At 44.9% G+C, this 288,358-nt stretch overlaps 6 protein-coding genes across 7 annotated transcripts; 5 read left to right on the top strand and 1 right to left on the bottom strand.

The window, feature by feature from the left end:
- The first annotated feature begins 14,018 nt into the window (after positions 1-14,018).
- Positions 14,019-28,208, top strand: MADCAM1 (mucosal vascular addressin cell adhesion molecule 1). Its single transcript, XM_030218485.1, has 5 exons — positions 14,019-14,203; positions 16,208-16,483; positions 17,153-17,467; positions 19,829-20,428; positions 27,130-28,208. The coding sequence occupies exons 1-5, from the start codon at positions 14,056-14,058 to the stop codon at positions 27,261-27,263; spliced, it is 1,473 nt and encodes a 490-aa protein (XP_030074345.1). The 5' UTR covers positions 14,019-14,055; the 3' UTR covers positions 27,264-28,208.
- Positions 28,209-32,455: 4,247 nt separating this feature from the next.
- Positions 32,456-47,733, bottom strand: LOC115479455 (zinc finger protein 271-like). 2 transcript variants are annotated; one of them, XM_030217364.1, is made up of 2 exons: positions 47,645-47,733; positions 32,456-33,558 (listed from the first exon to the last, which is right to left on the bottom strand). In XM_030217364.1, the coding sequence occupies exon 2, from the start codon at positions 33,548-33,550 to the stop codon at positions 32,849-32,851; it is 702 nt and encodes a 233-aa protein (XP_030073224.1). In that variant the 5' UTR covers positions 33,551-33,558; positions 47,645-47,733; the 3' UTR covers positions 32,456-32,848. The 2 variants fall into 2 exon arrangements, with proteins under 2 accessions (XP_030073224.1, XP_030073223.1); XM_030217363.1 differs by lacking the exon at positions 47,645-47,733 and adding an exon at positions 38,901-38,952.
- TPGS1 (tubulin polyglutamylase complex subunit 1) lies at positions 47,721-53,076 on the top strand. Its single transcript, XM_030217362.1, has 2 exons — positions 47,721-48,171; positions 50,638-53,076. The coding sequence occupies exons 1-2, from the start codon at positions 47,849-47,851 to the stop codon at positions 51,164-51,166; spliced, it is 852 nt and encodes a 283-aa protein (XP_030073222.1). The 5' UTR covers positions 47,721-47,848; the 3' UTR covers positions 51,167-53,076.
- Positions 53,077-60,605: 7,529 nt separating this feature from the next.
- CDC34 (cell division cycle 34) lies at positions 60,606-83,863 on the top strand. Its single transcript, XM_030217365.1, is given in 7 exon segments — positions 60,606-60,965; positions 70,870-70,956; positions 72,129-72,226; positions 72,553-72,598; positions 72,600-72,688; positions 82,554-82,630; positions 82,633-83,863. Coding segments are annotated over 7 exon segments (711 nt in total). The 5' UTR covers positions 60,606-60,785; the 3' UTR covers positions 82,767-83,863.
- A 22,496-nt stretch (positions 83,864-106,359) lies between these two features.
- On the top strand, positions 106,360-142,039 carry BSG (basigin (Ok blood group)). The gene is made up of 8 exons (XM_030217641.1): positions 106,360-106,523; positions 131,080-131,239; positions 136,802-136,890; positions 137,290-137,426; positions 138,981-139,260; positions 140,702-140,726; positions 141,027-141,098; positions 141,185-142,039. The coding sequence occupies exons 1-7, from the start codon at positions 106,442-106,444 to the stop codon at positions 141,082-141,084; spliced, it is 831 nt and encodes a 276-aa protein (XP_030073501.1). The 5' UTR covers positions 106,360-106,441; the 3' UTR covers positions 141,085-141,098; positions 141,185-142,039.
- Positions 142,040-163,341: 21,302 nt separating this feature from the next.
- HCN2 (hyperpolarization activated cyclic nucleotide gated potassium and sodium channel 2) lies at positions 163,342-254,923 on the top strand. Its single transcript, XM_030218962.1, has 8 exons — positions 163,342-163,823; positions 192,014-192,437; positions 206,588-206,749; positions 225,018-225,236; positions 240,238-240,384; positions 241,079-241,319; positions 241,740-241,904; positions 254,004-254,923. Exons 1-8 carry the CDS (start codon positions 163,342-163,344, stop codon positions 254,921-254,923), a joined length of 2,760 nt encoding a protein of 919 aa, XP_030074822.1.
- The last annotated feature ends 33,435 nt before the right edge of the window (positions 254,924-288,358 follow it).

Here is a 288,358-nt window from a genome sequence, read left to right as displayed (position 1 = left end):
ACTACCTTAACCAACAGGTTTGGCTGTTGTATTCTGCTGATGCACAGTTCTGTAACCGTTATATTTATTCAGTACCCTTACTAACTGTTGTACCTGACACCCAATTGTTCACCTGTTGATTTATTTATTTATTGCATTTGTATCCCACATTTTCACACCTCTTTGCAGACTCAATGTGGCTTACAATACATCATGAATAGTGGAGATATATAAGAAATAAACATTTAGTATTACAGAAGGATCTTGGGTAACATGATAGTGATAAGGCATGATGTTAATATAACAAGCAAATAGTAGAGACAATTCTAGGTATATATGAAGGAGTTCATATTTGTTGGTCTTTGTGGTATGCCTTGTTAAAGAAATGGGTCTTCAATAGTTTGCGGAAGTTAATTAGTTCATACATAATTAGTATACATCCAACTGCCTGGAATGGATTTCCCACTGGGACTTTGAGTGGAGAGTGCTTGGGGAAGGTAATGCTGACAGGAAGTTGACCTCTATAACTGGTGCCTGTTTAAAAATGCAAAGGGAAGTGGCATACACTGGCTACAAAGGAATCCCCCACAAACCTCAAGACAGTTCAGGGCAGCGCTCCCCATTATGGCCTTTGCAGAGAATATTCATGAGAGAGATTTGCATGCACTGCCTCCACTGCATGCAAATCTTTCTCATGAATATTCATTGTGGATATCCTGAAAACCTGACTGGTTGGGGTGCCTCCAGGATCAAGCTTGGGAAACACTGCCTTAACCATTGCTTCAATTGCTAGGGATATCTGGAGCCTACAATGAACCTTGTCTTGTTAGGTCTGGACTGTTCCCATTTCAGTGGCTCTCCACGCAGATGAGTCACTGCTGGGGCTGCAACTTCTCTGAAGTTGTTCAGTGTAGAGTTTCCCTTAGCCACCAGATGACACCCCACTCCCCCCAGAACAGCAGCAAAAATCCTCTACTCTCCAGCTCTACTAGAGATCTTTTCAGCTTCTTGTTGGTTGAAAGTTCCCACTTGAGGAAATTAACACAACCACAAAGGGGGGGGGGGGGGGGGGGGGGGGGGGCTTAGGGAGCTCAGAGACTTCTGAGCTATACTCCAGTTCAGTGGTTCTCAACAGAAGCGGAGCCAGGTTGACGGTGCAGGGGGAGCGAGAGCAGCGCAAGAACGGGCTTCCACCAGCGCTGGCACACATTTTCAATGCAACATACTGAGAAAACAAATAGGCGCCAGAGCTGGCAGAACTCCGTTTGGGGGAGCGGCCGCTCCCCTGGCACTCCCCCTGGCTACGCCACTGGTTCTCAACCTTTTTCAGTCAGGACACACTTAATGGATGATGCTCACATCCATGATACACTGCATTCATGATCCTCACGGACCTTTGGTCTGATAGAGTATGTCAGTTCTTATGTAAATACGCTCTGCACCCCCCCCCCCCCCAACAAGTGCAGAACATAAGTAGCACATTTTCCCAATGGAAGTTACCAGTGGCGTACCAAGGTGGGGGAGGTCCGCTGGGGGGGTGCCACGGGCGCGCGCCTGCTCAGCGTTGGCTGAGTTCGCGCGTTCGCTGCAGCCTGCAGCTCCCTCTCTGCCCCGGAACAGGTTACTTCCTGTTCCGGGTCAGAGGGTAGCTGCAGGCTGCAGCGACAGTGCTAACTCAGCCAACGCGGAGCAGGCGCGCGCTGCGGCACCCCCCACAGCGGCGTGCACCCGGGGGGGGGGTTTCTTTCCGCCGGGGGGGGTGCTTTGGCGGGGGGGGGCGGTCCGCGCTGGCATCGGGGGGGGGGGTGCTGCACCCGGAGGGCGGGGCGCCGCGCCGCCCCGGGTGTCCGCCCCCCTAGGAACGCCACTGGAAGTTACTATACAAGAAAAAAATATTCTGATTCTCACATTATCTCACTAATAGCTAAATACATCTCTCTATTACCAGGTGAACTGTGAAATAACACAAACCCTGAAAAAATCCTAACTCAACATACATGTAGCAAATCTACCACAGAACAATAGCACTGATTCCTATTATTTAAACAGCAAGAACCCTACTTAAGAACAGGCAGCACTACAAATATTACATGGGGCCCTAAAGCGAATGATACATACCTGTAGCAGGTGTTCTCCGAGGACAGCAGGCTGATTGTTCTCACGACTGGGTAGACGTCCACGGCAGCCCCCACCAACCGGAAGAAAAGTCTCACGGGAGGTAGCGCACGCGGGGCACGCCCACCGCGCATTCGCGGCCGTCTTCCCGCCCGTGCGCTCCCGCTCCCACTCAGTTAAATGACAAGCAAAGGAATGAGAAAAAACGCAACTCCAAAGGGGGGGAGGGAGGGTAGGTAAGAACAATCAGCCTGCTGTCCTTGGAGAACACCTGCTACAGGTATGTATCATTCGCTTTCTCCGAGGACAAGCAGGCTGCTTGTTCTCACGACTGGGGTATCCCTAGCTCCCAGGCTCACTCGAAACAACAAACAAGGTCAATTGGGCCTTGCAATGGCGAGGACATAACAGAAATTGACCTACGAAGAACAACTAACTGGGAGTGCAGCCTAAACAGAATAAAACCGGGTCCAGGAGGATGGAGTTGGATTTAAACCCCGAACGGATTCTGCAGCACCAACTGCCCAAACCGACTGTCGCGTCGGGTATCCTACTGGAGGCAGTAATGTGATGTGAATGTGTGGACTGATGACCACGTCGCAGCTTTGCAAATCTCTTCAATAGTGGCTGACTTCAAGTGGGCCACTGACACTGCCATGGCTCTAACACTATGAGCCGTGACATGACCCTCAAGAGTCAGCCCAGCCTGGGCGTAAGTGAAGGAAATGCAATCTGCTAGCCAATTGGAGCTGGTGCGTTTCCCGACAGCGACCCCCTTCCTATTGGGGACGAAAGAAACAAACAATTGGGCGGACTGTCTGTGGGGTTGTGTCCGCTCCAGGTAGAAGGCCAATGCTCTTTTGCAGTCCAATGTGTGCAACTGACGTTCAGCAGGGCGGGTATGAGGCCGGGGAAAGAATGTTGGCAAGACAACTGACTGGTTAAGATGGAACTCCGACACCACCTTTGGCAGGAACTTAGGGTGAGTGCAGAGGACTACTCTGTTATGATGGAATTTTGTATAAGGAGCATGAGCTACCAGGGCTTGAAGCTCACTGACTCTACGAGCTGAAGTAACTGCCACCAAGAAAATGACCTTCCAGGTCAAGTACTTCAGATGGCAGGAGTTCAGTGGCTCAAAAGGAGGTTTCATCAGGTGGGTGAGGACGACGTTGAGATCCCATGACACAGTAGGAGGCTTGACAGGGGGCGTCCCAGGGTCAAATTGGTCCGAATCGTCCACCAGCGCAGCGAATTGCAGCAACTGATGGGCAGGCGGATGGCATCTTCTAGATTCCCAGTGGCCTGGCACCACTGGGAAGCTAGGGTCCATTGAGCTGATCTCATGTGAAGATGAGCCATGGGAGTCACATGGACTGTAGAGGCCATATGGTCCAGGAGTCTCAACATCTGCCGAGCTGTGATCTGCTGGGACGTTCTGGCCTGGGAGGCGAGAGACAGAAGGTTCTGAGCCCTCGCCTCGGGAAGATAGGCATGAGCTATCTGTGAATTCAGCAGAGCTCCTATGAATTCGAGAGATTGGACTGACTGGAGATGGAACTTCGGGTAATTTATTACAAACCCCAGCAACTCCAGAAGTTGAATAGTGCACTGCATGGACCGAAGAGCTCCTGCCTCTGAGGTGCTCTTCACCAGCCAATCGTCGAGATATGGGAACACATGCACCCCCAGCTTGCGAAGGTACTCCGCAACCACTACGAGGCACTTCGTGAATACCCGTGATGCAGAGGCGAGCCCAAAGGGCAGCACACAATACTGGAAGTGCCGTGTTCCCAGACGGAATCGTACATAAGTACATAAGTACATAAGTAGTGCCATACTGGGAAAGACCAAAGGTCCATCTAGCCCAGCATCCTGTCACCGACAGTGGCCAATCCAGGTCAAGGGCACCTGGCACGCTCCCCAAACGTAAAAACATTCCAGACAAGTTATACCTAAAAATGCGGAATTTTTCCAAGTCCATTTAATAGCGGTCTATGGACTTGTCCTTTAGGAATCTATCTAACCCCTTTTTAAACTCCGTCAAGCTAACCGCCCGTACCACGTTCTCCGGCAACGAATTCCAGAGTCTAATTACACGTTGGGTGAAGAAAAATTTTCTCCGATTCGTTTTAAATTTACCACACTGTAGCTTCAACTCATGCCCTCTAGTCCTAGTATTTTTGGATAGCGTGAACAGTCGCTTCACATCCACCCGATCCATTCCACTCATTATTTTATACACTTCTATCATATCTCCCCTCAGCCGTCTCTTCTCCAAGCTGAAAAGCCCTAGCCTTCTCAGCCTCTCTTCATAGGAAAGTCGTCCCATCCCCACTATCATTTTCGTCGCCCTTCGCTGTACCTTTTCCAATTCTACTATATCTTTTTTGAGATACGGAGACCAGTACTGAACACAATACTCCAGGTGCGGTCGCACCATGGAGCGATACAACGGCATTATAACATCCGCACACCTGGACTCCATACCCTTCCTAATAACACCCAACATTCTATTCGCTTTCCTAGCCGCAGCAGCACACTGAGCAGAAGGTTTCAGCGTATCATCGACGACGACACCCAGATCCCTTTCTTGATCCGTAACTCCTAACGCGGAACCTTGCAAGACGTAGCTATAATTCGGGTTCCTCTTACCCACATGCATCACTTTGCACTTGTCAACATTGAACTTCATCTGCCACTTGCACGCCCATTCTCCCAGTCTCGCAAGGTCCTCCTGTAATCGTTCACATTCCTCCTGCGACTTGACGACCCTGAATAATTTTGTGTCATCGGCGAATTTAATTACCTCACTAGTTATTCCCATCTCTAGGTCATTTATAAATACATTAAAAAGCAACGGACCCTGTCTGTGAGCTGGCAGTATCGGGATGTGAGTATAAGCATCCTTTAAATCCAGGGAGCATAGCCAGTCATCTTTCTGAATCAGGGGAAGAAGGGTGCCCAAGGAAAGCATCCTGAACTTTTCTCGAACCAGATATTTGTTCAGGCCTCTCAGGTCTAGGATGGGGTGCATCCCCCCTGTTTTCTTTTCCACAAGGAAGTACCTGGAATAGAATCCCTGCCCCTCCTGCCCGGGTGGCACGGGCTCGACCGCATTGGCGCTGAGAAGGGCGGAGAGTTCCTCTGCAAGTACCTGACTGTGGTGGGAGCTGAAGGACTGAGCTCCCGGTGGGCAATTTGGCAAAGTGGAGATCAAATTCAGGGTGTACCCGCACCGCACTATTTGGAGAACCCACTGGTCGGAGGGTATGAGAGGCCACCTTCGGTGAAAAAATGTCAACCTCCCTCTGACCGGCAGGCCGTCTGGCATGGGCACGTTTATGGCGGCTATGCTCCAATGGATCCAGTCAAAAGCCCGTCCCCTGCTTTTGTTGTGGAGCTGCAGGGGTCTGCTTGGTCGCACGCTGTTGACGGGAACGAGCGCGCTGGGGCTGGCCCTGTGCCTGAGAAGGCCTTCGGGCTGGCTGGTTGTGCCTACGCTTGCTGTAGGCATAGGGTGCAGACCACCGGGCCCGGGAAAAACGTCCACCTGTGGAGGTGGATGCTGAAGGCGCCCGGTGGGAGAGATTGTCGAGAGCGGTTTCCCGCTGGTGCAGTTGCTCAACCAACTGCTCGATCTTCTCGCTGAAAATATTATCCCCCCGGCAAGGGACATCCGCCAGGTGCTGCTGCGTCCGGTTGTCCAGGTCAGAGGCACGCAGCCATGAGAGCCTGCGCATCACTATACCCTGGGCAGCAGCTCTGGATGCCACATCACAAGTGTCATAAATACCCCTGGACAGGAATTTGCGACACGCCTTCAGCTGCCTGACCACCTCCTGAAAGGGCCTGGCCTGCTCCGGCAGGAGCTTGTCAACCAGGTCCGCCAGTTGCCGCACATTGTTCCGCATGTGGATGCTCGTGTAGAGCTGGTATGATTGGATCTTGGTCACGAGCATGGAAGAATGATAGGCCTTCCTCCCACACGAGTCCAGAGTGCGAGACTCCCGCCCCAGGGGTGCCGAGGCGGTATCCCTCGAACTCCGTGCTCTTTTGAGAGCAGAGTCCACGACCGCTGAGTCATGTGGCAACTGGGGCCGCATCAACTCCGGGTCAGTGTGGACTCTATACTGGGACTCTGCTTTCTTGGGGATGGTGGGATTAGATAGGGGCTTCAACCAGTTCTGAAGCAGCGTCTCCTTTAGGACATTGTGCAACAGTACCGTGGAAGACTCTCTAGGTGATGATGGATAGTTGAGGACCTCGAGCATCTCGGCCCTCGGCTCATCCACGGTGACCACTGGGAAGGGAATGCTCACAGACATGTCCCAGACAAAGGAGGCAAAGGAGAGGCTCTCTGGAGGCGAGAGCTTCCTCTCCGGTGAAGGCGTGGGGTCAGAGGGAAGACCAGCAGACTCCTCAGAGGAGAAATATCTGGGATCCTCCTCCTCCCCCCACGAGGCCTCCTTCTTGGTGTCGGACATGAGTTTTCTGATCTCAGTCCGCAACCGGGCCCGTCTCGACTCCGAGGAACCATGTCCTCGATGATGGGGACGAGAAGTGGATTCCCGCGCCGGCGGGGATGAAGCTCCCTCCATCGATGTCGACGGGGATTCCACCTGAGTGGCAGTCGAGACCAACGCCGCAAGCGGTACTGGTGTCAAAGACCGCATCACAGGGCCAGAGCCAGCCAGCGCTTCCAACAACGGTGCGGCGGGCGCAAGCACCCCCGGTGCCGGTAGGGCCTGGCGCAACAGCCCCTCCAGGATACCTGGGAGGATGGCTCGGAGACACTCGTCCAGGGCCGCTGTCGGGAGAGGCTGGGGAGCCGGTGTAGGCGTTAGTACTTGAAGCTGTCCGGGTCCAGGAGACGGTACCGGGGTGCCTGACAACCTGCGCATCGACACCTCTTCAATAGAGGGGGAGTGCTTCTCCCGGGGTTGACGCTTTTTAGGGGCCGAGTCTCTCGATGCCCCTGCCAGTCCTATGCGCCATGGGCGACCGATGACGGTGCTTCTTGGCAAGCTTCTTCCGATGTCCGTCATCGGCGCTCCGCGGAACGGACGAGGAGGAGGTGGAGTCTCCGCGCCCCCTTGGGGTCGGATCCAACAGGGTTCGGTCCCGATGGCCCTGGGCGGCGGGAGCAGCCAAGGCGGGTTGCCCACTCGGCCGTTCACCCCATCACTGGCAGGTCGTCGGGCCAAAGGAACCTGTGCTCCTGGGGTCGATGCCATGCTCGGCGCCGAAGTCGTCGACACCGGGACCAATGCTGAAGTTCCCGCTGTCGACACCGATGCTGCTGACGTCGAAGGGCCGGCGCAAGTTCCAAAAAGACGGTCCCGAAGAACTTGCCTCGCCACCTGCGTCCGCTTTTTCAAGCCGAGACACAAGGTGCACACTTTGGAATTATGCTCCGGCCCAAGGCACTGGAGGCACCAAGCGTGAATATCGGACTGTGAGATTTGACGGCTGCACCGACCACACGTTTTAAAATCCACTCGGGACCTTCGAGGACATCGACGGAAAAATCGCGTCGGTGAGGTCAAAACCGTCGATGGTGGCGGTAAAAAGGCCACAACAAAAAGGGAAACACGGACGTGCGGCCCGAAAATAAAGGGAGAAACACACTCGATGGGAAGGGAGACTTCTCTACTATTTTTTTTAACACAAAAAAACAGTAATGCGAACACGCGTACACAGAAAGAAATAGCGGACAAGGCCGCGAAACGGTTTTCCGGGGCTGACAAGGAGAGGGACGAAACTGTGTCTCTCTCCAGCATGGAAAAAACAGAAACTGAGTGGGAGCGGTCGTGCACGGGCGGGAAGACGGCCGCGCATGCGTGGTGGGCGTGCCCCACGTGCGCTACCTTCCGTGAGACTTTTCTTCCGGTTGGTGGGAGCTGCCGTGGACGTCTACCCAGTCGTGAGAACAAGCAGCCTGCTTGTCCTCGGAGAAAATACCAATACACCTATTACTGGTAAAACAGAACACGTGGGACTACTACAGAGTTCTATGCAGAAAGTACTTGCCAACAGAATACCACACCTCAGTTACATACCAAAAACAGAACAAGGGATCACAAATCAGAAATATAGGGCTTCTTTTACAAAACCGCGTGGCAAATGAGAGGAAGTCAATAGAAATTGAATGGGCTTCCTCTTTCATTTGCCGCGCAGGAATCACTAGCGCAGCTTTGTAAAAGAAGCCCATAAAGACAAAAACTGGACTGGGAAACCCATGAAGTCAAACTAGGCATATACCACAACATAGGAGAAATAAAAAACAGAAATGAATTTCCCCTTATACTGAACCCCCCCCCCCCCCCCAACACAAAGACATCCACAATACACATCTCCCAAGGTCTCTCCCACATGGTTCCACCATATCAAGCATCTCCCCTCCCTCTCCCCCTTCTTACACCCGTGTAGCCCAGCACCTCCCTGCCCCCACCCCTCTCTCCTCCACTCCTATGGTACAGCAATTCCCTGTCTCCTCTCCCCCTTCCCCTGTATGTTCCAGCAACTCCTTGTCCCTTCTCCCTTTTCCTCCATTGCTGTGTTCCAGAAACTTCCTGCCCCTTCCTTCCCCCTTCACCTTTATGGTCCAGCGACTCCCTGTTCTGTTCCTTCTATCCTCCTTCACCTTCATGGTCCAGTAACTCCTTGTTCTGTTCCCTCTCTCCCCCATCACCTTTATGGTCCAGTAACTCCCTTTTCCTCTCCCCCCCCCCCCCCTTCTCCATCATGGTCCAGCAATTCCATGTCCCCTCTTCCTTCCCCTATGCTGCAGCAATTCCGTGTTCCTTCTCTCTGCCTTTTCCCCTTATGGTCCAACAACTCCCTGTCTCCTCTCTCTCTCTTTACCACACCTGAGAGCCTACTCAGGAAACCCATCCTGGTGCCAGGAGATGTCATGTGCCTTGTGCCTTCCCAGGTTGTGTTAACGGCAAACTGCACACCAAAGTGAAAGCCTGCTAAGTGTGGTTTACTGCTTAAACAATCCGGGAAGAACAGCATCAGGGTTTGTGTCAGTTGCATCTCCTGTGGGTCCAGAATTTCTCCTCTTCTCTTACTCACTCCCCTTATGGTCTCTCTCCCCCCCCCCCGCCCAGCAACCCTCCCGCCCAAAGGTCTGCCATCCTCCTCCTCTCCAGTTACCTCACCCATAGTCTGGCATTTCTCCTATCCCCCTACCCTTACAGGTCCAGAACATGTCCTCTTCCCCTCCCCCCCCCCATGGGATCAGCATATCTCCCTTCTACCCCATGAGTCCAGGATCCTCTCCCTCTTCTTTCTTCTTTCCTACATCCCCCTTGAGTCCAGAACCTCTCCTTCTTTCAGACCCCCCCCCCCGAGTCCAACAACTCTCCCTCTTTATACCTCAGCCCCCCCCCCCCCCAATGAGTCCAGCACCATTTCCTCTTTATCTCTCAGCCACCTCCTGAATCCAGCATCACTTCTGCTTTTTCCCTCAGCCCCCACTGAGAGTCCAGCATCAATTTATCGTTTTCCCTCAGCCCCTCCCCTGTGAGTTCAACACCATTCCCTCTTTTTCCCAGCTCTCCCTTGAGTCCAGCACTGCTCCCTCTTTTTCTCTTAGCCCCAATCATGAGTCTAGCACCTCCTTCTTCCCTCAAACCCCCCACCTCCCTGAGTCCAGCACCACTTTCTCTTCTCCTTCACTCTCCCCCTCAGTCCATCAAATCCGCTTTCTTTAGTGGCCCCTGCAGCAATAACAGGCTGCCTGAGCCAGCATCAGATCCATACCTCTGCAGCATCCCATCCTCGTGTACACAAGAAGTTGTGTCAGAGGGGCAGGGCACGGCAGAGAGAAGGATCCAGCACTGGCTCAGGCAGCCTGTCATCACTGCAGGGGCCGCTAAAGAAAGCAGGTTTGACAAACAAAGGGGAGGGGCGGGGAGAGAGAAGAGAAAGTGGTGCTGGACGGGGTGGGGCATTTGAGAAAAGAAGAGGGGCCAGTGCTGGTTCCATGGGAGACAGGAGAAGAGTGAGTCATGCCACAAAGTAAAAAAAAAATCTCTGCTACTGTGTGCTGTTCCTGCAACACACCCAGGTGTTCATGACACACTACACTGGTTGAGAACCACTGCGTCCAGCTCCAAGCTAAAATATGGTTCTGTTGATAGGAGCCCAAACCATAAAAGGTACCCCTCAGCTCCAGCTGAAGCTTAGTTTCCAACTGGCTCAGGAGCTATCCCATTGATCATTTCAGAAGCTGCACAGTTAAGTCATCATCTATCCACTGGAGACAGAGAAATACCCTTAAGGAGTGAATCACACAGGACTACTTTGTTTCTCTGTCTCCATCCGCTGGTTGATGGACATAACCCACAGATTTTGAACTGGTCTGGTATGGACACTAAGGAAATGAGTTTTCAAGCCAGCACGGAATTTTCTGTAGTTGGCTCAGTACAGGGGGCAATAGAGAGTGTTACAGAGGGTTAAAAAAGCATACCTGAACATCCTCCATCCTTCACTATCTGAAGAGTGTCAGGAAGGGCCATCAGCGCCATCTCTATGTTAAATGGTCTTCTAAAACCAAACTGTCAATGACTGAAGACATAATGGGACCCAAGATGGTTACTAAGCTGTCCAGCATTCACATGTTTTACCAATTTGGCAAGAAAATGTACATTTGCCACTGGCCTGAAATAAAGGTTATCAGTCTATGATTTATGAGCCTTATTTTGACTGACTGTATGTGGTTTTAACATGCAAAGTGCATTATGAAATGATAGTTTCTGGCTTGGATGGGTGGTCCTGTATTTTTGTATTTATTCATTCTGGGTTTTTAATCACCTGACATTTCCTTCTGCTCATTTACATTCCCATTTCAATCAGAACCAGAGCTGGGATCCGGCACCCTGACCCCTCATAGCTTGAGCTTTCCCTCTATTTTGTACTCCCCTGCTGTGACAGTCCAGAGCTGGGGGCCACACTCCAATGCTACCTCCTGAGCTCTTCAATCAGTGACCTGGGCACTAGTAATGACTAGTACATCACCCTGACATCCCCATAGAGCTGTAAGAACCATTTCTTACACCTCCCGCGGGAGGTGGTGGAAATGAAAACGGTAACGGAATTCAAACATGCGTGGGATAAACATAAAGGAATCCTGTTCAGAAGGAATGGATCCTCAGGAGCTTAGCCGAGATTGGGAGGCAGAGCCAGTGGGGGGAGGCGTGGCTGGTGGTTGGGAGGCGGGGATAGTGCTGAGCAGACTTATACGATCTGTGCCAGAGCCGGTGGTGGGAGGCGGGACTGGTGGTTGGGAGGCGGGGATAGTGCTGGGCAGACATACAGTCTGTGCCAGAGCTGGTGGTGGGAGGCGGGGCTGGTGGTTGGGAGGCGGGGATAGTGCTGGGCAGACATACGGTCTGTGCCAGAGCCGGTGGTGGGAGGCGGGGCTGGTGGTTGGGAGGTGGGGATAGTGCTGGACAGACTTATACGGTCTGTGCCAGAGCCGGTGGTGGGAGGCGGGGCTGGTGGTTGGGAGGCGGGGACAGTGCTGGCCAGAGTTATACGGTCTGTGCCAGAGCCGGTGGTGGGAGGCGGGACTGGTAGTTGGGAGGCGGGGACAGTGCTGGGCAGACTTATACGGTCTGTGCCAGAGCCGGTGGTGGGAGGCAGGGCTGGTGGTTGGGAGGTGGGGATAGTGCTGGGCAGACTTATACGGTCTGTGCCCTGAAGAGGACAGGTACAAATCAAAGTAGGGTATACACAAAAAGTAGCACATATGAATTTATCTTGTTGGGCGGACTGGATGGACCGTGCAGGTCTTTTTCTGCCGTCATCTACTATGTTACTATTTCTGCAGCATCCCCAGCCAAACTGATTCATGGAGCATATATCTTGCACAAGGAAGTAAACCCAGGACTAGTTCCATTTTAATCTGTTTTTAATAGGATATATACTAAACTCTCAATAACCTTGGCTGACCTATGATGTTGTTTGTGAAGCCTCTGGTGTGTGATAGCACTGAGGACTTTTGCAAGCTTGTCCTTCCAAGACAAAGCACAGTAAATAACAGGACAGGGTTGCATGTCAGCTCCCTGGGTCACACAGTGGAGGAGCCTTCTGAGACTACAGTGCTAGAAATACAAGAGGCAGACCTCTATCTCGGTTCCCTTCACTGCAAACCTAGATCCTATGTGCACAGCAAATGCCTCTTATCCTCTGGGAAAAGTTTTAATTTGGTGAGTAACCAGGTGCCAAGGACAAGGTGATGTAGAGCTGCTGCCAGGCACTTCATACATTTCTCACTCCCTCTGTTTTTATGGTTATAATTTACTGTTTAACCACTTGATTTCCTGCAGAGAAGATGCTGCACAACTGCTGGGGAGGAAACCTTACTTAAATACCAAGACATAAGTACATAAGTAGTGCCACACTGGGAAAAGACCAAAAGTCCATCGAGCCCAGCATCCTGGCCACGACAGTGGCCAATCCAGGCCAAGGGCACCTGGCAAGCTTCCCAAATGTATAGACATTCTATACATGTTATTCCTGGAATTGTGGATTTTTCCCAAGTCCATTTAGTAGTGGTTTATTGACTTGTCCTTTAGGAAACCGTCTAACCCCTTTTAAAACATTGCCAAGCTAACCGCCTTCACCACGCTCTCCGGCAACAAATTCCAGAGTTTAATTATGTGTTGGGTGAAGAAAAATTTTCTCCGATTTGTTTTAAATTTACTACACTGTAGTTTCATCGCATGCCCCCTAGTCCTAGTATTTTTGGAAAGCATGAACAGACGCTTCACATCCACCTGTTCCACTCCACTCATTATTTTATATACCTCTATCATGTCTCTCCTCAGCCGTCTCTTCTCCAAGCTGAAAATCCCTAGCCTCCTTAGTCTTTCTTCATAGGGAAGTCGTCCCATCCCTGCTATCATTTTAGTCGCCCTTCACTGCACCTTTTCCAATTCTACTATATCTTTCTTGAGATGCGGCAACCAGAATTGAACACAATACTCAAGGTGCGGTCGCACCATGGAGTGATACGACAGCATTATAACATCCTCACACCTGTTTTCCATACCTTTCCTAATAATACCCAACATTCTATTCGCTTTCCTAGCCGCAGCAGCACACTGAGCAGAAGGTTTCAGTGTATTATCGACGATGACACCCAGATCCCTTTCTTGGTCCGTAACTCCTAACGTGGAACCTTGCATGACGTAGCTATCGGGTTCTTTTTTCCCACATGCATCACCTTGCACTTGCTCACATTAAACGTCATCTGCCATTTAGCCGCCCAGTCTCGTAAGGTCCTTCTGTAATTTTTCACAATCCTGTCGCGAGTTAACGACTTTGCATAACTTTGTGTCATCAGCAAATTTAATTACCTCGCTAGTTACTCCCATCTCTAAATCATTTATAATCCACACATCTCATGAGAAATCATTTCATAGGTTTGGAGCATCAACTAAAAAGGCTTTCAACCTAAACTGACTGCCTCATCCACTGAACTGATATTAATTCTAACAAAACCTAACTACAATGCAAATCCTAAACAGTGACAGAGGATCAAATGAAGGGCCCCTAAGTGATTAGTTTTAGAAAAGTCCCTACAGCTGGAGAGTCCATTTCTGAAAATCCAAGAGTGGTTGCAAGTGGACAGAATTTACTCCTTTGACCCTGACTGCCCTTGTCCACTGTAATAAGGCAATCTGCTGAAACCTCTTATTTGTCCTGACTAGACTGAAAGCTCTATGATGCCTGCAGGGACTGTCTCTTCTGAGTATCTGACCAGCACTGTAATGCTATAGAAATGAGACATGGTAGAGTCCTAGTGTTGCACAGTGTGGGCGGGATTTGGATACTCTTGGAATGATCAGGCAGACTTTGCAATAAACCTCGGGACGTCTGTTCTTCACATTTCTGGCACTTAACTCCCCTTCTGGAAATACCCAGCATTGTTTTTAACCTCCGAGAATGGGCTCAGGATATCCCCTGGGGATGGATAAAAACCAGTACAAGCTTCTGACACCCCTCAGTCAACAAAAGGAAAGAGAAGGGCTAGCTGTAGGAATGAGGAAGGGATCTGCACTGCTTCTCTTCACCATCACCCTGGGATGCCAGGGTAAGTCTCCTCTCTGCTTTTTCCCGGGTTTCGCTGTAGCATTTGATGCTTTTGTGGGACATACAGTAATGCTTCTTTTAATCAGTATGATTCAACTTTCTTTAACAGACATTAATCCAAAGCCACAGAAACTCAATTACACACTAACACATCTAGCCATATACACTGAGACATTCATACAGATAACACTTACACACAGACACAGTCACATATACATAGAAATGCAAAGCAATTGGTAGACTGAGAACTAGATCCTACACAGAGAGACACATGAGGTGGACAGACATATAATATTCAGCTATACCCCCTTTTTTTAAAAACCTTATTAAAAAACAATAGACCGATTGTAGTACATTTATTTCTTTGTTTTTTATTATTATAAAATTGACATGTTTTACATTAAATTTAATTTGCTTTATTTAGACTCCTGACGCAGGCCGGTTGGACCGAAACACAGCTGTGTCGAGTCATATTACCTTAATAAATTCACATTTTTTATCTTACTTGTGTCGTCTTTTTCTCATTTTTTATTTTTGTTATTTCCCTTTTTTTTGTTTTCCACTTTTCTGCATATTTTTGCATTTCTTTTTCTTGATTTCCTCGTTTCCCGTTTTATATATATTTTTTTGTTGTTCTTCATTTTTTTTGCCTTTTTTCACCCCCTTTTTTTCATCCTTTTGATTATTTGTGTCATCTTCGCTGTTTTTGATCATGGACAGACATACACAACATCAGATACAACAAACACAGAAGGATAAAGAAAAGCCACTGTTTTCCAGCTGACAATGTCGGTCACTTTAGTTTCTATTCATATCCTCTGACCCCTCTCCTCACTCCTTTACCACCTCCTTGCCCAGTACCTTCTCTTCATCTGTATTCCCTTCACTCTCTTTCCTTACTCCATATCTTGCCCTCCTTTCTGTGCTCCCTTCTCAGACTTATACCCTAATTCACTCCTGTTCCTTCTCCTCGTCCTTGGACAGTTGCTCACCTCTGTGCTTTCTAGTCCTACATCTTCTCCCTCACTCATTACCATTTCCTCATCTCTGTGCCCCTTTCACTGCATGCTGCCTCCTGATCCTTAGCCCCTATCCTTTCTTCTCTATTATTCCTTTTTAGACTTTTTGTATATGCTTGATTAGCAGTTCTGTGATCTAAACAAATCAGAGCAACTATTGCTGAATCTTTTGCTTTTTAAAGATGTTTTAAATTTTCTGTCCATTTAGAAAATGAAAGAATGCCTAATGGGGAGCTCATGGCAATCTGTCACCTCATTTCAATAGAAAAACCAGCAAACATATTCCCTGAAATTTGGGATTGAATGCTTAGATGACTGGGAAGGTTGATTAGTCAAATATACTAGTTTAAAATAGACAGCATTGATCCTGGGCTTCCTTCCTCTTGATTGGGATTTGCATCTTCTGACTGGTATTTGCACCCACTACATAGGTTTAATCTGCACGTTTCTATTCTTGTGTTTATGTTCACTGAATTAGCCCATAGTATCTATTACAAATTACTACTACTACTAATCATTTCTATAGCCCTACTAGACGTATGCAGCACTGTACACATTATACACAGGTACTTTCTATGTCCTTAGGGGGCTCACAATCTAAGTTTTTTTGGACCTGGGGCAATGGAGGGTTAAGTGACTTGCCCAAGGTCACAAGAAGCTGCAGTGGAAATTGAACCCTGGTTGCCAGGATCAAAGCCCACTGCACTAACCATTAGGCTACTCCTCATCATGTGAAATGTGCAATTAACAAACATTACTCCCCGCTACTGTAACCCCAGGAAGAGTACACAGATATTACTTATTTGGCAAGAAATGAGCTATAGCATGAAAAAGATTTTGTAAATGTAATTCCTAGCATCTCTTTCCCTCTACTCTCGTCTCTCTGCTGTTTCTCATTCCTGTACCAAGATCCAGAGACTATATTTGTGTTGAGATGTGGTGTTCGAACATCGATGAGCAACTTAATGATTTTCCACTCTCCCTAGGGTTGGCTGCTGCAAGAGAGTCCTTGCTCACAATAATGCCTAGCAAGCCCCTGGTTCAGCTGGGGAGCTCTATCCACTTGAACTGCTCCATTACCTGTTCCAGTGGAAAAGTTCTTTGGAAGGGTTTGGACACCAACCTTGGGAGTACATTCTCCATCAGTCAATACAGTGTGCTGTCCATCCCGAAAGCTACTGTTTTCCACGAGGGCACCAAGATCTGTATAGGGCAGTGCCAACGTCACAGCACACTGAGTACCATCTATCTACAGGTGTACTGTAAGTATGTTATGCCCTACTTGAGGGGAAAGAGGGAAGGGAGTAGGCCCAGCTCCAATGCTTCGTAAGATCAGCAAGTACTCCCTTTTTTGTAATAACTATACTGCAGCTAGTCTCAGTGGTGCTGATGGACTATAAATATTATTTAAAGCACAACTGAACATACACTGTACTGTACAGGGTTCAGGTTCAGTATGTCCATGACTGAGTTTGGATGAAATAATCATACTGCTGCTAGTCTCAGAAGTGCTGATGGACAGTAAATATTATTATTTAAAGCACTACTGAACATACATTGTACTGTACAGGGTCCAGGTTCAACATGTCCCTGCCCTAAAGAATTACAATCCAAGTGGGTATCTGAGGCGATGGGAAATAAAGTGACATGCCCAAGATCACAACATGCATCAGTGGGGATTTGAACCCTTGCTGCCCTGCTTCTCCACCCATTCTCTAACCACTAGGCCACTGTTAAATACGTGGAACTTGTTAATACCAATACATTGTGTAGCACAGTCCTAAAAATGATAAACCAGTTACAAGGTCTCTTCCCAAAGAACTTATGGTTTAGGTTTATGCTTCTTGCTGGATGATAGAGGTGGGAATGGAATCTGGGTTCACAGGTCTCACTGGTGGCAGCCCTTAGTAACAATGTAGATTTTTTTGTAGCTTTTCCTGACGAAGTTGAGTTGGTCTTCCATCCAGAGGGCAGTTTGGTGCAACAGCCTTTCCTCAGTTGTGCTGTCAGCCAAGTGTATCCACCCTCTGCCCTGACCCTGAGCTGGTATCAAGGAGATGAGAAGCTACAGGTGACCACGCTGAAGGAGACTGAGGATGAAGAGGAAGACCTATATAAATATGAGACCCGTCTGGAGCTGCCCCCTGGAATGCCAATGGAAGGCACGATGTACAGATGTGAGGCACATCTGAACTTAGGGCAGACTGTTCTTTACAGAAACAAGACCCTGACTTTCAGAAAAGAGCGTGAGTTCTGTTGCGGGGGGGAGGGAAGGGAAATGAAAGGAAAAAAGGGGGATGCTGCTGTCCTGCTGAAATTAATTGTTAGGATTTTCATTGCATCTTCAGGAACCTTTCTAATGACATAATGCGTTTGGAATTAACCTCTTGAAACTTGCACCTCCTCTGCTACAATCTTTCTTATCTTGAACGTTTCTGTAAAATCTAAATCAGGGGCCAATGCATGAAGTCACTCTTTTAGAGACACACCCTAATGGCAGAGCATACAACTTATAATGTGAGCGTCCTGCAAAAGCTTACCACCTAGATGCAGTAATCCAGGGGTTCTTAACCAGTAGTATTCACACCCCCGAAGAGTGCAGGAAGAGGTCAAATGAGAAGGGTCTTGAAAGCTGCGGCAATTTTTTGAAACTTTCTAGACAGAGTGAAGGCAGTTATAAGGACAGTCATTGGTAGAACTGTGTCTTACGTAATTTTAGCAACATATAAGCAGTTGGCACTATTAACAGCTAACAGTGAAATATGCAGCTGTCAGTAGTCACTAGTAGCACAGCAAGTGCCAGCAGAGAGACCTGAATGGTCCGTCCAGTCTGCAGTCACATTCATTAACATTTCAAGATTTCAATCAGCAATGAACATGATATTATATACTTGATCATGGTCTTTCTTTGGTGGTTCTAGGCCATAGACCATAGAAGTCTGCCCTGCTCTGTCCTTATGTTCCAACTACTGGAGTTGCTGTCAAAGCTCACTCCAGCCTATCCAAATTTGCCTTGTTTGCAGGACAAAGATCGTAAAACTATGTCCATCACTGACCTCAGTTCCAAACCACTGGAATTTCGGTCTAAGCTCTCTCCAGCCCATCCTAAACCAGATGGCCATATGCAGGACTCAGACCATATAAGGCAGCCCAGCACAGGCCTTAGTTGTTTAGGAAAGGAGTGCGAGGGTTTCACAGATCAGTTAAAGGGGTGTAGCAACCAAAAAAGGTTAAGAACACCTGTAGTAATCAGTAAGCATGCAAATTACCGTCACATTAAAAAGTGTGCATGGTAAGAAAGAAAAAAAAAAAAACAGTGCACACACTGGCAGTAATCTGCAGCTCATTGCTACAGTCTCCCTTTGTGTTAGTGCATGAGCAGTGATTTACTCAGGCACTGACAGGAAAGGGGACATTAAAACAAAAAGCCACAGGGGCTTCATTCTCCACCACCACATTACCAAAAGCCCTGGTAGTCTAGCATCCTCCCTCCCAACTCGACCCTCACCCGGACAAATAAATCCCTGGTAGCTTATTGTACCCCTTCCCCCTGGACTCTTCCCACCTACCTCAAAAACCTAATCTAATATCAGCACTTACAGATCACTTTTTCCAAAAATATGAGCCCCGAGTGGTTTACAAATTAAAAAAAAAGAAAACAATAATGAGAGTTTAACAGTTAACACTTAGCCACGAGTTTCTGAAATAAGAAAGTTTTTAAATGATTACGAAAAGCTAAATAAGAGGAAAGTCGAAAGGCAGGGGTGATGCCCACTCAATTCCTGCCTCCTCTGCCATCGTCATTCCAAATGCTGGTGATTGACCTGTAGCAGTGCGTTCCCATGCACCCCCCTAAGGGTCAGTCTACCAAATAAGGCAGTAGGAATTGCCTTATTCAGTAGGCTGACGCCTAGTGGTTCATGCCACTTTATTTTGTGTGTGAAACATTTCTCTGTATTGTGCAGCCATAAAAATACTTGCAGATGTCTTACCAACCACACATTTCCACCTTCAATAGCTTTCTGTATAAACCCCCCACTTACTTCCTTTTCTATCTGCATTTAATGTGTTACCTGGAAAGACCGTATTAAGGTAACAAATGCCTTTTTCAACTGTGTCTCAGAGAAATAGGAAAAAAAAGTGACCTCTTAGGGTCATAATCTGTGACTGAAGGACAGGAAAGATAAAATGAGTATCCATATTACTCTTAAATAAAGGGGCAGTAGTAGAGAGGAGCCTTGAGCTTACATATCAGGACCAGGCCTGTGCAACCAGGGCAAATGCTTTAGGCCCAAAGGAGATGGAGACATAACCTGATGGTGGGCTTTGGGGTCCTAGTCCTCTGCTCTAAATTAAGTTTAAAACCCTTGCTAACAATGGATATTCACTTGTCTAATAACATATAAAATATTCTGTCTCCTTCACAAGTTTCATCTAAGCCCTGCACTGCTAAGCATTTTGGGGAAGGAGCCGGGAGCTCAGGCTTCAGTCTGTAGCTCCACTTTGGGAAGGTCTAAGAAAAGAAATGAGAAACATTGTGAAGGCAGAAAATTTATGTTTGCACAGAGCTGTGGAACCTGTTACTAAAATGTGCTTTTATTTTACAGTTGGTTACAATTACAACTCCACAATAGCAGCTGACATTGCTAAAACAAACCTTGAAACTGCCACAGCCAAGCACATCACTGCTGAAGGGAACTCCACAACTGAATCGGTTACTACCGAAGGGAATTCCACAACTGAATTGGCTACTGCTGAAGAAAACTCCACAACCAAACTGGTTACTGCTGAAGAGAACTCCACAACCGAATCTATCGCTGCCAAAATAAACTCCACAATCAAATCTGTTGCTGCCGCTGAAGAAAGCTCCACAACTGAATCAGTTACTGCTGAAGGGAACTCGGCAACTGAATCGGTTACCGTCGAAGAAAACTCCACAACCAAATTGTTTACTGCTGAAGAGAACTCCACAACTCAATCTATTACTGCTGAAATAAACTCCATAACTAAATCTGTTGCTGCTGCCGAAAGGAACTCCACAACTGAATCGCTTACAGCCGAAGGGAACTTGGCAACTGAATCGGTTACTGCCAAAGGGAACTCCACAACTGAATCAATTACTAGAGCTGAGCCCATTACTACCAAAGGGAGCCTCACAACTGAGTCTGTTCCTGCTGACTCTATTCCAACAAAAATAATTCCAAAAAGTAAGTTTATTCTACTGATAAGAGTTCATGGAAATGCTGCTCCTTGTAATCCTGCCCTCTCCTTATGACTTAGGGCCCTTCTATCCTGCTGTGCATTCATTAACAAGGAATATGGATGGACTCCAGTGGGAGTCGAGTGGAAGAAAAACAAAGAAAATAGACCACCAGTATAGCAGAGGAAAGTTTATTGAGAAACAATAACCCGACGAAGCCACGTTTCAGCAGATGCCTGCATCAGGGCTGTAAATTTTTAAAATAGATATAAAAAATAACATTATATCAATAAATAAATAATTATAGAAATAAAAAATAATGAATCATATATATACATGGCCACATTGGATTATCAATGTCCAATAAACTTTCCTCTGCCACACTGGTGGTCTACTGGCTTTGTTTTTCTTCCATCTTAATGACTGATTGGTTCCTTTTTGAACTGTCCTTTGGACTGCAGACTCCAGTAGGAGACCTGCATCTAATCTAAGAAAATTACCAATAGTTCCTTTCCTTCCTAACTCACACTCTGTCACTTACATTTCTCCAGTATCACTAGAGATAGTGACAGTATTGTACAAATCATACACAGAAGACAAAATTCCCATGCTTATGTGTTTAGGCAGCTGTTTTATAAGCACTGTGTTATTACTTAAATTGATATAGAAACAATGGGCATATTTTCTTGATAGGTCACAGCTATTTCTGCTAACTGTAAGCATATTGTCTCAATATTAAGGCACATATGCTACTGGCGGCTGGTGCTCGTTACTAACCCCCCTGTTTACTAAGCCGCACAGCAATGCAGACACAGCCTATTCAAAGTGAATGGGCTGGGTCGGCATTTGCGCACGGCAGCAGCTAGCGTAGTTTAGTAAACAGTGGGGTAAATGTAAATACACTGTCACAATGTAAGCTACACATACACAACAACTGATGCTATTGTTCAGTGTTAATTGGTTACTGGTCACTTTGTTAGAAACATAGAAACATGATGACAGGTCAGGGCTAAATGGCCCATCCAGTATGCCCTTCCTCTGTAACAGTGGCGTAGGAAGGGCGGAGCGGTGGAGGTGGTCTGCCCCGGGTGCACGCTGCTGGAGGGTGCAGAAAGCAGCTGCGCGCCTGTCGGCTCCGCTGATTCCCTGCTCCCTCTGCCCCGGAACAGGTTACTTCCTGTTCCGGGGCAGAGGGAGCAGGGAAGCCAGTGGAGCTGACAGGCGCGCGGGCTGCTCTCTGCACCCTCCAGCAGCCAAGAATGCACCCAGGAGGGGGGCTTGATGCGCCGGGGAGGGGGGGTGTCATTGCACCGGGGGGGGGGGGGGGATGCGCAGCGGCAATCCGCCCCGGGTGGCAGCCAACCTAGGATCGCCACTGCTCAGTAACCACTAATTCCTCCTTTTCCTAAGAGATACCACATGCCTGTCCCACTCTTTCTTAAATTCTGACACAGTCCTTGACTCCACGACCTCCACTGGGAGGCCATTCCACCCATCCACCACCCTTTCCATGAAAGAGTATTTTCTTAGATTCCTCCTAAGCCTATTTCCTCTTAACTTCATCATATGCCCTCTCATTCCAGAGTTTTCCTTCATTTGAAAAAGGCTCACCTCCTGTACATTAACGCCACTGGGGTATCTAAATGTCTCTATCATATCCCCTCTCTTCCAGTGTCTACATGTTGAGGTTCATAAGCCTGTCCCTATATGTTTTATGACAGAGACCGCTGACCAATTTTGTAGTCACCCTCTAGACTGACTCCATCCTGTTTATATCTTTCTGTAGGTGTGGTCTCCAGAATTGTACACAGTACTCTTAATGGGGCCCCACCAGAGACTTATACAAGGGCACCATCACCTCTTTTTTCCTTATGGTCATCTCTCCTTATGCACCCAAGCATCTTTCTGGCTTTGACTGTCACCTTTTCTACCTGTTTGGCCACCTTAAAATCATCAGACACAATCACCCCCAAGTCCCACTCTTTTTTTGGACAGAGAAGCACTTCACCCCCTATATTATACCATTCCCTTGGATTTTTGTAACCCAAGTGCATGACCCTGCATGTCTTAGCATTAAATCTTAGCTGCCAATTATTGGACCATTCTTCAAGCTTCACTAGATCCTTCCTCATGGCATCCACACCCTCCAGGGTGTACACCCTATTACAGAGTTTGGTTTCATCCGCAAAGAGACAAACCTTACCAGATAGTCCTTCTGCAATATCACTCACAAAGATGTTAAAAAGAGCCGGCCCGAGGACCAATCCCTGAGATACATCACTGATAACTTTTCCTCAGAGCAAACTTCATTTACCACTACCCTCTGTCTCCTTCCATTTAACCAGTTTTTAACCCATTCAGTCACTTTAGGTCCCCATACCGAGGGCACTCAGTTTATTTATCAGTCGCCTATACAGAACAATATCAAAGGTTATGCTAAAATCCAAGTATACCACATTTAACGCTCCTCCCACGTCAGTTTGGTCACCCAGTCAAAGAAATCAATCAGATTTGTCTGACATGACCTGCCTCTAGTGAAACCATGGTACCTCTGGTCCTGCAGTCCATTCGATTTGAGAAACCTTTAGAAGCATTTCCATTAGTTTACTCACCACTGAGGTCAGACTGACAGGTCTGTAATTCCCAACCTCCTCCTTACTTCGACCATTCTTCAGTCCTCCGGGATCACTCCAGACTCTAAGGAAGCATTGAAGAGCTCAGACAGCAGAGCCACCAGAACTTCTCTGAGTTCCTTGAGTACCCTCTGATGTATCCCATCAAGCCCCAACGCTTTTGTCTACTTTTAGTTTAGCTAGCTCCTCACAGACACAGTCTTCTGAGAATTGGTACTAGTCTACCATATATCCATCCCCATTAGCATTTGTTTTCTTCAGTCCTACCCCCGGCTTTTCATCCGTGAACACAGAACAGAAATCATTGTTAAGCAGTTCAGCTGTATCCTTGTCAGCTTCTACATATTCCTCCCCCTCAGCTTTGAGCCTCACATGCTATTATGGCACTTCCTCCTGTCACTTTCATATCTGAAAAATGTCTTGTCCCCCAATTTTACTGTACCATTTTTTCTTCCATTTGCCTCTGTTTTCCTGACAGCTTTTCAGCTTCTCTTAGCTTTTCCGGGTATTTTTGCCTGTCTTTCTCTTTCTGAGTCATCTTGTAACATATGAAGGCTAAACTTCTTTCCCTTATCTTTTTCAGCTACTACATTTGAGAATCAGAACAGCCTTCTTCTCCTCTTAATTTTATGTAATTTTCTAACATAAAGGTTTGTCACCTTTAAAATAGCTCCTTTCAGTTTTGCCCACTGCTGTTCTACTTCCTTCAGCTGTTCCCATCCAACTAACTCTTCTGTGAGAAATTCCCCCATCTTGGCAAAGTTAGTTATTTTGCCATCTAGGACCTTCAATTTTGAATAGGCCCTCTCCTCCTGTGCCTTAATATTGAACCACACCATTCGGTGATCACAAGATGCAAACTGATCTCCCACTGTAACATCAGAAACATTTTCCCCATTTGTGAGCACCAGGTCTACAGTAGCTCCATCCTGTGTTGGTTCAATTACCCCCTGCTGGAATAATTCTTCCTGTCGAGAATCCAAGATCCCTTTGCTTCTAGACCCCACAGCAGGGACACTCCAATCAAGGCCTGGCATATTAAAATCAACTATCAATAGTGCTTCCCCTTTCCTAGCTATCTTGTGAATGTCTTAAATTAAGTCTCTGTCCATTTCTTCTGACCATGAAGGTGACCTGTATATTACACTAATGTAAATACATTTTCTTTTCCCTCTTACCAGTTTAAGCCACAGTGCATCTTCCTTACCCCATTTGTCCTGCAATTCTGTCACTTGAATATTATTCTTAACATACAATGCCACTCCTCCACCCTTTTTTCCTACCCTGTCCTTTCCTGAATAGTTTATAGCCAGGTATAACTATATCCCAGTCATGAACCATGTCTCCATGACCACCAATAAATCCAAGTTGGCTTCTATCATTGTAGCGTCTAGATCTAGAAATGTGTTTCTCATACTAGGGGCATTGGTATACAAGGCTCTCCAGATGTTACTCATTGTTATATGTAAACACACTGTTACAATGTAAGTTCACAAGTTGTTACTGCTAACATGCTTTGGAAAATGTGAGCTATAAGAAGGAATAAATGAAATGAAATGAAGAATATGGTAAACACTGGTATTGTTGGTTCACTGTAGGGAATATTGAGGAAATACCCATACTGGAACCATCCTTTATAGATGATGATGCTGCAGAGGAACTGAAACAAATCATTGTGAATCTGAAAGAGGTGCTAGAACAAACTAACAAACAAATCACTGAGACTTGATGGATGCCCAGCATTCTAAAAATGTGTAAAATCATGAGTAGTAGAGGAATGGTTATTTACCCTTTCAAATAGTATTAGGGTTAGGGGATGCTCCATGAAACAAACTAGCTGCTGATTTAAAACAAATTTAAGAAAGTATTTGTTTTAGGCAATACACAATTAAGTTGTGGAATCTGTTGCCACAGGATATGGTTAAGGTTAATGGCATAAGGGGATTTAAAAACCATTTTGAAAAGTTCTACAGTTCCAACAACTGTGATCCAAACAGATGTGGGGAGTCATCTCTTCTGACAGTGAGCCAGGCAGAATATCTCCCCATTAGGATCCGTGGGTACTTTGTTCTGTTTTCTGAACAATGAGCCTGATTTTCAGTGGCACTTCCGAATATCTGTGCTTTGAAAATGAGCACCTATATGTCTAAGCAGTGATCACATCATTGCTTCTGTGCATAAATGAGGCGTGCATTTTTTTTGGCCTAACTTATGCACATAGGGATAGAATCTATATATGGCACCTGAAAATTCCACGTGGAAAAAAAGTGCACCTAAATTTTATAGAATAGGCTTAAATTTCCTCGCAGTATATAGAAGAACGCCGAATGCCTCGCCCCACGACCAAATGTAGTTGCAGCCATTTACACCATGTTTTATTTGGCGAAAATCCCAACACCTAAATGAGGAGCAGAGCGGGTGAATTCTATAAAACACACATAGATTTTAGAAATGGCCATGCCCCCTTTTCAACTATGCGACTTAGAATTTAGCGCACCACATTACAGAATACACTTAGCAAGTTGTGGGCGTAAATCTTAATTAATAGCGATTAGTGCTAATAATTGCTTAACATCCAGTAGCACTGATTGGCTAGTTAACCAATTGAGTTACGTGCACTGTTATAGAATATACTTTGATTTCCACACAGAAATTAAGGCGTCATATATAGAATCCTGGGGATAATCTCCTGCCCTTCCTTGGCCTGCCCCAAACCCCACCTTCCGGTTTACACAGATGCTTTATGAGTAGGGCCCATGGTGACATGCTCTACACATAAAATTATACATAGAATCAGGGCAAATACTAAAGAAAAAACAACAACAATAACCAAATCTGTTTGTGGTCAGCACTGGCACTAACTGCTTAAGTATTTTTGCCAATGCGAAACTTCTTGACTGCTGTTTTCCCAATACTAGGGTTCAACACGGTGTACATTAATAAAGAATAAGATGAAATATAATGAAAACAATCTAACAAGACACAACAATCAACAGTGTCAATAAAAGAAATTAAGCCTAAACAAATAAGAACGTTTTCAGCATCTTATGAATAATCTGAAACAGAAAAAAAAATGCCTTAAACAGTATAAATTCGGCCAATGGAAGCCAGTGGAACTTTAATCTATATTCTGTAACACTAGTTCACTTATTTACTCTAAAAATGGACCTTAGAGCAGTGTTCTGTATGAGTTAAAGTTTTTTAAGATATTAGGAATTTAACCCTAAAGAGAGTATGTTATAGTAGTCCAGATGAGGTAATATCATCTGGACTACAAGTGAGGAAGCTTCTTGAGTAAAAAATGACTGAATTAATCATAACTGTCTCATTCTGAACAATGTTTTCTTCCACAAGTGATTAACTCGAGCACGATAATGAGGAGTCAAGCATAATCCCTAACACATGTGATTCAGTTTCCACATTAAATACTCTGTCATCTGCTAATTTCAAAGAGGAAGGTACTGTTATGTTAGGTCTTTTAAACCACAAGATTTTTGTCTTATCTGGGTTCAATTTTAATTTGTTGGAGCAAGCCTAGCTCTGAATCCTATTAATCCCAGATAGCACAATGTCAGGCAAATCCACAGTGTTAGAGGGTACTGGTAAAAGAAGTAAAACATTATCCGCATAGGATAACAATAGTTCACCAGTATTCAAACAAATGCTTCCTAAGGAAGACATGAAAAAATTAGACAGTACCAGAGACAAAGCCGAATATTAGGTCCAATATTTTTTTTGGAAAAATGGAATACATGAATAAACAAATGTATACTTCCAAGCAAATCAGACTGAACAGTGTTGGAGATAAGATGCCGGGCTCGATGGACCCCTGGTCTGACCCAGCCTGGCACTTTGGCTCCTATGCACAAATAGGGAGACAAGTGACCAGCTTTCCTTTTGAATTATGTGATTGTCTTTCTACCTTTTATTTATCCAGTCTAATGTATTTATTTACAAAAATAATTTAATAAAAGAACAATGTTATTCTCATCTATATATTTTACTCAATATTTAACTATTTGGCGATTCAAAATTTTACTGACTGCCTGATCTCTTTCTTGTGTGTTTGCATCAGATACAGAGTCAATCATGATCTGGGCAGTTGTGTCTACCATAGCACTGACATCTGCAGTCATCTTTCTTGAGCTATGGAGGCGGTTGGGACCTAAGGGGAAGAAGACACAATCCTTTAAGGTGACAAAGCCCTAACAGACATGAAGACCACTTCTCATTCTTCCACACTCAGTCCTCCCTCTGTTAAATCTCAAGAAAACTGATGAGACCAAGCTTAAATACTTGGAAGGCAGCAATAAGTAAATTAATAAGAAATATGCATTTGGCATCTTCCAAGGGAAAAAGAGGGTCCAAAAGAACAAGGCTTGCCACACTTATAGTACCTACTCAGCAAAATCTCATGGCTCCAAATCTCTCAAGGGATATCGCCCAATAAAGAGACCCAGTTGATGAAGGCTGTGAGTGAGTGAGTGACTGACTGCTGATGCATGTGAATCCTAATCTGTGCAGGTGCAGAGACTCCCAAAATTTCGGCAACACCCCTCTTTTCTCTAGAGACATGAGACTTTTTCAATTTACAACAGTAGAGAGCCCAGAACCTCTCATCCAAGGGTTGTCAAAGCTCTGTGGGAGATTTTTTTTAGGAATTTTGCTGGATTTCTGCTACTTTTGCTAGAGTCTGAACAATTAAATATACTCACAGGTACTAATTAAGGTGGACACCCCAGAAAAATGCAGAAAGTTGGAAATGCTACTGCCAGCTCTGCCATCAAACTGCAGGACACTTGGAATGTATACAAGAGAGCGGACTGCACCTAGAGTAAAACAGTTTGGGGCCAAAAGGTTTCTGTCTGCAGGAGACACCGAACCTCTCTCTTATCTGCTCAGAACTACTACTGCACTTACTCTCAGGATTTTGGCACACAGAGCTAGGATCAGGTGTTATAACTTCTTAAGGTCATGGCGCATGGGGAGCGAGACAGCTGTGGTAACTCCTGGGGCTGTCTTCACCTCCCTAGAGGAAGTCAGGACTACAGAATGACACGGGAACCCACGGGAACGGGGATGGGAACAGAGCCTCAGAGGACGGGGCAGGGACATATCCCACGGGGATGGGGACAAGCTTTGTCCCCGTGTCATTCTCTACTTTGAAGCCTGTTATTTATGTTTGAGTGATGCAGATGACAATATTTTGATTTTTTGGAAAATCAAGCAAACATGCTGCCCACTACTAGAAAAATTTGCATGGAGGATCCTGTACATTCCTTCTACCAGCACATCTTCTAAGAAGACATATTCTATTGCAGGAAGGACTATGGAAGACAGGACAGCTAGACTGAATCCTGAGATTTTTAAATCTTTGGATAAATCATTAACAATCTCAGGATTCAGTCTAGCTCTCCTGTTTTCCACGATCCTTCCTGCAATAGAAGATGTCTACTCAGATGTGCTGATAGAAGAAATAGTTGTGGCCAGCATGTTTTTCCAAAAAATCAAAATATTGTCGTCTGCATCACTCAAACATAACTAACAGTCCAGTTCACTAACAGGCTTCAAAGTAGAGAATGACACGGGGACAAAGTTTGTCCCATCCCATGAGATTTGTCCTCACCCTGTCCCCTCAGGTTCTGTCCTCATCTGCAGAAGCCAACATCAACAATTATAACAGTGCTTCATAGGACATATTTCTCCCCTACTAGGGCACACAGAATGGGTTGTATTTTGTACCCCTGGACATTTCAACAGGGTGGATTAGGATTCCTTGGGGTAGTACAAGTCAGCTATTGTTGGGGTTGGAAGGTTAAAGGATAGGGATGGGGTTGTTATTATTGTTTTCTATTTGTAATTTATAAACAACAGTTGCACAGCATATTGTTCCTTTTTATACTTTAATAAAAAGATTTAAATATAAAATCATAAGTGTTCGAGGCTTCTGCAAATGAGGACAGAGCCCGCGCAGACGAGACAGGAACGGAGACAGAACCTGTGGAGATAGGGTAGGGACGGAGACAAAACCCACAGGGATGCGGCGGGGACAGGAACAAACTTTGTCCCTGTGTCATTCTCTAGTCAGGACTTTAGTAAAAAGCAAAATCTGTCAAGAGGCACTGGAAATATGGGGTAGTTTGTTTTCACATATGTCCCAAAAGACAGACTTTTTGCGACTATGAATATCACATGGAAGGTGTCTGTTCTCAGTGTCTTATTGTATATACTGATGTTCTGTCTGAATAAACATATTTTCCTTTTACCTCCTCCCCTCAGCCCTTTCCACCTTAATCTGCTGTATGTCTCTGTGTGAGAAACCCAAGAATCAAGTTGACAGGTAATGGAACCAGAAGTAAATACAGAGCTGTTGCTTATTTTTAGAACTGGCCCTTTTCTGCAAAGGGGATGGGGGTGGGACAGTATCTCCTTGAATTCTAATGCAAACAAGCAAGTCAATCTGACATGTTCAATTTACAAACTGTCACAACACCCAAAGATGAACTGAAACCTCAAGCCTGGCTCACTTAATCCTTCTAACCTCGAGTCAGCTGCTCATCCGAAATCATTTACCTCTGGTGATATCCTCATCTAGATGACTGAGGTTAGAAAAGACTATTCTGAACCCTACTGGCAGTCAGCAATCAAAGGTCCAGGGATACTGGCCAGGACCCATCCAAGATACCTTAAAAGCCCACTGTTAGAAATTGATGTCTTTATGTAAACAGTAAGAGCACCATACAAAATAAAAGAAAAATTCACATGATGATGTGTCCCAAAGTGCTGTTAATGTGTTTAGCACCATGTGAGTTTGTCATTGGTGCAGCCAGCTCACAGTAAATAGAGGAGGAGTTGAAGAATGTGTAGAATACACTTCCCTGACGCTTGGGACTTTTGCAAGCTGGTTTCCCCTGGCTTAGGGAAATTTAGTGCAGTCTCTGATTCAGGTTGGTTCCTGTTTAACCTCAGAATGAAGTCACCATGCCGGTCCTCACAAATATGTAGCAGGGAAGGGAAAGGGAAATGGGACTTGATATACCGCCTTTCTGTGGTATTTTGCAACCTCATTCAAAGCGGTTTACATATACATATACAGCTGCCAGACTCATATTTGGAAAAACCAAATATGAAAATGCAAAACCCCTAAGAGAGAAACTTCACTGGCTCCCACTCAAGGAACGAGTTGCATTCAAGATCTGCACGATTGTACACAAAATCATTCACGCAGATGCCCCAATCTACATGCTAATTGTGGACCTGCCTCCCAGAAATGCCATAAGATCATCCCGCAAATTTCTCAATCTGCACTTCCCCAGCTGTAAAGGATTAAAATACAAGCTGATACACGCCACCATCTTCTCTTACATGAGCACGCAATTTTGGAATGCATTACCTACAACCTTGAAAGCTATTGATGACATAACTAACTTCCGTAAATCTCTGAAGACACATCTATTCAACAAGGCCTACAAAGACAACCCATAGCCTTACAAAATTACCTCACCAACTCACCCAATTATTACAGTCCACCTTATATCTTGCCTAACACCTTCCTTCTCTCTTACCTCACCTAATCTTTGTACATTACTAATTGTATCTGATATCATGGAATGATTATGTCACAACCAAACTCTGTAAGCCACATTGAGCCTGCAAATAGGTGGGAAAATGTGGGATACAAATGCAATAAACAACAATATATACAGGTACTTATTTTGTACCTGGGACAATGGAGGGTTAAGTGACTTGCCCACAATCACAAGGAGCTGCAGTGGGAATCGAACCCTGTTCCCCAGGATCAAAGTCCGCTGCACTAACCACTAGGCTACTCCTCCACTCCGTAAACAAGTTGTATGTGATACCTTAATGGACTACTTTAGCTCACTTGTAATAGGCTTCCTAGAGTAATACCTCACCTAGTCTGCATGAAAGCACCTCACAAATGTACATGAAAGGAACACAGAGAAGTCAAAGCTCCATCTATCATAAGAAGAATCACAGTTCAAGCCATAAATCTCCACAAATTCCCAGTGGTGATGGAGATGAGAACTGTACCTGAATTCCAGAAAGCATGGGATGAGCACAGAGGGTCCATTAAGTCTTTATTTGCCATTTTTCCTGTTTCAACATCCATTCAGGTAAATTTCAGATGACCTACACCAGTCTGTAAATGTTTGCTTGTGGAGAAGTAGTATGCTGACAAGGCAGATCAAAACATATTTTTTGATGTTTTTCTTAGTAATTCAAGAAGGAAAACAAATAAAAAGATTACCCAGAAAGAAGGGGGGTAACGAAAACAGCAGGAGCAGCTCAGCCCTGGTAGACCACAAAGCAGGTTACACTGAGCTCTCCTATTGTGTCTGATCACTGTCCACAAATCCCTCCATGTCAGTGCTTGGCAGCCAAAACCTTATAAAGAAGGAAAGGCTGTTAATGTGCTGTTGAGATGAGCTGGAATTCATGTGACACAACCAGCCAAGGTACTTGAGGACCAACAGTTTTTTTCCCCCCAAATGATAGATGCTTCAGTTTCCCAGGCTCAAGCCTGAATGCAGCTCTGGTGATGTGCTCAAGAGCAAGCAATGTGAAACCAGACAACAGGACCTCTCTCGTTACAAGAGAAATCTTCCACAATTTCCAGCATCATCACAAAGGAAATTTGTAATAGCTGTTAGCAGGGGTGGCCCAAGGCGAGATGCCACCCGAGGCAGGGCTGAGATGCAACCCCCTCCCCCCATCGGGCCAAGTTGTGGCACCTCCCCATTTCCTTCCTCCACCCCATTCCCCGATTTTACCTTCTTTTTATGTTTTTTAAAAGCCGGCAGTGGCAGTCATTCCCATATATTGCCCTGCTGCTGGCACCGGCCTCTTCTCTACTGCAGCCGCCTCTGAGGAAACAGGAAGTTACAACAGAGAGGCGGCCGCAGTAAAAGGAAGAGGTGGGTGCCAGTGGCAAGGTAGCATACGGCAATCACTGCTGCTGCCAGCTTTTAAAAAACGTAAAAAGAAGGTAAAATTGGGGAATGGGGTGGAGGAAGGAAGGAGGGAGATGCCACTCCTAAAAAGAGTGCCATTCATGGTAGAAAATGGAAAACACACACACACTCAGAGCAAAGTGTGAAATCCTGTACTCTCCCAATACTGATCTGTCTGCTAAGGATATTCTCCTGGATTGCTCTTTCACAGACCCAACACTGTCCCCCTATTCCTCCAGGGAAACACCTCACTGTGGGGTCCTTTTACCAAGCTGCGGGAAAAAGGGCCCCGTGCTAGCGGCAGGGGCTGTATTTCCCGCACGCCAGGGCCCTTTTTACCGCAGCGGAGAAAAAAGCCCCCAGATACACATGGCCATGCGGTAAGAGAACTCTAACCACCACCCATTGAAGTGGCAATAAGGGCTCCCGTGCTAACTGGCGGTAACCGTGCAGTGCGCGGCGATGCCCGATTACCGCCGGGTTATTGCCATACAAGCCATTCCCAGGGGTTTTCTTTCTCCCTCAGAAATGGCGCGTGCTCGGTGTGGGACTACTGCCGGCGGCTGCGTTGGGCTGGTGGTAGTCCCGGAAGCGCGAGCAGTAAGCCCACATTGGTCTTACCGCCACTCTGTAAAAGGGCCCCTGTACCAGGAAACAAGTTCTTACTAGTACTCACATCAGACATGGTGAAAAGCCTTCAAATGCCGAAAAATCAAATACTAACTGTATTTTACAAGACCTCTACCTCGCACCCCCAGCCGCCTGCATTTACATGTCCTTTGCCTCCCACTTTCAGCCTCCTGTATTTGCAGGCCTGAACTAGGTGTGAACAAGCCGCTGATGTTTCAGCAGGTTGGACTTATGGTTGAAGGCCCTGGAGCAATCTTTGCAGCGGAACTGCCTCTCGTTCTGATGGGATCGCTTGTGCTGCTGGAAGGTGGAAAAATGGGTGAAGCTCTTCCCACACTCCTGGCACCTGAAGGGCTTTTCTCCTGTATGGATGCGTTGATGCTCTCTCAACGAAGCTTCCCACTTGAACCTTTTGTGACACTCTTTGCAAGGAAAGGGCTTCTCCTCTGTATGAATGCGCAGGTGCTTGATCAAGCAGGAACTGCGTTTGAAGCTTTTGCTACAAAAGTGACACTGAAAAGGAGAGTCATCTGAGTGCACTTTCTGATGCTTGGTGACATCACCAGCCAGCTTGAACCGCTTGTCACAGATCTTGCAGTGGTGAGGGCGTGTGTCAGAGTGCACAAGCCGGTGTTTGATGAGGTCTGCACAGCGAGTGAAGCTCTTGCCACAGCTCTCACATTCGTAGGGTTTCTCCCCTGTATGGACACGCTGGTGCTCACAGAAGCTGGACAAGTGTTTGAAGTCTTTCTTACAAATGTCACAATGGAAGATACCCAGATCAGGGGGTGGAGGTCGACTATACTGCTTTCCTTTCCAACCCACTTGTTTGCACCTCCTCTGTGTGGATATTTTGTGAGAACTAACACTGCTTTCCACAGAGCTGGCCATTACTGCATCTGAAAGAAAGAGTGGTTTAAGAAGCCAGAATTAGCACATTGTTAATGTGTTGTTATACAGCCACTGAACAAAACAGCGTAAAACAAATCTTGTGTTCATAAGGTCACTTCCTACAGGGCCTATCTCAACAAGAAATGTGGAGCGGTGAAAAAAATTCAGGATCAAAACTGAACCAAATAAAGAGGGCCCTGGCTTAACTCCAGTGGAATGCAACATAGCCAATCACAGTGTGGATAACATAGAGGCATATTTTCAAAGCACTTTGCCTTCCAAAGTTCTATAGGTTTCTATAGAACTTTGGAAGGCTAAGTGCTTTGAAAATGAGCCCCATAGTAACATAGTAGATGACGGCAGAAAAAGACCTGCACGGTCCATCTAGTCTGCCCAACAATTTAAACTCATATGTGCTACTTTATGTGTATACCTGACCTTGATTTGTTTCTGCCATTTTCAGGGCACAGACCATAGAAGTCTGCCCAGAACAAGGCCCACCCCCCCCCAACCACCAGCCCCACCTCCCCCATCTCGGCTAAGCTTCTGAGGATCCCTTCCTTCAGAACAGGATTCCTTTATGTTTATCCCACGCATTTTTGAATTCCGTTACCGGTATGTGGACTATTTGTGGCTCAAAAACAAAGGCAGGCAAATATCTTTCAACCAGGAAGATCAAAGGTCTGCAATGGACAATATATGATTATTTCAGAGCCATTGAAAGTGGGAAGGAGAAGCATCTTAATACTTCTCCAACATTAAGATGAATTAAAAGTAGGGTTCAGGGTATTGTTGTTATCATAAGGCTATTTTTAAAGCCTTCCATGCAGGCTAATTACTGTCTTTGTATATTTTATGGATGTTATTTTGTGATCTGTTTATATTCTGTTCTAAATTTCAAGAAATGAAATGAAAATGAATGAAATGTATCCAGGAAAACAGGCTGCCTGAAAATTGCACCCATCAATCAGGATAAAAAGCAAGCATAGGGTTTTCCATCACACCTACTTTTAGCTGGAATGCTAGGAGGCATTCCTGTGGGTCTATGTTTGGCAGGTTCTGAAAATAACACTCAGAAACTAAAACTTTAAATCTACAAGCATTAGTTGTCAAAACATTTAACTGCACTAATTGCAGGTGCAAGTCAGTGAGTACTCCATAACACTTTTCAAAGTGGAATGGAACAGCAGGCTAACATCCAGGGTTCAGATTCTACTTCTCTCACTAATTGTTCCTTTCTCCATAGACTAGAAGATCTTCTAGCCAAACAGGTTAAGTGGCGTCACGCTCTGAAAATTCTAGAATAACCTACTGAGAATGTCCCTAACTTCACTCCCCTAATGTCCTCACTACACATATTGCAATATCACGCCCCCTCCTCAGTTTCTTTTTGTCCGTGGTTGCGGAAAGACCCAAGTTGTGTTTCAAGTCCCTTCAGTTTTATTTTCTTCTTTACCATTAGGGAGTTTAATTTTGCAGCTCTCATTTTTGATATGTCTGTCAACAAGCCAGGTTTTTTTTTTATTTATATGAAGTCTTTATTGAAAAAAAAAGAACAATTGTCCAACAAAACATAACAGGAATGGACCTTATATGTTACATAAAATGTCATACCACATAGCATAAGCAACACACTAATCAGTACAGAACACACAAACCCCGCATTGCCAGCCCAGTAAGCCCAGACCCGTATACTGGCTTGCCACTGTACATGAACAAACAAAGCCTCCAACACTTCAATCTTTATAGAACTTTTACAATATAGAACACCCAACCCCCTAACCCACCTCTCCCCCCCTTACCCCCCCTCCCTATTTGGACTTGCACAACTAGTACTCATATCACTCTGCAGGTTTTGTAGTTATGAGAAAAGGATCAGTTATGAGAAAAGGATCCCAGGTTGAGTGCCACCTACTGAGTTGGTTACACCTCTCAGCTATTAACTTTGCCATCTCACAGACGTACCCCAGTTTCTTAAGCCACCGAGCTAATGGTGGGACTGCAGGGTGTTTCCAGCATGCCACTATGACAATTCTAGCCGCACATGTGGCATAACGTAAAAGGTGATATTGAGCGGGGGAGAATCCCACCACTTTTGCTGAGAAGAGAAAGACTGTGGGGTGCCACGGAACAGGGCTTCCCAGCCACACCTGCAATCTGCTGCGGACCGCTTTCCAGAAAGCCCTGATTTTCCTACAGTTCCACCAAACATGCCCCATAGAACCCTTAACCCCACAACCCCTCCAGCACAACCCCGACAACGCTGGGTAAATGCGCTGGAGGCGATCAGGTGACATATACCACCTAAATAGGACTTTAATGGCATTCTCCTTAAAAGGAACATGAGACGACACCTTCGCCGCATCCCTCTCAATCCTCTCCCATACCACCTCCTCCACCTCCATGCCCAACTCCCGCTGCCAACTCCTCCTATGAAGAGTGTATCGAGGTGCTTGCTGTATGATAACATTGTGGAGGCGTGATATCAGTCCACTGATCGTTTCCGTTCCCTCACAAAGGTGCTCTAGTACTGACTGTTCCCTAAGCATCACTTCCCGGACTGCCCATGTTTTAAGGAAATGATGCAATTGAAGGTAGGCATATTCATCAGTCTCCACTACTGAGAATTTATCTCGGGCTTCTGGGTATGACATAAGAGACTCCCCCTCAAACAGTTGTCCCCACGTTCGCAGCCCTCCCTCATACCACCTAGTAAACGTACCTCTCTCTGTTCCCGGGTAAAACAATGGGTTGTACGCAATAGGGGACAGGCGAGACAGTGTGCACCGATGATGTGGAAAAAGACTATCCCAGTTGGCTAGAGTAGTATATATAGAAGGACACAGGCCCTCCCCCAATGACCTGAGGGAGCTCGGAAGCCACATAATGGCCCCTAGGGACCTATCACCCACAGTAAATTGCTGTATATGCACCCAATGCCTATCGGGATGGCCCTGAAACCAGTCCACTGCCGCACGCGCCTGCACTGCCCGATAGTACCAATTCAGGTTAGGGACCCCGAGCCCTCCCCGATTCCTTGCCTGATATAAGAAGGCCCGCGCTAATCTCGGCCTCTTGCCTGCCCATATAAAGCGCACAATACGATCTTGTAGTGCAGCTAAGAACTTGCGGGGCATCTCGATTGGGAGGGCCTGAAATAAATACAGCAGGCGCGGCAGGACATTCATTTTAACTGCAGCTATACGACCGAACCAGGAAAGTTCCAAGTCTCCCCACCTTTCCATGTCCTCTGTAAGTGCCCAGGCCATTCCCTTATAGTTAGCTGAAAAAAGGTCTGAAAGCTTGGCCGTTATGTTCACCCCCAAATATCGAAGGCTCTTATTAGCCCACCGAAAAGCGTACAAGGACTTTAATTCTTCCACCGTTTCCATAGAGAGCGACACGTTTAAGGCTTCAGATTTCAACATATTCACTCGAAACCCTGATACTACCGAGTACTCCTCAATGTCCCGCAAGAGCACAGGAAATGTGGTCAAAGGCCGAGGGACAAAGAGCAGCACATCATCAGCAAATAAAGACAATTTATGCTCCCTCCCCGCTATCGTAATGTCAGTAATCCCCGGATTTGATCTGACTCTAGAGGCAAATGGTTCCATCACCATAGCGAACAACAGCGGAGAGAGGACACGCCTGCCTAGTACCTCTATGTAAGGTAAACAAATCAGAATTCCCCCCGTTCACTCTAATGCATGCTTTTGGTGAGCTATAGAATGCTTGAATCCACCCTCGGAACTGTGGCCCAATCCCAAATGTCTCCAGAACATTGTAAATGGCCAATGCACCCTATCAAAAGCCTTTTCGGCATCTAGACTAAGGAAACACAGAGGCCTTCTAAATCTTTTAGCCAAATATATAATATCTACAACTCGCCTTGTGTTATCCATTGCCTTTCTGTGTGGAACAAAGCCTACCTGATCTGGATGAATGATCATGGGAAGCAGAGGGACCAGTCTGTTAGCCAGAACCTTAGCTAATATTTTAATGTCTGCGTTTAATACCGATATGGGGCAATAAGAGCCACACTCTAAGGGCTCTTTATTTGGTTTTGGTAGCACAGCTATCCAGGCCTCAAGCATAGAAGGAGGTAAGGACTCCCCCTTCCCAATTTGATTGAACAAGTCTGCCAAAAGTGGAGCTAGTTCCGGGATAAATTTCTTATAAAATTCGTTAGGGAGCCCATCCAACCCTGGGGACTTACAAGATGGTAAATTCTGGATAGCCTTTTGGATTTCAATTGGAGTAACTGGCGCATCTAGAGTTGCTCGCTGTTGGTTTGTCAAGGATGCTAGCTCACTCTGCGCTAAATAGTCTGCGATGAATTCTGCAGAGGGATTAATCTCCTGATCATATAGCTCCTGGTAAAATTCATTAAAACGCCTTCGTATAGCCTCTGAGGTGTTAAGCATATCTCCCGCACCACCCCGGACCTGAGTTACTGCCTTCTCCACCTTCTGTTTTCGCAGCCGTATGGCCAAAAGACGGCCTGCCTTATTAGTGAATTCATAGGAACGAACTTTCGTTCTTCATTGGAGCTGGCATAGGTGCTCTGAATAGATAGAATCCAGCTGGATTCGCTGGCTGCGCAGCTCCTCCAGGACTTCCTGAGAGCCACACGCCTTGTGCCTTTCTTCTAGTTTCTGAATCCTATCCAAACATTGAGCCAATTGATGCCTACGGACCTTGGCTTGCTGACTGGCCAATTGCAGAAAGTAGCCTCTAGACACGGCCTTCATAGCGTCCCACACTGTACTGAGGGGAGGGCCCAACTCCATATTCAACTCCAAATACTCCTTTAACACTTTCCTACATCCCTCCACAACCTCCCTTTCTTGCAGCACATTTGCATTGAGCGTCCACCTCTTATCTTTATGATCTGTCTTAATATTGGGCAGTGTAACCCAGACCGGCGCATGGTCCGATAGTGTCACACTGCCAATACCTGCGCTCAGACCTCTTTCTACGAGGGCTACATCAAGAAAAATATAATCGATTCGTGAGTATGAGGCATGCACTGCAGAAAAGAATGTATAATCTCTCACATGTGCATGACCCAGCCTCCAAACATCGAGAGTTCCCAAGGAGTGAGCCAGAGAACCTAAAGCCAAAGAATCCTTGTTCCCTATGTGCTGAGCAGACCCAGATCTATCTAATTTCGTATCCATGACCCCATTGAAATCTCCCCCCAAAATGATGGACCCCTGGGCAAATGTAGCTAAAAGGTTCTTTACCTTGGTGTAGAAAGCTCCCTGGTGGTCATTTGGTGCATATATAGAGGCTATTGTTATGTCAACGTGATCTATAATGATATGTAAAAACAAGAAACGCCCACCTTGGTCCCTCTTGATTTTCACTATTTGGACTGATATCATCTTATGGAACAACACCGCCACACCGCACCTCTTAGAGCCATCTGCAGGGGAGGCAAAATAGGCCCTAGGGTAGTTAGGATGGGAGAGGAGTCTCTCATGCCGCCGGCGAAGGTGCGTCTCCTGCAACATTACTATATGAGGCTTCAGCTGCTGAAACTCCTTAAAGAGTTTTTGCCTTTTTTGAGGCACATTAAGTCCTTTTACATTATAGGATAAGACCTTTAAGTCCGTACTCATTTCAAGTGATCAAAACAAAAACAATACAAGCTAAGGTGAACACTACATACCAATCCATTACAAATGTCTGCAAACCCCTATTCCCCAAATGTGCAAGTCCCGCCCCTCCATCCCTACTCCCCGCCCCCTCCCCCCACCCTCCCCTAATCCTTCATCCCCCAACATCCAGCCACCACCCAGAGGGGGCTAACCCCCTAGATGGGAAACAGAGAAAGTACCCCACTGTGCTCCTGACAACCCAGCTCCCCCGCCCCCCTCCCCCAGCCATCTCCCCACTACCACCATTCCCTAAGTCCTTCTTCACACAGTCAGCCTAGGAATAGGTCAAAAACACTCCCCGTCTCCCCTCATGTTCCCGCATCCCCCCTATTATACCCTCCCTCCGTCTCTCAAGCATAACCCTCACATCCTATAGCATCTCCCCGTACAAATTCCCCCTCTCTTCCAAACAGTTTTACATGCAGAGAAAAACCTTCCTCTAACATAACATTCCAGGGATAACTGAAAACATAGCAATTCTTTAGTACTCTAAACTCGTTATCCCCGATTTACCACAAAGGTGTCCATTGTCCCAGTGATCTCCACAGAAGCACTGTACTCAAATTGCAGACCCCAACGAGACTGCTTCGCCCCGGTTCAGGTTCCCTCTGCCACTACTCCCTGCTTCGGGTTACTTCGCTTAGTAGACTCAGGGATCCGCTGCCATTTTTGGAACTTCACTTTAGTTGCAGGTGCCACCGCTCCCAGAGGTGCCTTTGAGGTCACTAATCCAGCCGCATGCAGGGACGCCCAGGCCTCGGCGAGTGAGCTAACTCTGTGCTTGGCTCCCTTAATTGTGAAGTTTACTGAGAAAGGGAAACCCCATCTATAGGTGATATGCTCTTTTATTAAAACATCCAGAGCCGGTTTCAGTTGACGCCTCTGTTGCAGGGTGAACTGTGAAAGATCTTGGAAAACAGTTATTTTAGCTCCCCCAAATTCCAGGTCCTGTTTCTTCCGGGCACAAGCAAGTATTTGCTCTTTAACTTCATACTTGTAGAAACGGACAATTACATCCCGCGGTCTGTTCTCCTGCCGCTGACCTAAGGCTCTGTGTGCCCTGTCCAGCTCTATTGCCACTGTTGCTGCCGCCTCGGTCCCCAGTAAGTTAGTGCAAAGAGTTTGCAAAATTTGGTTAACATCCTCCGTTTCACCACCTTCAGGAACTCCGCGAAATCGGAGATTGTTTCTCCTACCCCGATTTTCGAGGTCGTCCAATTTATAATTTAGCTCCCTCGTTTTTTGATCCAGCTCCTGTAAGTGCACCGCATGTGCATTCAGAGAGTCCGCATGCTCTTCCAGCCGCAGTTCCACGTCTTCCACTCGTCCCCCCAACTCCCGAAGGTCCGAGCTCAATACCTCCATCCGGTCCAGTATTTCTTCTTTAAATTTTTGAATGTCGCCCTGGATACCGAAGAGGAGCTTTCGAAGCTCGCCAGAGACGCCCTTTTTGGCGGGCGCCCTCCGTGATTCTGCTAACGATAGCGCCGAGTCAGAGTCTGATAGCAAGGCCTGCGCCATTGCCTCGTGGCGCTTCGGCGTCTTGCTAGGCCCTCCTCCTGCGGACTTCTCAGGGTCTTTATTTCGCCCCGTATGCGCTTTGCTCATGGCGATACAAGATAAGTAACCTCCAAGGATGCGTTGCAGGCTGTCCAGTATCGCTGATGGCTGCTAATTATTGCTTTTTGTAGCTGTGGGAAGCGGGAGCTATCGAGCTAAGCTGCCATTGCCAGCTGTGACGTCACTTCCTCTCCAACAAGCCAGGTTTTAAAAGCTGCACCTCACTGAATCAGAATCCTTCCCAGGTTCCATTTGAGTTACTTCAGCTCCTCACATGTTTTCTACAGCAGCACGAACCTATGAAAGGTGCATCAGACGCAACTGACCAATCACACAATACTACTGCTTTCAATCCATCAGCAGCTCCAATACTTTCTCGTCAGCAGCAAACCTCAAACAGTCAAAACTCTTGGTCAGTTTCTTCTTCATGTTCTAAAGATCTGAATAGGCTTACACCAACTCCTGTATCATCACTTATGTTCTCAGAGGCTTTCCCGTCCTCAGTCTCTAAGTCCTCAAAAGTTAGATCAGACTAAAACAACCTCTGTCAATCAATCTCCACGAAAGATACACAATTCTCTCTGGAAGAGGCTCCATATTCAAAATTTCTGGTCAAACTGGCTCAGACTTTCAATTTAACACTTCCTTCCCAAACCACTCAATCACATGAAAAGAGATCGGTCAATAAATATTTGAACACTGCAAAAGGAAAGTATTGCTTTGCCTGTTGCCCAAGTTCTGCAGGACCATCATAAAATGCTCTGGATGACCCCATATTCTACACAACCCACACAGCAAGCGTTAGAGAATAAATACAAGGTAGAAGATGTTCTTGGACAAGGCAAACAGCTTGCTCACGCATCCCTAGTAGTTAAGTCTGCAATGTGTAAGAACAAGATGCAAAACGTTTTTACTAATCATCCACCACCAAAAGATCTTAAGTGTATGGATGTTATGGCACAGAGATCTTTTCAGTCTGCAATGCTTTCTTCACGTATATCAGTGCACACTTTCCATTATGTGGAGTACCTTTACACAATAATGAATGATCTTGCAAAATTATAGGTTGTCATACCACAGGACAATACCCAGTTCCTCCATAATATTGAGACTAATCTGGGAGATTGCTTGAAGCAGATGATTCGAGCAGCCCATGACAACTATGATACTTCTATGAGAGGGGCAAGCTAATGCCACTGCCATGAGATGACTTACATGGTTGCAAGCATCCGCATTGGGAGAGGATGACTTTGAGAAGTTGTCAGATGCCTGTGTTCAGGAGACTCCATATTTGGAGACAAGTTGAAGGAGTTAATTGAGGAAATCCGAGAAGACTGAACTACATTAGATACGTTAAGAGAAGGATAAACATCAACTTGCTAAATTCAACTGTAAAAGACTTCCTTATTACTCGTCACATCCAAGGTTTCAGCAGCATAAACCTTACTCAAATCCAAGATCTTCACATAATTTGAAAGCAGGATGTCAACGGCTGCAATACCAACTGACAGTCAACAGAGATAAACGAAGTCAGAAGCCTGTTACTCAAAACCATGTGAAATTGCCCTCAAGTTTTTGACACTGCCTGACTACTCGACATTCCTGTGGGAGGCAGAATTCAGAGATTGTATGCTGTTTGGCTAAATATCACAACAGACAAGTGGATTTTAAAAATCATTCAGGTTGGTTACAAACTCAATTTTCTTCAATGACCACTTCTCAAACAACTACCATTTTTCCGGCTTCCAACACACCAAGACCATCTGTTACAGCAGGAGGTTCACAGGTTACTTGTAGCCCATACCATCAAAATAGTCCCACTCTCACAGAGAAACAAAGGATTTTATTTCAAATATTTCCTGAATAAAAAAAAGGATGATGGTTCACTGACGATTCTGAACCTTCGCAGGTTGAACAAGTATATCTGGAAAGAAAAATTTTGCATGAATACTCTTGCCACAATTCTTCCATTCCTCCAACAAAATGTTTGGCTCACATCATTGGATCTGCAGGATGAGTACCTACACACTCCTATCCATCCATCATCCAGAAGCTACCTCCATTTCATGGTCCCGATGCAGCGATTGGAGTTCATCGGAGCAGACCTAATATCCACAATAGCATTAGCAAGATTACCAATGTCATGCACAACAATAATTATTCTACAGCTGATACAACTTACAACCGCCAAGACTCTCTTGGTGCACCTGGAACGTATGACCTCAACAGTAAATGTCATTTCACTTGCACACATTTATATGTGCCCTCTGCAGTGGTATTTGAAAGTATGGTGGATTCAGTACCTCCACTCATTGTCAGCCAGAATTTTCCTTACTGCACAGATCAAAAAATTCTTTGGAATGGTGGACACACCCAAGCAACCTTCTGCATGGAGCAACTTTCCAAAAACCACATCCAACCAAAGTTTTGACAACAGATGTTTCCAAGACAGGTTTGAAAGCGCACCGTGACAGTTATTCTACTCAGTGGATGTGATCTTCTCAGGCGTCCACCTGCTCTATAAATCTAATAGAACTTCAAACAATCAGATTAGCCATTCAGACTTTTCAGTCAGGCCTACATCATCATGTCATACAGGTGCGCACAGACAACCAAGTTGTGATGTATTATGTGAACAAGCAGGGCGAAACAAGCTCTCTCACTCTCTGTCACAAAGCACTCCTGCTTTGGAAGTTAGTCCTTTCGCTGCAGTCAATCTGTATGCATCCCCCTAGAACACAAAGGGGCTCATTTTCAAAGCACTTAGCCTTACAAAGTTCCATAGTAACCTATGGAACTTTGTAAGGCTAAGTGCTTTGAAAATACGCCTCTTCAAGTGTCACAAATTCTGTTCAAGGTGGCCCAGTCAGAGGTGGGTAGCAAAAGATGTGTTCTTGATTCAATGGACAAACAATCTTCTTTATGCATTTTCTCCAATTCCGTTAATCCCAAGGATTAGGGTTACCAAATGGCTCCAGAAAAAGGACAGATTGAGCCAGTCTAGGTTTTACTTCCATTGCTTTCAATGGAAGCAAAACCCGGACTGGATCAATGTGTCCTCCTTTTTCTGGAGCCATAGGGTAACCTTACCAAGGATGTTACAGAAGGCAATACAAAGCAAAGCAACCTTGATTCTCATAGCTCCATACTGGCCCAGGCAGTCTTGGTTCCCAGTGCTCAGGAACCTGGCCATTTTTCCTCCAGAGTTTTTACCACAAACTCCAGACTTGCTAACACAAAAGCAGGGCACTCTATTGCATCCAAATCTTCACACTCTCCATCTAACAGCTTGGTTCTCAAAGGGATCTCGCTAATTCAGTCTTTTCACAGTCAGTTTTAAATGTTCTGCTAGCCTCTGGAAAGGATTCCACTAGGCATTCATATGCGGTGAAGTGGCACCATTTCACTAACTGGTGTACACCACAACACTTGGATCCCATCTCGTGTTCCATGCCAACAATTTTAGACTACTTTCTACACCTTTGAGACAGCGGCTTAGCAAGTTCTTCTCTCAGAGTACATTTAGCAGCTGTTTCCATCTTCCATGCTCCTATCATCAGACACCCTATAAGTAGGCATTTCATGAAGGGCTTGCTCCATCTACGACCACCAACACAGACTCCGCCTGTGATTTGGGATCTTAACTTGGTCCTCAATGAGCTGACAGGTCCACCTTTTGAGCCAATGCAGTCCGCAGATTTAAAAGTTGTTACCTGGAAGACTATTTTTCTTCTCACAATCACCTCTAACAGACGTACTGGAGAAATTCAGGCTTTATCCTATTATCCTCCATATGCACAGATATTACACAAAAAAAGTGATATTACACCCACATCCTAAATTTCTTCCAAAAGTTGTCTACCCTTTTCATATAAATCAAACTATTATTCTACCAATGTTCTTCCCACCTCATCACCACACTGCAAGACAAGAAAGTCTGCACATGCTACACTGTGCCCGAGAACTGCTTCTCCGGACAGACCTTCTCAGTTGTTTCCGTCTCTTTGTCTTCGGCGCAGCATCCAGTTTCAAAACATATCCTATCGGGGTGGGCTGCATATTGCAAACATTTCTGCTATACAAAACAGCACCATCATGATGCAGCAAGCATTCTGCAATTACAGTCCACAAGCTTCAGGCTATGGCAACTTCTACAGCACATCTCCACAGAGCCTCATTACTGGACATTTGCAGAGCAGCAATGTGGATATCTGTGCACATGCTTACTAAACACTACTACATTGATGCTGCTTCTGTTGCTGACTCAAGTTTCAGGCAGAGAGTGCTCACTTCCAGTCTATCGAATGACAACTTGCCAACTCCTCCAGACACAGGTATCAGTCATTACTTCTTTCCTTCCTTATGTTTCATACTGAATGTTATTTATTGCCTGTTACCTGTGTGGCTACAAGATCTTCTAGTCCACGGAGAAAAAAAGAGCTGCTGACCTGAAACAGTAGTTCTCCATGGACAGAAGATCTTCTAAACACACAGACCCTCCCTCCCTTCCCAGAGTTGTCATTTGCTTTTTCACTAAACTGAGGAGGGGGGTGTGATATTACAGTATATGTTGTGAGGGCAGTAGGGCAGGAAGTTAGTTAGGGACATGCTCAATAAGCTATTCTAGAATGTTCAGAGCTTGATGAAGGACCAGGTCAGTCACATCACCTGTGTGGCTAAAAGATCTTCTTTCCACGGAGAACTACCACTACAGGTAAGCATCTCTTTATATATATATATATATCCTCCATTGCTGTATAAGCAACAAATTTGTATCCTTCATTGCTGAGCATGTGTTTGGGAAGGCAAGTCTTTAAATCCAACCTAAATCAAAAAGTACCACCAATGAACTATAACTGATGTCTTACTAGTGCAGTTTCCAGAATCTACGCAATTCAGATCTCGAGACCAGGGGTGTAGCTACGTGGGGCCATGGGGGCATGGGCCCCCATAGATTTGGCCCTGGCCCCCCTGCCGCCAACCCCTTCGACCCCCCCTCCCGCCGCCAACCCTCCCCCACCATCACCGTCACGTAACTTTGCTGGTGGGGGGTCTCCAACCCCCGTGAGCCGAAGTCCTCTTCTCAGGTGCGGCCGCGTTGCTGATCTGCAAGGGCAGGTTTCTGTTTCTGTGAGTGACGTCCTGCACGTTGTACGTTGTATGTGCAGGACGTCAGACTCACAGAAACAGAAGCCTGCCCTTGCAGATCTGCAACGCGGCCGCGCCTGATAAGAGGACTTTGGCTGGTGGGGGTTGGGGACCCCCGCCAGCAAAGGTACCCAACTGCAGTGGCAGGGGAGGTTTGGCGGTGAGAAGAGGGGGTTGAAAGGGTTGGCGCCGGAGGGGGTCAAGGGTGGTGGTGGTGGCGGGGGAGGGGGGTCAAAAATGGCGGCGAGGTTAAATTGGTGAGGGGGTCGGCGGCGCAGGGGGGGGGGCTAAAATGTGCCCCCTCACCTCGGGCTCTGGACCCCCCACCTGCCGAAGTCTGGCTACGCCCCTGCGAGACCACTTCAGGACCCTTCAAAACTCTCCCGTGTCTCAAAGAAAGTGTTAGGTAAAAAAAAGACGACTACCGTGTATCCAACAGATTATATGAATTTCCAAGAAATTAAAGAAAAAGAGAGAGAGAGTGCGGATGTGGGAGTCGAGGTTATGAGGCAGCTTGGACAGAGAAATCATATTAATTTGTTAATTCTGTTTAAGTTTGGTTCAGTCTTGCAAGTGGTAGAATGCCATCTGGTTTTAATTACTCAAATGTCTAGCTTTTGCTAGACTAGAGGTTAGAAAGGTCAGAGAGAAATGAAACTTTCTTTGTCCCTTTTTGAGTGATGGATTGTTCATAATAAATAAACCACATCTGGATGCCATTCTAAGTAAGGCATACTGGACAGTCTCGAAGGGATTAGCAAGTAGGCAGTTTTAAAAAGATTAGGCTGAATGCTGTTTAGAAGGAGATGGTTTAGATTTAAATAATTCTAGATAATTTAGATTTTGTCTTATAAGGAATTCTGATTTCTGCTTATTTTAAAATGTTTTATTCTGTTTAATTAATAAGTTCTATTTCTATGTAGAATATCTTTTCAATTCAGTGTTACATCTTTGTCTGACTTTCAAGTGAGATTTGTCTGCAGCTTAAGAGGTCATCATCTGGTTTGAATTATCCACAGTCCTACCTAGTTCTGTGTATGAAGCTAATAGGTGAAAGAGGTCAGGAAAAGTCAATTCTTCTCCTTGATGGATTATAGCTAAGTGTAGGACTGGTCTCCTGAAAGTAATAACAAACCATGTCTGTGTGCCATTAAGCAAGACTGGCCCCTTGGCCCCTTAATGAATGCCAGAGTCCAGTTAGCAGTTAGTATGAAGTTAGCTGGGAATCTGAGAATTTAATAATAATAAAATGCAGGAGACAGGTGCCACATTGTCTAGTTTGAGAGGCCCCAGGTCATAGGTCAGTTTAGGAAATATCTCAAACCTATGTAACTGATATTTTGAGTAAATGTGTAGAGATAATTAGTTCAAGACAGGGTAATCAATCTATTCTTTACCATCTGGTGAGAAAGGGGGGCTAGAGGGGTTTAGGACCCTATATAGATGAGAACAGAAGCAGCTTACGTTAGAGACAGGAGACACAAGACACAGAGAGCTGAAGGAGAGAACTAGCTCTGATGTCCTACTTTGTTTGCTGGCAAATAAAGAAGATTTCTCTCTCATTCTGGGTGTGTGGTGTTTGACTCCTGAAGTACCACAGATTCTGCTAACAATAGTGGTGATTCCTGCAACAGTTAGAGGGGTGTCCGTGCCTCTAGCACTTACCCGGAGAGTAGTAAAATAGCCACTGCCAACGTCGTCCACCGTAGAATATCTTTACCTGTGTTGGTGACCCCCGACCCTCGTCATGTACTTCCGGTGTTAGTGTCTGAAAGCCAGCCGTTCTACTTCCGGGATAGGAGCGGTGTCTCTTCTTCTTCCAAGTTGTTATGGCGCTGTCAGAAGCGGTTGGAATAAGGAGCTTGGAGAGATTCTCCCTCCCGGTATTAGGGCATTGAGACGGGAAGGGGACAGTCCGGACTGCATGATGGCGGCTTCTCCCGCTCTAAAGCTAGCGGAGAAGCGGCGACCGGTACCGGTGGCTGCAGCGGCGGTGGGGCCAGTCCCGGCCGGGGAGGCGGAGTTTCTGCGGCAGGTCGGGGTGACGGGCATGCTGAGAGAGGCCCTACTGACGGTGCTGGAGGCTAGGCCCGAGGAGCCGGTGGCTTTCCTGGCGGATTACTTCGAGAAGCTGGCGCTGAGCCGAGCGGAGGAGACTGGGGGAGAGGTGCCCGGGCCGCCCGCACTGCAGCAGCAGCGCCTGGATCGGGCTATCTGGTACCTGCGGCTTGCCCATTACTCGCAGAGGTGAGCGGGAAGGCTCCGCCGGGCTCTAATCCCCAGCTGTGGGCTTGACGCGCTCTTTATCACTCTTCCTCCCCCAGCCCCACTCCCCCCATATAAGCTTCTATTGTTTCAAGTTGAGACAGGTCTATGCACTGAACAGATATGGATGGCTCACTTACTGCCTTGTAGTATGTCATTCATTGTGTAATATAAAAACCGGACCCGCTGGATGTAAATTGTGCGACTTTAAAGAGAACGCACGGGACCTTCCAGATCCTGATTTGGTTTGAAGTCGTTAACTGTGCTCATTTTAATAGTTTACTAATACTTAATAGAACCTGGGGGATCCGTCAGATTATTTCTGCCACTTTAGGAGGATCCGGAATAAGATGCACGGATCATCTCCCAAGTTGCTTAGAATACTGGCTAACGTTAACGGCCATATGGTCAACAACGAAAGCAAAGCATAGGAGAATCTGGCAAATTATTCTTTTTAAAAGGAGCCGCTGGTGCATCAGGACAAGATACAGGGATACTCTGGATCCTTTTGGGTCCTGCCTCTTAAAAAAATCAATAATAATTTATCAGATCCTCTTCCGTGGTTCTATACCCTGGTTTCTCTTATAGATAATAGGGATTTTAGTTTCTTTATTATTTGCAATACCGCCCATTGTGCTCTGTTTGAGCGGTTTAGGATAGGAAAAAGAATGACAAAGTCAAAAGAAAACAGTGCGCTAAATGCTAGAGATGCTCATAGGAATATATGGGCATCTCTAGCGTTTAGCGCACACTTATTTTTAGAGTGCTAAAAATGCTAGCGTGCCTTTGTAAAAAAGAGCCCTCAGTGTTTTAAGTAACTTCATAGCAGACCTGGTGGAGGAGGACAGTTAGATCAGGCTACACTTGGGGGCTGATGCAGAAAGCTACTGCAAACAGAAGTGTACAGTTACCGTGAGGTATATGTGCACAATTCAGAAAGGGGTTCAAAGGATAAGTTAACTCATGTAGTACACATTGGTCCATACTATATTAAAATGAATGGTAATAAGGTCATTAAGTATTTCTCTACAATGCACACACCTAAACAGGAGATTTTAACATGTTCACAAGGTGACAAATTCACTGCCTAGTGTGAGGTAACATAGAAGTGTTAATTGAAAGCATTTTGTGCCAGCTTTTGGAATTTCCTGCCTTAAAAATGTTTTTGTTTTGCATCCATAGCAAGTACCTGCAACTTTAAAAGGCAGAATGGAAGTAACAGCTGTGCACAGAGGTTAAAAGCCACTTCACTGTGCACATGTCCAAAGAAAATAAAAGTACTAGCACAGTCTGTGCATAAATATTAGTCTTGTGAAAAGTATGTGGAAGAAATTTTTAGGAGGCTGATATGCACAGACTAACATGTGCAGATGTGCTGGCACTTTCATTTTCTTTGGACATGTGCACAGTTAAGCTGCCCTTACTACATCCTTTGTGCACAGGTGTCTGGCAGGCTTTCTTTGATTAACAGGCAAGTTCTGTGCTCTTTGAATTTGCATCGCATTAGCTTACTGCATCACTGTGAAATATTTTCTTGCTAATCTTGCAGCCACACAGTCATCAATATGCAGCTCTACTGTGTGGGTTTCTGCAGAGATAAAGAAATTTTACATTCCAATCAATTTTGTGTCATCAATTAGTTTTTTAACAGCTGATATGGCTGTTGGAACAGTTAGTTTAAACAATCAGTCTGTACAGTCAAAATAAAAACCTGCTAGTTTGGCAGATCATTTTTTTAAGGTAGAAATTTTGGATTCCAGAGGAACCAGTTAGTACTGCTGGGTTCCAAAGGGGTGTAGCTTCCCAGGGACAGCCTCCCTTATCTTTTCAATTTATATGCTTTTCTCCTTCTCTTATAATGGCCCAGAGAGCTTACAGTATGCCAAAATAACATTGAAATGCATGAAAACAAATTCAATAGCCTATATCAAACTACAAGGCCATAATCAACATCTGTTATCTCTGTGCTCCTGTTATATCCCTGTTTGCAGTAGGTGAAAAGTTGGAATTTCTGAGAGCTCCTTCCCTTTACACACAGCCCCACACATGGAACGCTTAGGTTGTTGAGGGGAAGGGAATAGACTGTTAATGATTTCCTCAATGAGGCTTACTAGGGAGCATAGTTCATTCTTTGATCCAGCCCTGAGTTTTCAACAACGTCACAGTCTCTGCAGCCCAAAATTAGGTTCTTGATTTGGGAGTCTAAGGAAAAAGCATTGACATATTGTACATGGGAGGAGCAATGGGGACTGGACTGCCTTTCAAATTGAGTTTTCCTTAAGGGAAAAATGGTAGTGAAACTCTGAAATTTACAGTAAAAGCTGGTTCTTTTCCTAATAGTGATTAATTTGATTCTCTATTAACTGTGAATTATTTCTTAAGTATGTTCTTTGAGATCATTTCTAAACACTTGTTCTATGTCTGTCCCCTAATTCTGTGCCAGAACAGGACTGCCTTTCATAACAATGTCAGCATGGCATATGAATGCCTAAGCATAGGTGTAAAGAAAAAAAGACCTGGTGTGAATGGGAGAATATACAGTGAAGTGCTGCGTAGGATCTGCAGAGAAGGCGAGGCCCCTGAAGATATTCTCTCTCTCTTGCTCAAGAAGATCCAGTGCCGGGACTATGAGGCAGTACCCTATGATGTATTCCGGTATAGCACACTGACCTGCTTTGTGCTGCTCGAGTTTATCTCCAAGGCCAACAGCCTCTATCATGTCCTTGATGATTCTGGCCAAGCAGACAAAAGAGTTTGCCAAGCTGTATTAGGTACTTTGGGAGAAGCAATCATGGCCAGTGATTTGTATGTTCCAACTAGTTACCTGGAAGCTGGCTCTAAACTTAGGCCAGATTGTTTAGCCTTGGCCATGGATAAGGCATTGCTAGCCAGGAGGCCTAGCTCCTCCATGAGTAGGAGAGAGTTTCTGAGTGAAGCAGCTGTTCTCTTTCTTACTAAAGTGAAACCCATTAATTGACTTTCTCTTCCCCATTAGAAAACATGATTGTTTCCTATTAATCGTTTGGACTAGCAAGGACACAGATCCACAAGCTTTACCAGGATTCAGAACCAGTTTGGATTTCATGGTTGGATCTACAACAAGGGCATTGTCTGTAGGCTTGCACCTCTCCTCCTGATGCCTCATACGTCACTTGGATGGCCAGTTTGAATGTTATATTCTTACCTGTTGTGCATATCCTAGCAATATTCAGCATACCTTTTTTTTCCCAGTACAGTAATCATGGCTGGAAGTTCCATTTTCAGTTTGTTCTGGTATATAGTTTTGAAATTTTTGTTTGGATGTATTGTGTGTATTTGTGTTGTGCTAGTACTTGTCTGGTTTTTTTTTACACTGCTCTGGTTAGAAAGATTGACTATATTAGTGGTATATAAGATTTGGAGGTTATGATACTTTATACAGGTGGTGTATTAGTACCCAAGCTCTCAAGACCACCAGCAACCTTTCCATCAGAGCTCCGCACAAGGAGCATGTGCAATTGCAACAGAATTTGTAGTAGGTCTCGTAACTTACAAACACCAGTTCTGTACAAAACCAATTTGGCTGCTAGAATGCTGCAGAACTGTCACTGTACTGTTTTGGCTGTAGACTGCAGTGTCATACAGTGATGTGTTACTGCTCTGATTCACATAAGTTTATTGGTATTACTTTGGCAACATGTGTAAAATTGTAAGACATTAAGGAGATAATTTTATAAAGCTTTTTCTGCATGTTTTGCACTTAAAAAATAGCTCTTAAACTATGCAGCCAACCAACAGGATAATGATGGAGCTATGGTCTGACCCCGTATGGCAATATATTCTTGAATGTGCAGGTGTAAGTACACAAGTCGAGATGGTGTTGCATACGTTTAGGTTCTGCACACACAGGCATTCTCAGGGGCCTATTTTGGGTGGAGTTATGAGATATGTGAGTATTTTATAAAATGTGTGGGTACATACATAGCGTATACATACGTGGGTGTAACTGTGTGAAAGGATTTATGCACTAGGGTGGCTGGTTCTGTGTGCCAGTTCTATAAAGGCAAGTTAGTATCGATTTTGCCTTTGTAAAATAGACAATGTTTTGAACACTCCCCATACCTATCCTTTTTATTCTTTCCAACCCTATGGAAATTGGAGAGAATTATACATAAGGGATTGAGACTGTGTCTGTCTTGCTGGGGGCAAAATAGTTCTCCAGAAATTTAATGGAATGGGATGAAACATGGGAGGGGGGGGGGGGGAGTAAAATGACACAAAAATGGGCCAAATTGGTCTGAAATAAACCAGCCCAGAAACAACTGTCCAGTGCATTTCTAGGGCAGAAGGTCTGGGGACAAAATAACTCTTCCAAAAACTTGTAATGGAAGTGGATGGCATGTGGGGAAAAACTGGCAAAAAAAAAAGGAGAACTTTCAAAATGGGCCACATCAGTTCAAGGATTCCAGGGACGTAAGCACCCTCCCTCCCCCCCCCCCCCCCCCCAATTCTACAATGCATCCCTGTGGGCGAAGGAGTTCCAGTTGCTGTAGCATAGAAACTTACATTCAGTGAAAGACAGTAGTTGGGTTTCCTCCTTTCAAATTGCCATTTCCCTATTCTCTACGCCCCGCAACCCTTAAAACAACTCCCACAAACTGCCACACCCATAAAACAAGCCCCTACAGACTGGCCCACTACCAAACATTATCCTCCCTCAACTGTACAACCACTCTGCAAACTGCCCCTTCTCCCTCCCCCGCCATTTTACCCCAACAGACAACACATGCAGTATGTGTGCACACACAGGTTGGAAAGAATATCATGAGCCATTCTGTGCATACATATCCCACTAGTAAAAGGTTAAAAACTGTTGTTTTCTGATGGCTTAGAAAACACAAGTGCAATGGCCACAAGTGGGACAGAAAAAACAATATGCAGATCCAATTTAGAAAGCAGAGTTTATTGACTGAGAGATTCGGCAAGCTGCCTGTGTCGGGGTTGCAGAAATCAAAAGTTAATCTCATCCAAAATATAAGAACCTAATAGATTATATTACTGTACTCTTCACTGACAGAAGACAAGCAGAAGGAAATGAACTTAAAATGAATTAAGGAGTTTCTCCATCCTGTCTAACATACCAACTTTACATTTTATACATTTAGATACAGTCTAATGGTTATCCCCTTCCACACTAACCAACTCCTCCACTCCAGTGAACCCTGAAGAGAAATGGACACACTTCCTGAGAACAAACCAAATCATTGACCCCCTTTCCCCCCCACCTCCTTTTGTAAGGAGGGAAGGATGAAAGACAAAGACTGACAAGTGCAGAGAGAGGGTTGTCCTGCTGCTTTTCTTGGTTTGGGAAGTTTGTTAATAGAGAAGTGGGATTTCATTAAAGGATAAAAATGCACTGCCTGAGGAATGCCTATTGAATGTGTATATTGTAAACCACCTGTTATCATAATAAAGGAATCTGCTCTATGGAGCCTTGTTGTTGGTCTTAACAGTCTGTCAGTATCCCCCTCCTCCCTTCTTCTCAGTTGATACTACTAAGTTGTATAATTTATCACATTTCCTGCATTTGGCTTATATCAGCTGTGGCCAAATCCACTGATGGCCAAGAGGTTCTCAACCCAGTCCTTGGGACACACCCACTCAGTCAGGTTTTCAGAATACCCACCGTGACTATGCATGACTGAGGGGAGGGTTTGAGAACCATTGCTGAGGCCCCCATGACTTACTGCATTCTGGTAAGCGGTAGCCACAATGACTATAGTAGCACACAGCTTTGTTCCAAAGGATATAAAAACAAATAAATAAACTTTCGCCCTGCCGTTCAATCAGAGGCAGAAAGTTAGAGATTCTATAAATGGCACTCAAAAATGGGCGCCAGAAAAGAAAGGTGCCAAGTGTGATGTCTATAAAGGGCATGTACCCTTTCTAGAATTCCCCCACCCTTTCAGTACCAGACTTATGCCTGCTGAAACCTGATGTAAATGCTGGCGCCTTAGGTGGGCATGCTGACCTATTCCGTAACAACATGTGCAACTATTTGGAACACGCCTATGCCCCTCCCATGACCACGTTCCATGGGATTTGTACGCCAAGCCTTATAGAATGGCGCTTATCCTAATAGGTGCCAATTAATGTTAATAACTGGTTGTCTGTGACCAGTTGTGCGCACATCTCACGATTGCACCTAAATCAGGGAACCGTATAGAGAATCCAGGGAATACTGTATGTGGGGGGGGGGGGGGGGGCATGGATTTGATAAACTGCCTTCCTGGGGTACTAGGGACAGGTAAAGATCTGTCAGGATGGATAACTGGAAAAGGTATTCTGCTGTTATTTGTGCAACACAGTCCAAGTTTTTTCTCTTCAACATTTTTTAGTGCCTTGATCATTGTTGATCTCAACTGTTCTTGATATTTTGAGGGCAAGGAGCCTAGGTATGCAGAGCTTCCCAGTTCCAGGAGGGAGATTTTTGGCCAGTCCTGGATTTCTGATGGCCTCAACATGATGCATTATGGGACCTGCAGCATTTATTTCAATGAGTGAAAATCAGAGACAACTACCACACTGCTTTGGAAATTAAGTTTTAAAATCAGTCTCCTGGAACTGGGTAACCTGACAGCTGTAGGTATGCTGCCCTATAAGTTTCACAGTGTTAATGGAGCCTACTAGGATCAGTGTATTTCACTGCTGTACCACTGAGCAAGATACAAGTTTAAAAGGTTGTGGAACAGATTTCTGTGCTTTTAGCAGTCTGTCAGTATCCCTTCCTCCCTAGGGTTAGTGCATCGTCCTCAGTAGTACATCAGTGAAATACAAGTTTAAAAGCTTGTGTAATAGATCTTGTTTAGACAAGCTTTTATACTTATATCTTCCTCAGTGATACAGCAGTGAAATACCCTGATCCTGTCAGGCACCAATAACACTGTGAAACTATTATAGGGCAGCATACCTAGGCTCCTTGCCCTCAAAATCTATCAACCATGATCAAGGCACTACAAAATGTGACAGAAATAACAGCAGAATACTACATTTTTTTTTCCTCTTCAATCACTATGCCCCTCATTCTATATATAGGGTGTGCGCAGTTATAGAACAGCACCAGTTTCATGTGAAACTCAAGGCAATAGTTTAACAAGCATTAAATGGCACCGATACACAGTTGCAGGTGTAACTGCTGACCCTGTTCTATAATCCTAGCATGCAGCTGCAAAGGGGGCATTGGCCTGGGTAGGTCACATATAGATATGTGCAAAATTTATAGAATGCTGTAGGTTGCATGCATAAGTACCAACATTTAAGCGTGCGCATTTCCACCAGCTATAGGCCCACTGCTGCTGACTTATGCTAGTATTCTATAATGCAGGCATGGGCAACCTCAGTCCCTGGGGGCCGCAGCACAGTCGGGTTTTCAGAATTTCTCCAATGAATAGGTATGAGATCTATTTGCATGTATTGCCTCCATTGTATGCAAATAGATCTCATGCCTATTCACTGGTGAAATCCTGAAAATCCAACTGGATTGAGAACCGAGATTGCCACCCCTGCTATAATGGAATCTAGGCACCCAGATGCTGTTACAGAATACTAGCTCAGGCCTTCTCAACCCAGTCCTCAGGACACACCATTTCCCATCGGTTTTTCAGGAAATCCACAGTGAATATGTATGAGAAAGATTGGAATGCACTTCCTCCCTGGTATGCAAATCTATCTCGGGCATATTCGTTGTGGATATCCTGAAAACCCCATGGAACTTGGTGTGCCCCAAGGACTGGGTTGAGAAGCCCTGTACTAGTTCAACACTCATTATTTTAGAACCCTTTCTAGAACTGCCTCTTGTCTACCATCAAGTTACTAACTTTCAGCCTGTGATTAGCAGGTTGAAAATTAATACGTTTTTGATATGATTTTATATTCTTTGGAACAAAGCTCTGTTAATTATAATTACAGTGACCCATTGTTTCCTAAGTTGGTCCTGGAGTACTCCTTTGCCAGTCAGGTTTTATGCATGACAGACCTTTCTGTACAATGGAAGCAGTGTATGCAAATCAGTCTCATGCATATTCTGTGTGGATAACCTGAAAACCTGACTGGCAAGGGGGTACTCCAGGACCACCTTGGGGAAACACTGCAAGTTACATTCCCTTGCCAGAATGCAGTGTCAAGGGGCCGCATTAATGGTTCTCAGCCCAATCCTCTGGCTATACTCAACCAGTCAGGTTTTCAGGATACCCACAGTGACTATACATGAGAGATCTGTGTGCAAGGGAGGTAATGCAATCACATTTATCTCGTGTATACTGTGGATATCCTAAAAGCATGACTGGCTGGGTGAGCCCCAAGGACTGGGTTGAGAACCACTGATCTAAAGAATGTTAAAAACTTTGAACTAAAATTTCAGTGTATCTTCAGACAAAAAAAAAAAGAGGTACTGTTTTATGCCTCTGCATGGAGCCCCATTTTATTTTACTAAGGTGCACTAACAGATTTAGTGTGTGCTAAATGATAAGATGCCCATAGGAATATAACGGGCTTATCATTTAGCACACACTACATTGGAACATGCTAAATCCATTAACACAGCTTAGTAAAAGGACCCCTAAAGTAAGCTTTTTCTTGATAAGCTCTAGTTGTAATAGCCAACCTCTATTTAGAACCAAGAATCAGCAGCAAAGATAATGTAGTAAACTCTCTTTGCATATATCTGAGGGTCACAGTCAAACACAAGTCAATGCTGCTACTTTTGGTTTATACCAGAGACTGTACCAAAAATCTGTTTGAACTGTGTCCTCAATCTTTTTAAAATTCTGACAACCATTGTACATTAAATGATTTTCTTTCAACTTCCATAAACGTTAACATCTACAAAATCTTTGGTCAAAATTATGGTTTCCGTGACCGTGAAAATAAAAACAAGCTTTCAAAGAATTTTTTTCAACATCAGAACACTTTTCTGAATCTAAATCACTGCTTAGAGAACAGGCAACAAAAAACAAAAAGAACCCTCAAGGTGAACTAAACAGCTCACAAAATCTTTGCGTTACAAATTATAAAAGAAATATATACAAATAAGTGTCGGAGCAATACTTCAAACAGAAAAATAAGGGCAGGACAATCAGAGGGTAAAAATAACAAAAGTGCTCAATTTGCATGTGGGAAAAACACACATACAAAAATTAATATACTCAATAATATATACAAAAGCTTATTATCAAGAAACGTTTAGTAAAATTGCTTTTCTCTTGTATTTTTTGATGGCCCCATTTATGCATTTGTTTTTTAGACTTAACTTTCACCTTTTAATTACTCACTGTGATTTATGTAGAAACATGATTCATTTCCTAAGAAAAGCAAGAGAAGTCTATGCAGGCAGTAGGAGTTCAACATCTTAAAATCTGGAGCCAGATGATGTATATTTTTAATTAATGATATCAGTATTAATAATACATCTAAAATGATTAATGCTAAAGTAAACATTCTGAAAACGCAGCTTAATATCCCATTGGCAGTGCTGTACACCACAATGCACAACGCCCCAGTCCAGCTTGTGTGCCTTTGCCTGGGGGTTGATACTGTGGAAGCAGGGACCTTGATCCCTGAGTGATGTGTAATGGGTGCCAAATGGACCTGAGGTCTCTGGCAGTTACCAACTGAAGGCTCAGCTTTCCCTGTTATGGCAGTGATTATGATTGGAGAGACACTGATTGGACTAGATGGGAAGCTATGGGGTAGAGAAAGCTAGGCCTAGAATAAAGCTCTTGAACATATGACCCATTATTATTAACACATAAAGTATCTTTTATGAACATGAGAATAACTTACTTGATTGTGACTCATCTTGAGACTGGATTTGCAAATGGTAATTAAATCTAAATCCAAATAAGATGCTACTCAAAATCTTTTGGTGAGTCCGTCACATTCCCAGGTCAATTCTCATTTACCCAACATTGTTTGTTACGGCTCCTTCTTTCTGGAATTTGCTTCTGCTATATATTTGCTTGGAGACCACAATTTAATGCAGCATTAAAAACCTATTTACTGTAGCATTCTCCAAAGAATATTATACATAGCTTTTCTTCCAACATGATCTGGCCTCTGCTTCTCTTTTGTTTTGTAGGTGTATAATATGTATTTCCGCTTTCCTTTTGGAAAAAGGTAAAAGTTGGACCTTTTCAGTACTACCTTAAAATATATCTTAATACATTTCTTGATTAGCTTTCGAAGGTTGCCCTTCTTCCTCAGATCGGAAATAAGCAAAATTTTGCATATTTCCGATCTGAGGAAGAAGGGCAACCTTCGAAAGCTAATCAAGAAATGTATTAAGTTATGTCCAATAAAAAAGGTATCATCTTATTTTCTTTTCCATGTTTTATTTTGTTTGATTTCTATTGATAACCTTTAAGAGTGGACTAACACGGCTATCACACCTCTCTACCTTAAAATAGAGTGCCGTTCTAGTTTGACTGCCCCTGATAGGTTTGGTATGCCCTGAACCTCCCACAGCCTCATGTGCTCTATTCTCTGCCAGGCCCCGCCCCCACAGGAAGTGGATCCAGCTCTTTTGGAGGGAATAGGTGGTGGATCCAGCCCTTCTTGTGGGAATGAAAGCTGAATCCTGGCCTTTGTATGGGAATAAGTGCTGGATCTTGGTGGATCCAACCCTTTCCTGGATCCAGCACTTACTGTGGTATTGGGTGCAGTCAGGGTGGAGCCAGCCCTTTTGGTGGGATTAAGTGCTGGATATGGGTAGTTGCTGCCCTTCTGGTGGGAATGAGTGCTGGATCTGGGTGGATCCAGCATGCCTGAAGTGGATACAGCTATTCAGAGGAGAATGCTGGATCAAAGTGGATCCAGCCCTTCAAAGGGGAATGACTGCTGGATCCAGGGGGATGCAGCCCTTCAGAGGGGAATGAGTGCTGGATCCAGGGGGATGTAGCCCTTCTGAGAGAAAACAGTGTTGGCTCCAAGGGGACACAGACCTTTTGAGAGAAAGCAGTGCTGGCTCTACAGGAATGCAGCCCTTCTAAGAGAAAACAGTGCTGGATCCAGGGGGAGAGAACCCTTCTGGGGGGAATGAATGCTGGATCCAGGGGGATGCTGCCCTTCAGAGGGGAATGAGTGCTGGATCCAGAGGGATGCAGCCCTTCTGAAAGAAAACAGTGCTGGATCCATGGGGATAGAGCCTTTCTGAGAGAAAACAGTGCTTGCTCTAGGGGATGCAGCCCTTCTGAGAGAAAACACTAGTGCTGGATCCAGGACGCTAGAGCCCTTCTGGGGGGGGGGGGGGGGGGGGGGGGGGGGGGGGATGAGTGCAGGATCCAGGACAATGCAACCCTTCAGGGACAAAACTGTTGGATCCAGGGAGATAGGTCCTGTTGGGAGGAGGGAGACATGAGTGGAGGATCCAGGAGAATGCAGCCCTTCAGGGAGAAAGTGCTGGATCCAGAGAGCTAGGTCCTGTTGGGGGAGGGGGTGAGTGCTGGATCAAAGACTGATTCTCTTTAGAAGGACTAGATCCTCTTAGATGCAGCCCTTCTAAAGAGAATCAATGCGGGATCCAGGTGGATGCAGTCTTTCTGGGAGAAAGTGCTGGATCCAGTGGTTCTAGCCCTTTTGAGGACAATGTATGCTAGACACAGCACTTTAGAGGGTTACGAGTATGAGTGCTGGAGCAGGAACGATCCCTCCCTTCTTTGGAGAAGGACTGCTGTACTCTAACCTAAATAGCGATCTGTTTTTAAGGTGGTAATCTGAGGATCCGGGAGATCTGGGACTTACCAAGACCCACATCCATCCAACAGCAACAATGCGTAAGAAAATTAGTGTTTTAATGATCGAAATCTGAGCAAAAGTATTCATTAAAGCAGTTCGTCTCATTCTTTGAATTAAAATAAACATCCGAGGTTGTAAACAGCCCTTCTGACAGTTGCTCCCCCTACCCTCGATTTGAGTAAACAAGAGCACCGCTGAGCTGCTTGTGCCATAAACCTGTGCTGGCATCACCCTGAGACATCAGAGGCCCGTAGACAGCATAAGGAGCGCAGACGTGACCTCAAGGCAGCAGGTATTTTTAAAATCTGGGGATGTAAACACACGGAAAGGGAGCATCCTTAGACTTAAGTAACAAAAAAAAAGCAAAACAAAAAAATAAAATGCGTTTCGGAAAGCAGAAAGGAGAGCTAGGCTTAAGAGCAGCGAAAGAAGACTAGCGATCGGCTGTAGCGCGATCTGGTGCATGGGCGCTCTGCGCTAAGCGGCTCCTCCCAGGCTCTCTCGCGCACCTGCTTTGTTTTCAGCCTTCTGCCCGGGTCTCGGCGTACCTGCGTGACGTCAGGAACACAGCCTTCTGGGAACTGTAGTTCACCGGCCGTAACTTTTCCGCCCCGAAATCCCGTTTCGACCGGCTCCTCCACCTGCACCTGAAAATCGCAGCGTGTGGGAGCCGGCGGTGAATTGACACGCTGCCCTGCACGTTTGCCCCTGGCGGAACCCGACCGGAAGTGAACTACAAGTAGCGGCGAGCCTCGCGCGCTCCAGCCGGAAGGTTTCAGGCAGTGTATGTACAGCTGGAGCACTCGCTCAGCTCTCCCGGCTTCGCCATGGCCCGGCTACCGCTGGTGCCTAGTTCACAGAAAGCTTTGCTCTTGGAGCTGAAGGGACTGCAGGAGGAGCCCGTGGAAGGTTTTCGCGTCACCCTGGTGGACGAGGGGGACCTCTACAACTGGGAGGTGGCCATCTTCGGGCCCCCTAATACCTACTACGAGGGTGGCTACTTCAAGGTAGGATGGTAAACATGGGGGGGGGGGGAGTAAATAACCGGGGAGAGGGCGAGTAACAGAGAGTGTGGGCAGTAAAAGAGGGAGGGTAAACACGGGGAGGAGGGAAAGGAAACGACGAGTAGCTGAGGACGAGGACAGTAACAAAGAGAGAGACAAATGGGGGGACAAATAATGAGAGAGGACGGTAAACAACTGGAGAGTGAACGATAAACAAAGGAGGGACAAATAACCGAGAAAGAGGAGAGGAAGCACAGTTGTTTCCTGGCCTGCCCACCCGCTCCCTCTTTGTTTACTGTCTTCTCCCCAATTGTTTACCGGCCTCTCGTTACTTGGCTCTATTCTCCCTCTATGTTTACTGGCCTCTCTTCACCCTTCCCCTGTGTGCCCCCTCCTCTTTCTCAGTTACATATCCCCACGCTCCCTCTTTGTTTACTGTCCTTCAAACAAAGAAGAGGGAGAGTATGGACATGTAACTGAGAAAGAGGAGGAATGGGGGCAGTAAACAAAGAGGGAGAGTGGGAATAAGTAATGAAAGGGCAGTAAATGATGGGGGAGAAGACAGTAAACAAAGAGGGCGAGTGGGAACAAGTAATGAAAGGCCAGTAAACGACGGGGGAGAAGACAGTAAACAGAGGGAGAGTGTGGGGACAAGTAATGAAAGGCCAGTAAACAATGGGGGAGAATACAGTAAACAAAAAGGGAGAGTGGGGACAAGTAATGAAAGGGCAGTAAACGACGGGGGAGAAGACAGTAAACAAAGAGGGAGAGTGGGAACAAGTAACGAAAGGCCAGTAAAGGGAATGTTGGGGGACAAGTAATGAAAGGCCAGTAAACGATGGGGGAAAAGATAGTAAACAAAGAGGGAGAGTGGGAACAAGTAATGAAAGGCCAGTAAACGACAGGGGGGGGGGGGAAGATAGTAAACAAAGAGGGAGAGGGGGAACCAGTAAACAACGGGGGAGAAGACAGTAAAGCGGGAGAGTGGGAACAAGTAATGAAAGGCCAGTAAATGACGGGGAGAAGACTGTAAACAAAGAGGGAGAATGAGGACAAGTAATGAAAGGCCAGTAAACAAAAAGGGAGAGTGGGGACAAGTAATGAAAGGCCAGTAAACAATGGGGGAGAATACAGTAAACAAAAAGGGAGAGTGGGAACAAGTAATGAAAGGCCAGTAAATGACATGGGAGAAGACAGCAAACAAAGCGGGAGAGTGGGGACAAGTAATGAAAGGGCAGTAAACGACGGGGGAGAAGACAGTAAACAAAGAGGGAGAGTGGGAACAAGTAACAAAAGGCCAGTAAAGGGAGAGTTGGGGGACAAGTAATGAAAGGCCAGTAAACGATGGGGGAGAAGATAGTAAACAAAGAGGGAGAGTGGGAACAAGTAATGAAAGGCCAGTAAACGACGGGGGGGGGGGGGGGGGGGGGGGGGGGAGATAGTAAACAAAGAGGGAGAGTGGGAACAAGTAATGAAAGGCCAGTAAATGACGGGGAGAAGACTGTAAACAAAGAGGGAGAATGAGGACAAGTAATGAAAGGCCAGTAAACAAAAAGGGAGAGTGGGGACAAGTAATGAAAGGCCAGTAAACAATGGGGGAGAATACAGTAAACAAAAAGGGAGAGTGGGGACAAGTAATGAAAGGCCAGTAAATGACGGGGAGAAGACTGTAAACAAAGAGGGAGAATGAGGACAAGTAATGAAAGGCCAATAAACAAAAAGGGAGAGTGGGGACAAGTAATGAAAGGCCAGTAAACAATGGGGGAGAATACAGTAAACAAAAAGGGAGAGTGGGGACAAGTAATGAAAGGCCAGTAAACAATGGGGGAGAATACAGTAAACAAAAAGGGAGAGTGGGAACAAGTAATGAAAGGCCAGTAAATGACAGGGGAGAAGACAGTAAACAAAGCGGGAGAGTGGGGACAAGTAATGAAAGGCGTGTAAACGAAGGGGGAGAATACAGTAAACAAAAAGGGAGAGTGGGAACAAGTAATGAAAGGCCAGTAAATGACAGGGAGAAGACTGTAAACAAAGAGGGAGAATGAGGACAAGTAATGAAAGGCCAGTAAACAAAAAGGGAGAGTGGGGACAAGTAATGAAAGGCCAGTAAACAATGGGGGAGAATACAGTAAACAAAAAGGGAGAGTGGGGACAAGTAATGAAAGGCCAGTAAACTATGGGGGAGAATACAGTAAACAAAAAGGGAGAGTGGGAACAAGTAATGAAAGGCCAGTAAATGACAGGGGAGAAGACAGTAAACAAAGCGGGAGAGTGGGGACAAGTAATGAAAGGCGTGTAAACGACGGGGGAGAATACAGTAAACAAAAAGGGAGAGTGGGGACAAGTAATGAAAGGCCAGTAAACGACGGGGGAGAATACAGTAAACAAAGAGGGAGAGTGTGGGGACAAGTAACTTAGAAAATGGAGGAGGAAACATGAGGGAGGGTGAGTAACTGAGGGAGAGGACAGTAAACATAAGGGAGAGTGGGGACAAGTAATAGGCGGGTAAACAACTTGTGAGAGGATAGTAAACAAAGAGGGAGAGAGGTTTCCCCTCCTCTTTCTCAGTTACTTGTCCCTACTCTCTCACTTTGTTTACTGTCTGCTCCCTCAGTTACTCATCCTCCTTTATGTTTCCCCTCCTCTTCCTCATGTGAAAAATAACTGAGAAAGAGGAGGGGGAAGCATGATGAAGGGCAAGCAACTGAGGGAGAGGACAGTAAACAAAGAAGGAGAGGGGACAACTAACAGAAAGAGGAGGGGAAACACTGGTGGAGTAACAGGGAGATGACAGTAAACAAAGAAAGAGAGTGGGGACAACTAACTGAGAAAGAGGAGGGGAAACATGGGAGGAGGGATAAATAACCAGACAGAGGGCGAGTAACTGAGGAAAACAGTAAACACAGATGTGGGAGAGCAGTAACGTACACCAGGGGGGGATACTAAATAACAGGGAAGGAGACAGGTATCTGAGAGAGAGAATGGTGGACATGTGGAGGTAATCAGCAGAAGTAGGATGGTAAATTTAGAGGGGGGGCTAAATAACCTGGGGAGGGCAGAGCAACTGAGGAAGAGGACAGTAAGCACAGGAGGAGGTTGTGAAACATGAGAGGGAATTAAACAGTCAAGACAAAGGAACACAAACACAGGAGTTTAATAACCTCGAGGAGGACATAAATGGGGGAGCTATGGAAGTGGAGCTTTAATTAGGGCTGTATTGAATATTCAGATTTGATTCGGCCCTGACTACATTATTCGGCTGAATAGTAATTTAAATCTGAATACAAATAATCTGGGGTTCTACTGTGCTAGATCCTACTAAAATAAATACTTGTTTTCTGATTCCACATTGCTTTTTTTAATTATTTGTTTAAAGCTCAATGCCCATAATTTGTCTTTGGCCGAATAGTAAAATATGCTATTTGGTACAGCTCTAGAATACTATGTGCAACATAAACATGGCAAAAGGAGGGTTTTAAAAACAAAGTGAAAAGATCTAGGAGACGCTAATAATTGATAAATGGGAGGAAGCCTGGGAAGGTATGAAAAAGTGCTGAGAGGTTGTTGGGGGGTTTTTTTTTGGGGTGGGGATAAGGGAAGAGAAGGATAATATTACAATCAGATAGAAAAGAATAAAGTGGGAGTGGGTAATTTTTAATTCTGTGTGAAATTGTTAATCCAGAAACATAGACTCAACTTCTTCCTCCAAGTTACTAGTCTTATCAGTGGAGAAATCTTTAGTGGGGGGGGGGGGGGGGGGGGTATGTTTGTTTTTGACAGGGTGACATACTTCCTTGGAAACACTTGGTGAGGAAATGAGAGCAGAACAGTTTCTGGGTGAAGTCAGCAGTAGGTCAATAGAGGATATATGGAGATACTGTGATTGTGAGTACCTTGGGGGAAGAAGGTATTTTTTAGGGAAAGTTATTGTGGAGGATTGGTCTGAGTTTGAGTGGTACTGTCAAAAGGATAACCTGCTTCCCTTTGCCAGTGTGTTACAAGGATAAATAGGTGTGGTAAGTCCTGGTGTCCTTCTGCACTTACCCAGAAACTGAGTAAGCGCTGTTGTGTACAGTCATTGTTTATACACAATAGCAAACTAGTTCTGTTGTGTTTATATTTTGCTACTGTATTTCCTGGTACCAAGCATGCATAATTGAAGTGACCTATTTCCTTCTTTATGAAAGAGTGTCACAATTTTGCTGAAAAAATGTTTGGTGGTTGTTGTTTTTTGTTTTGTTTTTCTGTGTTTATTTTAAGATATGTGGCCTTCACTCTAACAAATATTAGAGTTATGCTGCAGCGGTTTGTTATATCCACTGGAAAAATGACACTTCCCACAACTTGGTATGTGGTGAACACAGGCAGAAGGGATCATATAGCAGGGCCCAACAGAAAAGTCAGCTTGGGCTGAAGGTTTCTATCATCCAGGGCTCTAGGAGGGGAAAGGGTAGCCCGCTTGGGCCTAGATCTTCCTTTTGTGAACCTGGGAACAAAGAGTAGTCAGTGCAGGACAAAACTTTAATATCTTTGGGTTTCCACTTGTAAGGTAGTGTCTGAGTCTGGAGACTAGTGATCTGTACAGCCATTGCTCTGTTCTTTCTCTATGGTACTGGTCTTCTTCGCACGGTCTGTTTTAGGTCTCCTCTCTGTTGGTTTGTTTCCTGAACTGGTCTCTTGTTCCATCCTCTATGATTTTGGGGTGATGTCTTTTTCCTGAAGTAAAACCAGTGGTAATGTGAAGAGAGGGAAGCTTGCCAGGTGCCCTTAGCCTGGATTGGCCGCTGTCGTGGACAGGATGTTGGGCTCGATGGACCCTTGGTCTTTTCCCAGTGTGGCAGTACTTATGTACTTGTAGGGAAGGAAGGTAGGCCCCAGGCTTGGTCCTTATACGATGGTGGCTGCCTGATTCTTGGGTTGCTTTTATCTTTTTCCACACATAGGGTGCTGGAACAAAGGCTTTACTAGAGACTGCTGTGGCAAGGCTAGAAACCAGAAAGGGTCTTATTCATGTAGTGGGAATTCAAGCAGGCGATGAGATGAGAACTGAGTGTAGTTGCTGGTTTATTGATTTTTGGTTCTGTTTGTATGTGTGCTCTCTCAGAAGAGGTTCGCTGTCTACTTAATATGCTTCTCTGATGGGGGTATTTAAAACTGCAATGGTTCAAATCTCTGTGGTATTTAAAGCTGTGGGGCCTTGAGGACAGAAAATCCTATGGCAGTATGCAGCACAGTAGAAGATTAGCCTAGTAGTTATAACAGTGAGTGAGAACCAGAGAAGTCAGGGTTCAAATCTCACTTCATTCATGATGTGTTTATTTGTTAGGAGATTTGCTAATTTTCAAAGCACCTAGACTTACAAAGTTCCATAGGTTTCTATGAAAATGAGCCCCCAAGTAGCTTTGTAAGTCTATGTGCTTTGAAAATGAGCCTCTTTATCTACTGCTTGGCTGGTTAAAATAACAGCAGTGTACAATAAAATAAATATCAAATAAATAAGAAAAGAACACCATTAAGCAACAGGAAAGAACATATCATACACATACGCGTACAGACATACAGAAACAAACAAAAAAAAGTTATAACAATAAAATCAATTCCTTAGGAACCTGGGCAAGTCAGTTCACCCTCCACTGTTTCAGGTACAGACCTAGGGCTAGATTTACTAATGTGAGTTATTCAATTTAACATTTATTTATTTTTATTTATTTATTAGGATTTATTTACCGCCTTTTTGAAGGAATTCACTCAAGGCGGTGTACAGTAAGAATAGATCAAACATGAGCAGTAGGCAATTAGAGCAGTAAAAATATTCGAACAATAAAAAGTATAGCATGGTATACTACTTGCAATGACAACACAATATGTACTAGAACATTATAATTGGTAGTGAGGGGTAAGGCAAAGTTCTTATTTAAAGCAAGCCACATTATTCCCAGTTAGCCTATTTATTAAAACTTGTGTACACCACATTACTGCAGGTTAGTGAATCTAGCCCTTATATTGTCACTTCTGGGGAAGGGACATGCGTACTGTACCTGAATATAACTCACCTTGGAAAAGTGAATAGTCAAATCCAGATCTAGAAAGCAGAGCAGAAATAAGCAGGGTGCAGGGCTGAACTGTTCAGATGTTTAGGATTGGATGGGAGGATGGATATGCTTGTTTGTGCATGGTCTGGCAGAACTTATAAACAGAGACATTCCTTTATGCTGTTTTTGTGGGTTTGCATTGACAGAAGGTGCTTTATTTCTTGCTCGTTAGATTTCTGTAAATGATTACTATCCTTGGAGCTGGCTTCCTTTTCATGGTTGCCTAATACAGACAATGTGTATGTATGTATTTTGCACAGAACCACATGGGCATGTGCTCCCTGTTGAACTACTGTAGTGTAGCGTCAAAGTTGAAATAGAACAGGCTGCTTCACCTGTCAGCACTTCTCTGAATCTAGCTAAGAGCACCCAGACTAGAACAGAGTGAAGCATCTCCACCCAGTGCCCAAATATAGGAGCACTTTTTGAGCCCATGTCATGTGGGAGCTCTTACAACCCTTGGGCCGCCAGAGAATGCCACTGTCATCACTCGAAGGTAACATTGTGATTGTAGGGTGCGTGGACTTGGCCGAGGACTGTCAGTGCAGTAACTGGATTAATGTAAGAGATGGGAGAAAAAAATACTCGAGTAGTTTTCTAATGAAGGCTTATGGTGCTGGATCCTAGGCCTGGTTTTGATTAGTGGGATACCAAAGAAGCAGGAGGAACCTGCCGTTTGGAACTCACTTCTTCTCCCTCCAAAAAGGGCACATACTATTGATGTAGTTTCCTCCTTACCCCCAGCATACATGACAGAGCCCTTAAGAAAGAAATCTGAATATGAGCTAAGCTTCTTGATTTCATAACAGTAACATCTCCCCTGCCTCCTAGTCCTTACAGAAGGGAGGCCAATCTTGTCACCATAGGCCCATTTCCACTTTTCCAGACTATGCTAGAGAGTAGCTGGGCTATGCCTTTTCTTTACTGGCCTTAGCTCCATCCTGGGCTTGCTATCATGTCTCAAGTGCACTTCCTTGCCTGAGCCTCTCATACCTTCAGAAACTGCTCCTTTTCCTGCACTTTGCTTTTTCTGTTCATGTACTTTTGCCGTTGACAGATTACTGTGGATTTAAGGCTATTAATATAGTTGAGCGCTGGAAATGTCTCACATGTAGCAGAACATCCCTCATTCTTGGTGACTTTAACATACACACTGATAACCCTTCCGACTCATACGTTTCTCAGTTCCTCACTCTAACCTCCAACTGAGCTCCACCTCCCCTACTCACCAATCTGGCCACTGTCTTGACCTCGTCCTCTCTTCTACCTGCTCACCCTCCAATTTCTGCGCCTCGGCTCTTCCTCTCTCTTACCATCACCTGATCACCGTCACACTTCATCACCCTCCCCCTCAGTCCCGCCCAACACTAACCACTACTTCTAGGAATCTCCAGGCTGTCGACCCTCCCACCTTATCCTCTAGTATCTCTGATCTCCTCCCTTCCATCATGTCCTCCGAGTCTGTCGACAAGGCTGTCTCCACTTACAATGCCACTCTCTCCTCTGCTCTCGACGCCCTTGCACCGTCCATCTCCCGTCCCACAAAGCATACTAATCCCCAGCCCTGGCTGACCCCTTCCACCCGATACCTTTGCTCCTGTGCCTGATCGGCTGAACGCCTCTGGAGGAAATCTCGCACCCATTCTGATTTCATTCATTACAAATTCATGCTATCCTCCTTCCAGTCCTCCCTATTCCTCGCCAAACAGGACTATTACACCCAATTGACTAACTCCCTCAGCTCTAACCCCGTCGTCTCTTCGCCACCCTTAACTCCCTCCTCAAAGTGCCCTCCGCTCCCACCCCCCCCCCCCCCCTCACTTTCTCCTCAATCACTGGCTGACTACTTTCGCGATAAGGTGCAAAAAATCAACCTCTAATTCACCACCAACCATCTTCTCCTCCTCTTCACCCTATAACCCACTCCCTCAACCAACCAACCCATGCCGCCTCCTCCTCTTTTCCTGATATCACCGAAGAGGAAACCGCCTGTCTTCTCTCCTCCTCAAAATGCACCACCTGTTCCTCAGACCCCATCCCCACCAACTTACTTACACCATCACTCCTACTGTCACCCCCTCCATCTGTCATATCCTCAACCTCCCTCTCTCCACTGCAACTGTCCCCTGACACCTTCAAGCATGCTGTAGTCACACCACTACTCAAAAAAAACCATCACTTGACCCTACCTGTCCCTCCAACTACCGCCCCATTTCCCTCCTACCCTTCCTCTCCAAGATACTTGAACGCGCCGTTCACAGCCGTTGCCTTGATTTTCTCTCCTCTCATGCCATCCTCGATCCGGCTTTCGCCCCTACACTCGACGGAAACGGCACTATCTAAAGTCTGTAATGACCTGTTCCTTGCCAAATCCAAAGGTCAGTACTCCATCCTCATCCTCCTCGACCTATCCGCCGCTTTTGACACTGTCAATCACAACTTCTCGCCACACTGTCCTCATTTGGGTTCCAGGGCTCTGTCCTCTCCTGGTTCTCCTTTTATGTCTCCCACCGTACCTTCAGAGTACATTCTCATGGTTCTTCTCCACCCCCATCCTGCTCTCTGTTGGAGTTCCTCAGGGATCTGTCCTTGGACCCCTTCTTTTTCTCAATCTACACCTCCTCCCTGGGCTCCCTAATCTCCTCTCATGGGTTCCAATATCATCTTTATGCTGATGACACCCAGCTTTATCTCTCCACACCAGACATCACTGCAGAAACCCAGGCTAAAGTATCGGCCTGCTTATCCGACATTGAGGCCTGGCTGTCCAACCGCCACTTGAAACTGAACATGGCCAAGACCGAACTTATTGTCTTCCCCTCCCAAACCCACTTCTCCTCTCCCTCCACTCTCTATCTCAGTTGATAACACCCCATCTCATCTGCCCGTAACCTCTGAGTCATCTTCGACTCCTCCCTCTCCTTCTCTGTGCATATCCAGCAGATAGCCAAGACCTGTCGCTTCTTCCTTTATAACATCAGCAAAATTCGCCCTTTCCTGTCTGAGCACACCACCCGAACTCTCATCCACTCTCTCATTACCTCTCGCATTGACTACTGCAACCTTCTCCTCACTGGCCTCCCACTTTGCCATCTATCCCCCCTTCAGTCCGTTCAGAACTCTGCTGCACATCTTATCTTCCGCCTGGACCGGTACACTCATATCACCCCTCTCCTCAAGTCACTTCACTGGCTTCCAATCAGATACCACATACAGTCTAAGCTTCTCCTATTAACCTACAAATGCACTCGATCTACAGCCCCTCCTTACCTCTCTACCCTCATCTCCCCCTACATTCCTACCCGGAACCTCTGTTCTCAAGACAAATCCCTCCTTTCAGTACCCTTCTCCACCACCGCCAACTCCAGGCTCTGCCTTTTCTGCCTCGCCTCACCCCATGCCTGGAATAAACTCCCTGAGCCCATACGCCAGGCCCCCTCCCTACCCATCTTCAAAGCCTTGCTCAAAGCCCACCTCTTCAATGTCGCCTTCAGCACCTAACCACCATACCTCTTTTTTCAGGAAATCTAGACTGCCCCAACTTGACATTTCGCCCATTAGATTGTAAGCTCCTTGGAGCAGGGACTGTCCTTTTTTGCTAATCTGTACAGCGCTGCGTAACCCTAGTAGCGCTCTAGAAATGTTAAGTAGTAATAGAACAGAGATTGAAGGTTGCTTATAGTCAAATTCCTTGATTTGTACTTCAAACTGAGGTGTGTCTTGGTTTATTTCAGCCACTTTTTGGCTGTAATGACCCGTGTGACTTATGGTTTATGGGCCTTCACCCTTTCTTAGATTATCTTTTTGTCTTGCAGGCCCGGCTTAAGTTTCCTATCGACTACCCATACTCCCCTCCAGCATTCCGCTTCCTGACTAGAATGTGGCATCCAAATATCTATGAGGTATGTAGCAGGGTGAGAGCTGTTAGTGTGATCTGAGCACTGAAAAAGCAAATGTGAAACCAAAGGGAAAGATCTTTCCCCCCCCCTCACCCCCTTTTTCAGTTGTAGAGCTGTTGCATGCCAGTCTGGAAGGAATAAGTGTATGTATGGGGGGGGGAGAGGAGGAGGAGTTTTCTTTTTCTTTGGAAGGAGTGACTGTTATAGGTTAGAGGGGAGAACAGTCCTTGTTCTGGCATGTGGGGGGGGGGGAGGGAGGAATTAAAGTTAACTACTAAATATAATAATTTGGCAAAACATAACATTGTCATGTCAGCAAACGTTATCTGAATCTGACTGCTATGAGCAGCCAAACTAATTGAAGACAATGCAGTTTAAGTAGAACACAGAGAAAAGTGATAGGCATCCATCCTGGTACAAGAATCACAGAGATGTGTGCAGTCAGACTCTTTGTTCTGAGAAACTGGAACTTTACAGATCCCAGACTCTGAACCTTCACACAGGAAGCCCCAACCTACACTGCAAAGGATTAAAGCAGTTCTAATTTCTGTTGCACTGGTCTGACGTTAGTGCAATGTCAAAGCCTCATGTCAGAAGTGCAGAGATTTTTAATTTTTAAATGGTGCTGTGAGTGTCAATATTTGCCCCCAGCAACAACAAAAAATCCTCACTAATACCGGATCTACTGAAATGAAATCGTAGCCTCATACACTATACATACTATAAGTATTTCATATTATTGGAGGAAAAGCCTCAACAGACTCCTCCTCTACATTAGGCTCACAGGCCGATGATGACAGCAAGTACTCCGTGAAGTTAATGGCCTGTGAGCCTAATGTAGAGGAGGAGTCTGTTGAGGCTTTTCCTCCAATAATATGAAATACTTATAGTATGTATAGTGTATGAGGCTACAATTTCATTTCAGTAGATCCGGTATTAGTGAGGATTTTTTGTTGCTGTGGGAATTTTTCTGTTATCCTCTATAGCTCCTGAACTTGATTATAGAAATGCCAATATTTGATCATGAAGGAATGTAATGGAGTGGCAGGTGCGGCTCTGGCCTCTTTGTTGGACAGACTGGATGGGCCATGCAGGTCTTTATCTGCTATCATATACTATGAAACCTATCCTAGTACTTCCTATACATAAACTGATTGCTCTTCTCATTTCCATAGAATGGGGATGTTTGCATCTCAATCCTGCACCCCCCTGTGGATGATCCCCAGAGCGGAGAGTTGCCATCTGAGCGATGGAATCCCACACAGAACGTCAGGTAATCACAAGGAGTGCATAACAGTTTTTGTGATTGAGGCTGTGGCACCCAGGAGTTGCCAGGAGAAGCTGGAGTGACTGAGTGGAAGCTGCAGCACAGAAGGTTTCATTGATACAGGTTGTTTGATGGAGAGAAATTGCAATGCACACTATTAAAGATGAGTGGAAGAATGAGGCAACCACTTACCTTGCTGTCAGATAACACCAGCAGCATCTTATAGTACTGTTAAAAAAAAAAAAAATTAAAAAGTGTGTGTGGGGGGGGGATGAGCTCAGAGGCTGAGGGCTGGTATCACATGGTCTTACTTTGCTCCTTAATCTTTGCAGGACCATTCTCCTCAGTGTTATCTCCCTGCTTAATGAGCCCAACACCTTTTTCACCAGCCAATGTAGATGCCTCGGTCATGTACAGGAAATGGAAGGACAGCAAGGGGCGGGATCGCGAGTACTCTGACATCATCAAGTGAGTGGAATATGGGCTCTGCTAACACCTTTTCTGCTCAGTGACAACAAAAGACATGAGCCAATTTTTTATATGTGGCACATAGCAGAATTCTGTTTCCTTTTCCTTGGCCAACTGTCATGCAGTTTGTATCATTATTCCTTTACCATCTTAGTGGTCATTGAGGGCTGTCCCTCCTCCCATCCCTGCTTGTGTTGGGACCTCTACATCCTTACACTCAGAGGTCTTTGTTTAATAAGTGTCCATGAATAAATAATCACCTCTATCACAAGAACTATAAGTAGCATACAAACATAATATGCAAATGCATCAAACAATTAAAAACTTTCTCATACAGACCAATCCTCCTCATTGCACAATCAAATCAAACCAGAAGCTTGTCCTCTTAACCACACCTTGACTCCCTTGTGAAAATGCAGATGACTTTTCATGGTGCAGTACTATGAGAAGCTTGCTTCACAAAAATGATACAGTCACAGGAAAACTCTTAGTCCTTGCAAATTGCACATGAATCTCTAACAGTTGGCACTGTTAACAAAACATTTCCAGAGGAGTGAAGAATACATCCCAGTGTATAGGATATTACCAGATCTCTAAGATATTACGGTACTATTTAATTTTTCTGTTTTTTTTTTTTCAGTTTAAAGAAGGCCTTTCTTGACAAGTTAATAACAAATTATTACCAAAGAGCCAAAACTGACAATCTGTCCACAAAATCATCATCAGCAGCATATAAAAATTACATATCTCTGCAAAGTAGCATACAAACTTTCAGGCTTGAACAAACAAATACTTCTATTGGAATTAGATAACTATATATGTATCCCAGCATAATAAACCTTCATTTTTAACATTTTAGTTGAAAATAGGATAACAACCCCCTCCCCCACCCCATATCCAGTGGTGCAGAACAAGAGGTCTGTTCAGGCAAACTCCACACTTTTTCCCATTTACCAGGGAGTTGTGCCTGCTAACTGTAAGCTTTTCCATATGATAAATATAACGTAACTTAGTTCGCCATTTATATATGAACACCCACTGCCTTCCAGCAGCAGCAGCTAGTGTCAATTTAGCTGCACTAAGATAATGGCAAGCCAATTTGGTTGTGCTCTAGTCAGTCCTAGAATAGCTTTATTGAAAAGGAAAATTCTTTGGTCCCAGGTGAGTGACAGACCTGTCAACCAGCACACTTGAAATTGTATACTTTTCCAAAATGCTCTCGCTTTAGGACAAGTCCACCATATATGACCTGGTATCTCCTGGCCCCCACATAAGCACTAGGAAGCTGGTGATACCAATGACAGATCCTGTAAGGAGTCTAGTACCACCGGTATATATCCTTTACATTATTTTCTTGTACATTGGCAGCTACTGCAATCTTTGCTAGCACAACCTCTGTTGCTTCCCATTCAGAAGGTTCATAATTAACGTCCAGCTTCAATTCCCATTTACTTCTATGCTGATTAGCTGGCTGCCGTAGTTCTCTAAGGTATCTGTATAATGCAGATACCAGGTACCTTGTAAACCTCTTCACAGATCTCTTCCAGGGTAGTACCGTCCCCACTACTACTACTTAACATTTCTAGAGCGCTACTAGGGTTACGCAGCGCTGTACAGTTTAAACAAAGAAGGACAGTCCCTGCTCAAAGGAGCTTACAATCTAAAGGACGAAATGTCAAGTTGGGGCAGTCTAGATTTCCTGAATAGAGGTAAAGTGGTTAGGTGCCGAAGGCAACATTGAAGAGGTGGGCTTTGAGTAAGGATTTGAAGATGGGCAGGGAGGGGGCCTGGCGTATGGGCTCAGGGAGTTATTCCAAGCATGGGGTGAGGTGAGGCAGAAAGGGCGGAGCCTGGAGTTGGCGGTGGTGGAGAAGGGTACTGAAAGGAGGGATTTGTCTTGAGAGCGGAGGTTACGGGTAGGAACGTAAGGGGAGATTAGGGTAGAGAGGTAAGGAGGGGCTGCAGATCGAGTGCATTTGTAGGTTAGTAGGAGAAGCTTGAACTGTATGCGGTACCTGATCGGAAGCCAGTGAAGTGACTTGAGGAGAGGGGTGATATGAGTATATCGGTCCAGGCGGAAGATAAGACGTGCTAAGTGGGAGGCCAGTGAGGAGTAGGTTGCAGTAGTCAAGGCGAGAGGTAATGAGAGAGTGGATGAGAGTTTGGATGGTGTGCTCAAAGAGGAAAGGGCGAATTTTGCTAATGTTATAGAGGAAGAAGCGACAGGTCTTGGCTATCTGCTGGATATGCGCAGAGAGGGAGGAGTCGAAGATGACTCCGAGGTTGCGGGCAGATGAGACGGGGACGATGAGGGTGTTATCAACTGAGATGGAGAGTGGAGGGAGAGGAGAAGATTGTAAGCTCCTTCGAGCAGGGCCTGTCCTTCTTTGTTAAATTGTACAGCGCTGCGTAACCCTAGTAGCGCTCTAGAAATGTTAAGTAGTAGTAGAAGTGGGTTGGGAGGGAAGACAATCAGCTCGGTCTTGGCCATGTTCAGTTTCAGGTGGCGTTTGGACATCCAGCAGCATTGTCGGATAAGCAGGCTGATACTTTGGCCTGGGTTTCCGCAGTGATGTCTGGTGTGGAGAGAGAAAGCTGGGTGTCTTTAGCATAAAGATGATATTTGAAACCATGAGATGAGATCAGGGAGCCCAGGTGTAGATTGAGAAGAGAAGGGGTCCAAGGACAGATCCCTGAGGAACTCCAACAGAGAGCGGGATGGGGGTGGAGGAAGAACCATGAGAATGTACTCTGAATGTACGGTGGGAGAGATAAGAGGAGACCCAGAGGAGAGGTAGTACTGTCCCCAACTAAATGAGGTTTAATAGGCCTGCTAGTTAAAAAAAAAAAAAAAAAAAAAAAATGCACCACCTAAAGATAGAGTAATAATGCTCAGGGGATCTGATAATCTTGTATCAAGGGAATCACTTCTGAGTCCTCTATAATTGTCCCCCCCCCCCCCCCCCCTTGACAACACTAAGGCTTCCCACTGTTGATTATATACCAGGATTCTGTCCCATCCCCATCAAAGGATTATACCAAATCGGAGTATGTCTGGATAGTTGAAAGTCTCTAGTTCCACTCATACCATCCTAGATATTTAATGTATGTAGGATAGTAGGGCTGACATCTGGACCTAAAGATCTATACCTAGCAGGGAGCCACATACAGTAAAGGGACCTGGCCCACTAAGGCTGCTCAATATATATCCAGAGCTTCTGGAATCATTCTACTGCCGCTCTAGCCTGAGCTGCCTGATAGCACATTCCCATATGTGGCACCCCCAGCTCCCAGGAGTGGCCTAGTGGTTAGGGTGGTGGACTTTGGTCCTGGGGAACTGAGTTCAATTCCCACTTCAGGCACAGGCAGCTCCTTGTGACTCTGGGCAAGTCACTTAACCCTCCATTGCCCAGGTACAGATAAGTACCTGTAAGCCGCATTGAGCCTAGAGAGAATCCACAAACGTGGAGAACTCAGTAGATCCCACGGTGCGAATAAAGAAGATAAAAAAGGTGGGAGTGTAAGCCAGGCTATCCAAAGACTGAAACCAAAAGGTTCAATTAAAAATATGTGACGTTTTAATAGTTTTGTAACAATAATAAAACAACTTTACATAGAGAACGACTCTAATAATAAAACAATTTCACAACCGTTGTGTTTCGGCCAGGTGGCCTACATCAGGAGTCTGATCACTACGTTAAACCAATGTAGGGAGATTATAAATAGTTATAAATCTCAAAATCTCACCGCTCAAAAACAAACCAAATGATAGATCTGCAGGCAGGATCTAAAAAGGTCTTTTAAAAAGACCGTTCATTGGGTGATCCTTCTGCCGCTGCGTGCTATAACACCATAAAGAAGCAAAAAAAGAGGATCACCCAATGAACGGTCTTTTAAAAGACCTTTTTAGATCCTGCCTGCAGATCTATCATTTGGTTTGTTTTTGAGCGTCACATATTTTTAATTGAACCTTTTGGTTTCAGTCTTTGGATAGCCTGGCTTACACTCCCACCTTTTTATCTTCTTTAGCCGCATTGAGCCCTGCCATGAGTGGGAAAGCGCAGGGTACAAATGTAACAAAAATAAATAAATAAAATTTTAACCCTAAAAAGAAATCTTTCTAGTAAATCAAGGATGTTTATCCCCCCAAATAATTTCACTAATGCTTCATGAAGAGTAGTTAGAAATGCTTTCGGCGCAGCCACAGGAAGCACTTGAAAAAGATAAAGAAAATGTGGCAGGATATTCATTCTCAAAAACACAAATATCATCCACCGAATACTTGGCAATTCTTACAAGGCTATCAAAACTATTTTAAAAAACATTTGCACAAAACACAAAGAGCAAAAGCCTCGGTAGACCCCAGCTATTTTATATCATTATAGCTAATTGGGGTTCAGTGTCTATCATTGGCATAAAAAAAACCTCTTTTGCGCTATTTATTGTATGCTATAAGATGAATCCAAAAATATAAAATAGGCTGTACTGCACATTCTTTCACAGCAACATACTTAACTTGTAAGTTTTATGACCACTGCGAAAGTCTGACGGTGGCCAGCATTTCATTTCTGCTTCAGGGACTTGCGGTAGTTAATAAGCAGGAGCACATTTTTTCACACTCAGGGTGCTAGCTCTTCACTAAAATGCTCTCACTGACTCAATACAGTGTTCTTCCCTTGAACGCTGTGTCGAGTCAGTGAGAGTATTTTAGTGAAGAGCTTTGAAAGCCTCCTCAGCTACCAAATTTGGGAGGGTCTCCACCGGGGAAGACTATCCAGCTTATAATCGAAAGAGAAAAACACCTATATTTCGACCCAAATCGGGAGATGGGCGTTTTTCTCGCAAAGGCGCCCAAATCGGTATAATTGAAAGCCAATTTTGGGCGTTTCCAACTGCACTCTGTCGCGGAAACGAATAAAGTTGACGGGGGCGTGGTGGAGGCAGGACTGGGGTGTGGTTATCAGCCGAGGAGAGATGGGCGTCTTTAGCTGATAATCGAAAAAAAAGGTGTTTTTACCGCGATTTTGGGTCACTTTTTTTGGACCCTTTTTTTTCACGAACAAGTCCCAAAAAAGTGCCCCAACTGCCCAGATGACCACTGGAGGGAATCGGGGATGACGTCCCCAGACTCCCCCAGTGGTCACTAACCCCCTCCCACCAAAAAAACCCCCACTTTAAAAACTTTTTTCCCAGCCTATATGCCAGCCTCAAATGCCATACCCACCTCCATGACAGCAGAATGTGTTCGATCCTCTCACAGCCTTTCCCTGGGTCAGATGTGGCTCTCAGGTGCACTACAGGGTCACATCAGCATTGCATTGTGGTGGGTGTAGGGTATTGGTCTCGGTGATTTCATTAGCTTGTGTTACAGTCTCACGATGTTGGTAGTTGGTAGGCTCTTCTCCCATGGTGCTTTTCCCCCTGCCTACTGGGTCAGAGTGTGCCCTGTTGTGTTTCCTGTTGTAGTCCATGCGGTAGTGGCCATTTTTGTAAGCCAGTTTTAGTTCCCTTTCCTGTGTTAGCCACGTTAGAGAACTTAGTTCTTACCTTGAATGTGGCTGAAAGAGGGCATTGTACAGCATTCTGCCAGCTCTGACCTGCTAATCTCAGTACCAGGGAGACTCGTTGCCAGTGGTGGGGCACAACCTCTGATCTGCAGTTAACTGTGAGTAAGCGTGCTTATTCCAATAAAGGACGTTTCGGAGAGATTAGTCTTCAGGGTGTAAACTGGTGTGCCAATGTTATACAGCAGTAACAAGTCCTAGAGGCCTGCGTGTATGCAGGTCCCTGGAGCACTTTTAGTGGGTACCGCAGTGCACTTCAGCCAGGTGGACCCAGGCCCATCCCCCCCCTACCTGTAACACTTGTGCTGGTAAATGGGAGCCCTCCAAAACCCACTGTACCCACATGTAGGTGCCCCCTTCACCCCTAAGAGCTATGGTAGTGTTGTACATTTGTGGGTAGTGTGTTTTGGGGGAGGGGGGTTGGGAGCTCAGCAACCGTGGTAAGGGAGCTATGCATGTGGGAGCTTTTTCTGAAGTCCACCGCACTGACCTAGGGTGCCCAGTTGGTGTCCTGGCATATCAGGGGGGCGAGTGTACTACGAATCGTGGCCCCTCCCATGACCAAATGGCTCAGATTAGGACATTTTTGAGCTGGGCATTTTTAGTTTCCATTATCGCTAAAAAAAACAAACGCCCAGCTGAAAAACGTCCATTTTTTTCGAAAATACGGTTCGGCCCGCTCCTTCAAGGACCCGTTCTCTGAGATAAACGCCCATGGAGATAGGCGTTCCGTTTGATTATGCCCCTCCACGTCACCAAGACAATCATCATCAGCAACAAGATTCATTTTAAATTCAGTCTCTCCCACCCAAACCCCATTGCAGAGGCAAAAGGTTCCATAGTAAGGGCAAACAAAAGAGGAGATAATTAAGGGCACATGCCAGGGCTGGCCATTAACGGGAACATTCTGGAGTTATCCCCATTTACTCTGACACACACTCCAGAAGTTGAGTACAAACCACCTACCCACTTCCAAAAAATCCCTCCCACCCTATCTAACTCCTTATATTCCCAGTGAATCCTATCAAAGGCCTTTTCAGTGCCCAGGAGAAAGACCAATCCCGGCCTATTCCCATTACATAAATTAGATTTGACACTTCACAGTCGGTAAACCTGGCATTAAAATGCAAATGGGGGCTATTCCTTGAAAAGAACTTGGTGTAACAAAACATGCATTTCAGATTATTAACCCCCTGATTGGCTTTTTTTTTTTGTTTTGTTTTGTTACATTTGTACCCCGGCTTTCCCACTCATGGCAGGCTCAATGCGGCTTACAAGGGGCAGTGGAGAGTTAAGTGACTTGCCCAGAGTCACAAGGAGCTGCCTGTGCCTGAAGTGGGAATCGAACTCAGTTCCTCAGGACCAAAGTCCACCACCCTAACCACTAGGCCACTTTCATAAAAGATAAAAGCTAAATTATTTACTAATAAGTAAAAGGTACTTCAGTGAGTTGCACTGCTGAGGTGACCAATTTCTTATTGAAGATTTTCTGGTGATCAGATGTACTACTAGTGATATTGTATACCACTGGACATATATAAACTTAACTGAGATTCACTGTGAAACACGTTATGATTAATATCGGGAGCATAGAGGTTAGCCAAAGTCAAGACTGTGGTCTAAGAGCACCTGTGCAAAATGAAATCTATCTCCACCATCCCTCTTAACCTTTTGTATTGCCAAATCTGCATGGAAAAGGACAGCCACCCCCTTAGTTTTATCCCCTGATGAGTCAGATGCAAAAGGTATATGGGGATAAAGCCTATATCCAAGTAATCCCTCATGGGACCTCTTCAAATGCATTTTTTTTATAAACATGATATGTGCATCTGTTTTCCCCGATTCTTTGCCCAGCAAGTAACATTTTCTTTGGGAATTTAAACCCTTAACATTCAAGGTCAATATTTTCAACCCCACCACCATCTATAGTCAAAAAGAATGTATCTCACTTTGATCTCTTCCCTCCCTTCTCCACTTCAAGTGTCTGTACACCCAACAAGACCCCAAGAGCCACATATAACCAGTATCATTAGAATACAACAGTACCCACCCTTCTCCCACAAGTACAATACCCACCATCCCCACAAGACCAACAGTCCAACTGAACTTCTCCCCTTATATCTGGGCATAGACTGCGCCAGCAAGGATCCCAAGAGGAAGCTGACCCAACCCCCTCCTCCCACCCAGCTCTGATAAATCATTCATACCTTCATTTATCCACATACATTCACATTTCCCCAGGCATTCAACAGTATTGTTAGAAAATATATTTACAATCTTTCACCTCAACCATATAAGGAGAACACTACCCACCCGGGAAGCTGCATCCGGCCCAAGGCAAAGTACACACAGTTGACTAAGATCCTTCCACTTGTGTGCTGATGACACACTGAGTGATTTCTTATACACATTTAATAATATATTGCACATAAAGTATATTGAGTTCTGTGTCATTAGAGCAATACATATTTGAGTGGAGAGTTTTTGAAGTGCAGTATTTAGTAATCTTTCTACACAAACTTGCTATTTCAAGAAACATGGGTATAAAAAGCAAGGTCAACTGAGCCAATATAAGTCTTTCCTTCAGCTATAGGAGTCCTGTGATGAAGTCAGGCCCCTAGCCTTCCTCTTGCCTCTAGGCTGCACTCGCTGCCACCAATTTACGTTATTCTTGGCCACTGTCTCCTCTGCATAGGCAGCTGGGCTCCAGACACCAAACCAGCATCCCTCAAATGCTTTCAGTCCTCTGCTGGGGTTTTTTACTTGACACATCTTGCCCGCTACCAGAAAGCAGAGAGCCAGCGGGAAGCTCGATATTTGATATTCTCGTTCATCAGGACTTCCAGTACTAATTTAAACTCTCTCCATTTGCTGAGTGTGAAAGCAGACAAATCTTGAAAAATCTGTATTTGCTGATCTTTATACTTCACAATGCCACCAGCTCATGCCCTGTGAAGCAATCTGTCTTTGTCCTGGTATTTTGTAAAGCGCACAACTTACAACTCTGTTGTTTGAACTGGAGAGTGCACAGGGCCTGAAACTCCAGTGTCAGCTTGGGTCTCCTCAGTGCACAACAGTTTGCACCATCGGAGGAACATTTTCCTGGTCTCCGCTGTCTGGCACACCTCAAAATCTGAGGTTCTTCCACCTACGCCAATTTTCAACATCATCTACTTTATAAGCATGTCCTCATGTTGGAACTGTCAAAGACTCTCACTTAGCTCGCAGCTCCTATAGGGACTCATTGTGTTCTTCCACGTGGGTCTCGAGGTCTTCTACTGGGGAACCCAGCTCATATATATCCTTAAGAAAATCATCAATTTTACCGGTAATGTCCTCCCTCACTTCTTTAAATACCTTTAGAAGGTGTTTTTAGATTATTGTCCAAACCGTGAGTCTCACAGTCAAGGGGTTTTGCTCTTTATTCAGGTGAGGTGCAAGAGCTCATCATTAAGCTGACATTACTTCCTCCTCAGTCCTATTTAATTTCTAACCTTAAACAGCAACATTAAGATTTTAAACTGCAATTGCTACATAACTTGGAGCTAGTGAGAGATGATCCCCTGAAATTCAATCCCTGGATCTATCAAGCAGCGCACTCTGTACGAGCTGAATGTGTTGCAAAGTATGTTTCAGAAGACTCACAAACACTGCATTTCCATAGTCTAGCCTAGTCATGATTTGGGCCTGCACCACTAACTTCAAATTTATCAATTGCGGATGTGGCCTCGGTTGCTTAATCAACCTCAACTAGTGACACCCCCACCCCACCCCCACAATCCCGGTGAAGTTTAGCAATAATATCAAAAGTCAATGTAGAATCCAGTCATATCCCTAAATTTTGCACCTCTGTTTTAACTAGCAAGGACTCACCATCTACTCAAATCACAAAATTCTTGCCAGCTCTGCTTTACCAATCCAAAGAACATCTTACTTAGAAGCATTAATTTGTAATATGTTCTGCTGAAGCCACAAGGCCATTCTGTCCAATCCTTGATTCAGCCATCTGTATTCCCTCCCACCACACACTCCCAACTGGCAAAAAGATTTAGATATTGTCTGCAGAGATGATAACTCAAACAGAATTGAGGATCTCACTCAAAGGCCAGAGAAAAATGTTAAATAAAACCAAAAAGAGAACTGACCCGTATTTCCCACAGTGCAAATGTGCCAGCTCAGATGAAGCTGTCCCACAGTACCTGTTGTATTTGACCCTCCAGGAAAAAAGAAAATCACTTCCAAACATGGGATTCCAATTCCTAGATACAACAGATCATTAACGCAGTCATGTTTCTCTTTAGGAAGCAGGTGTTGGCGACTCAGGCAGATGCGGAGCGGGACGGCGTGAAGGTGCCCACCACACTGGCAGAATACTGTGTCAGACAAAGGCACCAGTGCCAGACGAAGGCTCTGACCTTTTCTATGATGACTACTACGAGGATGAAGAGATGGAAGAGGAAGGTGGAGACAGCTGCTATGAGAATGAGGATGACTCTGGCAATGAGGAGTCCTGACGCCTACACCATCCCAAACCTCAGCGTGTTGCATACCTCGACTAGGGCAGGGGACTTGTTACCTCGGGGTTGGGGGGGGGGGGGAAGGAGGGTGGGGATCCTCTTCTGCTACGCAAAAATAAATCGGTCTGAACAAGAAACCCATGCTCTACATCTCATGGGACTGTGCAGCATACATGGCTGCAGTGGGGGGGGGTCTGAACTAGAATTGTAGCGACTTTAGACTGAGAATATGGCTGCTGGACACTGTAGGGGGGAGGGAAGGCAGAGGAGCCGCATTTAATGGCTTGGGGGTTCACGCTGGTGAAGGCATGGGGGAGGGTCAAAGAAGAGAGGAGCTATGCTTTTTAAAGGCTGTAGGAACAATGATGATGGGGGAAAGGGATCTGATTGCAGGGTTATAACTGTATTGGTGGAGGAGATTGCATATGAATCCTGCTGTCCTGGAATGGCTGATTTGTGAGCAGTCTTCTGAAGTCCTGGCATCAGTACCGTGGAACACAGAGCAGGCACACTGATGTAATCCACGCAGTAGAGAGAAAATTACAAGCTGCTTCCACAAAAGCTGGGCATAAAAAGCTCAATGAAGAATTGTTTCAATTAAAATGTAAATTAATGTTCAGCAACTGTGCTGAAAAAAAAAGAGAAAATAAGGAGTGATTTACAGCAGCTGAGGGTAGAAGGAACAGATCAAGTTTGTACTGCAGGGTGCTGTGCACCACAAACATTAGAAGTTCATTTAGCTGACTGCTTAGGGGAGAAGGTGGTGTTGGGGGGGGGGGGGGGGGGGGGGATTCTCACTTGTTTTCTTTACAGTATAATTTCATTCCCCTTTCTCTTCGGTGAGCATATAGGAGGAGGGAGAAACTTTGCTTTGGCAAGGGGATTCATCCTTGTCTCAGTGATCACAAGGTCTCTGGAAAGGGGGAGGCCAGGCAGGATGAGGAGGGCCTGGTTGATGGGGAATTTGTTCTCTAGTTATTCCCTGTCAAGAGCTGCAGCTTGCACAGTTTCTCTTTTAGGTTACAATTTGGGGGCAATGTGTTTTGCAGTCTTTTTCTGCGTGTTTAATTTCCTTGTGTTTTTTTTTTTTTTTTGGGGGGGGGGGGTTGTTCATCTTAAATTTATTTAATAAAAATAAAAAGAAGAACAGTGTTTTGTGGTTTGATAAGGTTCTGGAAATGAGGTTCAGGAATGGAGCTAATAAGGGGGCAGGAGGAGAGAGAGCTCTGTAAGTCACAAGAAGCCCTATCTGCTCTTGGGATGCAAGATAGGGTCGGGCATACACCACTTACCACAACTTAGTCCCTTATAGTGAGTAGCTCTTTTCAAGTCTTTCATAAGGATAAAATTCTTTCTAAGCCTATTGTAATGGGGGAAGTTGGATGACTTGAGGTTAGTCCTTGAATGGTATGCCTTTCAGCTTTCTTGTAAATTAACCATTAATGTGAACTAGTGAGTGGAAATACTAATACCTTACTGTGTGCCACACGTGAAGATGGGCTTGTGAGCAATTTCCTGTTGCCACTTTGGCCCCAAAAAGCAGGAAGACAGATGGTCTGCAAGAGATTCAGACCAGCAAACAAGTGAACAAACCAAAAATGCAGACAGAGATTAAGCAACAGAACAGGAGGAGTGTACACACACTCAACTGGCCTTTAATGGGCTGCCTCAGGGGCTAATAATACCAAACTGTTGTGAAACAATTGGGAACACCAAGCTTGAAAAAAAAAGTTCTCTCTCATCTTGTCTTCTTCCCTTCCATCTCTACATCTGTCTGGCACTGATTTTTGTTGCCCCCCCCCCCCCCCCCCACCTTTTCTCTTATTCATTCCTTTTTTATTTTAACCCTCATTCTCCCTTTTGCTCACCCTCTAGTCCAGTGATTCCCAAACTGTCCTGAAGGAACCCAGCCAGGTAGGTTTTCAGGATATCCATAATGAATATTCTTGAGATCAATTTGCATACACTGTCTCCATAATATGAGCATCTCATGTGTATTCATTCTGGATATCCTGAAACCTGGCTGGCTATTCCCTCTAGGACAGGTTTGGGAGTCACTGCTGTACTCCTTAGTCTCGTTCATTTCACTCCTCAACTACCTATCAGTTTTCCTGTCTCCCTCTCATCCACTCTGTAGGATTCCCATTGCCCCCTCTGTCTCTCTGCTTTCCCTGCTTCCTAGTTCTCTTTCACCAACTGTACTCACCTTCATAGCTGGTGGTTGGGAGGCGGGGATAGTGCTGGGCAGACTTATACGGTCTGTGCCAGAGCGGTGGTTGGGAGGCGGGGCTGGTCGTTGGGAGTGGGGATAGTGCTGGGCAGACTTATACGGTCTGTGCCCTGAAGAGCACAGGTACAAATCAAGTAGGGTATACACAAAAAGTAGCAAATATGGGCAGACTGGATGGCCGTGCAGGTCTTTTTCTGCCGTCATTCTACTATGTTACTATGTAACTGCCTCTCACCAGCTCCATCTCTCTTCTTCCTTCCCTTGCCACCAGGCCATTCTTCTATCTCCAATTGTCTCTTCAAATTCTGTCCTCATGCAACCCCTTCAAAGATGGCACCCCTTTCCTCCTCATACCCATCCACAGTACTCCCATATCTTTTCACTTTTCATCCTCAATCCCGTTCTCCAGGTCATTCACACTACATCTCAACCTCTCCCTATACATCATCTCCTTTCTCTTACCCCTATTTCACATACTCCCTCATAATCCTAACCCGTTTAACACACTCCATTCATATCTACCCCCCCCCCCCCACACACACACACACAATGCCCTAACACACATGTCACTATCTCATCCAAATTCCCACTCAGTCTCTCCCATGCATAATTCCTTGTTCTGTCCCCTTACACACTCCCATTCAACCACCAAGTCCCAGTTCTTTCTAGTCCAATTTTTCTTCTGCTTTGTACCCCTTCTAGTCCCATCCAGTTTCTGCTCTGTTCCCTTCCCTACCCCTTGAATCATATCCAGCTTCTGCCTGGTTCCCCTTCCCCCTCCTAGTCACATCCAGTTTCTGCTGTGTTTCCTCCCCAGCACCACCACCTATCACATCCAGCTACTATGCTCCCCTTCCTCAAAATCCCTGAGTCCCATCCAGCTTCTACCCTGTCCCGCCCCCCTCCTTTACAATCCCTTGTAGCTTCTACCTAGTTCCCTTTTCTTCCTTCCTTCCTTCTTTCCTCCCTCTCTCCCGGGGCCTGTCCAACCTAATCTGCTGCAATTGTCAGCAACCATTGAACCAGGTCACATGGCAGCGCCATCTTCTCATTGGGGCCAGATCATGCAATTTCTGTGCTGCTCGTTGAACCGCAGGGCTCTGTGTCTGTGGAGCCCTGGACAGTTGAATCATCATCGGATGGAGCTGCCATGCGACCTAGTACTGGTTCTGTGCAGCAGAAGCCAGATGAGCTTAGGACCATCTGGCTTTGGTTGAGGTGGTAAGACAATTTTTTGGGGTGCCCACAACCATCCTATGCCACCCCATAGGCTTTGCTATGTCTATGGTCCTCCAGGAAAAGACAAGAAGACATTGGAATTGACAAGAAAAAAAATATACCAAAGCTGTATGCTACCTCTTAAATCATAGTCCATCTGCTGCAAATGTTGCATTATCAGCATACTATTTTGTGACAGGTTAATAAATCCCAACAGATATATAGCTTGAAGACACTCTTCCACCTCAGGAACCATCTCATTCATTCAACCTAGGATGCTTATGATACCATAGCCAGGACCAGAGCCACAACTATGTCAGCTCATTGCATGGCTGGCTCAGAGCTTCAAGTCTCAGGGAGGATCTTCATGAGAGACTGACAGATGCTCCTTGCCTAGGTGATGGTCTCTTCCCAAGCTTGGGAGACTAATAATCCATGGTTTCAACAGTCTTAGTTCAAGAGCCCATATCATTACCAATATTTTTAACAATTTTATTTCAGGAAAAGATATCAACCTTATGTACAGCCTCCAGTCCAGAGGCAATGACTTAGAGAATGCAAGCATCAGGCCTTACCAGCAGCCCATGTCAAGGCCATTATGTCTTCCCATACCTAGACGATTGACTCATCTCCACCCCTTCCAGAAAGGAATCAGAGTGCACAGTATTTGCCACCATTTGATTCTCCAAAGTCTTGGATTCCTCATCAATGCAGAAAAATTGAAATTTATTCCTATAAGAGCCTGCACTCACTTAGACACAACATAGCAAGAGCATTTCTACCAGAGGACAGACTACAGACTTTACAGAAGATAGCAACCAAGATTTTTCTTCAACATTCTACCTCAGCTTACAACCTACAGCTTCTGAGGGGCATGGTGGCGACTGTGCAGTTTCTCTGGCCAGGATGCATATGCATCAACATCAGTGCACCTAATTGCAACAGCAACAAAACCGACAAGGAAACCAAGTGATTGTATTGTATAAGGGTTGGGCCTTGTAAGGGGATTCTGACTCATAAGAAGTCCTATGACCTTGTTTAAGAAAATGTACTTCTGATGTGCTCTCAATATTATAGAATTGCTACACACACTGTAATTTTGATCAGTTCCTTATATGTTGTTTAACTGTACAAAGAACTTGCCTTGAGTTCAGCCACCCATCTATTTATCTCAATTGACTCTACCACCCATCTGGTCCCTATCTATATATCTGCATTTGGCTCCTCAGCTAGATAGAAATGTGTTAGCATCATATCTGTTATTTGACTGTTCTGTTGTGTGCTTATGTTTCGTTAGTATTATGCTGACTGCATTATATCTCTATTTCAGTTCTGGTATATTTTTGAAACTGTTTCATTGTAGTCTTATTATGAGGTTTGAATTTGCTGTTTTCAAGTTTACCTAATTTTTTGCATTAATGTTTGGTCATTTTACTATTGTTATGCTGTTACCAAAATTGTAAGTTGTATGTTATACTGTACCTGCTGTACTCCGCCTTGGGTGAATTTCTTCATAAAGGTGGTTAAACAAACATACATTTGCATCAGTAGAGAGACAAAAATATCCTAAAGTTCTAATATATTTGTTTAGAGTTTGGTATTTACACAGAGATTATTGCCATACTTCACTATTTCTCCCTGTGTTTATGTTCTGTACCTAATTGGAACCAATGTCTTTTAACCTCTCACCGAAAGGGTACTACCGGGATGTGACTCATCTTTCACTTTTGTTGGTGGTTCCATCAGTTGAACCTAGTCATGGGATGCCATTTCTAAACCTAGCCACCTCAACTAATGTTAATCACAGATGCATTTACTACTGGCTGGGGAGCACATTTAGAGTGGAAGATACAAGGTCTCTGGATACCTTACAAAACAAACAAAAAAAAACACACACACAAAAACAACTCAATGTAAAAATTCTAGGAGCTCAGCCATTTTCAACACCCTTCAACCATTCTCACCATGGATCCAGGCTGTCTTTTCTCATCACAACAGCCAACCAAGTAGCCATATTCTACATAAGCATAAGCAAACAAGGAGGCTCAGGTTCTCTCTGCCTAGGCCGAGATGCCTTGAAAATCTGGAATGTAGCTGTTCAGTTGACCACCACCCTTCATGCAACATACTTTTCAGGTCCAGAAACTTGGCAGACTCACTCAGTTTAAAAGTAAATTGATACAAGTGGATCCTAAACTCAAGCACAGTTCAAAGTATGGTTCAATCTATGAGAAACTCTGTCTGTAGACCTTTTTGTGTCTTTGGATAATAGCCAGTGTGCTCTGTTCTGCTTACTAAGACTCAGTACCCTCAGAATTGTGTCAGATGTTTTTGCCATTCCATGGGATCAGGCCTTTTCACCCATCCCTCTGATCCCCTGTGTGCTCCAAAACATTTGCATGAACAGTGCCCAGATAGTCCTCATTATTCCTCAATGACCTCAACAAATCTGGTTTCCACATCTTCTCAGTTTCTCAATAAACCAACCAATTCCATTGGGCTATTGCCTATCGCTGTTGGCTCAAAAGCACAGTCAAGTCCTGCATCCCAACCTCAGATCCCTGTCTCTAACAGCTTGGAGTTTGAGTGGGCCCCATAGATGCAAAACCAGTGAAAGAGTCAAGAAAACCAGCTACAAAGAGATTGTATCAGTTCAAAATGGTGTTGCTTCTTCATCTGGGTCCAATCCCACAATAAAGATCCTGTTACATGTCCCCCAACATCAGCCCTCTCTTCAGGTCTCAGAAACAGGACTCAATCTCATCTGTATGGCTGCATTTAGCAGCCATGTCCATTTATCACAACTTTATTCAGGGAAAATCTCTGGCTACTCATCCACCTCATTTGATTTTCAGAGGCCTCATCTCTACTATAATAAAAAGCACCTCCAACGTTCTGAAGCTGACTCCGTGGCTTCTCTGAAGTGAAGGGTTCGTAAGGTTCGTCAGTCTGTCACCATCTCGGCCCCGCCCTTGCACCTCTGATAGGTCTGCCGCCCTCAACATCACGTTTTGACGTCGAGGGCAGCGGACCTATCAGAGGCGCAAGGGCGGGGCTGAGAGAGATGGTGACAGACTGATGAACCTTACGAACCCTTCACTTCAGTGAAGCCATGGAGTCAGCTTCACAACGTTGCAGGTGCGTTTTATTACACTACACAGCTCCCTAATTTTGCACTTAAACATTGCAGGGTGGCTGGAGGGGAGGAAGAGGGAGGGCAACGACCCTGGAACTGGGAGGGGGGGACAGCCGCACCCTGAAACTGGGAGGGAGAGGGGGGGCAATGACCCTGGAACTGGGTGGGTGGCCCCTGAAACTTGGAGGGAGGGGCCCTGGTGCACACACTCATTCTCACATACACAGACCCTCGCACCCAGTCTCTCTCACTCTATCACACACTCACACATTCACTATCACACACACTCTGTAAAACACACTCCGAGGAAAACCTTGCTAGCGCCCGTTTCCTTTGTGTCAGAAATGGGCCTTTTTTCCTACTGTATATATAAAACCACCTTTATGAATTTCACCTTCAGCATGGGATTTGAACAATATCCTAGCCAAGCTCGTGGAACAACCATTTGAACCCTTAGGAGCTGCTTCATTGCAATACCTCAACTGGAAAAGATGTTTGGGTTTTTTTGTTGTTTTTTTTTGCAGCCTTTAATACAGCATGAGTGAATTACAGGCCCTGGTTCACTATCCACTCTACACCCAGTTCTTCAACAATAGAGTGCTCCTCTCTACTTAACCTACATACTTGTCTAAAATGGTGTCCAACTTCTATTTAAATCAAGCTATAATTGTGCCACCGATTTTATTATAGGCAGAATCTTCCTTACACACCCTAGATTGTACACATGTTCTGCTCCATTACCTCCACTAAACAAGAGTTATGGAAATCACTGCAACTGTTTATGATGTATAATCCTGAAAATCCTGGACAATCTGCTTCTCAACGATCTTTGTCTAACTGGGATAAAGGACTGTGTCACCCTTTGCTGTACACTTCAAGAACTCTATTCACCAGGGCATATTGGACCCTCACCCTCACTCTTCAGTAGCAAACTTCTGGTTAGCATCCGTTGAGGACACTTGCAAAGCTACAACATCACGAGGGCATCTATGTATACTGCATTACTGCCTGGATCGATTGTCTGCTCAAGACACAGCTTTTGGCCGAGCTATCCTTCACAACCTTTTTGCTTATTGAGTCACCTGCATATCCTCAAAATTGATTTTCTCTGCCCTTTCTCATTCCCAGGCCACCAAAATAAGAAAAAAAAAATGTAAAGTGGCCCTCAGCTTGGGACTCAGCTGAGAGTGTGCCTATATTCCCCCACAGTGTCAGTGGAGAAAGTGAAGTCTATGGAGAACCGCTGGTTACAGTTAAGCAACGGGAATGTAGCCACATTTAACCTCTCCCCATCCCCTCAAAAGAGAGAGAATTGGTGAGTAGAAAAGAAAGATATGAATTACTACTGCACATCTGCATAGATCAGTTCGCAAACCTGGTCCTGGGGACACCCCAGCCAGTCAGGTTTTCAGGATACTCACAATGAATATTCATGACAGAGATTTGCATGCACTGCCTCCACTATATGCAAATCTCTCATGAATATTCATTGTGGGTATCCTGAAAACCTGACTGGCTAGGGGTGCCTCCAGGACCAGGTTTGGGAACCACTGGTTTAGATATTGACTGAAGGGTGAAGAGGGGCTGCGAGGCAGTGCAAGAATCCCCCACGCGTGCTCCGAAGTCTGGGGGGTGGTGGTTTCCCAGACCTTTGTGAATGCAAGGAGAAATCCAGGCACTTGGGCTCCATCAGATGATGTCACCTCGGAAAGTGGCTGCATTCCTCTGTTGTCTACAGAGAACCCCAGTTAGAGGTAAGTAATTTCATTTTGCTGTTTGAATTGTGCAATGTGCCATCATTGCTGGTGCTTTGAAAGCAAGTAAAAAGTAATTTGTTTACAAAGGCTTTTCATAGGCTTCTTGTTGGGGACTGTGAGACAATTTGATTAATTTTAAAAGTTCTCAGTTTTTATATATATTAAGTCTGTGAAATGTTTTCTATTTGTTATGTGTCTGTTTAGTTTGTTTTGAGATATTATGGGGCTCATTTTGAAAGCAGACATACAAAGTACCATACTAACCTATGGTACTTTGTGTGTCTGAATACTTTCAAAATGAGCCCCCAAGAATGTTTCATTTGTAATCTGCCTTGAACTGTGAGATTGTATGGACTAGGATTTAAAAAAAAAAAAATATATATATATATAGTAACAGATGGCAGATAAAAACCAGCATTGTCCATTTAGTCTGCCCACAGGGTAGCTACAGTTTTATCTGCTGCTCTGTGCAGAACACATGGTTGACATCCTCCTTTCAGTTGTTTAAGATTTTATCTGCCTCTCTGTGCAGGTTACACCCTCCTTCATTTGTTTTGCTTCAATCCCATCCTCTTGCTAGATAGGGATCCTCTATGTTTATCCCACACATATTTTAATTCTGTCACTGTTTTTGTCCCAGCCACCTCCACCGGGAGGATATTCCAGGCATCCATCTACCACCCCTCTCTGTGAAAAAATGTTTCCTGATGTTGCTTTTAAGCTTACGTCCTTGCAGTTGAATTTCATGCCCTCTAGTTCTATAGCTTCCCCGTCTTTGAAAATATTTTTTTGCTCAATAATCCCTTTCAGGTATCTGATATGATGAGATGCCTGTCTCTTCTCTCCCATAAGATACAAATATTCAGGTCTTCAAGTCTCTTATACATCTTCTGGTGGAGACCTAATGTTTTCCTTCCTCTGAACTACTTCGTCTTTTTCTATCCTTAGCTAAAACTGAACCAAGTAGTTAAAGTGGGGCCTCATCAGTGACTCATAACGGGGGGGGGGGGGGGGGGGGGGGGGGGGCATTATCATCTCCTCCCTTCTGCTAGTTATCTTGGTGTAACCGGCCTCTGCCTTGTCATGCTGTTTTTGCCACTTTGAGATCCTCCAACACCATCACAAGAAGCATAATGCAACATTTCTAAATGTGCTCCAGCTGCTGCAGGTTGTGAAACTCTGGCCACTCCAACTCATGATTTCCCTCAAACTCTCCTACTTAGGCAGGAGAGAGAACTTTTCAGCTAGGAGCCCGATGCTAAAAACAAGTATGCTGATGCCAGAACCTTCGTGGGGCTTCCTAGCAGCCTTAAGGGGGTTATCCACACATCTGGATTGAGGCAGGGCTGCCAAGAGAGGAGGCAATAAATTTCCCCAGGCCTAACCTCCTGGGGGTAGGGGCTCGGGCGCGGTGCCAGCGAGCTTCTTTCTGCCTGCCTGATTCTGGGTCTGTCCTCTCCTGTGTGCCACCCAGACCTGGATGATTGCATTAGCGCGATATCGCATTAATGCAATCATCTGGGTCCAGACTCCCAGCACCCGGACGGACAGGAGCAGGAGAGGACAGACCATGGGAGCAAGCAGGCAGGAAGAGGCTTGAATGCGCCGGGCCCCCTCTTGGAGGCAGAAACAGAAAGGTAAGGGGGCAGGTGCAAGTGGAGGCAGTGATGGCGCATGGCAGTCCGATTCTGCCCCAGCCTGGCTGTCTCTTGGCCAATCTCAGAGGTGTCTGGGGTGCATCCATCTGCTCTGGCATTCCTAGAGACCTATGATCAAATTCCCGTGCTGTTCCGAACAGCACTGAAAAATTAACGCTGAAACAGTGCGGGGAATTAAAGCCCCAATGATCAAAACTAATAGCATGCAAATTTATGTGTGTTATCAGTTTTGATCATGGGAGTACTTCTGAGGGAGAATTGTGCCTTGGCATGCACCCAAGACACAGTTCTCCAGCAGAAGAGTTGTTTGACAGGTCTGGGCTGTCAAAAAAACAAAAAGCCCAGACCTGTCAAACAAATCACCAGTCACCTACACACCCCTGGACACAGAGCTGGAGGTGCCTCCACTGACATCTTTACCCCCCCACCCCCGTACCTGTAAGCTGGAGGAAGGAGTAGCACTCCCTCCTTCTGTGAGTGCAGCCTTTAAATGGTGACGCCCTGCCCGGTGCATCCTGGGATGCACTGGGCTGGGCTTCCCTATCTCGCCCAGCACATCCCAGGATGCACCAGGCAGGACGCTGCCATCTTGAAAGCGGCACTTGCAGGAGGAGGGATGCTTAGTTCTGTGCTTCAGTGGAAGGGGGCCGCTAGACCACCAGGTTAGGGGGCTTGTGTTTGCAGCCCACTGTGCTACCAGGGCTTTTATTTTGGGGTATGAGGGGGTGTTAGGGGAGATCTCTAGCCCCCCATGAACTTGTGTTGGGGGACTGGAGGTCCTCTGGACCCCCTGCCCTATGTTGCTGGCTTGGAGTGGGGGTTCGGAGGGGCACTAGGCCACCAGGGCCTTGCATTGCAAGGGGGTCCCACAGACCTCCAGCCCTTATGTTTGACAGGGTTGGGCTTTTGACAGCTCAGACCTGTCAAACAAGTGCGGGAGGATTGAGCTCAGGCACAGTCCTCCTGCACATTTACCCTATGATCAGAGATAATAGCGCTATTTTTAGAGCGCTGGTTGGAACAGCATGGGGCTTTTGATCATCTGCCCAATAATTATGAGCTGTAACTGGCCAAAGTTAGCTTGGTGAATGGAAGTTTTCAGATGAGATACATGGAGCAGAAAATGTCAGAAGCTGCTACCAAATCCTGCCCCCTTCTTTCAAACCTGAGGTGATGAGAGATTGAAAAGCCACTGTGCTGAGAGTTGCAGACAAAGATGTATATAATGGTGAGACTCCAGAGCTGTGACTCTCAGCTCCCACTGAACCACAGAACTAAGCATCAGAGGCTGTGCAATTAAAACACTAGAAAATCTTATCATGAAAAGACAGTGTGAAGGTCATAGCAATATGGTGAATGATGGCAGATCAAAACCAAAATGACATCATTGATTTGATCCACTTTGGGTAGGAATGCATACAAATTCCCATATGATACTAAACACCCCCTTCCCCTGCCCCCAGCATATTGGAATTGAAACACTACCTTTCAGTATTGTAAACTCCTCTATGCAAGTTGTTTTTCTCAATTTTATAGAATCATATGGCTGTTCTGGGTTTGAATGGCCACTCCAAGCTGTCTTGGAGCCTTGACACTAATTGTATCACTGTTTTGGGCTGTAACCCTCACTCTGTCCAGGTTATCCTGCTGCTTCATTTCTAAGCTCTTATCACCAGGGGTCCTCTATTTATCCCACACATTTTTTGAATTCCATGATGTGTCTGCCTCTATCATCTCCTCCTGAAGGGCATTCCAGGCATCCACCATCCTTTTCTGTAAAAAGTTATTTCTTGACCTTGCTCCAGCATTTCTCCCCTGACAGCTTTGTATCATGATCCCTAGCTCTATATCTTCCTTTGCACTGGAGTTTCTCCCCTTGTGAATTAAAAATACTTTTCAGCTATTTTACTGCTATGCAAAAGAATTTCAGAGTTCTGCATGTTTTTCTTAAAATAACAAAAAAAATCCCTTTAAAATATAGGAAAAATAATTACCAAAGAATGCAACTTTTTTGTTTTTGTACAGAATTTTCACAGAATCTTGTAAAAATACATTATAAGAGCTACCTTTTATAAATTATGTCAGACTTGGAGACAGATTTTTGGGTTCTCACATCAGCCTCTAGACCAGTGTTCCTTCTAAGGTGAGCGTGTGAGTGATCTTTTGTCCTGTACTGTTTAAGGCACTGCCTATCCCAACAGCTTTTTACTTTTTACAGATGGACCATACAGATAGTTCGGGGGGGGGGGGGGGGGGGGAGGGGGCTCCATCCCCCCCCCCCCCCACACACTTTTTTTGGCTGTTGAGCTATTTTCAGCGCTCACTCAAAAAAAAAATTGCACACAGCAAGTCGCTCCTTAGAGGGAACACTGCTCTAGATCAGTGGTTCTCAACCAGTGTGTCACACAAAGTTTGACAGACAGCAAGCTTGTGTTTTTTCTTTAACAGTTTGGGGAACACTGAGAAACAGAAAGTCAGGAACTTGTAAGGACAACATCTCCATAACTAGTCCTTACTTCTGCTACCAGTCCCAACTGGAAATGTTGCAGGCCTCTGGCCCACCCTGGTACTCATCACCATTACATCTGTTTTTCTCTTGCATCACTGTTACCACCACGAAATGATTGTTCAGCTGTGAATAGTAGCGTTCAGTGTGTCAGATATGTGAACATTGTCAGGTGTGTCACAACAGAAGGAAGGTTAAGAACCACTGCTCTAAACTGCAGGATTACTGGATGACCCTGCTGTTGTGGGGACCAGCTCCATATGTTTTACATTAGAAATGTGTAATTCCCATACCAAAGCATCATGGGATTTGTAGTCTTGCTTTTGTTGCACCAAGATAACAGCAGATCCCATAATGCTTTATGAATACGAATAATAAACAACTACTGGTGCTCTAGGTTGGCCTCCTTTTCCTAGGGGCTTATGAGGTGACCTGCATTAGGAAAGAACTGTAACTGCTAGGCCTGACTCTGCTGGGGTCTAATGATAAAGTGGGCCATTCCAAGCTGTCCTGCAGGTGGCATCAGTAAGCAAGTGCAGGACTCCTATGAAAAGCAGACATGCACAAAAACTGCAGAACTCCACATAATTTCTCACCAAATTTTGAAGCCCGCCAGAAATCTAGAAATAATCCCCTTCTCCTTTGGAAATTCACAGTGCTGCTTGCAGACAAGATATTGTCCATCCACCTATCCATCTCACTCTTGGAATCTAGCTAGGAGTCTAGAAAAAAAATGCTACTTTTAGAATCTTGCAGCTCTGCTTGTAGGAAGGATTCCAGAGATTATATCTGGAACCCAAGTCTGGGTTGCATTAGGCACAGTGCAGAAAGCCAGTGGAAGATCATTCCTTATTGACAGGCATCTAGGAAGAATGTGCACCCTCTCCTGTTCCTGGCAGTCATTGTCACAGCTGAGCCTAGTCTCAGGGCTTTTCTTCCCCCGCATTACTGCTGTAGCATAATTTACACTCTTTGCTATCTTTATGGTTTCCCTGCTTTTGAAATGGTGGTTGTTAGAACTGTTTTTAGAGATGCAAACCTCTCTCATGAATATTCATTGTGGGTATCCTGAAAACCTGACTGGCTGGGGTGCCTCCAGGACCAGGTTTGGGAACCACTGCCTTATGACATTTCATTTTCCATCATCAATAGGTGTTAAATATCTAATAATTTTAAAATCATCTTTTACTTTATATGTTAGTGAGCACAAAGGATCTTAGAGGTTTAACTGTCTACTTAAGTTTTAGGAAACAACTAATCTCCCACTGTCCCTCTATAGTACCACCTCCTTTAAGCAGTTCAGAGTTGAACTTTACATGGTTATTTTTGCAGGCTTTCGGAGTACCAGTTGCCTAAGGTGTGTCTCTTATATTTTTATGGTGTTTGCCCTGTCTCAACATGCTGTCTTTCCCCACCTATTGTTTATGGCTTAACTATGTGTGAACGTTTGCACTTTCCTATCAGAAAATATAGTTATTTTCCTTTTCTGTTTTTATGCTGTATTATGTACACCGCTTAGTCCTGCAAAGTCCGTTAAAGTGGTATAGCGAGCATGAATACCCTATAAAAATGTGGCTATTCAAACAACATCTTAGTTAAAACACTTGCATTGTATTCTATTTTATTAGGCTCCTTGGTATTTTAATGTTACGGTATTGTAATTCTCTAGGCTATTGCCAGTTCTCTTTCTTGAGTCTTTGTGATCTGTGTTGAACTTACAAGGTAGACGCTGAATATAAGAGGAGTGGCCTAGTGGTTAGAGCACTGGTCTTGTAATCCAGAGGTGGCTGGTCCAAATCCCGCTGCTGCTCCTTGTGATCTTGTCAAGTCACTTAATCCTCCGTTGCCTCAGGTACAAATTTAGATTGTGAGCCCTCCTGGGACAGAGAAATATCCAGAGTACCTGAATGTAACTCACCTTGAGCTACTACTGAAAAAGGTGTGAGCAAAATCTATATAAATAAGTACATAATATAATATAAGCAGCTTTCCAGACTGAAGGAGCAATACCAGTCTCTGGGCTTGTGGTGATCAGAAATGGAGAAATTAGGATAGTGTTGAAACATTTGACAAAACAAGAAAAGTGGGGGGAGAAATCTTGATATGCAGTAGTTGCCTTCATTGTTTTTAGTAACTGCAAGGGGAGAAGAAAGATTTCAAAGATTATAGAGAGATTTTTCTCTTTGTGGCAACAGGAGCCTTCTTGTAGCATCTTCCTCCCTATAGGTGGCAAAGCAGAGTTTTCAACGGAGGTGAGTACTGGAGCTTTCAGGCGGTGAGAGCTCAAGGGTATTTTCTTATTGGAGCATCTGGTTAAAGAGGATGAGACCTTTTGTATTTTTCAGGATCTGCGACAGTGTTGCGGTCTTGGCCCGTCTGATACTTTTGCCTAACTCCAACTTTCTCATTATTTGTCTTCTTTGTCTAAACCCCATTTGGCATTGAGCTTTGGTGTTCGCCTTCGGGAGTTTCTGGAAGCAGACGCCTTGGGACAGGTCTTGATTTCACGGTTTCATAAGGAACTTGTTAAAACGCTCCCCGGTCTTAGATTTCGGTGAGGTTGCTGGACGGTGGGAGCAAGATCTGGGTGGGCCTGTAAGGGTTGATATTTTATTGGCAGCTGTTTGCGGGATTCCTCAGCTGGTCCATAGTGCGGTGTTGCAGGAAACTCATTTTTGGACTCTGTGTAGAGCCTATTTTTCTCAAAAGCAGGCTTTCCTTGTACGCAGAGTGGATACCACCAACTGCATAAAATATAACCTGGCACAGAATTCCTTTTTTCATGGTCTGTGGCAATGTCAGCCGATTAAGGCGTTTTGGGCTGCTATTTTCTCTTTTCTCCAATCTGTTTTGACTAGTCTTGTCTGTGTCACCCTGGAGGGGGCTCTATTTAGCTCGGTCAAGACTCTGGGTGGGAGATCACTTGGGAAAAAGGTTTTTGTGAGTAAGTCCTGTATTCTAGGAAAGTGCATTCTCGACCACTGGTTGCAGTCCTCTCCACTGTCCATCTGGTATTGGAGAAACAGGCTACATGAACTTGTTATGGGAATCTCGAGGGGTCCATTTTCCCCCAAGCGACAAAAGAGGTTTCTTGACGTATGGGGAGCATATCTCCAACGGCTATCTCCTAGAGCTCATAGCCAAGTTTTAAATAAGTTTTCCATGATTTTATAAGTGTTTCCTGTGCTTTGTGGCAATATCAGTAATACATAAATGTACATTCCTCCCAAAATCTACATTTCTATTTTTCTACATTGCAGGATATCCACCAGTACTCACAATTTGCTGAACTGTACATCTCTGGAAGCCAAATGCCAGTTGAAAAAAGTGTGTTTTCAGCATAGTATGGAAAAGTGTGTATGATTTTTCCAATCAAATAGAAGTGAGTTCCACAAAGCCGGAGAGAGAAAATAAAAGGCTGAGGTGTGTGTGGATTCCCATCTATCAATTGCAGGAGAAGGTAAAACCAGTCTGTTGTCCCTGAGGGATCGGAAAGTAGGTGCTGGAGTATAGGAAATAGTTAGAGCTGCCAGGTAGGAGGGAGTTAAAGTAAATAAAGCCTTATGTGTCAGAATTAACACCTTAAATGTAATTCTATATTCTACTGGAAGCCAATCTAAAATGTTAAAATAGAGGGGAGGCCCTGTTGTATCTAGATGCCCAACAGATAATGCGAGCTGCTGTATTGTGAAGTATCTGTAATCTTTTAAATTTTGCTTTAGTGATACCAGCATAGGCAACATTGCAGTAATCATAACAGAGGATGTGAGACCAACCACCCTCCTTGGAAACCAACATACGAAAGACAAGACATTTCTTTAGGATAACGAGTTTTATTGGAAATATTTTGGCTGCAGCTTAGCCTGTTGGCGAAAACTTGACATACCCAAGCTATGCATAAGTAGAACAATCACAAGTGACCTCCTGCCATGCCAGCTGGAAGGCCAACACAGACAATTAACCTTTAAGTCCGCCATGCCAGCTGGAGCAAGGTACAGGCCTAGACCTCTAGTCATGCAGAGAAAGCATAGACCTAACGTTGACTGCTGGATGAACGTTAAGGTCTACTTCAAAGGACCTCCTTTGAAGCTGCCATTCGCCTCTGAAGAGCAGGAAGAGACCTTCTCCATGAAGGATCCCCCCTTTAAATTCCACCCATGAGACTCCTCCCCCGCCCAGGGGCAGGAAAGATCTGATAGGCAGATCCTTCCCGCCACTGAAGAGGTTGAAGAGCGCCTTCCACAGGTGACCCCCAACTGCCCAGCATTCCCAGCACCCTTACGACCCGGTGTGGGTGCTTGCAGACTTTGCCGGAAGTCCATAATCGCTGCCCAGCCCAGCGTCAGGGTGTTGCTCACACCCCTGTTATGGGCGAACTCCAGACAAGCTGGTCGCCCTTTGCCTTTAACGTGTGCTGATAAAGGCATCAAGAATCTCTTTGCTGTTTACCATATGCCTTTACCAGCACAAGTTAAAGGCATATGGAAACAGCAAAGAGATTCTTGATGAATCGTATTTCTTACAGATCTTAGCTGGTGTAAAAAAAAATGTCTTCACAATAAGGAAATCACAGAATCAATAGTGATCCCCAGATACTTAAATGAGGTTACAATTTGTCTATTGAAAAGAGTAGGAATCAAGGGTGGTGGTGGTAGTAAACCCATCTTGTCGGGTTTAGAACAAGACAGTGCACCTGAAGCCATCTTGCAATTTCAAACAGGCAGTCCTATATTCTGTGACTTGGATCATTCTTGTAGTGTCACAATGGAAAAAAAATCTATAGTAAGAGGGAAGTGGTCAGTGAAAAATTCTGTTGTAAGTTGTGGAAATCCCTATGGACTCTGCTACAGGTGCCTGGATGTTTGGTAACCAAGTGCACTTTTAGACAAGACCTTATTAAGGAGTGATCTGGGAAATTACAGACTGGTAAGCCTGACTTCAGTGCCGGGCAAAATAGTGGAAACTAGGGCTGTACATTGATTAAAATTTTTAATTACATGACTAATCGCTTCACCCCCCCCCCCCCCTTACATTGCCTCCTGTGCAATGCAATCTATAGCTAGCAGATGTAAATTTTGTAAACCGACATATTTCTATTACTTATCTTAGCTGTCTTGTGAATTTATCTTTCTAATCATCTCTTTCCCTGTCCCTGGTTCTGCTTCCCTGTGCGCCCAGCACAGTTCCGTGTTCTGACCTCTGTTTCCAGGGGCCTCCTTTATATTCACTATTTCTTTTTTGTTTTCTCCTCCTTCACTTCCTGCCCTAGATCCATATCTCACATTCAACTTTCTTCCTACTTCACCTTGTTTCCATCTCCTTCTGTCTCCTTTCCCTTCCTCTTCCTGGGCACCATCTGCTCTCATCTCTCTCCCCTTCCCCTCCATGGGCACCATTTCATACATAAACCCCATTTGAGACAGGATGGTTTGGGCCAGTTCTCTGCCCCCCTCCTCCACCCTCTAACATATTTTTCTCTCTGGCCCATCCCGCCTCCTCTGACATCAGGTAAAAGGGAAAGCTTTGGACCAGGTAGCATAAGTGCAATGCTGCTGCTGGTGAGGAACAACACAAGACCACCTTTAAGGCAGACTGGTGTGGGGGAGGGGGGGAGGGGTCATGTTGAATCACAGATGGGGGAAAGATGTTGAATTGCATTGAAGAAGGGTTAGAAGTGGAAGACAACAGAAGAGATATTTGAAGGAGACACTATAACTTGATTAGTTTTTTTTAAGTGCAATAAAAAATTTTAAATGCAATTAATGAGTAAATGCATTAATCGCAGAGTTAACTGCAATTAAAGTGCAGCCCCAGTAGAAACTAGAATAAAATTACAGAACACGTAGATAAACATGGATTAATGGGACAGGGTCTGAATGGATTCAGCCAAGAGAAGTCTTGCCTCACCAATTTGCTTCATTTTGTTGAAGGCATGAATTAATATATGGATAAAGGTGATTTTCATTCCAAAAATACTAGGACTAGGAGGCACGCAATGAAGCTACAAGGTAGTAAATTTAAAATGAATCGGAGAAAATATTTCTTCATGCAATGTGTAATTAAACTCTGGAATTCATTGCCAGAGAATGTGGTAAAAGCATTTAGTTTAGTGGGGGTTTAAGAAAGATTTGGATAGCTTTCTAAAAGAAAAGTCCATAAGACGTTATTAAAATGGACATGGGAAAATCCAATGTTTATTTCTGGGATCAGCAGCATAAAATGTACTGTTTTGGGATCTTGCCAGGTACTTGTGACCTGGATTGGCCACTGTTGGAAACAGGATACTGGGCTTGATGGACCTTCGGTCTATCCCAGTATGGTAACACTTATGTACTTATGAGGATAGGCTTAAATGGCCATTTCTCTCAATGGAGGGTGACTAGTGAAGTGCCACAGGGCTGTGTACTGGGACTAATGATATTTAACATACTTATAAATGATCTGGAAATTGGAATGACAAGTGAGGTGATTAAATTTACAGATGACACAAAACTATTCAAGGCTGTTAAAAACACATGTGAAAAATTGCAGGAAGACCTTAGGAAAGTGGAGGACTGGGCATCCAAATGGCAGTTTAAATTTAATGTACACAAATGCAAAGTGATGCACATTGGGAAGAATAATCCAAATCATAGTTACCTGATGCTAGGGTCCACATTGGGGGCCAGCAACCAAGAAAAAGATCTGGGTTTTGTTGTAGATAATATGCTGAAATCTTCTGCCCAGTGTGCAGTGGCAACCAAGAAAGCAAACAGGATGCTAGGAATTATTAAGAAAGGGATGGTAAATAAGACCAAGAATACTATAATGTCTCTGTGCCGCTCCCTGGTGTGACCTGACCTTGAGTACTATGTTCAGTTCTGGTCGCAGTATCTCAAAAAAGATATAGCAGAATTAGAAAAGGTTCAAAGAAGAGTGAGCAAAATGATAAAGGGGATGGAAGTCCTCTCATATTTAGAAAGGCTAAAGAGGTTAGGCCTCTTCAGCTTGGAACAGAGATGGCTGAGGGGAGATATGATTGAGATCTATAAAATCCTCAGTGGTGAAGAATGAGTAGAAGTGAATCGATTTTTTTTTTTTTACTCTTTCAAAAAGTACAAAGACTAGGGGACAAATACATTTAAAACAAATAGGAAGAAATATTTTTTTCACTTAACAAATAGTTAAGCTATGGAACTCATTGCCGGAGGATTTGGTAACAGTGGTTAGCGTATCTGGATTTTAAAAGATTTGGACGTTCCTTGAGGAAACGTCCATAGTCTGCTATTGAGACAGACATGGGGGAAGCCACTGCTTGCCGTGGGATTGGTAGCATGAAATTTTGCTACTAGTTTGGGTTTCTGCCAGGTACTTGTGACCTGGATTGTCTACTGTTGGAAACAGGATACTGGGCTAGATGGACCATTGGTCTCACCCAGTATGGCTACTCTTATAAAACAGAGCAAGAGCAGATCTGCAAGTCTAAGGTGTGTGAGGTAGAGGAAAGAATAGCATCAGGCACCTGTCCTGCAGAGTGAGTAGGAAAGGTAGGAAACTGGGGGGTCCTTTTACAAAGGCACGCTAGCATTTTTAGCATGCGCTAAATGCTAGAGACACCCATAGGAATATATGGGTGTCTCTATGTTTTAGTGCGCACTAAAACTCTAGCAGGCTTTTGTAAAGACCCCCTGGGTGAGGTGGAAGTCTGCTCTAAAGGGGGCAAAAAGATAATCATAATTAACATTAAGATTCCCTAGTATAATGAGACTGCTAGAGCTAAGGCGATTTGATTAATGACAAGTACATAAGTACATAAGTACATAAGTAGTGCCATACTGGGAAAGACCAAAGGTCCATCTAGCCCAGCATCCTGTCACCGACAGTGGCCAATCCAGGTCAAGGGCACCTGGCACGCTCCCCAAACGTAAAAACATTCTAGACAAGTTATACCTAAAAATGCGGAATTTTTCCAAGTCCATTTAATAGCGGTCTATGGACTTGTCCTTTAGGAATCTATCTAACCCCTTTTTAAACTCCGTCAAGCTAACCGCCCGTACCACGTTCTCCGGCAACGAATTCCAGAGCCTAATTACACATTGGGTGAAGAAAAATTTTCTCCGATTCGTTTTAAATTTACCACACTGTAGCTTCAACTCATGCCCTCTAGTCCTAGTATTTTTGGATAGCGTGAACAGTCGCTTCACATCCACCCGATCCATTCCACTCATTATTTTATACACTTCTATCATATCTCCCCTCAGCCGTCTCTTCTCCAAGCTGAAAAGCCTTCTCAGCCTCTCTTCGTAGGAAAGTCGTCCCATCCCCACTATCATTTTCGTCGCCCTTCGCTGTACCTTTTCCAATTCTACTATATCTTTTTTGAGATACGGAGACCAGTACTGAACACAATACTCCAGGTGCGGTCGCACCATGGAGCGATACAACGGCATTATAACATCCGCACACCTGGACTCCATACCCTTCCTAATAACACCCAACATTCTATTCGCTTTCCTAGCCGCAGCAGCACACTGAGCAGAAGGTTTCAGCGTATCATCGACGACGACACCCAGATCCCTTTCTTGATCCGTAACTCCTAACGCGGAACCTTGCAAGACGTAGCTATAATTCGGGTTCCTCTTACCCACATGCATCACTTTGCACTTGTCAACATTGAACTTCATCTGCCACTTGCACGCCCATTCTCCCAGTCTCGCAAGGTCCTCCTGTAATCGTTCATATTCCTCCTGCGACTTGACGACCCTGAATAATTTTGTGTCATCGGCGAATTTAATTACCTCACTAGTTATTCCCATCTCTAGGTCATTTATAAATACATTAAAAAGCAACGGACCCAGCACAGACCCCTGCGGGACCCCACTAACTACCCTCCTCCACTGAGAATACTGGCCACGCAATCCTACTCTCTGCTTCCTATCTTTCAACCAGTTCTTAATCCATAATAATACCCTACCTCCGATTCCATGACTCTGCCGTTTCAACCCACTGATAAATTTTAGATGTTTATTAGTGAACCTTGACTTTTAAATCGGGTCAGGAGTTCTTTAAAAAATGCTGCTTCACATGTTGTATTGAATTGTATTTGGGAGATGTGATGAGGCAACACAAGAACGGAAAGCCTGTGATAAATCTCCCCCTCAATCTCTCTTTTCATAGTGCAGGTTGGGTAGACTACAAGATAATAGCTTATTATTCCCATTTTGTGTCTATGGGGAAAACTACTTTACATGAATGCCTGTGCGTGACTTAGGAGGACCTAGTTAAAAAAAAATAGAAGTTTAATAGAAGTTTGTTATAAAACTCTGAGGTCAAAATCCAGTACAGCACAGTCCTGAGCACACGCTGGCATCTGTTTTAGCTGCTGCATGTAACTGAACTGTTACTATGTGGAAAGAGAGCTGCCTTATTTTGTAATTAAAAGGAAATGTTAATGTTTAATTTCCTAGCAAATATTTCCATGTAGTTGGTAGTGTGTGATGGAAAATTCTATTCTTGGCCCAGTCAGCCCTGCTGGATATAGTTTCCTCTCTTAGGACAGGAGTACCAGCTTTCTCCATTAAAGCTGCATTTATGGCATTCTGTGCAGCAATAGCAAATTGCAGAATTCTGATACTAAGATGAATTATGATTTATGGTAGATTACACCCATAAATTGTTTCCAAATGGATTACATCATCTTAAAAATAATTTAACAATTTAAAATAAAACCAATAAATGTAATGAAGTATAAATATAACTAACTTTAAAAGAAACTTACATAAAATATGCAAGTATATTAAAAAGTTAACCCCTTAATGCATGATTGTTGCTAACAGTGGAGGAGTGGCCTAGTGGTTAGGGTGGTGGACTTTGGTCCTGGGGAACTGAGGAACTGAGTTCGATTCCCTGCCCAGGCAAGTCACTTAACCCTCCATTGCCTGCCACATTGAGCCTGCCATGAGTGGGAAAAAGTGCGGGGTACAAAAAAAAAAAAAAAATATATATATATATATATAACTATCCTAACAGTATGACCCTCCATAAATTGAAATAAAACAAATACATAGACAGGTAAGTCTTAAATAGTCGGAGGCATGCTATGAAGACATTGACCTAGGGCTGCCAATGCCCCCTGAATTGAGATTAGAAATCCTGATGGTGAAACAGGTGTCACTGGGAGCTCAGAGCTGTGTCTGCTGCTAGGGAAAGAAAAAAACTGAGAGTTCTCACAGAATTTTATATACTTCTGCTCCTGAAACCCAGCTCCTGTTTACCTTCTGTATAAGAAACAGACACTTGCCTCAATAGTGTGCTACCTATCCTACCTTGCCATTGCTGTCCTGACCCTTCCAGGGCACCAATATTGCTTCCCTCCCCTCCTCCCCAGCTTACAGAACCCCTTATCTCTGTAATTTACTCACTGGAGGGCTTTTTCTACCCATGTGGGCTTGCTTATCTGAGTATTTTTATTGATTGGGATTTATTAACCACCTTTATGAAGAGATTCACCCAAGGTGGTGTACAACAGGTACAGTTTAACATAAAACTTACAATTGTTGTTAACAGCATAACAATAGTAAAATAACCAAGAATAAACATAAATGAGATAAACTTGAAAACAGTAAATTGAAACCTAAAAATAGAACTACCTTGAAACAGTATTTAAAAAATACACATTTAACAGCACAATACGAACGGTAAGGACTGGACCTACTTTTAGCATCCCGCAAAATGCTTGTGAGCTAGATTGACTGTGCTGGAGACATGACTTGGAGTTTTGGGCTGACCCAGTATGGTGCATCTGTATTGTGAGCACGGCGGCTGTCTTTCAGCTGCTGTGCTCTTCCTTAGATTTCTTCCCGATTTTTGGTGCTGTGTCCCAACCTTGGTTGTTTTGCTGATGACGATCAGCACAGCATCCGTTTGTTATTTTAACTACAGCAAGGCTGTACCCGTTCTCTGACGCTCGCACGTGTGTCAGAGTTCTACATCTCACCCCCCTTACCACTCTTCACCAATCAGCGGTGGGATGGGGCGGCAGCGAGGCTTGGAACGCACGAGACGCGTTGACGTATGGGTGGGTGACGGTGTCGGTAGAAAGCGGCGGAGGCGGTGGTGCGCGGGCAGTGCGTGCGGCGGCGGTGCTGGGGTAGGGCGGAGTGTGTGTGGCGACTGGTAGCGTTGGTCCATGGTGGCTGCGGAGATGCGGATTCTGCAGCTGCTGCCGGCTGTTGTGGTACTGCTAATCAGGAGCGAAGCCTCGAGCGCAGGTAACGAGCGGCTGGGATGGATAGCAGAATCTGAGTGGGTGGCCGCTCGAGTTTGCGCACCTTAAATTTACTCCTCGGGGTAGTTGTCGCAAGCTAGGGGAGAGCAAGGGTAGGGTCTGCCCCTGAGAGGTTGTTGTAGGCTATGGGAGTATGGAGGGGAATAGCCGGATCTGTTCCTCGACCTCGGTGTTGTCAAAGGGTGAGAGAGAGCAGAAGGGGCATGCTGGAATCTGCCCTTGGAGATACAAAAGCGGGTGGGATATTATGCACCCGGAGATTCACCCAACCCCCCCTCCCCTCCTGGTGGAATCTGGCCCTGGAGATGCAAAAGCGGGAGGGATCTGCACCCGGGGATTACACGCATACCCTCCCCGGGCTTCACACCACGGTCACCCGGCGATCTGCAGTTTCTTAATTTGTATGGTGTTCTGGATGAGTTTGACCTCCTCCTGGGCTGAGCTCCAGCTTTTGGTTGGAAGGAGATTAGAGAACCCTGGTGTCGGTCTTCATTGGTGCAGAATCAAAGCCAAAAATCTAACCCTGAAGAGTTGGAAGAGGGTCCTCCCTGAGCTATTGAGAAAATGTGCATACAGCAGGCTGACTCTGAGATTTTGGGGAGAGGAGGCCAGGAGGGGGAAGTGGAAACAGGAAGCAGGGCTAGAATCGGTAGTGCAGCTCTTTGGGTCCTGGGTAGTTTCTCCAGGTCTCCCGTCCTTAAGGATCAGCCCTAGCTTTCTGTGCAACTAAATAGTTGATATTTCTGGCGTTTGTTTTGCTGCACAGACTCCCTCTGGCTTGCTGCCTTTGGAAGGAGCCCTGCTGCTGGTTATCTGCCAGGTGAAGGCAGGTAGTGCCTGGTATTGGCCTGGGAGCAGAGAAGGAGGTGGTTGTTAAGGGAGAAAACCTCCAGCTTTTCCATTAGAGTTGGAGTCGGTGTCAGACTGCCAACTTCTGCTTCAAAATAATTTGCAACGTACCCTGCTGCTGGTTATCTGGCAGGTGAAGGCAGGTAGTGACTGGTATTGGCCTGGGAGCAGAGAAGGAGGTGTTTGTGAAAGAGGAACACCTCCAACTTTTTCACTAGTATTGGAGTTGGTACATTTGGTAAATTTATCACTTTAGAATGTTGTTCTGGTTCTTAGACCACAAAATATATCTGAAATTTGAACAATTAGTTCTAATCTTGTACATAAATTGCCTATTTACCTTTAAAATGAAACTGTAATCTGGGATATAAATACTTAAATGAATGAATAATCCATATGTACTAGACATCAGTCAGGGGTGGATCAGTAAAGAAATAGAGAAGTCAAAGTCTAAGGTTTGGTGTACAGAGACTCCATAGCCTTGCACTGAACAGATCAGGGATTATGCTGATTTCATGCTGGAAGACTTCTTCATCTACTGTCCAGTGCTTGGTTTTTCAACCACTCTACAGAAGTCTTAAGATAGTGTCCCCAGACTGTTCTATATAACGTAAGATTGACTAAGGAAATTCCAATTGCTCAGTCTCAGACTTAGTGTAAATGGGTCTTAATCAGAAGCATAGCCAGGTTGTGACGCCAGGGGGAGCAAAGAGGCACACAGGCACACTGTGTAGGTGCGACAGACCGCCTGAAAAATAGGTGCCATCACTGGCCAAAGCCCATTTGGGGGAGCAGTCAATCCCCTGGCGCCCCACCTAGCTATGCCACTGGTCTTCGTGAGTATTGTTCTGGCGTGTGTAAAGTATAATATACATGCTGTATATTGAGGTGAGCTTGAATCTCGTAAGTACATAAGTATTGCCACGCTGGGACAGACCAAAGGTCGATCAAGCCCAGGGTCCTGTTTCCAACAGTGGCCAACCCAGGTCACAAACACCTGTCAAGATCCCCCAAAAGTTCAATACATTTTATGCTGCTTATCCCGGCTTAACTCCATATTTAGGGAGTTTTCTTGCTTTGAGGCTAGCATTGTTTCTTACCATTGATGTTGAAACATCAACCAAAGCATAAGAGCATAAAATAAACCATGTTGAGTCGGCCTCTTCAGCCCAACCTCTTGTCTCCAACCGTGACTAGTTCGTCTCAAGTACAGATACCAAAAGGTAGGTTGAATTTGTTGTAGCTTATTTGATAACATTCAGCGTCGGTGGGGGGGGGTGGGGGAGGTTAAGGCTTTCATGCCAGGATTCTAGCTACTGCAGCCAAAGGCATTCTGGGTTGCGCACTGTCAGTATGTAAGAATGGAGGGAGGTAAAGTTCCTAGATGAAATCAAGGACTGCTTTATGGAGCAGCTGGTTTGGGAACCAACAAGAGGGGGAAACAATTTAGACCTTGTCCTTAGTGGATCACATGATCTGATAATGGTGCTGGGGCCACTTCATAACAGTGATATCATGATCAGATTTTATATAATGACTGAAGTATGCACAGGAAATCCAGTATATTGGCATTTAACTTTTTAAAATCAAGCGTTGTACTGGAAGATTGGAGGGCGACAGCCAGTTTTTAAAAAGGGTTCCAGAGGTGATCTGGAAAATTTATAGACACAGGCAAAATGATAGAGACTATTAGATCAGTTGAGCTTGACATCAGTGGCAGGCAAAATGCCAGAGACCATTATAAAGAGCAAATGGGTCCTTTTATTAAGGTGCGCTAACAGATTTAGCGTGCACTATTAATTAGCACATGCTAAATAAGACATCCATTATATTTCTGTGGGTGTCTTTATCATTTAGCATGAGCTAAGTGATAAGCATTGATTAATGAGACAAAGCCAATGTGGATTTAAGGGAAATCTATTACATTTTTTTTTTTTGTTTTGAAGGAGTGAATAAACTAACATGTATATCTGGATTTCCAGGAGGCATTTGAGAAAGTACCTCATGAATGATTCCTGAGGAAATTAGAAAGTCATGGGATAGGAGGTAGTAGTATCCTGTTGTGGATTAAGAACTGGTTAAGAGAAACAGTAGGGTTAAATGGTCGGTATTCTCAATGGAGAAGGGTAGATAGTGGGGTTTCCTGGGGTCTGTGCTAGGACAACTGCTTTTTAACATTTATAAATGATCTAGAGAACAGTGAAATTAATTAAATTTGCTGATGAGTTATTTAAAGTGTTAAATTGGTAAGAGACTGGCATCCAAATGGCAGATGACATTTAATGTGAGCAAGTGCAAAGTGATGCATGTGGGAAAGAGGAACCCAAACTATAGTTTTGATGCAAGGTTCCACATGAGGAGTCACCGCCCAAGGAAAGGCTCCTTAGATGTCATAGTTAATGATACTTTGAAACCCTCTGCTCAGTGTGCAATAGTGGTTAGGAATTATGAAAGGAATGGAAAACAAAAATGAGATTATGCCTTTCTATCGCTCCATGATGTGACCACACCTCAAATACTGTGCCGTTCTAGTCACCACATCTCAAAAAAGATATAGTAGAATTAGAAAAGGTACAGAGAAGGGTTGTGAAAATGATAAGGGATGACTTCTTATGATGAGGCTAAAGCGGCTAGGGTTCTTCAGCTTGGAGAAGAGATGGCTGAGCGGATGTGTATGAGAGGTCTATAAAATACTGAGTGGAACAGCACAGGTGGAACAAGTAGACATAATCACTTGTACTCTTTTTCCAAAAATACAAGGACTAGGAGGCATGTAACAAAGCTACTAAGTAGCAAACTTTTAAAACAAATCAGATAAAATATTTCTTTATTCAATGTGTGAATTACTCTGGAATTCATTGCCAGAGAATATGGTAAAAGCAGCAATCAGTTTAGCAGATTTAAAAAAAGGTTTGGACAATTTCCTAAAAAGTCCATAAGCCATTATAAAGATGGACTTGGGGAAAATCCACTACATTTTTTCTAGGATAAGCAGCATAAAATCTGTTATTCTTTGGGATCTTGCCATGTAGTTGTGACCTGGATTTGCCACTGTGGGAAACAGGATACTGGAAATCGGATAGATGCCACTGGGGGGAAAACGGGATACTGGAAACGGGATAGATGCCACGGGGGGGGGGGGGGGCATCCTGGGACAGGCAGTCCATCCGACCCAGTATCCTGTCTCCTACAGTGTCTAATTCAGGTCAAGTACCTGACTGACAGAATCTGAGTAGCAAATTCCATGCTACTGATTTCTAGGGATTTCTAATAGATTATAGACTTTTCCTCCAGGAGCTTTCCAAACCTGTTTTAAACCCAGATAACACTAACCACTGTTTACCGTATCTTCCAGCAACGACTCCTGGAGCTTAATTTCATTGAGTGAAGAAATGTTTCCTCCTATTTAAAAATATTGAGCGTCTCCTAGTCTTTAATTTATTTGTTCTTTCAAAATCGATTTATGTTTACCCATTCTACACCACTCAGGATTATGTAGACCTCGATCATATCCCCCTTCGGCCATCTCTTTTCCAAGCCGAAGAGCACTAACCTCTTAAGTCTTTCCCTTCATGGGAGCAGTTCCATTCTCTTAATCATTTGGTCATCCTTCTTTGAATCTTTTCTGTTTCTACTCTTTGGAGATACAATGACCAGAATTGTACACAGTACTTGATGAGGTTATACCATGGAGTGATAGTCCTTTATATTGTCTTTTCTATTCCTTTTCTAATAATTCCTAATAGTCTGTTTCTTGTCCACACTGACACCATGATCTTTTTCTTGAGTGCTGACGCCTAAAGTGCTGACGCAGAGAAGGGCGACTAAAATAATAGCGGGGATCGGACGACTTCCCTATGAAGAAAGATTAAGGAGGCTAGGGCTATTCAGCTTGGAGAAGAGACAGCTGAGGGGAGACATGATAGAGGTATATAAAATAATGAGTGTAGTGGAACAGGTGGATGTGAAGCATCTGTTCTCGCTTTCCATAAATACTAGGACTAGGGGGCATGCGATGAAACTACAGTGTAGTAAATTTAAAACAAATCGGAGAAAGTTTTTCTTAACCCAACGTATAATTAAACTCTTGAATTCGTTGCCGGAGAAAGAGGTGAAGGCGGTTAGCTTAGCAGAGTTTAAAAAGGGGTTGGACGGTTTCCTAAAGGACAAGTCCATAAACCGCTACTAAATGGACTTGGGAAAAATCCACAATTCCAGGAATAACATGTATAGAATGTTTGTATGTTTGGGAAGCTTGCCAGGTGCCCTTGGCCTGGATTGGCCACTGTCGTGGACAGGATGCTGGGCTCGATGGACCCTTGGTCTTTTCCCAGTATGGCATTACTTATGTACTTAACATCAAGTAACTATGGCTTGGATTATTCTTCACAGTGTGCATCACTTTACACTTGTCCACATTTGCTGTTTGGATGTCCAGCTTCCTAAGGTCTTCTGTAATTTCTCACAATAGTGAAGCTCCATTTTAGTTAAAAAAAAAAAAAAAATCCAGCTCCAGCCAATTCAGAATGCTTCTGTATGCCATGTGACCACATCACTTTTCTTGCAAAAATTACACTGGCTACCAGTATCTTTATAAGGCAAAATTTAGAACTCTTATCTTTGAGTTTTCAAGGCACTGAAAAGTGGGCCAGAGTACCTGAAGAATAAATTGGCCCTCCATGCACCTGAGGCTTCTGGAGTCCTCTCAAGGAACATCATTCTGTCTCCTCGCCAAAGGAAATGCACAATATGTGATCCCAGTCAGTGAGTCTTTTCAGGGGAAGCCCCCACACTAGAACTTCACTCCCAGAAGGGCTGTACTGAACTCAAGACTATTCACCTCTATTTCGGGAAGCAGGTGAAAGCCTGGCTCTTCTCCCAGACCTCTAATTTATGTGGATACTATCCACTCACTCTGCAACCTGTACCTAAGAACAGGTCCGTATGCTGTACCACATTCAATTTACCATCCATTTATATATCCCAGGGCCTTCGTCCTACTCAACTTGTATGACTTTTCCATGTTATCTGAATGTTCTAATGCGTGCCTGTTAAGGTGGTTCATTTTGTATTGTGCTGCCATTGTGAGCATTGTATCTGTTGTGAGTTGTCTACTGTGCTGTTTGAATATCTATTTGAATTTGGCTCATGACTTTTTCAGCTGTAGCTAAGGGCAAGTTGCTCTTCTTTCAAAATTGGTAACAGTTCTACTATGCATTTTTAGAAGTAGAGGGTTAAGCAACTTGCCCAAGGTCACAAGGAGCTGCAGTGGGATTTGAACTCCGTTTCCCCGGTTATTTATTCACAGTGTACTGCAAGTCGTAGCAGTATACAACACAACTATATAATTAAGGGAGAGAAAGGAAAAAGGTATAGATGCTGGACCTTGGGCACCTCCCAAAACCAAGTAAAAAATCATTGTCTGTTTTAAAACTTTGGCAGACCAGGCTGCAGTCTGTACACATTATATTCTGCCTTGGGTGAACTGTCCTCTTCCTAAAGGTGGTTAATGCCAATACATTTAGGATCTTCCCATAAAGAACAGGTAAGGGTTCTTTCATGTGCAGAAACAAGGTTAGCAGTAGCCTAGGACTGAGTTGTCAGACCATGTATGTGTGGAAATGTCTTATTACTAATCATTTTACGTACATAAAAGTCTGTCCAATTGTATAGACCTGTTTTGTTCTACTGATGTGTCTATCGTTTTGCCTAGGTGACCATGATGAGTAGTTTATATTTTTAACTAGAGGAGTGTGGTAGCCGTGTTAGTCCACTCTTAAGGTTATCAATAGAAATCAAACAAAATAAAACATGGAAAAGAAAATAAGATGATACCTTTTTTATTGGACATAATACATTTCTTGATTAGCTTTCGAAGGTTGCCCTTCTTCCTCAGATCGGAAATAAGCAAATGTTCTAGCTGACAGTGTATATAAGTGAAAACATTCAAGCATTACTATGACAGTCTGACAGGGTGGGAGGATGGGGGTGGGTAGGAGGTATGCATGGGGACAAAGCATATCATTGATATTCTAACAGGATGGGTGTGGATAGGGGTGGGGTGATCAACAGAGACATACAGCTTTATGGTTTATAATGGGCTAGGAACCCCACCCCTCACCTATCCACACCATCCTGTTAGAATATCAATGATATGCTTTGATGTCCCCATGCATACCTCCTACCCACCCCCATCCTCCCACCCTGTCAGACTGTCATAGTAATGCTTGAATGTTTTCACTTATATACACTGTCAGCTAGAACATTTGCTTATTTCCGATCTGAGGAAGAAGGGCAACCTTCGAAAGCTAATCAAGAAATGTATTAAGTTATGTCCAATAAAAAGGTATCATCTTATTTTCTTTTCCATGTTTTATTTTGATTTCTATTGATATTTTTAACTAGATATCTCTTTTGTAGTGTGATATTAGAGGCTTTTCCCCTGAATTTATGTAGATTCAGAGTGGTTGTATAGCTAGAGCAGTTTTGTGAGTAATTAGAGATGGCTTCTCATGTGTTACTGCTCATGTATTAGGCTGGTAGCAGGAATTACTCATGCTGTGTTAACTGTGCTCCCTGCTGAGGTTAGGGTCATGACAAAAGTTTCAGCTGTCCCCACCAGGATCAGAAAATAACCCGAGCAGCCATTTTCTGCCCGCTGTGGAATGTGGGGGCCTCCAAAGCAAACCAAGTGTTGATATGCTGGTTTGATTGTTCTAGATTTGTAGCTAAGGACAAAGATGTGTTGAGCAGGCCCTGCTTGGCAATCTCTGTGTAGAGCGAGAGGCAGAATAGTGCCCTGGCGCTCTGTTACTGGGTTTGTTTGTGGTGAGGGTTGTGTATATATATATGTGTGTGTGGCAGTCCATGCCCTTGCTGAGTGGGAGGAGGGAGGCCTAGAGCTATGGCTGAAAGTGAGTTTCACCTGCTTTTACTGGCGGCAGAAGCTCTTTCGGAGCAGGAGAGTAATTCGGCTTGGCAGATTTCTGTTCCTACTTGGCTTAGACACATTGGCTAACAAAATGTTTTTGTTAAGCCTGCAACTAATTGCCACGCCAGCAAAATTTATTTATTTATTGCATTTGTATCCCACATTTTCCCACCTATTTGCAGGCTCAATGTGGCTTACATAGATCTGTTATGGCATTGCCATTCCAGGATATCAGATACAATTGGTGATGCAAAAAGATTAAGGATAGGAAAGAAGATCTAAGAAATAGATATAGAAAGATGACTTTCAGAACTGGGGTGGATTGGTGAGGTGGTATAGTTAAGCTATGGGTCCTCTTTGTAGGCCTTTTTGAAGAGATACGTCTTCAGAGATTTACGAAAGTTAGATATTTCTTCGATTGTTTTCAGGTCAGTTGGTAGTGCGTTCCACAACTGCGTACTCATGTAAGAGAAGGAAGTCGTGTGTGTAAGCTTGTATTTTAGTCCTTTACAGCTGGGGAAGTGTAGATTAAGAAATTTTCAGGATGATCTTTTGGCATTTCTGGGAGGCAGGTCCACGAGGTTTAGCATGTAGGTTGGGGCGTCTCCATGGATGATTTTGTGTACAGTCGTGCAGATCTTGAATGTGATGCTTTCCTTAAGTGGGAGCCAGTGAAGTGTCTCTCTTAAGGGTTTTGCACTTTCATATGAATATATTCTGGTCCTGTGAGTGAGATTGGGTTGACTTCTAAATTTGTCTCTGGAAGTAGTAAGAAGGTGCCTTATCCTATCCTGTTTTTATTCTGCTGTGTGAAATGGTTGGAGTTCATGGGGTGGATTCTGCAATGTTCCCAAAAGAGGCGGAGGGTGGTAAGAGACACCTTAGCTCTTGCTTCTAGGAAAATACTTCTAGCACTCCTCTTGTTTGTCTGGTCAGTAGCCAAGCTTTAAGGTCATAGGCTGTTGAGAGCCCAGCTAGAAGCTGCTGCTTGCTTTTTGACCTTTCAGGAATGGAGCCTGTAATAGCTAGCTGTAAAAGGTCGTTATGGCAGGGTGTGAAGGGACAGTGGTTGTGCAAGACTTCCTGTGATATGATTTACAGTGGGGGTTGGGAGTCCTGAAGCTCCTGCTCTGCCAGGCTAGCTGTACAAACCTGCTGAACGTTGCATTTGCTCTGTTCCTTTACCCATATGACCTCTTTGCTGTTGTGTAGTAAGAGACCTGTACAGTTTGGTAGGCTTGATAGTGAACCCTACAGCTCCTGCCCCCCCTCCCCAAACTGTCCCATCAGGGAGTGGTTTTTGCCCTGGAGACATTCAAGGTATGCTGAATCATTCTGTGTAGCAAGTTCCTCTTTGTTATAAACATCCCCTGAGCTGAAGCAGCAGGGTGGTAGCCATGTTGCATTGATCTCTCTGTTTAAAGAATGGCATGCAGGAGGCCAGGGCTAGGCTTAGTGCTCTCACAAGGCCTATGTTGTATGGACCCATCAGTTATCTTATGCAGAAGAAACCTGATTAATGAATGGGAATAACATTGGCAGCTATGACCTTGCCCTGCTATTTCTGTCTCTTGCCTTTCTCGACTGCCTCATCAGGCGACGAATAGCTCTCTACCAGGTGAAGAATGACCAGCCACACAGTTTCTCAGTGGTAAAACATTAGGCCGCAGCTTTATTGATACATCAACATGTATTAACAACTTAGTACCTGAGCCATCTAGTACTACTATTAACCATCATGCAGGCCTGCCAATGCCATGTGATGCAGCAAGGCTGTCATTGTTGCCTGAGTATGGTTGGGGTGGCGCCCACCGTGAAGCAAGGCTGCCTTGTCCTACATCTGTACAGACCTGAGCATTCGCCATGCATTGCCCCGAGGGGTACACCGGCCCTGCAATTAGGGCACCCCTCTCTGTCAATCTGTCTCTAGTCCATCCATTTTCTTTCTGGCTCGGGTACCCCCACCACTAGCCAAGGATAGTTCTGTCTATAACCCTCTTCTACATGTCATTATGACTTCAGTTTTTCCACGCTCCTTGTCATTGTTGTGAATGCCATTACGCCTATCTTGCTATATCTGTAGCGAGACCTCGTAAGTCCCTTCAAACTAGTGGCAAAGCCCGGCAAGAGTGATGTGAAAGTCTGCATCCATACAGTCTGTACCACTCTATCGTCCTTTCTCACCTCCCTCGACAGGGATGTGGCAACCAGATCACCTCCCTTGATAGGGATGTGCAATTTTGGAGAGGTCTCCCCTGACAACTTGCAGCTTTCTTTTCAGCGTGCCCCAGATGGCAGCTATACAACCTCTCCTATGCCTGCTTGCTGTCCAAGGCACCAACGGATGTCCCAAGATCCATGCCATCCTTCCTCTTGCTGCACCTCCTGCAGGAAGAAACTCTGAGAGCTGTTAGCATGGCAGAGTAGTCATATTGGCTAGGTGCACCTCCTTATAACGGTCTTACATGTATCTGACTTACATTTCAATAGCTAACTCGCATGCGTGTTGTGTAATCCCTTGAACGACAGCTTGCAATATCGAGAACCGCTGCCTGTCCATCCCATCTTCGCATGTGCTGCCACTTGCTTAACTTCTGTGCTGCCCAGAACACAAACAAACTGCAGGGACAGACACAGCTCAAAGGTGCTCACCCCTATCTCGGGCATGGATAGCCCTATATGTGCCCACTGTTGGTTCTAGCTGCAAAGAGACCCGCCACCCAGAGCGAGCAGTTGAACTGCTCCCACGAGATATGGTCCACTAACCTGTTTTCTGTCTGCGATCCATCTGTCCATGCTCCCTCCATAATTACTGCTTTGCCTTTGATACCCACGGGAATAGGCTGTCTGGGAGGTTGGAGTGACAGAAGGGCAGATGGATCCCATCCCCTGTTTCCGGATTATTATCAGTCAAAGATGATCCGGGATTGCCGCTCTCCTGGTATCTGCCACAAGAGCCAGCAGCCTGCACAGAGGGCCTGCTTTATACCCTTGCGACTGATGTGCTTTTCCAGGGTATGTTGTGTGCAGTGTTGTTTTTCTAGCAAAAAAGGTGCCGGTACTCAAATGCTAGGCCACCCTTCAGGAGTGGAGTAATCACGGAGGAACCCACCCCATAATAGCCAGGCCACCTGCAACCAATCATAGAATCTATGACAAGACAGAATTGGTGTGTAGAGCCTGAGCTCTTTCATTAAAACTTGGGTTCCATGGGTCAATTTTAGCAGACGGTGGAAAAGGTGCCGGTACTCAGTACCCCCAAGTGCCCCCTCAAAAAAAGCCCTGGTTTTGTTACCCCAAGCAGTTGCAGACTTTCAACAGATTCGGTACTCTTTCGTGATGTGCTATTAGCTTATGACTTGCTTCATTTACTCCTTTAGATATCTTGGTAGACCACTGACTGCCCTGTCATGTAGGCACCCCTGAAACAGAAAGGGGACATAACTATGGGGAACTGCTTCAGGGCGGTGCTTCACCGGCCTTCTCCCAATAGCTAACGGGATGGCTCCCTGTGGCACCCGAAAGGAGTTTCAGTTCTAGTCTGGACCCAGGTTAACACTACTACACCTGTTGGCCAGTGTAAGAGCCCATAACTGCGTTCCTTACGCGCCTGTCTTTGCTGATCAGCTGCGTTACACACAGGATTGGCCGCAGGAGTCTCATGGAGTAGGATGTCCCCCAATGCCGACAGCCACAGCTGCTAGCCTGTGCAGAAAGACCCTCCACATCGCTGTTAACCTGCTGGTAAAGGTCAGCTTCATTATTATGGCTTACATTACTGTTAGAGGAATTTTCTGTCCTGCAATGTTCAGCACTGCCTGAGCCGGACACATACTTGTCTTCAACGGTGGGAGTCTGGATCTCCTTTCCCACGAGTTTAGCCCAAAACTTAGTATTCGTTCTTTTACTAGGTAATAAACATCACCGGGGACAGCGTTGTACTCCAGGACATTGGCCCGGACACTAAAAGCACCAGCTAGCCTCACAGTACATCGCAAGCCATGTACCTTGTTAGCGGAGTTTCAAGTTTGGATCCCAAACCTTGCTGCTCCATTAGCATTCTCTCATATAGGGCTGGAGCTTACCCAGGTCATATTTGATGCAGAAGGCGTAATACGTGGCAAGAGAAACCGAAACACTTGACGCTATTTGCATCTCGTGCATCGCTTGATCAGAGCATCATAATACATAACCCAACCCAGCTTGTATGGCTCGCTGTTCTGTGAACAGTCTACCCTGCTTTAGCTACCAGCCTCCGTGTCATGCCACACCCTGTACTGTGTTCATTTTCCCTTGCTTTGTTGTCAGCCCACCATATTCCCTTCTCTCCTTCACCTCTGATGAGCATGCACCATCTGCAGTGTCACCCACTGGCATCCCTCTGAAGTAAACCGTATAAGGAATCTCACGAGACCTGCAGGCCTTGTGCAGGCTGATTAGGAAGGTGAAGAGGTAGCAGCAGTAGCTAAGACGTGTTGCTCTCTGACTTAACGATAGGATGGGTAGTATAGAGAACGGGGGAGAGGATCCCGACTCTTATGGGTAAGGGTCGTTTGTAACCCTTCCTCTGCTTTTGCTTCAAGTGTCAAAGTTCGTGCCTTGCTCGATACCCACAGCACATGGGGGCCTCAGTTGTAGGTAATAGGAGGCGAGAAAGCTGTGCGTGTAAGGAAAGAGACAAGGAAACGGTGTGCTTAGGGAAGGATGACAAAGGGAGATCAGGTGGCCTATCCAGGCTACCCGACAGTACTGTATACGGTCTGTTCCTCTGTCATAGGGATCCCTGCGTGCCTGTCCCAGGCTTCTTTAATTGGGGAGCTGGAACTCATACAGCACAACAATGTAATTTGGACCAGGGACACAGCTTAATTACACCCCCAAAAAAACCCCTAGACACTGAATCCATACTCAAACCACACATTCCAAAACACCACGTTCCCAGACGCCACTACTCTGCAAGTCATTTCCTGTGAAGGGGTGCAGTCTTTGCATGCACGACTCTTTGATTTCCCCCTCATCAACTCGTAATGGCAGTCAGCCGCTGGGGAGGGGGGAGGAGTCCTTTTGCACTGGCTAGCAGACGCTACGGCGGGGCATTAAAAGATTTGTCCCGCTCCATGAGTCTCCTGCACTCGACCATCAATTCACACAGCCAATCTGCAATGAGAGGCGCATACGGACCTGTGTCCGTGGTCCTTGCAGCAATCTTCCCATTTATGGCTAATTTCAATCTCTGCACCACAAGAGAGACTAACCTGGAACACAACACATACAGTCCAGATTAGGTCAGCCTCTGTGACATCAGACAGCAGTCTACTACTACTACTTAACATTTCTAAAGCGCTACTAGGGTTACGCAGCGCTGTACAATTTAACATAGAGGAACGGTCCCTGCTCAAGGAGCTTACAATCTAAGAGACAAGTGAACGGACAGTCCGATAGGGGCGGTCAAATTGGGGCAGTCTGGATTTAGTGAACGGTAAGAGTTAAGTGCTGAATGCAGCATTGAAGAGGTGGGTTTTAAGCAAAGACTTGAAGATGGGCAGGGAGGGGGCTTGGCGTAAGGGCTCAGGAAAGTTGTTCCAAGCATAGGGTGAGGCGAGGCAGAATCAGCGGAGCCTAGAGTTGGCGGTGTTGGAGAAGGGTACAGAGAGGAGGGATTTGTCCTGTGAACGGAGGTTACGGGCGGGAACATAGGGGGAGATGAGGGAGGAGAGGTAGTGAGGGGCAGCAGACTGAATGCATTTGTAGGTAAGAAGGAGAAGCTTGAATTGAATGCGGTATCTGATTGGAAGCCAGTGAAGTGACCTGAGGAGAGGGGTGATATGAGTAAATCGGTTTTGGCGGAATATGAGACGTGCCGCAGAGTTCTGAACAGATTTAAGGGGGGATAGATGGCTAAGTGGGAGGCCAGTGAGGAGTAAGTTGCAGTAGTCAAGGCGAGAGGTAATGAGAGCATGGACGAGAGTTCGGGTGGTGTGTTCAGAGAGGAAAGGGCGAATTTTGCTGATAAAGAGGAAGAAGCGGCAGGGCTTGGCAGTCTGCTGGATATGCGCAGAGAAGGAGAGGGAGGAGTCAAAGATGACTCCGAGGTTGCGGGCAGATGAGACGGGGAGGATAAGGGTGTTATCAACTGAGATAGAAAGTGGAGGAAGAGGAGACGTGGGTTTTGGTGGAAAGACGATGAGCTCGGTCTTGGACATGTTCAGTTTCAGGTGGCGGTTGGACATCCAGGCAGCAATGTCGGATAGGCAGGCTGATTCCTTTGCCTGGGTCTCTGCGGTGATGTCTGGTGTGGACAGATATAGCTGGGTATCATCAGCATAGAGATGATACTGGAAACCATGAGATGAGATGAGATCAGGGCGCTCAGGGAAGAGGTGTAGATTGAGAAGAGAAGGGGTCCAAGGACCGATCCCTGGGGAACACCAACAGATAGGGGGATAGGGGTGGAGGAAGATCCATGAGAGTGAACTCTGAAGGTGCGGTGGGAGAGATAGGAGGAGAACCAGGAGAGGACAGAGCCCTGGAACCCAAATGAGGACAGTGTGGCAAGAAGTAAGTCATGATTCACAGTGTCAAAAGCGGCGGATAGATCAAGGAGGATGAGGATGGAGTAGTGGCCTCTGGATTTGGCAAGGAACAGGTCATTACAGACTTGAGTGCTGTTTCTGTCGAGTGAAGAGGGCGGAAACCGGATTGAAGTGGATCGAGGATGGTATGAGAGGAGAGAAAATCAAGGCAGCAACTGTGAACGGCACGCTCAAGTATTTTGGAGAGGAAGGGTAGGAGGGAGATGGGGCGGTAATTGGAGGGACAGGTAGGGTCAAGTGATGGTTTTTTGAGGAGAGGTGTGACTATGGCGTGCTTGAAGGTGTCAGGAACAGTTGCAGTGGAGAGAGAGAGGTTGAGGATATGACAGATGGAGAGGGTGACAGTATGAGAGATAAGTAAGTTGGTGGGGATGGGATCAGAAGAGCAGGTGGTGGATTTCGAGGAGGAAAGAAGGTGAGCGGTTTCCTCCTCGGTGGTGACAGGAAAGGAGGAGAAGGAGGCCTGGGTTGCATCTATGTTGCAGCACGTGTTGCAGAGGAGTGGCCTAGTGGTTAGGGTGGTGGACTTTGGTCCTGGGGAACTGAGGAACTGAGTTCAATTCCCACTTCAGGCAGCTCCTTGTGACTCTGGGCAAGACACTTAACCCTCCATTGCCCCATGTAAGCCGCATTGAGCCTGCCATAAGTGGGAAAGCGTGGGGGTACAAATATAACAAAAAATAAATAAATAATGCATCCACCCCGGAACAGGGCAGCTACCTGGGCAGTATACGCAGCGTCTGTGTTACCGAAAACTCGCATACATGTGCACTTGCCTCCATGCCTAGGAAAAGGGTTGCATGCCTCGTGGCTGCAGTTTATAGCTCAGCAGCGCCTCCTGTCAGCACCCTCTTGTCACGTGTCTGACATTCTCTTCCCTCCTCACAGCTCCTGCGATCCTTGGGAGCTGCGCATTTCGTGGGGGGGCAGGGTTAGGGGCACAGCACCAGGTTATCCCCGACTGCTAGGCACCCTGGCCTGTGGCCACCTTATTTTGCCAAATCAGTCGAGAGGCAAAAAAATCAGTCAAGAAGAGAAAAAGAGGAAAAGACAGCTGAAATCTTCAGGAAACGTGGAGCAATTTGCAGCTAAATCTACTTTGAGAGTTAGTCCGCTTCAGGAGCCCATTCAGCTCTGAGGCTTCAGTAAAAGGCCTGAGCTGCTCCAGTAAAGTGTCCCAGACTCATCCCCATTCAAGGCCACTTTGGAAACATTAACCACTACTGTCCCCGCTCCAACACACCCTCTGTAAGAAAGCACAAGACACACAGGCACTGTCACCAAAACGCATGGAACGAGTTGTCCCAAACTGCTCTCACTGACTGCACTTTATAGACTGACCCAGTTTACTGAGGCATAAGTTTTCCAAAACAAAATTAAAACACTGATGTCCGAGAAGTATGGATAAACATCACTGTACAAAATGAGTACAGTATCTTCTGAGCTCATAAAAACTCTTTTCCAGGAACAAAGCAGCGGCGTCCACTAAACGAGCAGCCCCGCCTTCCTACAAATTTCACAGTCTCTCCCCTGGAAGCAGAAAAACTTGAAGGTGAAAGCAAATATTAAGTACCACCTCTTCACTGCTATGGATTTACAGCCTGTCTCACTGTGCTAAGAGTTCTTAGACCATGGAAAAAAGCAATAATACACTATACATACATCACTGGTCCTTACATCATCCAGGCTCTTAACATCAGCTGGGGGGGGGGGGGGGCCCGGTTCACAGTGAGAGCCAGGAGCTTCTTGGACCAGGAACAATTCCTCTGTGGGATGCGTCTACCCACAGATGAGCCCCCGATTTCACGGAAAGAAACTCCCCTTTTTATTAGGCTCAGAACTCATGTTCAGAGCTAAGGAAAATTACAGAATGCTTCTCTGTTTAGGTAAACAAGCCATACTGTGGGAACTTGGTCACATGTTTTCCAAGTTCAGGTGGCCAGGCTGAACTTCTGAAAACAAGAGCCATCTTTCCCTTCACATAACAAATTAATTAGAGCTGTGTCTTATCTTCTGCATTCCAACTTGTTTTTGTATTTACAAGAAAAGTTACTTTCGGTCAAAGACAGAAGATTTCAGAGTTCATTATCGATCAAACCAGGGTTGAAAAGCAGTCCTTTAAATCTTCCATTACACACCTTCACCTTATTTTGTTAGACTAATAATGGGCAGTAATTCGTCCCGTGTCAATTTGATAAAAACCCCACAGTTTACAGGTCCTTTCTTATCACCGAGCGCCCCCACATTTCCTTTCCCAAAGACACAAACTCACCCAGAAACCCCAGGCCGCCGCACACCCACGCGAACACGTCTCCTCGGTCAAACTCGGTACACCCGCTTCCACCAGATTAAAAGCACGAATGCTGTTAGCTTGCCAAAAAACACAAATTTGAATTTTATTACTGTACGGGAGGAGGAGCTGCTCAGATAATTGGAGTTACAACTGTCGTTTTGGACACAGCGAGTATAGCATTTAAATTGAGAAATCCCCTCTCCCCAGCAGCCACCATGCGTGTGGCCTCTCCAGTGACTCACCTGCTGTCACACAGAAAAAAAAACTATTACAACACCTACCAGCACCTTCCTCTGCTGAACGCAAAACCTTCGTCATAGGAACTCTGCTCGTGCAGCTCTCACAAGACGCCCACACTTGAAATCGATCAAAAGCCCAGGTCCGTAGACGCAGCCAGCACCATATCGGCTCTACACTGTGCTCCCATCTTGGGTACATCAGCAGTTTGAAAAAAAGACCTCCCCGGACTAATCTGAAGATATCGGTTGTTTTTGCAACTCCCTGCCGGTTAATTTGCAGCAGCTCCAGCAATCCCCTGCTGACATGTTTAAATGGTGCATTGAAAGCCCCACTAGTATGCCCGATGGATACAATGAAAGGTAAGGAGAAATAGAAGATTTTTGAAAATGCATCGGAGGAAGGAGGCAGTGGGTGCGTCAGAGCACCACTCTGACCTGCGCTCCCGCAACAAAGGAAGTTTGTGCTCCGTGGGGTCTGCTTAACTGCTACAGCCCCCATCCTGTCAGCCACCTGCATCCCGGCATGATGTGGTGGTGATGACCTCCTTGCGGCTCCTGTGATAGCTGGGAGCTGCCCACAGGGGGGTGGGGTGCAGGGCAAGGTGGCACGGCGCCATGTTATCCTCGGCTACCATGCACTGAGGTCCTTCACCTCCCCATTGCATTGGGAACTTGGTTCTGCAAGTGTTTTTAGACTAAGTTGGGAAGCAGGAAATCTCTCAGATTTGACCTCTTGTCACTGGCTGGTGGTTTGGCATTCCCAGATCTTGGTCATGTCCATTTGGCTGTGGCTTCTGTCTCAGGTTTGGCATCTGACAGTCTGTAGGTTTGTTTTGGGTTTTTTTGTTGTTGTTGTTGGTATAAAACTTCTGTGGATATATCTGTCTGGCCATGTTACATCAAAACAAACCCAAAGGTAAAAACTTGCTGCACCATATGCCTGGAATAGACTTCCTGAGCCGGTACGTCGAGCTCCATCTCTGGACATCTTCAAATCTTGGCTAAAATCCCACCTTTTGATGCTGCTTTTAACCCTTACTCGCTTGTTCAGTACCTGTGTTTTATCATTCCCACCTTAGTAATTCCCTTATTTCTTATTTGTCCTGTCTCTCTGTCCTAATTAGATTGTAAGCTCTGTCGAGCAGAGATTGTCTCTTTATGTCCAGTGTACAGCACTGCGTACGTCTAGCAGCGCTATAGAAATAAGTAGTAGTAGTAGATAAGTAGTTAAAACCCCTACATATAGTCCAAGCAGAAATCCAAGAAGTAGGGGTAGACAAAAATCTTCATAGCCAGAAGTCTTTTGTGCCAGTGTTGGCTTTTCATCATTTGCCCGTCGGATCTTCTGGGTAGTTGCTAACCACCAGTCCTGCCTCTGCATGCTGCTGCTGTTTCTTCAGATCTTCACTCGCCTTGCTGGACCTGTTCTTGTTAGGCTGGATTTCCATCATCCCTCTTGGCCCACCTGGACTTCTGCTGCCCATCTTTGTCTCCCTTACCTTACCTTTCCCTCTCATTCTGCTCTCCCGCCCTAACTATTGAAATGTAACTGTGTTTTATTTTTTTGGTTCATTGTAAGCCGCTTTGGGGCTGCACACCTGTGGCAAAAGACGGGGTATAAATGTCCTAAAATAAATAAGACTTTTTACACCTTTCCTAGATAGGTCAAAGTGGTGTACAGACTATAAAACAAGAAGAATGCTATTAGTAAAAGGAGACGGACACAAAGGCATTCATTCACAAAATACAATCATCAAGGGAGGCTGCTGGTTGGCCAACCACAACAGATTATTGTCCAGGAGAAAAACACTATGATGATGGAAAAGCTGGTTAAAAAATGTTTTTAAAGGAACCTTTAAAAGGTTTAAAAAGAGGCAATGCACGTAATGAGTGGAGGATAGAATTCCAAAGACAAGGGGCTAGAAAAAAAGATAGATTTACTAGTTGATTCATAGTGGGCTGTTTGGGTGAGGGAAATACCAGTCAGTGGACATCCTAGGAGCAAAGCTGTCTAGCAGGAGTGTAGGCAGAAATTGGAAAGATAAGAGGGGGCACACCAGTGAAGTGTTCTTAAAAGCCAAATATAATACCTTAAATGGGATGCGCCAACAAATGGGAAGCCAATGTAAAGATTCAACAAAGGAGTACAATGATCATATCGAGATGGCATTACAAAGAAAACTAGCCACAGTATTATGAAGCGTTTGGAGCTGTTTAATTCTCACATAGCAGCATAGACTACATTGCAGTAGTTTGTGTGTGTGGACTAGTGTGTAGTGCTGGAGAATCCAGAATCTTCTTCAAAGGGTGTAGTTTACAGAGAGCCAAGAATCCTGATTAGAGGACTTATGGAAGGAAAGTGAAGAAAGAGGCCTCGCAGCAGCCAACAGCCTCCTTGAACAGGTAACGGTGCAACTCTCCCCAATGCCAAAATGTGCTAATCAATTTGTAGTCTGATAATGTCAACTATTTGACCCAGACTGTACTTCTTGATAAAAGCCTGGCTCCAGGTTTTCATGGTGAGGGGTAGTTTTTCTAATGTGGTTGGGTTGGCGAAGGGTTAATATTTGTACTTTTTGATTTATGAGAAGGGGGAAAGGTATTGTGCCATTATGGATTCCTTTATTTCATGTCCTGAACTTGAATTGATGTAGCATGTAACTAAGTAGTTAAAATAAATTAAATTCATTGGTCCGTGAAGCAGGACAGATCTTTTTGAAACTGATGTTTTTAGGATAACTTTGGGCTAGGTGTTGTATTCAGTGCTGGAGCCAGTGCGCACCAGCTTTCAAGAGCTTTGGGGGGGGGGGGGGGGGGGGAGGGTTAGGAACATTGAAAAAGGAGGACAGATTGAGCAGTCTGGGTTTTCCTTCCATTGCTTTTCTGGAGCCATATGGTAACCCTGGGGGGGGGGGGGAATATTTTTTAATTTTGCGAGCCACTTGTTGCTCCACATCAGCTGGTGCAGGAACGACCCTCCTACGCTCCTGTGCAGTCTCCACTCTCGATACTGAAAAAGTGACTGCCGTAAGTTTCAGCGGCAGTCGCGCAAGACTGCTGTGGGAACTCAGGCACCCATTTTCAGTACAGAGAGTAGACTTCATGGGCAGGAGCATAGGATTGCTGCTGACCACTGGACCACCAGGGCTGTAGGCCCAGGGAGGGGGTTTTGATAAACATGCTGCACAACAGTTCGAAGGAGAGATGGGGGGGGGACAAGCTGCATGAGTGAGACGAGGGAAAGAAGGAGGACATGCTGCTCATGGTGGTTTGCGTTTTTGGAAATATATATCTTCACTGTGTATAGAAAATGGCTTTCTTGGGAAGTCTTGTGTTTTTGTGGCCCCCTATTTTGTATCAGTTGAGGGTCTGTCCATGTTCTGCATGTGCGACTGAGGTGAAAGATTGTGCTGGCATGTAGTGTATGTGTAGGAATTTAACAGTCCAACTTGTTCCAGTTTCCCAGTACTGGGTATATTGGTATATAGGGTGAGAAAGTTTGATACTAAATCATATGTCAGATTTAGTGTCTGTAAATTTCTCGTTAAAAGAATTAGCAGATTGGCATGAATAGCAAACATAGGTTGGCTACAGTTACAAGAGTGGGGCAAAAATCAAAAGCATTCTGTGAAAATCAGTTGGCCATTTGGAATTTTATGTTTTAATATTTGTTGCTGCCTAAACATATAATAGTTATGTACATATCTACGGGTGGGTTTTTTTGGAAGACAGTCTGTTAAACATTTACTGGCACACCACTGATTCAGTGTTTTTGTTTTAACTGTGTGATGGAACACCCAGGAGATAGCTGCAGTTTTATTCCTTTCTAGATGAAAAGTGCAGTTCTGAAGGGGCTGTAAAAGATTAATCATGGAGTAGACTGCACGCCAGCTTATAATTACTGTCTGCATGTGACTAGTTTCTATTTAAATCCTCGGGAGCCACTTGAAGTTTGTTCTTAGTATAAGGCTTAAAACAAAGCTGCTGAGAATTCAAACCCCAAATCCATTTAGTTGGAGTAGATTCTGTCACCCACCCAAACCATGTGCACCTCAACTCACCCAGAATTGGGGGGGGGGGGGGGGGAGACAGGACTTAGCTTTAACACATGGGAAACGATGCGGCTTTGTGATGGGGCATCGCTTGCATTTGGTGAAGGCCTCACTGAATTTCCTTTTAAGGCAGCCACTGCTTTGTTTTTTAAATGAGCAGTGAAGTCTTGAGTTATAAGTTCTTGACCTACCCTTTCTTGTGCACATGACTTCAGAACATAACCCAGAGATACCAGTTACCCAGTTCCAGGCTGGAGATTTTGGGACAGTCCTGGTTTGTACCTTACATCCCAAAGCAGTGTGGGATTTGTAGTGCTTGATTTGGCCCATTGAAATCGGTGCTGCAAGTCCCATCATGCACCAGGATTGGTTGGTCAGAAATCCAGGACTGTGCAAAAAGTCTCCAGCTTGGAACTAGGTAGCTTGAGGCCTTCAAGAGTAGATAAAATATGTACAAACAGATCATTCCATTAGGTTCTGGAACATGGCAGAGTCCAAGCCTTAAATCTGTTACTCTAACTTCTCTTTACCTCACAGCTGGCTTTCTGAAGTCACTGCTGTCATAGGTGAAGCTAATCGAGGACAGTATGCAGTTGCATTGTGGGGCACTTGGCCAGCCCATCCATGAGATCCCCTGGTGGTTTGAAGCAGACAAGCTGAAGGAGGACTTTTCCAAGCTGTGGGATGGAGTATGAGAGAACCATGTGACAATCAATGCCATCTACAACCTGTGGGCCACCTTGCTGTTTCTGACTCTGGCACGTATGAATGTTGGCATCAGCAATGATCCTGACTGCAACCACCTGTCAAGGAAGCTCAAGATTAAGTGGATGCATTCACAGGCTCACATAATCCTAGATTATGAGTGCCTGCCACAGGGGCTGTACTGGAGTTGCCGGGTGTTTGCCATGAAACCCGCTTCTCCTTCCCTGTGTCATCTGATCTTTGGAAGACTTATTAACACTCCTGTTGACCATGTAGAAATGGTCCTCCATCTTTCACCCTCTTAACCTTTCCCTCCTCCACTGCAGTCCTGGTCCAAAAATGTGTGCAGCTTAATGCCACAGGTCTTCGCCTCTTCAAAATGCAGGAACTTGGGTTTAATATGCCACTTTTGATCCAGGACCCACCTTGCATTTGTCCTCTGATTAGCTGAACCTGCCCTTGCTTTCACCTCTGACCTTACGAATGCCTCACCTCTTGTAGTATGTTTGTTTGTTATTACGGTAGGTAAAGTCAAACTAAGTTTACACTGTGGGTCCTAAAAGCTAGAGGGAAGTAGGAGAAGATTCTTGCTGCTAGGATGTCAATGCTAGTCTTTAAAAACATGGCATGAAGGTTTTGTCAGCATTTAAAATGGGCACTTTAAGGAGAGAGCTCCAGGATTTCATGGTATCAGCTGTCTTAAAAAATCCAATACAAATATTGTAATGTTGCTACTTTGCTGTGTGTTCTGTTACATTCTTAAGTGGCACCAAAGAGATTCCAATTTTTTTTTTTGGTAATCAACAGAAATAAAATAAAACATGGAAAAGAAAATATGATACTTTTTTTTATTGGACTAAATACATTTTTTGATTTAGCTTTCGAAGGTAGCCCTTTGTCAGATCAGAAATAAGCAAATGTTGATGGATGAGTGTGTGTGTAATATATATATATATATATATATATATATATATATATATATATATATATATATATATATAGTGAAACATCAAAGCATTTCAGTGACAGTCTAACAGGATGAAGGTGGGTTAGGTGAGGGACAGGGAGATATGCATGGTGATAAGAGGGTGACAAAGCAGTAGAATTTTATGGTTTTATAATGGGCTAATGGGCATTATCCTATATAATAATGTGCACCTCCATCTGGATGCCTGGGTTCGTAACACACTTCCCATTGGTCCACCCTGGGGATGACGTCAGAGAGCGGACCAATGGGAAGTGAGAGGGAAGGGAAGTCAGCACCAGCCACTCTCTGTCCCCTCAGAGTGCAATGATGACCTGGGAAGGGAAGCCAGCACCAGCCGGCGGAGGTCAGTACACAATCCCCCCCCCCCCCCTCCTTCCACTCCCGTCCGAGTTCCACCGCCCCGCACCTCCCTCCCTCTCTGTGCCCTCCGAGTGGAAGCAGGACGTGTGTGGCTGCCCCTCCCCTTCGTAAGTGCCGGCTGTTATTTAAAACTTCTTACCCCGTGGTCTGCCGGCAACAGTGAAGTCGAGCAGGCACGGCACGGCGCTTCAGACTGCCTTCACTTCTGTTTCAACTCTGCCTCTGGTCCCGCCCTCATTTCCTGTTTGCGGAAGGGCGGGACCAGAGGCAGAGCTGAAACAGAAGTGAGGCAGTCTGAAGCGCCGTGCCGGCTCGACTTCACTGTTGCCGGCGGACCACGAGGTAAGAAGTTTTAAATAACAGCCGGCACTTACGAAGGGGAGGGGCAGCCGCACACATCCTGCTTCCACTCGGAGGGCACAGAGAGAGAGAGGGAGGGAGGCGCGGAGGTGTGGAAATCGGATGACGGGGGTGCATGGAACGGGAGGGGTGGGTCCTGGAACTCCAAAGACAGAGACCAAGGGAGGGAGAGCTGGAACTCCGAGGACAGGGAGGCAGGAGGCCAGCTGCAACTGTGAGGAAAACCTTGCTAGCGCCCGTTTCATTTCTATCAGAAACAGGCCTTTTTTTTACTAGTAAACCATAAAATTCTACCTCTGTCACCTTATCGCCATGCATATCTCCCTGTCCCTCACCTATCCCACCTTCATCCTGTTAGACTGTCACTGAAATGCTTGATTACTTTTATGGACTAACACGGCTACCACATCTCTACTCAATTTTTACGTTTCAATAATTTTTATTGATGATGAGCACATTAGACAGGACTGTAACAATTCAAATATGACCTTTTGAATATTATAACATGCTTGTAAACATAAATCAGGCAACTTTTATCATCAAAGATTTTACCTTTTCTCCCTCCCGCCCCCCTCCCTATGGCCTATAGTTCCCAGTAGTTGACAACCCAGCGACACAAACAGCTGGACACAGCAAGTGTCTTAATAGGTTACATAATATAGTGCATTAACCAGACAACAAGTGGTCCTTAGTCTTTAGTCGTTAATCCTACTGTCATACCCCCCCTCCCCTTAGTGAGCAGGACCAGATTCCCCTCTGCTAAACTATTAACCATACCTTCAGGTTAACCTTAGTTGAGACGTAAACTACGTCCCCTGGGGCTCAGCTGCTGTAGGTACGGGGCCCCAAACTTGAAGAAATAGCTTTTTACGTTTAGCTGATCGCTTTGAATCGCGAGCTTCCCATGTAACCAGGAGATGTACCTGGTTTCATCTCTACTCAATTTTTATTATTTTTTTTTGGAGGAAGGCTGTATATAATCCAAATGGTTGCCTTAGACATGATGATAAAAGATGTGGAGTAGAGAGGTTCAGGTTGTTGTTGTGCCTGAACCCTAAGATTGGACAGGGTTTATGTTCAAGAGAAGGTTCTAGTGGGGGGGGGGGGGGGGGCAGTGGAGGAGCAATTCTAGGCAGGCTGTTAATGCCAGTTCTCTTGTGTTGGTCTAGATCCCCTGATTATAACCAACTCCTCGGAGGTGACCTCTGGCAGCGACCTGCTTTCTTGTAACTTAATAGACCCTCCATCGCCTATCAGTGGCCACATATGGATGAAGGGGGATAAGGTCCTTGTGAAGGACAGTAACCCGGGGACACTAATGACATACAAGTAAGTCTTTTGTAATTATTATATTTTCTTTTTTTTTTTTTTTAATTGTACTTGGATGTATATATCTATAGTATCTTAACGAGATGTGTACGAGGTTGCCTAGATTGGGCCCATTTTGATTCTTGTGCTGTCTGCCACAGAAGTGTAATTGAATGGGTCATGGCCCTTGTTACCCAAGTTTCCTGGGCTTTATGCTCTTCACTTGAGAAAGGTGGGACTTTGCATGTTTGCTTTTGGTGCTGATTGTTACAGAATCTCCTGCTGAGAGACCAACATAGCTTTGCCAGGACACCTGCTGGGGATGGCTTCCTCTCATTCTGAGCAGGGTGTGCTGACTGGGGCCATGCTGTGTCTGTTCCCCTCCTTGTTGGTTTGATCTTGGCAGAAGGTGTCCCTGGAATTTTCCTGTGCTTTGGTTTCCCAGCTTCCAGAGAGCTAGTGAGCAGGAAAGCAGCTGGCAGCATGTTTTCAGCCTCATCTGTGGGGGGTCACCTTTGGCACACACCCAGTGTGTGAGGGAGCAGATGTGATCAGCTAGCCACTGAAGAGCTAGCCTGGCCTTTCATAACCTCAGTTCAGCACTGAGGGAAAACAAATATTTCATTGTCTTCTGAAGGTGCTGGGAAGCGGGCTTCCTGTACAGGATTACACATTTTATTGCGGTTATTCAAGACTCAGAAGAACCTAAAAACTGTTGGGTCTGAGGTTTGTTCTGCTCAGCATCCTGTCATAGTAACATAGTAGATGATGGCAGATAAAGACCTGTGCGGTCCATCCAGTCTGCCCAACAATATACGCATTACATGTATGTGATACTTCATATGTATACCTGGTCTTGATTTGTCCTTGCCATTTTCTGAAGCCTGCCCAGCACTGTCCTTGTTCTAAAATTTCTGAAGCTAATGTCGAAGCCCCTGGAAAGCTCTATTCAGCCACAATTGGAGCACAGACTGTAGAAGTTTGCCCAGTACTGACTTTGCTTCCCAGTTATTGGTGTTGGCTTCCTAATCTCCGCTAAGCTTTCTTGAATATATTCCTTCTAAACAGGATTCCTTTGCCCCAAGAGGGAGAGGGGGTTCGAGTAGACAGACTCTTCCGGTTTCTATTAGGTGTGCCTTAAATGAGCTCATGATGTCCTGTGGGGTGAAGGATTTTTTTCTGTTCTTTTGCTAACTTTTTTTTTTTCTTAGCATGCACCAGAAATTTCCAGTAGTCAGTCTTAGACACACAACCTGCAAAAAGCAGTAGATAGCTCCTCTGTACAAGTCGTAGGTGAGGCCGAACTTGGAGTATTCCCTCCCCCCCCCCCCCCCCCCAAATTGCCATACATTAAGTAGGCATACAGTGGTTATAGAATAACACCTAAGTGTGCTTATGTGCATAACTTCACACCTATCTGCAAGAGGGGGTATGGATGGGTCATGGGTGTGTCTAGCAATTACATGTGAGCCTTATACTGTCAGTTACCCGTGAGCATTTACACTGCTGTTGACATGGCAGCAATAAAATCTGGAAATTCAAATCAGGGCTGTAGCTGGTTAAGTTCAATATTCAGCACTTAACCTGGTTGTGGGTTACCACATAAAGACCCAGTACGTGAATGTAACTCACCTTGATCTACTACTCAGGAGTAACATAGTGGTTAGAGCACCAGCCTTGGCATCCAGAAGTGTTTGGTTCAAATCCCACTGCTGTTCCTTGTGATCTTGGGCAAATCACTTAACCCTCTATTGCCTCAGGTACAAAATTAATGTATCTGGATGTAACTCACCTTAAGCTACTACTGAAAAAGGTGTGAGCAAAATCCAAATAGATAAGATAGAATGGTCCTATTTCTGCAGTTAACCTGGCCACTTAAATTCTGAATTTTGGCACTTAACCAGCCAAATGCCCCCAAAATAGTTGCTTTTCAGTTGGATGCTAACTGGTTATTTTCAGTGGCACTAACCAGTTTAAGTAATGCTGAAAATCACTGGTTAATCTTGAATAGGCAACTTAACGAGCCGGGAGCCATTTCTGGCCAGTTAAATTGCTTGGAAAATACTGATCCTAAAGTGTTGTCATTCTGCCTCCGTCCTAAGTTATATTCTTCTTGAAACTCTCACTTTACAGATGCCTGGAGTGGCTTGGGGATTAGGTTAGGACCGGACTCTACTGTCTTTTTTGCAGCACCTGGTGGCACTAGCTCTGGTCATCCTTGATCTGTCTGGCTTGGCCGCTTCAGTATGTTTAGCCTCCAGTGTGTTAGAAGCAGTTTTTCTGGTTATGTTAAACTTTATACGCCACCTCTTTTATTGATTGAGATTAAGTGCCTTTATGAAGATTTACCCAAGGTGGTGTACAGCAGGTAGAGTTCAACATAAAGCTTACAAATTTTAACAGCATAACAATAGTAAAAATGTGAAATATAAAGAAATACAATAAATGAGGTATACTTGAAAACAGCAAATTGAAACCTAACAATTCTGCCCCCCCCCCCCCCCCCCCCCCCCCCCCCCCCCAGGTTGCTTTTTAAAACCTGTTCTGCCTAACTGGGAGTACAGTCTTAAATAAAACAAGGCCTAAAAACAATTAAAGCACCCCCACTCCCAACCCCTTTGGTACAAGCATGGTCCCCAGTCTGTTCATAGGTCTGCATGCCATGTTAGATGTAATGTGATTTGTGGTCTTTTTTTTTTTTTTTTTTTCCCCATTCCCCCTCCTCCCCACATCACATGCCTCAATTCTATCGCAGTTTGGGCTCCTTTAACTTCACAGGAATCTGTTCCACAAGTGACACTCCTTGGCTGAGACTGAATAGTCTCATATCCTCTTTTGACTGCCCCTCCCCCATCCTCCTCTTGTCTTTTCTCTTCAGCTGAATCGGAGCCAGGCCATGGATATTTTCCACTGTTTATTTTTCATTCCTCTCCCTTTCCCACACCCTAAAAACAAAACATACATAGTTGGGTCACTGCTGCGGCCCTCCTAGGCTAGAGGCCATGTGCCCTGGCTCTTTTTTGTAATCTTGCATCCATGAGCCCTGATGAGGCCATCTAGGGGTCATTTCCCCCTCCTCGCTGGACATTGCCCTTGCAGGAACAGCAGCCCTGGTTGACTCAGGTGCTCAAGTAGTCCTGAGCTAAGAATCAAATTGGAGACTTTTTTTTTTTTTTGTCCCCTGCATGGTATGAGCCACAGGCTCAGTGTTCATCACACTTTTCCCTTCACCTATAGAAAGGTAGTCTGGTCTCCCTCATTGTACTCGTGACATGTCTTTCTGTGACCTCAAGAAATACTGGCTTTCCAGAGATTATTGATTCCGCATTGACTTTTGAGGAACAAGCATCCGATGTAGTGAAAAAATCTTTCTTCCATCTGAGGCGGCTTCGGTCAGTTAGAAATTCAGTAAGTAAGGACTCTCTCAAAACACTGACATCTGCGTATATTACTTCACGTTTAGACTACTGTAATATTGTATATGCTGGGATTACTCAAGCCAATTTAAAGCGATTACAAAGAATTCAAAACACAGCAGCACATATGATCTGCAGGGCCCGGAGGGATGATAAAGTAACACCTTTACTGCATCGTCTGCATTGGCTCCCAGTTGAAGCAAGAGTAAAGTTTAAAGCTCTTGTTCTGACTCTCAAGGCCTTTTACATATTAAACCCTAGTTATCTGTCCAATTTAACAATTCCTCACACCACTATGCGAACGCTTAGATCCCTAGCAGATAACAGGTTAGTTATTCCCCCTCTTGCTAAGGCTAGATGGGAATCTACACGAGATCGGCTTTTTTCAATTTGACCCCTTCCCTTGGAATGGTCTTCCACAGGAGATCAGATTAGAGAAATCCTATATCCATTTCCGAAAACTTTTGAAAACCTTCTTCTTTACAAGCTATGTAGAACAGAACTTAGCATAAGAGATAAGGTTAAAAAAAAAGGTAGCTTAACTGTATATTAGATTTTTAATTTGTATTGATTTTATTGTGCAGTTTATTCTGATTTGTTGTGCTTTCCTGTCCTGAATGGAGTTACTATGTTCGTTTGTTTGTATACATTAGTTGTTTTTATACATATGTAAACCGTTCTGTTTTGCAGTTGCAATAAGATACGGTATATAAATTAACATAAAATAAATAAATAAAATCTTACATCAACAGGTTACCTGGGATGTGTGGAACAAACTGGTTACCTTGAAATCACTGGCAGTTACAACCTCAGGCTCTCTTGCCTGTTAGGTGACTGCTAGCATTTCCCCACCAAAAAAGGATTTGACCCTTCATGCAAAGCGGCAACCATGTTTTATAAAACAAAGTCCTTGACCTTCTCCAGAGTAGATTCCATAATGGTGGTTTAACTCCTATACTGGCAACTTGCTCACCAGTCTGTGTGGAATGGTGTCAAAAGCTTGACTGAAGTCCAGATAAGTCACTTCTTCTATTCTGGTCTCCATCAAAATAGTGTTTCCCTTTTGGTGGTATGATCTTTAGCCCACTTGAAGGTTCTGCACTGTGCTTCTGTTCAGTTACCCACCACTGATATTAAGCTTAATAAGACTACAGTTTTCCATCTGGGATTGAGTAGGTGACAAGTGAATGCTAAATCTGTCAACATCAAATTTTTCCCTATTCTAGAATCTATACAGAATATAGAGCTTGGATATTCCACTTTCAGCTTGTCATACAAAACAAATATATATTCAAATTCTGGTGTCACCTCCATAACATAAACAAATCCCTCTACTGCCATATAAAACCCTGCAAATAATGCTACTCAAAACTGTGAATGGCTGACCTGCAACATTTCCAGTTGGGGCAGGTGGCAGCAGTTAGTATTGAGGGTAGCTGGGAAGTAAAATAGGGGCCAGTTATGAGGATTTTGGGTACCTTACTCTTAGTATATTTGCTCTCTTCAGCTTTCAGGCACAGACTTGCTGTCTATGCCAAATATTTGTTAACACCTCCCACCTCTTGGGGGAAACCTCAGTTGAGAACCACTGGAATACCCAAATCTCTGCAAGAAAGCTAGGGTCTTTGTCCCAGTTCAGGAGAAGGATTAGTGGAGGAGTGGCCTAGTGGTTAGGGTGGTGGACTTTGGTCCTGAGGAACTGAGTTCGATTCCCAGCACAGGCAGCTCCTTGTGACTCTGGGCAAGTCACTTAACCCTCCATTGCCTGCCGCATTGAGCCTGCCATGAGTGGGAAAGCGCGGGGTACAAATGTAACAAAAAAAAAACCCCCGCTAAGGCCATAGTGAGTTGTGAAAGTAGAATTAAGAACCAGGTTATTTTTGTGGTGGTTCTCGGCTGTGCTGGAACGAACTCTGTTTCCAGCCCTTATCAGGCAGGCAAGCCCCCAGCTTGCTTATGTACCTGCGACGATCATATCAGGATGAACACACACTTTAAACCAGAAGGTGGCCCTTTTGAGGCTGTGCCAGTCTTCAGGATGGTTAGGATGTAGTTTGATAGGGAGGGAAGGTGAGGAAGCTGCATGTTCTTGCATGTCTTTTTTTTTTTTTTTTTTTTTTTAACTTTTCCTTCTGTCTGCTTCTCATGGCCTGTTTTTCTGTTGCAGTATCTCTCAGGTGAACAGTGAGAGCTCTGGGGTGTATTACTGCATCTTCCTCACTGATCCAGAGGTGAATGGAACCATCTATGTGTCAGGTAATTGGGGCAGCAGAGGAGGGAGTACCCCTAAAACATCAGCCAGTACTGTTTTGCTTCTGGTGTAATGAGGCATGTGGCTCCAGCCAGCTGAATGTGAGGAAACCCTCCTGCACTGGGACCAGTGAAGCAGAGTTCTTTTATCTGTGAGAGATTGGTGGCAGTCAATTTTGAAACAGGAAAGCACCTTGCATCTGAGATTAGTATAGGACCAGCGTGTCTGGCTCAGAGCCCCTGCACAAATACTTGTGGTGATATGCATGGAGCTAAGTTTTTATTTTTTTTTTTTTTCCCTGAGTCGCAGACCACTACTCTTGCAGTGGTGAAAGCAGGGGAGGTATCAGCCTGTTGCCACTCAAGCTACCGATATGTCACTGCTTTTGTCCCCTTCATTTGTAGTTCCTCCCCATGGGATGGCATACAAGGAGACTGAGGCCGGGAATGAGGGGGACGTTGGAGTGCTGACCTGCAAGTGCAATTCCTACCCTCCTGTGGAGCACTGGACCTGGTACAAGCGAAGTAGTGATGGGGTCCTGGTGAGTGGTTTTATTATAAATGTGAGCTGTGGGTCTATCTCTCCTTCCTCATGGTTATATATTCATCTTTGTTAGTCTGCATATACTTTTCATATGTCCCTCTGGGTGTCCATCAATGCACTGCTTTTTTTATTTTTTTTATTGTTACACTGCCTTGCTCCTGATGAAAAGCAGCCAGCGAAATCAATAAACATTAAACATTGTTGGAGCCTGATTGCCTTTCACAGAGGCTAGGAACTAGGTTCCCAGCATTAACTGGAATATTGGAGGCTTTTACTTGTTTAAAAAAATAACTTGCAAAAGCAAGTGGATATCTGGGATCCTGTGGGCTGGGCATTCAGAACATTCTGTGCTGGGAAAGAAACTCAAGGGTGTATTTTCATAGGATTAGGAAGCCTGTGCAGCTTTCGGTTTCAGGTACCAGTGGAACCCCTTTGACTTGGAATTGACCATGGGTAGCACCAGAGGGTGCAGCATCTTTCAGGGAAAGAGAAGCATCCTACCTGCTTCAGTTTTGTATAGAACCAGCAGAGGGAATCTGGGGCTGGTAGGTTTTATCAGGTGGAGGCTGACTAGTTTCAATTTTGGCTCTGGTGGTGAAAGAAGGCCGGAATTCCAATTCGGCAATGTTCAGTTTTGGCTGAAAATGTTTGTGCAATTTGGCTGGAACTGAAGTGCCCCCTCCATCCAAAACCACTGATGCCCTCCCCAGGCCTACTTTAGACCACCAGGACTCCTAACTAGGACAGGAGTGATCACCAGTTGCTCCTGCCCCTGGTGTGTCTGCTGTCAAAATGGTTGCTGGGACCTTTAGCGGCAGTCTCGGCATTCGTTTTGATGGCAGGAGTGGCTGGCGATTGCTCTTTTCCGGTTAGGCCACTAGACCACCACGGTTTAAGGTAGGCTTGGGGGGAGGCAGCTGACAGGTGGTTCCAGGGAAAGGGTGACCAAAACTGCTTTTTTTTTTTTTTTTTTTTTTTTACCCTCCCCTCCCCCCCCTCCCCCCCCCCCCAAAAAAAAAAAAAAAAAATTTTCAACCTAAACTGCAGCTGAAATTGAAAACTCAACTTTGATTGTGTGAATGTGAACCAGTGAAGGCCGCTGGGGATTCAGTACGTGCATTCTGTATCTCTCTGCTAAACCCACAATATCAAGCCAGAATACAAAAAAATATAAGACAACAATATATTTCCTAGCAGTCTCCACACGGACTGCAGCTGATGAAAACAAACTAAAAACCACAGTGCTTTTACAGTGGCTGACTTTGCAGCTGATGGCACAACTTCTACCGGGGAGGGGGGCGGCTAGGAGGAGCTCTGTCTCTCCAAACTGAAAACAAGACAATGCACATACTTTTGGCTTCCACTGAAAAACACATAATCCTTCTGCCTGGTTTTGGCCAAAAACAATTTGGGGCCGGCTTTGCAACTGTACCCAAAACTGAAATTCAGTCAGCCTGTGTAAGGGAGGCTCCGGTAGTGGTGGACGCTGTATGGGAGGCAGGGCCTGGCTGCTTTTGGTCAACTTCTATCAGTGTCTCTGGTTCTTCCCCAGACACTGGTGGTGAGCGACGTGGATGAAAACTACGTCGTCAAGTCCAGTGGGAGCAAGACCGAGCTGCGCATCAATAAGCTGGATATGGAAAAGGACCAGGGCGAATACGTGTGCAATGGAACCAATTATCTAGGCAGCACAGGTGCCACTGTGAAGCTGAGAATACGCAGCCGACTGGCTGCGCTTTGGCCATTCCTGGGCATCGTGGCTGAAGTGGTCATTCTGGTCACAATCATCTTTATCTATGAAAAGCGGAGAAAGCCGGATGAAGTCCCTGACGGTGAGGCCTGGCGCTGTTGGCGTTCTCTTCCAGCTTATCAGTGTTAATGTTCAGGCATGCGGGTGAGGGATATTTGGTGGTGGTATTGGCCATATTTATTTTAAATTAACCGTATAAATACCATGTTTTTGCCCCCTTGCGGTATATCGAATGTCTGCAAATACATAAAATATTGTGATGGGGTAAGCGAGGGCTACATGTCATTCATACTGTAAAATTAGCACATGCTTAAGTCACTCTGGGTATCTCAGCAGACAATATTGTGGGACTTTGGGGGGGATGTTTTTGATTCAGTAGTATTTTCCTGCACTTGTGTTAGAGCCAGGACCAAGATCTGGTACCATGAATCTCATTCACGACAACGTGGGATTTTTTTTTCCTACTTATCTCTGCCATGGGGCTCTGCTCAGTCAGGAACCTGCATTCCTGGGTCCTTCATCTGAAATCTAGTCACTAGATGTTGACATTGTGTGATTTCCACCCCCACCCTCTCCCTCTCCAGGCAGCATGCCCAGCTCCGGTTGGCACAGGGAGCAGAAACCTGCCCTGAAATTCAAATTTTTTTTCTGCATAGTACAACATTTGCCACAGGGGAGCAGACCTGTGGTCCTGATCTTTAATGGGAAAGGAAAGGCAGAAATCTCAAATTTTGTGTATTCAAGGCAGGTGAGTGCTCTTTGCCTGCCAGATGCTGTTTTTCTGGGTTTTTGGTTCCCCTCCTCCTGCCCTTTCTCTGGTGTACTGGAGCATTGCAGAATGGACAAAATGTTTTCCATACACTGTGTGTGTGGCAGTGGTGTAGCTTCGTGGGGCCACGGGGGCCTGGGCCCCCATAGATTTGGCCCTGGACCCCCTCCCTCCGTCACCTACCTTTGCTGGCGGGGGACCCCAACCCCCGCCAGCCGAGGTCCTCTTCTTCCTTCGTTCTGTACAACGGTGCAGGACCAGAACGAAGGAAGAAGAGGACCTCGGCTGGCGGGGTTTGGGGTCCCCTGCCAGCAAAAGTAGGCGGGGGGGTCAAGAGGGTTGGAGGGGGGGGGGCTAAATGTGCCCCCTCTCCTCGGGCTCTGGACCCACCGAAGTCTGGCTATGTCCCTGGTGTGTGGTATGGTTCAAGGACTAGGGCACTATTCCAGATTGCAAACTTCTGGGGGTAGAAGCACACTGGCATGGAGCAGGAAAGTTAGAAAATGCCATCTGAGGACCACTGACTGTTGCTCAATATTGGTTGAACAAGTCTCCCAGTTGGTATAAGGCGCTTGCCAGGCAATGGACCTGCCCTGTGGGTGCCAGGGCTTCAGTAGCAGGGGAAGCTGGATGGTTTTTTTTTTTTTATATTATTTAAGGATTGAGAGATGTCTAAAGATGTTTGTATCTATTTACTTACCCCCTTTCCTTTCTTTTCTTTTCTTTTCTTTTCTTTTCTTTTCATGTTAAAAAGAAGACGACGGGGGATCTGCACCATTGTGAGTATTCCTTCTGTACCTAGGGGAGCCCTAGTAGGACCAGGGAGTCACTGTTCCAGGAAGATTATGACATGGGGGATGGTGACAGGTTAGAGAGAGAAGAGAGGGTTGGTGAAGGGTGGTTCCATGGTAGTGATGGGGGTGTTTGGAGCGAGGGGGGCATGCCTCATGGCAGGTGTGTTGAGGGTGGTGATAATGTACTGGGGCGGTGAGTTGTGTTAGGTAGTTGTGATGGGGATCACCTTGGGGGGGGGGGGGAAAGAATGGCTCTTTGCATAACCTTTACACTCTTCCTCATAGGAAGAGCAATACAAGCATGAACCACAAGGAAAATATTCGTCAGAGAAACTCCAACTGAGTAGCACCAGAATGGTGAGTAAAATCTACCTGGCCTAGAAATAATATTAAACCCCACCACTTTTCAAAATTCTTACCCAATGTCCTTTCTCCTCTTCCAGGTGACCTGCACCTAGAAGCATGAACAGAAGTCTGACAACTTTCCTTTTCTCCAGTTACCCCCCCCCCCCCCCCCCATATCTACAATGATGGAAAGTAATAGCCAGGAAGCTCTATCACCTATGTGGAAATGAGATGTCTGCTTGGATTTGGTGTCTACTCCTCCCCTAGCTTTACTGGGATTTGGTGTACGTGTGTTAAGAGCTGCTTTTGCTGTCTCACTGGCTCAGTGTGGCCAGTCACTGGCAGTCTTTGTCCTCTTGTAACATTAGCTCCAGACAAGTGCTGCATCCTGCAGTCTCTGGCTCTTAGCTTTGTGTGATGGCCATGATTGGCAGCTCACGGCTTTTAACTTGGAACACTTGCTATCCAGCTGACCCAAGCCTTCCCCTAGATGTGACCTTTCGAGGGAGATCAGAGTCCAACCTCAGATGTACAGAGGAATCTAGATGGAGTAATAATATCTTAAAATCTTGAGTCAGCTGGAAGGCAGGTGACCTCCTTTATACAGAGGGTCTGGGGGAGCAGCCTCTGTGGTACCACTGATGCATGTCCCTTCTGTAAAAGGTTTAGTACTGAGCCAACTTAGTTCATCCCCCTCCCCCAACTCAGCCTTTCACGTGCCATCACAATGCAGACTAAGCCAGGGCTTCACACTTGAGGATGCAGAAGAGAACCTTTTAGGCATGTTTAGGTTTGTGAGGTGAAAACAGATGATGGAAGCAGCCTCTATTCTGTCTGCAGTAAGTATCTCCTTCCCTTGTGTGTCTTGGAGACTTGTGCTCTGTAGTGTCCTTGAATTAATGCAGATTTACCTGTCTGATCATGTACACAATAAAGAAAACATTTCCATTTTCTGAAGTGTGTGATGGATTGAGCCATTCTGTGGGTCTCTGGCTGCTTCCATTTGGAAGGATGTCTCCTCAGCCTCTTGTTTTCTAATAATTTGCCCTGTGAGAATGATTTCCTCTTGTCATGTTAAATAGAGGAGTATGGTAGCCGTGTTAGTCCACTCTTAAGGTTATCAATAGAAATCAAACAAAATAAAACATGGAAATGAAAATGATACCTTTTTTTATTGGACATAACTTAATACATTTCTTGATTAGCTTTTGAAGGTTGCCTTCGAAAGCTAATCAAGAAATGTATTAAGTTATGCCCAATAAAAAAGGTATCATCTTATTTTCTTTTCCATGTTTTATTTTGTTTTCTCTTGTCATGTTGTAATCTCACTACAGTAACACCTCAGAGCAGCACTGCACACCCTGTAGCGAGTATCCTTGACAAGGTCGCTGTAGCTCATGAACTGCTTCAGACATGCCATAAAAGAGCTTTATTTAGTTCTGAATGTTTTGGATACAGGATCCCTCTTGAGGTGAAAGGATCTCTGGTTGAAGTTGCCGGTGTCTCTTCCAGCCATGGCCCTTAAATGGAGGAGACCTGGACAGCCTGAGTGTGCTGAGGGGGAGGGGAGATCCTCTGCTGGCCAGTCTTGAAAACATTTTATCCTAAGTGGCACAGGGTGTTATCATGCTGGGTCAGACCAAAGGACCAAGTCAAGCTTCTCTGCCAGTCACGTGCCTGGCAGCATATTAAAGAAATAGATCCATCCAAGCAGTGACTTTCTTAAGCAGATGTGGCTAAGAATAGAACTAACAGTTCAAACACTTCTTAAATGCATCTGCTAAGTGCCTTGACTCAATCTTCCACCAATAAATTCCACAGCTTGTAAGCTCAATGATTAAAAGAAAAAAACAACAACAAACTTCTGTTTTTGTTTTTAAAATGAGTTTCCTAGAGTGTCCCCTTGTCTTTTACTGTTTGAAAGGTTAACGGTCATTTATTGTGTTCTAGACTTGTCCTCTGTTCAAGCTGAAAAGTTCTAACCTGTTTAATATTCAGAGGGGAGCCATGCCACCCTTTTTTCATTTTGGTTGCCCCTTTCTGATTTTTGTAATGTCAGCTGACATGCTCCCCTTCCCCTACCATTTTCAGTTCTTCTCCCTTCAGCCTTGTGAGCAGGAACCTTTTACGATGAAACTTGTGGTTGAGGTGAGTCATCTTAAGGTGACACTAATGCAGTCAGATGGACTTACTCCAAGTTATTCTAGATATACCAGTATCCATACTTGTGCATAGCATGCTGAGTTTGGGTGAGAGAGCTGTGTCAGGGTCTCATATGAAGCATTGCTGAGAAATCACTGGAGCCAATATTCCAAATGATTTTAAGAGGGCAGGAGCCACGCTCAGCAGGCCAGCTGCCAATATTGAGGAGTACTAGTGAATCTTGGTACTAACTGGCCATCTCTAATCCAGGAAGGATCTGGAACCTATGGAGGTGCCTTTCTTGCTGTCCTATCTGCCTGCTTAGCACTGAATATTAGCGAGCACCTGCATATGTGTCTGTTCCACATGAACCTTTTTTTACCACAACATCACTTTGTATTTGTTCATACCGGAGTCGGCGAACGCCTCTCTGGTACTATTTAAGCCACATTGAGCCTGCAAGTAGGTGGGAAAATGTGGGATACAAATGTAGCAAAAAATAAAATAATTTCAGGTCCTGGCCTGTTACTGCCCGTGTCCCTCTCTCCCCTCCCTCCTCCCCCAAACAAAAAAACCCCCACCCATGGCCAGATTTGCTTCTGGCTCTTCAAATCCCAGTAGGGCCTCCTAGAGCCTGTCTTAACTTTATTGGTCCAGTGGTTAAGTAGGACAGAAGTGAACCCCACCTGTACCTGCCCCTGGTGCCTCCTGTTTAAAACCTCTAGTAGTGGTCTTATGTTACTACTACTAGGATTAGCTCCTAGGATAGTAATGTAAGACACCAATGGACATTGCAACTGCAGTTTTTAAGCAAGAGCTACCAGGGGCAGGAGTGAAGGGTGTTTGCTCCTGCCCCATTTAGCCACTGGGCCACCAATGAAGTTAGTATGCCTGAGGGGGGATTCTGATATTCCCTTATGCAGGTCTTGGCTGCTATTCTACCAGGATCCACATAACAGCCAGCAGCTATCTTGTGCCAGACAGCTTTGGCCAGTGTTGAGTTTGTGGAGCTAATTTAGCTAGTGATGGTCAAGAGCTTAAAACGCTGACTTGCCAGCTGAATAGCAAGGGGCATAGGAGCCGACTCTGTGAGTGCTTAAGCACCCCCAAAATTGAGAAAATTCCTTGTATGTGTCCAGGAAGGGGTTATTTCCATTAGGCTTAGCACCCCCAAAAATTTTGAAAAGTTGGCTCCTATGGCAAGGGGACTAACTTTCCTTTCTGGAAATGGCAGCCCTAAGTAATATTTTGTGTGCTAGCAGGAGCCAGCATTCTTCTTTCCAGTGGGGTAACACAATTATTTCTTTGCAGCCTTGGAGTTTAATGAACATATTCTGAAGTCCTTGAAGATGTCTAATATCATTTATGTACAACCCTTGGAAAAGAGCACCTTCCTATTCTGCTGTGTCTTTAACCCATGTTCTAGTTCCTCACTTCCTCTGTCTGTGCTCATCCACTTCCCAGTTCTGTCTGCCTTTATCCCCTCCCCAATCACTCATCTTATTTCTCCATATCCACCCTTTTTGTATAGTTTACCCCCCCCCCCCCCCAAAAAAAAAAAAAAATCCACTCTCATTTCCCTTACTCGCACCCTTTTTTTCTCCATCGTTTCTCACTTTCAAAGGTCTGTCCTCTTACCTGTAAAATTCTGTCCCTTTGCCTCCCAACCTTGCCCCAAACTGTTCAGGTCCTTCAAAACTATCTCCCTATTTATCTGCATTCAGTCTTGGCCCTCACAGAAGCTCTGCTGTACAAAGTTTACCATGCAAGGAATGTTTGCTTTAGTCTTGTAGTCAGTCTAAAGCAAATGTTTATGCATAAAAGGGGTTTTCTGTGGCTCTAGCATGTGCTGTTAGTAACTATTAGTATTGTAATGAGCATTTGGGCCAATGCACAGCGCCAAAGCACCTAGCTTTTAATGAGCTAATTTTACAGCTGCTCTGGAGCTGTCACAGAAGAGGGAAGCACATGGGCAGCTGCAAGGGCTGCCTGTGTGTGCTTCCTACCACTTCACCCTCCATCTTAAGATTTCCTGGTTGACCCCAGCCCTCCCCCTTCCTTCCCTTTCAGAGTTGGAGGCATGAGCAATATCTCCTGCCTCTTGGCCTACCGAGAACAACAACAACAAAAATACCCAGCCCCTGCCTTCTGCATTGCACTAAACACCATATAAGGACTTATATGGTGCTTAGTGCATCCCAGAATGCACTGGGCAGGGACTGGGTGTTGCCGTCTTGTTCTAGGTAGGCCTGGAGGGAGGTTGCTCCTGCCTCCAACTTTTGAAAGGGGTGGGGATCAGGTCCACTGGCCCACTATGATGGCTTTTATATAGGGGGGGCACCAGCCCTTTATGGTTGGGGTCTGGGAAGGGATGTAGGGTCCACTTGGCCACCAGGGAATTTTTTATCTTTAATTTTTTTTTTTTATTGGGTAAATCATTTACAAACTTGAACATCAAAATATTACATTCAGGTAAATAATCTTCCCAGCTTTATATATGTTCCTCCCTCCCCCCCCCCCCCTCCAACTCCACCCTTCCCTAAATGATAACCCCTCAAATAATACCAGTCAAAAAGGTGATGAGAACATCTCTTAATACAAAATATCTCCCCCAATTTCCTCTAACTCGTTCCATCCTTCTGATGCAAGTCACGTGTATGTCTGAATAATCCCAAAACTAAAAAAAAAAATTGGCCCTTCCAGCATCCTTAATAGTGACTTACATCGTTCGGGATGTGTTAGAGCTATTATTCCCCTAGATATGTCCAACCCTACCCATCCCCCACAGGCTGAAATCCATCCTCCTTTCTTGAGTGAATATGGGCCAGGACCCCCTGAGGGAATGTTTGAGCGGGGGGGGGGGGGGGGGGGTAGTCTTCCACTCAACCACCAGCCCTTTGACAGCGTCAGTTGCAAACAGCGATTGATACAAGGGGATCAGTGAATATCATTTGCATGTGATCCCCTTTATAGATTAGTTGCTGTTTGTAACCTGATAATTTTTTCTAGCTGCACCTGTATTTACCAGATGCCATTGTGCATCGGTCCCTTGGTCCCAGCTCGATGTTGGTTCCCATTATCCTCCCACCTAATCCAAGCCCTCCCCTATTATAGTCCTTGAATTGTCACAACCCCACCCAAAGCCTGAGCTCCCACAGTCCAGCCATTGTTAAGCTCTTCTGCTTAAGTTTCCCCCCATGGTCCTAGTCTCCAAACCCGAGTCCTGCTTTCCCTATGTCCTCCATTTCTGTCATCTTGCCTTTCTTCTCTAAGCAGCCATTTGCCCTGCCTACCCTGTATATTTTTCTTTCATAGCTGTTTCTGCTCTCCCTTGCCCCAGCTGAGCTTCCAGTAGGGTGACCCTCCTCTCTTGCACCCATTGTTTTTTTTCCTGCTGCTGGCATGATGGAAGACTTTGATCAAAGCTAATAGTATGCCTGGGCTGGTGGTGGTAGATGGAGGGTGTTTTGGGAGCAAAAGCAGCAACTCTGCCACTAGGATGGGTCAGTGAGGCAGGCTTCTGCACCCTTCAGGTTAACTGCCTTCAACCCTCCTCTGCTAGGAATTGAGTCCTCTGAAGCTACAACATTAATAACACTTAACCAGCTGCTGAGTGGGCTGGACTTTAATTAAGTGCTTCATTACTGCTGCACTGAAATATTTCTTAAGTATAGGCTCTTTTATATGGAGTGAAAGAACAGAGAGGAAGAGAATCGGGGCTAAAGCTACACACAGGCAATACTTCCCTCTCCCAATCTGAGTGAGCTACACTAAGGGTTGTATGCCTTCCTGCCTGCAGTTCAAGGGTCATGATGAACAATCACAAGGCGGAAGATAAGAAGGAAACCTGAGAAAATACTGCATGGGTGGTTTGATGACTGGAATAACCTACAGGCAGCTACAGCAACTGACCAGGTTTTGGACAGCACTGGGATAAGAGCAGCTACAGGGAGCAGGGGAGAGGTGTTTGGCTGTACTTGAGTGTAAAATGTTGGTGAGTGAGGATGCTAGCTGCTGGTTTGTGTGGTGACCTGCAAGAGTAGCTATGATTACAACCCCCATGGTACAAGGTTGGATAACCATGGAAAAGCAGGCACCCATAAGCATGGAGACAATTGTTTAAAAATCTTAATAGTAAGACACAAGAGGATGGCTGGGAGTTGGATTACTTCAGAATTGGAGGATGACCAGGTAAGCCACTGGAGATGATGGAAAGTAGCATGGTGACAAACTTTAGGCAGGCCTCAAGTGAGAAGGGCAGTGGTACAAGCAGGCTGTATATATAAAAAAAAAAATAGGTGTAGCTGGTGTTTTAAATATGTGGCTTAATATATCCCTTTATCAAAATAGGGCGTTTGCTGGACAGAGTTTATGGGCCTATTGCTCCTCTATTCATCCCATCCTCCACTATGTCCCTGCTTGTGACACTTTACAATCTGAGTTAAGACTATAAATCACCTATGGCTATTTCTGTCATTTTCTGATGCCTTCTTTGAGCAGAGGAGTAATAGCCTAGGGGTGAGAGCACCAGCCTTGACAGGCAAGGGAGCCTCCATCACTCACATACCACTGCTGCTTCCTGTGATCTTGGGTTAAGTCGCTTAACCCTCAGTTACTTCAGGTAATTAGACTGTGAGCCCTCTAAGCACAGGGAACTACCCAGTGTAGCTCAATGTAATTCACCTTGAGCTACTACTGAAAAAGGAGTGAGCAAAATCTAAATATTCTGGATAAGGAACTTTTGGTTGCAGAGAATGGAACATGGTGCCTGCAGCACTGGAAGAGAGTGCTGGAGAGAAAAGAATTTTAGGCCCAGATGAAAATGCAGGTGCCATGTTTGCCTGCACCTCAGGATCAGAGCTGGTGAGGGCATGAAACAATTTGCTTGCTGGCACGGATCACTAATTGCATGCAAATGAAGGTCTCCCGCATTCCTCCGTTATGATCAGCGGACAGCATGCCAAAGAAGGGCGGTGCTCCTGCTGCCAATCCTACACCAGCTCGGAGCTGGTGTTGGGGTTTGTCAGCAAGGAAGGAATGGGGGAGACCAACAGAAGAGGTTTGACAGGTCTGGGATTTTTTCCTGGCCCTGTCCAACCTAAGCCCCCACTAAAGAAACACTAAAACCTCTGGTGCTCTAGTGGGAGTACTAGCCCCCACCCCAAACACTAAAAAGACCCTGGCCCTCCACACCGGCACCCACCCGCCTACCTCATAGGTGGAGGAGGGAGGGACTAGCACTCCCTCCTCTGTGGGCACCTCACAATGGCAGTGCCCTTCCTGGTGCATCCTGGGATGTACTGGGTCAGGGCTTAGGAAGTTGAGCCCTGCCCAGCACATCCCAGGATGCACTGTGCAGCATGTTGCCATTTGAGGAGGTGCCCATAGAGGATGGAAGGAGTGCTAGTCCTGTCTTCCTCCAGCTATGAGATAGGTCTTGGGGGAGGGGGACGTGTGGAGGGCTAATGGTCCCACTGGACCACCAGGGTCTTTTTAGTGTTGGGGGGGGGGGGGGGGCTTAGGTTTGACAGGTCTGGGCTTGCTTTTTTTTTTTGTGACATCCTGGACCTGACAAAGCCTAATCCTCCTGCAGCTGTACCCTTATGACCAACACTAATAGTCTGCCTAAATTTGCATGCTAATAGCTCTGATCATAAGGGTGTTTGGAACAGTGCAGGGCTTCTGATCATCTGCACCTAATATTGCATTTAGAGCAGAGCTAAGTGGAAGATGAAAAACCCTTATCAAGGCAAAAAAAAGGCTAGAAGTTTGCTGGGTATGTGATCTGAACATGAGCAAAAGGCAGGGTATGTTAGATCAGGTTGGTGCTGAAGGTGTTAGTACCCTAGTTGAACTTCTATTAACATTAAGCCCCTGAGAGAAAAAGCAGCCACAGGGGAAGGCCACGCGGCAGAAGGAAGAACAGCAGTTCTGGAGAGCTCTTCTGCTGGCGGGGCCTTGGGATCTCCGCCAGCCAAGGTATCCAGGGTGGGTGGCAGCAGCAGCGAGCAGGGAGGGTGGGGTGGTGGGCAGCTCGGTGGCCCTGCAGAGGTGGCTGTCATAGGCTTTCAACTATTAAGCTTCGTTTCTACAGAGAGATGGTGAGGCTGTAAATGTGGTGTGAATCCAGGCTCATACCAAGACTTAATTAGAAGATGGAGAAATAGCATAGCAGAATGAGGGGAAGAAAGCTAAATGCAATAAGGATACCTTATCCTTGTGTGTAGGTTGTAGGTTCATGCTCAGAGCCAGGATGAGTAACAAGTTTCATGAATCACGTGTGTGTAACTGGAAAGGGAAAGGAATGAGACTTGATATACCCTTTTCTGTGGTACTTATTGGTACCTGGGACAATTGAGGGTTAAGTGACGTGCCCAGAGTCACAAAGAGCTGGAGTGAGAATCAAACCCAGTTTCCCAGGATCAAAGTCCACTGCACTAATCACTAGGCTACTCCTAGCGTACAGACAGGGTTGTGAGAGGTGGTAGTTTATGTCCTAGTCATACACTTGTATGCCTGCTGCTAGCCCATTTTCCTGGGTTGCTTTGGTAAATGCGTGTAAAGGAGCGGCCTTCCAGGAGTGTGAGAAGTCTCCTGAGACTCAGTAACTATGGGGACTAAACAGACTGAGCCATGCTCACCACCACCATATTAGAAGCTGGAACAGTCCTGGAGGAGGAGGAGGAGGAGGAGGAGAGTACCTTAACATAGGCAACTGTGACACCTGCCCTAGCCCCAGCCCCTTTCCACTCTGAACCCAAATTAATAAATAACAACACATACACTGTTAATGTATTTATTTGTAGCATTTATATCCCACATTTTCCCACCTATTTGCAGGCTCAATGTGGCTTACATTGTTCCGTAATGGTGATCACCAGTTCCGGAAAAGAGAAAATACATAGTTAAGATGGAGGTGACAGAGTGGATTAGATATTCAGGAAAAGAAAGTTCATTTTTGTGCTGAGAAGTAAAAAGGTATAAGATTAAACTTCAATCGTGATAAATCAGTTTGAACAAAAAGAAATAATAAACTTCAATCGTGAATAGATTAGTTTGAACAATCAGGAAATTAAAGGTTACGTTTTGTGTAGTTCCGGTGGAAATTTCTTACTGGTGTTTAGGATGGATCTTTGTGATATGCCTTTTTGAATAGGTTGGTTTTCAGTAATTAAATGGAAGCATCTTGGCTGCAGCTTTATTAGAAGACATGACTGTGTTTTCTCAAACAACCAAAAACAGGATACCCAGGCCACTTGAAAGCTACAAGTAATGCACCCAGTCCACTGCCAGATGCAAGACTGTCCAACGTGCTATATGCTGTAGCCAGGATGCTCTGCCACGCAGCAAGGTGAGTCCAACGTGATGGATTAGTCCTACTCGAGTATTCCCACTCTCCAATTTGTGATAATGCATAGAATAAAGAAGAAACAGTTTAAAGCAAGGGTTGGGTAGGAGGGTATGCTGCTCCCATATTTTGTCCTCTGGTCAAAAGAGGGCTTTTCCGGTAAGCTTGTGGGCTTTTAGGCTCTGGCACTGCCAGCTGTCTTCCAGCCACCAGGGCTCCCTGACCATTTGCCGCTCTCTTCCCCCCACCGCCCACAGCCAGGGCGTGTGGCTGCACAGGTGCACAGCGACATGTTAAGTGCGGCTATGGGCACTCAGGCCCTCCACTTTATTACATTGATAGAGCTCAAAGAAGCTCCTTCCTGAGCTGCTTCTGTCTGAGTGCCACCTTCCACCAAACAGGGGCGTAGCTATGTGGGGCCAAGGGGGCATGGGCCCCCGTAAGATTTGGCCCTGGCCCCCCTGTCGCCAACCCCTTCGACCCCCTCCTGCCGCCAACCCTCCCCCGCTGCCACTGCCGTCGGGTGCCTTTGCTGGCGGGGATCCCCAACCCCCGCCAGCCGAAGTCCTCTTCGGCGTGGCTGCGTTGCTGATCTGCAAGGCTTCTGATTCTGTCTGACGTCAGACTCGCACAAACAGAAGCCTTGCAGATCAGCAATGCGACTGCGCCAGAAAAGAGGACTTCGGCTGGCTGGGGTTGGGGACCCCCGCCAGCAAAGTTACCTGACGGCAACAGCGGCAGAGGGTTGGTGACGGCGGGAAGGGGGGTCAAAAGGGTTGGTGCCGGGGGGTCAAAGGTGGTGGCGGCAGCACCGGGGGGGGGGGGGCTAAAATGTGCCCCCTCACCTCGGGCTCTGGACCCCCCCCCCCTCCTGCTGATGTCTGGCTATGCCCCTGCCACCAAATGTTTGTGTGGGACCCTTAACGCTAGGAATCAAAACTTTTACATTCTTTTATCTATTTTTCCACTTACCCATTGCATATAAATACTACCTCCTTCAGTTCTGCCACCAAAATTCCATAAAATCTAATCACACCACCAGCACTCTTCAGATGCTGCAAAGGGGGATTTACTTCTGGGCATGCAGCACTCCCGGGGATTTAAAGGTCCAATCTGGTGCCCAGAGATGATGTAACAGGACATCCCCTCCTTGCTGCCTGGTATTTGTGCAGGATCTCAAGCGATGTTCCAGTGCTTCAAGGCAGCAGGAATGAGCAGTACTCACAGTGCTGGTAGCACTGTCAGAAATGCTTTCTTTTCTCGGGCGTAGATGGATTTTTAAGAACAGGTTCATAATTTCTTTTAGACTGTTGACCTTTGCAGATTATTATTACTACTGCTTATTTCTATAGCACTACTAGATGTGCACAAGGACAGTAGGACACTACCCTGCCCAACAGACTAACACAAACCTTGTTTGCTTTAGATCTGCTAGTGACTTACAAAACTAAGAAAATTCCAATAAGCATTACATGCTGCTCACTATAAAATGGTAGAGGACCAGAGCGGAAAAAGAATAGGGTAGATTGGTTGACCAATTGATATCCTGTTGCATTGATATATGACATCTGCCCCTCAACAATTTATAGCAGACCTGACGAATCACGTGAACTATATGTTGCAAAATGGATTCTTCCCGAAGGAGAAAGGAAACATTCTACTCACCCCCATACCCAAAGAAAAGTGCTAGTGAACTAACTAACTACAGGCCAGTAGCATCCATTCCCTTAATAACCAAACTAACGGAAGGGATGGTGGCCAAACAACTCACAAACTATTTAAACAAATTCTCTATACTACACGACTCCCAGTCAGGATTTCGGTCTAACCACAGTACTGAAACAGTACTAGTCACTCTCATAAATAAATTCAAACAAACGATTGCAACTGGCAAGAACATACTACTTCTACAATTTGACATGTCTAGCGCCTTTGACATGGTTGATCATGGAATATTACTACATATCCTCGAATATTTCGGAATTGGAGGCAACATTCTCAATTGGTTCAAGGGGTTCCTCACCACACGATCATACCAAGTGACATCTAATTCGACTACATCAGCCAAATGGATATCTGAATGTGGAGTCCCACAGGGATCCCCCTTTTCACCGACCTTATTCAATTTAATGATGATACCCTTGGCCAAATTACTATCAAACCAAAACCTCAACCCATACATATACGCAGACGACGTAACGATCTACATTCCATTTAAAGGAAATTTCCAATGACATCAACCAAAGCCTACATATCATGCATTCATGGGCGGATGCATTTCAGCTGAAACTCAATGCAGAAAAAACCCAGTGCCTAATACCCACTTCTCAACATAACACGAATAAATTCACCACCATTAACACACCAACACTGAATCTTCCAATTTCGGACACCTAAAAATTCTTGGAGTTACCATTGACCAACACCTAACACTTGAGAATCACGCGAAAAACACAACCAAGAAGATGTTCCACTCAATGTGGAAATTAAAAACAGTAAGACCCTTCTTCCCAAGGACCGTCTTCCGCAACCTGGTACAATCAATGGTACTCAGTCATCTAGACTATTGCAACGCACTCTACACTGGCTGCAAAGAGCAAATAATCAAGAAACTTCAGACAGCTCAAAACACTGCAGCTAGACTCATATTCGGTAAAACAAAATATGAAAGTGCTAAACCCCTACGAGAAAAGCTACACTGGCTCCCACTTAAAGAACGCATCACTTTCAAAATATGTACCCTAGTTCACAAAATCATACACGGAGATGCCCCAGCCTACATGTCAGACCTGATAGACTTAGCACCCTAGAATGCTAAAAAATCATCCTGCACACTCCTTAATCTTCACTTCCCCAAATGTAAAGGTCTAAAATACAAACTAACGCATGCGTCAACCTTTTCCTACTTGAGCACACAATGCTGGAACGCGCTGCCGCGCAGCTTAAAAACGATCTATGAACTAATTAACTTTCGCAAACTATTGAAGACCCAACTCTTTAACAAGGCATACCACAAAAATCAACAAATGTGAACTCCTACATCATTATCACGTTACCCAAGATCTTTCTGTATTACCAAATGTCTATTTTCCTATGCATTTCTTATGTATGTAATACTAAATGTCTATTTTCTTATGTATTTTCACCATTCATGATGTATTGTAAGCCACATTGAGCCTGCAAAGAGGTGGGAAAATGTGGGATACAAATGCAATAAATAAATAAATAAATAAATGAGTGGCTTCAGAGCTGTGGTGGGGAGAAGTGTGACATATAGACAGCTTAAGTTGTCTATGGACCGTGGCCTATTCATTCTGTCAGAATTGTCATTGCAAAGATTGACCAGCAGAGGGCAAAAGTTACCCACTGTTTCCACTCTCCTCCATTCTGTCTCAGGTGCTGTGTCTTTCAGTTTCTCCTTCACACAAGGTTAAAGAAATCAGTCAGACACTTCCATCTTCTATACCCCTTTAAAACTCTATGCTTGAAATGTGTTCTTTTCATGCTAATGTTGGGGATTTTCTGTAAACTGCCTGTGTGCTTCTGTCACTTGATGGTCCTATTTGATGGGGGACGGGCACTCTCTATTTGCAGCTTACCAGCCATCGCAGACACTTTCCTGTCTCAGGCCAGGAACAGGAATGGGAAAGTCCTGTACTTCCTTCATCCTGGATCTGCAAACCATTTTCAGAGACTCTGGTGCCGATGTACAAAAGTCCCTGTAAAAACAAAAAAGAAACCCAAACAAACAAACATTGCTTTTAAATCCCCAGTAAAAGTTACTGAGTTTGAAATAGCAAGTGATGCTCAAAGGAAATCTCATGCAAATGTGCTGCTCACAATTACAGCAAGTAGCTTGGTAGGGAAAGTGCCAGCACATGCATAGAATAGCCACCCGCTAAGCAGTGCATGCGTAGGACAGTCACTCGCTAAGCGTCAACACTATACGCATGCCCAGAACAGCGTGTGCTACAGACGTGCCTCCACAGTGTTCCACTGATACACACGGCTTTCATAAGTGTATATAAGCAATAAACCACCCAGGCCATTAAAGTTTCTTTTTGTGGGGTTTCATGCCTCCGGGGGAGGTTATTGTTTATATGCACATGTATGCAGGGCCGCCGAGAGGGGGGGGGCAGGGGGTCCGGCACCGCAGTCCCCTCTATCCACGGGCTGGGCCCCCCTGAATTCAAATCAAAGCACCTCACCTCGACCTTGCTCTGTGTGAAAGAAGCATAGTAGCGGCAGTCTGTAGATCACCTCCCTTCGGGCCTTCCCTCCCTGTGTCCCGCCTTCAGAGGGCGGGACACAGGGAGGGAAGACCCAAAGGGAGGCGATCTGCAGACTGCCGCCGCTGCGCTTCTTTCACACAGAGCGAGGTTGAGGTGAGACGATATGATTTGAATTCAGGGGGCCCAGCCCGGTGGTGGACGGAGGGGGGGCAAGGGCGGGACCCTGGGGGGCGGCCTTGCCTTGGGCCCGGCCCAGTCTCTCGGCGGCCCTGCATGAAAGCCATGTGTAGCTTTAAAAAAAAAAATACAGGTGCCGTGGACGGGCATCCACAACATGCATTTTGATTCCAAGACAACTTCTTCACAGTGCTGTTATGTATGGGACACAACACATGCAAATACTATTTAAATATGACACAGACTGCTCTGTTGAGAAGCCACCATCATGCTACGACAGCTCCAGACCTCCAATAAGAATTTGCTCGTTAAAGGCGCTCCTTTCTGTGCATCACTTGGAATGCTCATTTTAATACTAATTAGGTTGTTGTAATACATTTGCATTTTATTCTCGGCTGCTACCGCAAGGGGTAAAAACCACACAGGACCCCTTTGTGTATTACTCGCTGAATATTGTGTATGCTAAACTGGATTGAATTGGTCAAAATCGGATGTTCTTAGCGTGGTAAGCTTTGTGCATCGGGGTCTCAGTGTTTGTTTTGTTTTTAAATGGGACTTTGTGAATCTGTCAACCCAAGCATATTGTTAAGGATAAAATCCTCAAGGTCACCTATTCTCTGGTCTTCAGAGTTTTCCAAGGCTGATAGGGGAAGTAATTTTGGATTTAATGCTCTCCTTTTTTCAGCTGTAACTCAAGGTGAGTCTGAAAAGAAGCTCTGGAATAAGGGGGCATGAAATGAAGATGAAAGGGGACAGACTCAGAAGTAACCTGAGGAAATGCTACTTCATGGAAAGAATGGTGAAGTCACAGAATGGCCTCCCGGTGGAGGAAACAAAGACTATCTGAATTCAAGAAAGCTTGTAACAAGTACATAGGATGTCTAAGGGAGAAGAAAGGACAGAGGATGTAAGGATGGGCCATGTGGTCTCTATCTGCCTTTGTTTTCTATTTCTCTGAGTTACATTCAGGTATACTGGGTATTCTTCTGCCCCTGGAGGGCTTACAATCTAAGCCTGTACCTAAGGCAATGAAGGGTTAAGTGACTTGTCCAAGATCACAGAGAGCAGCAGTGGAATGTGAACCCTGGCCTGCTGCTCTAACCATTGGGCTACTCCTCCATCATAAGGTAATGGGATTGACCCAGTCCTAGGTTTATTAGGGAACTTGGCACTATCTCTCTGTGGGAGTGGGAGTAAAATCAGCACTGGATCTTCTCTTTTCACTTGGGGCAATATTTCTTTATTTACTAGAAATTGGCTTATGCCTCTTTCAGCTGTAGTTCAAAACAAGTTATATTCAGGTACAGTCGTATTTCCCCGTCCTTGGAGGGCTCACAATCCACGTTTGTACCTGTGGTGATAGAGGGTTAAATGACTTGTCCAAAGTACCAAGAAGCTGCAGCAGGATTTGATCTGGGCTTCCCTAGTACTCAGCCTACTGTGATGATCATTAGACCTACAATCACATCCGAGTCCAGCAAGACTCGGCTAGTGCCAGTCACCTTGAAGTAATAGCTGTGGAAAGAGTAACTACAGCAACTGAGGTTTGTAGGACAAATTGTTCTGTACAGCGGCTGATGCCCCAGAGCATCCACAGTCAACAGCTGACCCAGCAGAACTCTCCTTACTAGGCAGGAACCAGGAGAGACTGGAAACACTGGTGGCTGGAGTCGAAAGGATTCTGGGGTCTCTTAGTTTGCTTTTTCCTGAGATATGGGATGAATGTTAAGCAACTTCTGGAAGACAGGGTAATAATATTCAGTTCTTCTCATCCTCACTCCTATTTTTTGCCGAAAATGGACCTGCGGCAAAATTAAAATTGCTGCGCATCCATTTTGGGGCAGTAATGACCTACGCGTGTCAAATGTCACTTGGCGTCCGTCCAATACGCACATCCGAAAATAAAAATTATTTTTTGGCCGTGTGTATCAGACGCACGCCAAAAATGAAATTACAGCAAGAGCCAGGCGGTAACTCCATTTTGGCGCATGTTGGGCATGCATAGACGCTTACACAGCTTATTAAAAGAGCCCTTCAGTGAATTATAAGGGCAGGCAAAGACCAGGGGATACTTGCGCCTTGGAACTGGGCGATCTTTCCAGAGAAAGTGGGGTGAGTACCTTCTGGTTCCTCTCCATGATTCCCCTTTTTCTTCACCTGCTCTTTAACAGTGGTTTGGATCCCTTAGACAGCTAAATTTGAGGAGAGGAAATAAGGAAAGACAGGTAGGAGAACAGAGAGGGAGATTATAGGAAATAGGACGAGATGGGTAGAAGATTAAAGACTGAGGATTAAACTTTGCCTTAATGTCTTTTGTTCACACACACACACACATTTTCTATCCTCTCCTAATTTTCTCTCTCCCTTCTTTTATTACTTTTGCTTTGCTCATTCCTCACTACTTTCTTCCCTCTTCTCTACCTGTTCATCCAGCACCAGCTGAAGGGTTCTGCCTGTTCCTTTTAGAGAGAGACTTGTTTGGATTTTGCTTACACCTTTTTTTAGTAATAGCTCAAGGTTAGTTACATTCAGGTACACCAGGTATTTCCCTGTTCCTGGAGGGCTCACAATCTAATTTTGTACCAGGGGCAATGGAGGTTTCAGTGAAGCAGCAGTACTGGGGTTTGAACCAGGCATCCCTGGATGTCAAGTCCAGTGCTGTAAATACTAAGCTACTCCTCCACTCCATGCAGTGAATGTCACAACATAAGGCTGTGTTCTGGATTTAGTGGAAGTGAGAAAGCCATTTCAATTCTGACTTTAACTGCTCAAGAAAGCTCTAGGATTCTAGAGATTTTAAAGCATAGGCCAGTAGGGTTGCCTTGAGACTCCAGTTGCTGGACAGGCTTGATCCAATCCTATGTTCTGATTCCCCAACTGTCCTTCCTTTAAAAAAGCAAGAATACAAGTTATGTATGTAAGGGGTTACATTGATTGGATCAACTGTCTGGCAAAGCTGGAGCCAGTTGCCAATTTTTACATAATAACATAGCAAATGATTGCAGATAAAGATCTGAATGGTCCATCCAGTCTACTCAACAGTCACACTCATGATCAAGTCATGATTAAACCAACAATGAATGGGATATACAAAACTTGATCATTGTCTTTCTTTGGTATTTCTGGGACATAGACTGTTGAAGTCTGCCCAGCATTGTCCTTAGTTTCCAACTACTGAATTTGCCATTGAAGCCCACTCCAGCATATCCAAATCCGCCTTGTCAATTGTGTGACACAGACTGTAGAAGTCCGCCCGGCACTGTCCTCATGTTCCAAACTACTGGAGTTTGTCGAAGCCCTCTCCAGTACAGGGGTATAGCTATAGGTCACATTCACCCCAGGCCCACCCAACAGTAGCTGGCCTGGCCGGTTTTCACAGTGAGAAGCCAGCAGAACAGAAAAACAACCGCTGTAAGTGCTGGTTTTCTGCCAACTACCTGTGTCACTCCCTCCTCTGTGGGCCTTGCTGTTTGCGAAGGGAAGCAAGGGAAACCAACTCCTACATGTCCTTGTTTGTGCCAGATCAACCTAAGACCTGCAGGTGGTAGCAGTGATATTCTCTGAAGGCAGCGTGGAACCTCCTAGCTACATGCATTCTGATGAATCTGCAGTGTCCCGCCCCTAAGAACACAAACTCAGGGAAGGGAGCTGTTGCAGGAGACAGAAAGACCTGGAGAAGAACTAATGGAGGAAGGGAAAGAGGAGAGGGGAGGGGATGTGATGGGAGGGGTGGGGTGGGTGGCCAGCCGAGAAATATGACCTAGAGGAAAGATGTAAGGACACTAGAGTAGGGGGAATAAAGAGGAGATACTAGATTAGGTGGAGGGAGGGGATATAGAGAATGAATGTGGGAGATTCTGGCTACAGGAAGGGACAGGACAGAGAGAGAGGGTGCTGGGCCTGAGGGAAGGAATGGGGGGGGGGATTCTGGACACAGGGAGGGATAAGACACAGGGGATGCTGGGCATGAGGGAAGGAATAGTGAAAGATTCTGGATACAAGGAAATATTGCGCACAGAGATGGGATGCTGGATGAGGAAAGTATGGGTGGAGATTCCAGACAGAGGGCCAAGCCAAGGGGATGCTGGGCATGATGGAAGAGGAGAGAGATTCTAGACATGGGGAAGGATAAGGGCAGAGTCATAAAGGTGAGATGCTGGACCTGGGGAACAGTAAAAGCAAGGAAACATGCTAAACCCAGGGGAGGATAAGGACAAGAACACAGAAGGGAGATGCATGGTGGACATGGAGAGAGAAGGAGATATGGAAAAAGAGTTAAGAGAAGACAGAGGAACATAGAAACCAGAGACTAGGACAATGTAATCAGAAAAATAAAATGTCCAGACAACAAAGGTAGAAAGAAGATTTGTATTTTCTATTTAGTGATTGGAATGTTAGTTTTTGTAATGTATAGAGCTGGTCTTAGACATGACTGGGGCCCAAGGCAGAAATTTGGGAGGGGACCCTAAAGCCTGGTACCAGGCTGTGCCTTCTTTAGCTTCAGGAAGGCTTGGGACCCTCTCTGGCCTGGGGGCCCAGAGCAATTGACCTGATTGCAACTACCTCCCCTTCCCCCACCTGCTGGTCCAAACATCTGCTATCTTTATTTTTTTTTTACAGTACAAGGGGGAATGAATCTTTAAGTTTTGTTTTTCTTATACCATTTATTTTCTAATTAGAGATCCTCTGTGTTCATCCCATGCCTTTTTAAATTCCGTCACCATTTTATTTCTCCACCACCTCACTCAGGAGGGTATTCCAGGTATCAACCACCCTCTCTGTGAAAAATGATTTCCTGATATTACTCCTAAGCTTACCATCCTACTACTACTACTATTTAGCATTTCTATAGCGCTACAAGGCGTACGCAGCGCTGCACAAACATAGAAGAACGACAGTCCCTGCTCAAAGAGCTTACAATCTAATAGACAAAAAATAAATAAAGTAAGCAAATGAAATCAATTAATGTGAACGGGAAGGAAGAGAGGAGGGTAGGTGGAGGCGAGTGGTTACAAGTCAAAAGCAATGTTAAAGAGGTGGGCTTTCAGTCTAGATTTAAAGGTGGCCAAGGATGGGGCAAGACGTAGGGGCTCAGGAAGTTTATTCCAGGCGTAGGGTGCAGCGAAACAGAAGGCGCGAAATCTGGAGTTGGCAGTAGTGGAGAAGGGAACAGATAAGAAGGATTTATCCATGGAGCGGAGTGCACGGGAAGGGGTGTAGGGAAGGACGAGTGTGGAGAGATACTGGGGAGCAGCAGAGTGAGTACATTTATAGGTTAGTAGAAGAAGTTTGAACAGGATGCGAAAATGGATAGGGAGCCAGTGAAGGGTCTTGAGGAGAGGGGTAGTATGAGTAAAGCGACCCTGGCGGAAGACGAGACGGGCAGCAGAGTTTTGAACCGACTGGAGAGGGGAGAGGTGACTAAGTGGGAGGCCAGCAAGAAGCAGATTGCAGTAGTCTAAACGAGAGGTGACAAGGGTGTGGATGAGGGTTTTGGTAGAGTGCTCGGAAAGAAAGGGGCGGATTTTACGGATGTTGTAAAGAAAGAAACGACAGGTCTTGGCAATCTGCTGGATATGAGCAGAGAAGGAGAGAGAAGAGTCAAAGATGACCCCAAGGTTTCGAGCTGAGGAGACAGGGAGAATGAGAGAGCCATCAACAGAAATAGAAAACGGGGGGAGCGGGGAGGTGGGTTTGGGGGGAAAATGAGAAGCTCGGTTTTGGTCATATTTAATTTCAGGTGGCGTTGAGACATCCAGACAGCAATGTCAGACAAGCACGCTGAAACTTTGGTTTGGATGCAAGGTGAGATATCAGGGGTAGAAAGGTAGATTTGGGAGTCATCAGCATACAGATGGTAGGAAAAGCCATGGGATGAGATTAATGAACCAAGGGAAGAAGTGTAGATAGAAAAGAGGAGGGGACCAAGAACAGAACCCTGAGGTACGCCGACAGGCAGAGGGATAGAAGTAGAAGAGGATCCACCAGAGTGAACACTAAAGGTGCGGAGGGAGAGGTAGGAAGAGAACCAGGAAAGAACAGAGCCCTGGAATCCAAGTGAGGACAGGGTATCGAGAAGTGTAGTTTCCTCAATAGTAACTTCAGGAAAGGAGGAAAGGGAATGAGGGGAAGGAGAGAGAGGGGAACGGACGAGTGGAGGGAGAGGTGGTGAGGTAGAGAAAGCAAGGTTTATCTTTTGAACCTTGTTGTGAAAGAATTCAGCAAGGGTCTGAGGAGATAATGAAGGGGGAGTTGGGGGATGGGGCACCTGCAACCTCAATTCATGTCCTCTAATTTTACTGTTTTCCCTTCTCTGGAAAATGTTTGAATCTATATTAATACATTTCAAGCAGAAGACTACCAGGTTGTGACGTCGGGGGGGGGGGGGGGGGGGAGTGGAGAGCAGACTGCATAGGCGCACATGTGTGTGGACTGCATAAGCGCAATGGACCGTATAAAAAAATAGGTGCTGGTGCGGTCGGAAGTCCATTTGCAGGAGCAGTGGCTCCCCTTGCGCCCCCTAGCTGCGCCACCGCTGTGAAGTATTTAAATATCTGTATCATATCTCCCCTGTCCTTCCACTCCTCTAGGGTATATATATTCATGTCTTCCAGTCTTCTCTCATATGGCTTTTGGCACAAGCCCCATACTATTTTTGTCACCTTCCTCTGGACCGGTTTAAGTCTTTTTACATCCTTAGCAAGACACAGCCTCCAAAACTGAACATAATACTCCAAGTGGGGCTTCACCAACGACTTGTACAGGGGCATCAACACCTTTCTTCTGCTGGTTGCGCCTCTTTTACATAGCATCCTTCTCATACTGTTTCATCACCTCTATGTAGAGGAACCTAAGTTTAGGTCCTCCACTCCCCCCTGCTGAAGATATTGTAGAAGCATCATTTACACTCCCAGAGGGAAAGGGAATCCTAGGATGACACCCAGTGGTCAGATTTGAGAGAGTCCTAACTTATGGTCCCTAGCTGAGAGAAAGGGAACGAGAAAGCAGATGGGATTTAATAAACCACCTTTCCACAATCAAAGCAGTTTATTTATTGTATATACAGCAGGGGTATCCAACCTTGGCCCTCACCATAATGAACATGCAAAGAGGCAGTGCATGCAAATAGGAGTAGCCTAATGGTTAGTGCAGCAGGCTTTGATCCGGGTGACCTGGGTTCAATTCCCACTGCAGCTCCTTGTGACCTTGGGCAAGTCACCTAACCCTCCATTGCCCCAGGTACAAAAACTTAGATCGGACACATCTGGGACAAAAGCGGGTTAAGTGACTTGCACAGAGTCACAAGGAGCTGCAGTGGGAATCAAACCCCGTTCCCATGGAGAAGACAAGGTGAATTAGGAGAGAATACCAAAAGAGGAGAGAGAATCCCTGATAGCTGGTTTTAGCCCATTGTATACATGTATTGTTGTTTCTCCCATTGAGTTTCCCAAGAAAAGCAAAAGTACAAATCCATGCATGCAATACAGTAAAACCAGGACTGGATTACCCGTTTCTTATGACCTGGTACCCTTAGAATGAAGCCCCAGCACGAGATCTGAAGTTCTGGTTCTGAGAAAGCTGAAAGACCAGAAACAGGGAAGGAAATTGCTGAAGCCAAAACTAGCTTTTAATTTTTCGAATAAATTCAATGGTCAAGGTGAGAGAGAGAGAGCGATTCTATACTGTAGTGTCTACCTCCCTAGTTCCTCAGTTTAGCTGGTAACAGCAGAGCAGACAAGAACAGTTACTGGCAATTAATACCCATTTGGAAAGTAAAAGGTCCCAGATGGAGCCACGGGAATTTGGTCTACACCAGAGCTTCCCAAACCTTCAGGGTTTTTTTTCTGGACATTCATAATAAATAAGCATGAGATAAATCGGAGTGCACTGGAGATCTAGCATATGCAAATCAATCTCGTGCATATTCACTCTGGATATTCTGAAAACCTAACTGGCTTTTTGGGTCCCCAGGACAGGTTTGGGGAACACCTGGTTTAAAGCCAGAGTTAAAAGTGGCCGATTCTGTGCAATGGACGTTTTGCATTCAGGCTGGTGTCTGCTCCAATCAGCAGGCTTCCTGGCCATTTCCTCTTCGGCTTATAGTTCTGGGAGCCGTCTCTATAGCTCTTCCTCCCTTGGCCTGTTCCCTCCTGTCCTTCTGCTTGGTTATTGGGGCTCTGTCCCTCCCCTCCCCCCATGTGCATGGAAAACTCCACCTTTCCCTGTCACCTCTCCGATTCCAACTCCGGCTTTTGGTTTCCCCCCGCCCCGCCCTAGCTCCTCCCCCATCCGCCCCGGGCTCCTCCCTCCGGCCGCTCGCCGCTTCCCGCTCCGCACTTGCCTAGTCCCCGCTGCCATGGACGGGCGGGGAGGCAGCAGCGGCGGTGGCGATCGGAGGGCTCCTGGTCCGGGGGGCCCCAAGGAGGCGGCGCCAGAGGATCCCCCGGCTGGGCCCCCCAGGGGAGGCATGCGCCGTAGCTCCCGCCCTGGCCGCAGTACCCCAAGCTCTGCAGGCACCCCCGGAACTCCCGGCGGCAAGGGCAGCCCGAACGGCGAATGTCGGCGGGAGCTGCAGGGGCCCGAAGGGCCCCCCCGGGAACCCAAAGTCTCCTTTTCCACCGAGCCCAGGGAGATGGCCAAGGCCGAGGAGGGGGAGGAGGGCCCCGAGGCCCGGGGCAGCCAGGCAAGCTTTATGCAGCGCCAGCTCTCGGCCATGCTGCAGCCCGGGGTGAACAAGTTCTCGCTGCGGATGTTTGGTAGCCAGAAAGCCGTGGAGCGGGAGCAGGAGCGGGTGAAGTCTGCCGGATCCTGGATCATCCACCCTTACAGCGACTTCAGGTACTGGGGAAGGGGGGAGGGTGCTGCCTGGGTTATAATACCCACCTCTCCCGTGCCACCCTATTCCGGGATTTGCTCCTTCTGAGAGGGGATGATGCTGACTGGGTCCTGTCCTGCCTGGGTTGAGCTAGTACTGAAAAAAGGTGCGAGCAAATCTTCTAATCTAAAATAATACCTCCCTCCCCCCCCACCCCCCGTTGCATCCCAGTCCGAGATCTGCTCCACCTACTGGACTTTCCAGATCTGCCCCATGTCCGAGCCGTACCTTTGACTGTCCTTCAGATCTGTCCCCTTGTAGCACATTTGGCCTGTCCAGGGAGGGAGAGAGGTAGCGAACCCCAGCAGCCGGCACCCATTTAGGCTGCGGGCCGTCAAGGTGACACTCTTCACAGCCCTGCCCCTGGTCACAATGCGCCACCCCACATTTTACCTGCCCAAGGCGCATCGCGCAGACAGGGTCTCTCTCGTTCTTCCAGGTCAAATTCTCTTCGTTTCTTGCTGGGAGAAGGGACAGGACTGGAGGGGCTTTTTGATTTTGCTGTAAGAGCTGTCCTCTTCTAACTCTTTGGCGTTTTCTGGCAGCGATCACCCCTCTTTCTCACTGCCTGCGTCTCTGTGTGGGTTCAGGAGAGCTTTGGATCGTGCCGGATGGCAGAGTATGAGGAAGGCTGTCTCTAGGCACTCATGAGAGCTTCTGAGCAGGTTACGCGGGTTGGGAAACCCAGGGCTTGAGGGGTTTGTGGAGCTGTCTCTGGTGCTGAATTGCACCGCTCGGGGATTCCATTCAGCCGCCTTTTCCCGTATAGCTTTGCACTTCCCTGCTGCGGTGGCCGATCTCCTCCCGTTTGTTTTTTCTTCATCTTACTGGCCTTATCCAGTTTGTCAGGGAAGCAGGGTTTTTTTTTAAAGCGTTTCCCTAGTAAAAGGGGTTCACCTGCAGGTATTGGGTCTCTCTATTTTGTAAGATGCCTTGGGTAATTTTGCAGGAATAGCGCGCCTCAGACGCTGATCCTACAGTCAAATGCTGTAGGTTCCCAGAAACAGCACTTAAAGAAATCACTCGCTCCTTATTATTAGATGTTCTCTCTCAGAGACTGCCTGTGTGCTCAAATGCAACGCTCTTCTCCCTCCCGGTACCCTAATCCACTCTAATAATGCAATGGCACAAGCTGTTTCCCCTGTATCATGAATCTGCCACACACTGCCAACGGACCTATTGCTATTGATCTACTGCTGACCCTGCGTACTTTGTGCCCAGATTGAAACTGTGGACAAGATGCGCCAAGACACAAAATGGGAGACAGCCGCCTGTAGAGCTGTCCCTAGCCCTCTGTGCAGCATGTGATGCTTCTTGCGCATTGCACAGACTTTGCCATATGACGTGCTTACAATATTACTATTCCTAAGGACTTTACCAACTCCTCTGAGCTGGCAGCGATGTGCTAGCTTTCCCAAGTACAGGCCTGGCAGCTTCCTGCATCCTGGCTATTATAGGAGGTCTACACCTCTTTGGTATCTGGTTGCTGATACCTAGCCTGAAGAATCCCACAGGTGGGACAATATTCTTGTTATGAAGTATTACATTTTTCTTTAGGGGAAAAAAAGCTGCAGGGGCCTTTCTGCCAAATGTAACTGTCAGTGGCACTGAAATATTTCAGAGCTGAGGTGATCAGTGTCTCCTTTTCCCCTTAAAACCCCACCCTTAGTGACTGGCTTCTCCTATTCCTTTCTATCCTCCCCCCCCCCTCCAGTTAAGCAGCTCCTCATCCCCTCTCCCTCAGCATTTCCCCCTTCCCTTTTCACTGCCAAACTAGCTGCTGCCACCCTCCTATCTCCTCTGAGGCTAGCCTGAGGATTAAAGAAACAGCACTGTGCAGCCCCATACCCACGCTGAAGCACTGCTTTGTCCTATCCCCTCCAGCAAGAAGTCTGTTTAGGGGGGGGGGACAAAGCGATACTTCAGTATGGACTTGTGCTTACAGAGCATGCAAAGCATCAATGTTTCTTTAATCTTCTGGCCAGCCTGGGAGGAGACAGACAGACCTTGGCAGCAAGAAGGAAAGTGGGGAAGGTTGTCACCTGTGCCAGAGCTGTACCACCACTCCCAAACTTCTGATGCTCTAAGCATCAGTTCAGCTAGTAGCTGGGCCAATCCTGACTTTGGTTCCAAAGATTTCACATACAACAAGTATTTCCAATTTTACATGGAAATAGTTGATTTTTTAAAAATTTTATCTGTCTGTGAATCTGAGCTTTGCAGAAGTGATTGAGTTGGCAATTGCGCTTAAATTTGTGGTGCTGAAAACCCCCTGGAAAATCCACAGTTTTGGTGCTCAGTTCCTTAGTTGTTTTTTATATGTGTAGGTTTAGTAAAATCCAGTACTTTCCAATACTTGCACGTGTACATTTTGGTACTTACATATGGAAGTGCCCCTGTTTACATGTGTAAACTTCCAAGTGATGCTGTTTTTTTGTCAAGATATAGCTGTATAAAACGAGCACTTCTATTGCATATGTAGGGAAAACACTTATATTTCCCACACACCTATATGTATTTTACAGATGGCTGCAATTCAGTAAGAATTTTGTAAAATAGTCAGGAAATTGTGCACATCCCATTTCTGACCCATAGGTCCTATGCAAGATGGGACTTTGCATCATGTGTCCTAAAATATTGGACGCAAACAATGACGCCACTAATCACATCACTAATCTTTATTTTCTCTCAGTCTAGGAGATGGGTTCTGTATTTAGTGGCCTGGAATTTTTTCAAGAAGAGTTATTGTAGCTAGAGACATAGTAGCATCCTGGGTGTTTGAAAAGATTATTAATCCCTGATTTACTGCTGATCTGATAAGCATAATTGTGCAGAATAGAAAAAGTGAGGTGGGCCTATTCTTCCTACATGCAAAGAGCCTAATTAATGATTAAATGTGTTTACTTTCTTTTTTTTTTAGTCTTAATAGTTTTATTGATTTTGTAATAAAGAGAAAGCATTAACAACAACAATTGTACTACAATATGATATTTTAAAAAACAAAGACACCTTAAAGTATGTAAGCAGTATAAAATTCATGCACGTGACACAGATGGTAATAATATACATGAAGAAAAAAGAAAAAGTACAATATACACCTCTCACTTCACATCTTCGAAATAGGATATCAATGGAGCCCATTTTTCTTTATACAGAGCATATCGAGATGTTTTTTGTTTTTTTTTTAGCAAAATATGTTTCATATTTATAGGTTTGAAACAGTAAATTCTACCATTCTTGATAAGTAGCTTGTTGTAAAGCTTTCCAGTGTGTAAAGACTACTTTCAAAGCTAGATTCAGCATGGTATTAACAAGCAAACATTCATTAGTCTTTAAAATGGGCCTAAAACATTGATCTTTATCACATTATTGTATACTTTCTTTTATTTGCATTTATATAGTGGGTCTTGAAGAAATCTTTACCTTATTGGTATTTCAAAAACACAGGGAATGTAAGGAGAGAAGGAAGATGTTCCAGCGGGAAGAGATGGGAATAACTAGTCCAGTTATTTTCTGTAATGTCAGTCATTCGTGGAAAGGGAATTGGAAGAATGAAAGCCTAGACAGACAAGAGTGGCCAGGAATACTTGTCTGGTACAGCTGAAAGACATCTCCTGAATTTGCTTTTTTCAGTCACTTCTTTGGGGATATATGTAGGGATGCTGCAGTGAAAACTGGGGATGAGATGTCAAGGGGATTTGTCATGGGTATTGCAGTACTCAGTACAGGAGATTTTGATAAAACAACTTAAATTGAATTCCTTTGATGGTGTTTTTTTTTTTTTTTTTTAATGTTTTACTTAGGAATCCCTTGCCTGGGGTTTTATGGAAGTGCTTTTGTGTAGGACTTCTTGACAGATTCCCATCATGTTCTTGCTTTGCATAGCTCCGGCTTGGCTTTTTAGTGTTATTTCCACAGTTTTCCATTCTTGAGCTTGTTGGAGGAAATGTGGAACCTTGTTCTTAGAATGGAGGGAATCTATGAGTAATGGTGCAAAGCACAGAGTATGAAGACAGGCACACTTCCCAACTTAAGTATCTCAGTTGTTTCAACATTCTTTAAGTAGAACAGCGAGTTCTGCAGAACTGAAGTCTTTTAAAGTTTCATCCAACTATTACCTACTAAATATTTACTGAGATCTACAAGGTGTACACAGCCTGTACAGTACACACGAGTTAACAGTCCCCTACTCCCTGGAGTTTAAAGTAAGGTACTTGGTGGGAGAAAGAAGTGTTCCCCCCTCCCCCAGCTTTATTTATTTATTTGTTGCATTTGTATCCCACATTTTCCCACCTATTTGCAGGCTCAATATGGCTTACATAGTACCGAAGGTGCGTTTGAAGTCTCCGGTGTTTACAAATACAGAGTGATGTTGAGATGAGATAAAGTTCATGTGGAACAGCGACATAAGGTCATTGAACAGTGGGAGAGTTGTGTTTTGTGCATTTTGAATTCTAGTGTTATTGTGTTGCAGAGATCAGGCATTTGTTGGGTTGGTAGGGTATGCCAAAAAGATACGTTTTTAGTGTTCTCTGGAAGTGTAGGTGTTCATACGAGGTTTTCATGGCTTTTGGTAATGCATTCCACAATTGGGTGCTTATGTAGGAAAAGTTGGATGCGTAGGTTGATTTGTATTTGAGTCCTTTGCAGCTTGGGTAGTGCAGGTTTAGGTACGTTCGTGATGATTCGGTTGTGTTTCTCATAGGTAGGTCGATCAAGTCTGTCATGTATCCAGGGGCTTCACCATAGATAATGTTGTGAACCATTGTGCAGATCTTGAAAGCAATGCATTCTTTAATTGGGAGACAATGTAGTTTTTCGCGGAGGGATTTTGCGCTATCGTATCGGGTTTTTCCGAAGATAAGTCTGGCTGCCGTATTCTGAGCGGTCTGGAGTCTCTTTAAGGTTTGTTCTTTACATCCCGCATAGATTCCATTGCAGTAGTCTAAATGGCTTAGTACCATTGATTGTATCAGATTACAAAATGTTTCCCTCGGGAAATATTGTTTCATGCGTTTGAGTTTCCACATTGCGTGAAACATTTTCTTCATTGTGGATGCCACTTGGTTCTCTAGTGTTAGGTAGTGGTCTGTTGTGATGCTGAGGATTTTCAGGCTGTCTGAGATAGGGAGGGTGTGGTCTGAAGTGTTGATAATTGTAGGGCTGTCCACGCTGTGTTGAGATGACACAATGAGACAGTGTGTTTTTTCTTTGTTGAGTTTCTGTTGAAATGCATTTGCCCAAGTGTCCATGATGTTGAAGCTGATCTTGATTTCATTAGTGATTTCAGACAGATTTGCTTTGTAAGGAATGCATAGTATAACAACATCAGCATAGATGAAAGGGTTAAGGCCTTGGTTGGATAGGGTCTTGGCTAATGGGGTCATCATTAGGTTGAAGAGGAATGGGGATAGTGGTGATCCTTGTGGTACTCCGCAGTCTGCTTTCCACGACGGTGATATGTTTGAGTTTGATATTACTTGGTATGTTCTTGTGGTTAGGAAACCTTTGATCCATCTTAGTATATTACCACCAATCCCAAACTTATCTAGTAGTCTTAGTAGTATGTTGTGGTTTACCATGTCGAACACACTAGACATGTCGAATTGGACTAGGAGGATGTTTTTGCCTATTGCTATTTCCTGTTTGAATTTGGAAAGGAGAGTGAGCAATACTGTTTCTGTGCTGTGTAGGGGACAGAAACCTGACTGAGATTCATGTAGAATTGAGAATTTATTTATATACTAGTAAAAAAGGCCCGTTTCTGACACAAATGAAACGGGCGCTAGCAAGGTTTTCCTCGGAGTGTGTATGTTTGGGAGAGTGTATGTGAGAGTGACTGTTTGAGAGTCGGAGTGAAAGTGTGATTGTGTGAGAGAGAGCGTGAGTCTGGGTGTGAGTGTGTTTGTGAGAGAGTGTGTGTGTGAGAATGAGAGTGTGTGCAAGTGTGTATGTGAGACACAGTGTGAGTGAGAGTGTGTGTGTGTGGGAGAGAGAGAGAGTGTGTGTGAGACACAGATTCTCTGTTTGAGTGAGTGTATGAGACCAAGCGAGTGTGTGAGTGACTGTGTGGCACATAGAGAGTGAATGTGATACAGTGTGAGACAGAGTGTGTGAGAGTGAGAAAGACATTGTATATGAGAGAGAGAGTGTGAGCCGTGCCCTCCCAATCCATGGCCATCTGTCCCCTGCCCCCTCCATTCATCCTTTTCCAGCAATTCCCCTCTGTCCGTGAGCCCTGCTCTCCCAATCCATGGCCATCCATGTTTGTCTGTCACCTGCCCCCTCCATTCATCCCTATCCAGCATTTCCCCTCTCTGCTTGAGGCCTGCCCTGCAATCCATATCCATCCATGCCCATCTGTCCCCTCCATTCATCCCTATGCAGCAATTCCCCTCTCCCTGAGTCCTGCCCTTCCAATCCATGCCCATCCATGCTCCTCTGTCACCTGGCCCCTCCATTTTTCCCTATCCAGCATTTCCCCTCTCTGCCTGAGGCCTGCCCTGCAATCCATATCCATCCATGCCCATCTGTCCCCTCCATTCATCCCTATCCAGCAATTCCCCTCTCCCTGAGTCCTGCCCTTCCAATCCATGCCCATCCATGCTCCTCTGTCACCTGGCCCCTCCATTTTTCCCTATCCAGCATTTCCCCTCTCTGCCTGAGGCCTGCTCTGTAATCCATATCCATCCATGCCCATCTGTCCCCTCCATTCATCCCTATCCAGCAATTCCCCTCTCCCTGAGTCCTGCCCTTCCAATCCATGCTCATCTGTCACCTGGCCCCTCCATTTTTCCCTATCCAGCATTTCCCCTCTCTGCCTGAGGCCTGCTCTGTAATCCATGCTCCTCTGTCCCCTGCCGCCTCCATTTATCCTTTTCCAGCAAGTCCCCTCGCGCCCTTCCATGACCCCCCCCCCCTCGCATCCATGCTACGCTCTCTCCCATGTCCCAGCCTGGCCCGCCCTCTTCTTTCCCCCCCCCCTTCGCATCCATACCCCCCCTCGCATCCATGCCCCCCCACCCCTTCGCATCCATGCCCCCCCCTCGCATCCATGCCTCGTCACCCCTTCGCATCCATGCCTCGCATCCATGCATCCCATTTTTTTTTTTTAATTCTTTTTAACTTTACCTCCGTGGCGGTTCGTGCAGCGAAGCGTCAGGGAAGGAGGCGGCGCTCCCGACGTCTAGCTTTCCCTTCGCTGTGTTCCGCCTTGTTTTGAAGGCGGAACACAGCGAAGGGAAGGCTAGACGTCGGGAGCGCCGCCTCCTTCCCTGACGCTTCGCTTCCGTATTTGTTTGTTTAGGCGCGAGGGCGGGGCAGAGACGGCTGGCTGGCTTGAAGGCTTCACACCACGAATCCCCGAACCCTTCAGCCTCAGCCTGGGAGTGACGTCAGATGGCTTCAAGGCTTCAGGCTTCAGGCTTCAAGGCTTCAAGGCTTCAGACTTCCGGCTTCAAGCTTCCGGCTTCACAGAACGTTGTCCTGAGAACTTAGGCTTCCGGCTTCAAGCTTCCGGCTTCACAGAACGTTGTCTTCAGAACGTTCACGGTGCGTTTTATTATATTAGATTCTGTGAGTTGTTTGGCTACCATGCTTTCCATCAGTTTGACTGACATCGGGATGGATGCTAATGGACGGTAGTTATTGATTTCATTTGTTTTTTCGTGGAGTCCTTTGGTATCGGGGTGAGTAGAATATTGCCATTTTCCTTAGGGAAAAGACCTCGCTGAAGCATGTAATTTAGGTGGGATGTGAGGTGTGTTATGAAGCAGTAAGGGGCAGATTTCATTAGGTAGTTGGGACAAGTGTCTAGTTTGCAGTGAGTGTTGGAGAACCTGCTGATCACCTGCGCCTGAGGTCGAAGTTTAACCAGATTTGGTCAGCCGGGTATCCTCCATTAGTTGGTCCAGTTCATTAAAGAAATATTCAACGTTAGTGTTGTCGTGAAGTAATGTGTTGCGTAGGTTTATAATGTTTTCATAGAAGTACTTGGCAAGTTTGTCTGCAGATGGAATGGCTGTTTTTGTTGTTGTGACCAAGTTGGTGTCTAGGAGTTTGTTCACGAGTTCGTATAATTTCTTCATGTCTTTGTAATCTGTCCCTATTTTAGTTTTGTAGTATGATCTTTTGGTCTGTCTTATTGTGTATTTGTATTTTCTTTGTGATTGTTTCCATGTATTGAGTTTATGCTCATCTTTTGTTTTTTTTCCATGCTCCTTCAAGTATCCTGGCTTGTGTTTTTAGTTTTTCAGCCTGGGGTTTCTGACCTGATCTGAGAAAGAAGCTCGGCTTCACCAGTAGGGTAACAGCTTCTTGGGGGGTGGGCGGGCAGGAAAATATCTGCAGGCAAAGCAAAACAGAGATTCTGACAGCCAGATAAATCACAGAGGCATCAATACATACTTGTACCCACAGGGAGGGCAGGTAATTTTGAAGTAATCAATTTACCTGAATAAGTAGATTATGGAAATTGCCCTCATTAGGACTATACAAAGAAAACAAAGTTTAATATTTAAAATTGTGATGTCATCTATGCATTTTTACAGGATTGTTTTGGAATGGGTGACAGGGTAATCATGATTACTGAATTTAATTATGAAAATTTATAGGGGTGCCTAAGTGCAAGAAAGACAATTGGGGGAAGACGGGGGCAGAAGGTTGAAAGTTCACCTGGGGTGTCTAATTCACTTGCAGTAACTTCTATTCAGTGTTACAAACACACATAAAAATATAAAAGAATGAGGTTGAATTTTTTTTTTGTTTTGTTTTGTTAATTTAGTATCTGTTAAACTTCAGTATTACTCCTCCTTGTTAGTAGTATGGTTGAACCATCTGAGATCCCCAATTAGCAGAGAACTAAAACAGAAGCCCCCTCCAGGTGTGAGAGGACCCTACAGCATCTCTGCTCAGTCATCAGGAGTTACCCTGGAATGTACCAAGCCAGCGCAGCCTCCCTGAGTCCTACCGGATTCTTAAGGTTGTTCCACATTTCTAAGATTATCAGCCAATTATTGAATTTAAACTATGTGCACAACTGATCTTATTCTATAACTTGTGTGCATAAATGTGTGCACTAGTCAGAAATTTGAGTGCACAAGTTTATAGAATTAAGGCAAAGGTTCAGCGGTAGTGGTGGCTTCATTGTGCACATGTCCAAAGAAAATGAGTGTCAGCACATGAATAATAGCTTCACAAACATTTCTTGTACATACAGTTTTTGGCAAGCTAACATTTATGTGCAGAACAACATGGTGCAGATGAGCGCTAGTACTTTCATTTTCTTCGTATACGCACACTGTGACACCGCTGTTAACTCTATGCACAGCTGTTACTTATGTTCTGTCTTTTAAAGTTGCAGATCTGAGAAAAAAAAAGTAAAGACTGGCAGTAAGTCCAAAAGAACTGGCATAAAATTCTCTCAGCTCACCCTTCTATACTGCCATGGACCTGGCAGTGAATTTCTCACCTTGTGCGCGTGTTAAAATCCCCTGTTTACTTCTGAAATACCTAATGACCTCGTTGCCATTCATTATAATATAATGTATGCCTGTGTGAGTTAACTGCAAACACAGAAGAAAGCGGGCCTCCGCAAAGGAAAAACCAAGAAAAGAACACAGCGAAGGTGACAAGATGGATGACGCCAAACAAACTTCTACTGGACTCAGAAAAAAGTTCACAGCAAGAGTTTATTCTTAAAAAACTGGACTCGACACGAGTCGTGTTTCGGCCGTTCGAGAACAGTGACGCTCACACTTTCATCAAGAAGCTCAGAAGTTTTCTTTCTCCATTCTCCTAAGGTGTTGTTAGAGAAATCCAGTGTTTGCACAAGACTCTCCTCATGAGAACCAATAGCACTTTGCCATACAGGGACTCCTGAGGCAGGCCTGAACTTTTTTCTGAGTCCAGTAGAAGTTTGTTTGGCGTTATCCATCTTGTCACCTTCGCTGTGTTCTTTTCTCTGTGTGAGTTAACTGGCACGACGAGCCACTTTCTGCATCATACGGCCAGTAACATGTATGCAGAATGCTCCTTAACTGTGTGCTTCTGCCCATAAGTAGCTTTCTGCATTGGTCCCTGAGAGCAGCAGGAGTTTTCTGTTCCAGTCTTTGGCTTCCAGACAGCCTGCAGAGGAAAGGAGGGGAGAGGGTGAGCCTGGAATAAATCGGTCACACTGCTCCCTAATCCAGCCCCTCTTCTCCTGTTCCACTTCCCTTTTCACTACAAAATAAGTCTTTATTTATTGACTTTCTTTCAGGGCCTTGTCCAGATTTACTCATATTTTACAAATAACTCCACCAGGGAATTTTTTCATTCCTTGAAATAAATCTTTAGGTCTGAATGTGATAACACACATTGCATTTATTGAGTTTTATAATCCAGCTTGCTGAAATGTAACTAGTTTGCAGGTGTGATACCTAATTAAAGACTACAAAAGCTAAACAAAATGGTAATAAAATAGTTGAAAATCAGTATTACATGTCTGCTTAGAAATTCTTTGAGCATGACTGCCTCATTTTTCCAAGGCTTAATTTCAGGGCTGGCATTAGGGGGTACAAACAGAGCACTTGTCATGGGACCCTATGCTATAGGCCACAGGGCCCCAAGGCCTAGCTGAAGAAGATACACCTTGCTGGTAGACTTTGGAGCCCCTTTCCTGATTTCTGCAGTTACTCCATTCCCTAATCTAGCCTCTTCTGTTGCTCCTGTCCTTGGACCACCTGCCCCCTCTTCCAGCTCCAAAGTTCCACTTCTTTTTTTGCCTTCAAATTAAGCCCTGCTTTTTCCAAAGACAACAGACTCTTGTGCAGAGCCTGATGCTGGGATCCAGGGCAGAAATTTTGGAGAGGATTCCAAAGCACGTTGGCAAGCTGGATCCTCCTCAGCTTCCAAAGTCCAGGGCACCTGCACTTCTCCTCCCAACATCCACCCTGCTCTTGGGCTACCCAGTAGGACTTAATTTGCATCACCCCTTCAGGGCTCCCAGCTCTGGGATTTGGAGAACTTCAGGAAGCTGCCCTTGGTCCTAAATCACTTGTAAATTCTAAGAAATGGTTCATATTACGTTAATGGTAAATATTGCTAGTATACTATTACAGCAAGACACTTACTTTATGCCCATAACATTACATAATCTTGGAAAAATCCATAGACAAACTTAGGAGATGTCGGGTAGCAACTTAGGAAAAAAGTCATATAGACTTGAAAGAAAAGTGGAGGAGTGGCCTAGTGGTTAGGGTGGTGGACTTTGGTCCTGGGGAACTGAGGCAGCTCCTTGTGACTCTGGGCAAGTCACTTAACCCTCCATTGCCCCATGTAAGCCGCATTGAGCCTGCCATGAGTGGGAAAGCGCGGGGTACAAATGTAACAAAAAGGAAAATAAAAACAATTTCTAGAGCAAAAATGAAATTGGGCTATAAGGGAAACCAAAGCCCCTTACAACAAGAGATCCTGCAGTGCTACCTTTCCCCTCAAGTCCTACAAACCCTGGAGTCATGTCAGTACTGGTATAAAATAGATTGATGGGGATTAGAGACACCTAGATACAGTCGCACAGAGTAGTACTGTAGTTAGACAACTTCCTATTAAATATAGGTCTAGTAATTTGAGAAGCAAGTGGCCTGTCTTTGGTAGAAGCACTTCCTCAAAATATGTCATGGATTCTCGGTTTTATGGCTGGGAAATGGCTGGGGTACCTTCTGTAACCTTAGCCAGAAAAGCCTTTAAAGAACAAAAATCTGATTGGTGGAAAAAAAAAACATCCTTCTCAAACATGGACTGAATCTACTTTTTGGGATCTGCACAGGACTTCCTAGTGACCTGGGTGGTTTCTGTTTCAGATGGATGCTGGACTCCATGAATCTTGGGTATGACCCAGCACTGCATTGACATATGTTCTTATATTTTTGTTGTACAATCTTTAAAATAGGTTTACAAAACCTTCGTGTAAAAAGCAGTTTTCATGAATGACCTGAACAAGTGACTTTAGATTGAAAAGACCACCACTTTCACTTGAACAAGTGCAGTTTAGCTGTAGTGCTTAATTAACGACTGCGGCTTTAAATTGGTGACCCAGGGTCCCCCTGTAGAGATCTACAGTAGGCACTGCTGTTCTGCAGCTGTAATCTCCATTCCTGCTGTTTGTTGTGTTTCAATTAGAAAGCACAGCATGGTGTAGAAGGGGGAGGAGACATTGGGTGGGAGGGCTGCCACCTTTCGGTTTTAAGAAGGCTTCACTGGATTTCCTCTCCTGGGAAATGCTCACTGGCTTGCCGTGATCTGCTTGTCCAGGAGTAATTAGCCATGATCTGTCTCATTAAATACAAGACATACTGATACTGAATCTTTATCTTTTTCTTGTTTTAATTGCATTCTGCACGGCAGGTATTTGAGAATATAAACCAGGTCAGGTACTCTGACTTCATTAAGAGAAGGAGAAGAGGCAATGGGGTACTTTTGCTGTGCCTTATTAGTTAAATTATTAAGGTCACTTGTATTATAATTGAAGAAGAGGAGAATCCATGTTCTTCCATTCGCAGTTTCCTTGTTCTTTTGATCCACAGTGCTTTTCCTTCTCTGGTTCATCCTGTTTCTCTTCTTCCCTACTTTATTTTGATCTTCTTCTGTCTCCTTCTTCATATTACTTCCCTTTCTCCAAACTTGAAAATTGAGTGGAGGAGTAGCCTAGTGCTACTACTACTACTTAACATTTCTAAAGCGCTACTAGGGTTACGCAGCGCTGTACAGTTTGTGGTTAGTGCAGTGCCTTTAGAACCAGGGGATCTGAGTTCAATTCCCACGGCAGCTCCTTACGACACTGGGGAAGTAAACTGCTTTGATTATAACCACAGAAAGGTGGTGTATTAAATCCCATCCCCTTTCTGCTGATCAAGATGAAGAATCAACATAAGCAGAATTACAGTGCTAACTGGGCCTTTGGAAAAGGGCCTGAAGAGAACCCAGGGAGACCCTCCCCCCCTTCACAACCCAAGTTGGTGCCTGAGGTAATGAAGGGTCCAGTGACTTTCCCAAGTGCATAAGAGGCATTACCGAGGAAGCTCTGCTTGATCTCTGGCTTTCCTAGTTCTCAGTCAATTGCTCTCCTACCCATTAGGATAATTTTCCACTCCAATGGAAGCCCAATGAATTTTTTTTCAGGTGTACAGAAGTACATAAGTATTGCCACACTGGGACAAACCAAAGGTCCATCAAGCCCAGCATCCTGTTTCCAACAGTGGCCAATCCAGGTCATAAATACCTGGCAAGATCCCCAAAAGGTTCAATACATTTTATGCTACTTATCCCAGAAATAACCAGTGGATTTTCCCCAAGTCCATTTTAATAATGGTCTATGGACTTTTCCTTTAGGAAGCCGTCCAGACCTTTTTAAAACCCCGCTAAGCTAACTGCTTTACCACATTCTCTGGCAACAAATTCCAGAGTTTAATTACACGTTGAGTGAAGAAGAATTTTCTCCAATTCATATTAAATTTTACTACTTTGTAGCTTCATTGCATGCCCCCTAGTCCTAGTATTTTTGGAAAGAGTAAAACAAATGATTCACTTCTACCTGTTCCATTCCACTCATTATTTTATAGACCTCTATCATATCTCCCCTCAGCCATCTTTTCTCCAAGCTGAAGAACCCTAGATGCTTCAGCCTTCCCTCATAGGGAAGTCGTCCCATCCCCTTTATCATTTCCGTCGCCCTTCTCTGTACCTTTTCTAATTCCACTATATCTTTTTTGAGATGCGATGACCAGAATTGAACATAATATTTGAGGTGCAGTTGCACCATGGACCGATACAAAGGCATTATAACATCCTCACTTTTGTTTTCCATTCCTTTCTTAATAATACCTAACATTCTATTTGCTTTTTTAGCCGCCGCAGCACACTGAGCAGAGGGTTTCAACGTATTATCAACAACGACACTGAGATCCCTTTCTTGGTCGGTGACTCCTAACGTGGAACCTTGCATTACATAGCTATAGTTTGTGTTCCTCTTTCCCACACGCAACACTTTGTACTTGCTCACATTAAACGTCATCTGCCATTTAGACGCCCAGTCTCCCTGTCTCGTAAGGTCCTCTTGTAATTTTTCACAATCCTTTTGTGATTTAACAACTTTGAATAACTTTGTGTTGTCAGCAAATTTAATTACCTCACTAGTTGCTCCCACTTCTAGATCATTTATAAATATGTTAAAAAGCAGCGGTCCCAGCACAGACTTCTGGGGAACCCCACTATCTACCCTTTTCCATTGAGAATACTGACCATTTAACCCTACTCTCAGTTTTCTATCCTTTAACCAGTTTTTAGTCCACAATAGGACACTACCTCCTATCCCATGACTCTCCAATTTCTTCTGGAGTCTTTCATGAGGTACTTCGTCAAACATCTTTTGGAAATCCAGATACACAATGAACAATGTCCTTCTCCTCCTTCAATGGGAGCATGTCCCTGTTGGGCTAGGGAGCCATGAGTCTTCTTCCACAAGTACTCTGTACTATTTATCGCATTTAATATCCACTTCCAGTCATTACAGGGATTGCCTTGGGGAGGGGAAAGGAAAGATACTGGGCCATGCACCCAGAGCTTATACCAGAATCTTGGACACTAAAGAGCTGTCAGAATCTTGATAACTAAATCTAGATACTGGGGGATTGATATTCAAAGTGATCTAAATGGCCAGGAGAGGCTCTTGGCCATTGAAATCTGTTGTCTGGGACTAACTGCAAATATTTAGTGGCACTTAACTGGTTAGTGCTGCTGAATAAAACTGGCTCATTTATGGGTGTTCCGGGGTGGGGTCAGCACTTATGCGGTTAAGTGCAATATTCAGCACGTAACCATATAAAAATAGGACTGCGTTGCATGTGGTCCTATTTATGTGGGGGCCGTATGCAGTTATATGGTTAAGTACCAATATTCAGTGCTTAACTGCATAAGGTAACCAAATAAATAGGACCACATGCAATGCAGTGCTATTTTTATATGGTTAAGTGCTGAATATTGCACTTAACTGCATAAGTGTTAGCCAGCCACCTGTGCCCAGATAGTCAATGTAACATGGCCAGGCATTGTGTATCCAGGAATAATGCTATCAGTGGCCAAAAAATTGCTGACTGACGCAGGCTGAATATTTACCCCTGGGTGTCATCATTGTGCAATGATTGGAACTCCCTGTCCTCTAGGTCATATTAAACTTTGTCTCTGTACCACACATGGCTCAGGTGGGGCAGGAAGTATAAAAAAAAAAAGTACAGTGGGAAGTAGACCTAGAGCTTAAAAGGCCTGGACAAAGATGTACAATTTTCCAATCGGAGTTTATTGGTCGAAGACTCGACACAGCACTGTGTTTCAGCCACAGGCCTGCCTCAGGAGTATAAAAACATAACAATAATAGTAATAAAATAATATGAAAGTTGATGCTAATAATAAAGAACAAATGGTAGTGTCTACATAAACATATATGGTAACATTATGATAACTGTACAATTGTAAAAAGGACAACTGGCCATGAAAATGACAAAAGAATAAGGGGCCCTTTTACAAAGGCATGTAAGGCCCTACGCATGTCCAGCGCACGTCAAATCAGCATTACTGCGCGGCTACCATGTGCCCCAGGCAGTAATTCTGAATTTGGCGCGCGTCAAAAACACGTGTTTGAAAATATTTTCTACCACATGGCACTTATTCGGCAGTAAATGGCAGTGTACGTACGCTGCATGCCTACCACCCAGGTAGCACATGAGACCTTACAGCTAAGTCAGTGGAAGTCAGTAAGGTCTCGGGCCGAAAATGGATGCGTGCTGGTTTTTATTTTGTTGCATGTCCATTTTCTGTCCCCTTAAAAAAAGGCCCTTTTTCCAGGATTCGGGAAAAACAGGCCCGGCACGCGCCCAAAAGACGAGTTCACACTTTTTGTCGCAGCTTAGTAAAAGGGCCCTTAAATGCTTTATATGATATGAATGTTATAAGAATAAAAAAATAAGAAATGTTATAACAATAAAAAAGATAAATCTAGTTACACGACACATATGTGGTGACATTATGATAGGTAACCGTAGAATTGTAAAAAGGACAACTGACCATGAAAATGATAAAAGAATAAATGCACTATATGACAAGACATATTAGAACAATAAAAAAGATAAATCCAGTTACACAACAAAAAGTCATAATGAAAAACAGCAAGTGAAATAAAATAGTTTCAAAAGATGATATTAGAAGACATTTGTAATGGTGATTGTACAGTGTTTGCATATCCATAATGTTCCTAGAAAATGCTCTCAATGACTGCTTCCTTTATACTCAAACCAACAGAGAGGGTACAAAGTTCAAGGCAAAGTCCAAAACAGCAGAAAAAAAAGCACCGAGAGCATTCAAAATAGGGACACAGATCCTTTTAATCATGTAGCTTGAACACCAATCTTGTGTTAATGACCCGACATGAGTCGTGTTTCGGCACACAGCGCCTACGTCAGGGGTCAGTGGGTTATTCGTAAACAATTCTGGTTGAAAAGATCTGATGCAGAAAACAGAGATACCTCCCCACACGATACAAACTGAATGTAGTTCCTTACGCCTCACAGTCGGAAGCGAAACGGTCCTTCATAATCTGGAGGTATCTCCATTTTGTGCATCAGATCTTTTCAACCAGAATTGTTTAAGAATAACTCATTGACCCCTGACGCAGGCGCAGTGCACCGAAACACAGCCTGTGTTGGGTCATTAATGCAAGATTGGTGTTCAAGCAATATGATTAAAAGGATCTGTGTCCCTATTTTGAACGCTCTTGATGCTTGTTTTCAGCTGTAACAAGAAAAAGTGTTGATTATTAATAGATAACAAAAGTGTATCATCAAGAAAAGAGAAAAAATATAATGTATTCGATACCAAAAAGACATTAAATAAGATCTGATATTAACAGAGCAAGATCTAAGGTAACTGACACACGCATGATAATACCTAAATTGGTGTGTATAAGTGTATAATATACTTGACACCAAAAAGCCAATAAATGTGATCTGGTATTTACAGAGCAAGATCTAAAATACCTGACACATTTATTTATTTATTTAACACATTTATACCCCACATTTTCACACCAATAGTAGGCTCAATGTAGACCCTAGGGCAAACTACAGTTCAGTTAGATAACATAACAATGTAATATAGTTCAGTAAAATAACATAACAACGTAATAAAAAATAGTAAACGTATAGGTATCGTAAAGAACAACAGTGATAATAAGAGTGAATAATAAAGGTAAGGGTCCATGGAATTTAATTGGTGACTTTTGGGCTCATTTTCAAAACAGAAAAACATCTAAAAAGTGGCAGGTCCCTGGAGTAGTCTAGGAAAAGGCTTCAGACGCTCAGTGAGCCAATCTTTTTTGTTTATAGGCTCACTGACTCATTTGTAGGCACTTTAATTACTTTACTGTGCAAAAGTTTCACCTACCACGAGCATCCTCATTAGCCAAAAAACCTCTGCATAACTTTTTTTAATTTTTTAATTAATCCTTTGTAATATAAATATTGCTTTACTTCATTGTTACTTAAAGGGTACACTTATCTTCTGCTGCTTTCTCGTACAGGACTCCAGGTACGCCCTACAGTGAGCTTCCGTTTCGCCAACAGCTTCTTAAGGAGCAGTACCGTCTATCTCTAAAAATGTAACAAGCAGACTATTACTATAATAAAGAGGGTAAAGAAAGTCATGCACAAACTGTTTGGAAACTTACTTGAGAACTTCCTGTACTGAACTAATGCAGCGTCCTGCCTTCCAAAATGGCATTCGCTATTTAACAGGACGCCGTCTACAGCTATCCAATCATATGTTATTTACTGTTTAAAGGGCTAGACTATCCCTTAAAATAAAAGAAAACCTTCCAGTCAACTCTTGTGTTTAAACCCATGGGACTCAGTGCTTGTAATCTATGTATCCATCTTTGTTCTTTACGGATACAAATGTGTAAGATTGAAAAATTTTTAAATGCCAAAACAGAGCGGGTGTTAAGAGTAAAATATGAATATGGGAATCTGAAAATGTAAAATGAGCGGGTGGCACAAATTAAACTTTCAGGTGACTACTATGTATTGTGTATGGCACAAATCACATTAATGGAACCGGAAAAGAGGAGCTAACTTGGTATTATGTATTCATATGCCTAGAGGGGAAGCGTACGTCTAAAAATAGAAGACAATATGAGCTTGTGTCAGGAGAGGGAAAAAGTATGTGTACAAAAAATGCATAGCACTGCTTCAATGAAATTTTCTCGGCTACATACTGTTAGGAAAAAGGAGACTCAGCTTACCTTGAAAAAGACCTTTGGTGAAATGATGAACAACTTTCATATTATTTTATTACTATTATTGTTATTTATGTTCTTACTTCATTTTAGACTCCTGAGGCAGACCTGTGGCCGAAACACAGTACTGTGTCGAGTCTTCGACCAATAAAATACGATTGGGAAATTGTACATCTTTGTTCTGGTCTCTTGAGCTCTAGGTCTACTTCCCACTGTGTTATTTCTTCTGTATATTCCCTGTGGGAATCCAGTGTTTTTCCACTCTCGTGGATTTTTCCCTCAGCCAGGAAGTATAAGGCATGGCCTGGAAGTTGAACCCAGGTCCTGTGAACAGCAGGGCAGAAGAAGGGCCAGTGAGCAGGTTAACATTTGGTAAAGATGAGGGAGCCACATAAGCAAACAATCCTCTCTTGTGTTTTTTAAAGAAGTACATATCACTGGTGTTGTAATTTTTTTGTGTTAGTGTCAAGATGCTTGTTAACAAACAGGAAGTTCGGTGCCTGAAACTGCCACAGTGAACTGGCAATAGTTAAGTCAAAGAATTGTTGCCTTGGTAAGGAGGTCTTCAAGGGCAATAATTCTCTGTGCCATGGGTCAGGAGATCCGCTTATTAAACAGCTGGATTGGAAGCTGCAATCCCTGAGTATAGGATTTCTATATGTGTGCTAAGGGGTGGTAAGTTTTCAGCCGTTCTGGATCTGCAGAACTGAAAAATGAAAGGTAACCATGAAAACCAATTGTTTTTAACAATGTGCATAATCCAAGAGTGAAGCAGCCAGTGGCTGTAAAGCTTCTTGCCAAAGACTGATGGCGTCTGAGATGAACTGTGCTGTGACTTTAAGCAGAACATGCAGTATCTGAGGTGGGAGATTCATTCAGTGGAATTTATCCATAACCTAAGCAATGCAGTTTCAGCTCATATTGTGCTTGCAGGGCGTGGCCTGGAGTCACTAGCCACCAAGGGCATAATCAGCAATATTTACCAATCCACCCTCAGTATTTCTGCGTTCAGGTTTTTACCTTCAGCTGCTTTCTTCCCCACAAAGAAGCCAATTAAATTGGGAAGAAAACTGCTGGTTGTAGGACAGTATGTTTAGTATAATAATCCTACTGTACACTGCCTTGGGTGAATTTATTCAAAAGGTGGTGGATAAATTCATGGTGAAATTAAAAGCAGGAGACCGATGGAGGTGTAAGTTTATAAATAGTTTCCAGCCTTGATTGTAAAGGCTGTAGTACACAGTAAAAATGTTTTAAGATGCAGCCCCTAACCACGGAAGACTGGGCTCAGATGCAGGTTCCCTTTGTTTTTGGAGGCATGGGATGGAACGGGAACTTGGCTTCTTCCCCAGGCTGTGAAGTCATTAGTTCGCTGTGACATCATTAGCTGTTGTCATGGAAACGTCACTGCATTTTTCTGGTACCGAATTTAAAAGGTGGGAGAAGATTGGGATGGTACAGGGATGGGATTCAGCTGCTGTACATCCTTCCCAGGGGCAGCCATTTCAGAATTCTTTCAAGGCACATTTTAATTAGATTTTCTAATGCTCGGTTTGAATCTGGAGAAGATTATTTTATATGTACAGAAAATCTTCCCTTCACAACATTTCCACAATATTAAAGGGAGAGAGCATTTGACTAACATTGCTTTGTTTGGGCCTCTGGAAATACCTGCTGTGATTCACAGCTTCGGTTTAAGTTAACCCCCTCCTCCTTTTTTTTACTGCAGTAAAAAGTGATGCAGTTGCTGGTTTAAAAAATAAGGGGGAGTGGGAGAATGTGAAGGAGGTCAAAGAAGAATCTGATGTCTGTTTCCCCCCCCCCCCAAGCAGTTTTAGGACGGGCTGTAACCTTGGTGGTAATCTAGAAAAGGTCATTTGAGTAACTGTTGTGGGTGGCAGGCAGGTCACCAGAGGAGAGAAGGGAGGGGAGGTGTTCCACCAGAATGAAGCAGCCCCCTACCGCTCCGGCTGAGATTCAGTCTGCAGTTGTACGTGATGTGACCAACTATGTGCCCCTCCACATGGAAAGTTTTCTTATTACAGATCTTGGCTAGATCTGAAGTGCCTGAATAAATCACTTATTTTATGACCCACTGACATGCTTACTGTGCCTTCTTCCTCTGTCAAATGAAATTAATGGCACTGATTGAGGAGGATAGAATGTCATCTGTCAGTCCTAAAGCCAAAATATTATTTGCTGTAGAGAACCACCAGGTTTTAGGAACCTCTGATAACTTCTGAGATAGGATCTCTCCTTTCCTTGCCACCCACACTTCACCACCCAAACCCTATCGCCTTTTCTTTCAAATAAAGAGCCAGGACTACTGTGTGGATTAATCAAAGGCCATGGTTTCTTTATTAACAACTTTAAATGCAACTCACAAAACAATTCCGAGTTACACAAATTGTGTTCAAGTCAGCAGTTTGAACCCCCCCCCCCCCCAAGCTGCTCACCCCATCAGCAAAGTGGTTGTGTAATTAACCTAGCTCGCCTCAGCCAAGCAAGGGCCAACGGTGTTGGCATGGACCTCCATGCCTATTTGTAGCCGGGCCACCTGACCTTTTAAATATAACCCAGCTCAGACCTCTGAGCCTGAGACCCTGTAGCTCAGATTACTGCCCACTGTGACAAAGGGCCCATGCCATCTCCGCCCTGCCAGGACACCATGGAAACAAAAGGGGAGAAAAGGCAGGAAAGCCCTGCACCCTGAAGGCATTCCCATAAATATGCCAGCCTTTTTCCCTTCCCATCTGGCCGCCTCGCCAATCGGGCCTACCCTCAGTTTGCCTTATTTTTCAAATACCCTATGGCAAGCCAGAATGAAGGCACCCACTGCATCCTGCTACCACCTTACCCTTTCACCCTCAAACTTACCTCCTTCCCTAACTGCCTAGCCTTGAGCCTCACTTCTCACTTAATGGGTGCCCTGTAGACACTTTATCCCACCTATACAGTCCCGGACAGCTAAGATCCATCCATGAGTGCAACAGCTGATAGCCCTCTCTAGCGGTCAGCCCTGCCCCACCTGGTGGTTGGCCTTATTTAGTTCATGAGTCTTCTTGCAGACCCCAGCATGGGGAGGCCTGGCAACAATGTCTGACTAGACGATCCTCATGTTTGGGAACTGGGTAAGGATCAGCCAGAGATTATCCTGAATAGTGTCCACCAATTGCCTGTTAGACCAGTCATCCATGTCATTGCCCCCTACGGTGTACGATCAGAACATCCAGATGGTGAGGCCTTGATCTCAAACCATAAAGATGGGGAAGATCTGACGCCACTGCATTCCTATGTCTCCCAACCAGGAAATCCGGACCCCTCTAGATGCCAATCCAAGGTGAAGTCTTCCTGGCCTGTACACTCCACAATGACCAGCCCAGTGCACAAATGAATGGCCAAGTATCCATACAGGGAGCGAATGCTGCACTGAAACTAGAGAGAAAAGACACCAGGCTGCAGCCACAGGCTGGGACCGTTAGTCAACTGCATGCCATGGAACTGGGAATGAGCAACAGGCTTGAGGAAGCAGAAGGAACATTCACAACTATCATCAATGCTTGCTCCAGCCTGAGACCACCGGGCCCAAATGTCCCAAAATGGGAAGGCCCCAAACCCCCGCTAACAGCTGCACCCACCCACCAGATCCCATAGTAAACATCTTTTTTGCTACCCCACTACCCGGAAAAACTAAGGGACCGACAAAACCACAAGGTGATAATACCCCGTCACCAACCCTGGTCTAATATAACCATGGAATGCTCCAGAAGTACACCGGCCAATGTGCTTGATTTTCTCCTTGCTCAATCCAGCGGCCTTAGCGCTAGTGGCCACCCCTATACTGAAAATTAGTTCCAACCTTGTTGCCTGTCTCCCCTACCACCACCAGAGTCTTCTGCAACACTGTGGAGAACTGATATCTAGTAAGGGAGAACCCAGCTATATGCACCAGGGGGTGCACTTTGTCGTAATGTGATGCAAGAGAAATCAGACAAGAGGATGAGCCGGGAACACTCCACAAGACTATAGACTGACCCCTCCCTAACTGATCCATCTTGGAGCATGCCAGAAACACCTGTAAGGAGTCCTCATTGAAAGACACTTGCACCAACTTTAGCCCTTCAAAGCCTGGTGATCCCCTATTCTGGGGTACCAGCTCCCCCATCTGAAAGGCACCAAAAAATGCCTTAAAGAGAGATGCCTTCACAATCATACCTCATACTTCGAAAAAAGATATAAACTCTCTGATTTAGGAAATATGCTTTATAATCGTATTCCCCTCACAATCATACCCCAGGTCTCCAAAAAAAAAAAAAAATCTCTTATTTGGGTAATAGGTACCACAACCACACTTCTGCCTGTAACCCAGTGTAATTCTCAGAGGAATGTTCTGACTTTCACACCCCCTTAAAATGTTTGTAAGCCGCTTAGAACTGTTAAGGTGTTAACGGGATATAAGCCCAAATGTAATAAGCAGAAAACACAACCTCCGGCAATTTTCTGAAGCAAGGCAAGCAAAAAGTCATGTGTAATAGGATGATGCGAGTCCCACTCCAGAGGATGAACCCTCCCAAACCTAAAAACATCTGGCTCACTAAGAACCCAACTGCCGGATTACCGCAACCCCTTAAGAAAGAAAAACCCACTACCTGTATGGATATAGCCCCCTTGGAAAACCCTTGCTCCTTGCATTGTGCAATGTACTTGGCCAAATGACCATCAACCCTCCCCCCTGCGCCGTCCCTTACCTAACAGATACGCCGCTATCTTCTTTTTTTTTGTTTATGTTTCAACGTTTTTATTGATGACATTCACAGGATACACATTTCACATTCTAAATGTACAGAAACTCAAACATGCACAAGTATTCAGCTAGTGCAAATTGCTACATTCCGCCATCAAACTTTTTTACATTTTATTCCCTCCCCACCCCTCCATTTTATGTTTCAACAATTTTATTGATGATGCAACAAAGTAAACAATCACCACTGTCAATATACTGTCAATATAGAAAAGAAACAAAACCTTGGTGACAGAACCATCAAACTGCAGATAAAATAATGGTTACATCTTCACATTTTTGAACAGTACCCCCCTCCCTCCCCTACCAAACCCTAGAACTCCCCCCCCCCCCCCCCGCCATTTATGGTGCAGTCCTTTTTATTGAGGACAGTCCTTCGTAACATTCACAATTATATTGCTACCGTTACCAGCATAGCAAATTAAACGTTATACAATCCCACATTGAAGCCCAACCTCAGCTTGAGGATGAACTGGGCTCATAACCTCCACTCCTCTCTTGCCTAACCAAATTAGAACTGTGACACTGCACTGTGGTCTCCCGGGGCTTTGTATCTGATAGCCCCCCGAGACCAGTCATCCACTTCAGGATCCTGGGTAGAATCCCTATAACTTAATCATCTATTATTAACATTACTTCTCCATAGTTATATGAACCTTTTATTAGAAACTCCTGACTGGACAGAGTCCGCAGCACAGCCAAAACAAAACTTGCCAGACCACACCTATTCCCCAGAACCATGTTCTATAAGTCCATCCTTCTGTTAGAAACATCAGAAACTTGGTAACCATTTCTCCCATGCCTCAATACCTTCCCCCTCTCCCCGCCTTTCACCCTCCCCCCCTATTTCCCGATTGATATCTTCTTAAAACCATAGATAAGCAACCCATGTTTCGGGCACCACAGAACTCTTCAACAGAATGCCAACCTTATCCGACCAAGGTCCCACAGGTTTTCAGGCATCAGGGCACTGGTCACTTCCACATGAAGGGCCAGGATCCGAAATCTGTCGAGCTGAAAACAAGACAAGGCATCCTTTAAGGAACTAACCACCCTAGCACTTCTCACCCTGATAAACAGATTAAATTTCAGACAACGTAACGCCAGTTCACGCACAAGGGAATTGACCCGCAAGCATCTAGCAGCCTGTCTGTTCAAGACTTCGACAATACCCAGGTTATCACACCAGAATACAATGTGTTTGTCTCGCAACCTTTGAAGCCACACAAGTGAAAAGCCCAGAAATGTAATGTTGTTCATCAGACCAGACACTACCCAGTCCGCCAGTGCACTAAACCCCCTGACAGTAGACACCAAAACCCAAGCCACCAGCTGCATCTGAAAACAGCTCCAGGTCTCCATTAGTGACCTCTTCAGACTGGATGGCTAGTGTACCATTGAAATCACCCAGAAAATGCAGCCACACCCACGTTGCCCTTAATCCCTATGGACAAACGCACAAAATTATGTGGTTGCTTAACACCTGAGCAAGACAATGCCCTCCCCATGAGAATTACCCTGCAAGTGAAATTCAGACACCCCAAGTGATGATTCCATCAAGCACAAGGTGAGTTTTCTCATGCCCAACATGTTGGTGATCAGATCATTCAATTGCCATTCTTTTTCTGCTGGCAAACTAGTGACCACTGTGTCTAATTCAATGCCCAGAAATGTGATCACCTCCGTTGGCCCTTACATATTCCCCGAGGCCAATGGGATCCCAAACATTTCTGCTATCTCCTCAAAAACCGCCATCAGGCACAATCCTCCCGCTCAGTAGAACTCACGAACAGGAAATCACCCAGGTAGTGTATTATCCCCTCAATCCCCATCCTCTGAGCCGTCATCCAATGCACAAAAGAACTAAATAGCTCAAAGTATGCACAAGATACAGCGCAGCCCATGGGAGACACTTGTCGAAATAGTACATCCCTTCCAAAGTGAAACCGAAGAGAGGGAAAGAATCAGGGTGAAAGTGCAAGAGACGGAAAGCTGACACCACATCAACTTTCGCCAACAGGGCCCCCGCCGTACCAGCTGCAAGGCCTCGTCCAAAGACATGTACTGCTTAGTACACACTTCAGGAGGAATCCCACCATTCACTGAGGAACCAGGAGGGTAAGAGAGGTTGTGGATTAGCCTGAACTTCCCCAGGTCCTTTTTGGGAAAAAATGCCAGAGGCGAAAACTGCATCACCGGAAATGGCTGTTCCCTGAAAGGGCCCGCAATTCTATCAGATTAAATTCTTCATTCAACTTGTGCAACACAACCTCCCTCAGATGAACAGAAGATGTTGAATTAAGAACTACTCTATTTGCCAACTCACCCCGAAAAGGCAGCTAAAAACCCTCTGCAAAACCTGATCCCATACAGCAGCAACCAGGGGCCTCCAGTCGCACAGGAGTCAGTGCTCTACTAAACATGACTTCACTTAGAGGCCAGGGGTTGACCCCCAGCACTTTTCTTGGTGCAGTTTGAGGCGGAATGTCCCTGCCCACACTGGGCACACACAAATTTAAATTTACAGTCTGGGAATGGGCAGACTAATTTGTTAAAATGCCAGCAACAATCCGCGATGGGGCCATTTTCTCTGGCTCCTGCTCCTTGCCCACTGGCTTGAAAGGGCCACAAGTTCCCGGAACAGCAACTGTCTGCTTACCAGCGTTTACTGCACTACCACCACCAGGTTCGGGTGCCATAAATGAGCTAAAGGTTAATCCCCCAGCTCATATGGATATTCTCCTCCATTTTGTCTCAGAATGCTTCCATCATAGTGGAGCTGTGTCCAACCACCGAAATGCTGGTAAGCGTTCAAAACTGAATCTCTATATGCCAACAAGAGACCATACTGTGAGGGATCATTACTTCCCCAAACACTCACCATCTGGAAAAATGCTCTCACCCAGTAAATAACATTGTGAAAGACTTTTTTAACCTTATCTCCCGCCGCCTTCTTTCTAACCCTCCTCTTAGCTCTCTTCTTACCCCTTCGTTCCCTGAGTTGAAAGATATCTATGCAATGCCGCTTTCTAATTCTTTTCCTCAAGTCCAGAGTGAACTGCTCCCACAGCTCTAAGACAGCCACCAGAGCAGATACCCCTCTGTCCTTGACTTAGCCCCCAGTTGCCCCCTGTGGTGTGTTAGTAGAACTGGGTATAATATTGAAAGAAGAAGAGGAACTGGAAGTTGAGTCCTGCCGCTCTTCCTTCTCCTCTTCTTCCTATCCCTGCTCCCGTTCCATGAAGAACTGGCCTTAGCAGGCCTTTTACCAAGTCCAGATGGTCCAGTATCCGTCTCCAATGCTCTAGGTGCGGGTGCAGAGCCCTCATCTGATACTCATTGGGGTCCTTGCAAAGCAGGTGCAGTAGACAGCTCCTGGCCACTTCATGAAATAAAGCCACTGGCACTGGCTGCCTCTGGCCTGTCTGGAACCGCCAAAGTCACTGGAGTCATGTCTGGAGACAACGCTCGATCATCCTCACTCTCATCCACCACTCTAAGGTCCTGTGGAGACAAAACAGGACTGGCAGAATCCCACCCGCCAGGATAAAACCCCACCCCATTGCCTGACCGAGGGTGCCCCCTACTCCCACTAATGACCCCACTTCCTTGTAAAGTGCACTCAAACCCGGAACCCTGCTGAAAATTACTGCCCAGAAACCCTATGTCAGTTGCAAAGGGAGCCCCTCTTGGCCTGGCCTCATAGGGCCCAAAGATCGGGGCCAACCACAGGGCCTGCCAACCAGGATTTCCTGCTGCTGCAATGCCCCATGGTCCCTAATGTGCCCAAACCACACCCATAAGGTGCATAAGGCCACACCCAGGGCATAACCAGTCCTCCCTACCAATCCATACCTGCTCCTCCATCAGGTATTCTAAACCCACTAGGCAAGGCCAGTCCAGCTCCCATCCTCTGGCCCTGCCACTGTGCAGAAGTGTCTTCCTCCTGCCTGGGGCCAGCTGCATGACCCAAAAGGAGTAAATAGAGCCCCTGCCGCCCGTGCTGTGGACCCCACACCACCCTCGAGGGCCTGCCCCTCCTGAACTCCTGCTTCTTCCAGACGCATTGCCGCCTGAGTGCTCCCTTCTCCGCCAAGTCGAGGATGCCCTTCTCCCCTCTTACCCTTCCTCCTCCCACTGCCGAGTCCTTCTTTTCCTGTTCCTCCCCCCCCCCCCCCAAGTAGCCGTTTCAACAGCAAGAGCTGATAAAGCCTTGGCTTTAGATTTTCGGGCCAGGAGCACCAGAGAACCTGTACGAGGGGGAGATGTGGTACTTGCACCAGGCTGCCATTATCAAAAGAGACCCCCCACACATAAGGACACCTCCTTGCCAGCCACTTCCTCACCGATTGCCTCAGGATCCTTCACAACACAGCAAGCCAGCTAGGACACCCACTCCACGACGTGAAAAGCCGCCTCTGAGGAGCAAGAAAAAGCCCTACACCTCTGAGGCGTTCCCATAAATATTCCACCCTTTTCCCCTCCCCATCTGGCTGCCTCGCTAATCGGGCCTGCCCTCAGTCTGGTTTACTTTTAAGATACCCAATGGCAAGTCAGACTGAAGCCACCCACTGCATCCTGCTACTACCTTACCCTCCCTCCCTACAACACTTACCAGTACAGAGGGCCCCATCCCTCACTAAATGAGTGCCCTCTAAATAGGCTCGGGCATTCTGTGTTTCCTGTTCCTTGTGTTTCAGGTTTTTGGTGCCCTTTGATTCTAGGGAAGGAGGGGCAGATTGATTTTCTAGGTTCCTGAAGGTCTCAAGCTCTCAGTGTTGAGATCTTTGAGGTTCTGGGTTCGGTGTTCCTAGGTTTACAGGGTCTTTATAAGTTTGGATGTGCAGCTGAAAAACAGGCTGGAGAGAGGCTAAATACAGGGAGGGGCTTTTTGTCATACAGTGGAGGAAACCTGAAAGATGTGGTGTCAGGGTCCCCTGCTGCAGCCTGAGGCATCATTTCTCCCCCCCCCCCCCCCCCCCCCAAATCAGTCTTCTTACCTGTGATTCCCTCTTTCTACTCCCATTTATCAGGTTTTACTGGGACTTTACAATGCTGCTCTTCATGGTCGGGAACCTGATCATCATCCCTGTGGGCATCACCTTCTTCAAAGATGAAACCACCACACCTTGGATTGTGTTCAATGTGGTGTCGGACACCTTCTTCCTCATGGACCTGGTGTTAAACTTCCGGACAGGGATAGTAATTGAGGATAACACAGATATTATTTTGGACCCCCAGAAGATAAAGAAGAAGTACCTGAGAACCTGGTTTGTGGTGGACTTTGTCTCTTCCATACCAGTGGATTATATTTTCCTGATTCTGGAGAAGGGCATTGACTCTGAGGTTTACAAAACTGCCCGGGCCCTACGTATTGTCCGCTTCACCAAAATTCTCAGCCTCCTGCGACTTCTCCGACTCTCCAGACTCATTCGCTACATTCATCAGTGGGAAGAGGTAAGCCTAGCATCCAGCTTCCGCTAATCTCTGTGCCCTAGCCTAACTCAGAAGGACAGGGAAAGGAGGTGGTCTTTTCTCTCTCCCCATGCCCAAACATTCCACCCCTGTCCCTTTTTAGTTAACCGCAGAATTTCTCTGGTGTAAGGTATTGCTTATTGCCTAGAAAACTCCAGTATTTCTATAACAATGCTATGGATTTGGCTTTCTGTGCTGCAATATTCCTGTACTAATATGTAGGAAGATTGCAATTTGTACATTTTATAGTCCTACGAATGACAGTGCTAAACTGGGTGCTAAATGTTTAGATTGCTCACATATGCATTCTTAGGTGCACAGTTACACACGTATATACCAGCATTCCATCTAAGCACCATTCTGCAAATACCTGCTTAAATTAGGTTACATGTATTTGCAAGGGGGCCTACACAGGGAATGGAGCAGAGAACTGTAATTTCCACATGTAGGTGCCCACAGTTGTGCCAGCTGGCATAAGTGTGGGTGCATAAAGGTTAGGTGTGCCAGTACTGGGTTTTGCAAGGTAGAATAGATTCCCAGCACCTGCTCTCGGGGTGCCTAAATGGAAGCACCCAGTTAATAGAATTGTCCCCACAGTGATGGCACCTGTGGTGGGACAATATGTTTGTGTGTCAGCACTACATGTTCAGCTATTTGTTAGAGGGCTTTGTGATGTCATATCAGGAAACCAGAACATAAGAACTGCCCTACTGGGTCAGACCAATAGTCCATCTAGCCCAGTGTCGCATTTCCAACAGTGGCCAAGCCAGACCACAAGTACCTGGCGGAATCCCTAAAGGTATCTAGATTCTATGCTGCTTACCCTCAGGGATAAGCAACGGCTTTCCCCAGGTTTACCTTGCTAAGTCTATTGACCCATCCAAACCTTTTTTAAACAGAGCTATGTTATCTGCTTCTATCACATTCTTGAGCAACAAATTTCAAAGCTTAACTATGCATTGAGTGAAAGTGTTTTCTCTAATTTGTTTTAAATGTACTACTTAGTAACTGCAAGGCATGTTGTCCTCTATTCTTTGTACTAAAGAGAAAAAAAATAATTTATGTTTTCCTATTCTACTCCACTCAGGATTCTGTAGACCTCCATCATATCCCCCTTTAAGCCATTTTTTTTGTCCAAAGTGAAGAACCGTCACCTCATATTTCCAGTCGTTTTAGAATGTTATTCAACTCTGAGTCAGATGCTGATCACCATAATGAAATATTGTTCACAACACCTTTGGCCCCTGGGGGCTCACATGATCTTTGTGATGTAGGGTGTTAACACATGTTCAGTACAGCAGGTTAAAAAGCTCTGGAAGCTTTAGAGTCAAAAGGACTACATATACTGCTCGCCCTAGGGGAATACTCTTATCTTGGCAGTTATCTAAAACTTTCCAGCTGTACTCAGAACTTCTAATGACACTGCTGCTAACAGTAGAGGTTGAGCCAAATTACCTTTGGGATTTTAACAAGTCCTATCATTCTTCACCCATCTAAATTAGCTTAGTAGCTATGAGAGCACCTGTAGCCTTCTATTTCTGATTCTTCCCTCTCCAAAATAGCATCCTTCCTCCTGTCCCCTTCCCCATTCTCCACTGTGTCCTTTGCCTATTTTGTGAATGTCACCCTGAGGCTTCTGCTGGCTTGGTAGAATAGAAAGAGAATCAGGCTGAGAAGACTTTCTGGTGTCTGGCTGCAGGGTATGAGAGTGGCGATGTAACTGGAGTGGGGGAAGGGTGCTTGTAAGAGAAGAGGTATACTGTGTTATAGATGGGGAGAATCTAAGACAATAACCCTGGGGTATCTGTTGCTACCCCCATCAGACAGAGGAGACAGGACACAGAGACTGAGGTTCTGGCTTTGTTCCTAGTGAGCAGATAAAAGGATGGAATTTGCCATTAGGAGCTGTCCTTGGGCATAGGCTGAAGTTCCTATTTCCTGTATCTCTGTTTGTTTTCTGCCTCTCTCTAGTTCTGTCCAGTATTCAGTTTCAGCTGCATCTATCTATCTATCCATCTGTCCAGCAGGCTCAGCAGCAGGCCTGTAGTCATATATAAAGCACAAAACTGCAGTGTAAGAGGAGGACGCTCTGTCATCTGACTGGCTGAATATAACAGCATGTTTCCGCAGGCCATTCAGAACACATAATACCCATTTTTAGCAGCAACCAATCGGAAGGTGGCATGGACAATGCTTGATGACATCACAAAGCTCCAGACTAACAGAGTGGACTTGCACTTTTCTCTTTTCCATATATGCACCCACTCGTCATCTTTGGTCCCTAAATGATCATGGTCTGATTCTTCCCAGTCCTAAATCTGCACAATTGGAATTCACCAGACATCATGCTTTCTGCTTTATGGTCTCGTTTATCTGTGACTCACTCCTTCTGCATATGCGTGCCAACCTTTCTTTTAAAAGTTTTAAACTAGCTATAGGTAATAAATAAAAATAAACCAAAACAGAGAAAAGAAAATGTGATACTTTTTTATTGGACTAACTTAATACATTATTGATCAGCTTTCGAAGGTAAACCTTCAGATCAGAAAGAAGAAGGGTTACCTTTGAAAGCTAATCAAAAAAAGTACTAAGTTAGACCAATAAAAAAGGTATCATCTTATTTTCTTTTCTATGTTTTGTTTTATTTCTATTTATTACCTTTTAAAAGTGGACTAACATGGCTACCGCGCCACTTTACTCAAAGTAGCTATAAAAACTTGGCTTTTCCACTGAGCATTTAACCCTACCTAAAATTTTATACATATTCGCCTCGGTTGTTTATCACCACCTTCCAATTTTTCTTACTCCTACCCTCCCTATTTGCCTTCCATAAGTACATATACATAAGTATTGCCATACTGGGAAAGACCAAAGATCCATCAAGCTCAGCATCCTGTTTCCAACAGTGGCCAATCCAGGTCACAAATACCTGGCAAGATCCCAAAAAAGTACAAAACATTCCATACTACTTATCCCAGAAAAAGTGGATTTTCCCCAAGTCCATTCAATAATGGTCTATGGACCTCCTTTAGGAAGCCATCCAAATCTTTTTTAAACTCCGCTAAACTAACCGCCTTTACCACATCCTCTGGCAACGAATTCCAGAGTTTAATTTCTCATCCTCTCTCCTTGTCTGTCTCCCTTCTCTCTTTCCCCCTTCTTCCCCCCCTCCCCCCCCCCCCCCAATCTAGTTACAATACTTTCTAAGTATGAATGTTTCTGGCATGTGTGCACTAGATTTTCCTGTCAATTTTGTAGTTCCTTTCTAACTTTGGAATTTATGTAGCAGTCTATACACTGCCTAGATCTGCTAGTTAGCCCAGGTGGTATAGCAAGTTTTAATAACCTATACACACATTGTATGTGATAAGATTGGATTTCAGTCCTGTTCTGTGTGATAGTATTTTCCAAATCTTTAACAAGAGTAGAAAATGCCAAAATCAGGAAGATGAATAGGAATTTCCATGCTGCCTGTAGTGACCAAAATCAAATATTTATATGCAGATAGGGGGCACCCCAGCCTCATACTCAGAAAGCTGGAAAGATTAAGATGTTAGTTACAACTATTGACCAGATTGCCATTCTAATCCACCTGAATTATTGACAAGGAAAGCCACTATCATGTCTTATCACTATCATGTTACCCAAGATCTTTCTGTAACACTAAATGTCTATTTTCTAATATATTTCCACCATTCATGATGTATTGTAAGCCACATTGAGCCTGCAAAGAGGTGGGAAAATGTGGGATTCAAATGCAATAAATAAATAAATAAAGTCTGTGACTTGCCCAAGCTTGCACACAGTGGCAGAGCAGAATCTTAAACTCATATCCCAGGACTTCTCCTGAATTCAAATCCCTTGTTTCTCAACCACTAGACCAGTGATACTCAACCATCTCTTGGAGGCACACCTAGCCAGTCGGGTTTTCATGGTTACCACAAAAAAAATGCATGAGATAAATTTGCATACATTGGAGACCCATTGTATGCAAATCTATCTCAAGCACATTCAATGCAGTAATCCTGATTACCCAACTGGTTAGCTGTGCCTCCAAGAGATGATTAAGAAGCACTGTATTAGGCCACCCCTCCTTCCTAACCACAGCACTATGTGCTCCTGTGCTTGGGGAGGGGAAGGGAATTATTTCTTTCAAACTTGGTCTTTATTGCATCTTATAATTGTAATACCACAAATCAATATGTGGGCATATGTATGACAAATGGACCAGGAACGATTCTCAGAAGACTGTTCGTGAGAAGCTTGCTAAAATAAAAATAGACAAAGCAATGGGACGTGATCGGATACATCCAAGGGTACTCAAGGAACTAGGAGAAGTTCTTGCGGCTCCGTTGTCTGACCTTTTCAGTGCTTCTTTATAGTCTGGAGTGGTCCTGGAGGACCAGAGAAGGGTGGATGTGGTCCCTCCGCACAAGAGCGGAAGTAAGAGGAGAGTTTAGGATTAACAGGCCTGTTAATCTGACCTCAGTGGTGAGTAAACTAATGGAAACGTTCCTAAAGCAGAGGACTGTGAGGTTTCTCAAATCGAATGGACTGCAGGACCTAAGGCAGCATGGTTTCACTTCAGGCAGTTCTTGTCAGACAAATCTGATTGATGTCTTTGATTGGGTGACCAAACAAAAGGATATGGGAGAGGCGCTAGATGTGGTGTACTTGGATTTTAGCAAAGCCTTTGTCACGGTTCTGCACAGGGGACTGATAAATAAACTGAGTGCCCTAGGTATGGCACTAAAGTGACTGACTGGGTTAAAAACTGGTTAAGTGGAAGGAGACAGAAGGTAGTAGTAAATGGAGTGTGCTCTGAGGAAAAGGATGTTATCAGTGGTGTATTGCAGGGATTGGTCCTTGGGCCGGCTCTTTTTAACATCTTTGTGACTGATAGTGTGGAAGGGCTGTCTGGTAAGGTTTGTCTCTTTGCTGATGATTCCAAGCTCTGTAATAGAGAAGACATCCCGGAGGGTGTGGATAGCACGAGGAGAGCTCTAGCAAAGCTTGAAGAATAGTCCAGTAATTGGCAACTAAGATTTAATGCTAAAAAATGCAGGGTCATTCACTTGGGTTACAAAAATCCAAGGGAACGGTATAGTATAGGGGGTGCAGTACTTCCGTGTATGAAAGAAGAGCAAGACGGGGGTGATTTGTATTTGATCATCTTAAGGTGGCCAAACAGAAAAGGTGACGGTGAAAGCCAGAAGGATGCTCGGGTGCATAAGGAGAGGAATGGCCAGCAGGAAAAAAGAAGTGATGGTTCCCTTGTATAAGTCTCTGGTGAGGCCCCATTTAGATTACTGTGTGCATTTCTGGAGATCGCATCTATGGAAGGATATAAACAGGATGGAATTGGTCCAGAGGGTGGTTCAGAATTGATCAGTGGTCCCTTTCATAAAGCGTATGGGGACAAACTTATAGACCTTAATATGCAGACTCTGAAAGAAAGGCAGGAGAGAGGGAAAACGAAGAAATGTTGAAATATCTCCGTGGCATTAATGTACAAATGAAGGAAAACTCTGGAATAAGAGGGCATAGGATGAAGCTAAGAGGTTATAGGCTCAGAAGTAATCTAAGGAAATACTTTTTCATGGAAAGGGTGATGGGACATGTGGAGTAGCCTCTCAGTGGAGGTGGTGGAGACCAGGACTGTCTGAATTTACGAAAGTGTAGGACAGGTACTTGTGATCTCTTAGGGAAAGGAGGAGTTAGTGGTTGCAGAGGATGGGCAGACTTGATGGGCCATTTGGCCCTTATCTGCCATCACATTTCTATGTTTCTAAATGTATCTGATATCCACAGTCTTCATAGAAAAAAAAAGTAGAGGTTTAACATTTTCCAGAGCTGCTCCCAGAACATTCAACAAAAGTGCAGAAACGATTCCCAAATATGCTCAAATGAAGCATTGTCAGATTTAACCTTCTCTAGGATTCACCAGACCTTTAAGCAGATAACATTGATTTTCTAAACTGTTTTGAATGTTCTTTCCATCAGGTAGGTGTATTTGTCTATCATAGTTGATAGAAATTCTCTGCTTTTGAATGAGTTCTGTTTTGTGTCTCATTCCATGATTCTCTGTTAAACCCACATTGTTTATTATTCTTGTGGGGCCATGGTTAAGGGGTGCTGATGGTGTGACAGCCCAGGGTTTATCTTTGAGGAGAGCATAGACTGAGCTGTCAGAGATGATTGAGTGGATATTCGAAAGCAGTTATCTGGTCAGTGATGGGACCAACTGCCACTGGTGGAAGTGGTGGAGATTAAAACGGTATAAATTCAAGAGAGCTTGGGACAAGTACATAGTAACACAGTAAGTGACAGCAAATAAAGACCTGAATGGTCCATCCTGTCTGCCCAACAGTCATATTCATTCTCAATTCAAGATTAAATCAACAATGAACATGATATTGTATATTTGATCATTGTATTTACTTGATCATGGTCTTTCTTTGGTGTTTCTGGGACATAGACCGTAGAAGTCTGCCCTATCCTTATGTTCCAACTACTGAAGTTGTCGTCAAAACCCACTCCAGCCTATCTAAATCCGTCTTTTCTTTTGTGGGCCACAGACTGTAAGTCTGTCCAGCACTGTCCTCGTGTTCCAAATTACTGGAGTTTCCATCAAAGCTCTCTTCAGCTTATCCTAAACCGGATTGCTATATGCAAGACTCAGACTGTACAAGCCAGCCCAGCATCGACCTTAGTTGATACAGCCTGAGTTGCCATCTAAGCACCACTTGACATGCAAACACATATGCAACCCTTTAAGTTTTGTTTTTTATACCATTCATCAGTGGCGTTCCTAGGGTGGCTGACACCCGGGGCGGATCGCCGATGCGCCCCCCCCCAGGTGCAGCGCAAACCCCCCCCCCCCCCGGCAAAACAACGGACACCCCCCCCCCGGGTGCATCTTTACCTGCTGGGGGGGTGCCGCGCATCTGTCAGCAATGCTCGTTCCCTGCTCCCTCTGCCCCGGAACTGGTTACTTCCTGTTCCGGGGCAGAGGGAGCAGGGAATGAAAGTTGCCGACAGACGCACGGCACCCCCCAGCGGTGAAACGACGGACACCTCCCCCCGGCGAAACGACACCCTCCGGGTGCATCTTTACCTGCTGGGGGGAGTGCCGCGTGCCTGTCGGCTTCGCTCGTTCCCTGCTCCGTCTGCCCCGGAACAGGAAGTAACCCGTTCCGAGGCAGAGGGAGCAGGGAACGAGCGTTGCCGACAGACGCGCGGCACCCCCCCCAGCGGTGTGCACCCGGGGCAGACCGTCCCCACCGCCCCCCTTGGTACGCCACTGCCATTCATTTTCTAGTTAGAGATCCTCATAGGATGTCTAAGGGTAGAGTAGATAGCATGGATAGGCAGACTGGATAGGCCATATGATCTTTATCTGCCTACATTTTTCTCTGTTTCTAGAAAAAAGAAAAAAAAAGCTAAATAAATCATTGTGGAATGGCCTAACAGTTAGTGCAGCAGGTTGCGGACCTGGGGAAACGGGTTTGATTCCCACTGCTGCCTGACGATCAGCAGTGGGTTGAGATCCTGGGGAACTGGGTTCAATTCCCTCTGCAGTTCCATGTGACCCTGGGCCAAGTCACTTAGCCCTCCATTGCCCCAGATACAATACATAACTTAGATTGTAAGTCCAGTAGGCAAGAAATTGTAAACCACGTAGTTGCCTAAGGGATCATTTGCAGTATATCAAGTGCTGAAAATAAATAAAATAAAAACTAAATCCTCTGTAATCTTTCGTGCACAATTCTACGTTTACCCTCAGATTCTATAAAGGCCACCCAAATTTGGGCATCCACAATTGGGCACAGATCTGAGATCCTTAGGCAAACTAATTAGCTCCAACAAAGGGAAAGGAGATGGGATTTGATATATCGCCTTTCTGTGGTTACAATCAAAGCGGTTTACATATTATATATAGGTAGTTATTTTTGTACATGCTTCAACCTTGGGCTCAATCAGATGACATCATCTACTAGTGAGGACTGCAATCTGGTGTTCTTGGGAGAAAAAATAGAACTGATGTGGACCTTATACAACACTGATGCATATGTTTAACAGAGCAAGTAAGAATGTTGTAGTAACTTCTAGAAAACATTCCAACCCCAGTGTCATCCATATATATATATATATATAAATAATTTAATTATTGGAGTTAACAAGCACTTAATAGGAGGGGAGAGATTAGTAAGCTCAACTCAGGAGAGAGACCTTGGGGTGTTGGTGTCTGAGGATCTAAAGGTGAAGAAGCAATACGACAAGGCGACAGCCTTGGCCAGAAGGATGTTAGGCTGCATAGAGAGGGGCATAACCAGCAGAAGAAAGGAGGTGTTGATGCCCCTCTACAATTCATTGGTGAGGCCCTACTTGGAGTATTGTGTTTTGGAGGCCATATCTTGCTAAAGATGTAAAAAGACTGGAAGCGGTGCAAAGAAAAGCTACGAAAACGGTGAGGGAATTGTGTTGTAAACCGTACGAGGAGAGACTTGCTGACCTGAACATGAATACCTTGGAGGAAAGGAGAAACGGGTGACATGATAGAGACGTTCAAATATTTGAAAGGTGTTAATCTGCAAACAAACCTTTTTCGGAGACGGGAAGGCGGTAGAACTAGAGGACATGAATTGAGGTTGAAGGGGGACAGACTCAGGAAGTATTTTTTCACGGAGAGGGTGGTGGATATGTGGAATGCCCTTCCACGGGAGTTGGTGGAGAGGAAAACGGTAATGGAATTCAAGCGTGCGTGGGATAAACACAAAGGAATCCTGTTTAGAAGGAATGGTTCCGTGGAATCTTAGCAGAGATTGGGTGGCGACGCCGGTAATTGGGAAACAAAATGGAAGCTGGGCAGACTTCTACGGTCTATGCCCTGATCGTGACTGAATAGATATGGATGGGCTGGAGTGTAAATTTTAAGGTGCTTCGACATTAGCTTCAGAACTTAGTACAAGAACAGTACTGGGCAGACTTCTACGGTCTGTGCCCTGAGAAAGGCAAGGACAAATCAAACTTGGGTATACATATAAAGTATCACATACCATGTAAAATGAGTTTATCTTGTTGGGCAGACTGGATGGACTGTACAGGTCTTTATCTGCCGTCATTTACTATGTAATTGGCACTAATTATGATTTGCGTGTGGATCTGGATGTGCACTATCCTAGAACATGCTTTCCTAAATTGGATCATATGCAACTCACAAGGGGGCGTAGCCATGGGAGGGGCATGGGCGGATCAGGGGCATTCGCAAGATTTAGGCACAGTGTTATAGAATAACAGAGATCCGAGTCCAACTTGCTCACTAGGATTTATACCAGGTTTCAGCAGGCGTACTTTGGGCACAGAAATCCATGCTAAGCAGGGCCACTGAGAGCCACAGCCGGGCCCAGGGCAGAACCGGACTGCCACACACCACCTCCCCCCCCCCCCCCCCCCCCCCACTCGAACTGCCACTCCCGCCTGCCCCCTTCCTTTTCTTTCTGTCTCTGCCTACAAGGGGGGCCTGGCACCGGCAAGCCTCTTCCTACCTGCCTGCTCCCACGATCTGTCCTTTCCTGCTCCTGACCATGCCGGGCGTTGGGACCCGGATGATTGTGTTAATGCGATATCGCGCTAATGCAATTATCCGGGTCCTGGGCGGCACCCAGGAGTAGGAGAGGACAGACCCGGAAGCAGGCAGGAAGAAGCTTGCCGGGCCTGGGCCCCCCCTTGGAGGCGGGGCCCGGGGAATTTTGCCCTCCATACCCCCCCCCCCCAGGGGCCCTGACGCTAAACACCATTCAATAGAGGGTGCTCATCCTGGAGCGCTCATCCCAGAGCATCCTTTATTGAATAGTGCTGAGTGTGGACTTACCATTTGTAGAATCTGGCCCTTTTTGTGCAAAATTGCATGCACAAGTGATAGAATGCCTACAGTTATGCGTGTAACTTAGTTGACAAATTAGCTGCTAATTGACACTAACAACCAATTATTGGCATTAATAGTTACTAATTTTCAGTCACTGCATCTCAAAAAATATATAACGGAATTAGAAAAGATACAGAGAAGGGCGACAAAAATATCCCTATGAGGAAAGGCTAAAGTGGCTAGGGCTCTTGAGCCTGAAGAAGAGATGACTGAGGAGAGATATGATAGAGGTTTATAAAATAATAAGTGGAGTGGAAAAGGCAGATGTGAATTGCTTGTTTACTTTTTCCAAAAATACTAGGACTAGAGGGCACATAATGAAGCTACTAAGTAGTAAATTTAAAACAAATTGGAGAAAATATTTCTTCACTCAATGTGTGATTAAACTCTGGAATTTGTTGCCAAAGAATGTGGTAAAAGCAGTTGGCTCAGCAGGGTTTAAAAAAGGTTTGAATAACTTCCTAAAAGAAAAGTCCATAAGCCATTATTAAGATGGATTTAGGAAAATCCACTGCTTATTCCTGGGATTAGCAACATAAAATCTGTTTTACTCTTGGGATCTTGCCAGGTACTTGTGACATGGAGGCCAATGCTCAGAACTATTGCCGGCATTAACATGCGATAATGCCGGGTTTGCGCACATGTTATTGTGCAGGGAATGCACAAATGGTGTCAGTGCAGCTGCTGCAAGCATTACCACAGACCACATTAACATGTGGTCATTATACACCCTACAGCCATGCACAAAAAGAAAAAAAATTTATCATGCGTGCTTAGCATGGGAAACTTTTATGCCAGATCCGGGACAATGTTGAATGGTTGGTTGAGAGGAGTGAGTGTCTAGCAGTACCCCTACTGTCTCTCCAAACTAACTACCCTGCCCTGGATTGCTTCCTGCCCCCCTCCCCCGAGCCCAAGGCAGCCTGGCTCCCATCGCCTTCCTGATATTAACCCATTAGTGCCCAATGTTCCCATATTTGGGAACAAATATGGGAAGGTTGGGCACTAATGGGTTAAATAAAAAATATTGCCGGGTGGTCTATGGTAGATAGGTCCTGCCCTCTCCAGTGCCCCAGCATGCACCGCGTGGGGCAGAGTGCTGCCATTTTAAAGATGACAGTTCCAAGAGGCAGGAGCGAGTGTGCATTACTCCTGTCTTTTTCAGGTGTGGAGTTGGGGGGGGGGTTGGGGCAGGGGCGTAGCCAGACTTCGGCGGGAGGGAGGTCCAGAGCCCGAGGTGAGGGGGCACCGCCGACCCCCCCCTGTCGCCGACTCTCTCGACCCCCCCTCCCACCACCAACCCGCCGTCGCCTACCTTTGCTGGCGGGGGACCCCAACCCCCGCCAGCCGAGGTCCTCTTCTTCTTGCAAAAGGCTTCCTTCTGTTTCTGACATCCTGCGGGAGGGGGGAATCGAGAGGGTCATCAGCAGTGGGGGGCAAAGTTGTTGGTGGTGGGGGGGTCAGCGGCACTGGTGGGGGCTAAAATGTGCCCCCTCACCTTGGGTTCTGGACCCCCCCTCCTGGCGAAGTCTGGCTACGCCCATAGCTCTAACATTTAGTTGTGGACATTTACACCAACCGTTGCCATGGTGAAAGTGGGAATGCCTCAATGTTGGTGCGTAAATGCCAACTTACACTAGTATTTTATGCACATAATTGCTGATTATATAATTTGCAGCTAGCATGCAGCAACCCCGGTGCCTATCTTTAGGTGATCTATAGAGAGTTACCCCCTACATGGCCAAATATATCATTTGAAAAGTTGGTTGAAATTTGAGGCATTTCAATGGCAGTGACACTTAGACATAGAATTTATATGTCGAAAGCAGGGATTCTCAGCCCAGTCCTCGGGACACACCTAGCCAGTCAGATTTTCAGAATATCCACAATGAATTTGCGTGGATAAATTTCCATGCACTACCTTCATTCTATGCAAATCTATCTCATGCATATTCATTTTGGGTATCCTAAAAACATGACTGGCTAGGTGTGTCCTGAGGACTGGGTTGTAAACCCCTGGTCTAAACAGTGATATTTAGCAGCTAAATATATAAAATAGATGGCCACATGCATTTGCCAAACTCGCATCTGTAAGAGTGATGTTTTCATTCACTGTTAGGATTCAACACAACAAAAATAAAATATATAGAGGGTAAGGCAATGAACCCCTCCCTCTCCCCATCTGTGAAGAAACTGTGTGTTTTAAGCCTGTAAAATGTATTGGATATTTTCCTGCATTGATTATGTTCTGAAGTGTATTTCTTCTTTTTGGCCAGCCGATGGTGCATGCTTATGCTTAAAGCTGTTACAGAGGACTGGCTTCTCTTTCTTTTAGTTGGCACACAGATAATAGGAAGTGCCTGTAGTGATGTAACAAGTTTTTATTTGAAATTTGACTGTTCTGGGCTCTGATTGGCCTGGACTTTGAAATTACCCAGCAGATGCTGGCTATTGCTTCAGTCTTAGCCTGGGAGGAAAAGAGAGACAGATCTCTTTGCTGAGGCTCAGTGAATTATATGTCCTGACCTTCCCATGTACTGTTTAGACAATATATAAATGTTTAGTTAGTGTTATAATCAATCCATATTTCAGTTACCTGTTATTGTTTGCTATTTGCACTATTTTGTTCCATTGTTCAATATTTTTTAAGAGAATAAACATAATTGTTTGTTCGCCTTGTTTGACTGGACTGATAAAGAATCATGGTAGTTTGTGTGTTGGGTCTGTGAGTGCTTTCTGGGAACTGTGGGACCACTGGGAGTGTGACTCCAGTAACCCAGAAATCACTGGGGATAATTGGAGAGCGGAAGAGGCGGTTGTGACCCAGTCGGTGGGAGGAGGGTGTTAATAGAGAGCACAAGCAGCAGGTGCAGGCGGACCTGATCTGTGCTGGGGGAAGACCCTCTAAGTGGCCATGGGGTAAACCCAGGCGGATGGCTAGGCGTTTCGTGACACCATCTTTCTTGTCCCTTTAACAATGTTCTGCTTTCACCATAATTATAAGCTGCAGTGACAGAGGATGTTTTGGGGCTTGACTAGCATTTCCAGAGGCAGAATGTGGGTTCCAGTGGGTAATGCCACACCAGTAGCAACTATTACTTTAAAACGTCTGTGGAGATTCCAAATGTGTGCATGTAAAAGTGGATAGTGCTGCTGAATATACACTAGGTATAATGCGAAAATGTCTAGGTTAGATGTTTTCAAATTATACATTTACCACACAGCTGAATGTTTGGATTCAACTCACTCCCTTTTCAGTTCTACAGTAACTTAAAGCAAATTACATTCAGGTACAGTGGTTATTTTCTGTCAATGGAGGGCTCACAATCTAGTCCCCCTGTTTACTAAGCTGCGTTAGCAGCTACCGTGCACTATTGCCGACACAGCCCATTCACTTTGAATGGGCTATGTCGGCACTGCCACGTGGCAGCCAACAGGAGGGTAAGTTTGTACCTGAGGCAATAGAGGGTTACGTGATTTTCCCAAGATCACAAGTAGCCACAGTGGGATTTGTCCTTGGCCTCCAGTATATAATAGGGATGTAAAAAAGCACCAAGGCATCTAACTATTTTTCATTTTCCATTTATTGCATCTATACCCTGTCTGTTGTTAGATGTCTCACCCAAATGCCAACATGATTCTGCACCTATCTTTCCCCTCTTTCTGTTTCTTGTCAATGCCAGTAGTAAGCCAAAGCCTGTTGGATCTGTCGGCCTTCACCACTTCACATGATGGGGAGAGCGCATCTGCAGGGAACAGGTCAGGAACTGACTGGCCCAAGGCAGAAAGACGGGGAAAGAAGGTGACCTCTGGAAGATCATTTGAATAAAGTTGGAATTTTTAATCTGATTGTGAATGCTGCCCCCCCTCCCCATTTAGTTGTGATCCAGAGATGGCATGTGCTGTTGTTACTTTGCATTTTCCATGGAAAGTGGAGGGGAAATGGGGGACGGGGGGACGGGGAGGAAGAGAAGAACCTTCCTGCTCTTTCGCCTCAAGGTATGGCATTTTCCAGCTCTAGCACTGTGCTCCTTGCTCTTCTCTCAACAGTTCATGGACTGCCTTTTCTAAGAAAAGCATAAAGACCTCTTACCCTAAACATGCACTGCCAGGCAGAAGGACTTTTTTCCTGCTGATTCGGAGGCAGGGAGAGATGAACACGAGACACTAGTATATTTAATACTCTCTTGTTTTGTCTATAAAGATATTTCACATGACTTATGACCTGGCCAGTGCAGTGATGCGGATCTTCAATCTCATTGGTATGATGTTACTGCTATGTCACTGGGATGGCTGCCTTCAGTTCCTTGTTCCCATGCTGCAGGAATTCCCTAGTGACTGCTGGGTCTCCATCAACAACATGGTGGTAAGTACTTGACCCTTCAGTTTTGGCGAAGATACTATGGCATGAAGAGGATACGAGCCTGACATAGCCTTTATAGTTCTAGACTCTGAACAGCTGATATTAATTTTAACTATTTATTTATTAGGATTTATTGACCACCTTTATGAAATGATTCACCCAAGGTGGTATACAGTAGGGACAACTTGATATAAAACTTAACATTTTGTTAACAATGTCAGTGTATTATATATATACCACAATATCCCTTCCCAGGTTCACTGCGGTTTACAAAAGAAAGTGAATTTCGTGAACGCACAAGTCACCTAGAATTACATACAAAACAACATCATAGAATTAGTTTTCGAACAAGAGAGGATAGAGAGTTCCATGCAGAAATTACTGCAAATGGGAACCAGACATTAAAAATGTTCAGAAAACATATACCCTTCTAGAGCTAGGGAAACCAGACAACAGCAAAGCCTGTATTCAAGAGGACCGACTAATTAAAAAAATCAGAAAACAGGTTACCCAACATATCTGATGTATACCCATAAGTCACTTGAAATAACACACAGGCTGATTTAAATTTTACTCTCATGTGTATAGGGAGCCAGTACAATGCCATCAAACCAAAAGAAATGCTGTCAAACCTCCTAAGTCTATGAATCAACCAGGCTGTAGTATTTTGAATATGCTGTAACTTATTTAGGGGCCCTTTTACAGAGCGGCGGTAAGCCCAATGTGGGTTTACCGCTCGCTCTTCCAGGACTATCACTGGCCCAACGCAGCTGCAGGCAGTAGCCCTTCCCCGAGTGCATGCCATTTCCAGGGGGGGGAGGGGGGAAGAACTGCCCAGAAATGGCTTGCGTGCTGCCCGGTTACCGCCGGAGCCCTTATCGCCACCTCGGTGGGTGGCAGTAAGGGCTCCCTGCCACATGGCCACGCGATGAGAGTTATCTCACCATGTGGCCATTTTTTTTCGGGTTTTACTGTCTGCAGGAAAAAGGGCCCTGGTGCACAGGTAAAATGGCCCCTGCTGCTAGTGAAGGACCCTTTTTCCCGCAGCTTTGTAAAAGGACCCCTCAGTAACCTAGATAGTAGCCCTAAATATAGGACATTGCAATAGTCCAAGTGAGGAAGGATCAGAATTTGGACTAACAAAGCAAAAGATTTATTAAAGTAGCACCTCACCAATCGTAATTGTCTCATCCTAAAAAAAGATTTTCTGCCATAAATGATATATATGGGCTTAGAGAAGAATCGAGAATAACTCCAAGCACCCTAGATTTTTCCTCAACTGAAAAAATGTACTTGAAGATAATGTTATAGTGTAGGGGACCTGAACATTTAGGTTTCTAAACCACAAGATTTTAGTTTTGTCAGTATTCAGCTTTAACAAATTACATATGGCCCATTGTTGAATTTGGTTCATGCAAGATGACAAACCGTTGACAGTATCTGCAAAGTCACCATCAGCAAGTACCAACATAAAAATGTCATCAGCATAAGATAATAAGAGCTCATTCGTACATAATTTAATAGAGCCCAGTGATGACATAAACAAATTGAAAAGCAGTGGACTCAATGGATAGCCCTGTGGGACACCACAGCCTGGAAACCAGAATTGAGAGACCTCATTGTTCTTTCGAACACAATAGCTTCGATTCATTAGAAATTGACTAAACCATTTAAAAACTGGACCTGTTAAACCAATCTCATTCAGCTTCTGTAACAGCAAATTATGCTCGACAGCATCAAAGGCCACCGAAATATCACACTGTAATAAAATAGACTGCTTACCTTGGCTCAAATAAGTCTTAACATAAGAAGTTAAAACAAGCAGCAGTGACTCAGTACTATGAGCCAGCCAAGCCAAATTGTGAAGAGTGAAGACATGAAAATTTATCCAAGTATATAGCAAACTGTCTATTCTGTTCTATAAATAACTTATATTCCACCATATCTCCAGTGGATTCATTGCGGATTACAGTAAGAAAAACATCTCACACAGATGGAATTACAAAAATTAAACAACAAATTGTGACAAACTAAATTAAACTTAGTCTGTCTATCTATCTATCTATCTATCTATCTATCTATCTATCTATCTATCTATCTATCTATCTATCTATCTATCTATCTATCTATCTATCTATCTGTCTTTTGGAATTTATTTACTACCTTTTTGAAGGAATTCACTCAAGGTGGTGTACAGCAAGAGTTAGTCAAACATAAGCAATAGACATTTACAGCAGTAAAAAAATATTCAAAGAACAATACAAAGTATGGCATAGTATGCTACATTACAGTGCCAACACAATGCATAATAAAACATTTTAATAGACAGCATAGGATGTAAGCAAAGATGGAACATATAGATAGATAAGATAGAGTAACAGGAGTAAAAAAAAATAAGGAACTAGTTAAAGAGAGTTACAAATGAGTTCAGAAAAGTGCTTGAACATTTTCTTGGCTAGGGTAGGAGTGCACAGGGCTTTTTTTTTTTTTTTTTGGGGGGGGGGGGGGGTTCTTGGGGGTACTGAGTACCGGCATGGACCACAAGTTTTAATGAAAGAGCTCAGGCTCAAGACACCAATTCTGCTTTTGTCACAGATTCTGTGACTGGTTGCAGGGGGCCTGGCTATTGTGGAGTGAGTCCCTCAGTGATCACCCTACCCCTGAAGGGTGGCCTGGCATTTGAGTACTGGCACCTTTTTTGCTAGAAAAATTGCACTGGGAGTGGATAAACATGTCCTGCTATAATATGTGCAGTCGGTGTCATTTACTTCTTTGTTAAAGGCCTGGTTGAAGAGCCAAGCTTTCACCTGTTTCCTGAAGTACAGATAGTCTTGTGTTAAGCAAAGCTTTTCAGGGAGTGCATTCCAGAGTGTGGAGGCTACTCCGGAGAAGGCTCGCTTGCAGATATCACATCGTATGATGTACTTTGGAGAGGGTGTGGTTAGGGAAACTCCTTGGGAGGACCTTAGTGACCTTGAAGTTATGTAGAGGGTGATCCTGTTCTTCAAGTACTCCAGGTCATTCCTTTAAGGGCCTTGAAGATCAGACATAGAGTTTTAAATTTAGCCCTGTATTGTACTGGTAGCCAGTGAAGTTTATGCAAAAATGGTGTGATACGGTCACGTTGCTTACAACCTTCTATTAGTCTTACTGCAGAATTCTGAATCAATTGGAGCTGGTGCAGACATTTTGTAGTCAGACCAGTGTAGAGTGCATTACAGTAATCCAGTCTTGATGTTATCATGACACACACGACTGAGAAAACATGTAAGGAGATAGGCAGTGTAGCTGTCACAAATGATAGAAGCTGCTCTTGAAGGCTGCTTGGATTTGGGGGAATCAGAATAAGTGTTTGATCGAGCTGTGTCCCAAGGTTCCTGTGATTTGAGGGGGAGTTCATATTTCCCAAAAGAGATTTTGATGTCAGGTATGTCCCCACGTGTGTTAGGGACCCAGAGAATCTCAGTTTTACTTGGGTTCAGGCAAAGTTTGTTGTTTTTAACCTGTTCTTGAATTGATGTTAGACAGGTAGTCAGTTTATTCAAGGCTGTGGGTGAGTCAGGTTCAATGGGTAGAAGTAGCTGCATGTCATCCACATAGATGTAGAACCGAATGTCCATTGATCGAAACAGCTTGGCTAGTAGCTTGAGGTAGATATTGAATAGAATAGGTGACAGTATCGATCCTTGTGGTACAAGTCAGTACCCATGGTGGTGACGAGGTGCTGCCAAACACTATGGACTGTTGCCTGTCTGATAGATAGATAGGATCTGAACCAGGCAAGTACTGTTCCACTGATACCTGTTTCTGCCAGTCATGCTAGCATAATATTGTGATCCACGTTGTCAAAAGCTGCTGAGAAATCTAGCAGTACTGAGGCAAATCCCCTGTTTCAGTTTCTGTGAAGATCATCTAGTAGGTACAAGGAAAGGGTCTGAATCCAGATTGACATGGATCTAGCCAGTTTCTCTCTTTTAACCAATCACTGAGTTGATCACACTGTTTGTTCTATAAGTTTCCCTAAAAATAGGATGTTGGACACTGGCTGGTAATTTTCAAGTTTGTCCTCATCAAGGTTGTTGTTCTTTAGCAAAGGACACACCACTGCCCTTTTTATGTTGTTGGTAGTTGCCCATTAGAAAGAGAGGAGTTCACGATTTTTGTGGCGCTTTCTATGAGGCCCCTGCTTACCTGCTGCACTATGTTTGATGGGCAGGAGTCGAAGGAGCAGGTAGTTGGTTGAAGGTTTCCTAGGATTTTGTCAAGGCCCTCTGAGTTTGTGCGCTCTAGGTTGGCTTATTGGAGACTGGGTGGGACTGCCTAAAAATCCTAGCGGAGACTTTTAATTTTGTTGGCAAAGTATGCAGAAAAATCAGTTCAGTTGTGACTGGGCAGGTTGGTTCTGTTGTGGGGATTTCAGTAAGCTGTTTACTATGCTGAACAGGTGCTTGATTGAATTAGCAGGCTATTTGATGTGTTGAGAGAAATATTGTTTTTTGGCTGCTGTTAAGGCTTACCGGTACTTTGTCATGTGATTCCTACAGTTTAGCCTGTCCTCATCCAGGTGAGATTTACGCCATCTCTTTTCTGTACTTCGTGCTTAAGGATCTGAAGTTCTGGAGAAAACAAGGGTGAACGTTTGTGAGTGGAGCATAAGACCTTTTTAGTGGTGCCGTTTTCTCTAAGGTCTTAGCTAAGTGTGTATTCCAAATATCAACCTGTTCTGACACTGTAGTTGTCTTTTCATCCACATGTGGGTAGTCCAAGGCCTCTAGAAAATTCTCATCAGCTTTTTCTTGTCTCTGATCTCCTTCTAAACTCTGCGAAGTGCCATTTGTTCCAGGTGGTCACTTAGGGAAAACTTAATTAGAAAGTGGTCTGTCCATGATAGGGTTGTTATCTCAATACTGCTATCCCGGTATTCTGGGATATCAAACCCTTTGTAGAACATAAAGTCTATATATGACCCTTTTCATGGGTTGGATAATTGATCATCTGTGTGAATCCTAGTGCTATCATCATGTCCAGGAAATTTGAAAACAGGAGTGTCTTCGACTGTTTTCTAAATAAAAAATATGATATAATAGTTCTAATCTGATATAGAATAGCATTCCAAAATTTTACAGCTAAGTACTGGAATGAATTACACCGATAACTTTTTAATCTTAACAACCTGAAAAATTGGAGCATATAGCATGAGATTCTCGTCCTGTAGTTAACATAACTAAATATTTAGATAAACAGATTGTGTTTTGACCCATTAAAGTTTTAAAAACCATGCAGGCCATTTTAAATTTAATACGCAAATGAACTGGCAACCAATGCAGTTTTAGAAAAAGCGGAGACACTCACTCAAATCTATTAGCTCTAAAAAATCAATCTAACAGCCGTATTCTGAAGGAGCTGCACTCTTCGTAGAAGCATCAGTGTAATGCCTCCATATAAGGAATTGCAGTAATTTAAATATGGTAAAAGAATAGCCTGGGCAATACTTCTGAAACTTTCCATAAGAGATGTAACATGTTCTTCAAAAGTCAATCCAGGATCTAATATTACTCCTAAAACCTTTGGATTTATTTGTAATTTGTAAAATTTCTCCAGTAGCCAACTGTTAACATTTCAATTAGTTTAGTAAAAATTGGTATACGTGTGATAGGACAATAACTATCCAATATTGACAAATTTAATCATCAACCATATGCATAACTACAACAATGAGGTCAACTTGGAGATGGCAGATTGAATCCTAGAAAGAGGAGTAAAATGATATAGGGAGTCGTTAGGATGTTAGGATGCACTAAGGGCAAACACTTAACAGCAGAAATCAGCGTGTTTTAAGTGCAAAGGCTGCACGCTAATTGTTGGAGGTGTGCCCACCATGTCCTGTGGAACTAACACATAGACATGTGCATTAGTGCGTGTAGTATCTGATCTCAAGTAGCACAGCTGCACTGCAGTGCCTTCTATTGAGGAGGTGCTAAGTGAAACGGTGCTAACCACACAAATGGAAGTTATTGAACATTAAGTAACATGCACTCACTGCATTATGCAGTCCATGCCCATGACCCACCTAACACAATATGCAGGTAACATGCACATGTGGTAGCTGGTAAAACACTTCTTTGGTAGCGGTTAACATGCTTTAATTAATGCGTTAACAGCTTAACACACTTTAGTAAAAGACCCCCATAATATCAAAAATACATACAATTAAACAGCAGAGTAGAACAATAATATAATAAAAATATGATACATTTATTTATTAGGATTTATTTACCGCCTTTTTGGAGGAATTCACTCAAGGCGGGGTACAGTAAAAATAAATCAAACATGAGCAATAGGCATTTACAGCAGTAAAAATATTCAAATAACAATACAAAATATGGCATAGTATACTACTTACAATGTCAACACAATACGTAATAGAACATTTTAATTGACAGTGAAGGGTATAAGCAAAGATGGAACATACAGATAGGTAAGAGAATAAGAGGCGTTAGAAAATAAGATGACTAATGTAAAGAAAGTTGCACATCAGATCAGAGAGAGTTAGGTAATGAGGCGACTAATTTAAAGAAAGGTGCACATGAGGTCAGAGAGAGAGTTAAATGACAGCAAAATACACAAAAACTCCACCCTTGTTATTAACCTATAACTATTGGGTTGGAGGTTAGGCTTGAATCAGAGGCTTTTTCCCTTACCCTTTCAAACAATACGAATGCACCTCACAGAGTTATAGTTGTTGTGTTCTTTTGAGAGTTTTCTTTTGCCAATTACCTTGAGAGTTATATTTATATGACTGGATTTGGTACTCTCTTCCCTTTCATTGCTGATATATAACAGCAGAATACAAATGATACATCCATAGTAGGGTAGCATGAAAAGCTTATTGTTTTGTGGTAACATTATTTAGGCAGACACTTCTCTCAAATGATTTTATGACATTTAATAGGAAAAAATTCTGTTTTTATTCATTTACCATATATATTTGAATATAAACCAAGATTTTTAGGCCAAAAAAGACCTAAAAATGGACGTCTCGGTTTTTATTTGAGTCTGTCCTCCATCCCCCACCACTGCTGCTGCCATAACTGCCACCATGATTACAGCCATTTCTTCCTCCATAGCTAGGGTTACCATATCAGGCTCATTTTCAAAGCACTTAGCCTCCCAAAGTTCCATAGAAACCTATGGAACTTAGCCTCCCAAAGTGCTTTGAAAATATGCCTCCATATGTCTCCAGAGAAAGGAGGTCAGATTGAGCCAGTCTGGGTTTTACTTCCATTGCTTTCAATGGAAGCAAAACCTGGACTGGATCAATCTGTCCTCCTTTTTCTGGAGCCATATGGAGGGGCATAATTGAAAGGGGCACCCAAGTTTTCCTGAGGACATCCCGGCGAAGGGGCGGAGAAACCCGTATTATCGAAACAAGGTGGGCGTCCATCTTTCGTTTCAATAATATGGGCGGGGATACCCAAATCGCGAAATTTAGGTCGACCTTAGAGATGGTCGTCCTTAGATTTGGTCGTCCCCGATTTTCGGCAATAATGGAAACCGAGAACGCCCATCTCAGTAAAGACCAAATCCAAGCTCTTTGGTCGTGGGAGGAGCCAACATTCATAGTGCACTGGTCCCCCTGACATGCCAAGACACCAACCGGGCACCCTAGGGGACACTGCAGTGGACTTCACAAATTGCTCCCAGATGCATAGCTCCCTTACCTTGTGTGCTGAGGCCCCCAAAACCCACTCCCCACAACTGTACACCACTACCATAGCCCTTATGGGTGAAGGGGGGCGCATACATGTGGGTACAGTGGATTTCTGGTGGGTTTTGAAGAGCTCACATTTACCACCACAAGTGTAACAGGTAGGGGGGGATGGGCCTGGGTCCGCCTGCCTGAAGTGCACTGCACTCACTAAAACTGCTCCAGGGACCTGCATACTGCTGTCATGGAGCTGGGTATAACATTTGAGGCTGGCATAGAGGCTGAAAAAAGTACTTTTAAGAAATTTTATTGAGGGTGCAAGGGGGTTAGTGACTACTGGGGGAGTAAGGGGAGATCATCCCCGATTCCCTCCAGTGGTAATCTGGTCATTTAGGGAATATTTTTGTGGCTTGGTCCTAAGAAAAAAAGGACCAGGTAAAGTCGTCCAAGTGTTCGTCAGGGACACCCTTCTTTTTTCCATTATCGGTTGAGGACGCCCATGTGTTAGGCACGCCCCAGTCCCGCCTTCGCTATGCCTCCAACATGCCCCCGTGAATTTTGGTCGTCCCCGCGACAGAAAGCAGTTGAGGACGCCCAAAATTGGCTTTCGATTATGCCGATTTGGGCGACCCTGTGAGAAGGACGCCCATCTTGCAATTTGTGTTGAAAGATGGGCGCCCTTCTCTTTCAAAAATAACCCTGATGGTAACCCTATCCATACCCCACCCCACACTCTCCCCCACAGTTATGAGCATTTTACTGGCAATTCCTTCCTACCTTCTTTCAGCTGATGTGGACAAAGTAAGTTAATGCGCTGGGTTGGTGCAGGGCCTTGAGCCTCCACACATGCTCGAGGCCTGCTTGCGTCCACCAGCAGGCCTCAAGCATGCGGAGATGTTCAAGTCCCTGCACCGGCCCAGCATATAACTAACTGCATCCATGTCAGCTGAAGGAATGTAGGAAGGAACTGCCAGTAAAATGCTGGTAACCATGGTGGTGGGGGGTAGGGGTATGGAAGAAGAAATAGCAGTACCCGCAAGTGGGGGGGGGGGGGGTTGTGGAGGAAGAAATGCTGGTCATTGGGGTGGGTGGAGGGAGTTACCATACACTTCAATATAAACCCCTCTGATTTATATTTGTGTTGTTTCCCCCAGGCCCGTGCCAAGGGTCTGTGCCGCCCCCCCCGCAGACGAACAGTTGGTGCCCCCCCCCCCCCCGCAGATGAACAGTTGGCGCGTGTGCCCCCCCCCCGTGAAGATGATCGCGGCGCGCCCTGGGGGCCTTTAAATCTTTTACTTGCAGTCGCAGCAGCGTCTGTGAAAGCGGAGCGCTGCCGACGTCTCCCTTCCCTTCGCGCTGTTGGTTCCCTCAGTGTCCCGCCTTCTTCTGACGTCAGAAGAAGGTGGGACACTGAGGGAACCAACAGCGCGAAGGGAAGGGAGACGTCGGCAGCGCTCCGCTTTCACAGACGCTGCTGCGACTGCAAGTAAAAGATTTAAAGGCCTCGGCGGCGCGGGGCGAGGTTAAGCACCGCGGCGGCGCCCTCCAGAGGTGGGCGCCCTCCTGCGGTGCTTACCCCGCTTACCGCATCGGCACGGCCCTGGTTTCCCCTTTTTTTGGGGGGGGGGAACTGTTACCTTGATTTATACTCAACTAGGTTTATATTCAAGGATATACGGTAGACTATTTGATAAATTCTATTGTAGGCTAAACTCTATTGTAATATTGTTTGACTCAGAAAGCAAAATACAGCTCACGCAAAGCATCTTTTCAGCACTTCTCTTGGATGCCCCTAGGAGGTGCTGTTTTTTTTTATAAATAAATAGTATTTTACTGGTTGTCTTTATTGTTACCCTAATATCAGTGTAAGACAGGATATCACATTTTTAGAAATAGGTAATAATGTATTTATCACCTGGGACTGAACCCTGTTTCAGCCGCTGATGAGCCAGAAAGGAGCCTAGGTCTGTCCTCCTGTCTTACAGTGAGAGCACTGTCTTGGAGCCTGCCAGGGAGTGAGTCCCAACCCCTTCAGCTTCCTGCTTAGGTAGTCTCTGAGGAGATAATACAGTCATTAAGTGAACCCACTTTGCTTTCCCTTCAACCTCTTCTCTTTGCTTTTAGTAAATGATTTTTAATAAATATTGGCCTGGATTCAGTAATAGCCTTTATAATCTATTAATTCTTTTCTCCGTTTCTCTTTCTGTCTCTCTTCTCTGCCTCCCCCTGCTTTGATCTTTCTTCTCTTCTCATTAGTTCTCTGTCCCTAGCACTTTCTTTTTGCACTTAACCTCATTGTAGCTCTGTCAGTATCCCTTCACCCCATACTGTTTTCCATCTCCCTGTATAGAAACTGATGGCAGACCATATGGCTATCCAAACTGCCTGTATACGCCAACGACTCAATACTACAGTCACTTCTTTGTTTTCTGCCTTTCACTCTTTCTAATCCCTGCTTCTATGTCTTTTTTTTCTCTCTCTCTTTGGATCTGATTCATGATGCCTTTTTTTCTCTTTCTCCCTTCCTCCCCTTAGCTTTCTTTCCCCTTGCAACCCAAAAGGAAACATCTTAGGCCTTGAAAGAATGTCTAGAAAGGGTTTGGTAATCTTCTAAACACAGCATGCTGGGTATAGCTATGATCGTATGTGGATGTGCATGTAACAGTGCAAGCATACACACTTCTGATGCAATACATATGAATCTATGTGCACACTTGTCTTTGCACTAACAATTTATACACTGCAAATAGGAGAAGAGGGTTGGTGTCCATATTTACCTCCTTCAGGATCACTGGCTGATCTCCAGACCCTGGGGACTATGGAGTAATTCTTGTTATCGTTTAGCACCCAAAAAAAAAGAACTAAGTTTTGTTCAGCCATGATCTCTGTGCTTCTTTTTCTGACCCTGTCTCTCAAAGGGGTGATCACAATAGGGAAGTTATGTGCAGTGTCTATAGCAGATGTTTGAAGAGAAGTTAATAGTGATAGTGAACTCCTTCAGTTTTTCTTTTCCTCATTCATCGTTAAGGGGTCCTTTTACTAAGGTGCGCCGAAAAATGGCCTGCGCTATTGTAGGCGCGTGTATTGGATGCGCAGAGGTCCATTTTTCAGCACACCTGCAAGAAAAGCTTTTTTTTTTTTTGGCCGAAAATGGACATGCGGCAAAATAAAAATTGGTGAGCGTCCATTTTGGGCCTGAGACCTTACTGCCACCCATTGACTTAGCGGTAAGACGTCACGCGTTAACCAGGCAGTAATCGTCAGCGCACGTACCCTGCAGATTATCACCCGGTTAGCGCCACGTGGTAGAAAATAAAAAATATATTTTTGGACACGCGTAAAAAATGGAATTAACGCAGGGGCTCACGGTAGTTCCAAATTGACTTGCATTGGATACTCGTAGGTGCCTACATGCCTTAGTAAAAGGGACCCTAATTGTTTCCTTCCCAGTCTGATCCCAGATTAATTGAAAGCAAAGGGCAGTAGAGCTATGCAGTATCTCATCCCTCACAATTAAAACCTCTAACCATCCAAGACAAATAAGAAGAAAAAAAGGCCTGGGCTAAGGATTGTAGGGGATTAGAGAGCAAATTGGACTCTAATGTGATGCCCAGTAAGGACAGCTGCAGTCCCTGGAATTGAGTCATATGACTTAGGCTGTGTGGCAGGATCTGAACTCCAAAAGAGAAAAATAATACGCAGCATTAAAACAGCCATACACATGACTTTAAAATATAGACAGCTCATACACATGCTCGAACGTTCACTCGGCCCTTGCTCATGCCCTAATATACACACTGTCATTATTTCTGTTTATTCTGCTGCTCCATAAAGCTGAACCCAACACCAAATACCAAATGTTGATATTCTTTCAGACTTGCCTGGCATCTGGACACTTGGAGGTAGTCACAATCTTTGTCAGGCTTATCTGTGAACGAGGCCGGCCCAAGGGTGTCTGATACCCTACGCAAACCTTCTGCCATGTGCTGCCTGCCCCTTTCTTCTTCCCTGCACACCTTACCTCCCTCCCTCCTTCCTTCCCTCAAACCTAGCCAGTAGAGGCCCATTCTTATGGCCCCTGGCCCCCTTTCAAGTTCCCCTTAGTATCCACCTGTACAATCTCAGCTGTTGAGAGTCATCCTGACTCCATCCCATCATCCTCTGCTCAGTCAGAGAATTGGTGGGTGAGTCCTTGTGTGATGCCTTTCCTCTGCCTGCCTATTTAAACCCTGCTGTGGAGGTATAAAAGGTGTCCCAGTGTGACTTAGAGTAGGTCCCTTGCTCAGCCTGTTGAGGAGCTGACTGAAATCCACAGCTGATTGGTGGTGCACCAGCACACTGAATTACTGTACTGGTGGCTCTTAGGGACCACCGAGAGCTCTCTGCTGAGTGCACCCCATGAGTTGCTCTGATATCATTTCATGCCAGCTGCCACTACAGGGAGGAAGCAGTAGGCACTGAGGAACTCTATCAGGTGCTGGCTTGCAGGCACTGCAGGAGATGGAGGATTGTGTTTACAGTGCTTGCATCACATTCATTTCCTTCTGCCACCCCCAAAATTGTGCTGCCCTAGGTGGGGGCTTAACCTACCTAGTGCTAGGGCCAGCCCTGTCTGTGAAGCAGTTGTTCACTGTTTGGTTGTGGGAATATGACCCTGCTCTGCATGATATCCAGGTAAATAATGACGCCTGCAAACCAGAGCACAGCAGCCATTGTTTGGCAAGCCAATATACTACTACTACTTATCATTTCTATAGCACTACTAGACGTACGCAGCGCTGTACACTTGAATATGAAGAGACAGTCCTTGCTCGACAGAGCTTATAATCTAATTACCACCTCTGCACCTGCCATAGAAGGAACTGGTAGTAGATAAAGGTATAGAAAAGTGTAAAAGCAAGACTGAAATCACAAGGGATCCTAAAGTAGCAAGGCTGTGAAAGCAAGCCTGGCATACAGTTTAGAGGAGGGGGAAGTACAGTGGTGGAAATAAGTATTTGATCCCTTGCTGATTTTGTAAGTTTGCCCACTGACAAAGACATGAGCAGCCCATAATTGAAGGGTAGGTTATTGGTAACAGTGAGAGATAGCACATCACAAATTAAATCCGGAAAATCACATTGTGGAAAGTATATGAATTTATTTGCATTCTGCAGAGGGAAATAAGTATTTGATCCCCCACCAACCAGTAAGAGATCTGGCCCCTACAGACCAGGTAGATGTTCCAAATCAACTCGTTACCTGCATGACAGACAGCTGTCGGCAATGGTCACCTGTATGAAAGACACCTGTCCACAGACTCAGTGAATCAGTCAGACTCTAACCTCTACAAAATGGCCAAGAGCAAGGAGCTGTCTAAGGATGTCAGGGACAAGATCATACACCTGCACAAGGCTGGAATGGGCTACAAAACCATCAGTAAGACGCTGGGCGAGAAGGAGACAACTGTTGGTGCCATAGTAAGAAAATGGAAGAAGTACAAAATGACTGTCAATCGACAAAGATCTGGGGCTCCACGCAAAATCTCACCTCGTGGGGTATCCTTGATCATGAGGAAGGTTAGAAATCAGCCTACAACTACAAGGGGGGAACTTGTCAATGATCTCAAGGCAGCTGGGACCACTGTCACCACGAAAACCATTGGTAACACATTACGACATAACGGATTGCAATCCTGCAGTGCCTGCAAGGTCCCCCTGCTCCGGAAGGCACATGTGACGGCCCGTCTGAAGTTTGCCATTGAACACCTGGATGATGCCGAGAGTGATTGGGAGAAGGTGCTGTGGTCAGATGAGACAAAAATTGAGCTCTTTGGCATGAACTCAACTCGCCGTGTTTGGAGGAAGAGAAATGCTGCCTATGACCCAAAGAACACCGTCCCCACTGTCAAGCATGGAGGTGGAAATGTTATGTTTTGGGGGTGTTTCTCTGCTAAGGGCACAGGACTACTTCACCGCATCAATGGGAGAATGGATGGGGCCATGTACCGTACAATTCTGAGTGACAACCTCCTTCCCTCCGCCAGGGCCTTAAAAATGGGTCGTGGCTGGGTCTTCCAGCACGACAATGACCCAAAACATACAGCCAAGGCAACAAAGGAGTGGCTCAGGAAGAAGCACATTAGGGTCATGGAGTGGCCTAGCCAGTCACCAGACCTTAATCCCATTGAAAACTTATGGAGGGAGCTGAAGCTACGAGTTGCCAAGCGACAGCCCAGAACTCTTAATGATTTAGAGATGATCTGCAAAGAGGAGTGGACCAAAATTCCTCCTGACATGTGTGCAAACCTCATCATCAACTACAGAAGACGTCTGACCGCTGTGCTTGCCAACAAGGGTTTTACCACCAAGTATTAGGTCTTGTTTGCCAGAGGGATTAAATACTTATTTCCCTCTGCAGAATGCAAATAAATTCATATACTTTCCACAATGTGATTTTCCGGATTTAATTTGTGATGTGCTATCTCTCACTGTTACCAATAACCTACCCTTCAATTATGGGCTGCTCATGTCTTTGTCAGTGGGCAAACTTACAAAATCAGCAAGGGATCAAATACTTATTTCCACCACTGTAGGTTGGAGCAAGGTCAGATTGATAAAATGGCAGAATCTGGACACCTGCAGGGGAGCTGGATTCAGTGTTTGGTCCTGGGTCAGCTCCTGTGTAGTTTCATGAAGATGGGTGTTTGGATTGTAGGTTTATCAGGAAGTCAGAGTCGGGGCAACAAAAAGGAAACCTAGTTTACACCAGCAGCAATGTCTACTTTTTTTTTTTACTTCATCTGTAATGAGGGGAAAGAGAAACATTTTAAGACAGCTCCAAGTCAGTGATCGGGCAGAAAATTGGCAGTGGGCAGAGCTCTGCTTTGGCAAAATGCTTCCACATACACTCTACCTTGGATACCAGCTTTAAGTTGGGTGGAGAGGGTGGCACTGAAGTTTCTGGTGTGAAAACCTCCATGGCCCAGGAATTGGGTTAGTAACCCCAAAGTTCTGGATTCAGTTCCCACTGCAACAGAAGTAGTTTGAAGCCTAATTGAAAAGTACAGGGTAGTTTTAATTCCAGTTGGCAGTTACTAGGTTTTTGCCTAATATACTTGGAAAGCAGGTCTATCTAACCCCTCCACTCACTCAGCTTCTGGCTAAGTTAGACTAGAACTCGCAAACTCCTATATTTGGTCAAAGCACTTAGCCTCTGGACCACATCAGTCAGCCAGGCATAGATTACCTGTTTTTTTCCCCTCCTCTTTATACCTCTCTTTCTTGGACTCAGCTGTAACAAAGGTAGGGACATCAAAATCTTTGAAAGATTTGCATTGCCTCCCCTGACCTTCCAGCTAGAAAGCAAGGACACTAACCACTGAGCCATCAATCCACTAATAATGACTGATGTCTCTCCCTTTCTCCCCTTAATATCCCTCTTTCTCAGGCTTTGTTGAAAAACTGACACAGAGATCCCAGTAATTGAAGGATTTAAACCCTCAGTGTTGGGTAGAAACCACAGATAATTCCTACTGAGCCACTACTCAGCAGATAACAGTCAGGTATAGATAACCTGTTTTTTCTCCCTGTTATAAAATTCTCTATCTGGGACTCAGGTTATGGCGAGTTCAGAAATGAAAGAATTCAAATCCACAGACTCTCCAGTAAAAAAAAAATATATATATATATATATAACCATATCACACTGAGCCACCACTCTAGAGATAACACCTTGCCTTCTTTTTAACCCCCCTTATGCTATTCTTTCTTAGACTCAGCTGTAAAAACACACAGGAACAGCCCAATAGTTAAACAGTTTGAACCCACAGACTCCCTAGTGCAAAACAGGGCCTCCTCCCGATGAACCTCTTTTTCTCCTTTATATGTTTCTCCCTTTCAAGTAGGAAGGGTTTGAACCAGTCACCTTCTCACTACCTAGTAGGGTTTTATACCACTGAGCCACTACTGAGAATAGCACCCCTTTTTCTTTCTCTCTATTAGAGCAGAATGAAGCACCTCTATATAAAATATGAATTTCACTTTAGATTTGGATTTTAGATTCTCTGCCTCTCCATCAGTAAGATAATAAGAGTGACCAAAACTGGGGTTCTCAGTTTCAACTGAAACTGAATCAGCGGCTGAAATTTGCAATTCGGTTTCAGCCATAAATGAAAGTGACACCTCTCCACGAGGCTGCTGCGGAATGTCCTGGAAGCCATTTTGGCTGAGGAACCAGCAGGAGCAAGAGATTACTCTTGCCCAGAAGAGGCCACCAGATCACCAGGGCATTTAAAATGGTAGGCCCATGCAGCCCGACTGGGGGGGGGGGGGGCACCACTAGACCACCAGAGTATTTAAAGGTGGGCCTGGAAGAGTCAATGGGTAGTCAGGTGGCCTAAGGGGGAAGGGTGGAGAACGATCATGGGGGGTGGGGAGAGACCCAAACCTGGATTTCAGGTTGGTTTCGGTGCTGAAACCAAAACTCTGTTGGCCTCCACTCTACATGTGGAAAAAGCTTTATAAATCGCCCCCTTACATAGATAAAAATAAAACAGTTCTACATTTAAACATATGAACTCCAATTAAACATTTTTACAGGATCATTCTGGGAAGGTTGACATTGTAATAATCATATTTGTTGAATGTAATTATTAAAAACTTTTGTGGACAGTGTAGGCCTAAGAGTCAGAAAGATAATTAAGGGCAAGGCTTAAGATTCACTTAGGGAACCTAAGACCTTTACACTAGACCTGAAATTGATATAACCTCTGTGCACATAGACAGAACATTCAGTTTCCAGACTGACAGTTTATTGGTATGTACACTGAGGGACTGGCACTTGCAAGCATAGGACCCTGAATGACCGGTTATCTGCAAGAGTTTACAAATTGTCATCACACCTTTTGTAAGGTTGTCCCTAGACTGGATTCAATCTCATGTTGGTTGTGCTCATAGATACATTCAGGCGCACACACTGTGTCAGAGATGTGCCTGCTCACAGATGCCCATAGACACACTTGCTGAGTCAGGGATGTGTACATTCACATATACACAGAGACACACACATTACATGCTCACAGATGTAAACATACCCACACACTGTGACAGATGTACACTCTCAGACTAGCACTGTCCCCTGTAAGCTGAGCAGGAGTCCTCCACTTGCATTGCTGCCAGTGGGTGGTGGTGCTTTAATATTGTGCTTTCAATCACTAGGGACAAGTAGGTTCCTTGGAGTTCTGCTCAGCTTGGCTGTCCCTCACTATTGAAAATGTGATAGTGAAACAGCCCCACCCACTGGCAGGACTGTAGGTGGCAGACTCCTGCACAGCTGTGGGGTGTATGCATTGCTTTGATTTTCTGTTGCGTTCCATCTCTCATGGACCTTCTTTACATTTGTTCTTGTTTGTCTGTCTCTCTTTCCCTTCTCATTGGCTCTTTGTCCATTTTTTCTGTTTTTCCTTCTGCTCTGTCCTTGGCCTTATTTGTGTGTATGTATTCATTTTTCTCTTTTAACCTCTGAGAAGTCAGAATAGAATCTTTAAGAGGCTGGTCGTTATTCTTGCTGAAATTCACTGTGCCTTCTTTCGGAGCTCTGCATTGGCTTTTCTGAAAGATCTCTGCTTCACTGATGGACCTGCCTGAGCTGTGATAACATTTCAGAACCTCATAGCAAAAAGGCAATACTAACTTTATCTGCTGAGCTAACCCGGCACTGATCTGAATATCAGCAGTGCCTGGTTAACTTCTAGTTGATCGCACATACCCAGATATTCAATATCTGGGGTTAATTCAGCCTGCAGCTATAAGCAGTTTGAAAACCATTAACTGCCAGGGGCTGAATATCTACCCTTTAGTTTCTTGATAAGACTAGTGTGAACTGTGAGCTTGAAATTTATCTCCCCTGTAAATGCCAGGTCTGGTTTCTTCTACTGGACTCAGTAGCCAGACAGTTTTGGGAGAGCCTGAGCCCAAAGTGAGTGGGCATGAGAACCCTGCCCCACCCAGCATCTCTCCCCTCCCAGATGATCAGGGATCTCTTACCTCCACTCCCCCAAACCCCCAGTACCTTTTCAATCCTTTAGTTCTTCACCGACAGGGCGCAATGACTTATACTTGCTGCTCGCGCCAGCCCCAATCCCTTCTCAGTGACACAACAGGAAGATGCTGCAGAGAGAAGGCCCAGGGATGGCTCAAGCAGCAGGTATGAGTCACTGTGCACTGCCAGCATAAAAATTACCTGGGGGGTGGAGGTAGTGGAGGTATGAGATCCCTGATCGTCTGGGAGGGGAGATATACCTGGAGCCTTCAGCTGGCGGGGATCCCCATTACAGCTGTACCACTGTTGGGTGGGCCTGAGCCCAAAGTGAATGGGCCTGTGCCTACCAGGACCCACCTGTGGCTACACCACTTTTATAAACTGCTTTAATACCTTGGGAATAAATCGGATTAATGATTCTCAAGTTCCTGTTTGCCTGATGTTGACTGGACCACAATCCAAGCCCCTGAGAGTGGCACAGGAATGTAAGGACTGCTGGGCTCAGCTCACTTAACGAGTTCTTGTTGCTTTTGGGATTTTCAGAATGACTCCTGGAGCGAGCTGTACTCCTTTGCCCTGTTCAAGGCCATGAGCCACATGCTGTGTATTGGCTATGGGCGTCAGGCTCCCGAGAGCATGTCAGATATCTGGTTAACCATGCTGAGTATGATCGTGGGAGCCACCTGCTATGCCATGTTCATTGGTCATGCCACAGCCCTTATCCAATCACTGGACTCATCCCGACGCCAGTACCAGGAAAAGGTAGGAAAGGGCTATGGCCTCCAAGGCCTGGGCCTTGCAGCTGCTGCTATATTGTTAATTATTATTTACATTCTTTATTGTGTCATCAAATGTTATATCACTGGAAACAATCCTAGGTGAGGGCTGTATAAAATAAATCAGGAGGAGCTGAGGGAGACAGAGAGGTACATAAAGGAGGCCTACAGGGACGTTGTACAGAAGTCCCACTTACAGTCTTGCAACCCCTGTGCTACCTTGGGGGAGGGAGGTCTCCTAAAAGAAGAGCATCACCCTGGTGAAGTTGGAAGTAATCCTGTAACCAGGACCAGCTCACCAGGGGATGCAATATCCTCTCACACCGAGGACATGTCTCCAGGAGCTTCTGCCCAGGAGAGAAGGGTTAGGACGGTTGTTATAGTTGGTGATTTGATTATTAGGCATGTAGATAGCTGGGTGGCTGGTGGACCCGAGGATCGCCTGGTCAATTGCCTGCTGGGTGTGAAGGTAGCAGACCTCACATATCACCTAGATAGGATTTTAGATAGTGCTGGGAAAGAGCCTGCTGTCTTGGTACATTTGGGTACCAATGACATAGGAAAATGTGGGAGGGAGGTTCTGGAAGCCAAATTTAGGCTCCTAGGTAGAAAGCTGAAATCCAGATCCTCCAGGGTAGCATTTTCAGAAATGCTTCCTGTTCCACGCGAAGGACCCAAGAGACAGGCAGAGCTCCGGAGTCTCAATGCGTGACTGAGACAATGCTGCAGGGATGAGGAATTTAAATTTGTTAGGAACTGGGCAACATTCTGGGGAAGGGGGAGGATGGGCTCCATCTTAACTGGGATGGAACCAGGCTGCTGGAGCTAACATTTAAAAGGAGATAGAGCAGCTTTTAAACTAAAATGGGGGGGGGGGGGGGGGGGGGAACTGACAGACACCCAGGAGTGCATGGTTTGGTGTGGAGTATCCTGGAAGGATACTATTGAAACAGGATCTTTAGGAATCTCAATAGAGAGGTTCAATAATGCTAAAAAAAAAAAAAGCCAGAGATGTTCAATGGGAGAACAGAGTAAAGGATGCAAATTGTCCCCAAAAATAAGATAAGAGAATTGGAGTATATAGCACTAAATGAAGATGTAGATATAATAGTCATTTCAGATACCGGGTGGAAGGAGGACAATCAATGAGACAATGTGTTAGCAGGGTACAAACTATATCACAATGATAAAGTGGATCAAATTGGAGGGGGGTTGCGCTATATGTTAAAGAGGGAATTGAGTCAAACAAAATAAACATTCTACATGAAACAGCAGCGTGGAATCTTTATGGATAAAAATTCCAAGTGTGAAAGGAAAGAGTATACTGGTAGGGCTGTATTACCACCTGCCAGGACAGAACAAACAGACAGTTGAAAATATGTTTACAGAAATTAAGAAAGCTGGCAAATAAGGCAACATTATAATAATAGGTAATTTCAATTATCCTAATATTGACTGGATAAATGTTACATCAGGGAGTGCTAGGGAGGTAACATTTCTAGATGTAATAAATGAAGAGGGGGAGCTATTTTGGATCTAATCCTTAGTGGAATGTAGGGCATAGTACGAGAGGTAATGGTGTTGGATCTGCTAGGAAACAGTGATCATTACATGATCAATTTTGAGCTGATATCTGGAGTGAAGTCACTAAGGAAATCTACTGTAGCAGCTTTTAATTTTCAAAAGGGCAACTATGACAAAATGAGAAAAATGTTTAAAAAGCAGCTGAAAGGGTCGTCCGCAAAGGTTAGGACTTTAAATCAGGTGTGGACACTGTTTTTTTTTTTTTTATTTTTTTTATTTTTTTATTAATTTATTTATTTATAAGTTTCAGATAATTACAAGATATACTTGTTTAAGATAACTCGGAATTGAAAAATCATTCAAAAGAAATCACAATAATATTTCACATATCCTTAGAAACAATATTTTCCTATCTTAGACCACAAATAAGGGGGAGTTAAAGAACTTGAGGAGACAAAATCAAATTATTTCCCTTATTTAGGTAATAGGACCTAGACCGCCCCACGGGTTCTCAATACTTCATTGTTCCCCTTAGTCCAAGAGGTCACTTGACAATCTTCTTTGTTTCAACAAAACTTTTCAATTGTTCAGGTTCAAAAAAAATGTACTTATTATCCAAATATTTAATTTGACATTTACATGGATATGCTAGCAAAAAGCTAGCCCCCAGAGCTTTAACTTCATCTCTCAATAAGAGGAACTCCCGTCTTTTTTCCTGGGTAATTTTAGTGACATCTGGGTAAATCCACAAGCGAGATCCCAAAAAAGTTTTTTGAGCATTTTTGAAATACAGTTTCATAATTGAATTTAGGTCTTGTTCGAAGACCAAAGAAACAAGTAAAGTTGAACGAGTATAAACTGCAGGTAATGAATTTTCCAGAAAAGCCGTTAAGTTTTGTAATCCTTCAGCTTGGATTTCGTGTTCTTCTGATTTTCTCCCTTGTTCCTCCATTTTTTTTTTTGGTATTGGAAGGTAATATATTTTATTTATAGGAGGAATCATCTCAGAGGAACAACCGAGAACCTCAGTAAGATATTTTTTGAATAGTTCCAAACCACTCAGTTCAACCATTTTGGGGAAATTTAAAACTCTCAGGTTAAGTCTCCTATTATAGTTCTCCAATTGATTTATTTTGCTATGAATAAAAGTTTTATCTTTTACCAAAGAGAGTGTTGTATTTTTTATAGTAGAAATCTCTTGTTGAAATACTTCATTCTGTATAACAGTATCTTGCTTGATTTTTTCAAATGAGGTTTGCAAAGAGTCTACTTTAATCACTAAAGAAGCTGTATCAGCAGCTGCCATTAGAACTGTTTGATTTAAAGTTTTTAACATTGCCCATATGGCCTCAAGGGTTACCTCCGTGTGAGCTGCATGCTCTTGTTGTTGAAGATCCCTCCCGTTCACTGCCTCAGCAGCGCCAGCCGCCGAATAGTCCACAACGTCAACTTCGGACGTTGTTGGAGAATCCACCGCTTCTCGGTAGTGCGCGGGACACGGGGGAGGGGAAATATCCGGTGAGGATAGAGTGATGGCATCCTGTTCCAGGGAAGGCGTCGCTCCTCCGACCCCCTCCACAGCAGAACTCCTCACCGCTGTAGCCCGTGGCGTGCTTGTAGCGAAAGCGTCGAGGGTCGACTGGACCGATCGGGTGGTCGTCGCTGCGGGTGGTAAGCTCTTGACCACCCCTTTCCTTTTAGTATGGGGCATTTTAAACGAAGAAATCTTGTTTCAGAAGTCAAAAAGGAAAGGTCCAGGGAGACTCGGCGAACGCTAACAAGCTGCGTCCGCCATCTTGAAACTCCCAGCGTTCTGCCTTTTTGTGGACACTGTTTAAAAATACCATTGTGGAAGCCCAGACTAGATGTGTTCCATGTATTAACAAAGGTGGAAAAAAGAGCAAACAACAGCCAGCATGGTGAAAAGGTGAGGTGAAAAAGGCTGGTAGAGCCAAAAAGCATCCTTCAAAAAATGGAAAAAGAATCCGAATGAAGAAAATAAGAAGCAATGTAAGCAGTGTCAAGCCAGATGAAAAGCATTGATAAAGAAGGCTAAAAGAAAATATGAAGAAAACCTTGCCGCCAAGACGAAAACTCATAATAACACTTTTTTCAGGTATATCAGAAACGTGAAGCCTGCGAGGGAATCTGTGGGACCATTAGATCAGAAAGGAGCACTCAGGGAGGACAAAGTCGTAGTGGAGAGATTGAATTAATTTGTTGCTTCGGTCTATACGGAAGAATATGTAAGATAGATATATATATATATATATATATATATTGTAAATGATCCTCCCCTCCGCCTGAGGGTCCTCGAGATCTCTCCTTCACCCTTGCTACTCAACCTCCTGGTTCACTGCAGTCCACAGGGCAGGGCTCAAAGAAATCGACTTCAAAGCAAAACTAACAAGTTCTTTATTTTGCTTGGGATCCAACAGTCCAGCAGTTCAAAAAGACAAAATCCTTGAAGCAAAAAAAAACCCTCCCAATTCCCCCTGTTGCTCCTCTCAGGGGTACAAGCACAGCAAGAAAAAAAACAACTTTTAACTCCCAGGCTTCCAGCACCCAGCTGTGTTCCTTTCAGACAGTTTTATAGCCCTGGGTCTTTTTTCTCCCCCCCCCCCTCTCCCTTTCACTCCCTTGGGAGGGGGCAAAACACGGCAAGCAGTTCCAACAAAAAAAACAAACACAGTTCTTGAGGCTTCAGCACACAGCTCAAACCCCTTCACCCTCTTTTAGGCTTTTTAGCCACAGTCTACACTCCACCTTCTTCCTGCAGGGCTCAGCCCACTCCGAGAAAATCTCTCATCCCTCTTCAACCAGAACTCTTTAAACTCACAGTTCAATCACAGCCTGAGCTCTGGAAAATGAAAAGGCCCCACCCAGCTGGGTCACTCTCTCTAATCACTGACCTATCCTCCCACATGACCTTTCCTCTTTCCTCTCTTAGCCCAGCTACCATACCATGAGGTTACCTGCTCTCTTATTTTGTTACCTAAGGAGTGAGCCCAGGCTGAGAGGTCCATAGGCTCTTCCTCGCTCTCCTCTCTTTCTCTCTGCCCAGCTTCTTGATACTCCATGGGCTCCCCGTCCCACCTACTTTGCAGCTGTTCCTCTTCCCCTTGATTACCTGCAGGGGCACCACCCTTTCCTTGTTAGAGTTCTCCCCCTGTTCCTGCTGGAGAAGGTAATCTCTGTACCAGGCTTTTCCCCGAGGTTGCTGGGAAATGTAGTCTCTTCCTTTCCTCCATTTTGTAGGGGTCACGAACCTTTCTCTGCTCTCTCTCAGGGGATGCTGGGTAATGTAGTCCTTTACTCTCCACCCTTTTCTAGGGGGCATTACCACTTCTCTCGCACTCTGGGGATGGAATGGAGGCAAGGCTCTGTTCTGCCTACGTCTGCTCCTGAGCCGCCTCCCTTCTTCCTCTTCCACTTCCATCTTATCTACCCCCAGGTCCTCTCCTTCACTATATATATATATATATATATATATATGAAATGGTTTTCAGGGATAACGATGCAGAGGAACTGAAAGAAATCTCAGTGAACTTGGAAGATGTACTGAGCCAAATTGACAAGTTAAAGAGCAATAAATCACCTAGACCGGATGGTATACACCCCAAGGTATTGAAAGAACTCAAACATGAAATTGCTGATCATCTGCTAGTGATCTGTAACCTGTCGTTAAAATCGTCCATAGTACCTGGAGACTGGAGGGTGGCCAATGTGATGCCGATTTTTAAAAAGGGCTCCAGGGGTGAATCTACGGACCGGTAAGCCTGAGTTCAGTGCTGGGCAAAATAGTGAAACTATTATAAAGAATAAAATGATAGAACAAATAGATAAACATGGTTTAATGGGAGAGTCAGCATGGGTTCAGCTAAGGGAAGTCTTTCCTCACCAATCTGCTTTATTTATTTGAAGGCATGAATAAACATATGGATAAAGGTGAGCCAGTTGATGTAATGTATCTGGATTTTCAGAGAGCTTTTGATAAAGTTCCTCATGAGACTCCTGAGAAAATTAAAGAGTCATGGAATATGAGGCAAGGTTCTGGTGTAGATTAGGAATTGGTTATTGGACAGAAAACAGAGGGTAGGGTTAAATGGTCATTTCTCTCAATGGAGGAGGGTGAACAGTGAATTGCCACAGGGATCAGTACTGGGACCGGTGCTATTTAACATATTTATAAATGATCTGGAAATCGGAACAAGTAAGGTGAGTTGTCAAAACACATGCATATTATGAAAAATAGAAGGAAGACCTTAGGAAGCTGGAAGACTGGGCATCCAAATGGCAGATGAAATTTAATGTAGACAAATGTAAAGTGATGCACATTTGAAAGAATAGTTACCTGATATTAGGGTCCACTTTAGGAGTCAGCATTCGAGAAAACGACCTAGGTGTCATTGTAGACAATACGCTGAAATCTTCTGCCCAGTGTGCGGCGGTGGCCAAAGAAGCAAACAGGATGCTAGGAATTATTAGGAGAGGGATGCAAAATAAGACCAAAAATATTATAATGCCTCCGTATCGCTCCATGGTGCAACCTCACCTTGAGTACTGTGTTTAATTCACCAGATATAGCAGAATTAGAAAAGGATCAAAGAAGAGTAACCAAAATGATAGAGGGGATGGAACTGCTCCCATTTGAGGAAAGGCTAAAGAGGTTAGGGCTCTTCAGCTTGGAAAAGAGACAGCTGAGGGGGGGGATATAATTGAGGTCTACAAAATCCTGAGTGGTGTGGAGTGGGTAGAGGTGAATTGATTTTTTCCTCATTCTAAAAGTACAAAAGACCAGGGGACACTCAATGAAATTGCAAGAGAATACTTTTAAAGCGAATGGGAAGAAATATTTTTTCACTCAAGGAATAGTTAAGTTGTGGAATTCATTGCTGGAGGATATGGTAATGGCGGTTAGCATATCTGGGTTTAAAAAAGGTTTGGCCAAGTTCCTGGGAAAAAATCCATAGTCTGTTATTAAGATGGACATGGGGGAAGCCACTGCTTGCCCTGGGATTGGTAGCATGGAATGGTGCTACTAATTGTGTTTCTGCCAGGTACTTATGACCTGAATTGGCCACTGCTGGAAGCTGGATACTGGGCTAGATGGACCATGGTCTGACCCAGTATGACTATTCTTATATTAGTCTCAAAGAGCTTACAGGCTAAGGGACAGAAATTAATGATGTATAAGATTCACAGGAAGAATGAGACAGCAAGGAATGATGAAGAGATAGTTCAAAGCTATTGGCTCAGAGCTTAGTGCATTCAAGGCTTCGGCAGTGGAGAGTGATGATGGTGGTGGTTGGGGGAGGGGAGCTAAACCTAAATGACTAGGTATCACAAAGATAGGCTTGTATTATTCTGGGATGGGAGAGCTAGAAAACTCAGTATAAAGTTTCAGTTGCAAAACTGAAACAAGGCTGTACACAAAACTGAAATTTGGTTGGCCTCTATTGAAGATTTTGGTTATCATCCACAAAACTTTTCCAGATAGTTCTTCCATAATATCACTTGAAAAGAACCAGATAAATGGCCAATCTTTGCAGCACACCTCTGGTAATGCCCCTTTTCTCAAAATGAATTCCATTTACCACTTTTTCTCATCTCCCACTTGACCAGTACCTAATCCATTCAGTCACTTCAGGGCCTATACCAAGGGCATTCAGTTTAATGAGAGGCCAAGAGCCAGTATCACAGGGTGATACTAACCTTGGGCTGGGCACCACCATGAAGGGCCTTCAGGATAGGCCTAAAGTCAGGTAAGGGGGTCGGAGAATGGGAGGCAAGATAGGAGTAGGGGAATTTACTTGCTTTGGGTCTGCTCTGGGATTGGAGCAGAAATTGAGGAGATGGGAGGCAAGGAGGCAGCTCTTTACCCATCCACCTTCCCTTTGTGTTGGTGAACTAAGGGGTCATATTAAGGCTTACATAATGGTTATGGGGGTGGGGGGAAGGCAAGTGGGTTACAGCAGGATGGGTTGTTGCAGCTTGGTGGGGGACCACCTGAGCTAGGAGGCTGTTGCTCATCAGATGATATGCGGGTAACGTAAGCTCAGATGAGCTGGTGGGTCAGGTGATCCAGATTAGGCGGGGCATGGAGGACCATGCCTGGCAATTGCCCTAGCTATTACAGCAGGGCACAAAGGACAAATATTGTAGCAATGAAAATGTTAAGTTTTAACTTGGGTGCTGGTTGTTTTATACTGTTGTTTGAAATCTGCTATATGCAATAAATCAAAGTTGCAGCCTAATTTGTTACCGTAAGCATTGATGTGAGTGGTATTATTTTCTGTGTGTGTTATGAAAAGGGGAAGAAGAGAAATGGTTGGGAGGAGTTTGGTGGGAAGTCCCAGATTCAAGTGTTATTTATAAGTTGCCAGTGAGGAATCTATCAAAGCCTTGCTCAACTAAGTTTATCATATCTAGTGCTTTCTCTCTATGGTCACCCAGTCATTGATCAGATTTGTCTGACAAGACCTACCTCTGGTAAATCTACACTGGCTTTTGTCCTTTAATCTATTGGAAGTGAAAACCACTGCATTATGATAAAGTACTTGGACAAGGACATAGGGTTTTTAAGGCCTTTCCTATGCCGGTGACCTTGAGGGCTACCGACAGGTCAGGCTTTGAGGTTATCCCGAATGACTAAGCATGCATGAAGATCTATCTCACACATATTTATTAGTAGGTGTCCTGAAAACCTGACCCGTTTGTGACCCTCATGGACTGGAAGTGAGTATCACTGGAATATGCATTCAGACTGTGAATCCCAGTCGCTGGCAGTCGGGGGATAATTTAGAAATAGGGAAGCATTAATGTGTCTTATCACCACTACTATTCATGACGAAGGCAAGCGAAAGAGAAATGGTTTTTCTTTTCTATTTTGGATTGTATTTTTGTTCCTCCTGCTACGACTGACCATTAATGTATTTATTTTTTCTAAACCACTTTGGCCCCTTGTTAGAAAAGGCAATATATCAAATTCTAATAAGCCATAAGGTCTAAAATAGTGCAGACATCTGTATTTGGCAGAAACCGGTAAATTTTTTATACCACTTTCCTGAAGGGAATTTGGAGTTAAGCAGATAAATCAGACTGTGAATCACAGAATATTGTGGATTTATCGGGTTTGACTGGCAGGTTATTCTTACATGTCAGATATGTCTCCTATCTGCAGGGAAACACTTAAAGAAGGAAATAAAGGGTTCAGAGGAAATGAAGCAGGCTGTGCTGGATAGAGAGAAGTGGCATTCAGAGAGGATACACGGTCCTTGGGAGATGGAATTAGCTGATAACTTGGCTGGCTGTGACACATAGGAGCTTAGCTAATGTGGAGAGTTTGAGAACACTGGATCAGTCCCTCATGAGAGACTCTTGAGGAAATTAAAAAGCCATGGGATAGGAGGCAATGTCCTCTTGTGAATCGGAAACTGATTACAAGATAGAAAATGGAGAGTAGGGTTAAACGGACAGTTCTCTCAATGGAAGAAGTTAAATAGTGGAGTACCTCAGCGACCAGTACTGAGACAGTGTACAGTGTGTTTTTTCTTAACATACTTGGAAATGATCTGGAAATGAGAACAAAGAGCGATGTGATCAAATTTTCAAAATTGTTAAATCGCATGCAGACTGAGAAATTGCACGAGGACCTTGGGAGGCTGGAAGACTGGACATCCAAATGGCAAATGAAATTTAATGTGGACAAGTGCAAAGTGATGCATATTGGGACCAAATTACAGCTACATGACGCTAAGTTCCACATTAGAAGTCATCACCAAGGAAAAGGATTTAGGTGTCATTAGACAATACATTTCAAAGTTTCAAGTTTATTTATTATTTGTTGTCTTGCTCATCAGTTAGACCTTCTAAACAGCTTACAAAAATTCTAAGATAGAGAAAACAACTGTAGTTATGAATCTCAGAAACTGACCCTCCTGCCTTCCATGCACGGTTATGCTCGTAGTCCAGGATTTGGAGCATCATACTGGATTAAGCAAAAGCATCCCAAAAGTGGTGAGTCTTTAGTCCAGGCTTAAATTTCTCAAATGAGGGTTCTACTCTCAAAAATGATGAAACAGCATTCCACAAAGTTGATCCAGCGACACAAAAACTATTGCTTCTAATACAATTAAAATATGTCTTAGGCACCCCAAAACAATTTTGTTGAGAAGATCTAAGCGCTCATGGAGGAGAAACATGGTATCAGGAGTTGTGAAAGAAACAACAGAAGAGCACCATAGTGAACTTTATGGACAAGAGCTAAAATTAATGGAATTCTATATGAAATAGGCAACCAGTGAGCCCCTTTGAGCAGAAGGGTCACATGATCACATTTTTTTGGCTCCTGTTATTAATTTACTTGTGACATTTTGGATGAGTTATAGATGTCTAACATCCATATAGTAAGGCATTACAGTAGTCCAAGGAATTCAAAACCAGAGCATGAACCAGGGTTCAAAGAGCATATTGCTGAAGTAGGTGATGAGTAGGTCAAATGATCTTCAGTTAAGAAACCATGTTGAATCAGAGGAAATATGTAGTTGAAAGTTTAATGCAGAGTCAATAATTGCACCAGGGGTATTCGTATACCTGTAATAGTGATTGGAAGGGAAGAAATCAAGTGACCTCTCCTAGTGAATAAGATCACATGCGATTTTTTCTGGATTGAGCTTCATTTTGTTAGTAAAGAACCACTCTGAAATGATGAGTTTGTTGTTAAGGGTCTGGATATCTAAGGAGCAAGATGGATCTAAACAGGTGAGAATTTGGATATTGTCGGACTATGCAAACGGTGTCAAGCCAAGAGATTGGGCAAGGTGGAATTGTTAGTACAGGGGCTAGAACATTTTTCCTGCCAATGGACTGAACTTGTCCTGTCTGATAGGCAAGAGTGGAACCTGTTTAATATCGTCTTGGACAGTGCTATGTTCTGGAGTCTGTGATGTAAAAATGCTGCTAATAAATCAAGAGATAGCAAAATCACAGTGTTATCTTTGTCTATATTGTTTTGCATAATCTCAATCAAAGCGGTTTCTGTACTGTGGTATCGTCTAACACCTGTCTGATGTGGATGTAAGTCTTGCAGTTTCTCCAAGAAGTCATGCATTTCTTATGAAACAATAGTCTCCGCTAATTTGGAAATGAATGGAGATTAGCTATGGGATGATAGCTGGCACAGAGAGCTGTATTTTGAGCAAATGGATGCAACTTTCCAACTGGATGGCATATATCCTTGAGTAAGGCTAAGAGTGGTCATACATAGATATATATTTAAGGAGCTGCAAAGCCATCTAGGTGTTTAAGAATATTTGAGAGCAATGGATCATGGGGGGGGGGGGGGGGGGGGGTCATAGTGGATGTCATTGTCATAAGTGTCTTTGAGACCAGAGAAACAGAGGGTACATTGAAAGCTGAAAATGTACTACATAGGGAACTGTGGTCTAGACTCCAGACCATTTCTTACATCTGGTCTGTTACCCAGTGAAGACAAGGATGAGGCAGGTTGTAAGGATGATTGCAAGGTACTTACCTTTGTGCGGAAGTAGTGAACTAAACCAAGAGCAGAGATAGCAGAGGAACTAATAGAGTATTTGAATTAAGTGTGCTCAGTGTGTGATGATGACCAAGAAGGCAAACAGGAATTATTAGCAAAGGAATAGAGAATAAAACAAAGAATATTTCTCCACACTGTATTTTGTGCAGTTCTGGTCACCGCATCTCAAAGATATAGTGGAACTGGAAAAGTTACAGAAAAGGGCAACCAAAATGATTAAGGCGATAGAAGGACTCTCATATGAGGAAAGATTAAAGAGGTTAGAGCTCTTCAGCTTGGAGAAGAGATAGCTGAGAGGAGATATGATTGAGGTGAAATATCAATTGATTTTTTACTCTTTCATAAAGTACAAAGACTAGGGGCGTGCCATGAAGTTACATAGCAATACATTTAAAGCAAATAGGAGAATATATATTTTTTTCAATTGATGCATAGTTAAACTCTGAAAACAGTTGCTGGAACAAATGGTAAAAGCTGTTAATGTAGCTGGATTTTAAAAACATTTGGGCAAATTTCTGGAGGAAAAGTCCATAAATCGTTAAGGTAGACCTGGGGAAAGCCACTGCTTATCCCTGGGGCTAACTAGCATGGAATCTTGTTGTTCTTTGGGATTCTGCCAGGTACTTGGGACTTGAATTGGCCACTGTTGGAAGCAGGATATTAGACTGGATGGACCCCTGGTCTGACTGAGTAGGGCAACTCTTATGTTCTTATATAAGTTATTGATTAAATGGCCAGCTTTAATTTCCCAATTTTTCCTTAAGTGTATATATTTGGATAAAAACTATGCCTAATCTCATATGTCTGAAAGGTTATCATATGGAAACTAAAAATAAATCAGAAGGTGAAACCTTTTAATTGGTCTAACCTGATGCATTCTTGAGTAACGTTTGGTAGCTAACACCCCTACCCTCAGCATCAGAGCCAGAGATACCATCATCAAAGTGTTCTAGCAATCATGTCTCATCAATGCCAGCCTACAGTGTGGTAGTCTGAGTCCAGCCTCTAAAAGATTTTTAGTTACCTTTGCCATCACAGAAGCTTGTCAGGAAGAAGACTTTGGTCACTCCAACTAGCACTCTCTGCTAAGACAGAGTCTGGGGCCTCCAAAAGAGACAGGCAGATGTCTCCTGTCTGGTAATTGTGCCTCTGCTCTCAAGGTGACTTGGAATTCTAATGCTAGTACTGTCTTTTTACCGACACACTTGGGAAGCTGTTGCCTAGTCAGTGCTAGACAGATGTCTGTCATTCTGCCAAGAAAAAGGTCATATCCTTCAAGACAATATACTGTATACACAGAGCATGTAAATCTAAAAAGGGAATATAATACGTATGATTGCCAGCTGGGGATGGAGAAAAAACTATGCTATTGTCACCCTCCCCTGTTATCTGGCCAGAGTCCAGTATCTCATGACTGCCACACACCTTTTCTCTGTGCATAAAAGCAAGATAGAGGCTATAGAGAACAGAGAAAAGCAAGTAAGGTTAGGGTTGGAAAGTGATCCATAGATACACTTCAGTATGTATGTGGGATGTCAGAAGGACAGATATACTGCAGGAAACAAGTAAATTGTTGGGATAGGAGTAACTTCCCAAGTCCATCTTAATAAAGTTAGAATCTGATAGTTACCAGAAGACAGACATGCAGGAGAAAGGAATTGAATGACTATTAATGGAAGAGATGAGAGGGCCACCTCAAGCCTGGGTCAGATCTGGCTTTGTGTCTTTGAAATGTTGGCTCATATTTTATTGAAATAATCAGACATCTGCAGTACAGTTTCAACATGACACTGATTTTTTTCCCCAAATATCTGGATGTTCTGGACTGCTGTGGATTTGTGTGAATATTTGCAGCTATGAAACATTCCTTGGGCCTGATATTCAGACTGCAAGAGTTAGCCGGGTTTAAGCCTGGATATTCAATGCCGGGCCATTTCCACTGACCGACACTGAATGTCCAAGTATATTTTGGCCGGTTTAAATTTAACCGGCCAAGCCAATATTCAGTGCTGGCCGGTTAAGTTTATAAACCGGCCAAAGATATACCTGCTACTTTGACAGCCAAACTTGACTGGCAATGCGCTGAATATCGGTGGATAACCAATTATATTGCGTGATATAACTGGTTATCTTGCGTGATATAACTGGTTATCTGCCAGGTGCTAACCGGCAATATTCAGCAGGAGATAGCTGGCTAAGTGCCGTTTAATCGACTAGGAGCCATTCATGGCCAGTTAAATGGATTGAAATATTGGGCGGCTTGTGTTTGGAGCTGGTATAAACCTTTGAAGACTTTAAATTCCAGCATAAATCTGTCAATATTCACACTTCAAACAGGTTCAAAGGTTGGAAGCCCCTGGATATGGAGATCCCTGCACAGTCTGTTCTGTTCTTGATGGTATTTAATTTAAACTGGATCACCTATCTCTAACTGACATCATTATCCCATTTCAAGGGGGAGGGGGGAAGAGAGAGAGAACTTTAGTTCCCCTCGATGACATGGAGATAGTGGGGGAGTTGGGGCTAGAACTGAAGAGCTGCCTAACTCCAACTACATTTATACTCCAGCCCATCCCTATCTATTCAGTCACAATCAGGGCATAGACCGTAGCAGTCTGCCCAGCTCCCGTTTTGTTTCCAATTACCGGCGTCACCACCCAATCTCCGCTAAGATCCCACGGAACCATTCCTTTTAAACAGGATTCCTTTGTGTTTATCCCACGCATGTTTGAATTCCATTACCGTTTTCATCTCCACCACCTCCCGCGGGAGGGCATTCCACATATCCACCACCCTCTCCGTGAAAAAATACTTCCTGACATTAGTCCTGAGTCTGCCCCCCTTCAACCTCAATTCATGTCCTCTGGTTCTACCGCCTTCCCGTCTCTGGAAAAGGTTTGTTTGCGGATTAATACCTTTCAAATATTTGAACGTCTGTATCAGGGGTGATATGATACAGACATTCAAATATTTGAAAGGTATTAATCCGCAAACTATCCTTTTCCAGAGACGGGAAGGCAGTAGAACTAGAGGACATGAATTGAGGTTGAAGGGGGGCAGACTCAGGACTAATGTCAGGAAGTATTTTTTCACGGAGAGGATGGTGGATATGTGGAATGCCCTCCCGCGGGAGGTGGTGGAGATGAAAACGGTAATGGAATTCAAACGCATGGGATAAACACAAAGGAATCCTGTTTAGAAGGAATGGTTCCGTGGAATCTTAGCGGAGATTGGGTGGCGACGCCGGTAATTGGAAACAAAACGGGAGCTGAGCAGACTTCTACGGTCTACACCCTGATCGTGACTGGATAGGGATAGGCTGGAGTGTAAATTTTAAGGGACTTCGATGTTAGCTTCAGAACATAGTACAAGAACAGTACTGGGCAGACTTCTACGGTCTGTGCCCTGAGAAAGGCAAGGACAAATCAAACTCGGGTATACGTATAAAGTATCACATACCATGTAAAATGAGTTTATCTTGTTGGGCAGACTGGATGGATCGTACAGGTCTTTATCTGCCGTCATTTACTATGTTACATGTGTCAGGGTCACATTACTGGCCCCTCTGGGGTCAGCCTTAAATGCACAATTTGTTTCTGAGGGTACTGGACAAAGGGATGGATAAGGAGGAATAATTTAGAGTACATCTGCATGGCACCCAGGCTCTTTTCAAATGAATGTTACGAGATATTGTGCTTACAGTATATACCATTAGGTTTACAAAAATTGGCTTAAGATTTAGCATAAGTCAGATGTAATTTTTATTGTCAACTTTTTAACATCTAACTTTTGAACTGAGTTGAACATGTCAAATAAGGATGTGTACATGCCCCAGAATGGCAGCTGGTCCTTCTGGCGCCACCTGATGGGAAGGGCTGTAGTGACAGGTTTTCTCTCTGTGCAGTACAAGCAGGTGGAGCAGTACATGTCTTTCCACAAGCTGCCCGCTGACTTCCGGCAGAGGATTCATGATTACTACGAGCACCGCTACCAGGGGAAGATGTTTGATGAGGACAGTATCCTGGAGGAGCTGAATGAGCCCCTGAGAGAGGTAGGGAGAGACATGTACAGCACTGATAGGCTACAGTGCTCTCAGATTCTGGATACCTGTGTGTTTTACGGGAAGCTGTCTTTGTGAGTCCAGTTATTAGATATCTGCTCTCACTTCATCATCCTAATTTTATAACCACAGGGCTTGAGACAGGAGCCTGAAGTAACCCCCCCCCCCCCCCCCCCCAGCCCATCTCCTCCAAATCAAGGATGCTAATTCTGAGCTCCCAGGAGAATGCTTTGACTGTAGCCCAATAACTCGTATCTTTCCCCGCCCCTGAATCTCTCTATCCTGCTACACAAGTGATGAGTGGTATAATGAAAGATATAGTGGGGAAATATTATAATGGAGAAAGTTAATCGCAGAGTGTTGCACGGAGAATCTCTAATGGGAAGAAGGAATAGAGACAGGCAGCCAAACAAAACCGGGACCATTAATGTTTCTCCTCTCATACCTTTAAAAGGGTTTTATATTTTGTTTTTGCTGTATGTGTATTTTATTAATGATGATTGTTTTTTGTATTTTTTTTTTTGTTGTACCTTGCTGAGAATTGTAGTTCATGTGGGTAATAAGTTTTTTAAATAAATAAAATTTAAAAAATGCTCTTCATCTTTCTCTTGCCATATTTGTCATCATCTTCCATCCCCGAATCCTTCTCTGCTTCTCACACACATTGTTCCTTTCCTTTTCTCAGGAGATTGTGAACTTCAACTGTCGGAAGTTGGTGGCCTCCATGCCCTTGTTTGCCAATGCAGACCCTAACTTTGTCACGGGCATGCTCACCAAGCTCAAATTTGAAGTGTTCCAGCCCACAGACTACATCATCCGTGAGGGGACCATTGGTAAAAAGATGTATTTTATCCAGCATGGTGTGGTTAGTGTACTCACCAAGGGGAACAAGGAGATGAAACTTTCTGATGGCTCCTACTTTGGAGGTAAGAAACCTAACATTGCTCCCAATCAAAGTTCCTGTGGCATTTCATTCTCCCCTTGTTCCTTCACATTCAGCATCATCAGGGCCTCTCTTCTTAACTCCATCCAGTTTTCTTCATGGAGACCCAGGCTTTCTTCTGTCTTCTCATCCGACTTCCTCAAGGGAGCCTGGTGTCTTATGCTTTCCATGATGGAGGTGCTAGGCTTGGTCTGTCTCCTCTCTTCTCTCCAAATGATTGTTGATGCATCTTGCCTCTCTCCTTCCTTGGTCTCCCACTCAGAAAGCCATTGCTGGGTAGTGGGGTCTGGTGCTGAGGAATGAGAAAGCGCTGAATATATTTTCGCCATGCTCAGAGTTGGGGTGTATTGCTGGAACAGTGGGGCACTCAGTTTCTTTTGCTGGTTCTCTCTGTGATTCCCAGAAATCTGCTTGCTGACCCGAGGCCGCCGTACAGCCAGTGTCCGGGCTGATACTTACTGCCGACTCTATTCCCTCTCCGTGGATAACTTCAATGAGGTGCTGGAGGAATATCCCATGATGAGGAGAGCCTTTGAGACTGTGGCTATTGATAGACTGGACAGAATAGGTAAGTTATTCCATACCACAGAGATGGTCATGGACACACATGGAAAGCTGTGTATGCTTCCACAGGCACAGATATGTGTGTATGAAATACACAAAGGGGATTATACACTGCCCTGCGTGGAAGTTGCTAACTGGGCTTAGTTACCGAAACTTTTGGGGACAGATAAATAGTGTTTGGGAACATGAGTCAGCTTGTGGTGTCCTGACAGCTGAGTGACTTTCTGAGCAGTGGCTGTCTCCTTTGAACTATTGCTCCTGACACTGTATCCCCACAGAGGGGTGGGTGGATGGCTGAGCTGGGACCCACAGTAAAATACTCTGCCATGAGGCCAGTTTTGTGGACTCACAGTGTAAAACACAGCACAACTCTAATTCTACAAAGGGCTTATAGATACCCTGAGAAAATGGGCAGGCACCTGGCAGCTCAGACTGAATGTGGCCCAGAGAAATGCCTCTAGGACACAGGAACAACTTAAGCAGATGGGGCAGTGTGTGCTCACACTGACAAGGAGAAGGACCTGCTAATATTTGTTGCTATTAAGTATGAAAATAGGTTACCATATGTCCAGGTTTCCCCGAACATGTCCTCCTTTCTGTCGGGGTGTCTGGGCAGTTTTTGCTTGTGACAGTTTGTCTCTGGGTTTTAATGCCAGGAGCCTGCGCCTACACAGTGCACTCGCTCCTTTCACTTCCTGTGTGCACCTGAAGTGAAAGCAGAGAGGCATGAATGGTGCCCCTCCTTCCCCCCTCCAGAGCCACCATTGCTTCACTCCCCTCTGTGCTGTCTCTGTGTGCCGCTAGTGCCAGCGTGACCCCCTCTCCTCAGACTCAGTACCAGGACTCAGGGGTGCTTGCTTGCCCCTGCAGCTGCTGATGGTGCTGACCAGGGGCGTATCTGAACTGCGGCGGTAGGGGGGGCCAGGGCCAGAGAGGGGGGGCACATTATAGCCCCCCCCCCCGCCGCCGCCGCCGCCATTGCCGATCCCCCTCCCCCCAGCCGCTGCCATTGCTAACCCTCCCCCTCCGTTGCTCGCCTACCTTCGCTGGCGGGGGACCCCAACCCCCGCCAGCCGAGGTCCGCGTCCTCCTGCCGCTGCCGGCTGCCTTTGGTCCTTTCATTCTTCCATTGAAGCTGGCGCCGACGAAAAAGTTTCTTTTGAATCTGACGTCGCTGCACGTTGCACGTTGTACGTGCAGGACGTCAGACTCAGAAACAATTTCTGAGTCTGACGTCCTGCACGTACAACGTGCAGCGACGTCAGACTCAAAAGAAACTTTCGTCGGCGCCAGCTTCAATGGAAGAATTAAAGGACCAAAGGCAGCCGGCAGCGGCAGGAGGACGCGGACCTCGGCTGGCGGGGGTTGGGGTCCCCCGCCAGCGAAGGTAGGCGAGCAACGGAGGGGGAGGGTTGGCAGCGGTAGGGGGGTCCAGGGCGAAATCTGCGGGGGCCCAGGCCCCTGAGGCCCCACGCAGATACGCCCCTGGTGCTGACCCCCACAACTGGCGCTGTTAAGTCCCCCAGAGACAGACAAGCTGCACTGTTCACGCTCTCTCTCCCTCTCCTCCACTGAAATTGCTCTACAAGAGGAGGAGAGGGTGAACAGCTACATATCGGGCTGCTTCCTCTGCCTTTGTCTGCCTAGAGCAGGTGTTCTCAACCCAGTCCTCAGGAAACACCCAGCCATTCAGGTTTTCAGTCTACCCATAATGAATATGCAAGAGATAAATATTTATGCACTGTCTTCATTGTATGCAAATCTATCTCACGCATGTTCATTGTAGGTATCCCAAAAACCTGACTGGCTGAGTGTGTCCTGAGGACTGGGTCGACGAGAACCACTGGCATAGAGCCAATTGCTCATGAACCACAGGGGTCTCTGTACAGCCTCCCGTGGTTCACATGAGCAGAGATGCCAAGGCTGAACCATCCCAAAGAGTGAGATTTAGCATGCCAACGAGTGAGATTGAAGTCCAAGGAGTGAGATTTTTCAGATTGTACATCCAGGGTGTACATAAGTATTTCCATACTGGGAAAGACCAAAGGTCCATCAAGCCCAGCATCCTGTTTCCAACAGTGGTCAATCCAGGTCACAAATACCTGGCAAGATCCCAAAAAAGTACAAAACATTTTATACTGCTTATCCCAGAAATAGTGGATTTTTCCCAAGTCCATTTAATAACGGTCTATGGACTTTTACTTTAGGAAGCTGTCCAACCCCTTTTTAAACTCCGCTAAGCTAACTGCCTTTACCACATTCTCTTGCAACGAATTCTAGAGTTTAATTACACACTGAGTGAAGAAAATTTTTCTCCAATTCGTTTTAAATTTACTACATTGTAGCTTCATCGCATGCCCCCTAGTCCTATTATTTTTGGAAAGCGTAAACAGACGCTTCACATCTACCCGCTCAACTCCACTCATTATTTTATAGACCTCTATAATATCTCCCCTCAGCCGCCTTTTCTCCAAGCTGAAGAGCCCTAGCCACTTTAGCCTTTCCTCACAGGGAAGTCATCCCATCCCCTTTATCATTTTCGTCGTCCTCTTGTAATTTTTCACAATCCTCCCACGATTTAACGACTTTGAATAACTTTGTGTCATCAGCAAATTTAATTACCTCACTAGTTACTCCCATCTCTAGGTCATTTATAAATATGTTAAAAAGCAGCGGTCCCAGCACAGACCCCTGGGGAACCCCACTAAGTACCCTTCTACATTGAGAATACTGACCATTTAACCCTACTCTCTGTTTTCTATCTTTTAACCAGTTTTTAATCCACAATAGAACACTACCTCCTATCTCATGACTCTCCAATTTCCTCTGGAGTCTTTCATGAGGTACTTTGCCAAACGCCTTCTGAAAATCCAGATACACAATATCAACCGGCTCACCTTTATCCACATGTTTGTTCACCCCTTCAAAGAAATGTAGTAGATTGGTGAGGCAAGATTTCCCTTCACTAAATCCATGTTGATTTTGTCTCATTAATCCATGCTTTTGAATATGCTCTGTAATTTTTTTCTTAATAATAGTCTCTACCATTTTGCCGACACCGACGTCAGACTCACCGGTCTATAATTTCCCGGATCTCCTCTGGAACCTTTTTTTATAAATTGGCGTTACATTGGCCACCCTCCAATCTTCCGGTACCACGCTCGATTTTAAGGATAAATTACATACACTGATGTCAGACTCACCGGTCTATAATTTCCCGGATCTCCTCTGAAACCTTTTTTTATAAATCGGCGTTACATTGGCCACCCTCCAATCTTCCGGTACCACGCTCGATTTTAAGGATAAATTACATATTTCTAACAATAGCTCTGCAAGCTCATTTTTCAGTTCTATCAGTACGCTGGGATGAATACCATCTGGTCCAGGAGATTTGCTACTCTTCAGTTTGTAGAACTGCCCCATTACATCCTCCAGGTTTACAGAGAATTCATTAAGTTTTGTCAGTTTCAAATACCCTTTCAGGCACCGGTATCCCACCCAAATCTTCCTCGGTGAAGACCGAAGCAAAGAATTCATTTAATCTCTCTGCTATGGCTTTGTCTTCCCTGATCGCCCCTTTTACTCCTTGATCATCTTGCGGTCCAACCGATTCTTTTGCCGGCTTCCTGCTTTTAATATACCTAAAAAAAAATTTTACTATGTGTTTTTGCCTCCAACGCAATCTTTTTTTGAAGTCCCTCTTAGCCTTCCTTATCAGCGCTTTGCATTTGACTTGACATTCCTTATGCTGTTTCTTATTATTTTCAGTCGGTTCCTTCTTCCATTTTCTGAAGGATTTTCTTTTAGCTCTCACTTTTTAACCACGCCGGCTGTCGTTTGGTCTTCCGTCCTCCTTTTTTAATACGTGGAATATATTTGGCCTGGGCTTCCAGGATGGTGTTTTTGAACAGCACCCATGCCTGATGTAAATTTGTGACCCTTGCGATTGCTCCTACATTTTTTTTTCACCGTTCTTCTCATTTTATCATAGTCTCCTTTTTTAAAGTTAAACGCTAATGTATTTGATTTCCTATGTATACTTACTTCAAAGCTAATATCAAATCCGATCATATTATGATCACTGTTATCAAGCGGCCCCAGCACCATTACCTCCCGCACCAGATCATGCGCTCCACTAAGGACTAGGTCTAGAATTTTTCCTTCTCTCGTCAGCTCCTCTACCAGCTGCTCCATAAAGCTGTCTTTGATTTCATCAAGGAATTTTACCTCCCTAGCATGCCCTGATGTTACATTTACCCAGTCAATATCGGGTAATTGAAATCACCCATTATTATTGTGTTGCCCAGTTTGTTTTCGTCCCTAATTTCCTTTAACATTTCTGCATCCGTCTGTTCATCCTGGCCAGGCGGACGGTAGTACACTCCTATCACTATCCTTTTCTCCTTTACACATGGAATTTCAATCCACAGTGATTCCAAGAAGTGTTTTGTTTCCTGCAGAATTTTCAATCTATTTGATTCAAGGCTCTCGTTAATATACAATGCTACCCCTCCACCAATTCGATCCACCCTATCACTACGATATAATTTGTACCCTGGTATGACAGTGTCCCACTGGTTATCCTCCTTCTACCAGGTCTCAGAGATGCCTATTATTATATCTAATTTTTCATTTAGTGCAATATATTCTAACTCTCCCATCTTATTTCTTAGGCTCCTGGCATTCGCATATAGACATTTCAAACTCTATTCTAACTCTCCCATTTTATTTCTTAGGCTCCTGGCATTCGCATATAGGCATTTCAAACTATGTTTGTTGTTCCTATTTACATCTTGCTCAGTACTTGACAGTATTAATTTGCAATCTTTTGTCTGATTTTTATTTTTATTTAAGGACACCTGATCTACTATGGTCTCTTTTGCAATCTCACTATCAGGATACCCTATATTCCCTGTTTTGGTGATATCTTTGAAAGATACCTCATCCCGAACCATGCGCTTTTGAGCGACTATCGGCCTTCCCCCCGTTTCTAGTTTAAAAGCTGCTCTATCTCCTTTTTAAATGCCGATGCCAGCAGCCTGGTTCCTACCCTGGTTAAGATTGAGCCCATACTTTCGGAATAGGCTCCCCCTTCCCCAGAATGTTGCCCAGTTCCTAACAAATCTAAAACCCTCCTCCCTGCACCATAGTCTCATCCATGCATTGAGACTCCGGAGCTCTGCCTGTCTCTTGGGCCCTGCGCATGGAACGGGGTATAAATCTAGAATGATTTAGGGGTAGTATTGTTTTGCAAATAAATCAAAGGCAGCATTAAATGATATTGACTTCTTTGAAGCCTCTGAAAGAATACAGACAAAATGGGGAGCAATTTGGGTAAATTTTTTTGAGCTGAAAATTGTTTTCCACCCAGTAGTTAAAACTAAGTATGTACATCGGTTTCTGAGAGAAGAGCCCAAAGAGAATCCATGTGTGTGGAGAACTTAAAAGATCCCACAGAGTGTCTCAAGAAGAAAGGAAAAGTGGGAGCTAAAACCATGGGTTCCAAAGACTGGAGCACTCTATGTCTTGAGGTAAAACAAGATTTATTGAAAATCAAAAGCGACTCAACACAACGTTGTGTTTCGGCCGTAGGGCCTGCATCAGGAGTCTGTGTGCAAGACTAAATCAAAACATCAATGGATAAAAACAGCATTGAGCACCATCCGATGGCGATCGGGTAGGACGCATGGATGGAACGCTCTCCTCTTAAACTAATTAAATTACTTATTATCCGCTGAAATGCCTAAGAGAAAAGGTAAACCAAAGGGACTTCCCCTCCTAAGGCAACAACCTGTCTCTGCTGGTCAATCGTCCATCGTAGCGTATATGGTTTCTACACCGACGGGCGAATCCTTAGCCGCGACCGGGAAGAGTCCTGGCTTGGAGGGCGAGACTTCGCTTAGCCCATTAGGCCCAACTACCCCCCCACCGCCACAACCCGACGGCGTCGGAGTTCCGAGTGCGGAAAGCGATAACTCGAAGGGGCGGCAGACCCCGTCGAGGGAAGTGGCGTCAGCTGCTATCGAAGAGGTGGGGGAAAGATCACCAAACATGGCGGGAGGAGAAACATCGATTGAGGGGAGCCAGAATGCTGACTCTGGTGAGGAAACTTTATTGCAAGCCATGAAAATACAACCTTTGGTGAAACCCCAAGAGGTAACTCTGGAATCTATATGGTCAGCGCTTGAGGCAATGCATAAGGTCTGTACTGTGTTTATTACTGCCTCTTTAAATTCTACAACGCAAGTAAAAGAAATAAAAGATAAACTTGAAAAAATTTCCTCTAAGCACGTAATTTTTGAAGCAGATTTGGCTAACATAAAAGAACAACAATCACAGATAATAGGAGATCGAATGTTGTATAACAGGAAAATTGAAAATTTGGAGAACTCAGTGAGGAATTTAAACATTCGTTTGTTAAATTTTCCTCAGACTAATTATATGTCTGCTAGAGAAATGTTTAATAAATTCCTGAAAGACATATTTAAATACTCAGAACAATCCCTGCCTCCATTACAAAAAATATATTACCTAGGAGTTAAAAAGAAATTGTTGACTTCTTCACAAGCAATATTGGATCAACGGGAGATTTCTTCTGAGGTATTGGATTTGTCAGGCTTCTTAGAGCAAACTACAGAAGAAATTAAAACACGAGCAACTGTAATTGCTACATTTGTATTTTTGCAAGATAAAGAAGCGATGCTCCGTTTATACTTCAAAAAAATTAAACCTGAATTTCTGGGAAGCAAAGTACTGATTTTTCCTGATATTTCCCGCTGGACACAAAATAGAAGGAAGAAATTTTTGGAAATGAGACAAAGAACTTTGTTGATTAGTGCTTCTTTTCAGTTGAGATTTCCCTGTAAATGTTTGGTTACTTTTAAAGAAAATAGATATATATTCTATGAGCCAGAACAGTTGGGTGCCTTTTTGGATATGCAAGATAGCAAGTAGACTGACCGATAGAATTTAGTTGGACTATAAGATATAAAGAAAACCACCTACTCATTATTTCCTTGTTATAATTTTGTTGTTAAAAATTCAGCTTCCAGTATTGAAACCTTGGATCTTCCATTTTTGTGGACTATAACCCAATATTTTATTTTCTTTTTGTTTGTATAAGTATATTTTCCTTTGTGTTTTGACACATAGTAGCTAAGTGTAAATATTGGTATATCTATCAAAGATTTATGTCTTTGTAATTATGAAAAATCAATAAAGAAATTAAACATAAAAACAGCATTGAGCAGTGTTAACAACTAACGGTCTTTTGAAAGACCTTCTCCATTCTCACTACAGTTCATATGTTTTTATCCGTTGATGTTTTGATTTAGTCTTGCACACAGACTGCTGATACAGGCCGTACAGCCGAAACACAACGTTGTGTTGAGTCGCTTTTGATTTTCAATAAATATTGTTTTAACTCAAGACATTGTGTGCTCCAGTCTTTGGAACCTGTGGTTTTAGTTCCCACTTTTCCTTTCTTCATCAATTTCTGAGCACATGTACTTGCAGTAAAGGGAAAAGGGACAGGGCAGGGGGAAGCAGTAGGCAAAAGGTGTGCTCAGATTTCTTCCTGTTCTTGGTTTACTTCTCTAAGGCTAAGGGTTATCATACGTCCGGTTTTACCTGGACATGTCCTCTTTTGAGGACATGGCTGGGCAACTGGGTGGGTTTTGCCAGCCTACCTGTTTGTCCGGATTTGCGGACAAACGGACAGGTGGTCGGGCCTAATGGTGTCCTATCCTCCCCTCCCCTTTCCTTACTGTACTGCCCTGGTGGTCTAGTGACCTCTTCAGGGCAGGAAAGAGCCCCCTCTTTCCTGCCCAGAGCGCTTGCAGACTGTTTCTTGCTGACTCTGGTCCTGGCGCCGATTCAACATGGCCGCCAAGAGTTGACGCAGCCTCGCGAGACTTCTGCAGAAGTCTTGCAAAGTCACTCTCAGCGGCCATTTTGAATCGGTGCTGATATGGGAGGGAGCAAGACAGTCTGCAGCTGTTCGGGGCAGGAAAGAGGGGGCTCTTTCCTGCCTCGAAGAGGTCACTAGACCACCAGGGCAGTAAAGTAAGGGGAGGGGAGGATAGGACACCCTTGGCTGGTGTGACAGGGGGCGGGATAGGGGTGTGAAAGGGTTGGGGTGGTATGTGATGGGGCAGGGTGGGTGTGGTGGGGGGCAGGGCATGTGTCTTTTTTTGGGGAGCAAATATAGTAACCCTATCTAAGGCTTCCCTCTCATGAAAGCAGCAGCCCAATATGCAGCCGTTCACTCTCTCCTCCTCTTGCAGTGTGATTCTTTGGGGAAGAAGAGTAGAGAAAGTGAACTGCACAGCTGTTGCCTGCCTGTGGCTGTGTATAGCAGGCATGCACAGTCACCTTGCCTGCCCATGTGATGTGGAGGGGGGGAGCAAGGTGATTGGACACCATGTGGTAGGTGGGGGTGGGAGCCAAACATTTTTATTTTTAGTGTCCTCATTTTTGGTCTCCGCAAATATGGTAACCCTTTATGAAAAAGATTCCAGCACGGTTTTGGTAATTTAATTCTTCTTCTGATCTAAGTATTCAGCTTTTTCTAGTGCTGGTATGACTGCTGCCCTCTGGTGGAAGGAAGGACCATTTTGCTAACAGAGATGGTCTTGGCTAGAAGTAAACTTATCTATATAAATAATTCTTACCTCAAACATTCTGAAGCTCACTCTGTGGCAGGGAAACACTGGAGCCCTGCACTTAGGCTGTCACCACTCACCACTCACTGTCACTCAGGCACCACTCACTCTCACTGATAGACCCGCCCCCAGCCACGCCCCTTCCGCACATAATTCGCTACCTCAACGTTCTAATGAAGCTGCAACTTCCGGTTTGTGAGGCGGCATAGATCGGAATTTATCCCCATTACTGTTTGCCCAGCCCTCACGTCAAACGTGATGATGTTGAGGGCAGAGCAATGACACTTGACCAATCGCATCGCTGTGCCCTCGACGTCATCACGTTTGACGTAAGGGCGGGGCATACATCGATGTACTACGAGACGACGAACGGAAGGAGTATGAGGCAGGCAGGCTGTAGGTCACACGCAGTGAGGGAGCCAGCCAGCCACTCTGTACATCGCGGGGCAGGGCGAGGCGTGGCGAGGTGACCACGACCACCCTCAAGCACGGAGGGTAAGTCCACCAACAAGGGGAGGGGGATGGTAAACAAAGCGCCTTGCTAGCGCCCGTTTCATTGGCCTCAGAAACGGGCCTTTCTTACTAGTATGGATATAAAAGCATTTTGTTGAGGGTTGGTAATGAGGCTGACATTGGGTTAAAGTGTACCTCTGCACCCCCCATGTTCACGATAGGGAAGATATTCTGCTGCAGCACTAACACAGTGGCAGGGCTGGTACAGAGATTGGCATGTGGGGGATGGCGGGCATGGTTCTTCTAGGCTCTTCTTAACTCATAGGCAATAAAAAGATTGGACTTGCTGAACCACAGATCCTTTCAACTTAGTCCACCATGGATGTACATAAGAGGGACATGTGTTTGTTTCTGAAAGTGGCGACACATGGAGAGTTAATGAACTTCAGAGTCTGTGGTGGATCAGGTCAGAGAGCTGCTAGCATTGAACCTCTGCAAATGTGGGAGGCTTGCAGCAGGAGAGGGAAGGGCTGGAGTAACACGGGAGAGAGCGCTGGAGAGGAGTTGCAGGAAGAACTGTGAGGAAAAGGCTGGAGAGGAGATGTGATTGGAAGAGCGTCCTTGCTGTTGCTGGTAGGGATTCCCAAACTCTGTCTGCTGAAGACTCCCAGAATCTCTTCCTCCCCTTTCCTACTAGCAATGTGGCATCTCTCCTGGTTTCTTATCCCCATCTCCACGGTGTAACTTTTAAAACTTCACTTCCAGAGTTTGAAGGCAGTGAGTAGCAATTCACATATTCTGTTTGCACCAGCCCCAGAGCCTTCTCTCTGATGCAACTTCCTGTTTTCACATAAGGGACTGCATCAGAGGCTGCTCTGAGGCTGGCATGAGCTATGTGAGTCACTGCTCACTGTTGATGACCTCCAGAAGTGAAGATTTTAAAAAGTACACGGGGGGGGGGGGGCAGTTTAAGAGACTGGGAGAGATGCTGAACCGTGGGTGAGGAGGCAAAATTTCATGCCCACCTACTATGGGCTGAGGCCCACCCAAAACTGGCCATCTGGCTATGCCACTGGTGTGTAGAACAGTATTTTACTACTCAAATAATCACTTAAAAAATGACTGGGGGGTTGTGCAGCCAAAATATTTTCATTGTATTTCTTTTCATGGGTTGTTGATGGGAATTTGTTTTATTGTTTTGTTTTTTTCATTTTGGAAGCAATATTGTAAATAGTATGCAGTCTATTCTTGAATAGTGTGTTCTATTTCCTAGTAGAGCTGACTATTTGGGAAAATGTGCACTATTTATGACAAGGGGGGAAAAAAAAGGAAATTTTGTTGACATTTTGTATGTCATCTCAACAACTGCACATCCGTAGTGTCTACGTGATAGGAGTGGACCTGAGAAAGGATGGAGCTGGGGTGGGTTCAGCACGTATGCATTAGCTTATAAAATGTACTCGCGTGTGCTGGTTCCTAAATTCCAGGATTATTCCTGCCTTGAAGCAGGTGAAACTTTGTATGTCAGCATTCAAGTGGACTGTTTTATAGCACATGGGTGCATAATATGTTCCCATTGTAAATTACTACAACCTATATGCTTGTGCACTTCCTTCTGTTCTAAATTAGCCTTTTTGTGTGAACTTACTGGTAGCAACAGATCGGGTAGGCTGTATAACCCATTTGCTACCCCTTTTCGCCATACAAATGGAATCTGAGTTGGATCCAGTGTCACAGAGGTTCAAGACTGGCAGCGTAGATTGTTAGAACACAGGGTGGTAAGTCACTTATTCCACTGAAGGGCCTGTGCAGAAGGTATTACCATGGCTTTAAGTGCCCAAGCAATGGTTTTAGCCAGGGTATTAACTCACATAGAAGCCATTACCGCACACTGCATTAAAATGCATGATAATGCAATCATTAACAATTCTACGGCCATGCAATAGTTAAAAAAAGATTTTGACATGTTGTGTGTGGGAAATATTTCTCCAGGTTTGGGACAGCTTAAAAGGCTTAGTTGAGAGGAGCGAGTGAAAGGCACCCTCTCTCTCCCTCCAACCCAGCCTGATTGCACCTAACCCCCCTCATCCCTCCTTCCCTTGATATTTCAAAAAAAACATTTTGACCTGGTAGTTTAGTGGTTCCCCTCTCTCCCTCTCCCCACTTTAAAAGAAATTCTCTAAAGTCTTGTGGGACAAACCCACCCAGCGACCTCCTTGCCTAGGCCCCTCCACCAGACCCCCATACCTTAATTGAGGCAGGAGCAATGCCCACTCGTTCCTGCCTGTGGGGCCATCATTTTCTAAATGGCGATGCCCTGCCCCATGTGATGCACCCTGGGATGCACTGGGCAGGGTCAGTACCATTTTAAGGTACAAGGTCTGGTGGGGGGGCAGAACTTGAGTAAAGGGTTTATAGGACGGAGAGGGTCACACTAGACACCAGAGACTTTTTTTCTTTAGCCCAGTCGGGGTGGGATGAAGGGGTGTCACTAGACACCAGGGATATTTTTCAGGGGTTAGTGTCAGAGGAGGGTTGAGCATGTTGGTGGGGGGGAGAGTGTCTGTAAACACCAGGGATATTTTTTTGTGGGGGTGGGAAGAGATGTCAGGTAGGGGAGGAGGTTTTTCAGGGGCTGAGGGGGGTGGGGTAATGCAGAATATCATGGCATGATTATTCTTTTTTAATTGTCAACCTTTATGTCAGGGCCTGAGCTAGTCACCGCTCAGGTATTGACACAAAAGGTGACATTTAGCAATGAGCTGCGGATTACTGCCGTAATTTTAACGCAGCAGTAATTTGCATACTCATTGCTTATAGCTTGCCACAGTATTTCTGTAGCACTAATTTCGTGGTAGAGTATAGGCTGTACTGTGAGGCTTTCTGCATGGGCCCCTCTGAATCTCTTGCAGGACCTTCCCTACTGTTACGTTCTGGCATCCTGGCGGTGACGGTGTTGTGTATAACTACTTTCTTGCTGCCCTCAGGAAAGAAGAATTCAATCCTGATGCACAAGGTGCAGCACGACCTCAACTCAGGAGTCTTCAACAACCAAGAGAACGAGATTATCCAGGAGATTGTGAAATACGACCGTGAGATGGTACAGCAAGCGGAGTTCCATCAGCAGGCTGCCATATATGCGCCTGTACAGCCCCAAGCCCCCTCTGCCATTGCTACGCTCCAGCAAGCTGTTGCCATGAGCTTCTGCCCACAGATGGCTAGTCCGATGTTAGGCCCTGTGGCCCTGGGCTCACCCCGGATGATGAGACGCCTGCAATATGCTCAGGGTGTCCCTAGTCCTTTCTCTGTCTCGCCTGTCCTGCTTCAGCAGCACTCACTACACCAGCTGCATCACCCCCATTCCCATTCCCAGCCCCAGCCCTTGCCCACCTCCAGCAGCACCTTTGCCTCTGTGGTGTCCAGTCCGCCATCCCAGAGCCCCTTGCACAGTCGGACATTTGCCTATGACTCCAAAGGCGAATCTGGCTCACAGCTCTCACTGACTCAGCAGCAGGTCCCGGGCTCACCTCAAAAGTCAGCAGTCCACAGAAGCACACAGGCCTTACATACAGGCAGCTTAAGTCAGGAGTCCAGGCCTTTATCTGCATCCCAGCCTTCCCTGCCTCATGGAGTCTCCCAAGCACTCAGTCAAAGCCCCCTACAGTCCACTCATGAATCGAGCACATCAATAGGAGGTCAAGCCTCCATTTCACCTGGTTCTGGGCCCCAGTCTGGAGTGCGAGGGGCAGTGCCCTCCCGTGTCACGTTATCACACCAGATGTCAGGCAGTGCAGGAATGCCTATACCAGCCGGGATGCAACAGGACTCGGGTGGCACCAGGAAGGATTCAGTAGTCAGTGCCCCTGACACAGAGTCTATAAAAGCGAGGCTGTCTTCCAACTTGTGACCTTGGGACCCTTTGCAGCATTGCAAATGAGAAGACTCAGGAGAGAACAGGGACAGACAATGCTAGGAGGGCAGAAAAACGTGGAGTGAGGAGCAACAAATAATTTACCCCCATCTGCTTCATTCATGAAAGTCCTCTCCTGGGGTGACTTGCAGCAGGATGGACTGGAAGTGTTTGACTTCAGCGTGGATATTAGTACAGAAAGCCACAGGGCAGGAGGAATCTGTGGGAAGAGCTGGTCCAGGAAGCTGTCTCACATACCAGTGCAGTGATGTCAATCTGAGTCTAGGACCTTCCTCTTGGCAAGCCTAATGTTTTCTGTTGCACATCTGTTCTGGCCATACCCCCAAAATATGAAAACTGATTTTAAAAAGAGTCAAATTCCTGTAGGGGTATTTTTGAAATTAGGCTCTGACCTTCGCCTAGCATAGCCTGTTCTGGAGTGGGGAGATGGGTGAACTAATCTCCCTCTTTATACTGATTTAATCTTTACTGACCAAAGTCCTATTCCTGTTTGTTACTCAAACTTGAAGGCTGTGGCCTACATTAGAAAGCTGAAGAAGTTTATTTCCTGACATAAATGGATGATCAAACTGCAAAATGACATCTAACCCTCTGCATATACGGACACCTCATGTTTGATAATAAGTTGGGCTTCAGTTATAATAGAAAGCCTGGGAACAGCCCTTCTGTGTGTTTACTCTGTATACACATATAGACAAAACCTAGGCACACTCTGTGCAGGAAAAGCGTGTGGGTGTGTGTACACCAGCACTGAACTCTGTGTTCAGGGGAGAGTATGTGCATGTGTGTACACCAATATTGAATGCTGTGTGCAGGGAAAAGTGTGTGTGTGCATTCATGCGCATGTGTTCACACCAGTACTGAACACTGTGCAGGAGAGTGTATGTACTGAATGTTGTAAGCAGGGGGAGAGTGTGTATGTGGTTGAGTGTGTACACCAATACTGAACGTAGTGTACAAGAGAGTGTGTATGTATGTGTGTGTGTGCACACTAATACTGAATATTGTGTGCAGGGGAGAGAGTGTGTGCGTGTACACTAATAACACTGTGTGTGCATGTGTTTACACCAGTACTGAACACTGTGTCCAGAAGAGTGTGTGTACACTAATACTGATGCTGTGTGCAGGGCACTGCATGGGTATATAGATTAAAAGTGAGCACTGTGCTCAGAGGAGTGTGCATGTGTATACATGTTATAATGCCTTTGTATCGCTCCATGGTGCGACCGCACCTTGAATATTTTGTTCAATTCTGGTCACCGCATCTGAAAAAAGATATAGTGGAATTAGAAAAGGTACAGAGAAGGGCGTCAAAAATGATAACGGGGATGGGATGACTTCCAGGCTAGGGCTCTTCAGCTTGAAGAAAAGATGGCTATGGGCAGATATGATAGAGATCTATAAAATAATGAGTGGAGTGGAACGGGTAGATGTGAATCACTTGTTTACTATTTCCAAAAATACTAGCACTAGGGGGTAAGCAATGAAGCTACAAAATAGTATATTTAAAATGAATTGGAGAAAATATTTCTTCACGTAACATGTAATTAAACTCTGGAATTCATTGCCAGAGAATGTAGTAAAAGCCGTTAGCTTAGCGGGGTTTAAAAAAAGGTTTGGATGGCTTCCTATAGGAAAATTCCATAGACCATTATTAAATGAGGAAAATCCACTGCTTATTTCTAGGATAAGCAGCATAAAATGTATTGTACTATTTTGAGATCTTGCCAGGTACTTGTGACCTGGATCGTCCACTGTTTGAAACAGGATGCTGAACTTGATGGACCTTCTGTCTGTCCCAGTATGGCAATACTTATGTACTTATGTAATACTGAACGTATGCAAGGGAGAGTGTGCATATGTGTACACCAATACTGAATGCTTTGTGCAGGGGAGTGTGTATGTATGTGTGTGTACATTATTACTGAACGTTGTGTGGAGGGGAGAGTCTGTGTGTGCGTGTGTACACACATACTGAACGCTGTGAGCAGGGCACTGCTTGTTTATATAGACAAATACTGAGCTGTGTTCAGAGGAGTGTGTGAATGTGTACATCAGTATTGAGCGCTGTGTGCTGGGGAGTGTATATGTTTCAGTTAATTTTTGATATACCGCAAATCATATAAAATGTACTTCTAAGTGATTAACAAAGTATTTAAAAAGGAAATAAAATATAATTAAAATACAAACAAGGCCAACTGGGAAGACAAACCCAAACAAAAACTTATACAATAGGGTCACACGGAAGGGATAAGAATTAAACTAAATTACAGAGCTGTAAATAAGTAAGGTGAAAGTGGGTGTAGGTAAAAACAGAGGTGTACTGCAACCAGTGAGTATAGAAACACGGAAAGAATAAAGCATGAGTCAGGTTATAGGGAATACTTGTTTGTTTGTTTGTTTGTTTGTTTGTTTGTTTGTGTGTGTGTGTACATCTGTTCACACCGAAACTGAATACTCTGTGAAGGGGAGAAGTGTGTGTTTCTCTAATATACAAAACCTGAGCGCTATGTGCATGAGAGAGTGTATGTGTGTACATCCATACTGAACACTATGTGCATGGCACTGCATGTGTATATGGACAGATACAGAGCACTGAGTGCAGGAGAGTATGTGTGTGTGTGTATACCAATACTGAGTACTATGTGCATATAGAGATACGGAGTACGTATGCATGTGTGTACACCAGTACTGAGTGCTGTGTGCAAAGCAGTGCTTGTGTATATAGACACATACGGAGTGTTATGTGCAGTGGAATGTGTGTGTCTGTATACAGTAATCCTTGGTGCTGTGTTTATGGGAGCATATGTGTTTGTGTGTGTATACAGAGATCCTAAGTGCAATCTGCATAGACCATGTATGTGGTATATAGTTGTATTTGCAAATGTATGTTTAGAATTCCTCAATTTTGTATGCATGCACCCTTGAGTTCTGTATGTGTTTGGTTGGTACACACTATAAATGAAAGGTTTTATATGTCACCATATAATATAACTAGTCTATGTATACACCATTCAAAACACAAAAACATTTTTGTCTAGTTTTTTTTGTTCTTTAATGGAACAATATACTTTTAGTTCATTGAAGTAATTCCCAAATCTTCACTGGTCTTCCTTTTTTATATGTATATACTTTCACTCAACTTTCAAACATTTCTGCTTGTACAACGGCTTTAGCATTTTGGCAATTAACTAAAATTTGAAACTTACAACATCGGTTCCCAGGGGTTCTTCTGGTCCGACATGAATCATGTTTTGCCTAAATGGCTGTTTCAAGGATCCACCCCCTATTATAAAGATAATTTATGAGTTGATGTTCTTATACATCCAAAATACACATTCTTCTTGAAGACTTTATAAAATATAACTTACTTACCTATAATCTTCCCATGTCATCCAAAACCGATTGTCTTCGCTTTTAGTGGTCAAGATGGTGGCGGCGTGTTTTGAAAATTAATTTATAGAACAACTGATAGATGAGTCCACCAATCAGGATTGTGAATTTAAATTAGCATCTCCCATTCAAGTTTTGTGTTAAGACCCCCCTGGAGTCACAGTTTTTAAAGTGAAAATCCAAAATTGTTCCCTATAATTGAATTTCTGTTCTACTTTTCCTCCCTCCCACCCTTCTTGAATGTAATCAGTCACTTGCCGTCGTAAACCTTTCCAGTCATGATGACGTTCTTGCCAATGAAGCATCAATGGCACTTCAAAAATGTCATTAATAATGCGGGATTTGTGTTCATTCAAACAAATTTTTACTGGTCGACTGCTACGGCCAATATAAATTTATTGAAATAGTAACATAGTAACATAGTAGATGACGGCAGAAAAAGACCTGCACGGTCCATCCAGTCTGCCCAACAAGACAACTCGTGTGCTAATTTTTGTGTATACCCTACTTTGATTTGTACCTATGCTCTTCAGGGCACAGACCATATAAGTCTGCCCAGCACTATCCCCGCCTCCCAACCACTGGCTCTGGCACAGACCGTATAAGTCTGCCCAGCACTATCCCTGTCTCCCACCACCGGCTCTGGCACAGACCATATAAGTCTGCCCAGCACTATCCCCGCCTCTTAACCTCCAGCCCCGCCTCCCACTACCGGCTCTGCTATCCAATCTCGGTAAAGCTCCCGTGGGAGGGCATTCCAAGCATCCACCGCTCTCTCCGTGAAGAAATACTTCCTGACATTTTTCTTGAGTCTGTCCCCCTTCAATCTCATTTCATGTCCTCTCGTTCTACCGCCTTCGTAAATGGGCATGGTCATGTAAATTACTTGGTTTTACATGTTTTTACATGTCTGCACATGCAGATCTTGTGTGGGCAGGGCATTTTGTGCATGTTTAGATATGCACATCCCATGTGCTGTGAAAAGATTGCCTACATGTGTGCCTGTATATATAGATCCTATGTGCTATGTACATGGTTCTATATCCATAGATCCCATTCTGTGTACACTGCATGCATATGTGTGTGTAGATCCCCTGTGTTCTGTATACACATTTCCCTGTATAGTCATGCATCGTAATCCATAGGCTATGTTCATGTTCTTTGTGTAGATCCCGACTGGATGATTGGTGTGTTTCTTCTGTCTGCAGTACCATTAAAGTGTTCCAGATTCTATCTTGGAAAGTGATGAAACAGGAATATTGAGAATATTTAATTGCAGAACGGTACATGGTTAGCTCGAGAGTGCTCAAGATTTCTTTAATACCTTAGGGGGCAGAATTTCACCTTAGAATTTCAAGGAATTGTGGGGGGGGGTCCTCACTGCAGAATGCCAAGGAAGGGGTCCTTTTGTGGTTATCAATAGGATTGCGCAGCCAGAAAATTTTCATTTTATGTTGTTTCTCATTTCATTTCTGGGAATGCTCAGAATATTCATTTGTTTGGGGCTTTTTTTCCATTCTGACATCACAGGAGCAGTGTAGTTAAGAACTGCACTGTTTCAAAAGAATGCTCACTATTCAGGAAGAGTGCACACTATTTTGCACTATCGATGGCACACAAACAGAAACTTTTTTGGGGGGGGGGGTTTTCTTGCTCGTTATTTTTTCCCAACTACATGAAACGTGGAATATGCCGTTGACATTTTCTGTGTTGTTTCAAACAAATGCACATCCCTAATTGTCAGCTGGTTATCAGAGGCTTCCTGGTTTAAGGTCTTTAGTATTTACTTCACATTTGGGGTGTGTGTGTGTGGGGGGGGGGGGTGTATTGGACCCAGCACAGTGGGGACCTCTAAGTTGTGAGCAAAAACTTTTCTTTGTGGGCAAAACTTTTCAATTACATTACCCTGTGAACGTTATAGAATATATTTAATATATTTCTATTCCATCTGTATTCATAAGTGGATTAAAGTAATATGTACTTAATCTGTGAAATCTACCGTGAGCATTACTTTAAGCATTACAGAATGCATTTCAAAATGTATTCGTTGAAGATGGCATTTGTGTTATTCTAGCTCTCCTGACTACTTTTCCAGTGACTGATTTTTAAAATATTTCCATATAAATATAATGCTTGTTAAAAGGTACAGGACTGACTGCTCCCATTCATTCCAACAAAGTACAGCAACAGCTCCCTTCCCATCCCCCATTATCCAAATACACTGCCCCAGCAGTCCCCTGTTCACACCACATCATCTATGGGTCATCACTAAGCAGAACAGAGCAGAGCAGAAAAGGGAGAGACAAATAACATATATAGCAAATAGTGAATGACAGCAGATAAAGACCTCCACCATCCATCCAGTCTGTCCAACAGGCGGCCAGAGCTGTACCTGCCACTCTATGCAGGTCGCTATCATGCCAACCACCTAACTCTTACCTTTCAGGAAATCCAGACTGCCCCAATTTGACTGCCCCTATCAGACTGACTGTTCACGTGTCCTTTAGATTGTAAGCTCTTTGAGCAGGGACTGTCCTTCTATGTTAAATTGTACAGCGCTGCGTAACCCTATTAGCGCTTTAGAAATGTTAAGTAGTAGTAGTATTTAGGCAGTTATTTATGATTCAGTCATGGAACACAATACCACAGCACCATGCCAATAGTCTGAAGAATGGTTTATTATTATTATTATAGCCACAGCATAATCACACATGATTAATCCTACAATCCAAAAATATTGCTAACTGACAACATTTTACTTGCTAATTTCAACCTTAAGATATCTTCCCCTTTCACACTGAGATACATAGTACGCATACTCATAGCACGTGATATAAAATGTGCATATTTGATCCTGATCTGCCTTTGCCATTTTTGGGACATAGACCATAGAAATCTGCCCGGCACTGGCCTTACTTTCATCACTCCTGCTGCCCATCATGACACATTCAAGTCACAAGGTCCTTTAACGTTTGTTTTGATACTATCCTCTTTCTATCTAGGGAACCTCTGTGTTTATTCCAGATGTTTTTTGAATTCTTTGGCTGTTTTTTGTCTCCACCACCTCTATCAGGAAGGTATTTCAGGCATCCAACACCCTCTCCATGAAAAAGTATTTCCTGATGTTACTCCTCCTGAGTCTACCACCCTGCAATTCAATTCATGTTCTCTAATTCTACAGTTCCCCTGTATCTAAAAAAAAAAAAAAAAAGATTTGTTTGTATATTAATACCTTTCAGTTAATTAGATGTCTGTATCATATTTCCTCTATCCCTTCTTTCCTCTAGGTTATACATAGTCAGATCTTCAAATCGCTTCTCGTAGGTCTTTTGGCACAAATCCCATACCATTTTTGTTGCCTTCCTATGAACCGCTTCAAGTCTTTTTATGTCCTTGGTGAGATACAGCCTCCAAAACTAAACACAAAAGGTATGAAACAAAAGGTAAAAAAAATAAAATAAAACTGAGAAGCATTGTGAAGATGCAGACAGATAAAAGAACATACCAATGAATCCATTTATTTTTCAGCATTTTACTTTCAGGCTTGGGAGGCAGGCCTCTTGTTCTCTGTGGCACACCTCCTCACTACCTGGATGGCTGTAATATTTCCAGAAGCAAACTAAAGCATGTGTGAGCAACATCTGCAGAAGCCAAGTGGGACCTCACCAGTGTTGCCAGGGCTGTGGGTTTCTCACCCAATTGGGCTCCTTTCCGCAAGCCGCTGCGGCTTTTTCACGCTGCATGAGGGTTGCGGGATTTTGGGCGGCTTTTTTTAAGCCCCGCTGGCGGTTTTTTCGCCCACCGTGGTTTTTTTCCCCACGGTCACCAGCTGCAGGTTGGCTGGTTTTCCCGCAGCTTCGGCCAGTAGAAGCCCCATGGAGGCGGGCTTAATGATGTCATTTGTATGCAAATGTACTCATTAATATTTATTAAGATGTCATTCACATGCAAATTGACTTTTTGCAGTTTTGGGCTGGCTTTGGGCGTGACAAATTTTTTCCATCTGGCAACACTGGACCTCACCAATGACTTGTACAGGGGCATTATCACATCCGTTGTTCTGCCAGCTATGCCTCTCTCTATGCAGCTTAGCGCCTTTCTGGCTATGGCCACCACCTTGTCACTTTGTTTTGACACCTTCAAATCCTCAAAGACAATCATCATTCTCAGTTCATACATAACAGCATCTCACCCCCTACCACACCCAGCTCCTTTCTACTGCCATGTATATTACTCTACACTTCACATTACATTTTAACTGCCAAACCTTAAAACATTCTTGCAATTTTTGTAGATTATTTCTCATGTTACCCACTCCCTTTAGGATGTCTACTTTGTTGCAAATCTTTGTATCATCTGCAACAACGCAAACTTTTCCTTCTAATGCTTGGGCACTATCACTCAAAAATGTACTGAATAAAATTAGCCCCAGTACCAACCACTGAGGCACTCCACTACTCACCTTTCTTTCGATTGAGTAAAATTCCATTCACACCACCCTCTGTCATCTGTCGGTCAAACAGTTTCTAATTCAGTTCACTGCTTTGGATCCTAACTTCAGCCCACTCAGTTTATTAATGAGCCTCCTATGAGGAATCATGTCAAAGGTTTTGTTGAAATCCAAGTAGACTACATCTAGTGTGTACCATCGGTCCAATACTTTGGTCACCAAAATCAATCAGCTTAATTTGGTACAATTTTCCTTTGGTTAAACTATGTTGCCTCATAAGTATACATATAGGCTACCAGATTTCAGAGCCCCCTCCCCCCCCCCCCCCAACTTCTCCATCTTGACCAGTCAAGGTTCCATCCGCCAACTGTTTTGTTCACCATGAGTGAAGAAATACTCTCCTTTTCCCAGGAGTGATGTGACTGGCCTCTTTGTGCATTGCCACACAGTGGTGTGCAATGGGACACCTGATGGCATGTGTGTGTTCACATATGTGTAGCCTAGAGGGAACTATGGTGGGGACAGGCAACCCCCACTCCCTCCTTTCATTATTTCCTTCATAAGGTTGAATGGTAATTCTGGAGGTACCTGACAAGTCTTTCTCCAGTCCCTCTCCCTCTTCTCCTTTGCTTGGTGTTTCAAAAAAAGGGTAGAAGTTGCAAATCGTGGGGAAAATGTGCATGTTTAGATCCAAGTCTGGAGTTGCATTGTCCACAAACATGCTCTGTGTTTCCCCTGGAACCGAACATGCCCATAGACCCGGATTGAGCCTGACCTCCAGAGAAGCTGCTTTCTTTATTAGTGCCAGCTGCAATTATTGCAGTCAATATGTCCCTGGTTCCCTTTTTACCCCCTTCACTTGTATAAGCCTGCAGTGGGCCAGATTCCTGCTGTAAACTGCCACAGGCCCTAGAGGGGCTCTGAGAACAGGTCAGGAGCCAGCAGAACTTTTCCTCCCATCCCCTTGCAATTGTGTCACTCATGGCACCACAATGCTTACTCGTTCTATGAACTGTGCTGAACTTAAATATTTAAGTACAAAGAATCTGGAAGAATTTTGGAAAAAGTGTTTCCTTCAGAGTGGATTCTCCTTTTTGCACCACAAAACTTCTTTGGGTGAAGTGTGATACAGAGGACTGGAGAACAGGCTTGCGCACTTGTTGGCGTGTCTGAGCAGGGGCCAGAGACTGGTGTGGACTGAAGATGTATCCTAAATCCTGTATCTTCTCTTGCTGGTGTGAAAGTGCAATAGCAGGATGGGATCTCTGAGCTTATACATATCATGACTTTGCTGTTATCACTGCAATAAATATACTCAAGTATTACTTGCAACATGCCAAATTTAGCTCTGGCACCATCTTGCTTTCTCTGCTTGTCATAAGATGGTGGAGATGGCTGTAGGCAACAGGCCGTAAACCAAGCTTAAACTTTACAACCCCTTCTGGATGGAGCTTAGGTTGATTATATAAGAATTTAAGTCCATAAATTAAACCCCAGTAATCAATAGGCAAGCCTCATTTCTGAATGTTCAGGAAATGGCAGTCAATGGACACATTGGATATGATGGAACAACAGTAACAAAATATGAATTTGTAAATTAATGGGGCTTAATGTGGTAGGGAGCATCTGAGAGAAAAGGATGTTTGGACAGGTGGCAAAAGCTAGAGGCTGCTTTGGTTGAGAAGAGAAGGATGATGCAGAAGTTGTTTTAATTGGGGGGAAGGATGGATAATGAAGAAAGGCTGCTTTGGGGCAGGAAGGATAGATAACCTTTGAAGGCAGGATGAGTTGGAGGCTGATTTGATTGGTGAAGAGAACAGATCAGAAACTACTTTCAGTGAAGGGAAGGTAGAGGTTGTTGTTGTTTTTGTTTTTTTTTTTTTGGGGGGGGAGAGAAGATAAGTGAGAGGATGAGTCAAAGGCTGCTCCTAGAGAAGGATGCATCAGTGGCTGCTGTTTAGAGGAAGGGATGAGTCAGTGGTTGCTCTTGGCAATAAGTCTTGTATGCGAAGGAGGGGGAGGATGAGTCAGAGGCTACAAAGCTCCAGTATGAGCATAATACTTTGAGTTTGGTTGTTATCCTTTGAGTTTTTCACCCCAGATCTTTTGTCCATGTTGATACCCTGCCTAGGGCCCATGTTTCTGTTAGGGGCCATCAAAGCCTGTGCCCCTGTGTCAGGATGTGTGTGAATGCGTGCTGTAAACTGAGGCTCTAGCTGTCTTGCACCTACTATCATTGTACAGAATCTAGATGACAGAAAGAGCCCTTTTCTGTATAAACGTTTTCTGTAGTCACTATTGTGTCTTTAGAGTTCTAGCAAAAAAAAAAGAAAGGTCAACTGTGGTTCAACAGAATCTGGCCTTGTGGCCAAAGCATTAACTCCTCATTGTAGTAATAATACTAATAAATTCTAACCTGAATATTTCTCAGGGAATAAAAGAAGACTATAAACATCAGAAGAAAACATTGATGAGAATTTCCAAGTACTCCTGTGACTCACTAGGTCACACCAACAGTGTCATTAACTTCTGTGTGGTAAAATGCTGCTGAAGAGTTTAGAGTTGATTGGGAAGATGGGTGGGCACTGGGGACAAGGTAGCTGGGAAGAGGATGGACGTAGTGTGTACTTGTCTGCCCATAGTACTCATTTTTCTATTTGTTTTATGAGATCAGGCTTTTCTGTTGGGATGGTAGTTCGAGCTACTACCCAAGATGGCAGGGAATGAAAGGAAGGTTTTGTGGATTGGGGTGAAAGAGAGGGTGTTTTCTATTTTATTTAAAAAGTTCTATTCCGCCTACAACTAGACAGATTACAAATCAACCTATACAATAAATCCAGGTACGGGTGTCTGCAATCCTAACCTAGAATAATATTTGATTCTGCTGGAACATCCATGTAGACTGCTGCATATTTACAAAATCTTGGTTTCTCCTGCATCAGGGCAATTGCTGATCAGTAAAAGGCTATCAGGAGCAGGTTAAAAGTCTGTTGAATTGCTCAGAGAACGCATTACTTTAGAAAATGAAACATGCAGCATGGTCAGCCATTGCTCAGAGCCTTTGGTCTGTTCAGCTCACAATGGATCCTAGAACCTGTAGCTGTAAGACACCACATCCAGTAAGTGAAATCTCTTACAGAATAACAGCTATCCTACTGGTGACAGGGACATTTATTTTTTCAGGATGTCTTATATTGCCTGGAGTTCCCACCATGAAATCTAGGGAGCACATTACAGATCAGTTCACTAAGGTTTTTCTCTCCTTGGGGGGAGGAAGGAAGACCTTGATAAATCTCTAATGTGAAAAAAAAAATCATTTTCCTTATTATTAAATTATCCAAGACTTGAACTGATTTGAATGTATGAAAAATGTTCTATGCAGAAACCTACACTGATACTGAAAAGTGTGACCATAATCCAAATAAACTCAGCTAAGGACTCTAAGGATGTGCTCTGATTAACATTTCTGTGATTTACCAGGGACCTAGCCAGCCCTCCAATTTTGGGGGCACTCAGGGGGGGATGAGGGAGACAGCACATTCCCCCCCCCCCCCTCATACCTTTGCTGTCAGGGATGTCGAGGCCCCCACCTGCCAAATAAATAGGGGGCATAGCTGCTCCTCTCCTTGGGTTGCTTCCTTCAGATGCTGACTTCTGCAGGAAGGAAGCAGTGTGAGATGGAGGGGAGCAGCTCCACTGTATTTATTTGGCTGCTGGGGCTTCGGCATCCCTTACAGCAAAGGCACAAGGGGTGCTGCAGTTCTGGAGGTGGCCCAAGCCCCCCCCCCCCCCCCCCCACCACACACACACATGTGGCTATGCTACTGCTGATTACAAATCCCTAGACCACAATAGAATCTGGATTTTATCAATTACCTTTGAAAATCCACCTTCAAGGCAAGTCACACTGTCCCAGAAAGCTTTTAAAAGCTAAGACAATGGTTACCAAATCTGGTCCTGGAGGCACCCCAGTCAGTCAGGTTTTCAGGATATCCACAATGAGTATTCATGAGAGAGATTTGCATGTACTTACTCCATTGTATGCAAATCTCTCTCATGTATAATCATTGTGGGTATCCTGAAAACCTGACTGGCTGGGGTGCCTCCAGGACCAGGTTTGGGAAACACTGAGCTAAGGGTTAGATCTAGCAGCATGTGTTAAGGTGTAGTACCCATTATTGCCAATAGGGCCTATTTCTAGGCACAGATTGTATTAATACACATTAGCAAATCTAGGCCTGTTTGTACCTGAAACTATGAAGAGCAAAGTAACTTTCCCAAGGTCACAATGCCCACCACTGGGAGAAACAGCTAAATTTGAACTTTGGCTTCTGTGGTTCTCAGCCCCTCTCTCTGCCCACAGAATAGTTGTGATAGAGTTAAAAAGCCTGGTCTGGGGCAGAGTCTCTGAGCTGGTGAACACTGCCTGCTCCCAAATCCCAGTCGCTCCTTCCAGTACATTAGTGTGATGGCAGCTCCTTCATCAGTGGCTCTCCATCCTATGTAGTGTTTGTCCAATTCCTGGTTTGTGATGAGAAGTTTAATGCTTTAATCTTGTGAAGCTACTAACAACCTGTAGCAAACATGTCACTGTATTTCTACTACTTATTAACTATTCTGAACAAAGAGGCAGATGCTATTATATTAAACTTATATCCAGTAATGTATAGGAAGGGAACCAAACTCTGTAATCTGTATATTGCAGCCATATCAGTGCTCTTCCTGCTGCCTTTCATGTTGAATGTATAACTGATTATGGGTCTAGCTGTGCAAATAGACAAAACTGAATGAATAACTTGAACAACATGAGAACTCCAAAGACTGTATCATGAATCAGCTATCGACTGTCCAGCACTCCTTGTGTCCTGGTCCCAATGTGCAATAAACATGGAGCATTGACAGATACTGCCTCTTGACTGGCTTTTTTTTTTATTATTCCAGGACAGCAAAAAAAGATTAAGTCGAGAAAGCAAGTGACAAATACAGAAGATCGTTCATGTTAGGGCTGCAAAAACAAAGAGTTTGCATACTGCAGGAACCTGGGCAGAATAAATGGGTCTGGGGGTCAGCTTCCCCATTTCTGTGTGAGCTACTGTAAGCACAGCCTACCTCATCTAACCGAATCAGGCTCTGCAAGTCTGTTGTACAGTACAGTTTAGCTAAAGTTCATATATTATATGGAAAGTGAGGCTACACAAACTTCTGAACAGCGGTTCACATCTAGCGCCTCAGTGTGGAGAAGGGTAGTTACTGGCAGATATCTCTCAGTCAGATTGTATATTCAAATTAGGGGTTCTCAACCTAGTCCTCGGGACACACCAAGCCAGTCAGGTTTTCATAATATGCCACTGGTGCATGACAATATCCGTGAGAGATCTGCATGCACTACCTCCATTGTATGCAAATCTATCTCATGCATATTCATTGTAGGTATCCTGAAAACCTGACTGGCTAAGTGTGTCCCGAGAACTGGGTTAAGAACTCCCGATTTAGATTGAGCTCAGGCCTTTGCCTCAGTAGTTCCCAAACCTGGTCCTGGAAGCACCCCAGTCAGTCAGGTTTTTAGTGCATGCAAATCTCTGTCATGAATATTCATGGTGGATAGCCTGAAAACTTGAATGGCTGGGTTGCCTCCAGGACCAGGTTTAGGAATCACTACTTGTAGCTTGTGTGAAGAGAACACACCTCATAAACTTACACTGAAAATGTGGACATACTAGTATCTAAAACACTTTATTTGTTTATTTATATCCCACATTTTCCCACCTATTTTCAGGCTCAATGTGGCTTACATAGTACCGTAAAGGCATTCGCCAAGTCCGGTAGAGGAACAAATACAAGGTGATGTGGTCGAATAAGGTACGTGTGTTTCAGGCACAATGGGGGTCGAAGAGAGGGAAGGTTATTTAGTGTCAATACGATCTTTGGTTTTGCTGTGTTGCAGAGTATAAGCATTTATGTTGGATCGGTAGGGTATGCCTTTTTGAACAGGTTGGTTTTTAGTGATTTCCTGAAGTTTAGATGGTCGTAGATTGTTTTCACAGCTTTTGGCAGTGCATTCCATAATTGTGTGCTTATATAGGAGAAGCTGGATGCATAGGTTGCTTTGTATTTGAGTCCTTTTCAGTTTGGGTAGTGGAGGTTTAGGTGTGTTTGTGATGATCCGGTTCTGTTCCTGGTGGGTAGATCTATGAGGTCTGTCATGTATCCTGGGACTTTGCCGTAGATAATCTTTTGGACCAGGGTGCAGATTTTGAAGATAATACATTCTTTGATTGGGAGCCAATGCAGTTTTTCTCTGAGGGGTTTGGCACTTTCGAATTGTGTTTTACCGAATATCAGCCTGGCTGCTGTGTTTTGGGCAGTCTGGAGTTTCTTAGTGAGTTGTTCTTTACAACCTGCATAGTCTGCATGGCTTAGTACCATTGATTGTATTAGGTTATGGAATATTTCCCTTGGGAAGAAAGGTTTTACGAGTTTAAGTTTCCACATTGAGTGGAACATTTTCTTTGTAGTGGAGTTTACTTGGCTCTCAAGTGTAAGATTGTGGTCGATTATAACACCGAGTATTTTTAGGTTATCTGAGATAGGGAGGGTGTGGTCTGGGGTGTTTACAGTTGATGGTTTGTACTTATTGTATTGGGATGAGAGGATGAGGCAGTGTGTTTTTTCAGTTTCAGTTTAAATGAATTTGCCCATGAGTCCATGGTGTTCAATTCGAGCTTGATTTCATTGGTGATTTCTGTCAGATCGTGTTTGAAGGGAATGTAAATTGTGACATCTTCTGCATAGATGAATGGATTGAGGCCTTGATTGGATAAGGACTTGGCCAGTGGGATCATCATTATGTTGAAGAGTATTGGTGATAATGGTGATCCTTGAGGTACTCTGCAGTCTGCTTTCCACGGTGGTGATACATTTGAATTTGATTGGAAACTAGACAGTAAGTTACACTTATAGATGCATCAGAAGCCCCATCATGGCTCAGCAGTACTGGAAGTGGGGGGAAAGGGAGTTAAGCTGCTTCTCAAGGAAAGTCTGTACCCGGTGAGCAATTAGGAAAGTCACCAGCTATTGTGCCAAGGGCATCCAGGTAACTTTCTACCCACTTTCATGCTCTTCTTACCATCTTTAAATCTTTTTTTTTCCTGGCCTGGAAACTGTGAAAAGATATACTGGAATGATTTGGAGTTTGGAGCTCTTAGAGATTTCTAAGCTCATTAAGTGCCTGGAAAATTTTCATTTGATTTCTTATCACTGAGTGGAAGGCAGATGTGAATTCACCAGACTTGGCACATCAGAAATTAGGTTAAGGTAGGTGATGATCTTGAAGCCACGTGCAGTACTTGGGGGAGCTATTTTAATCTATTCCCTGAAGTTTCCATCACATCAAAACCTGTGCACTGAACACCCTACAAACTGTCCTCACAGGTGGGGAATTTTTGATCTCTGGTGCTACCTCTAAGCCTTTCCTCCTGCACCCAAGGGAAGTAACAGCCAGGACAGCTCCTTCCAGGAAACTCATGTCCCTTATTAGCTAGTCAGGACAGGGGCCCAGTCATCATCGCTTTTCACCATCTGAGCTCCCAATCTTAGCTGAAACTCTGATGTGGCACCAGGCCTTCTTCCAGCATCCACTTCTTAAGTAATACAAAGATTAGGATAGTCTCAGTAAAAGCATGGATTAATGGGACAGAGCCAACATGGATTTGCCTCATCAATCTACTACATTTCTTTGAAGGGGTGAACAAACATGTGGATAAAGGTGAGCTGGTCAATATTGTGTATCTGGATTTTCAAAAGGCATTTGACAACAGTACCCCATGAAAGACTCCAGAGGAAATTGGAGAGTCATGGAATAGGACGTAGTGTTCTATTGCGGATTAAAAACTGGTTAAAAGATAGAAAACAGAGTAGGGTTAAATGGTCAGTATTCTCAATGGAGAAGGGTAGATAGTGGGGTTCCACAGAGGTCTGTGCTGGGACCACTGCTTTTTAACATATTTATAAATGATCTAGAGATGGGAGTAACTAGTGAGATAATTAAATTTGCTGACGACACAAACTTATTCAAATTTGTTAAATCATGATCTTACGAGACTGGGCATCAAAATGGCAGATGGCATTTAATGTGAGCAAGTGCAAAGTGATGCATGTGGGAAAGAGGAACCCGAACTATAGCTATATTATGCAAGGTTCCACATTAAGAATCACTGACCAGGAAAGGGACTGAGTGTCATCGTTGATGATACATTGAAACCTTCTGCTCAGTGTGCAGTGGCAGCTAACAAAGCAAATAGAATGTTAGGTATTATTAGGAAAGGAAGGGAAAACAAAAATTAGGACATTATAATGCCTTTGTATTACTAAATACTGTGTGCAATTCTGGTCACCGTATCTCAAAAAAGATATAGTGGAATTAGAAAAAGTACAGAGAAGGGCAACAAAAATGATAAAGGGGATGGGATGACTTCCCTATGAGGAACGGCTAAAGTGGCTAGGGCTCTTAGAGAAAAGTTGGCTGAGGGGAGATATGATAGAAGTCTATAAGTGGAGTGGAACAGGTACTCGTGAATTGCTTGTTTACTGTTGCCAAAAATACTAGGACTAGGGGAGGCATGCAATGAAGCTAAAAGTAGTAAATATAAAATGAATTGGAAAAAAAATATTTCTTCACTCAGTGTGTAATTAAACTCTGGAATTTGTTGCCAGACAATGTGTAAAAGCAGTTAGCTTAGTGGGGTTTAAAACAAAGGTTTGGATAACTTCCTAAAAGAAAAGTCTATAAGCCATTATTAAGATGAACTTGGGGAACATCCACTGCTTATTTCTAGGATAAGCAGCATAAAATGTTTTGGGATCTTCCAAGGAGTAGGGTAGAAAGGCTCTTCCAAAGGACCACGGGAGATGTTAGTTCAAAAAATAATCTTTATTGGCATAACTTAAAAGACAACACAGCTACTGTGTTTCAGCATGAGGATGCCTGCTTCAGGAGTCTCGTGATGCGCGTTGTACAAGGATAGTTGACATTTCCAAGTCAACATACAAATATAATAAGCAAAGTAGATACCCGAGTCAATGGATGCACAAATAGCTTCTGTTGGCAAAAATGCTAAGACTGACGTAGAGACTGAGTGTTCCTCCACTTTGTGTGGCTGTCTCCTTTTCCTGGTGACTGACATAGGGACTGAGTGTGCCTCCACTTTGTTTTGGGATCTTGCCAGACAGGGGCGTATCTGTAATGGGGCCAACGGGTGCCTGGCCCCCGTACATTTGGCCCTGGCCCCCGCTACCGCCGCCAACCCCCCCCCCGTGCCGCCAATGGAAGCCTATGGGGGGGGGGGCGAAAAACGGCCCCTGCACTTCGGGCTCTGGCCCCCCCTACCAGGGAAAGTCAGGTACGCCCCTGTTGCCAGATACTTGTAACCTGGATTAGCCACTGTTGAGGACAGGATGCTGAGCTTGATGGACTTTTGGTCTATCCCCATATGGCAATGTTTATGAGAGGAGGAGTAGCCTAGTGGTTAGTGCAGCAGACTTTGAACCTGGGGAACTGAGTTTGATTCCCACTGCAGCTCCTTGTGACTCTGGGCAAGTCACTTAACCCTCCATTGCCACTGGTACAAAATAAGTACCTGAATATATGTAAACCGCTTTGAATGTAGTTGCAAAAACCTCAGAAAGGCGGTATATCAAGTCCCATTTCCTCCCTAATCGTAGAAATAAAAGGTGAGAAGCAGGTTGTGAGACCTCTTCTTAATAAGCAAATTCATGTGTAAGGTGGAAGTCTCAGTTTTCTCAAATGTTGAGATAAGTACAAAACATTTTATTCTTCTGTTGAGTGGATGCAAGGTATCAGAATGTACAAAAATAAAAACCTGTTTACTTTGGCACTGATATGGTGCAAACCTACAGTACTAAGTGAAAAGGAACACAGAAAACACTTTCCAAAGCCCTTGACAATTATCCCTCCCAAAACTTACCACGAAAGCAAGAGAAATGTGTTGCAAACACAAGAACACCCCATTATTTCACCTTGCTCTGGGCTGAGGGTTCCCCAGGTCTGTCTGGCTTCTGTACTTATGTTTTTGCAGTAGATGCCTAACCCTACACACAAAGAGCAGAAAAAGATCGGAATTACACACGTGAGCCATTTAATTTCTTTAACTAATTCCATCCTGCTCTTACAAATTCTGCCAAGATATGGTCCAGAGTCAGAGAAAGAGTGGAGTACAGCACATGCAGTAAGTTCACATTAGGATACCGTTCAAGATACTGCTCCTGGTGCATAATGTAATCATACTGGTATTTCCTACTTAACTGATTTATTAATTCCCTATTACCCACAGTATGTGACTCACTGAACCTGCCTTCACTTACACAGATTTATTTTGAATCAACTCCGTCCTTTAGCTTGAGTCATTGAGTTATGCTTTCCTTGTTTATAGCAGTCCAAGGCCTTTAGCACTTATTTTAAGAGAGGTCATGAGGGCACGCTTTTGTTCCGGGCATTTGAGGGTTAGTAGTTACTGCTTAGGTTGGTAGAGTTGATGATTGTGGGAGGAAAGGGGGGGGGGGGAGTTGGCACACTCCAGGTACCAGCTGCAGATCTTTTTCTTCTCTCCATTCTTTTACCTTGATAGTATTGTTAAATACTCTGCTGTGCATGTTGCTCAGTGGGCAATATAAGCAAATGTTAAATAATCTACACTATTCTAGACTATACCCTTAGCAATGCAGTGGGTGCAATTAAAGGCCGGAGGATTTGTGAATTTAAAACAACCTTGTCTGAAAGAGACTAAAGAAAAAGGCTATTTTTTCCTGAAAGCACAGCAGCTTCAGAATGAAGGTGAAAAGGACTAATCTAAGGAGAAATTAGACAGGACCTGCTAATTTTCTTTCCTTGAGTTGCTCAGGCCAATCCAGACATGTGGGCATGCACACACCTACCAGCAGATGGAGACTGAGGACTACAACTTTGTCTTACCCTTCAATACCAATTATAATGTTCTAGTACATATTGTGTTGTCATTGCAAGTAGTATACCATGCCATACTTTGTATTGTTGTTCGAATATTTTTACTGCTCTAACTGCCTACTGCTCATGTTTGATCTATTCTTACTCTACACCGCCTTGAGTGAATTCCTTCAAAAAGACGGTAAATAAATCCTAATAAATAAAATACTAACTTGAAAGTAACCCTACAAGTGTCCTGTGCTGCCCTGGGCTAACCAGTGTTCTCATACTACAAGCAGATCCTTATAACTACTCAACTAGGTTCAATATGGCAACAAACACAGCCACTAAATCAACCAAACCAGAATTGGAAGCAATGCTGTGGTAGAATGCCTCCTTGCACCCAACTCTACACTAATTACTAGTTCTCGTCCAAACACTCTTCTACTCCACCAAAACCTATCAGCAGCAGGGTGGATTCTGCATCAGTCTGGAGAGACTAAAGGAAAGACAAGTAGCAGGTGAAGGCTAATCTCTCCTTCCTTAGCATCCCTCCAGACCAATCTAGCTACATGGAACATAAAAAAAGCAGTGTCTTTTACAGGTGGGAAGCTGTTGACCCCAGTCACCACTCTCACCCTAAACTCTGCATCTTGGCATGCTTGAAAAGCCAGCCAATGGTGCATGAGAAAGGAATGCAACAAAGACCGTGTGATTGGCATGCACAGATTAAAACTGTCCAAAAAGTCACCTGACCCCTTGTAAAATGAACTTTCAGTTCTTTAAGCACCTCCTATCCCTTGAGGATATAAGCCAAAGCAATGGCGTCCTTCATCCAGTGCATTATCATAGCCTTCAAAGCTACATCACTTTTCCTCTGCCCTCCAAAGAAAACGAGTGGTACAACCAATGGAAGTCTTCTGTTCTCCTGAGATTCAGATGGTGCAATGTGTGCTCTTCCCAATCCATACTGTCCCCCAATACAGGAAAAGAATACACTGGTTCACATTGAAAGTTGACACTACGTTTGGAAGAAAAGATGGTACTGGATGAAGCACAACCCTTTCCTTTGAAAATGACAAGAACAGTCCCCTTCAGGACAACGTACATAACTCCAAAATCCAAACAGTGGAGCTAAAGGCCACCAGGCAAACAGTCTTCAATGTAATAATATCCTTCAATGAAACTGCTTTCTAGGATTTGAAAGGGCTCTGGAATAAGGCTGACAAGACCAGATTTAAATGCCAAGGAGGAACTCTCAGACACCTTGCTGGTCTCAACAACTTGACTTCTCTCAAAAAACATACCACATCCTGATTGCAGATCAACAGTTTACCCTAAACCAACTCATGAAAACATCCAATCGCTGAAACATGCACATTAAGAGAAGCCAAAGTCAGTCTACTATCGAAACCGCCCTGCAAGAATTCGAAAATATCTGCCACCACCAACCACAAAAGTTGCACCTGTCGCTCTTGGCACCAACCTTCAAAGATACGCCACACACTCGTATATGCCACTGACACAGATCTCCTTCTTGAGCCTAATCATTATTCTGCTGGAATAACCTCTCTTCTGCAACCAAGCTCTCTCAAGATCCAAGCCATAAGACAAAACAGAGCCGGAGCCAACATCCAAACAGCCCTTGCCTCAGAGGTCCCTCCATGACAGGAAACCAGAACAGGATGCCCACTGCTAACCATACCAGATCTCTGTACCAGGATCTCCTTGCTCAGTCCAGAGCTACCAACACCAGTAGCCTTCTGTGAGCCTCAATCTTTTGAATGACTATACCTGGCAAAGGCCACAATGGAAATACCTGCAACAAAGCACTCTTGGGCCACTGCTGCACCAGAACATCTGTCCCTGTTGATCACCTTTCTTTCCTGTAGCTGAAGACACTGGGTACTTTTGCTTGTCTGCTGTCTCTATGCAATCCATCCCAGGCCTGCCCAGGGCCAAAACAATGCAATGTTAGACTCCGCTCTCCTGAATCCAGAAAATGTCTTCTTAAATTGTTTGCCTGCAAGTTCTCCATTCTGGCCACATGCACCACAGACAGGAGATGGGTCTCTACCACACTCCAACTGCGCCACTTCCACCACTACGTGAACACTATTCATGCCGACCTGATGATTCAAATACACTAGTGCCATTGTGTTGTCCGATGTCACTCTCACCTCCTTGCCTCACATCAGGGTTGCAAATGCCTGCAAGTGAATAGCTGCCTACATAGTAACCAACAGCCTTTCACCACTTGCCCCAGATAATGAGTCCCCCACCCTACAAGCTAGGGTCTGTGGTCACCACTGTCCACTCCAGATTCTCAAGACTCATTCCTACCTCCATTTCAATCTGGCTGATTTCTGGTCTCTCCTTCACCGGACCTTTCCCCTGGTCCATCCAAGACTTGTCCAACCCACCTGAAGTATGCCCTCATCACATAGCCATCACATACCGAATATTATAAAAGCAAAGGCTGATATTTCAAAGGCCTGCTTCAAGAATGGATTCAAGTGGCAGCCCTGGAGATTCTCCAGGGCCCTCTGCTTTCTACAGGAATAATGGTCCGTTCGGTCAGCACTGACACAGCCACATCCACTTTTGGGGGCCTGAAAGTCTTCTGGAGGAATCAGGTAAAGCTGCCCCATGAACTGTCCGACCTTGAAGCTTGCATCTGGTCTTCCCATTCTACAGTAAACATAACCTTGATGGCCCTGTGACTCAGGGAAAAATCTCTGGGGTTTCCTAATCTCATCTAGCATGGAGTCTATAACCATGACCCCTTCCTTCAGACACTCCTCTGTCAGATTGAGAACATTGGAGACTTGAGAAATTAATTCTGAGAGCTCATCCCTGGAAAAAGATCCATACCACTGAGGGATCATCCCCCGAAGATACCTCCACCTCCCAGTTGTCCTCCACGTGGTGATCCCCACGCTCCAAATCTTCCTTAGCTGTCTTGGAATGCCAAGGAACCATCAGAGTGCTACTCCTCCAGGCCTGACTCCCAGTCAAGCCTAGGGCATTTAGGAGCCTCTGGACTCTCCCCTGCATAGCCCTGCCACCTGGAGTCCTATTTGCTGACTGCCTCAAACAAAATGCCTTATACACTTAAGAACAAATTCCAGTGGGAAACCAACTCCCTCTGGGGGGGGGGCTGGCCATTCCACTCTGTTCTGGCACTGCCCTGGGGTCTCTGACATCACTAGCTGTAACTGTGGGGGCATTGAATCTGCACAGGAGTCATTCAAGATGATGGCAGTTCCTGCCAAAAGCTGGCCTGCCCCTCTCCTACCCTGCAGTCCCTGGCTCCTGCATCCAGCATTGAGGACTCTGCCTTCTGCCTAAGTTTGAAGTTCTGACAGTCAGCTCTTTCTCCACTGTGCTGGTTACTGCAATCCCAGCGCCACTGGCCTTTCTTTGCATATGCCAGATTCAACTCCAGGTGTCCACGTACTGGACAGCTGACCTCTCCCACCTCCTACCCAGTCGCTCACACTGTGGCAAGGATCTTCCCCTGAGCACTGAGGTATGGCAGCCTAAGCCCAGAAACATCTTACCGCTTTGTTATTATTAATCTGCTGCCACCTTAATTCCTATAAGACACTCAAGATTTTCCCCTCACCTTGAGGAAGGGAGAAGCCAAAACACAAAGCTCCCCATAGCCCTACACCTGGCACAAATAGGGGAATATTGAAAGAGGGGGAGAAAAGGAGGGACCTAGCCACCTAGGTGTAGGACCCCTGAAGGCTGAAAACTAACTAGTTTCTAATTATCTTGCAGGTCCTGAGAACTAGGGATTATACCTCTCTAAAGAGGTACTTTCTGGTTAGCTCTAGGAAAAAAAAAAGTTAGCCCTTTCCTTACAGATGCTTTATTCAGTATATGTACAGCACAGTCCGTGTTTCGGCATGATAAAAATGCCACATCAGGGGTCACAAAAGTTTTCGTGCTGATGCTTTCAAACTGTGCTGTTCATTTATACACTTTGAGAGTGGAGTGGAGGTCTTTTGACAGTTATACATATTGACTTTTGTAAGCACCAGTTCCTATGTTAGAGTGTCCATTATCCATCCTCTGCTCTTTTTTTTGATTGGACTTTCTACGTGGAGACTTTTTCCTGTTTGCTTGTGGCTCTCACTCCTTTCCTAGACCCAGCCTACTTGATCAGATCTGAACTGCAAACACACCCCTACCATCTTCTGGAGACTGAGAAATACTGGCTGTACCAGACACTTATAGGATAATTTTCAAGTCAGCAGTTCAGAGTCTCCATCTACTGGTAAGAGTGTGTATACCCACATCTGGATTTATCTGGAGGAATGCTAAGGAAGGAAATATTTTGGGTGGTGGATGCATAGAACAGCCTCCAAGTGAAGGTGGTAGAGACAAGGACTATATCTGAATTCAAGAAAGAATGGGACAAGCACAGAGAATCTCTGAGGGAGAGTTGAGCATTTGCTGTGGCTAGGCGGACTAGATAAGCCATAGGGCCTTTTTCTACTACTATGTTTGATGGTTCTGTACCTACTTTAAAAATCTTTTCTTTCCTGAGGATTGAACGGGGATGTCCTCTAAGGATCCCTCATCCTCCAGCAAACCTGGGGGCCTGCAGTTCCCTCTCCCTCCCACATCCAAAGCCAACTGGCTTCAACATATGGGGGGAAAAAAAATCACATCTCACAGTACTGTGGCCTGGCAGAAAACTAACTCTTCTTTCTGAAAAATTTGTAACTTGTTACTGCATAATGAGAACCTTCTAATGCGGCTGCAGGATGCATTTCCATAGCAGCAGCATGAACATGAGGAAGACATTCCCTTTGCTGAGAAGTAATTACTCTCTTTGCTGGAACCGTTTTTTGTACAATTTTCTGTAAAACTATACTCAAGCCATGATCTTGCAGAGAACTGAATGGAGTGTGCTAGATCTCCATCTGTCAACAATGCAGTCACGTCTGCAGAACGCGCTGCCAACACTGCCGTATGCATGACTGGAAAAGGCTGAACAAAAGTCTCTCAGGCTCTCCTAACACAAAATACATGCAGCAGGGGTTCTTTCAGTCTTAGCAGCACCTCCACACACTCTTGTCCATGTTAGGCGCTTTACGACATGTGCAGAGTCTGCTGTCATTCCCTTCACTGAGTTGCAACAGGTCATTCTGCAAGGCCAGACATTAGGAAGGGCAATTTCCTGCAGAATTTGGAGAGGAGAGGAGGGGAGGGGGACACACAGTACCTAATTATTACATAGGCCACCTCCTCTGTGTTCGGCCTGGAGCTGTCAATGTTTAACAGTGTAAAGATAGCAGAGTTGATACAGAGAAACATTAATGCACCATCAGACAGAGGCAGCATTTATTTATTTACTAGTAAAAAAAAGGCCTGTTTCTGACACAAATGAAATGGGCGCTAGCAAGGTTTTCCTCAGAGTGTGTATGTTTGAGAGAGTGTATGTGAGAGTGAGTGAGTGTGTGTGTGAGAATGAGTGTGTGTGCAAGTGCATGAGACAGTGAGAGAGTGTTTTTCACACAGATAGTGTGTGTAGTGTGTGTGAGACACAGACTCTCTGTGAGACTGAGTGTATGAGACCAAGAGAGTGTGTGAGTGACTATGTGACACATATAGAGTGAATGTGATGTGAGACAGAGTGTGTGAGAGACAGTGTGTGAGAGTGAAAGACATTGACTGTGAGAGAGTGTGTGTGTGTGACAGAGATACCTCTCTGGTGTCAGGCTCCCCCTCCCTCCATCTCTCTGGTGTCAGACCCCCCCCCCCCCTCTCTCTGGTGTCTGAGGGTTACTGTGCGGGATGCTGAGCTCTGGCTGTGCTTCAAGGAACTGACCAATCCTATTTAATAGAATGCACCTCCAACATTCTGAAGCCGAGAAACCTCGTGTGGTTGGTCACTTCTGCTTGTGACGAACCCAGAAGTACGTGATGTCAATTCAGGAGATGGATACAGACAGCAGGAATGCCTCAGCCATGCAGTCAGCTTCAGAATGTTGGAGGTGGGTTTTATTATATAGGATTTGGATTTTGCTCACCCTTTTCAGTAGTAGCTCATGATGAGTTACTACTACTACTACTACTACTACTTAACATTTCTAGAGCGCTACTAGGGTTACGCAGCGCTGTACAATTTAACAAAGAGAGACAGTCCCTGCTCAAAGAGCTTACAATCTAATAGACAAGTGAATGGTCGGTCCGATAGGGGCAGTCAAATTGGGGCAGTCTGGATTCACTGAACGGTAAGGGTTAGGTGCCGAACGCAGCATTGAAGAGGTGGGCTTTAAGCAAAGACTTGAAGACGGGCAGGGAGGGGGCTTGGCATAAGGGTTCAGGAAGGTTGTTCCAAGCATAGGGTGAGGCAGAATGAGCGGAGCCTGGAGTTGGCGGTGGTGGAGAAGGGTACTGAGAGGAGGGATTTATCCTGTGAACGGAGGTTACAGGCGGGAACGTAAGGGGAGATGAGGGTAGAAAGATAGTGAGGGGCAGCAGACTGAGTGCATTTGTAGGTAAGAAGGAGAAGCTTGAATTGAATGCGGTATCTGATCGGAAGCCAGTGAAGTGACCTGAGGAGAGGGGTGATATGAGTATATCGGTTCTGGCAGAATATGAGACGTGCAGCAGAGTTCTGAACAGACTGAAGGGGGGATAGATGGCTAAGTGGGAGGCCGGTGAGGAGTAAGTTGCAGTAGTCCAGGCGAGAGGTAATGAGAGCGTGGACGAGAGTTCGGGTGGTGTGTTCAGAGAGGAAAGGGCAAATTTTGCTGATGTTAAAGAGGAAGAAGCGACAGGTCTTGGCTATCTGCTGGATATGCGCAGAGAAGGAGAGAGAGGAGTCAAAGATGACTCCGAGGTTGCGGGCAGATGAGACGGGGAGGATGAGGGTGTTATCAACTGAGATAGAAAGTGGAGGAAGAGGAGAAGTGGGTTTTGGTGGAAAGACGATAAGCTCGGTCTTGGACATGTTCAGTTTCAGGTGGCGGTTGGACATCCAGGCAGCAATGTCGGATAAGCAGGCCGATACCTTGGCCTGGGTCTCCGCGGTGATGTCTGGTGTGGAGAGATACAGTTGGGTGTCATCAGCATACAGATGATACTGGAAACCATGAGATGAGATCAGGGAGCCCAGGGAAGAGGTGTAGATTGAGAAGAGAAGGGGTCCAAGGACCGATCCCTGGGGAACACCAACAGATAAGGGGATGGGGGTGGAGGAAGATCCATGAGAGTGAACTTTGAAGGTGCGGTGGGAGAGATAGGAGGAGAACCAGGAGAGGACAGAGCCCTGGAACCCAAATGAGGACAGTGTGGCAAGAAGTAAGTCATAATTGACAGTGTCAAAAGCGGCGGATAGATCCAGGAGGATGAGGATGGAGTAGTGGCCTCTAGATTTGGCAAGGAACAGGTCATTACAGACTTTAGAGTGCTGTTTCTGTCGAGTGAAGAGGGAAAAAACCGGATTGAAGCGGATCGAGGATGGCATGAGAGGAGAGAAAATCAAGGCAGCGGCTGTGGACTGCGCGCTCAAGTGTCTTGGAGAGGAAGGGTAGGAGGGAGATGGGGCGGTAGTTGGAGGGGCAGGTAGGGTCTAGTGATGGTTTTTTGAGGAGTGGCGTAACTACAGCATGCTTGAAGGTGTCGGGGACAGTTGCAGTGGAGAGAGGTTGAGGATATGACAGATGGAGGGGGTGATAGTAGGAGAGATGGTGTTAAGTAAGTTGGTGGGGATGGGATCAGAGGAACAAGTGGTGCATTTTGAGGGGGAAAGAAGGTTTCCTCCTCAGAGATATCAGGAAAGGAGGAGAAGGAGGTCTGGGTTGGTTGGTTGAGGGAGAGGGTTGAAGGGTGAAGAGGAGGCGGTGGCTTGGTAGTGAACTCAAGGTTGATCTTTTGCACCTTGTCGCGGAAGTAGTCAGCCAGTGATTGAGGAGAGAGTGAGGGGGTGGGTGGGAGCGGAGGGCACTTTGAGGAGGGAGTTAAGGGTGGCGAAGAGACGACGAGGGTTAGAGCTGAGAGAATTAGTCAATTGGGTGTAATAGTCCTGTTTGGCAAGGAATAGTGAGGACTGGAAGGAGGATAGCATGAATTTGTAGTGAAGGAAATCTGAATGGGTGCGAGATTTCCTCCAGAGGCGTTCAGCAGATCTGGCGCAGGAGCGAAGGTAACGGATGCAAGGGGTCAGCCAGGGCTGGGGATTAGTACGCCTTGTGTGATGGGAGGTGGATGGTGCAAGGGTGTCCAGAGCAGAGGAGAGAGTGGCATTGTAAGTGGAGACAGCCTCGTCGACAGACTCGGAGGACATGATGGAGGGGAGATTAGAAATACTAGATGATAAGGTGGGAGGGTCAATAGCCTGGAGATTCCTGGAAGTAGTGGTTAATGTTGGGCGGGGCTGAGGGGGAGGGTGAAGAAGTGTGAAGGTGATCAGGTGATGATCAGAGACAGGAAGAGCCGAGGTGTGGAAATTGGAGGGTGAACCGGAAGAGGAGAGGACGAGGTCAAGGCAATGGCCATCACAGTGAGTAGGGGTGGTGGAACATAGCTGGAGGTTGAAGGAGGATGTTAGAGTGAGGAACTGAGAAGCGTGAGAGTTGGACGGGTCATCAACGTGTATGTTAAAGTCTCCGAGAATGAGGGATGGAGATGAGGGTTCAAGAAAAACAGAAAGCCAGGCATCGAAGTCGGTGAGGAAGGGAGGGATTTATCAGGGGGGCGGTAAATGACTGCCACTCTGAGTGGCAACGGGTAGAATAGACGGATGGAGTGGACTTCAAAGGATGAGAAGCAGTGAGACTGTGGTAGGAGGAGGGGTTGGAAACTACAGGAGGGCGAGAGTAGTAACCCGACGCCTCCTCCGCGGCCAACTAGGCGGGGAGTATGGGAGAAGAGATAGCCTCCATGGCATAGAGCCGCAACTGAGGCAGAGTCGTCAGGGGAGAGCCAGGTTTCAGTTAGGGCAAGCAGGTGAAGGGAATGAGAGATGAAGAGATCGTGGGTGAAGGGAAGTTTGTTGCAGACCGAGTGGGCATTCCACAGTGCACATGAGAAGGGGAGGGAAGAGGGGGGGAGGAGGGGAATAGATATGAGATTGGAGACATCCCGGAAACGTTTGCATGGATAGGACGAGGACAGGTGTGGGGGACCTGGATTGGGATTGATGTCTCCTGCGGATAGCAGGAGGAGGAGTAAGAGAGTGCGGAGGAGGGTGGGGGAGGTAGGGCGACGAAGGCGACGAAGACGGGATGCGCTTAGGAGGAATGGGGATGGGTTAATGGCAGGAAGGAAGTGTTGAAGGTTGAGAGCTAGGAAGGAGGAGGGGGACAGGAGAGATGGTGAGGTGGTGAGGGACGGGGGTGAGTAGGGTATTGCAGTAGTGAGCAAGATGGGAGAGGACATGGGTGGGCAGTGAGTTCCAGTGGTAGACAGCGGTAGGGGGAGGGGAAAAAGATTAGGAAGGGACAGGGCAAGTAAGAGAATGTGTAAAGGGGCCATAAGTAGTAACTGAGGTGTTACTGGTATATATGTAGTGACTGAGGTGTTAAGTGATAGATAGAACGGGAGAGCTGGATTAGAGGCTTAAAACTGGAATGGTAGGCAGCAGGCAGGTAGGCACTGCCCAGTAAGAACAAGTCACACCCACTATGTTTGAAAAATGTGGGAGGAAAGGAGGTGAAGAGCCTGAACACAGAGACAGAGCAGTTATCTGCAGGCAGATTAGGTTGCTTGGGAGGGTATATAAGAACTATCACCCTAGGGGTGGGTGGGAGGGATCTAAGTCTAAAATGTAGAGACAGAGCTGCAGCACAGCCAGTTAATCTATAAAAAAAAGGTGGATTTCTCAAGAAAAACTGCTATATAAGGCTGCCCCTCTAACAGAGAATCAGGTCACACCCACTAAGTTTGAATTTGTGGGGGAGATTCAGAGACAGAGCTGCTAAGTCTAAAATGTACAGACAGAGCTGCAGCACAGCCAGTTAATCTGTAAAAAAAAGGTGGATTTCTGGATATTTCTCTGTCCCAGGAGGGCTCACAATCTAAGTTTGTACCTGAGGCAATGGAGGGTCAAGTGACTTGCCCAAGATCACAAGGAGCAGCAGCGGGACTCGGTGCTCCAACCACTAGGCCACTCCTCCACTCCCTTTACAGGGAGACCAGTGATATAGCAGTTTCTAGAGTATGACTTTGAGTAAAGACCACAAATCTTCAATCCCTGTCAGTGGAAAACAGACGAGGCAGTATGGAGAGAAATCACCCCAGTGTGTATAGGTTTGGTGTTTTCTCAGTGTCTTCTCTAGCAGGATAACCTTCAGGTGCCCCATTCTCTTTGCCTTATACACAGAGTGAATGTCAATTTCCAGACGCAGGCTTCTCTTACTCTGAAGACTTGATTCTTAATTATAGGCAGTGAAGTTACTCAAGTCTCCGATAACACTGCAAGTTGGTACTCTGCCAGACTCTCCCCTCCTCCCATAGCATCTGCAGTGCATGGCAGCACTTGGCAGTTCCTCAATCACCCTTAGCAGCGAGTACCACAGCAGATTTAATAACTAAGCAAATAACTCATAAAAACAGCCCGTTTTATCATTAATTATTGTATGTTTTGCATCCTTTATCACATTAACCGATTTTAAGGGATGTGTTTTACATTTGAATGTTTTATGCTACCTCTTTTGATTTAAATGATTAACTTTCCATCAGGGGTGCCTGATGGGGTGAAACATAGCTGTGTAGGGTTCTGGTTTTTAAGTAACTTGTTTTATGTGTGTAGATGTTCAAGCTGCTGTGGTACTCTGTACTTTGGCTAGAGCAGATCTTGGGCTCTCATTTGCCTCAATCACCCTTCGCTCTGCTGTTCTGGATGCAGCAGACCGGCACCACATCATGCCCGGTTCTTTTTTACACTACTGCAGAATTTGAAAGTTCCCATGCTGAAGACCGGTGAGTCCTGTTTTATTACAAGCTGCACATGCTGTAAACACACACCCGAGCTTAAATGTTTGAGGCAAATTGACAACACAAGCAGGTGCAGTGTAAAGTGAATAGGGGAGTATTTCCTATCAAAACCAGGAAAAGGACCTAGGAGTTGATAAAGCGGGACATATGGGAGAGGGCAGAAGTACAGACTGAGACTCTCCTCTTTCCAATATGGAAAACATATGTCTGAATACATCTGCAACATAATCTGTTGAAACTCATACTCAGACAATCTTCAAATATTAAAAAAGTACAAAGAACCACCATGAGGACTTTGGGATGCTGAAAGCTGGGGCTAGTTACAGCACAAAGGACCTGAACAGATTTAATTATACTACGGTGGTTATTTTAGCAACCCTATTCTTGTTTTGGGTGTCTGAAAACAAGCATTTAAACATCCATATTGCATGCACATCCAAACCCCCAATTTATAAACCCAGGACACCTAGAACTGCAGTTATGTGCTTATGACAAAGGAAATCAATCAGTCTGGGCCTGTTTGGGCAGGATTAGGAAGCAGGGGCACAGCCAGAACTCATGGTGGATGGGTGGGAGGGGGCCAGAGCCCGAGGGAGGGGGCACATTTTGAGTGCCACCCCCACGCCTCCTTGCCACCCCCCCCCCCCACCGCCTTGTCGCTCCCCCTACAAAAACAAATACCTTTTCTTCTTGCTCCTCCTGTGCACATAACACAGCTTCTCAGTTTCACGTAAAGGAGCATCAGTGTGCATAGGAGGAGCAAGAAGGAAGAAAAGCAGGGTAGCGAACGCAGCTGTGCTGGAGACCGGCACTGAAGAAGGCTTCGGCTGGTAGGGGTTGAGGACCCCCACCAGCCAAACCAGGGGCCCAGGCCACTGTGGCTATGCCCGTTAGGAAGGAACCACAAAGAGTGTCTCTCAAAATTGCAGAGAAAATATCAAAATGTTTAAATACAAAACATCCTCTTCATAGAAAAATTAAAAATAACAGTGCAATTTTGAGAGACTTTTTCTGATTCCATGTGTTATGTTATGGTGAAATTAGGCCTTACCTGCTAATTTTCTTTTCTCCATACCCTCCAGACCAGTCAAGACACTTGGGTTATGCACGCCTATCAGCAAAGGAGGACCAAGAACACCTGAATTTGGATACTGTATACCTATCTATCCCCCAACCACCCAGTATACAGATAACAAATCAGATCAAGCCTCTGGAAGCCGAGGAACCTTAGCCTCTCCAAGACTGTGCACCAACTTATCCTACTCCTCTCCAAAGAGCATGGAACCTTCAAAAGGAAGCAAATACAACGTCTGCAGCCCATCCCCGTAACCCAAGAGCCCGCTGGGCAGCAACCACGAGGGACATATTCTTCGATGAAGCTCGAAAGTCATAAAGGGCATCAGCCAAGAACAAAGAGCCCATCTCAACCTTGGCCAACTCCTGCACCAAAACAGCCCTGTCTAAAACCAAATCATCCAAGACCCTCTCAGCCCAGCCAAAGCAAGTGTGAGCCACCAGATGCCCACAGATGGACATTTGCAGCACCATAGCTGATCAATCAAAATTAAGCTTAAGCAAAGATTCCATCTTCCTATCCTCGGGGTCATGGAGAGCAGCACCACCACCTACTACAATTGCCGTCGCTTTAGTCACCGCAGTTACCACCGCATCCACAGTGGGAGGCTTGAGGGAATCCCTATCCTCCTGAGGAAGTGGGAAAAGTCTAACCATGGCCTGAACTACTTTACAAGGGGTGTCTAGTGAATTCCACTCCGCCAAGACCATATCCCTAAGATCCTTATTCATAGGGATGGACTGCGGCGGACACCGGATCCCTTTAATCAAAGGATCCACCTGCTTAGTATCCCCCGCAGGAGTCTCCGCGGGATCAAACAAGCACAGAAACCTGGTCTATTAGCTCTGCTAACTCATCTCTGTGAAAAATTCTGACCACAGATGGGTCTTCCATGGGTAACAAGACATCCTTATCCTAAGCCGACTCCCGGGAATCCTCCTCCTCGAGGTCACTGAGGCCCTCTTCCAACACAGGAAGCAAAGAAACCGCCAGTTCTTCAGCCCAGTCCAGGCGAGGTCTTTTTGCCACCACCAGACCAGCTCCCACACCGGGAGCATCACCAAGGACCGGACCTTTCTTCCAGGCCTGATACAATGACCAAACAAACTCAGGAGGGAAACCCATCCCTCCTGAGCACTCACCCGCCAAGGCGGGGGGGGGGGGAGGGGGAGGCCTGAGAAAGAAACCTCTTGCACCTACTGAGGCGGCCCTGCTGCGCGGGAAGAATCCAAGATGGTGGCAGTTCCAACTGAAATTGGGACTGCCGACAAACAGCTCACCTGCAGAACAGCCTTCTGTCCCCACCGTCCCGGAACCGCTCTGCTCTGTGGTCAGGTTGGACGGCACCGCAGAAGTTGACTTTGGCTCCCCACAGAGCGAACACTGCGCCCCAGGCGCTTCAATTCCCTGGCGCGCTCAAGAGTGGCAGTGCAAGAGCTTGGCCACACACATCACCGCGGGACCAATCCAAAGAAAAAAATAAAGAAGCTGGTGGGAAGAGACGTGACCCGGCTCAAAAGTCAAAGAAACCCACTCCCAGCACAGCTAAAGAATCAGCACACAGCACGGTGCTTTTTTTTTTCCCCACAGTGCTTGAGCCCTGTTGCTGTAGGCTGTCCAAGGCACTCAAGGCTCCTGCCCTGACATGGCAGCCGAGGTACACAGCTGTCCACTCCAACCGGAGGGGGAAGGACCCGGCTACCCGGGTTGTAACACCTCAAAGGTCCCACCGAACCCACACACCAGAAGCACTCCAAGGGACTAGACATAGGTTGTTTTTTTTTTTTTTTAAATACCTCAACATAGAGGAGGAAGCTCCTCTCCCCTCCCCCCCCCCCCCCAAATAAAAGAGCACCCTAGGGCCTACAAGACCGGTCAGGCTGCACAGACTTCACATCTACCCTCTGCTGGAGACTGAGAAAGACTGGCTGGTTGGGGTTCTGCACAGGATATGTCCAAATTCAGGTGTTCTCAGTCTCCTTCTGCTGGTAGGTGTGCATAACCCAAGCGTCTTGACTGGTCTGGAGGGTTGTTGAGGAAACAGGACTTATTGTCCGAAAATACCAATGTATAGTTCATTGTGGATCACAAATCAAAAAGGATGAGACAACCTCAGAAATTACATAGTGTTGTATAACATAGTACTCAGAATTCACAAACTATATCGGAAAAAAAAAAACACCTAATCAGTCAAATATTCATGGAACGTCTTGAGAATTTTACAGAATGTCTGATAATTCCTAAGCATATGTATTTCCAAAGGTAAAGAATTCTACAGTGATGCAACTAGATAATGAAGAGTTAAACATCTTCTTAAACCGTATTAAAAGTTCATGCTTAGGAATGGCCAAAATATGGATGTCCAACTCTGTTTCAGAGGGGGAAAGGATTTTTATGACCAAAAGATGGAAACTGGTATTTAGACCTGGTACTCTACATGTCCAGGTTACAGAAAGGTGCTGAGCAGCTCTCCATTGGAGGGACTAAGTGAAGTCACCCCATTAATTCCCCCAGTAGCACGGGATACTAGGATAAGTGACAGCTTCAGGAACTATGGATGTTCATGGTACTAACATT

Source organism: Microcaecilia unicolor, chromosome 11, assembly GCF_901765095.1.
Source record: "Microcaecilia unicolor chromosome 11, aMicUni1.1, whole genome shotgun sequence".
Taxonomy (NCBI): Eukaryota; Metazoa; Chordata; class Amphibia; order Gymnophiona; family Siphonopidae; genus Microcaecilia; species Microcaecilia unicolor.
Note: the sequence above shows the minus strand (reverse complement) of the source record. Positions and strands in the feature narration are given on the sequence as shown.

Coding starts and splice junctions, on each gene's coding strand:
- MADCAM1 (XM_030218485.1), top strand. CDS start 14,056: ATGGGCTCAGGATATCCCCTGGGGATGGATAAAAACCAGTACAAGCTT. Junction 14,204..16,207: donor CATCACCCTGGGATGCCAGG/GTAAGTCTCCTC, acceptor CACTCTCCCTAG/GGTTGGCTGCTGCAAGAGAG. Junction 20,429..27,129: donor AACAAAAATAATTCCAAAAA/GTAAGTTTATTC, acceptor TGTTTGCATCAG/ATACAGAGTCAATCATGATC.
- LOC115479455 (XM_030217363.1), bottom strand. CDS start 38,940: ATGATATCAGTCCAAATAGTGAAAATCAAGAGGGACCAAG. Junction 33,559..38,900: donor GAAAATCAAGAGGGACCAAG/GTGGGCGTTTCT, acceptor TCTTTCTTTCAG/ATGCAGTAATGGCCAGCTCT.
- TPGS1 (XM_030217362.1), top strand. CDS start 47,849: ATGATGGCGGCTTCTCCCGCTCTAAAGCTAGCGGAGAAGCGGCGACCG. Junction 48,172..50,637: donor CTTGCCCATTACTCGCAGAG/GTGAGCGGGAAG, acceptor GTGCCAGAACAG/GACTGCCTTTCATAACAATG.
- BSG (XM_030217641.1), top strand. CDS start 106,442: ATGGTGGCTGCGGAGATGCGGATTCTGCAGCTGCTGCCGGCTGTTGTG. Junction 106,524..131,079: donor GAGCGAAGCCTCGAGCGCAG/GTAACGAGCGGC, acceptor GTGTTGGTCTAG/ATCCCCTGATTATAACCAAC. Junction 137,427..138,980: donor GAAGTAGTGATGGGGTCCTG/GTGAGTGGTTTT, acceptor GTTCTTCCCCAG/ACACTGGTGGTGAGCGACGT.
- HCN2 (XM_030218962.1), top strand. CDS start 163,342: ATGGACGGGCGGGGAGGCAGCAGCGGCGGTGGCGATCGGAGGGCTCCT. Junction 240,385..241,078: donor TGAATGAGCCCCTGAGAGAG/GTAGGGAGAGAC, acceptor TCCTTTTCTCAG/GAGATTGTGAACTTCAACTG. Junction 241,905..254,003: donor TGATAGACTGGACAGAATAG/GTAAGTTATTCC, acceptor TGCTGCCCTCAG/GAAAGAAGAATTCAATCCTG.